We start from the raw sequence: 287600 nt of genomic DNA, 5'->3' as shown, positions 1-287600 counted from the left end.
CATAAAATGTTCCAGCCACAATCAGCTACCAGTAAATTTCTAACAATACTCACCCAGTCGGCACTGGCTCCCTGCGGTGGTGTGTTACAAATTGCTGCCATTTATGAGTATAATATTTATTTTTGTGGTTTCCTTTTTTTGTTTTATTTAATTTAATTCGCATACCAAGTTCATATTGTCACTCTTTAAGGGAATTCTAATTGTTTCTTATTGCTGGCATTATTGGCTCATGGAGGATGCTGATGATTTAGTTGGGGCAAATAAAGTAAGCCATGGCAGCCAGCAAAACAGAGATAAGAGGAGATTCAACATGGTTTTGACTGGTAAGAGGAGTCTAGTAGAGCAATGGATTTGCACAAAACTCGGCGGCTTATCAGCCAGAGTGCATGCAGCTTGAGACGATCTCTCTGTCTAACTGTGCAAATGTATACCTGTCTGTCAGTTAGCCGTTTGGTCTATCCGTTGCACACCCAAATGTATGTATTTTAGTAATGCAACACAACTTATCGATTGTATCATCACATCCTGTATGTCAAGTTATTTTTTAATGTGCCCACCTTATATCACATCTCTTAGTGATATGTATACATACACACACACACACAGTAAATGCATTAACGTCTTGATCGAATGCCAAACCATGCTCCATTTGACGACAGTTTGACTGCAATTAACGACGACGCGTTCCGAAGTGACGAGTGTGCGTAGAACTCTTTAATTGGTGTAAGGTCTCCGCCAAAAGCGGAAAAACATCAAACATTTCAACAAGATCGAATGGATGGATCTCTTTAGGTTTGAGGTTTTAGTTCTGCAGCATTTAGCTGATCAACACAAATTGTAATTCATTTTATTTTCCCTTGTACACCACAATCTACAGTCGCAGCAGAAACGGCATTATTAGCTCAATTAGAAACATAAGCAAACATCTAGAGTTACCAGATACCTTGATGGAAATGCATTCTTGAATTTAGAATTGGAAAAAATAACATTTCGTCGAAAGTTCTTCCATTGGGAAAAGCTTCCGATTGATACTGCTATCCCAGGGTTTACAAGCGTTGATCGGGTGAGACTTTGTCGGTACAAATCAGGTACAATCAAAATGTTATTGGGCACTACCAATAACATCAAGGCGAATTCATACAAGGTGGTGTCAGTTCTACAATAACAACAATTGGTCTTAACAAATGTCAAAATACCTAAATGAAAAATTAAACAAATAAGTATTTAAACTTAATATAGTGTAGATAATTGAATAGTGAGGGCTTTACATATTTATGTAAACAATAAATATTTTGTTAATAAGCTTAGAATATGTAGATCACAAATTATACAGATATGAATCAGCTGGTTTCAGTAGAAAAATAACAAAAGAAAATGTCAAAATGGTTGTGGTTTGAAAAGAGGGACAATATATTTCACACTAGTTGCCTATTGAAATTATATTTTTTCTTTCGCTCTGCAAATCACAACCATTGAAAACTTTTTTGACAACTGTCATTCGTTTCATATCTGTAATAATCTGTGATGTAGATATTTAAATATAAAAACAAGCATTGAAAGTTCTTAAAACCAAAAAGAGAAAAAAAATTATCTGCTGTTTGACTGACTCCACCTTGTATAAATTCGCCTTGAATAACATTTTGTAATTAATAACATTTCAAATTGCCAATTACTTTCTTACAAATAATTTTTAATTTCTGTTTATACTCGTACTAAAGAAACTAAATTTAATTGAAAGTCAGTAAATTTAATCCAATAACTTTATAACTGAAATCTTTAAAGAAAGAAAAATTCCATTTTATTTTTTTAGTTTTTGGGCTCAACATTATTTTTGTATTACGATTTACAGCCATTTGCATTTATTTGGTATTTACCAATTACTAATTACAGTAATTAGCAATGGATAATTGCGAGTTGTCAATGTAAATTGGATTTGGCAACATTCAATTACAATTACTAATAATTGGTATTTTTAAATAACCCATTACATATAATGTAATTGTTAATTGAAAATTAATTGGAAAAGTCCAAATCTGAATCAGAATCGAAGCAGAATTTTCAAATGAAGAATTTTTTAGCATTTTCAAAACTGTAATTCAAATTTAAGGTTCACCTTTTGCAGTTTTATCAAGTTAACCACGAGTAAATAAAAATTAATAACAATTGGATCATAATTTGCGAAATATTAGTATTTTAAATTATATTCCTTATTTTTGGGTTTGTTCCCAATTGAACCGGGAAATGATTAGAATATATTTTTAAATTAAACGCTTCCTCAGCAATGTTTTCAAACTAGATTTAGGAAACATCTTAATTGTATATTTAGCATTTGGCAACCTTGCAACACATACATACACGTTTACTTTTTTTTATTACAACATCAACTTCTAATGGGTCCAATTGGATTAAAATGTTGATGTATTTATTTCTTGTTCTTGTAATTGCGTTAGCAATTCTGTAACATTCATGTGCTAAGTGTTGGTTGAGCATGCAATTAAAGTTAAAGCTGTTTTTCAATGGTAAATATTTTTAGTTTACTTCTGTTTGTAAAAAAAAAACACTGATTACACTCTAATGGGAGGCGCTTCATTTCTCTTGTGAACAAGTCATATGAAGAACGTACAAGAGCGTATTCTACAGCATTTGTAGAAACACAACAATTTTCAAAGTTCCCAATTCTATCATTTCTAAAAATTTTTGTTTGCGGATTTGCCACAGATATATTTAATTTTTCTAATTTTAAAGATGTTTTTATTTTTTACTAGTTGATTGCCCCGGCTTCGCCCGGTAGCATTTACTAATGTTAGTTCTTCAAGTTTCTCCAACCACGCACACCAGCCTGTTGTTATTTATTTGCAAATAAAATATCTAAATTTGTACTGCATACTTTAGGGAACTTTTTTATTACAGTTGACTGGACTCAAAAAAGAATTTCCGAGTTTTACCCGGAATTTTTGAATTTTTTTTCTTTACAAACCATCTCCTGAAAATTTCGAATCGAATGATGACATTACATACATACATACATGGATCATTTCATTTTTATATACATATGTATATAGATATACAGCATCGTTGCCGCTTTAGACCAAAATTGGTAGTTTCAACTTAAGAACTTGACGTTTGATAGTTTGGTTGCTTTGTTCCGATTTTAGGTTCTACGACCAATATATCGATATGTTAAAAACAGAATGACAAAATCAATATGTATATCAGTTTCATTTAAAGTTTTTAACTATTACAAATTTAATTAGTAAAATATTCATAAAAAATGTTTAATTTTCTAAAAGAAATAGAACAAGAATCGCGATGCGCCTTCTACAATTTGACCCAATCTAATATATAAATTTGACTAAGATAAAGTAAAATTTACTGAGATTTCTATTAAAATATAGTAAATTTGAATGGCTAGTCAAAAAAAGCAAAATATTTCGAAGGAGAAAAATGTCACTTTAATTTAAAAAAAAAATTTTAGAAATTTTGTTTTTTGTTTCCATATAAACTATCACTTGACGAAATACGTTCTTGTTTCGAATATAAACATTTTTAAATTTATTTGTGGAAAAAATTGTATGACAAAATAAAAATTTATTTTTTATTTTTTAATTTGAGCTTGTGCTACAGTTTGGCAAACAAAGTAGTTGGACCATAGACAAAATCATGATTTTCCGACTAAATAAAGGCCGAACCTCGTTATTACACTTCTACGCAATATTTTAAGATTTTTTTATTTTTATTAATTTTTGGCAATTAATTTTATTTGTGGTAGAATTTCAATTATAGAACAGATCATGACACAACAATATAAGGTACACTCAGTAGAAAATAAATTCTCAATTATACAATTCTTGTAAAGTCAAACAAAAGAAAATATGGGAAAAAAAACAAAATCAAATTCTGACGAATATTGAAAACTCTCCCTAGTGATTCTACCTTCTACAATTATTGTATCATGGAACAGATTAAATTTTAGTTATTGAAAATCAAACAAATTTAAACTTAACAGAATTTTATAAATCTCTGTAGGTCTGCTAAAAATAAAAAATTCAACCAACACATATACATTTTTGTTACTAACACATATTAGATACTTTTACACTAACACATGTTTAGAGTTAGTTGGACTACTTGTTATACATTGGTAGCAAATTTCTATGTAAATTACAATTTCCCTATCAAAGTATAACAAGTAGTCCGACTGTCTATTTTTTAAAATTAATCTCTCACATACCCGGTTACCGTGTGAATACATCACCCTTGTGAGAGAATTAAACACATCAAAATATTTGAAATTTTAACTACGGCCGATCCACGTTGTAACACTTCTGCACAATATTTTACGAAGTTTTTAAACACTTTGCAGCACACTTTTTATGTTTGTTAATTTTGAACAAATGAACAAATTTATTTTTATTAATTTTTAACACTTAATTTTATTTGTGGTAGAACTTCAATTTTAGAACTTTGGAACAGAGTTTCAATTTTTGGTATTGCAAACATACATATATAGTACATTTTTGTTACTAACACATATTTAGACTTGGGTATTTTTTCACTAAAACATGTTTAGAGTTAGGTACTGCTGTCAAAGAGTTGGACTAATTATTATACTTTGTAAGCAAAGTTCTATGGTAAATTAAAAATTTTCTTATCAAAGTATAACAAGTAGTCCGACTCTCTATTTTTTAAAATTACTCTCTCGCACATACAACACATCAAAATATTTGAAATTTTAACTAAAATTTGAACAAATGAAAAAATTTATTTTTATTAATTTATGACACTTAATTTTGGTATTGAAAATCAAACAATTTGAAACTTAACACAATTTTATAAAACTCTGAAAGACTGGGTAAGCCGACCGTATCCTTAACAGAACAGCTACGTTTTTGTTGTATGTGAAGTAGTTAAAGCAGTTATAATGATAAAATGTAACGTAACTGTAACGTCTGGACCTGTTAAAAACAGAATTTCATTACGTTTCTACTTAACATCTGCTAACAGGGTTGATTTTAAAAACCATTAAATTGAAAAATACATATTTTTTGAAAAATAGCACACAATTGGTTTTATATTTGGTGAATTCACAAGGTCTCTTATTAGTCATATTATCATAATGTCCTAATATATCACGACTAGGCAGCTCGGCTTAACCGACTCTTAGGCATTCGGTGCAGGTCTCTGCTGGTTGGTTACGATAACACAATAAACATAGCGTACAGAGTAGTATTATTTTAGGACATATTTTGCTCGAAAAACAATAAAAACCATTGTGAAATATTAGGACATTATGACATGATAAGAGACCTTGTAAATTGACCAATTATGTATATTATTTTATCTAAAATCAACTGCTAAAAAATATTATTTTAAATGTTTTATGTCAAATTCGTCAAATACATATTTTTAATGTTCTATAATCGCACTAAAGTATTACGTTAAGTCAACATTACCGTTACATTCCATCAACGGTTGGCTAAAGCTGCTCACACACAGGTGAGTTGTTCGTGTTCGACGTCTTGTTACTTGTTAATGGGACTGTGCGCGAACAAAATCACAAGTAATTAAAAATTTATAATCACAAATCAGGCGAACAAATCATTCCGTGTGTGGCCAGCTTAACCCAGCCTTAAGTCTGGTGAAAATTAAAAATCCACAAACACATATACATTTTTGTTATTATCACATATTTAGACTTTTTCACATGTTTAGAGACAGGTACTGCTGTCAAAGAGTTGGACTAATTATTATACTTTGGAAGCAAAGTTCTATGGTAAATTACAATTTTCCTAACAAGGTATAACAAGTAGTCCGACTCTCTATTTTTTAAAATTGTGAATTGAAACTACGTTAACTACGTTGTTACACTTCTACACAATATTTAACGAATTTTTTAAAGCACTCTTTTATTTCCAAAAAGCGTAAATTTTGAACAAATTAAAACATTTATTTGATTAATTTTTGACACTTAATTTTACTTGGGGTAGAATATTAATTATAGAACAGAATTTAAATTTTTGGTATTGAAAATCAAACAAATTGAAACTTAACATGATTTTATAAAACTCTTAAGTCTGGTTCGAATAACCGGTTTTTAGAATTTTTTGTTAATTTAGGAATTGAGGTATAAATTAAGCTTAAATTATTTTTTTATTCAAACAAATTAAAAAATCGTTCATTCTTTTAAAAATTAATTAAATATATAACTTAAATTTACACCTTCAAAATTTTTGAAATTATACAGATATTGAATTAATATACATAATATTAATGCATACTTATACATAATAATAATAGTTAATTGTATTTCAAGAACAGAATACAATGTAAATGATTTGAGGATATACGATCTTTAAATTATTTTTTATTAAAGAAGAAATTAATTATTTGGACAAATTTTCAAAAATATCTAATTAAATCTTTTATACAATGCAATTTTAAAAGTTAATCCTTGAACTTTTAAAATTGCATTGTATAAAAGATTTAATTAGATATTTTTGAAAATTTGTCCAAATAATTAAAATCTTGTTTTAAGTCGCTAGTTGTAGCAATATCAGTTGTTTTATGAGGATTTTGAACGTTTTTTATTTTAAACTGAGCTGAGCTTCTAAATTTTGCGAGTCACTTTCAATATATTCTTAATCCGGAATTGATGAACTTTTATTTAGATCTGACGGTATACCAAGGCGAATCTATTACAGGTGACATTAAAAAGCCATCTGCTTATTTATAGCTTGATATGTTTTCTAACTTCTATCTGTTAAAGTTTGCTTACATTGGTTTGTTAATTTAAACATAACATTTTTGTATTCAAATTGTTTGAAAAAAAAACAGGGGAATAGCTAATTATATTATAAGATAAATTTAAAAAAATATTCGATTTTGTCGAATAATTCGAGACAAAAAAAGCGGTTTGTCGAATAACTCGAAAACCGTCCTTTTGTAAAACCCGGGTTAAAAAAAAACCGGAAAATTGGAAAAAAACGGTTTTTCGAATAATTCGAAAACCGGTTTGACAACTCTACATTTTTGTCAAAGATTTGGACTACTTGTTATACATACTTTGTTTCCTATGGTGGGAAAATTTTATATTTTTGTCGTGCCAAATGAAATATATTTTACAAATTAAAAAAATGTATTATTGCATATGTGGAGTAATATTTTAGTGGGAGTCTTCAAACTTAGTGTGAGCTATGGCAGAACAACATTTGCCGGGACAGCTAGTATACGTATAAATTTCTTTGAAATATCTATCATTAGATAGATATCCATATTGTCTATATTAATGACTTTGTAATCCAGATGTGGATTAAAAATAGGTAAAAAATCTAGGTTTTTTCCTTATATATTTTTTTTCCTTATACCATTTGTGGGCCGATTCTCTCGATTTTGAAATAGCAACCGAACCGGGTACGGAAAATTGATTTCAACACACAGCGGACAGACGGACAGGGCTATATCGACTGCACTATCTCTAGAAATTTTAATAAAAACGTAAAAATTATTTGTTTGCTTTTTCCATATTTCATAATCAGCCCAATTATGAATAAAAAATTCCCCGGAGTTTGTTCCCAGGGAGTTTTTTCCCATTGAATTTGAATAGGAAAAATGAGAAAAGGAAAAAAACTCCCAGGGAATTTTTATTCATAATTGGGCTGTATGTAAATACCGATTTTTGTGCATTTTATGTATTCTCTGATGATATATGTACATGATTCCTACATACATACATATATCTAAAGGCTTCTTGCAAGCATCATACAACCAGACGGACATTGTTCTATGCACATGGTTATATGGTCTCATATAAAAGGTTAAACAAAAATGTGTATTATGCCTTTGATAAAAACGTATGTTTATTTGGTTTTTATTTCAGCTCATCAACGTAAAGGCTTCTTGCAAGCATCATACAACCAGACGGACATTGTTCTATGCACATGGTTATATGGTCTCATATAAAAGGTTAAACAAAAATGTGTATTATGCCTTTGATAAAAACGTATGTTTATTTGGTTTTTATTTCAGCTCATCAACGGCTAACGCTGGAACAAATCGTTTTATTTGGAAATGTGCTGCAACGGACTGCATTAACCTTGTTAAATATAAGATGCATTCCGTAGTGGAAATTTTGCTAATGATGATACTTAGTGTAATCTTAAAAGCTGTTATTATTGTTAAAATATTATTATTGCCAAAAAATAACACTTCTTACCTTTCATTTACTTAAAAAAAATCCAATGCAAACATTTGCCTTGCATCGTTGCCTGCAGCAATCTACACAGCTGATGGATTAAATAAAAATGTATTTTGTTTCCAAATTTCATTTATTTAAGAACTAAAGAGTTTTACATTTGCGTGTTCTTTTTAAGCGAACTTTATTAAATTTCAACATTTTATCATTAATTGTAACACACTATTATTAAATACTTATCTATAAGTAAATATTTCTTTTCCATTTGTTAATCGTGTTGATTCGCACACTTTTTTTACGAACCGCTCTATATATATGATGTAAACAAAAATAAGTACCGTTATAATTTTCATACGTACGCAGAGATGCAAAATTTAGGAGCTAAAAGTACTTGATTGGATTTCTAATCACTGTAATACTACTTTTTTGCAACTGTTATCCGAAATATGACGTGAGCAGCACAGCCGCTTTTCAAACAATCAGGACAAAGTATACAGAGGTGTCAAATTTATCGTTTCAAAAATTCAAAATCAGATGTTCTGTATACTTTGTGCAATCAGTCACCGTTAAAGCTAAGAAAAAACAAAAACATTTCGCCTTCCGCTTTTTTCTAGGCCAAGTACTCTACATTGTGGTCATAAATCAAGATCATCGAAACAGCTTGCATTTTAATAATTTGTTTGGTGTTGATAGGTCTCATAATAAGCACAAAAACGTTAAAATGTTTGCCCGCACTCTATTAGTTTAACCCCCATTTTCTCAATATCTGGTTATCGTTTTTCGTCACGATAAACTGACAGTTCTCATACAAAAAAAATGTTAATTGGAGGTTTATCGTTACGAAAAACGATAACCAGATATTGAGAAAATGGGGGTAAGAGTTATAGAAATTTAAAGTGAAAAATAATCTGATCATTATGGGTATCATTAAATATTGCATCAAAATACCTTTAATATGATATATAATATGGTACTGTTTATTAACATTGTGAACCAAAAATTCCTTTTTGAATTTATGACAGTAATTCAGAAAATTTTGATATACAGAAAAAGTGATTTTAGCAGGTGTTAGCAGGCAATACAGAAAATATAAATATTAACAGAAAAAAAATTTAAAATATAAACTGTTACTCGGATCTTGGTTAAAATCGTTAAAATTGGTTAAAATCGGTCCATTATTTCACCTAGCACCTATACGAATTTCCTCCCGTAATAGGATTTTATAGGTCGTGAATATTTAATTTATATGTATGTAATTCACAAATTTCGCTTCTAACTAGTTTTATTTATGGCGATCGGTCCATTATTACTCATATCGTCATATAAGGCCCACATCTGAAAATCTGGTGGAGACAGTTGTTCCTCTTTTCAGCCAGAAGAAGATTTTAAAAAGACACATTTTTAAAATCGAAAACGTTTCTCGTATTCATATAATAGAAAATGGGTGATTTACTTCAATTTATATAGCTAAAAACAATAATTTCTTATTTTATAGAATAAAACAGTACATTTTGTCGGTAAAATTAAATTCAAATTTCAACTAAAAATGGTGTTAATAAGTTTAATATATTTTTTATTATATGTATGTATATGGAAATAGATAATTATATAAGGTTAAAAAATAAATATGTACTTTACTTTTTCTTATTACTAAACGACTTGCAGTTGCAGCGATTGATCCTCAACCTGTTGATGTGGAGCATTATCGTAGCGAACAAACTTATTAATTTGGAATGATTCATCATTATGGTAGTCACTATCTACAACAAAAACATCGACCACCTTTTCAATTGTATATTGTTCATGTATCAATGTGTTAATCAATACCAGAGGCGTAACTTTGACAAGACCCAATTTGGAAGGACTTATGGTTAAGGGGAACTCCTTATGCTGACCTGGATCAATAACACCAATACTGAATTCAGCACATCCAGTATACGGACAATTGAAATCTAATGGAGTTGGCAATTTGACCGTCAAATCCATAGGTCTATCAGCAGTATTTGTTACTCTACAAATAAAAGTAAAAGGTTCGCCAATTTTTACAATATTCATGGCATCAATTACTTCCAAACGCACATCTTTATATTCAAACGGCTTAAGGTGAAAATAAATGAACAAGTTTCTAATTAAATGTCTAATAATAAAATTATTTAATTGACTCTTACCAGCCTTTGCAGCTGACTGGTCTGCAGGCGTCCCTTCTCTCCTAAATTTGAACGCCATACAATGTCTAATTTTCCCACAGTGTTGGCAATTCTTAGTACTTTAATATCCTTAGAGACCTCCGGCTTTGGCTACAAAAATTTCGCACATGTAATGGTAATTTTTTCTGTTTCAAATATTTATGAATTACCTTTATACAATACAGAAATTGGCAGCTATTATTTGGTTGTAGCATATTTTTCGACGTGAATACTGATTCTCCATTTGGCAGAGTGTTTAGAGATGTCACTGTATATTGATCTGAACTATCGAGTTCAACCTTCTCCAGGCAGAACGGCCCCGTGGTAATATTTTGTATTTGAGCTTCCAAATAGATTTCATCCATTTCGGCATTGTAGAATTTGGTTTTGACATCCAAGGGCTTTAAAACTTGAAATTTAAAGAATTTACGGAAATATTGTGGCAAACCTGCAGGTGTTGTATAATTGACTTCGCATACGAGTCTAAAATTATAATAGTTTAAGTAGATAATTTGTGAAAAACTATTTTTATAATACGAATTGTTTTTTATTTACATATGAGTTCCAATTTCCTTAACCTCGTAACGAATGACATCATCTAAGGTTTCGTCTGGACCTAACGTTGCTGGTTTAGCTTTATTTTCGTGCATTGGTAAATTAATTCGGGTATTGTTTGATTGTAGGTCGGCTTTTACTGTAACACCATCCACCGGATGGGATGTGCAGTTGTGGACGCAAATGTAACTGGAAAATGTTTCTCCCAAATAGATATTGCCAAATGATTGAGGAAGTAGCATAAACTGACCAGCAGCTAAAAATTCGGATCCGGCAATAGCTGTTCCTTCTGCCTCTGAAACCTGCTTAAAGCTAAGTTGTGGCAGGTCGCGAGGCTCACAAGATATAATTTGTGGACACACCAAAGTAGGTCTTGTCAAGCGCATCACTACGGATAGAAAAATATCAATATTAATTTTAAGTTATTATTTAGTTTGTAAAATTACAATGATTTACCTTTTAATGCCAATAAATGTTCACTTTGATCTAATGGATTCATTTTTGTTATTATATGTTTTACAAAAGTACTTTAATACTTTGTTGGGCTACAAAAAATACTGGAATAAATAAATTATTTATCATTTGCTTACATCAACTTCTTATTCAAAATGTCATTCAGTGGAAATTGATATCCCAGGGAAAATATTGGAGACACTGTTGGTTTTTGTTATAGAACAGCTAAACAGCTATAATAAATAATATTTTCATATTTATAAATAATTAAAATATATGTTATGTTACCCAATTGCACTGTGAACAGAGCAATATTTATATGTAAATAGCTCTTTTTGGTTGAATAATTAATATCATTCGTGTTTTTACCGTCATTTGTCATTATTATCTGAAGCTGTTCTGGCAACACTATCTCTATTTCTGACAATCTAATGTCTTCTTCTTTATTTATGTACATACGTGAATATATAAAATCATTAATTTTCGTTGATGAAATTTAACAATATTATTTAACATTATTTTTGATTGAAACAAAATGTGGCCGCTTGTTCTTGCTGTTTTGCGGCGTAATGCCGTATACATTACTCTTCCCATTGCTGGAGTTGTTGGATTCATAGGGTACAACTTGGAAAGCTTAATATCTGACAAATACACACCGTACAGCAGTAAGTAATTGTTCCATGAATTCTTCTGGAGATTGCTAATGTATATTTATTTGTAGAATCCGTCCAAGATAATCGTGCCGAGCGTCTAACTGAAGATGAGAATCTGGCGAATGCTGGTCACGTGGAGAAATTACGATTAAAAGAGAATGTTTTAGAACGAAATTTGTCTCCTTCACTACAAAAGAAAATCTAAAATACATTGATTATTCCCATGAGGTCAGCTTTTGAAAAGAAATGAAAGTGGACAAATACAGGAATGTTTGATCTTGTGAAGCTCTACTACTGTATTAAGATGATGATTAACTATTAAGCTCGATTATAACTGAAAATTTGTTTTCATAGAAATTGTTATTTTTTAATTCAATGGAAATAGACGTATGTTAAATAATTATGAAATATGTATGGGTTTTCGCAAAGTAATCTTAAATCCCCTTACTACGAGTGTTGCAGAAGTTATTATTTTTGAATTCCGGAAATAATAGTCGTAGGTATTTTGGATAATTATGAAATATAGGTTTTCGCAACGAATCTTAAACCAACCCACTTATGAGTGCTGTAATTGTTTTTAGTTATTATTACTTACATTTTTGGACGACGACACTATAGAATACATCTGAGGGCTAATTCTCACATTCGTAATCGAAATTAATTTCGAATGCTTTCGAGTTTACGAGTAAACTATCGAATGCCATCATTATAATCATAATTCCGATTAAGCATAAAAACTCTTAATAAGGATACATACCTATAACATGTTTAAAACATAATTTTAATCGGAAACACAGCAGAATTAAAAATTGCTTGGATAATAAAATCATAGTGTATTTTTTACTTAAAAATGTTTCATTAAAGAAGAGTTTATTAATCCTTTAATTAACACTTAGTAGTTTGAAAGGAAATACTTTCGAAATATTTACAATCCGTACATGAAAACAGCAAATGGTATCAATAGTAAATTTGTTTTGAAACGATGTACATACAACGTTTTTAAACAATTTAAAATGAGATTTTTGTTTATTTCAATAATCTGAAGAAGTCTGTTCATTGTTTGTGAGTAAACGTTGTAACACTGCTTAACGAAAATAAATTTTAAAGTTAAGAAAAGTGGGAAAATCTTATCAAGATATTCTAATCTATTTTATACTGAACCCAATGAGCCAAACTGTTTTGACTTCCAAACCAAATTTTATTTCATAGATACATATATGTATGTGCCAGGAATAATTGTTTTGATTGGTTAATTCGCTTGAAGTTACTCACCATTTTGTGTCTCTTTTTATACCCTTCACTTTCGTGAGAAGGGTATATACCTATAAGTTTGTCATTCTGTTTGTAATTTCTACATTTTTCATTTCCGACTCAATAAAGTATATATATTCTGGATCCTTATAGATAGCGGAGTCGATTAAGCCATGCCCGTCTGTCCGTCAATTTTCCAAATATATGGCAGAGATATGAGGAAAAAACCAGGACAACCTCAATTTTGGACCTATTTTGACCTATATCTGGATTACTAAAAGTAGGGTCACACATGCCAAATATTTGCTCAAAAAAGCGTAACCAATTTTTTTATCACAAATTTGTTTGACATGTTTACTCTTACAAGTGTTTTATAAGATCAAACAGCATCAAATAAAATAAAACTACATTTTTTGTTTTGAATCATCCTAAGTAAAATAAGTTTTTGACATAAAAGAATTCAAATGCATTTTATTTAGTGGTTACGTCTTTTTCGTCAAATATTTGTCATGTGTGACCCTACCTTAAGTCGTTAATATAGACAATATTGATATCTAATGATAGATATTTCAAAGTAAGTTGGACCTACAATAGGTCAAAATCGGAAAAAATATTTTTTAATTTTTTTTTGGAAATTTAAAAAATTAAAATAACAATTCAAAAAAACATTTTTAACAAAAAATTAAAAAAACAACTTTGGAAAAAAAAATCAATTTTGTTTACCTAAAAATATTTAAAAATTGTATTTTGAAGTATAATTTGGTGAAGGGTTTTTATTTAATTTCACGTAATATATGAAGCCTCTGTAGAACAATAATACATACCATACATATATTACAAAGAATAATCCTGAGTGTTTAATTATAATATTTACTTAAATTTATATAAAAAAGCAAAAACATGTGCAAATGGCTTCCCAGCTAATAAAAGATTAATTTAAAAAAATACCAAGCAATATAGTGTCCCAAAGTAGTAGTAGGAATTCTAAAAAGCTATAAAGGATTATGTAAATGTTTAATTACAAAATTTAAAAACAATGTTCATTATTGATTTTTAAAATGTCTAGGATTATGTAATTATTAAATACGAAGAGAAAAATAAGCCAACATTTTAAATTTAAATGCGAAGGTCAATAGGTAAATAATTCCAACACCGAGCTACTCTAAAGACCGTTAAATATATCTAATCTGAGGGTTTCTTGCCGAGTGTGTAAAGGAAAATCTTGAGCAAAGTTGCAAATGTCCACTTGTCATAATTCTGAATAAGAAGAATAAATTACGATATAATTAAAATTTAAAATATTTACTGGTTTAGTTTATACTTTAAAGCCTCCGAATAAAATGTTCGCCGTCAGAAATAAAAATAACAGGGTAACACAAAACGCTTTATTCTTAAGTGGTAAAAGAAATAGTTTTGTGGCAACACCGCGGCTGACGTCAGCGGCTTACATCAGTCAAACCATTTTTTATATGAAGTTTTTACGATTTAGATTTGGGGGGTATATGAGCCAAACAACCCCATAAGATATGCACAGGCATGAGCATGTTAGCGGCTGATGTCAGCCAAACTGGCAGATTGATTATCTCTATTTTATTATCTCTAGTTACAAAGTAACATTGTTTACTCCATTTAAAAAGAGTACAAATTTAATTTAATATTTTAATATACATAAACATTATCAACCCGTTTTTAAAAATTAATAAAAGATTAAAAAAGATATTTAGATATTTATCCCACTACATACAGTGAGTGTTACTCAAAATCGTACAACATATTTTTTTTTTAAAATATTATGATATTATACAGGCAATAATAGGTGATTATATAAAAAATTAAAAGTAATTTTATTAATTGGAACAATAATATGTATGTATTTCAACAAAAAAGTTAACAATTCCTTAAAAAAATATTGATGAAAATTAAAGAACATCACAAAATTCATATTTCACTTAAATTCGTACACTTATATTAAATTATAAATAAAATTTTAATATTAAATAATCCTAATACTTTGTAGGGTATCCTTTTCTATTTTTAGTGCCTGTACGATTTTAAATGAAGCGTTGATATTCTGGGCACTGACAGTGTTACCCAATTTTTTTTATTTGTAGATAAGGGCAATTAAAATTATACCATATTTTCTGATATGTAATAAGCACACACAATATAAAAATAGCATTTTAAAATATTTCCAAAACATCAACTTTCTAAAACTAATGAATAAAATTTTACACGATGGTGTACGATTTTAAGTGACATTCACTGTATAAGAGATAAGTCAGAAATGGAAAGAACAGCATGAGGACATGGTCATCAAAAGATGAACTTTATAAACCTAAATTGTGGTATTTTGACCAACTGACGGTAATGTTATTGGAATAACGTCCATAGAAAACAATATGGTACTTAAGTAGAAATTTGTTGCAATAACAACACTGTTTTGTACAAAATAACACTTTTTGTCAGAACTTGAAAAGCAACCTAATGGGGGTTGTAGGCCTCAGTAGTGTCAGTAGAATACTAACAAATCACATACAGTGAATGCTAGATGATAATTTACAACATTGTATAGTCTACAAAATAAGTTGCACAAGCATCGATTTAATTAATTTATTAATATTTATTAAAATTTAATTAATATCATTCATAATAATAGCATAATTAACAAACTGGTTGAAAGAAAAACAATGTAAATTTGTGTCTATATTGAAATTAGTATTTAGACAACAGGCAGCCACCAGCCCCAGTGGCCTAATGGATAAGGCATCGGCCTCCTAAGCCGGGGATTGTGGGTTCGAGTCCCATCTGGGGTAAAGATTATTTTTTTTTTAATTTGTTTAAAATCTGTTTTATTTTTTTGTAATTTACGTAAAAAAATAAAAAAAAATTTAAGACATCCCTTGCGGGGATCGAACCCGCGACCTTTGGATTAGAAGTCCAACGCGCTATCCTCTGCGCCAAAGGGACAGTTGTCGACACTTGCACAAATGCTGCTTTTGACTACGTTAACTATACACAGGGTAACTCATGTAATACATAATTGTGTTATTCTCACAGGGTTGATATTAAGATTTAAGTTTGTATGCGGATAATAATTAAGAGAATGACACAGTCGAGTTTTAATACCAGTATCGCCAACATTAAAATCTTTAAAAATCGGCTCATAATTTATAGTACTGTCAATACTTATTTGATGAAGTACACTTCAAAAATCATTGGACATTTAATCTGAAATTTATAGATGTTATTTATGTTCGCTTATCGATTCTTGAACTGGTTAGTGATCTATACATATCTAATTACAATGCTGCCAAAAATATTATAGCGCTTTTTGACGATTCTGGTGAAATATAATCAATGCTATTTATTTCATAATTTATGCAAAGAAATAGTATGCGAATAAAAAGGCGTTGGCAACCGTTACCGCTAAGATACTGTTGCCTCTAAAATACCGTTACCGAAATAATCGAAAATACCGTTAAATCTTAAATGTGGTTATTGTTATTCTATAAATAATCTATACTTATGGAAATGAATATTCAATAATTTCACAATCGTGTTTATTGAAAGTTTCAACTTATTGAATCCCACAAAAGTTAAAATGCCACCTTTGTCAACGAAATTATATCGTTATACCGTTGGAAAAATAAAAATAAATATCAAGATAATTCAAATTGGTGTAAATCGATTCGAATTGGTAACAAACAAAGGTTATCAAAACATTTTTTCGAACAGAACCTCTGCTCTTACCCATTATATTTATGTATTTCCTTTATTGTAATTGTAGGCCATTTTGAAGAGAATTTCAATTCTGGACAATGTAATATATACGCATAATTTTATAATTTAGCTTTATGAAAGTATGTATGTAAACACAAATTACTCATCAATGCTTGGAAAAGTAAAGTACATCCCTTGCGGGGATCGAACCCGCGACCTTTGGATTAGAAGTCCAACGCGCTATCCTCTGCGCCAAAGGGACATATATATGTGTATTAAGGACATATCTGTGTACATTTTTTAAAGTACAATATCGGTCCTGTCCATGAAAAAAGGATTTAAAGGATTAATTTTTGCTGACGTTCAAAAAGTTAATTTTATAATACATATAACAAATGCCACGTTCTGTCCAAGTCACATATGCGGATGTTAGATTTCACAAAAAATGTTGATTGATTTTGGCTTGTCTTGTTATATTGTTTTGAATTTTAGGTGACGATATGTGTGAATATATTTTTATTAAGCGCATTCCGCCTTCGATGGTTTTCGGTACTAGCAACAGAAAATCAGTTGACGTAGAAGAATCACGATTTAAGTAACCGAATTTTTGTCACAGGAGACAAACTTAACATTAAAACTTGTATGGATATTCAAATTTGATTTAAAAAACTTCTCTTTCGAAACAAATTACGCAGTTTTGTTAGATTTAACTTAGTCGGACTTCAAAAATATTTTAATAAAAATACATATATACATTATTGAATTTTAAAGGATTAGTACTGTTTTTTAATTCCCGGGAAATTAGGAACCCACTTGTAACTGAAAGTTTTACTTGTGTATTCAAATTCTACTGCTCTTCAATTAGGTACTCAATAAAATAATATTCGATAATTTTAACAGTTTTTATATTTGAAAATAATGAAAACTTTTTAAAAATGTTGCATTATATTCAGATAAAGCATAATAAAATTAGTGTCAAAATATGTATATGTTGTTGCCTGTAATTTTTACGTTTGTTGTAGTATTCGCAACAACAGACACTAGTGAATTTGACAGCTATAACCGCTAAGCAAGTGAAGAAATAAATAATCAGCTGTGCTGTCGACACCACCTTATACTGAATTCGTCTTGATATGTTCGTATGGATTGGTATTGTAGTCAGCTGTTCAGTTCAGTCAAAATAAAATGCCTCTTTTTCTTTTTGTATTGTTGTAGAGTCAAACAGACTTTATTAAGGTTAGGGCCAAATGTTATAGTTATTGCCCTAATTTTCAAATTTTCATAACATTAAATTTTTATGTATTTACACCTATGATACCAAGGTTTAACAACAAAAATTTCATAAATTCATAATTTAAATTTTTTATAATTTCTAAACCGAAACGATTCCGATTTAAAACGGATTCAAGAGATTCGGCATCGGTTACTGTTGTATTTTTTTAAAGGTATTTAATTTAACAGCTATCGGTTGCCAACCTTGTAATATATAGGAATACATAGAAAGAAAATATTAGTTTCATCCCTTGTGGGGATCGAACCCACGACCTTTGGATTAGAAGTCCAACGCGCTATCCTCTGCGCCAAAGGGACACTAGATGCGTCTTTCTTATCGAAAAATAATCGGAAATATTTTTTTTTTTAAGTCATCCAATTCTTGAAATATTACGAAACTATTTTTTAACAAGTAAGAAAGCCATATTCGAGTCTTATTACCCTTCACCAAATAATTATACTTCAAAATAAATATTTTTCGGTTAACAAAATTTATTTTTTTTCATTTTTTGGAAATTTTTTTTATCGAATTGTTATTTTAAATTTTAAAAATTATTTTTTTTAAATTTTTCATTTTTAAATTTTTTTTTGGTGAAAAAAATTCGGGTTAAAAAAACTTTTTTCCGATTTTGACCCATTGTAGGTCCAACTTACTATGGTCTTATATACGTCGTTGTAAAGGTCTTTAAAATATCTATCATTGGATATCTATATTGTCTATATTAATGTCTTAGTAATCCAGATATAGGTCAAAAATCGGGGTTTTCCTGGTTTTTTCCTCATATCTCAGCTATTTGTGAATCGATTTTGCTGATTTTAAATAGGAAACTTCTCGAAAGCATGTCTGACAGAATTATTGAAGAGTTAGATATCTGGGGTCTTCAGAAAATTTATTTCTACAGACCGACATGGCTGTAGAAATACCCTTTATACCCTCTCACGAAAGTGAAGGGTATAAAAATAATTGTTATTTTTTATTATTTGAAATTAATAAAATAATCTGTTTTACACCTATCATACATATATACATTACACATGTACTCGAAACTCGAGCTTAAATGATCAAATAATAAAAGCAAAAGGAAAATCGAACAAATTTCTTAATCCGAAACTGCATCCCTTGTGGGGATCGAACCCACGACCTTTGGATTAGAAGTCCAACGCGCTATCCTCTGCGCCAAAGGGACATGTTGCGAAACGCTGGCCAAATACATTATACAAATTTCTAACTATTTTTTAATTTTAATTTAATCTTAGAACATTAAAAAAAATAAATTTAGAGTTGTGCTAAAATGTAATAACTAAAAATTTATATAAACAAAACAAAAACATGTTTTTGTTAATTAATTTCATCTAATAATGCATAGCATGTATACAAACGATATACCTTCATACATACATTTTTTGTATAAAAATTTATGTTCTTGTGCAAAATTTATTGCAATGTTCTAAATTATATATCAGTTTAACTTACTTTCTCGTATAACGCATTGAATGAAAGGCTATCATAGCCTCGGTGGCGCAGTAGGCAGCGCGTAAGTCTCATAATCTTAAGGTCGTGAGTTCGAGCCTCACCCGGGGCATTCGTTTTTGTTGAAAAATAAAATGCATTATGAAGAAACATTCTACAAATTATTGTTGCAGAAAAAACATGTACGTTGACTCGTTTTGTTTACCAGATAAACATCGTCTGTGGTCAGATACTTATATTTAATTATAATGGATGACAGTGTATTTTGACATGTTTCTTATGTTTGTGTGAAAAGACAGAAGTTTTGTTTATTTTTTCAATGGAATTTCCTTCCGCTCTATGAACTGAGGAGCCGCAGAACAAAAAGTACTTTTTCGAATTTTTTTTACAAATTGATTTTTTAGGATTTTTGTAATATTTGGAAATTTTTAAATTTTCAAAAAAGTACCTTTTGTTCTGTGGCTCCTCATATATTTATTCAACGTGTGATTCGGAGGAAACTTTAACTTTAAAAGCTAAACAAAAAAAAAATATAGAAACAAACTTATCAAAAACAAGTAATATTGATATATTCGGCTCTACCGAATCTTATATACGCAACACCAAAGTATACTAAAAGTATATTAAAAAAAATTGTTGGTAAAAAAAATCTTGTTGAACAAAAATTTGGTGAAAAAAAATTAAAAATCCGCGACTAGTTTTTTGCTTATATCTCAGCCATTTGTGGGTCGATTTTCGTGATTCTAAATAGCAATCTAAGTTGCAACCGACTTGAAACGGTTACAATAATGTTTGTTCTTTCGGTAACGGTATTTGCTGTTATTTAGCTAACGGTATTTTAATCAAAGGTTCGAAGGAATTAATTATTAATTCATTCTATTAAAGAATTCATTTCGAATTAATACCACTTCAAACGTAGTGAATTCATTCTGTTGAGAATTATTATATATTTCTTTAATTCAAATTCTAAAAATATGGTTCGTTAATTCTATTACAAAAAAGCTTAAGTATTTGTTTTCAATTCATTTTGTAAATGATTAAAAGCAAAACAAAGCTGAATGAAAAAAATACTTTCATTCAATTTAATTGGAAATAAAAAAAATTCGATAATTCGAGGTTTGAATTATGAATTAATGAATGAATTATATTCAAAAAATCTTTTAGCTTAAGAATTTGTTATGTTGGGAATGGTAATATGAAATGATTTGCTGAAATATTTAAATCTGAATTAAGATTTTAGTGAATTAAGCACAAATTGCATAAAAGCAACTGTTTCTTAATTCGCTTTGGTTTAATGTAGGTCGTCTGTCGAACTTTGGATATGTTTACATTTGTTATTATAAATAACAATAATTCGCCTTGTCGAGCAAAAAGGGTTAGCCAACCTACCTTTTTTGGTGTTTGTATGTTAAACAAGAGCATCTTTCTTACCTGATACGTAGTTATGTTTTTATTTACAAAGTACTGGGAATACTTATCTGAAATTGGCCTCCAAATCGCAAATCTATATAAATTTGTATTTGCTTTGTGCAAATTCAATAATTTTAAACGAACTATAATATATTTCTTTACATTTTATTGTTACAGTGGAGCAGGCAAGATGATATATCAGTTTAATTTATTTTTAAATATTCAATGCAGCAATATTAAAATATTATGTATTATTTGCCCATACGTTGTATAGACCATTCTTGTTGGCACAGGGGACAACGATTATTTTGTTTTACCCACAACGACATGCAGCAGTGATGGAAGGAGTGATTGCATTCACCCCACACCACCACGCAATCCTGGCGGCCCAAAACGTCACGTTTGTTTTCTGCCTGACAACGAAGACAAGCATCTAGAATTAAAAAAAAAACTTGTGCATCAATATCAAGGAAATTATTACAAAATTGTTTAGAAATATCGTATATATATATGAAAACAATTTTAATTATTATCAATTATTACAACAAATCTAAAATTATTTGGATAAACTACATGCATCAGCACTTAGATAACAATTGAGGGAAATATAATATAAAAGTTTCTACATATGTATATACGTTTAATATGTATGCCTGCATCATACACTTTGTACGCGAATGCAACATTGAACTTTAATTAACAATTACATACTTTAGAAAAGATTTTGTTTGTTTCTGTTGTAACAACGGCAAATAGAAAATTTGTAAGATAAAACTACATACATACATATACATCGTACAAACACACATTTACTGTACAAGCCAAGACCCAGCAGTTTTACAAGTGATCAATGTATCCATTATAGACAGTAATTTTCACTATTGTCTGGTTACTTGGATGACTCTAGTTTATATACATATTTTCAGCCATTTGACACATATGTATGTGCTTATAATAGTGCAGTTTCCCTAAGTAATCTAGAGTAATAGAAAGTAGTTGTTATATACACCAGTAGTATCCATTTGTAATCTAAATTGTAGTAGGGGGATCATTCGCCATAGGGGCACATCTGCCAACACCGAATAACTTAAAAACCGAGTAATCGATTTTGTTGCATTATCAAGTTATGTTTTCGTTTATCGACTATTTATCATCCCTGAAAGTTGGAACGTTTAATTTTACATATGATGTGAGGCAGACCCTATTAATGGTTTTTCAACAAGCTTTGAAAATATTTCAGCGTGTAAATATTTTATGCTAACTTCTTTAGTTTTTGTGATACAAAAAAGATATTGGTTGGTGATAGAATGCCAATAATAGTGAGCAATAAGTGACAATAGTTTTTCGACCATGTAATTTGAAGTACGAAAAAAATGTATATTAAGCCTCATAACTCCCCCTGGGGCACATTCGCCAGATACAAGGAATCCCTTTGATGTAGAGCAAAATGTTGATAAAATATAGAAAAATTCAGTCACAATTTGTGTATTTTTTTGTTAAGTTGTTTGAAATAAACAATAAATATCTAGTTTATTATACGTTGATTTGTGAATTAAGGTATAAAAAAGTAAAATACGTTTATATTTTTTGATTTTTTTTTGTTCTATTTTACAAAAGACAAATCTGCCCCCTTTGACATATTTACGCCATGGGTGGGGTGGAAATGTTAAATTAAAGCCAACATATCTAAGTATCCGAAACCAGAAAAAATTTAAAAATATGTATTGTGGTTTTAATTAGAGATCGCCACAAAAAAAATGCCTTTGGCCCTCCTTCTACCCTACATATGTTTAAATTTTTTGTTTTCATTCGACTTTAGGGATAAGCCATTTTATTCACTACTAGCTGACCGTCCCGTCCCGGCTTCGCTCGGTAGATATTTACTAATATGAGTAGTCAAAAGGAGGCAGTAAAATTTAGTTCTTTGGTTAGTTCCTACAATTTTCTCATACTTAAAAAAATGAGAAGTGAAAAGGAGGCAGTGTTGTTAGTTATTCAAGTTTCTCCAAAAAGCTATTTATGTACATAACTAGTGTTCATCCTAAATGATAGGTAAAATCACTAGTTCGGGATAGTCCCCATAACTGCTGGGGATATTCAAGTGCCAAATATTGTCAAAGTGTTTATTTGTTGATAAAATGACGCAAATACACATACGTATGTATGTGTTTGTACCACATATCATCACATGATGACGATGATACATATTGTATTTATATGTATACATACATATGTATTTACATATACACTTTATATACATACAGATTTACATAGTATATAATCATGCCCCCCAACGATCACTCACAATTTAAAAATGTATCTTTCCGTCTAAGAACACACCTCCCATTGCAAATATTATTATTGTTATTGTAAAGAAGACATGTGTCAATTTAACAAATTTTAAAAATAACTAAATTGATTGAATGTACATATACATACAGATACGTATGTATATACAAATGTACATATTAATACACATACATACATATGCCTATATACTATACATATATATATTTGTAAATAAACAATTATATTCAATTGAGACACAAAAAGCCAAAACATGCATATTTACACGTCTGAAAAAATACACAAGAAGGAGGTGACTTTGAAATGAATCAAAGTATTTTGAATATTTTTCCTATTGAACTTTACTTTGTACTTTATTATATTTTATTTCAATTAAAAAGACAACGTTTACAAAAACGTTTTCTTCATTCATTCATATGAATGTAATAACAAAAACTTTACGTACACATATATGTATAGTAGGGTTCCTAAATTCCCGGACTTTTTCCATTACAGGGAAATATTAAAAAAAAAATCTTTTAATTTTCAGACTATTTTTTAATACTATGGTCTTAATTTTGCAAATTACATCACCAAAGTGATATTTATGTGAATAGCAAAAACAAAATTTCAAACATTAATAGCACTTGGGGTCCAAATGACCCTGAACTTTTAAAATCACGAAAAACACAGTAATTTTGACCCCAAGTTCTCTTAAGGGTTAATTTCCATTTTTGTACTGTTATTTATTTTTTATTGTTTTTTTTACTAATGTTCACCAAACTGGGGGGTGAGAATGGCCAAAATCCAACTTTCGTTTATTAAGGGCCACCCTAGTATACATACATACATGTATGTACATAAGACTCAATATAACTCCTTCATTACTCCCGGTCAGTGACTCATTCAAGAATCGTTTTAACATTCGTCAAGTTTCATGCAAAACATTTCTTAGAAATTTACCCCAAAAACTGCTTATCTGTTTAATTCCCCCCAAGAAAATGCCATGTTGAAGTGTAGTTTTTTTTTTGTTGTTCAATTAGTGCAGGTGGTAGTAGAAAACAATTGTTAAACATTTATTAAATGGTTGTGTTTGTATCGGCACGTCCGTTTTAACAAAATAAAATGCACCTTAAGCTAAAAATTAAATTTAATATTAACCTATACAATCTTATCAAAATAATTAAGTCAAAATTTATGTAAAACGTAAATGTATCGTCAAAACATGAATGAGTAGAATTTAGATCTTTATTATTTGAATCTAATTGGGGCCAACATTTTGAGAAAATCGAACAATAGGAAGCCGAGCATAGCTTTTGTATACAAATGTTTTAGTTTCTGCTTAGTATATGGTCTAGGAAAATGCGTATAACTTGGATATTATTTATTGTTTGTATATAATATTTAAAATCAAATAATAACAACAAAATACACGTAGGTACACATTTCCTTTGACAATTGGTTTTAATTGAAGCTCAATCAGGATTGAATTGAATGTTGCGTCATTGTAAGTAGATGACGCTTTTGTATATGTACAATGTACATCCATATTTATTTATTTATGTAATTCATTTAAATAAGTCACATTTTTAAAATAGGGTGATTAATTTAGAGGTTTATTCTTTCACAGGGCACGCTGTCATCTTGTTTTTATTCAGTATTGTTGGACAAATCATATTGCAAAGACTCACACTACAACAGCGTACTGTCAACTCGCCGCTTAAATCGTGTGATAATAGTCTTTATTCCCGAGATCGAAAGTGATCGAAAACTGGAACTTCCGAAAACATTTGCATGAAATTATCATTAAAAACTAAATGTCGGATATGGTTCTTTCGACTAATAATAGTGATTCTGTTATCCGATTTTATATTAAGTGTTTTATTTAAAATAAAAAAAAAAACTATTAATGAATCACCCTATATTTACGTATGTTCTTCGTTTCTGATGTTGTCAGCTTATTCATACCATATACATACAGTGGGGAGCTCAAATGAGTACATGTTTATATTTTGTGCACTTCTTATGGAATAAAAATAAAACTAATAAAGCAAATCCAAAAATTTTTTCTGTCATTTATTTTATGTCTAATATGTAACAAAATGAATTACAATTCAAAACAAAAAATATCCAGTTCTAACTAAAAAAACAGACAAAACTAAAATAACTCGCATGTACTCAATTTTGCACCCCACAATAACTTAAGGGAAGAATTGCATTTTTTAAAAAAATTTTCAAAATCCTTTATTACGTAAATAAAATTTTACACGCATTGGCATATTTTCTATAAATTTTTCATTAACTTTTTTTGGAATACTCTCTCTCTCGTGCTCAATCCGCTGTTAAAGCTAGTACAAATTTGTAGGAGTTAATCGGTATTGTTTCAACCGCCAATTCACGATTCGCTAAAAATTCTCAATAGTATTGAACTCAGGACATTGAGCTGATAACTGCATTAATAAGAAATTTTTCTAGGAACACCATTCTTTACGATTTTTGACGTGTGCATTGGGTCACCATCCTATTGAAAAATTACTTCTGCTTCTGCTTTATTAGTTTTATTTTTATTCCATAAGAAGTGCACGAAATAGAAACATGTACTCATTTGAGCTCCCCACTGTATATACATTAGGCTGGGTCGATTTTTATTGACGATCAAAATGTAGAAAATCGTATAGCAGAAACGTAATCTACGGAAAATTCTAAGAAAGTTTCTTCAAGAAACCATAGGTCTAAAATCAAATCCTATCCTGCGCATTTCATCTTTTATTCAATAAAAAAACTATTAAAAAAAAAATAAATACTGAAATATCATTGGATAAAAGACGAAATGCGCGAGATAGGATTTGATTTCTGACATAGGAATTTCTTAGAATTTTCCGTAAAATGCGTTTCTGCTATACACTTTTTCGTGAAAAAAAATCCATCGACAAAATCGAATATTTTTTAAAATTTATTTTAAGATTTTATCCGATTACTTTTAATAATTTTAATACAACAAGTAAGAGGGCTATATTCGGCTGTGACGAATCTTATATATGTAGATACCCTTCACCTAATTATACTTAAAAATATTTTTATTTAAACAAGTTTAATTTTTTTTACATTTTTGTTTTTAATTTATTATTTTTAAAAAATCTTTTTTGGGGAAAAATAATTTATGACAAAAAAAAAATTTTTTGATGAAAAAAAAATTCAAAAAAATATTTTTCCCGATTTTGACCCATTGTAGCTCCATCTTAATATGCCTTGTATTAATCGTTGCAATTGATTTTGAAATATCTATCATTAGATATCCATATTGTCTATATTAATGACTTAGTAATCCAGATATATAGATGAAAAATAGGATAAAAATCGAGGTTGTCACGGTTTTTTCCTTATATCTCAGCCATTTGTGGGCCGATTTTGTCGATTTTATATACTATAAACATTTTTATATACAACCGGTTATTCGAACCGGTTTTTGATAGAAAAAACGGAAAACCGGTTTTTTAAAATGACGCTTTTTCGAATTATTTGAAAACCGGTTTTTAGAATATGTCCAATATTTGACAACTCTAATTGTACATTACCGTTTTTTTTTTGGAGAATCTGTTGTAGGAAAAAAGTCAGAGTTTTATTCCTACAATAATTAAAATTTTTTGATAATTTGTATAAAAACTAAAAAATAACTGAAAAAAAAAAATTCCCATACCGGGAATCGAACCCGGGCCTTCTGGGTGAAAGCCAGATATCCTAGCCACTAGACCATATGGGATACATACAACACGCCGGACAATTTAGGTATTAGTATGTAATCACATATGTATGCATGTAAGTGGAATATATTCAAGATAATATTTGGATATTAAATGCACTGGTATTATCTACATGTAGACAAGTTAAATTTGTTCTCTGTATGCATTTATAGATAAAAATAATAATATATGTATGTAGGTATGTATGTATTTATATACTTATTTATATACTATAAACATAATTATTTATATATACATACAATGTACATTTTGAGGTTTATTTAAAGTTACAGAGAAAAAAAGTTTGCTCATGAAGTGCACAAATGCTTATGTAAGTTCATCCATACAATTGTGAAATATTTGACTTTTTGTTTAAGAACTACGTGACGTCATGCACGGGGGCTTGTCATTTTGTACTGTATCTGTGTTGCTAAAACGAGTATAAAGTGAACTGTGTAGATGAGTGCAAAAAAAATGTATTATACCCTACTATTTGTATTTTACTCATGACTGTTAAAGTCAAAAGTATTACCAGATACAGACTTATCTTACATTTTACCAATGCCTCTGTGTATCTTCATGTCTACACCCAGAGAAAAAACAACTTAAAATCGATAAGAAACATTAAGGAAAGTCTAGTAATGTTGAAATTTTTTATTTCAATATGGAAACATATTAATTTAAAGTTAAATATAATTTATTTATCGTATTTTTGTATGGGTTTTCTATTATAATGAACATTATTGAATTAATATGACACGTTCTTATTTTTAAGCGTTCTTATATTGCAGCTTTTCCCTTAGTGTATGTCTAAAATGTAAAGATTACATTTCTCTTGTTCTGTAGGGTTATATAAGTTCGACTATTTCTTAATTTCTTTACCAATAACGACAACAAACACATACTCACGTTTATTGTGTTGATGTGTGAATAAGTGTAAATTTTTTTGTGGAAATCTTTAGGAACTGGTTATTAAAAATACGCAGAGTGTGACTTGGTTTTGTGCAACCCTCTCTAACTTACATTGTGGACCTGTTATAAGTTTTTACATTTCTATAATGAGACCAATAGTGCCAAAATTACGTTACAGGAAATAAACTGTATTTGGATCCCATTTTGACATAATTTGCAAAAAAGTATTAGAAATTATATTAAAATATATTAAATTATCTAATATCAAACTTATCGAATTCATATATTCGATTTTGTACTAAACAAGTAAGAGAGCTATATTCGGCTGTGCTAATCTTATATACCCTTCACCAAATTTAACTTTTAAAATAAAAATTTTGAATATTTTAGGTAAACAAAATTTGAAATTTTTCCAAATTGTTTTTTTAATTTAATTTTTTTTTTCAAAAATTTAAAATTTTTTGGAAATTTTGACATACAAAATATATGAAGAAATAAAAAAAATTTGTAATTTATAAAAAACAGTTGCACAAATCGGGAGCGTCTTATTTTGTTACCTATAAACTTCAGCGTGCGTTAAACATTTTACAGCTATCGGCTTGTTTCAGTGTTAATACTTAAGGAACGCGTGCAAATCTACACATACGCAATGTACATGTATAAATGTTTACACAAGTTATGTTCTTCTTGTTTTATTACTCCACACAAGTAATACATATTTTTAAAAAGTTAAAATATTTTGTTTATCTGGTTCCACCAACTTTAATTTACTGAAGTTAACGTACCCATTGTTAAACATTGTAATTTATACATTTTCCGTCCGTCTGTCAGTTGAAATCAACTTTCCGAAGCCCCCAAATGACTTGCATACATGATTGATATATCCGCTACAGTCAACCTTAAATCGGGCCACAAATAGATGAGATATAAAAACCAAAATTCGTTTAAACAATTTTTCACCTAAATTGTTTTTTTATTTTTTTTATATTCTTAACTGCTCAAATAGATGTGATGCCCTTAATATGGATGTAAAATCCTACAGCGAACGACTCCTAAGTCTACTCAAAGAATATCACAAAAGTGTTGAAGTTTCAGAAATATTTATTTCGATCAGTGAAACTATAGCGAAACAATTCGCCGACTAATATTAGGGTATTCGAATTATTCGATTTTTCTCTTGTTCGAATAAAAAGAATAATTCGAATAAGAGATTTTAACTTGTTCGAATAATTCGATCACACGTTTTAAATTAATCGAATTATTCGAATAATTTAATTTTTTTAAAAAAGTAAGGAATGAAGTTTTGATGTCGGTTTTTTAATATTTTATTGTTAAAGAAAAACAAAAAATAACGTTAAAGTTAACAATTCAAGTATTGATAATGTTAAAAAACATTCGAAAACAAAGCCCATCATTAAATTTTCAACCGAAATATTCTGATCAGATTAACTCCCGAACAATCTACAAAACTATTGACTAGCAAACCCTTTAGTTTCGGTTTTGGAGCTATGCTTTAAAAAATTTGATCTAGTTGGACATGATCCTGAATTCAAATACAATATAAACGTATTAAGAACGTTTTTATGTCGTCCATTAATTCGGATTTTAAATTGAGTAACTAATTCTTTAGTAAATTAATTATTCACTATTTCTAAATTATTAATAACAAATTGTATTATACATCAAGCTCTATCAACGTTGCCGAATATTTGCTTTATAAAGTGGACTTGGGGAATTACACAATAAAGGGAATCTGTCCAAAGTTTGATATCATTGTCAGTGAACGTGGCTAATGTCAATCATGCACTGCCTGACTTCAAAGGCAGTGCATGATTGACAAAGATGTTCAACGATATTCAAAATAATTTTTTGTTGCAAGAAAAGCATGGAGTTCGTCTTATACTCCATGCTTTTCTTGCAATAAAATGTCAGTTTTCAATATTTGTGATTATCATTCGATTTATTAAATATTTTGCAACACTTACGTACGCGGTTAATAACATCACTTATATACATATGTATATTTTAAGATCATGGCCTTCGTCTTTTTCAACGTAATCATTATAAATGTAAAATCATATTCTCCATCAAATTCAACACCACTTTAATATAAGTTCAAATTTTGATTATTAATTGGGGTTCTTCTAACATTTCGCCAGCTAAATAACAAATATTTTATTCCGTACCTTTTATTTTCATTGGTTCAAGTCCTAAATTAAAAATTTTGAAAGATTTGTTTTTAGAATTGTAACTTCTTGCAGTAATATTTATATATTTATAGAAGTAGCTATCGGAACACTCATCTAGTGTCTCTTTGTCCTTAGTTATTTGTCGAATTTCAGAAACAATACAATTTTTGTGAGTCATTATTACTTATATAAATTTGGAACTATGAAAAATTTTAAGCAATTTAATAAATTTAAATATATGTATATGAACATTTATTCGTTTTATTCGATTATTCTATATAAAATTGTTCGAATTATTCGTTATTCGAAAATGGTAATTTTTAAATTGTTCGAATAATTATTCGTAAGAAATTATTCGATTAATCGAACGATCATTAGTCGAATGAATACCCTAGCACATATACCCTTACAAGGCGCGGATCCAGGTCAACCATTTGGGGAGGGTGGGGTTGTTTTAAATCAATATTTGTTCTCCATTTTTCTTTTTGTCTTCTTTTTTATATGAAAACTTTTTGTGGGGGAGGGAGAAATTCCTATTTCACCCCCTCTGGATCCGCGCCTGATCCTTACTCTTTCATGGTGAATTCTATAAAAATGGTCTTGTGAAGAAACTAATGTTCCAAACTGTCCCGAATTTCATCCAATTTAAACAAGTCAAGCCCGATCATATGATACCCTACACCAATCTAATTATGGATCAATCGCAATAAAATATGTAAATTCTATAAAAATTCTATGTGAATTCTATAAAAATGGTCTTGTGAAGAAACTAATGTTCCAAACTGTCCCGAATTTCATCCAATTTAAACAAGTCAAGCCCGACCATATGATACCCTACACCAATCTAATTATGGATCAATCGCAATAAAATATGGTGGCATGACTTCTGTATATATGAAACCTATTTGTGTTGAATCTATTGAATACCAACATTTTTAAGAAATCTATACTCATTAAAATGTTTTTCGGAAGTGGGCATTATATGGGAGCTGTGACTAATTATGAATATTGGAATACCAAAATTTTGAAGAGATTTATACTAGTTAAAAAAGCTATGACTGATTGTGGACCGACCGATCATCACAAAATTTGGTGAGGCGAGTTCGGCTTATATAAAACTTATTCTTGCTGAATTTGGTTTGGATATCTATATAACTAAGATATTTATGAGAGCTTAACTATTTTCAGATATGGCAATCGTATGGGGGTTAGGAGAAATAATGCACCGATTCTAACCAAATTCAATAGGCTTTGACCTTGGGGCAATGGAAGAGCTTGTACCAAATTTTGTCGAATTATCAATGAATTATAATAAATAACAAATTTACTTATTTCTTTTAACAAATTTTTTTATTTCAACAATTGCGAGCACTTGCAGTAGTTGAATTTTTTGGAGATTATTTAGTACATAATAACCCACTAAGGATTATTTGCAGCAATTTAATTTTTATTGTCTTTTGAAATTGTTTTGAAATCTCTATCTCTATAAATCTCTCTATAAATCACAGCGACTTCAATGTACATAGAGCACCAAATACTCTAGAGATTTAACTAAAATAATGTTGCACAGTGTAATTTGAAACAAGACGTAATACTATTTACACTTTGCAATAAGATTATTTAATCCCAGTTATAAAAGAATACACTGATAAATTTGCTATACTTTCTATAGGAATTCGTTAAATGGCACTTGAATTTTTGCTTTTATTATTCGAGAAAAGCTAGATTCACCTTCGACAAACATGATATGCACACAAACACACACTCATGTACATATGTATGTATGTATGCAGTTGGATTTGATAATAGAATTGTCACATAAATGTGAAAATATATGACACACAGAGAATATTGTCAAAACTAAGCATTTATGATTCTTCAATTTACATATATCTTTTGTTTTCTCAGAAAAATGTGAGAATTGTGCCGTGATGAATGTCATTGCCAAAAATTATATTCATGATCCATTACTATTCACATCAACATTTTGTAAATTGAATTTTTTTTTATTTAGAACTAGAAAGAAGTACCATTTCTCATTTGCCTATAGAAATTTCTTAGTTTTAATGGAAAACTGTGTATTCAATTTAATTGAAATATAAACACATTCTCAGTAATTTACTCGTAATGCGTTTTCAATAAACAAAAACATTTTTAGGTGTTTACAGTAAATTAAAAGCATTTAGTGCGGATTTACTAGTTACATTTAACAACAAAACAAATAATAAAAAATAAAAAAAAAGTTAGAAGTCAGCCATAGAACGAATGCTTGCTTGACTGAGCAGTAAAAAGTTATCTTTGTTAAATGAAAAATGTCATAAAAATGTTGTCAACAAAATGACATTGCCATTGCCATTGGGTGCATTATATTTCTTGTTCTTCAACTGCAATTGCAAGGGGTGAATTCTTTACAGAAAATTGTTTTGAAACTTAAAAACTATTAAACTTTGCACATTTCAATTTATTTTTCCCAAAATTCGTTTTCGCACTAAAGGTATTTTCAGGCTAAAGCTTTTACATTTTCTTCGTCTAACATAAATTGTGTTTGAGTTTCAAACAATATTATTCCAAAATTATTTATTTTCAAATTATTTATAAAATGCATTTACCAAAATAACAGCGAATATCATTACCGCTAAGTTACCGCTATCAAAATAATTGTAATTACCGTTACTGCTAAAATACCATTATCGAAGTAATCCAAATTAGAGTTAGCGTTACCCTTTGACTTAGTAGAAGGGTATTCAATCGATTAACCGTTAATCGGTTAGCCGATTAATCAAATAACAAATAAACCGATTAATTTGAGTCGATTAACCGAAATTCCTTTTTTTGCACTTTAACATATTTTTTTGTATTTATTTTTCCATTTCAATTCAAATACAAATTTCAAATTAAAATTATATATTTTTTCGAACTTCCAAGAAAAATGTTTATTGAGAATAACAACTGCCATATTTAATTTATATGTTTTTGAAACTTTGTTTGCATTTACATGTACAAAACTTAACGGAACTAAACGAAACTATCAAAAGTATTCAATATCTAAAACAATCCAAAAAGGACACCAATGGTATTACTAAAGATTTGATATGCTTAGAAAAAACTAAAAAAAACTGAGATATTGTATATTCTTTATCATGCTTTCGATTTCTCCAACATCTACAATCAGCGAGAGAGGTTTTTCCAAGTCGAGTTTTATTAAATCTAAAGAAAAAAAAATTTTAAAAGGAAAAACAAATTAAATTATATTCTTTTTTTAAAAGATTATTTCAGAAAATCTCACTATAATCCTAAAAAACTCACATGTGTATACAAAAAGGATCTCAAATACCATATATGCTATTTTTGGTTGATTTGTTATGTTTTCTTTGTTTTTATGTTTTTGTACACAAAATTCGTTGTTGTATTTTCAATTTAAATTTAAAATAGACATTATTCGGTTAATCGAATAATTTTAAATTAACCCAATAAATCTTAACCCCGATTAATTATTTGCTCGGTTAACCGATTAAACCATAAACCCGATTAATTGAATACCCTACTTGGTAAGACCTCTTCAATATTTTAATAAATGTATTTAGATCGATTATTTTAAGATTTCGACTTGTTTTTGGCTTAAATTAGTATTAAAAAATTAACATATTTTTTTGGTATTTCCCGGGAATGGAAAAAGTCCTGGAAATTGGGAACCAAGTTGTAACCGAATTGCAAATAAATGAGGTACGTGTTTTGAAGTGTCCGGCCCTCCAGATCTAAATCACATAGAAAACCTATGGGATATTGAAGATTCCGAAATACGGCCTCAAAATTATACCACGAAGGAAGCTTTATTAGATGCGGTTATAAGGGAATTGCAAAATATTTAAAGGGAAACGATTCAATCTTTAATTGCTTCAATGCATTGTCGCTGTGAAGCATTAATAAAAAAACAAGAAATATCTTACATAAATACTTTTTAGTTTGCTTTTCTATTTTCAGATTTTAAATTATTATGTTATTATTTTTACTAGGATCGCCTGGTGGTCGAAAAGTCGATACCTTGTATGTCTGAAATGCTGTTTGAAAGCTATAAAAAACTAATTTTTGCACCGAATCATTACTGGCGATGAAAAATGGATCCGTTACGATAAGAGATCGTATGTAAAGCTCGGAAAACCAGCCGAATCGACACCAAAGCCAAATGTCCATGACGCTAGGGTAAAATATTATGACCTGGTGAAATCTAGGCAGACCATTACAGGAAAACTGTTCCGCACGCAACCGATTCGTTTGAAGCGAGCATTGGCCGAACAACACCCAGAATATGCTGCCAGACATGAAACCGTAATATTGAATCATGACAACGCTCGGCCACATGTTGCAATACCCGTTAAAAACAGTTTAGAATGAAGTGGTTGGGAAGTTTTGCCTCCCCCTCTTTATAGTCCAGCTGACTACTATTTGTTTCTATTGATGCAGAACGCTCTCTCTGGGATACGCTTTACTTCAGAACAGAGTATCTGAAATTGGCTTGATTCATTCTTGGCCTCAAAAGATGAGCAGTTCTTTTGGCGCGGAATCCATATGTTGTCAGAAAAGTGGGAAAAGGTCATAGCTAACAATGGCCAATACTTTGAATAAATTTATATTGTACAAAAGTTTCAAAATAAGTCATACACCCGATATAAATTTCATATATATTTTTCTTTTGGGGGATTTTGACCTATAGGATGTTGCTAACCACTATATGTACATAAGACGTATAATCCTTCGTCCATTCTATATAAAAGTATGTACGTTAATACCTACAAACACTCTTTCCTGACACTTGAACGTAGTATACATTGTGAAGATCTTTTGGGGTATAATTTGGATAAGATCATTTTTTAACAAAATACTTTAAATTTATTTTATTTTTAAGAAATGTGAAAGAAGCAGCAATAAATAAATGCTTCAACAAAATGCAAACGAACTTGAAGCTTGTCATGCAACTTATATTTTACTCTTTATTTATTTGTTATGTACCTTTCCATGCATATCCACATACATATGTATGTATTAGTTATTTACGTACTGTATACATTATAATGACAGCAGCATTGTTGTAATTTGTTGTTGTTTTTTTCTTATTGTCTTTGATTTTGAGTATGTACTTGTTTGAATAGAGAATGTTGGAGGCTCGTCTCTTTATTTGTTTGTGTATGTTTGATAATGACAGACCCCCCATTTCAATGTATTAAATGTGTTTCTTGGTGTGAGTGAGTTAAATTTACTAAATGTGAAAAATAACACAAAAAAAAACCGATGGTTGATGAGAGCTTTGAAAATATACTTTATAAGATGGCAAAACGATAAAAAAAAGTTTAAAGCAAAACTTTGGCATCAAAATGCAACATTTTTCTCATGACGACAATTAAGTTAATACCTACTAAATATACATTTATATACATATATGCATATATGTAAGTAGGTATTGCTAAATTAACACAAATAAATAATAAAAAAAAATAAAATAAACTAAGTAAACACAATATGTATAAATAATATGAGTACGACTGACACATGGTGCTAAATTAATAAGATATACACTTGTTTTTTTTTATATTTTTAACGGGCTAATAATGAAATGTAACATCAATTGTTACAATAATGATAATCAACTTAACAATATTTAGCAGTTTATTGTTATTGTCACTGTCACTGTTATTAATTAATGTACATATGTACGTATGTATGTATGCAATGCATCCTTATTTACATTAATTATATACCTACATACATACATATTATGTACTAAATAAAGGTGAAAGGGAAAGGTATTAATTAAATGTTTACATTTGCAAACATTCTTCTTATGTATGAATGTATGAATGAATGTATGTATGTATTTTCGTATTTAAATTCATTTGAAATGTGCGCGGTTGACCATAAATAAATTTTTGGTTAAACTGATGCAATATTTTAGTATAAAAATTAAATAATAAAAACAATACACAAATTTATTTGCGCATTTATATTTTGTATTACATTGGATGTTGTGAGGAAGGAGTGAGTGTATTCGTCTAGAAAGAAAGAATCGAGAAAAAATATTTTGCATATTTTTAGAAATTTACCAAAATATAAATTGGTAATTTGTTTATTTGGACCACAATAAAACGTCATTCCGCATTCTCACACCATTTACATATACAATGCATTAATGTAAGCATGCATATCTAAATTCATACAATATATAATGTATATATACATATATGTATGAAGTTCAATAGAAATATTATTTATTTATGTATGTATGTGTATTTGTTATTAATGTCATACGTATATTATAACTGTATGTTAATAGGCTTTTAAATCAGCAGTGATTCAAATATTTTATTTAAAAAGAAAGTAAATTACAAGTGCATTTTCACACATACTGATATACTACATAAATTTGTATACATATACATACATATGTATGTATTTGTATTTTTGCCCTTGAGATAATAAAGATATAAATGAAATGTTCATATCTACATGAACATACAAACAAACATATAACATTGTTCTCCCAAAAACAAACAAACAAATATAATACAGTCGAACACATCTATAATGAACAGTGGTACCAACAAACCAAATGACTTGAGAAGAATATTATAATAAGCTTTCCAACACAAGCATAAGCTTGAGAATGACTTAAGAATATATTGAAAAATGCTATCGTAACAATTGTAGACAAATCAAAATGGAACCTTCGAGAAAATATTATACATATATGTACGATTACTATAAGCTTATCCTTGCAATTTTAGAATTAGCTTACGAAAATAACATTGTATAAACTTTTGTATAGAAAAGCTTATTCGTCTCAATATTTTTATATAATTGTAGAATAAGCTTCACAAATAATATATTATTTGGTCATTTCATTATTTAAAAGAAGATCAATTACTTCTTTAGTTTCTCTGCTAACATTTATTATCATTTTATTTATTATTTATGTATTTATTATATTATTAACAATTACTTTGCTATGAAATTTACATGCAAAACACTTTCAAAAATTTTACTCCAAACAATTAATTAAAAGATAAGCCTTTTTCAATATTTTGTTTTCAATACTTTAGAAACAGTTGTGTATAATAAGTTTTTAAAGCATTGTTAAAAACGGCTTGTGAATTCGCATTTTATAAATATTAATATATATGAAATTAAGAAATCTTAAAAAAAAACACTATTTATATAAGCTTATTCTCAAGTTGTATTGTAGTTTGATTACTATATGGTATGTATGTTGGGGTACTATATTTTAGTTACATTAACAAAATCATGCTCTATTGACATTGAGGAAAATATTGGATGAAATGAATCTGACCACTAATAATTTGAAATTAGCAAGAAAAGATAAAAACATAATAGAAACTGTAATTATCAAATGGGCGATTCCACGAGAATGACAACCACGACTGAAAAAACAAAAACCTTTAAACTTTTTTCAATATGATTTGAATAGGAGAAAATACTAAAATGTTACTGTGTGAAAGTATTTAGAGCTTCTTATTACAACATTTTAAGGGCAAAAATAATAGTTCAACTCTTTGCGGTTGGGTGGTCAGTTTACTAACCACATTTTCTATAGTCTTTAAAACATAGTTTATTGCCATCTATTGTAATTTAGCTAAACAATTATATTTTTTGAGGTCATCGTTTATGATTTTTTGCAAAACTTTGCCGTCAGGGTGCTCTGGTTAGATAAATATATTAATTTGAAAATATTGTAAAAATCAGTTATTTTAAGAGACTTCAATAAAAAAAGCACAGAATTTATCGAATTCAGTGTTACTCTTATATTTCGGTTGTTTGGTCAGAAAATTTATTCAAAAATATTCGTTTCCAAAAAAATGTATACGAAACAAAAATTTTTATCATAATTATTTTTAATGCCAACCGCCACGGTGGTTAGTAAACTAACCACTTCACTCCACAAAAAACCTTGGAATGGGGTGGTTTTGATTATTTTTATTTTCTTACATTTTATATTAAACTAACCTTGATTAAAGTAAAAATGCAATTGTTTTGATTTTAAACTTATACACTAAAAAGCGTGGCTGAAAAAGTTAAACTGACTTATTTAATTTTTTAATTTAATTGGTATGTTTTAGGCTAAGATTGTGTCAAAAACTAAGCTCCCAATCAGCATGTATGTAGTATGAAATGAATTTGACTCTGATTGTTTTTTTGCTATTATCAAATAGTTTATTGAAACCGAATATACATATATTTAGTTATATATATTTGGTTAGAATATTTAGTTTTTGTATGCATATATTTACAAAATATATATAGTTTTACTATAAGAGAAAAATCTGTCACGTACGGTATGTTACGTACGATATTAAATTATATTTATTCGATTCCAATCGTTGTCGGAATCGGTTTTGAAAACGACATAAAAAGTACATTGGTCTCGTGAAATGGAAAGTTATCGGTTTTATTTTCGATCTAGAATTAAATTCTTTATCGATTAAACAAAAAATTAGATTGGATTTCAAAAGTCAAATGTATATTTGTTATGGTTTTCCAAATCAATTCCGACAATGATTGGATTCTATGACAACCCTGAATCCAAAGATTGTTTTTATTTGAATATGATGAATTATAAAGGAAAAATATTTGGTTTAGCGTAAGAAATTAAAAGAAAACATAACGCCTCTAAAGATTCACAAATTTTCGCATATTTCTACATGTACCTCAAAATTAGTTCCGTTTTTAATTTTCGCTTCAAAATATAAATTTATTTTGAAAAAAAAAAATATTTTTTTTTTAGCAAAATTTTAAAATTTTTGTTTTTTAAAACGGCATGAAAAATTGGAAAATGAATTAAACGGTTTTTGAGTTACGCAAATATGTATATTAGGGCGGTGCCCAAGTGACAATGAAAATCGTACTCTAGGGATCAAAATAAGAAACTTTGCCCAAGGAACCATACCTCTAAAATTAATTCTGATGTTCCTTATTTTGACCCAAAGGTCAAATTTTGAAAAATGCCACTTTGAACCATATAAAGTGCCCCAATCGAGTCTTAATGTATGACTTTGGAAGGCCCACCCACCCATGCTAGTGACACACTCCATGGAACTCCCGGGTTTAGGGGTCCCCATATAAAAATTTCGATAAAATCACCATTTTTGGCACTTTACATGATAAATATAAATGTGATGTAGGTAATAAATAATATTAATCATACGTCTATGAGAATCAGCATAGCTGTATTTTTAAGATTTAGTTTAAACTTTAACCAACATAACTTTAGCTCGCAATGAGCGAAATGATTAACACGAATAGTTTTAGCGTGCTTAAGTAGCGGAGTATTCGTGTCATAATAAACAAATTTGGAAAAATATGCTTAGTCAAATTCTACAAATTTTTTAAATTGGACCTTTGGGTCAAAATAAGGAACCATCAGAATTCATTTTAGAGGTGTGGTTCATTTTGCAAAGTTTCTTATTTTGATCCCTAGAATATGATTTTCTTTGTCACTTGGGCGATTTGTTTGCGTCCCTACAAATCGACCCGCCCTAATATATATGTTATGTAACTTCCTCCATTTTTGAAATAACGGTATATCTCGAAAATCCGAGCTAACCTAAAAAAACGGTTAGCACCACTGAATTCAGCGTACCCGAATTAGTTTAAGCCATGTGCGCTGGGTGCATTCTGTTCGATCGAAGCAGAATTCTTTCTCTGGGATACACCTCTCTTTGGAACAGAGTATCTGATGTTGTCTTGCTTCATTAGGCTCGGAATCCATATGTTGCCAGAAAAATGGTAAAAGGTCATAGCTAACAATGGTCAATAGCTACTTTGAATAAATTTATATTGTACAAATGTTTCAAAATTAAATATTTGCAGCGTGTACATTTTAGCCGTGTTCTGCTATAAATTCATTCATTTTTATTTGACAGTTTACTTTTTTTCTCTTACTCTCCTAGTTTGTTGCATTATATGTAATATTTTTTTCACTTAACAAGTCGATCTTTTGCAGTGGTGTTAACTTTTTGTACCGAAACACGCTGAAATGCATTACAAATATATCTACATATATATTATTTTGTTAAATGTTTAACAATAAGGAAACTGTAGAATACATTAAATATGTAATTGCTTAAAACACTGAAACATGGCCTCTGGAAAAAAACAACAACAAATACATATGTTTGCAACCTTTTAAACCAACTCTTGAAAGTAAAATTACGTTAAAACTTTTTCATATTAAATCTTGCAAAAATCTACCGTAAGTATTTAAGTTGTTTTAACCTTAAAATCGCTTAACTGATAACATTGATCGTTTATAATGTTCTCTGCTGATGTGTGTGCTCCTTACTCAACACGTAAATGCATTCATTCATTAGAGTTGCCAATCGTACCTTTAAGTGAAATTATTTTATATGATTTTCAAATCTGTTTTTCCTATATGTAAATAAATCTATATAATTTTGATTTTTTTATAGCCTAGATATAACATCCCAACAAAAACAATCTAAAATTAGATACATATTAAAAATAGTCTACGAAATATATTTTTTTAAGAAAAAAAATTAACAAATGTGTCGAAAGTCTAATTGTTACTTTTACACGATCCGTATCTAAAACAACAATTGGTCTTACCAAATGTCAAAAAATAGAAATGGAAAATTTAAAAAAGTGTGTACTAAAACTTAATATAGTGTGGATAATTGAATAGTGGGGGCTTTACTTATGTATTTATGTAAAAAATAAATATTTTTTTAATAGACATAGAATATGTAGATATTGAAATAGCCGTTAGTGTTTTATAATTTGTTTACATTAAAATGCAACCTTACATACATATGATCCCATTCGGATCCCCTTCCACACATAATTTTGATAGATTACGGGGCTTATGAGAGTTGAGAAAAAAAAAATTAATTTGTTAAAAATTTCGTTAAAATGTACGTATTAATGTCCATATGTAAATGTTGAGATTTGAGAAATGCTTGAGATTTTATGATTTGTTAAGTATCATGTTAATTTATATAGCTAAAATAAATAAAGAAGCAAACTATTTTTAATTTTAAATCTTTTTTGAGCTAAAACTCGAAACGTTGCATGTAGTATATTCAGCATTCAGTATTTAGTTAATGGATAACACCGATAATCGAAAAGGTCCATTATGAGAAAACGTAAAATTCTTAATTGGCAACCCTGAATTTGAATGCATTTGTTGGTATTTTTGCAAAATTGAAATGAGAGAATTTTTTTTTTTAGTTTTAGACACACAAAACTGCTGAATGTGAAAGAGTGCAACAAGAAATCGTGGTAAAATGTTATGGGGGACGCGGTGCCAGCCAACGGCTTACTATATAAACAACTGACATTTACATCTCATGCTTTAGTTCCACTGTGGATATAATCAATAAACTAAAGGTAAAAAATTCAAATGGGCACCAAATGAGAAAATTAATTCAAAATAAAAAATAAAAAAAATATTCATTATACAAAATGAAAAGTTTTCGAAATACGAAAAATAGAATTTAAAAATGAATTTAGTGAAATATTAGACATAAAAAAATAAATTCCAAAGTGAGAAATTGTGATTTTAATTAATATGCGTTTTTTTACTATGTATTTCTCTTTCAAATGTAGGTACGTTTAAAAGAAAAACGTTGTGTGCACATTCGAATGTGTTTTAATTTGTTTAAAATTAATTTAAAATTAAGACTAAGTTTTGGAGATTTGCAAGAAAATACATACATATATGTATGTAGTATATAGTTTATAGTATATAGTGAAACAAGTCGGCTGACAATAAATTCGAATAAAACGTGAATAACTCAAAATAATTTTTGTTCCGTGTGTGTGAGTGTGTTTGTGTATTAATGCATACAAATATATAGTTATTATTAAAAATAAACTACCCACCCATACATTATTGTATCTATAAGTACAATTATACTCAAATATAAATAAAAATATTGTTTACTTTAGTTTAAATTTGATTTGAATTGAATTGATTTGATTTGATGCATGGCTTATAAATTATAAATTAAATTCCAAGGCTGGTGAAATGGAAAACAATCCAATCGTAATAACTTGGCTAAAACTGATTTGAAATTTAAAATCATTTTGGATTTGATTTAATTGACTTTGAAAGCCTGCTCTACTCTACTCAGCTCAGCTCGTACAATACAATACAATGCAATGCAATACAAAACCAATAAAATATTTACTTTTAATTTATTATAAATGATCAAACGTCAAGTGGATGGATTAATAAAAAATAAATGCATATAATTTTCTTTTTATTTACGTAACAAAAATTAAATACAAAAAAAAGTGTCGTAAAAATAAATTTGCTTTAAAATTTTGCCAAGGGCGTAATGTCACTCTTAAATACAAATAAATTTTCTCAAAAAGAAAATTGCAAATGAAAAACGTAAACGTGATTGTGATGAAAATTTCAGATCGTGTACAAATCGTGAGATTAGACCGTGAATATTTTTGTTTGTAATAAAAATAGATATGTTGTGTTTAAAAGAGAATGTATACAATTTTCATGTGATTTTTCGTACGTTTATCAAAAGTGCCAAAAAAATAAATAAATAAAAACAAGCTAAGAAAACAAAAAAAAAAAAATACTAAATATTAAAACTGTTGAAGCAAACAAATACATTTTAGATTAGTAAATGCAATAATAACAGAAATTCATTATTCAGCTACAATTTTAACTAATTGAACGACAACAAATTACAAGACATTTTAAATACAATAAATATAACTAAAACTTTATGTTAAAACTATTTGTAGACATAATAAAAATAATAACAATAATAATATGCACATGTAAGCAAAAAACGTTAAACAATAAACTTTTATAAAGTACAAACATTAATTAAATCAATAAAGTGTAACAGCAGTCTGAAGACAATCCAAATTATATTCATGTGTGCGGCAGTGTCAAATAAATAATAAAAAAAAGAAGAGATTAATCTTTTAAATATGGATTATTGGAAATTCTCTTGAATAAATAAGTTCTCTTTTCATTTTTGTTTTCTTTCCGTAGCACAGACAACAACCTTTCATTTTTTTTCAAATGAGATTTTCCTATCCCACCAATTCAGTGGTTGTTACTTGTGTGTAAACTACTGTACTAAATAAATTTACGACCAAGTGAAGTAAAGCTCAAATCGAATAGCATCTCATTAAAAGCTAGCAAATCTAACCCAGAGATATGAGTGGACGTGACAATCGTGGTAGCGGGCATCACCAGCCTCTAAGCAATGCCATGGGAAAAATTAAGGACAGATTATCAAGGGTAAGTAAGATTAATCAATTCTAAGCTTAATGTTAATATTGTAACAAATGTATTAAGCTCATCAAGTACAAACATACATATCGAGAGTTTGTACTCAAAAAATGTCAAATCAAAAAGTTGATGTTCCAATAGAACAAAAAAAAAAAAAGAATTGTTTAATTCGTGAAATCTTGTACAAGTAAAGAATGTGCCTTCACTTCAATAATAAGTCGAAAAAATTAGTTTTGAAATATTCCTAATTTTGTGTAATTTTTATCGTTTCTTACAAAAAATCTATAACTCTTTACATATTGGTAATAAATTTATTAGACATCAAAGGTATAAGTTTTTTAAACAGTATTGGTAAATAGAGTAGATTTCACACATTTTCTACTTTAGAGCTTTTTGGTTATCAATTCGGCCTTATGTCGACTTAAGCTACTCTTCCATATAACCACAGATATGTTTTAACCCATTTCGCTCCGCTGTTCGATTTTTCGAACAGTAAAAATCTAATTTTTCAAAAAAATGTTTATCAGGCCTGTCACACATTTCGTTTGGAATGGTTTCAATTCCGTAGTTTTTATTCCGATCGATTTCGTGTTTGGTTCTTTAGATTCCGTGTAATTTGTAAATTCAAAAAACATTTAATAATTCTGTATTTCAGATTTTAATTTGACAGCGTTTTTTTAAATTAAAACAAAAGTCAAGTTTTTGGTACAGAAATTGATTACAATTTTAAGAAAAACTAATAAATATCAATTCCAATTTGAAAACTTAAAGTGGTTTCATTCCGAAAGAAATGTTCGTTTTACGGAATTAATTCCACTTTCGATTGGAATGGAATTCTGTGACAGGCCTGTATATGTGAAAAGGGTGGATTTTCTGAAAAATTTTGGTATGAGTGTTAAGTCTCATCTTTCAGCTAATAAGAAACTATATCCCGAAGTGATCATCCCCCTCGTTGCTAGTGGTAAATTTCTGCAATTAAATTAAAAATTAATTTAAAAAGTGTCTAAAAATATCACTTTTTAAATAAATTTTTTAAAAATAGTAAATAAATAAAATTAAAATAATAGTCATGAGGAATTATTGCCAACTGTTTCATAAAACATAAAAACCATGATTTGCATGCAAATGCGGGATTTCACATATGTGTAAACTTAACTGTTCGAAATTTGGAACAGTCTTTTCTTGGCAAACGAAAAATCGGAAATAAAAATTTTATCTCGGAGCGAAATGGGTTAAATAACAAATTTATGCCTTTATTTATTGGGTTATTTAATAATCCCTATTTTAAAAACTGACTACATATTAAATATCAAATAATTAGTTTTTTTTATCACATTCGTGATCTGCATGTCCGATTTAATAAGATGTGAGTTTAATTTATTTCAAAAATTAAAAATTACTTGCACAGACACATTATATATAACATTTTAGCGAAAAAAAATCAAGATTGAGTAATTATTCCATTGTAACGGGTGTAACATGATGACTATGTATTTATATTACTAAACAAAAATATTTAGTTAAGTATTTTTGAATATAGTACATAATTATTTTGAGCAGATAAGCTTAACTACTGTTCATCTATGTAGTTTAATACTTAATTATAATTCCGATAAATTATGGATTTATAAAACAGTCAGCTTTCCCAGAGTATTATGAAAAATTTTACGTTATTAATATCGAAAAACTTCGATACGTTATTTATTTGACAAGATGTTTATTTTTACATTTATTATTTTGTACAATAAAAAAAATATATTTTGGGTAGTGATCGCATATCGTATAAATCGTCTGGACAAATATTATCTTTCGTCAGAGAACGAAAAGAAAGACTTCTGAAAATTACATATAAATTAATTAATATTCACAACAAATAACTACAACAAATAACTACCGAACCGGTAGTTAAAGGCCGGTTTACATTGCCACACAAGTAATATGATCTGTCAAAATTTTGTGTAAAAGAATAGCTGTGAGGTAGTCTAACAGTAATTTGTAATGAAACCATTTAACATTGAGATAAAATATGGACAAAATTGGATAGTCACATTTATCTTTTAATTTTTTTAAATTAAAAAAAAAACATTTGAATCAACATAAACATAAATTGGTTTACCAAATATAAAAAAACAGATATTAAAAATTATGACTTAATTTGTTTAATTTATTTATGTAATTAATAAATATAGTCAGACGCGAAAAAGTAATTAGCTATTTGATGGAATCCACCTTATATGAATTCGCCGTGAAGTACATATTATTAGATCAGATATGCTTAACCCAGATATGCCGACTGTATTACATGTAGTCTATGTAGTTATCGTTTACAGGATACGTCACGTTTATCAAAATACCATTTTTTTGTTCACATACTTAGTACTCACCAATACCTCATGGGAGATTGTGTGATCGCATTATTTTTTGCTACTATTTTTGAGTTATTGGATTCATTCATTATGGACATATCGCGTTTGTACGGAAAGTAAAATTTTGTACATTTACAAGTGAATAAATACAATATTTTTTTTGAATTTATATTTATGAAGAGTAGCTTGATTGTTATATGCATGAATGTTTCATTATTGCGTTTTAGTTTTGTTATTGTGACCCCAATGTCCTCTATATTGGACGACTTAAAAAACCACTTTTTTCAATAAATTTAAAAAAAAAAAACTCTAATTGCACTGTTTTTATACCCTTCACCATGAGTGGCAAGGGTATATATAAGTTTGTCATTCCGTTTGTAATTTCTACATTTTTCATTTGCGACACCACAAAGTATATACATATATTCTGAATCGTTATAGATAGCGGAGTCGATATAGCCATGTCCGTCTGTGTGTTGAAATCAACTTTCTGAAGCCCTCAAATAACTTACATACACGAATGACACATCAATATCTCCGAAATTCTTCCGCTCGGTTGCTATTTAAAATCGAGAAAATCGGTCCACAAATGGCTGAGATATAAGGAAAAAACCAGGACAACCTCGATTTTGACCGATTTTTGACCCATATCTGGATTACTAAATCATTAATATAGACAATATGGATATCTAATGATCGATATTTCAAAGACCTGTGCAACGACGTATATAAGACCATAGTAAGTTGGACCTACAATGGGTCAAAATCGGAAAAAATATTTTTTAACCCGAATTTTTTTTCACAAAATATTAAAAAAATAACTTTTAAAACTAAAAAAAAAACTTTTATAAAATTAAAAAAAAAAATTATTAAATTTAAAAAAAAAAAATTAAAATTTAAAAAAAAAATTAAAAAACAATTTCGAAAAAACAACTGTAAAAAAAATTAAATTTTGTTTACCTAAAAATATTTAAAATTTGTATTTTAAAGTATATTTTGGTGAAGGGTATATAAAATATAGCTCTCTTACTTGTTTATTTCTCATTTGCTTCCAAAATAATATAAAAGTAATTTTAAAATGATCAAGCTCAAGCAATCGGCATATCTGGGTTAAAATGGCATACATAAAAGCATTTTTATAATAATTAAGTTCATAGTTTAAAATTAAAATATCTAAAAAACGATGTACTCTTTGAGGTTGAAGAACCAGACAATTTCTGGTTAACAATGAAAAATTATATGAAAAATTAATAAAATATATATCGCACACCCGTTCAAAAGTGACACAACTCAAAATCAATTTGTCGGGTTATATAAACCCGAAAAATGAATTTTACGCTTAAATTATGCACAATACACTTGTTTATCTATACAAAAGATATCAGTGTATTATGTTGTTGTTAACTGTGGCTAAAAAAAAACACTAATGTCTTTCATTATGTTTCAATTGGTACATACATATTTATTTTCGATTTCTGAAAATTTTAAATTTTGAGTTGTGTCACTTTTGAACTGTGTGTGCAATATCATGCCATGAAATCCATTGTTTTACCGACCTTCAAATTGTAGAATAGCTTTTATTATTTTTTTTTAACAATTCACATTTTATTGTGGTAAAAAGGGAATTTGGTAAAAAATGTAACAGAAAATTTCATTTGCATTAAGAATGCAATTTTATATTAAAATATTCTATTGCGAATGTACAATTTAAGAAGAACATATCTTTCATATAGTTCCCAAATCAACAAAATCGGTCCATGGATTTACAAGATATGAATACATTAAATACTTCGTCGAAGATTGTATGATACAAACCAAACAAGAAATTAACCAACATATTTTTTGTTTGTATGAGAACACTGGTGGATATAAAGCATTTTTAAAATATTAGTCCTTCTTGTCCCAGAATGATTTTTAATTAGTAGCTAAAACTAATAATTGCTAAATTTAAGTGCAATCGCATAACTAGAACCTGTTCCGGTGCCGGTCTTTCTAACAAGGTAAAACTAATATTTCGTTATGTTGCAAACGAATTGACAAAATCCGCCATATTTTTGGTGGTGGGTATAAAAAAGTGTAGCGTTCTTTGTACTTATAGTATAAGTAATATTAATTATATCTCATATTACTCATACGGTTATGAGTAATTTCATCAGGATGATTTAAAAGTATCCAAAAAGCTATTACAAATTAAAGCTTGTTAGCGAAATAATACAAAATATGTTTCTGTAGACATTTTATTGGATCACCCTAATGTACGTATATTACAGATCTGATTCACTTTGAAACCAAACGCAATCAAGGAAAAGACAAGACGAGATTAAACATTTTTTTTTTTTTTTTATAAGAAATAAATTATTTAATAATTCGAGAAGCGATTGATCTGTTATCGGTTAATTACAATAATCCATTGTTTTCAGTTATAAAATATGTGTACGACGAGAGAATTGAAATATTTATAGACTGTCAGTAAAGCTTGAAACATTTGTAACAAATCCTTATTAAGCGGATAATAAAAATTATGCAGTGGTAAGCTAATCACATTGGATTTCTTTCTTTTTTTCAGGAGGATCAACCTTATCAGAGGGTTGATTTGGACGAGGGAACGACATTATCAACCTCAAATACAGCTACCAGTCTGGATACAATATTACCGGAGGATCCATTTTTATTTTCTCCACGTAACAGACCAACAGCTGGACATCAGCAACCACATCAGCAGCAGCAGCAAAAGCAACAGAGGCGCTTTGAAACAGAAATACCTTTGCAGTTTGGTCCCATTATTGATGCAGATGATATTAATGAGCCTCCATTACCAGTGAGCTCTAAGACAACAAAATCGCAAGAACCAGCCCCCCTACCATTACCGCCTCCACCAACATCGCAACACTCGCATCGGGATCATCACACACGCAGTGTTGTTTCAATACCCAACGAAGAATTGCAACGCAGTAAGCAATCACTCAAAGGCTCGCGCGTATCATTTGAGAAACGGCGTGGTGGTAACGAAAGCAGCGATGATGATAGTTTTGAAGAAAAACGGTCGGGTTTTCAACAGCAAAAAGCTGTGAGTGTAGACCACAAGGGTATACTTAAGGATCTTAGGACTATTTTGGCCAATGACAATCGCCGCCAATTTCAAGCCAAAAAGCACGTATCATTAGATCTAAAGGGAACACGTTATTTGAAAGATCTGCTAAAAGAATCTTCGTCTGAAGAAGAGTTTCGTAAAAATCGTCGCGAATTTCAGGGTCGTAAACACCAAAGCTTAGATCCTCGTGTTAGTTTCAAATTGGAAAAAGTGCTGCAAGGTTCAAGTGAGGATAGTGACGAAGAGAATGATGACGTTGAACAAAAACGTTTAATACACCGTCCCAAAGACATAACAAAGCCATTGGTTATTGATTTAAAAGATTTTGAAAGTGAAAGCGAAGACGATTACGTTTCTTCAAGGCAGCACTTTCAACAGCAACGCTCCATCAGTACCGATTCCAGAAAAAGGTTTGTAACAAACAATATTTCACAACTAATAGCAGCGCATCTAATCTAATATAATTATAATTTTACTTTAGCATACGTTTTTACGAAATGGACGAAATGGGTCATAAAAAGGGTGAAAATTTGCGCAGTGCCGTACCTTTTGTGAGACAAATCACAGAAGATGGTAAACCAAAATTGGAAGTTTACAGACCTACCACGAATCCCATCTATATATGGACTCAGGTATGTTTAAAATACATAGATACATAATTATACGAATTTAATTCTATTTTTAAGTCACAAAATAATAGCATTCGTTTGTAGTTTTGTTATTATTATTTATACATCTAAATATGTAGGTAGTAGTAATTCGAACAAACCTACACTCACTCACTCACTCTTCTTAATAATAATACACACCTAATTCTAGATAGATATAATAAAATCCTCAAACTAATTCAATTACAAAATGAATTCTTCAACAATTTATAGCTTCTGTCATACAAAGTCATAAAATGTAATAAACATCATCATCATCGCAAGTGATGAATTATTATTCATTTCGATTCAATTCAATTCAAAGGTTTAAAGAGGTACAAAATTATGTTACGACTATGCCGTTTCCACGAGAGAATTCAGTGGCAACTTGAACTTTTAACTTACACTATCTATCGATTTGCAGGCAACACAATAAAAATAAAGCAGCTACTTTAGAATAAAGGCGAGACAAATACAACAACGGTTGTTCTTCTTTCAATATACTCTACGTACACAGTTGTAACACAGAATGTGCATTTTCCGCTTTTAACCGAACCAAAATCAAAAAAAAAAAATCACTTTGCGAGACAGGGCTATAACAAGATCAGCAAATAATTAAATGTTTACTAAGTTTTACATATTTTACACATCATCCGCTGCTCATGCAGCGACATCAATCACTGCAATCTCAACAGTGCTTTACAAAAACAACAACAATAGCAACAAAAATCTTATCAATTTTTTACATTTTTTAAACGCCATATGAAAACAGCGTGATTTTAGATGAAAAACAAAGAAAACTTAACAAATTACCATGATAATTATGAATATTTAACAATTAAAACTAGACTAAATACTAAGCACTCCTCGTACTGATTTCTGATTAATTATAATCCTCATCAATACTATAAATTGATTAATACAGATCATCACAAACACACACACATATACAGATTCATTTGAAAACACTCGTAAGTTTGTAAAATATTCTCTCTCTCCTAGAACTAAGCTCAAGTAGTTCACCTTTGATACGACTTTCGTTGCTAAAACGAATTTGTTTTGAAATTTGTAAAGGCATCTAAAATCCGATTTGATTTTGAAATATAGTGTTACATTTTAGTTCCTACCTAACTTTCGAACGTTCTTATTTGCAACGGAACAGATAGAGTTTTCAACACACACTATTTGTTGGTTTTTGTTTGTTTTAAGTGACATAAATGAGATTTTAAGCATTTTTAATGAATGACCGAACTCACATTCATTTTAACGGCGTTTCATAACGTAATAAGATACATAAACTAGATCTCAGTAGATAACAATACAGCGTAAAGTTAGTTGGTTTCCTTCGTTTAGTTAGCAGGTTTTATTCGAAGATCAGCATGAAGATTTTAATGAGAGCAGACACTCATGTGTCTTTTCATTTGCCTGATGATGTTCCAGCCGCCAAATGTACCTATACACAGGTTATATTTTTATTATGTTCAGCCAACATGAACACAATTGATCACAAAAACGCGCCCCGTATCATTAATATTTGAATCTATTTTATATTATTTCAGGTACTAGCTGCATTCAGTGTCTCTTTGGGTTCTTTGGTGGTGGGGTTTGCCTCAGCATATACGTCGCCCGCCCTAGTTTCCATGACGGATCGTAACATAACGTCTTTTGAAGTAACAACACAAGATGTAAGATTTTAATTATTTTCGAGCAAATGCATTCGTATTTGCACAGAATCTAATGTGTATGTATGTTTCATGTATGTAGGCTTCTTGGGTTGGTGGTCTTATGCCTTTGGCTGGTTTAGCTGGTGGCATATCGGGTGGTCCTTTCATTGAATACCTGGGTCGTAGGAACACCATACTTGCTACCGCAGTACCGTTTATAATATCATGGCTACTCATTGCTTGTGCTGTAAATGTTGGCATGGTTTTGGCTGGACGTGCTTTGGCTGGATTTTGTGTTGGTATTGCATCTTTGTCATTGCCAGTTTACCTTGGTGAGACTATACAACCGGAAGTTCGTGGCACATTGGGTCTGTTACCGACAGCCTTCGGCAACATTGGTATTTTGGTGTGTTTCGTAGCGGGCACTTTCATGGATTGGTCGAAGTTGGCGTTCTTAGGTGGTGCGTTGCCAGTACCATTTTTGGTATTAATGTTCCTCATTCCGGAAACGCCACGCTGGTATGTCTCCCGAAATAGAGAAGAAAGAGCTCGCAAGGCATTGTCTTGGTTACGCGGCAAAGAAGCGGACGTGGAGCCAGAACTAAAGGGTTTGATGCGTTCTCAGGCAGACGCAGATCGCCAAGCGACGAAAAATCAGTTTATGGAGCTGCTTAAACGCAACAATCTGAAACCACTTTCCATATCTCTTGGTTTAATGTTTTTTCAACAATTTAGTGGCATTAACGCAGTAATCTTCTATACAGTACAAATATTTAAAGACGCCGGCTCAACAATTGATGGAAATATTTGCACCATTATTGTGGGTGTGGTGAACTTTATAGCAACCTTTATTGGTATCGTTTTAATAGATCGTTTAGGCAGAAAGGTAAGTTTTTTTTAAAAAAAAAAATATTATAAAATTCACTCTCTGATGAAACGTTTGGCAATTACATTTCAGATCCTTTTATACATTTCGGATGCAGCTATGATTGTTACACTTTTTGTATTGGGCGGCTTTTTCTATTGCAAAGCAAGTGGCATGGATGTTTCAAACGTTGGCTGGCTACCTTTAGCAAGCTTTGTCGTTTATATATTGGGTTTTTCTTTGGGATTCGGTCCCATACCTTGGCTAATGATGGGTGAAATTTTGCCCGCCAAAATTAGAGGTTCAGCCGCCTCCGTAGCTACTGCATTTAATTGGTCATGTACATTTATTGTTACCAAAACCTTCCAAGATATGGTAGGTGCGTATTACACACAAATATATACAAGAAGCTAGCTCATTTAATACAAGACCGTCGTAACAACTCATTTTAGTATTCTTTAAAACTATTCCATATAATTGTTTTACATTAAAGTATTTAGTTAGAGAATAGTTAGAGAATACAACTCAATTGTTTTAAACATTGAGTTAGGTAGTTAGTTAATTGTCTTGTATCAAGTAAGCGATGTGTAATCTATGGATGTAATTTATTTTTTTATTATTCTCTTTTAAGAATCTATTGGCGGTCACGGAGCTTTCTGGTTGTTTGGCGTTATATGCTTCATAGGCATGTTCTTTGTTATTCTATATGTACCTGAGACCCAGGGCAAATCTTTAGAAGATATTGAACGTAAAATGATGGGACGTGTAAGACGTATGTCATCCGTAGCTAATATTAAACCACTATCATTTAATATGTAAAAGAGAAAAACGAAAAAACTAGAAATATCTTGATATTGTATACTAGATTGCTCCTCTCATTCATTACCCATTAAAACAATACATACAAACATATATTATTTAGAACATAGATACATACATACATAATTAAAAACCAAAAATTAATGTAAGTATTTAGTTAAGCGATTTTGTCAAATTATAAAAGCTATAGTTACATGCATACATACATACATAGTATGTATTTTTATATACATTTAATGTATACGAAAATACGTTTTGAAAGCTAAGATTTTCCTCATTTAACTGACGAGTAAATTATACAATGTAATTGGTAAATTACGTTGCTTTAATCATTTTTAAATAATTATTATTTATATACATATGTATTGACAAGAGAATTTTTTATTATTGTAGTTTCTAATAAATCATTATATTGTGTTTTAATTAAATAAAGACTTTTAAGTTCTAAACGTGAGATATTCCATGTCAAACTAATTTTTCTTAATGATCTTGATTTATTTTTTTCTATACTAACTGTGGTCCTATATAAATTTATCGGTGCGTGAGTCTTAGTTTATATTTTTGTGATTTATAATCAATAATTCATATTTAAAGAAAAATTGGTATCAAATTTTTACTATTTTTTTCTATTTTTAATATGAAATTTCTAAAAGAGTGAGGTCTGTAGAACACTCCTCGCGTCCCATAAAACAAGTTTATCGATTAATAACAAACAGATCCATTTGTTTAATAAAGATAAATAGATTTTATAATATGATTTCCACCTTTATTGAAATTGATTTCAAGCGCCTTGAACACTTGAATTGAATTAAGTAATTTGATTTGGAAAATATTGTTCATTGTTAATAAACAGTGACTCACAGCGTATTTAATGCAGTCACAAAAATTTCATAAAAATTTCAAATATATTGAATGGTATGGTATTCATTATGGAGAAAAATCGTACGTTATTTATATTGTTAAATTATATGCTTTGTTTAAAAACAAAAATTAACACAAAAAAGTAGGAAAAAGCTAATTATTTATTTAATATAGTTACAGTTTTGAGCTCACAGCTTAAATGATGCACTAAATTAACAGTATTGAAAAAACATTAATATTTCAAACTTATTATGATGGTTAATTTTTGTGGGGTATCCCTTTGGATGGAGAACATATTATAATCGGGAATTCATAGATTCTACTAGTTTTGCTGTATAATCGAAACTAATTTTACATCATTCTTCCTGCAGTGCCCGTTTTAAATCAGAATCATTAAAAATATTGTGGTTTCGTATTTTATTTTCCAGCACTGACCACAAATTCTCAATAACGTTGAGATCTGGACTCTGCGCAGGTGTCTGTGGACTGTTCCAGATAAGCAAAGTTTCTTCGCACTTTGACTTTATTATCTTTTAGGAGATCCAGCTACATCTTCTTATCCATGTTTCCTTCAATAAATGTCAGATTTCCAACCCCTGAATAGGACATACAACCCCATACCGTTACACTGCCTCCGCCTTGCTTAACTGTATAGCGCAAATTACATGGTTAAAGCTCGTTATTTGATTTCTCAAACAAAACAATTCTCATCAGTCCTGAAAAAGTTAAATTTGCTTTCATCTGTCTTTGTTGAAATGTTGTCGGCAAATCTCTATTATTTATCGACGACTTATTTCGTTCAGTTCTTCCATGAAAATTGCGTCGCTCAGTACTCTTCAAACAGTTCAGGGTTACTGGCCTTGCCAAAATATTTTTCAACTTCATTCGTCAAATTTGGAGCTTCTTTAATTTTTCGAACAATCCATCTCTTAACTGCATCATAAAATATTTTATTTGGCGCCGATCTGCCCTTATCTTTATTATATTTGAGGAACTAATTGCAACAATTTCTGCAATTTTTCGTTGGCTTTCACCATCTTTAAAATGACGAATCACGTCTTCCCTTTTTATAACCTACACCACCATAGTGGATGATCGGTCCATAAATGGTCATAGCCCCCATATAAGGCCCACTTCCGAAAATCACTCAAAAATATAAATTATTAAAATTTTAAAAGAAAAATGTTTTTGCTCTTTTACTTAGTGTAAGGTTTTGACCCACCGGGCTTGACCCACCATACTTTCATACTTGTTTCAATAGAGGTTTGTTTTCCCATTTACATAATAACTTTAATATTTTTTCAACTTTTTTTATAAAAATAGTTTAACAATGTGATTTCGTTATTTCATTCTCAGAAAAAGTATAAAATACACAGGACCATATAATCTGTGAGCATATTTTAACGAGAACATTTTTTGTTTCATTAATATTTGGTATTTGTTATTGTTTCTTCCTCAGCATTAAAACAGGACATATATCATGACATTTTATATACAAACAATTTCGTTTTATTTAAATATTACCTGCATTAAATAATCTGTGAGTCACTATAAGTAATGGAGCATTACACATAAATTATATGATTAAACAAGTAATTAATTTAATTTAAAAAGTTTTTTTAAATCGTAATTTTTATACTCTAAAAAGCCATTTTTTAAAAATTTACTCCTTCTATTAATTTTGTAATGCATAAGTGATAAGGCGTATTATCGGTAGCAATTAAAAGCTTGTTATTCAAATATAAATATTATATTGTTATCAATAGATATTGTTGTTATTATACAATTAAATTTGTGTTAATATGCATTATATTCGCATACTACTGCGGTAAAAGTGATAATAGTTTAATCAGCAGATGTATAAAATTACAAAACGTAAATGCATAAATATGTACATGTCGTCACCTACAATTTTACAGGAGAGACAAAAAACTTAATAAAATTTAAAGTGATGTGGTTACAAATATGATTTTAATTCTTTAATAAAGTCGTTATTTTTAAAAATAGAAAGCCAAAAGTTTGTGAGGACGTGTGTGCCTTGATGCGCTGTACCAATATCCATTAAAACTCAATTTTTAATTTTTTGGTTGTTACGCCCTTTTGCATATCAAGTGACAATATGTTAAATAATTTTCTAAATAATTTTTCTATTTTCGTTGAGATCGTCTCTTATAAATTTAAGTTTAATGTGTCGATTATGGATGGCAACCGAACTACAGTTGCGTTGTCAGTTGCCAACTGGTAGCTATCATTTCTGTTGCCGAATTGGCAACCCTCTGGCAACGCAACTCAAGTTCGGTTGCCATCTATAACCGACCCATAAGGCCGGGTAACTTATCAAAATTTTAACATAGTTTATAATCAATGTTTATAAATTGTTTGTATGAAAAAATTATATTTAAACATTGATTATGCCTTAACTATGTTTAAAATTTTGATAAGTTACCCGGCCTAAATAACGAAACATGAACAGATTTTTTTGAATTTTTGGAGAAATAAATTATAATTAGCTAGGGTTCGTAGTTATATGAAAATGTTTGTTTGTATTTTTTCTCGAACTTCCTAATTGTCTATCCAAAACAAAGATTTTGCTGTATTATGTGCATATTTTTTATATTATCCTCGAAATTAAAAAATATAATTTTTTTGACGACGATGAAAAATACAATGGTTCTCTAAATTTTATTTTTCAAGAAATGACATCCAAATGATGTGTTTTAATGTTATAAATACAAGTAAGAGAGCTATATTCTTATATACTAGGGTATTCAATCGATGAACCGTTAATCGGTTAACCGATTAATTTTGGACGGTTAACTGTTCGAATAATTTAAAATTGCCGATTTTCAAATAACAAATAAACCGATTAATTTGTGTCGATTAACCGAAATTTCGAAACGAAACTATTAAATTAATCAAAATCTAAAACAATCCAAAAAGGAATATTCTTTATCATGCTTTTGATTTTTCCAACATATACAATCAGCGAGAGAGTTTTTTCCAAGAAAAGTTTTATGAAATCTAAAGAAAAAAATAGTTTTAAAGGAAAACATTTAAATTATATTCTTTATATGAAAGATTATTTCAGAAGATCTCACTAAAACCCTAAAAAAAACTCACACATCGCTCATTTGCTGCAACAACTGCAACAAAAGTCGTTTCGGGAAAAATGTCTTTGAATGTTTTATGACATTTTACTATTTCTTAAATAAATTTTCAACAAATCATGCGATTTCAGAAATATAAATAGTGGATATTAACATCTTTCAAATCTGTATTTAACCCAAATTTTTACTTATCAAATATACGAGAAAACATGAATATTAATTTTGATGTTTACAACAAAAAAACTTTCTCAAACAAAAAATATTTGACTTTTTTGAAAACTGATAAAACTAGATGAAAGATTATATAACGGCTCATATTTTGTTTTAATCAGTTCAAAAAACACGGATTTTGAGTTATGACGTGTTTGCAGCAAATAGGCGATATGTTTACAAAAATGATCTCAAATACCTTATTTGCTGTTTTTTTATGTTTTTGTACACAAAATTCGTTGTTGTATTTTCAATTTAAAATGAAAATAGAAATTATTCGGTTAATCGAATAATTTTAAATTAACAGATTATTAACCGAATAAATCTAAACCACGATTAATTATTTGCTCGATTAACCGAATAAACTAGAAACCCGATTAATTGAATACGCTATTATATACCCTTCAACAAATTATACTTCAAAATACAAATTTTAAATATTTTTAGGTGAACAAATTTTTTTTTTTTTAATTTTTTGTTAAAAATGTTTTTTTGAATTGTTATTTAAAAATATTTTTTTTTTAAATTTTTAAAAAAAAAATTTTTGTTTTTAAAATTTTTTTTTTGGTGAAAAAAAAATCGGGTTAATAAATATGTCCCATTGTAGGTCCAACTTACTATAGTCTTATATACGTCGTTGCAAAGGTCTTTGAAATATCTATCATTAGATATCCATATTGTCTACATTAATGGCTTAGTAATCCAGATATAGGTCAAAAATCTAGGTTGTCCTGGTTTTTTCCTCATATCTCAGCCATTTGTGGACCGATTTTGCTGAATTTAAATAGCAAACTTCTCGAAAGCATGTCTGACAGAATTATTGAAGATTTGGATCCCGAAGATATCTGGGGTCTTCAGAAAATTGATTTCAACAGACAGACGGACGGACACGGCTTAATGGACTCCGCTATCTATAAGGATCCAGAATATATATACTTTATAGGGACGGAAATGAAAAATGTAGAAATTACAAACGGAACGACAAACTTATACATATATACCCTTCTCACGATGGTGAAGGGTTTAAAAACTATAACATTGTTGCATTGCCATCATTTACTATTTATATACAAAAATTTAAGGACATTCAAATTTCAAAGGATAAACATTTTACCAAAAAACGTCTTGCTCCTATTCCGTTATAAATATTGAGATATAATTTAGAATTACTAAAATGTTACGACATTGAAATAATCGAGGCTATGTTAGATCCATGCAAGGTGATAGTATATATTTGATGTTACTCAAAGGAACACATGATGACATTTATGGTCATTGCAACCTTCAAGCTCTAATTCAAGTATGCAAATATAATAAGGAGAAACCCATTTAACAAACCAAAAAAAAAATTAGGTGCCTGTACTTTTGGACAGTTCTTTTTTTTAAATAATGCTGCAGTACGATACGAAAAGTCAATGAATGTATTTTTAATTTATTCGATTCTGGTAGTATAGATCAGGTACTCAGCCCGTCTGAAAAGAGGTAATCCCTTAAATATTAAATTAAAATAATAAAAATGGCGACAGCTCAATAAACACGTACGCTTCAGGATTCTATGAAATATGAACAATGTAAAATTTTATATTATTTAGAGTTGTCTTCCTATGTGTTGAAATTGGTTTACATACCAAAATAAATCAGCCCAATTATGAATAAAAAATTCCGCGGGAGTTTTTTCTCATTGAAATTGAATAGGAAAAATGAGAAAAGGGAAAAGGGAAAAAACTCCCGCGGAATTTTTATTCATAATTGGGCTGAATGAATATTTGAATATGATTTCATTATTTGTAATTTCTATAGAACACATGATGTCATATGATTGTGATAAAATTATTTTAGCATTTAATTTCAACACCATTCTAACATAAACTAATCATAACCTTTTGATCTTGAGCTCTTAGGCACTCAGTTTTAGGTACACCACTACAATTATTTGATTTCTTTTTCACAAAGAATCTCCGCAAGATTTAAATTGGTAAAAAATACATAATTACAAATTCTTAAAATTTTCTTCATTCGTTAATACCTTTGTTAACTTTTGTGGATTTCATATCATTAAATCTATAAACTTTTTATTTTGAAAAAAACTACATTACATAGAACATTAATAAAATTTTGTATATAACCTCGATCCTACAAAATTAAAAAAAAATCATTAAAAATTTAGTTTGAAGAGTTTTTTGAAAAAAATCTTAAAAAATACACTTTATTTTATATACATATGTATTCCGAATTTGGATACGTGTAACTTTTTATAAGGACCATTTTGACCGTAGTTTTATTCGGTCAAAATTCAATAAGGTCCGACTATGGAAAACATTTAAAATTTAAATTTGTATAAAGTCGAAGTACAAGTAAATTTTTCTGTTGACATTTTGTTTTTATCACACAAAGAAAACAATTTTGGTTGTGATATCCGAATTTGATATTATTTGAACGATTCAGAATGTGGTTTTCTGTTTTGACCGAACAATTTTAGTTGAGGTGACAAAATTCGGTTATTTCAATAGTAAAATTTCTTTATTAACTGACTTTATGTTGCTAAAAACTAAAAAATATCTGGATATAATCGAATCGTTCAATTGGCAACAAATTTGGCCTTTTCGTAATGAAAATCTTTCACAGAATTAAAAAAAAAATTTATAAATTTTAGAGGTTATGTAACTATCATAACCTCTAAAATTTATAAAGTTTATAGTCAGTTTAATATTACATCCATTTTTTACTAAAACATTCTCAAAGCATATGTTTTTGACAACTAAATTAAGTTTGTTTGCCAGGAGAGTTTGTTTGCCAATGTGAAAGATGTTTTTGATTTTAGACCTATGGTTTCTTGGGGATAATTTCTTAGAGTTTTGCGTAGATTGCGTTTCTGCTATACGATTTTTTACATTTTGATCGTCCATACAAATCGACCCATTTATTGTTATAACTTCTTATATAATGTACTCATGCAAGTATTTTATGATTTTTAGTGTCTAATAAAAATTAATTGTTAAATAAAAAAATTACTTTCAATTGTAAAGACAGAAGTATGTACGTTTCTTTCTTATAATTTTCGGGATTTTAGATTTCCCGAAAATCCCGAAAATCCCTAAAACCCGGGATTTTTAAAAATCAGTCCCGATTAGCATCTCTAATTGCAACATGATAAATTATGGATTTCAATAAACATATTTTTCGAAGAATGTTTTCATTTTTGTACTTAGTTTTAAATTATTATAGAATACGGTAAGGTACGGTATATTAAGATATTTGTGTAACAGTATTTTAGCGGTAGGTAAATATACCGGTAACGGTATTTTAAGATATTTCTGTAACGGTATTTTAGCGGTAGGTAAATGTAGCTTTGTGATAATGGTAGCCAACTTAGGTTAACATGTATTTATATATGCAATATTAATAATAAAATCATAAAAAATTATATTTTCATAACCATAATCATTTGTTAGTGTAAATAATCATATCCATTTATGAGGTGGTGACCAAAACTAAGTGAGTCAGTAATAAATATAATTTGACGAAATGGTTTTTCAATAAAGGCATATATAATTATAATTTTGATTTGACAAGTAACATAGATTGGTACCTTCCGTTAGTGTATTGGTAATTTGCAGTTATTTTATTTTTCATGGAGCTTAACTTAGGTCCATAGTAATGTGACACTAGTTGTGCCAGGCCAAAAGAGAACTAAACCCGTATGAATTTAATTGTAACTAGATATACATATATACCGCGTTGCAAGGCTTTGTTAAGATAATACTTAGCATCCTGCCAACATTAAACTAAGAACACTTACCCATAACTTGTACACGACAAATAGCACAAATATCGCATTCGACATCCCAGCTCCACATAGCAACCGCATTCCATTTTTTTAGAGTAAACATTTTTTCAGGCTTGCTACCGTCATTATCGTCGATTTGCCTGTCCAAGGAATTTTCACTTTGGTCATCCATTGTTCGTACAATTAACAATATTTAATCAAATACAATTTTTTCCAATAATAAAACAATAACAAGACATCCAATTGTTTGTGGCGGAAAACAGCAATGTAAAATTTTGGTACTCAAAATACCGAGTTGTATTTCAATAGTACTATTTAAATAATTGCCATGCCACAATAATAGTTGTTCAATTCCGTTAAAAAATTTAAATTTATTTTTTGTTTTTAAATAAAATTTATATTAAATATGCAGGGTTTAATAATTACTACGATATTAGCCAAAAAACGCCAAAAAATATTTTAATTGCATCTTAAAGACAAAATGAAAATTATTCATTTGTAAACAATTTTGTGCCGGAATATATTCATATTTTGAGTCAACAATTTTTTATATTGGTTTCTTATATTGTCTTTCTTTTGATTTCAAATTCTGTGTAATTTTTAGGTAAACAATTTTTAAATTAATTTTTAAAAAATTTAACGATTTTTTTTGTTTGTTTTAATAAAAAAAAGTAAGAGTGTTATATTCGGCTGTGGCGAATCTTGTATACCCACCATCAATGTGGCAATAAAATATTTATGTATATGGTTCATATAAATCTTATTTATGTCCAATTTCATCACGATATTTATTATTACATATAAGAAATTATTAACGTTCAAGTCCTCTTCTGAGGGGACCTTGTATGGGGACTAGATTTTGTGTTGCTCGATTTTCGCCATAGTTTACTTTAATTTGTGCAACATTTTATCAGGATTGCCACATAATCTACATATGTATTTACGACTGCTCAAATAGTATTCCTGGGGAATATTTGTATAGGGGCTAGGTGAAATCATGGACCGATATTGTTTATTTTCTATACTAAGCAAACTGAGAGTATTTCAGCCTCTATCTCCTTCCGTTTGGGCCAACAGACAGGCAGACGAACGGACATTGCTAGACAGTCATAGAATTTCATATGGGCCCAAATATATATACTTTTGTTGGTCTGCGATGAATATTTTTTGCTCATTTAAATTTTTTTTTTATTTTAATGAAGCTATTTAATATAACCCTTTGTTCATTGATATTTTTGAAAAAAAAAGAATTAGTTACGCCTTTTTTATATTAAGCCATCGATATGCTTTTCAAATTGGTTAGGCGCGCAGGGCGGCGTTTTACATTTGGCTAACTAATGTTGTTATTTGGGTTTCTCGTTTAAATTCTGGTAGAATATGACATATTCATACATGAAAATTAATTTGTTTTGCTTAAAGAATATTGGAAATAAAAGATTTTTTGTAAAATTCATAATTAGTTATGGGAACTGTTGCCGGAAATCAAATTTATTTTAGTTGTATTGTTTTTTTCCTAAACAAGACATTAAACACTAATAAAACTTTTTGTTAATAAAAAAACATTCTTCAGGTGCGATGGAATTCGTTATAATATTTATAGTGTAGTATATTCATAAAATATTTTACTCAACCACGTTTTTTTTGCAACTACATCTGGCTATATTAGTTCCACTAAGTGAGGGCGCACTGTATCTAACATAAAGCATTTTCACAAAAAGGATTGGGGTTTTTTTATACTTTTCTGGAGATCAAGAACATAAATTTATTTTTTATATTAAAGCCATGTAAAAATACACATTCATTTCATTGATAACTTTGTAACCAATGTGATGAGATTTTATGTACTCGCAACGAAGATATGTACTTATATGAAATGAAATTTGTTTTGTTTTTTAATTATTATTTATTTGATAAAATTCAAAAATACAATTTTTTAGTATAAACTATTAAGGAGGTACAGTAATATAACAAATTTAAGAATATAATAATAATTTATTAATGGTTTTGGTCCAAAAAAGAAACAAATATTAGGATTTGTTGTAATTGTATTCGTATTTTTTAAATACTTAATGATTTCAAGACCAAATTCATTTGTTTGCAAATCCCAATATTCTTTTGTGTTTTGGTTATTTTTATTTCATGTGTGTTTCTGAAAATAATAAAACAAAAATTGAACAATGGAACAAAATTAATTCTTTAAATGGACGAATATACCAGTTTGTAATTGAAATATTTCATTTCGTTCAAAGAAAGTTTAAATAAGTGTTTAAAGAAAGTTTAAATAAGTGTTTAAAGAATGTTTTTAACATTCTATTAAAATATAGTATTTAACACAAATGTCAGCTTTGTATGTACTTCTTTACAAACATTACATATTTGTTATTATGAATATATAATACGTACATATTTTTATATTTAGTTTTGTATTCAATCGATGTAATTCATAATAACGTATTTATTTATAAAATAAAAAAAAAAATAATGGAAAAAGAAAAAAAGATTTAAAAAAGTTTTAACAAAACAAGAGAAAATCTATTTTACAGCTAAAAACATTGGATGATATTTGGGTTAAAAAATAGTTGTAGTAGTAAGTAATGAATAATATAATAACATTTTTATGTTGCAGCAACATTTGGGCATGGCATTAAAGTAATATTGTAAATTTTTAATTTTTCAATTATTTTTATTGTTTGAGGAGTCATTAGTTAGACACCGATACAGTTACCGCAGCTGAAGTTGCGTTGTTAGTTTGATTTGCGACAGCAGTTGTATCATCTGCTACCGGTGTTTGTGTTTTCAACAAGTTTTTATTGTTGTATGAACGTGAATGACGCTTTCCACGTTGATTTCTTGGCGACTTGGTAGTTGAGTCAGGCATATTGACGGCATTATTGCCTCCTTGCTGTTTATCTCCACCAGCGCCTTGCTCATTGCCTACAGAGCGAGCTACACTTCCATCATTGTTTCTCACATTGTTACGCACTGAAAAGAAAATTTTTAATTAATAGTCTACATGTAAATTGTAAAAGACTGAGATTTAAGCAATAAACGACTCAGAATTGTATTGTATTTTTTACTTCTATATATTAAAATTTTTTTGTGAAATTAACATTCATTACAAAATTAGAGCTCTTTTTTGAGAATCCGTATTACACATTTTAAATATTCAAACATGTACTTACCACGTCTATTACGACGACGATTGTTGTTAGTCTTTACAATCGGTCGAATAGTTCTTTTGGCTGGATCAAAATAACTATCGAACAAATCGGCCAATTCGGTTTTTTCTTCAGATTTTAGTTCGTCAATGACTTGTAAAATCTCAACAAGACCATCCCGTTTCTTCTCTGACCATATAGAATTGAGGGTTTGCAAATCATAAGCGTGTTCGGCTAAAATAATACGAAATTTAACAGCTCGCACGCGATGATACAGAGTTGTCTTGAAGTAATTCAAAAAAACTGGACGGAAAGAATTCTGACGTTCCAAATTTTCATTTTGTGTTTGTAATTCATTTAGATCGCACTCAATGGGTTGGGCATAGGGTTGCAATGCGGTGAGCATTTTATCGAAAGCATATGATGTGTCGAGCGACTCCTTCGAGCCTTGATTACTCAAATGCAAAGCGACTTCATATGCAAGTTTGGCACGAACACTTGCATTGCCATCGAATAGTTCACGCTCGTTGTTGGGGTTGGGACTAGCTTTGGGTGATTTTTTCTTTTCTGACAATTGTTCCTCTGCCAAAGGCGATGCTGATTCGGCAACTTCCGATGTCGTGGTGGTAGACGAAGCTGAGACATTATTATTATTCTGTTCAATATTAACGTTATTGCAATTATCTTTCAAATGTTTCGAAAGTTTGCGAAGTGTATACTCTTGCAATGCTTCATCTGCGTTAGACTTAGCCAAGTTGAGACCATTGGCAAACGATTTTACAGTATTTAGAAACCTGTCCAGCAGGTTGTATTTTTTAAGTGATTCCAAAACCATGTACGGAATGAATTTGCGCTCTTCATGATACACTAAAATAATACCTTGTGAACTGGCATCTTTGGCCTTAAGAGCCTCAATCCAATCTAAGAAATCTTTAAGGGCAGCAATTTCTGATTTTGATTTTATAATCTGAAAAACACATCACACACACACACATCAAATTGGCCATTTTATTCATTATAATGTGAAGAATTAAAATGTATTTCTTTTAATATACCTTATAAGTTTGCGTCGATTTAAGCATACGATAGAAACCAATTGAGATCACACGCACTTGGTGCCGTTGGCGAGCAGCCGGATTTAAATTCATATATGGCATTATATACTGTTCAAAATGATCGTTTGGAGTAAAAGCAGCTAACTGAACAATCTATCAAATAACGAAAGCAAAAACAACTTAGACGTAACAACTAATAAAGTTTTTATTCTTCAACAAGAATTTTACTAACCTCATCAATTAATCTGCGTCCGGTTGTATCAATATCAATACCCACTAAGGTATATTTTCCTTTTGGAAGTGTTTTTAAAGTCATCTGTTCGATATTGCATTTGGGTACAGCTCCATTGGTTGAATCAACACCGTTCGCTGTAATTGCAGTTTTTGTAGCAGATGTTGAAGGCGTCGACGACGACGATGTTGTTGATGCGACCATTTTGCTTTTTAACAAAATTTATTTTCCCTTTTAAAAATATTTTTTGTTATTTAAAAATTGTCAGCTGTTTAATGAAGGTAAAAAACAATAAAAATTTAAATATCAAATATTTATGTTTGTATGTATGTATTTGAATTTTTAATCACTGTTCTAAGTAGTTGCTAAATTCACAGCCTGAATTCAATCGTTGTAAGGCACATATACATTTTTTTTAATTCTACAACACATTGATAGAACACACTGATCGTAAATTCGACTGACATTTATAGTTAAACTTTTACGATAAGAATAGCAAAAACAATAATATCGTATCTATATTAGAATTAATCAAATCTTTAAAAAAAAAAATTGTTGCTGTATTATTACTTTTGTTTTTGTAGTGTTTTACTTCAGCGAAATGAGTATTATGATATTTTTCTACATATGCACATGCAAAATAATGAATAATTGTCAAGCTTTTTATTTTAACCGAGTTGTTTTTTTCGCTTCTTTTGATTAAGGGAGTTCCCCATTTTATTAATAATAATAATTCACATTATTATACTCCGTAAAAAAAATGTTTATCATTTGTCAGATTAAATCGCAATTAAAATAGAAATTAAAAACCACCGCTTAACTGAAAATAGTCGTCGGCGTGCAATGTTAAAAGTGTACGTTAATATTCAAACTATATAACAAACCATGGCAGAACTAGCAAGATACAATTATTAGAAAGTATGTTCTCAATTATACATTCCCTATAACGTCAAGCAAAAGAAAATGAGAAAATATAAAAACGAAATGCCAAACAAAAAAAAATTAATTTAAATATTTTTTACACAAATTTACTAACTATTGAAGAAGAACTAGGACTTTGCATTTTGTTTATGAATTTGCTGCTGTTCCTGTTGTTTTTTTCGCACTGGATAGGGATTTTTTGCATTTGATACCATATACCGTTATTGCTTGTGAATATGTTCCAATGTGTTTTAACTTTTTTAAAAATGTTAATATGTATGTATTCCTATCAGTAGTTTTTAAACAAAGCCAGGATGTTCTACAAAAATATGTAAACATAGATGTTTTGAACTAGGGTTGTGTCACTAAGCCAATGTACATACCAATGGTAGATATGCATAAGTACTTATTTAAACAAATTTTAAAAATAAAATAATAATATCATTATTATTAATATAATATTGTTTGTTCGTAATCGATAAACTCAAGAACTAATGCAACAAACTAGACAGAACAGCCGTGGATCGGATTCTGCTAGTATTTATTTAATGGACATAAAGACATACTAAAATACATTTAATGAAGAATAATTCAACGTAATCAAATACAATGATTATAAAGTTTTTAATTATATGAGTCATTCATTATAACATTATTATTGACAAAAATACACCTCTTTTAAAACCACATTTGCCACTGAATTAGAATATAGTACTAATATTGTTTATTGTTGATTATTTAAGTATTAAATAAAACTGCTCATGCAAATAATAGTTTCTGATCTTCTATATTTTATAAATTATAGGCCGTATTCTAAACTTTGTTGCAATAACTAAATTATAACAAAAATGTTTTTAATAACAATTTTCATATAAAAATTGTCTAATGTTCAGGTTTGTTATAATTTTGTCACTGTTATAAAGTTCAGAATTCGGGGCTAACTTATTTATGTCGTCTGACCTTTATTAAAGAAATCGAAAATTGAAATCTATAGATTTTTCATCACATGTCGAAACCTAAACTATCAAATATTTTTTAACATGTTTCCACTTTTTTCCATAATTTCTTTACGGTTAATATTCAAATTTTCTGCATTGACGGCCTAGGGCTGGACGCCAGCTTCGCTAAAAAATACTTTTTCAAAATACACCAACATGTTCCGAAGTATCGTCATAAAGTCTAAAAGTTAGTTGTGGTTCAAAATCTTAATAAATTGTAGCATATTTAATATCTGATGAAAGGTATTTTGAAGCACAATTCAATGATATCCACATTGTAGGGATAATTTATTAACTATAGGAGGTATTTACTATTATATATAATGATATTAAAGTCCTATATATCCTAAACTGAGAGATACAGGTAAAAAATTTAACGTTTTCACGTTTATAAGAGTTCTAAAACACAAAAAAATTTAAAAAAAAAATTGTTATGATCTTCATTTATGCCAAATTTTTTAAATGATATCCATTTATTAGTGATCGTATAAATATTTATGATGATTTTTAAGAATATAAGTGCTTTCGTAATCTGTATTAGTTAATATTTTCTTATGTATATCCGTCATCCGAAGTAAAAAACATATGCATACAAAAATGTTGTATTTTAGTTTCGTAAGCATGATCACTCTAAATCCCTTCATAGAAAATTCAAAAACCGTTTACAAGCTACCTTCAAATTAAGGTGGACATTTTTTAAAACACTTCACTAAAAAATATTCCCATTCAAATTATTTAAAATAAAAAAAAATTAAATAATTAAGGAAAATCTAAATCCATGAAGTGTATGTTTCTTATAGGGTACTTTTTAAAACATAATTAAAAAAAAAGACTTACCCCTTTTTAAATTCGGAAAGCAAAATTTAAATATTTCCTTGTATTTGTTTAAATGATAAATTTTTGGTTTAGAAATTGTTCCTAAAAATAAAAATAATTAGTTTTAGAAATGAGCAGCAAATTTTGCACTACTAGATTTAACAAAATACTCGATTAAAATGGATCGTTAAATGCTTTTTAATGTCATACAAGCAAAAATTGTTGAAAACTTTCAAGTAAAAAAAAAAAGAAAACGGTAAAATTCCAATTTTAATTACATACTTTTGCGGGAATAAATATTAAATAGATAGGATTCTCTTAGCCAATTCTTCTCTTATGGGATCATCTATGTAAAATCTTGAGAGATTTTGTGAGTTTAATTCAAAATACTACACCTTTTGGTTTTCTCTTTTAAATTATGCACAAATTTAAAGCGTTATTAAGGTCAAACGGACTATGTTGTGCAACGTTTTTTTCAGCTATTCGATTTTCTTTCTTTTTTAAAATAGTTAATATTTTCTTAACATAATTTTGTATTTTCAATTTAAAATAATATTTTATGAAAACTAAAACAAGCAAAGGAAAGAATTGACATTTAAAGCAATTTAGAAAAATCCAAAGCCATCTTATAAAGAGCAAAAACCTTAAAATACAGTTCACAAATTATAAACACACAAAGTAGCTGACAGGGAACAGCATAAGCAGTAAAGAGGAAATTCAAAATAAAAGTGCACGTACCTTTCAGATTTTTATAATTGAGATCAATTCTGAATAATATGGATACTATTTAAGTGTGCATAAAAATATCTTTCGTGTGATATAGGTATAATATTAGTTTAACATATTTATAAACAAAGCGGAATTTTCTAGTGACATTGAAGAAATGTAAAGTTGTGTTTAAAATACCTCAACACAAAAATTCCCTGCGTCCTGCCGATGGCCGTCTGTCAAACAAAATGCAAAATTCATACAACGCAAAACACCGAAAAATAATATTTTTCTTTATAATAGTTACCATATCAATTTTTTTTTTTTGGTTTATAGACAAACAGTTTTTATATAATTTATCAAAGGTTTATAAAACAAATTTTGTTTTATAAAACTTTTATAAATTTAAAAAAGTTAGTTAGTATTCAAAAAAGTATTCGCATACATATTTTGGTGAAGGGAAAATAATCTAATTATTAAATTAAACAAATATATCCGTAGTTTATACATAAATATTAATTAAAATGCATTTCAATAAAAATGTTGGGCAGATTTAGATTTTAAGTATCGTAACGTTTTTTAAGTTAGTGCTATAATTTAATGTACATATATGTTTTGTAAAAATGTGTTGATAGCTCTCTTAATTGTAAATAGAAAAAATTTAGTGTTTACTGGCTCTCTCATAGCTATGTTATAGAAAATTTTGATATAGGTAGGTACCATGAAAATATTTTAGCGAAGTCCCAATTCCTCAGAGTAGAAAGTCAATGCAGTCGTCCGAAAAACGGCAATACAGAAAATATTAACAGTAAAAAATTATATTTTTTTAGTAGATATTGATATAAACAAATGATACCTTAACTATTAGAGATCTTTTCTAATTTCTAATTATAATAAATATCATAATAACCTTATTATAATTCCATATTATGGAATTTTAATTTTTATGAACTTTAATAATCTAATAAGTAAAACCGAAATTGCCTTAACCGATAAGCTATCTATCTAACTTTACCTTTTTATACCCTTCGCCATGAGTGGCAAGGGTATATATAAGTTTGTCATTCCGTTTGTAATTTCTACATTTTTCATTTGCGACCCCATAAAGTATATATATTCTGGATCGTTATGGATAGCGGAGTCGATATAGCCATGTCCGTCTGTATGTTGAAATCAACTTTCCAAATCCCCTAAATAACTTACAAACATGATTGATACGTCAAAATCTCCGGAATTTTTCCGGCTCGGTTGCTATTTAAAATCGAGAAAATTGGTCCACAAATGGCCGAGATATAAGCTAAAAACCCAAAAACCAATGCCAGTACAAGCAAGTGTGTATCTCTCTTCTTTCTTCTTGCCTCTCTCTCCTATAAACTATAGACTTGCGCAAGAAAACTTGCCCTGTGTAAAAGCAGACAAATGAGAATTACAAATCAAACACACGCGTGCATAATTTGTATGTATTTGAGTGCGTTTGGTTTATTTTTATTTTTGTTGTAATTTTTTTTCAACATACAATTAAGGTATACTTTGGTGAAGGGTATATAAGATTCGGCACAGCCGAATATAGCTCTGTTACTTGTTTTTTTTTTCAACATACAATTGTGCAAGTTTTGTTTTGTTTATTTGGTTAGTTTTCACTGACCAGTCGTAGCACAAAGTATATACTTTGTGGTCGTAGTGTAAATACATATGTATGATTGTCCGGTTTCATGATTTTCTTCATGTTGTTGGTATATGAAGTATTTTGCATGAGTAAAGACGTATATATTTATAAATACATTTGTTTGTTGTTGTTTTTTTTTTCAATACACAAACCTTCATCACTGTAGGTCTTGTATATAGTATTTATATTAAGGTATACTTTGGTGAAGGGTATATAAGATTCGGCACAGCCGAATATAGCTCTGTTACTTGTTAGCATTTCGAATCGGTAGCCAAACTTAATAAAAAAAATTAATAAATATTCAGTACACAAAAAATATGAAAATACTAATACCCACTACTCAATAACTTGCCAGCACTAATAGTAAAGTTTAAAATTTTCTGGAAAATAGATTTTAATAGAAGTATCAAAAGTTTGATTACTGTTTTGGCAGCAAAGATCTTTGATCGCATAGATGGAGAATACGTAAAATATACTATATGCACACACTAATTACTAAACAACTTTGCAGTTATTGTAAAATTGTATTAGACCTTGGAAAATTTACCTACAACTTTTATTATATCAAGTTCCGCTGCATATAAATATTGAGGAAATTTGAAATAAAATCAACCACAAAACACCCACTATTTGCTCCTATGATTTGTGCTTGACTTTATTCAGGTTAATTAAATTTAGACATTCAATGTAGTATGCAGAAATGCACACTCCTCTTCATACATATGGGTCTGCTACTCTTTTAAAATTTCCTTACGTTGCTATTATTCATATTCTTCGATTAACTTTAAATAAAGCAACAGGAGGTTGGGAGGGTGTTGAAATAGAATTTACAAAAAAAAAATGTAATTTTCACCGCAACAAGTGGTATTATTTCCCTTTCTTACTTTGAAGTTTTGCAGTTCTTGTATTTATATTGTGTTGTTGGATTGAACTTAAAATTATTACTTCTTGTCTATTAAAATTTGGAACACTTGAAATGCAAATATACTAATTACGATGATTTACTAAGAAAATATATTTTTCAGATTAGCACTAAAACAAAAAATAAAACAAAAACGTTCTAGAAGTACGCACAACCACCACACTTAACGAACTGATAAGAGCTGAACCGATTTCAGAGTTGTATTTCCGTATAAAATCAACCAATGATGTCAAGTTGTTTTGAATTATGTACAAGGGAGCACAGCTGATTATAGATATAGCGCGAATAATGTCAAACTGCACATATAAAAAAATTCGCACGAACGCATTTATTTCAAACTCCATATCAAGGCGAATTCTTAGAAGGTAGTGTCGGTTCTACAAGAACAACAATTGGTCTTACCAAATATCAAAAACAGAAATGAAAAATTAAAAAAATATATTAAAATTTAATGTAAAAAATAAATATTTTGTTAATAAGCATAATAGGCCGGGTCGATTTGTATGGACGATCGATATGTAAAAAATCGTATAGCAGAAACGTAGTCTACGGAAAATTCTAAGAAAGTTTCCTCAAGAAACCATAGGTGTAAAATCAAATCCTATCTTGCGCATTTCGTCTTTTTTTGTTTTTTAAATATTTTTTGGTAAAAAAAAATTCGGTTTAAAAATATTTTTTTCGATTTTGACCCATAGGATTTCCAGGCAGCCACGAAATGAGGAAGAGAGAAGAGCAGCTCACATGGGTCCAGCAATGGTCCTTTTGTGTTTTTGACCCATTGTAGGTCCAACTTACTATAGTTATATATACGTCGTTGAAATATCTATCATTAGATATCCATATTGTCTATATTAATGACTTAGTAATCCAGATATAGGTCAAAAATCGAGGTTGTCCTTGTTTTTTCCCCATATCTCAGCCATTTGTGGACCGATTTTGCTGATTTTAAATAGCAAACTTCTCGAAAGCTTGTCTTGCAGAATTATTGAAGATTTGGATCCCGAAGATATCTGGGGTCTTCAGAAAGTTGATTTCAACAGACAGACGGACATGGCTTAATCGACTCCGCTTTATAGGGTCGGAAATGAAAAATGTAGAAATGACAAACTTATATATACCCTTCTCATGAAGGTGAAGGGTATAAAAAGGACAATATTAATTTTCAATATCCATATTCATTCCAATATGTCTTATAATTTCACACTGGAATAAACGTATTGGATTCTAATTACCTAAAAAAATTTTGTGTATCAGTTCAATTATGAAAAAAAAATCCCTTTTCTTATTTTTAACACTCCCGGGGAATTTTTTTCATAATTGGGCTGTATATGTTTTCTTTGCTATTTATCAGTGTTATATTTACGGACCAAGGCAAATTTATAGAAGGTGACCTCAGAAGTAGGGTTCTATAGCTGAAACAAAAAGTCGACTTTTCGACCTTTCGACATTTTCCGTTTTTTAAAAAGTCGACTTTTCGAACTTTCGACTTTTGGTAATTTATAAAAGTCGACTTTTCGAACTTTCGACAATAAGTCGATTGTTCGAATATCGAACAATCGACTTATAGAACCCTACTCAGAAGAATAGCTGTTTACTTTTTATGTACTTGTTTATAGGGTTCTATAAGTCGATTGTTCGAACAATCGACTATTTCCTGAAAAAAGTCGAAAAGTCGAAATCGACTCTTTGGTCGGAAAAAAGTCGAACAATCGATTATGTTATCTCAAAAGTCGATAAAAGTAGAAAATAGTCGATAAAAGTAGAAAATAGTCGATAAAAGTCGAAAATAGTCGATAAAAGTCGATAGTTGTAGTGTATGCTAATATATGTAAATAATAAATAAATGTTTATAAAATAAAGCTTTTTTCTACACAAAATTCTTACATTATTCTAACTATTATCGCCTTGATAAATTTAATTTTTATTGCTAAACATTACAAATGGCGCATCAATAAATGTAGAAACCATGTATTTTTTAAAAGATATGGTAAAAAGTTGAAAAAAGTCGCAAATAGTATGAAAGTCGAAAAAAGTCGATTAACTAAAAAGTCGACTTTTTAAAAAACGGAAAAAGTCGAAAGGTCGACTTTTTGATTCAGCTATAGAACCCTACTTGTTTAGATATTTGAACTGTCAATTCAACTCTGTTGTGGCAAACAATACAACAAAACAAAAAGCAAACTAAAAACAAGAGGCAACTTTGAGAGCTCAATTATGTTTTAACAAAAACAAAATACCTGTTCTTTTTGTATGTTGTAGTTCCGTTGTCACCTTCTATAAATTCGTCTTGTTTACGGAAGTTCATTTAAAAAATATTTAAACACCAGCTGTTATTTTGTGTGCTTAAATGAGCCAGGATTCTTTGTTGTCCCATAATTTACGAAACGATAACTTTATTTGGTACTGGCCGAATAATAATGTTATCATGCGTTTAAGGCGCAAATGGAGTTTTCGTATGATAAGAAAACACAAATGGAAACTAATAACGGCATTTTTTGTAGTTTTAACTATAAATTCACTATATCGAAAGGTAATCTCAATAGGAAGTACGCCGGTAAATACGATGTACAAATCACAAGTTCAGTTTTATTGATTTTTTTAGATGGCATTTACACAAGTATACAATGGAGCTGTTTGCGAGCCCATCGATGTTGTGTACACATGGGTAAATGGTTCGGATCCGGCGTTTATAAACTCTGTTCAGAAATACGACCCAAGATTTGATCCGGCGCGATTTGACGATAAAAATGAATTAAAATATTCTCTTCGATCTGTGGAAAAATTTGCTCCATGGATTAGACATGTGTATATAGTAACAAATGGCCAAATACCAAAATGGCTGGACTTAACTAACGAACGTGTAACAGTAGTACCACATGAACTTTTAGCACCAAATTCGCAGTGGCTGCCAACATTTTCTAGTGCAGCTATAGAGACATTTATACATCGCATACCGAATCTTTCCAAAAGATTTATATACCTAAATGATGATATATTCTTGGGCTCTGAATTGTTCCCTGAGGATTTATATAACGATTCTGAGGGAGTCAGGATTTACCAAGCATGGATAGTTCCGGATTGTGCTGAAGATTGTCCGTGGACTTATATTGGCGATGGTGCTTGCGATCGTCACTGCAATATAGAAGCATGTCAGTACGATGGCGGAGATTGTTCTGAAGAATTGAGCGAAAATTCGGATGATAATAAGAGTAAAGAACCCATTCAAATCAATAATGCAAACAGGAAATTTTCAACAAAGCCAGAGATTAAAGTGTTTCCAAAGAATAAGCTCTTACACCAACATAGAAATGGAAATCAAAATATTAGCTTTAAAAATATATTATTACAACATAAAAACTTGACTGGAGCCGATGATTTAAAAGTCGTTGTAGATGACTATAATAAAAAACGGCAAGCTAAATTGTATCCAAAAATGCAGGCTGAATCGATTGTACAAGTGGAACTGAATAGAAGCAAATCGGTAATCTCATCCAAAGATATTTATTCACAATCACTTATTCACACCAATATGCTTTTAAATCAAAGGTATGGCTTTAGAGCTCGCAATGTATTAGGTCATGTAGGATTTCTACTGGACAAATCGATTGTGAATTCCATGCAAGAACAATTCTATAAGGAAATAGCTATCACTGCCAAGAATCGCTTTCGAGCGCCGAATGATTTACAATTCGCTTTTGCCTACTACTCCTATGTAATGGAAGAAACAAAGAGAGTTACTGTTAAAGAAATATTTAATGAGTTCGATACGGATCATTCCATGACATGGTCTGACCGTGAGATACGCACCTTTCTGGCAAAAATTTTTCAATTACCTTTAGACTGGTCGGCAGTACGATTTTTCGAAGATGTGATACACAACTGCAGCCTTCTCCACAAATCCAATATTGTTAAAAATATTCGATATACAACAGTTATGTATGAACGCTATGAGGACTCCAATCTAGTGAGTTTGATTGCACATTTGTCTATTGAAAATAATAAATATACATATGTATTACTTTTTCAGCCAATTGTTACCCGTGATCTGGTGGAAAATTGTACTCCTTTAGCTGAAGCTCTAGAAGATAACTTTGGCTTAAGACGAAAGTACAAATATCATGTAAATCCTAAACATTATATACATAACAATTTCATGATGCTCACTTCAAATGTAACAGATGTTGTAAATGCGTTAGATAAACTACGTCGAAATCCCAGGTATTGACACTGAAAACATTTTTAAATTTTTATGCATATAAGATACTATATTTGGTCAATTTACATGGTCTCCTATCATGTCATATTGCCATAATGTCCTAATATTTCACAATGGTTTGAAAATGTTATTCCCTTTCAAGCAAAAAAAAAAATCCTAAAATAATATGCTATGTTTATTGTGTTATCGTAACCAACCAGCAGAAACATGCGACGAATGCCTAAGAGTCGGTTAAGCCGAGCCGCAGAGACGTGAAATATTAGGACATTATGACATGATAAGTGACCTTGTGAATTGACCAATTGTAACTTATTAAAAACTCAGTGAGCTGTTCGCAAACAAATCAACTACCTTCTATTCTCAAATTCCCAATAGCTCCAGAGTTGTTGGTAACATTTTATTCTAGATATGCTTGCAGTTTTTATAAACTTCAGCAAGTGCATATGTATATCCATCCGTTAATAAGTTTCACAATATTAATTTGCGATCGTTTTGATAGCAATGTTGGTTTAACTTATCAACTGATATATGGACTTTTATGTAGCACTATTTTGTCTGAAATACATTCTATATTATCTCTTTTGCAAATAAGCCAAATGACTAAATACATATAAACGATTTTTAAAAATGGCCGATTTGATATTAATAAAATCTTATTTTTTGTTATTATTTCAGGAAGTTTAATTGTATCAATGACAATCTAGATCCGAAATCGTTAGAAGAAAACGAGTTAATACGTCACCTTCTAGAAGATTTTTATTTATCCTTATTTCCAGAACGTAGTCAATTCGAACTATTACCACAATATCGTAATCGTTTTGAAAATTGGAAAGATTATTTAAAGTGGCGAAGACAACAAAGAGCTATTTTGATTGTAATTTATGGTTTAAGTATTTTAATTTTAGTATATCTTTTACGATCAATTTGTATTCATAAAGCTAAATTTGTTAGTCGATGTATACAAAAACTATAAATAAATTTGTAGACACTAGATTCATTAATGTAAGTAACTAATGTGCCAGAAAACAAGCATTCTTTAGTTCTTTCGTGATTTGAAAGGCAAAAATTATCTGAAATATGTCTTTTAATGTTATTTTAATTTTTTTACTTCAGAAATAAATCTCATAAAATCGAAAGTGTATAGTGTTGAATTATTTTTACCTGGACCATAAAAAATGGTTATTTAATATTTTTTCTTTCAATTTCTATTTCTTTTGCTTCTTTTTTGGAATAGTGTAGTAGATTTATATATCACTTTTACGCCTTTAATTAATGCTGTAATTTTTGTACAGTACAGTAATTTTTTCCTTTGATAAATCCGTCACATCGTCATCTTCACTAAAGTCATCATTTGCACTTGTAGTTATTAGGACATGATGTGATTCTTCATTTTGCCCAGAACCTATTACCAACAGAGCTTGTGTTTCCTTTTTGGCGTTGCTTAGCACAGATATGGTAGGTATTGGTTGGTCAATTAGGTGAGCATTTTGTTTACGTAACTTTCGAGTCTCCTCAAATTCTCGCGGATGTACTTTTTTGCGATGCGAATGCATATTTGCATTAGAGTTAAATGTTTTGGGGCAGTGTGGGCACCTGTATAAAACCTCTCCGGTGTGTGTGGTCATATGTTCCCTTAATGATATTGGCTTCTTAAACGTTTTTCGGCAAACGCCACATTCGTATGAACGTTCTGTTCCATGGACGTAGCGCTTATGACTTAGCATAGCGCTGCGACTGGGCGATACTTTATGGCATATGTCACAAACATGAGGTTGTTTGGATTCCATATGACGTTTTTTATGCTTATTTAATGCGTATTTATCCTTATGCCACGAACCACATAAATCGCACTGTACTTTAGGCATTGTAACACCCTGATGTTCTAACTGGTGGCGTTTAAATGCGGCCGGTCCCCGGATGACTTTGGCACATATATCACACATTGTGCCATAGCTGCAATGTTGTTTATTGTGCTCATACAACTCTTCTAATGTATTAAATCTAAAATATGTAGTATAAAGTAAATCAATCAAATCTATAGAAAGCTCTCCCTAAAATATATAATATCCTACCTTCTATTACAAGATTTGCATGTTGTGGACCGATCCCGATGGGCAAACATTTTGTGTTGTTCTAGCAAATATTTTCTTACAAACTTCTTAGAACATACAGAACATTCGTAAATTTTATCTTCATCTTTCTGATGTTTAACTAGGAAATGATTCCGCATTGACTGTCGATCAGCAAATGTACGATCACATTCTTCACATCTAGAATACAAAATTAATAGTATTATTACTCTATGTATGGACGTGTAATTTGATCTGAATCTTATACACCTGAATCTTAATACCTGTAACAGTCCGGATCTAAATGCTGACGTATGTGATCCAAAAGAAGTGCTCTTTTTAAGAACTTCTTGTTGCAACATTTTGCATAACCCTTTTTGATGTTGTGCACATCGCGCATATGAGCTCTTAATCCTGCAAAATTGTCCGATTCCGAATTGCAAACCTCGCAGTGTAAGGTCATGTATTGAGCAATTTGATCATCGATTTCCTTCATTTTAGCTTTGTATGCATCTTGTTCTTCTTCCGTTTTATTAAGTTTTTCTTTAGGTTGTTTTTGGCAACGTTCAGATTTCACAACAATTTCGCCTTTCTTTGGTCGCCCTCGTCTTCTTTTTAAATCAATCGTCGTGTTGTACTCAATATTTGTTCCAGTATTGTCCAATTGCGCTTTGTTAGAATTTCTAGTTGATCTACGTTTGTCTGTTTTAAATGAAGATGTGGTCGTTTCCTGATTTTTTACGGGCTCTTTATTTTTGTTTGTTAATATATTATTCATGAAAGCTTCTCCATCGAACGTATCATCGTTGTCACTGTTATGACTGTGACTGTTGTTATTAAATTTTGCATCTTCATTGTAAGTCTCATCACACGCATTATTGTCATCGATGTCATTATCATACTCGTCTTGACTGAAATTATGATGGGACAAAATATCACGAGAATCTTCTGCTCCTAATGCAATAGCTGCTGCTTTAGCTACGGTTTTACCAGGCTCGTCCATGGTATCTTCTATTAACATATTGAATGGTACTTCACCAAGTTCATCAAATTCATCGTCAGGTTCACGTTTACTTGGCAATGAACTGTAATTTATGAGATCATTAACGTTCAATGGCGATCGACGCTTTCCTTTAGCACTTTCTGTTTTCACAATAAACCTTTCTGTCATATGACGATGTACGTGTTCCACCATCTCATAAAATTCATGAAATTCACACACCTTAATCCAGCACATTTTGCAGATTGATGTTGAAATTGGATCATCTTTTCGAGGCTGTAAATAAAATATTCAACTTAATAACATTGTCCACCACTTAAATGCAGCATATTTTACCTCAAACCAAAAATGTTTACCAACAACTTCGGCGACATTAAGCTCCTGGCCATTGCTATCAAAAATGTTTATAATATCGTCAAAATCTTTTAAACACAATCGACAAATCATTATTCCTTAAATTAATTAAAAACTTGCACTACAATACAAAAATACATTCATTCAACGGGAATTACAATAATAATATAATTAAGGGCAATATAAAGCTTCTTATTTTGCTTGAACATTCTCTAAGAACTAATAGCACAGCAATGACGAGGAAATACCTGTGAAAGTAACATTCTCTTTTAATAAACAATAAAAGCTCTTTGTTGGAGAATTGTGGACAAGGCGAATTTGTACAAGGTGGAGTCAGTCAAACAGCTGATAATTTTTTTTTCGCTTTTTGGTTCTAACAACTGTCAAAGCTTGTTTTTATATTTAAATATCTACATATTCTAAGCTTATTAACAAAATATTTATTGTTTACATAAATAAGTAAAGCCCTCACTATTGAATTATCTACACTATAATAAGTTTAAATACTTATTTGTTTAATTTTTCATTTTGTTTTTTTGACATTTGTTAAGACCAATCGTTGTTTTTGTAGAACCACCTTGTATGAATTCGCCTTGATTGTGGATTTTGAGTGAAAATGAGACTACCCAAGGTGCATTTAATAAGGTGCCATCGGCAGCACAGCTGATTATAGAAATAGCACGCACAAATGTCAAACTACATATATAAAAAATATCCGCCCGTACGCCCGTATGTCAAACTCTATATATAAAAAATAAGTGAATTCGCCTGTATTTATTTCAATTCGCCACTGCTGTCACCTTGTTAAATACGCCTTGGAGACTACCCTACAAGAACAGTGATGGTCATTTTGCTGGTCAGCTGGCTGGTTTTTTGTTGAGAGAAAGAAATATATATCCATTATCGCGTAGAACAAAGTTTCTATCATTTTCTTACGGCCTATGAAAAAAATCTTGGAAACTCTCTTGAAGGTCGACAATTTTATATGTTTTTCAAAAATCAAAAATTTTAAAAAAAATACTTAAAAAAATGTGCAATTTTACAAAAAATTATAAATTAAAAAAATGATGGAAACTTTCTTGAAAATCGACAATTTTATGTTTTTCAAAAATCAAACTTTTACAAAAATTATAATTTTTTAAAAAAATCACAAATTTGTCTAAAAATTGTCAATTTAAAAAAAAATAAAAATTTATTAATTTTACCAAAAATTTAAAAATCATACATTTATCAAAAATTCACCAATTTTACGAAAAATTATCAAAAACTTTATACCACAATTTAAAAAAAATTCTCAATGCAATTTTACAAAAAATAATCAAACTTACAAAAAATTATAATTTTTAAAAAAAATCACAAATTTGTCTAAAAATTGTTAATTAATTAAAAAAAAAAAATCATAAATTTTTCAAAAAATTTAAAAATCATACATTTTTCAAAAATTCAGCACTAGTTTTACGAAAAACTATCAAAACCTTTACACCACAATTTAAAAAAAAAATTCTCAATTCTGTTCTCACCAAATATAAATATGGAATAGCTATTTCCGGACTAAGGCACTGCTACACGTTCAATATATATTGACCGCGATCCAGTATCGCGATATTTATTGAACGTGTAGCATGCAGAAAATGTCAAAGTGCTATTGGTTTGGAGAGAGCGACAAATATATATCACAATCGTTATCTATTGAAAATTATATTTTTCTCTTTCTCTACGGTTTGATATTACTTTTTTGACATGTGTCTTTTTTTCATATCTATAATAATCTGTGATATTAACAATTTTTACAGTATGTATTGGTTTTTCACCAAGATCAACCATGATTAATAGAAATATATATATATAAAAATAAAGGTAAGGGTAATTTCGTATAGTCTATGTTTTCTGCAGCTATTAAAATTAGCCATATATGTATAATAATTCTTCAAAAACTCTTTTTACAAAGAGAAATGTTTTTAAATAGGTATAAGACATTTTTATGAAATGTACTGGAACATTTTTTAAATAACATTTTTCTAAAACGTTTGCCATTACCTTTTATAAAATGAGGAGTCGTCAACTTCTTCAAAAATATGACTTCAATCTGTAATTATAAAGGGTCACGCATGGCAAATATTTAACGAAAAAAACGTAACCACTAAATAAAATAAGTATATTTGAATTATTTTATTTATTTCAAAAACTTAGTTTACTTTAGATGATTTAAAACAAATATTTAGTTTCATTTCATGTGATACTGTTTGGTCTTACAAAACACTTGTAAGAGTATACAAAGTCAGATTTATTTGTGCTGAAAATAGTGGCTACGCTTTTTGGAGTAAATATTTGCCATGTTCGACCCTACCTTGACTTACATACATATGTATATGGAAACAGTTGGTAGTGGATCATAAAAAATGCAAATCGAAATGAAAATGGTTAATCGAAAAGTCGAAAATCGATTATTTGATTGTGATGATTTTTCATGTTCTTGTAGTTAAGTTACTTGTATGTGTAGCCCTGATACAAAGTGTAATTACTTAGTTTTTCCTTCAACTCTGTCAACAAACTAAAAAATGGAAAGTTGCAGCAAAAGATTCCTTCATGTATATTTAGTTATGCCACAAAAATGTGAGTATGCTGCACCACACAACAATTTTCAAACGCAATAATCCAAACACATTTCAATGCAAAGTTTGTGAAGTCAACCATGCGTAAAATTAATTCATAAAAACGATTTGAAAACTGTAGAGCTACACACACACAGCCTCAAAAGTGAGTAAACACCATCGATTAAAATTTAAAAGTTTCGATTGGTTGGAAATTGGGCTGAATAATAGATTCGGTTCTGAAAAAAAAGATTTAAGTCGGACTATAATGATTTTCATGATGTTAAAAACATCACTGGCGTTTACTCACTCACATGAGGCTGTGTGTACATATGTATGTACATTATTGCTGTCATGAGAAATCTTCAAGATATACATACAAACATAAATAAATTCTTCGCTATTGCCCAGTTCGATTCGATCTTTGGTTATTACTAGTTTTGTTGAACAAAATTATTTTCAAATATTTCTTTTTGGAAATTGTTGAAGAATAAACGTGTTAAATCCAAAAAATACCGCGACAACAAAATAAAAAAGCGAATAATTAAACTCATAGTTTGACGTTACAGGGGAACATATTGAAACTCTCCCTAATATTTCTACTTAGACCTAAAATTAATTTTAAAAAATTTAGACAAATCGGTTAGTGCCTGTAATCAATTGATAGTTTTAAAATTATGTATGAAATGCTAGTTATACCCTATATACCATAGTGGGAAGAGTTACGTTTGTGCTGATGTTTGTCTAACAGCCTAACAGGGGATAAAATATTTAGCACTGATAAATGTCTTATACATGTTGGTGTTCGTATGAAATTCAGCGAAAATAAGTCTTAAATAAGTAAAATGACGCTACTAATTTATGTGAAAATGTGTCCATATCCGAAAATTGACTACAATAAATTTTATAAATACCTAAATAAAACTCAATTAAATACTAAATTTTATTCTAAATTTTTATTCATAAAAAAATTTTTAAATTTAAACAATGTTTTAAAGCAAAATTTCCATACAAAATTTGAATTTAAAACGTTGTTTAAATTTAAAATACATATGTTTATGAATACGGCCTTATATAAGCGAAAAAATCTCTTAAAATATTCGTAATGACTTAAATTTTGGCACAACTGTGTTTCATATAATTAAAAATTACATATGACGATCGGTCACGACTATTGTGTAACGTAAGATCTAAGTCTCTTTCTGTACTAGAGCTTTAATTAATTTGTTCCTAATTCTTATATATTTTTATAGAAATACATCTACTACTTGACCGACTATGCTTCCTTAGTAGTTTTTTATTCGATTTTAGTGTTTTATATATTGTTAGAAAGATAATTTTATAAAGTAGTATACATATATCAAACGTTTAAAAAATATTATTTAAATTTCATATTTGAAGTAAAAATTGGATTTTTAATCGATTTGAAATATTCTACTCGATATATGATTGTTGTTCCACTGTCCGATTTCCTAAGCACAACATTCTTTGTTAATAAAATTGTGTACATAGGTATTGATTGATTTTATAAAATTTAACATTTATTTTTTGTTTTTTAATTATTTAAATAAATGAAATATAATACTTAAGCGCTATAATGTCAACATTTATTTACAAATTCATACATGCAAATACATGTGTGTAAAAATTATTGTACATAATTTTTCTTTTTATACAATTAACACATTTGGCTTATTTTATATGGTTTTTAGAGTGCAAAAATATATGCAGTACATACATATGTATGTATATATGTGCATACAAATGTATAGATAATGTTAGTACATACATACATACATATGTACGTATGTATGTATATATTATTGCACTAACAGATCTCGTATGGATTTATTAGGTAAATCCTTCTTCTCTTCTTTTACTCCTCCTCTTCCTCCATTCTGTTGTTATGTTTAATTAATCCACTTTTCCTCAAGAGTGGATTGATTAAGCGTAGTTTTTTCCTCTTGCTCGTCCAGCTCAACATTGCGTGCGTAAAACGTATAATTTAGTTACGTTTTCGATGGAATGTTCGCAATTCTTGGTTGTTGTTTGTTTTATCGCTTGTGATCGCGTTCTGTGATGGTTTTAGTTAGTGTTTCTGATAATTGATCATAGTTGTATTGACTGATCTAGTTTTCTAGGTACATATGTATGTTTATTTATATGAACGTATGTACGTGTACCCTTTTCGTATTAGAGTTGTAGATCAGTTTTTGTCTATTTATTTGTGGTGGTGATAATGTGAGTAATGTTCCTCCTTTTCGAATATTGGCACTTCAACGTGGTATTTTTCTGGAATTGGAATTTCTTTGTGTACAGGAACTTTGACTTCTGAGTAGACGGGATAGGGTTTTTCAATTGGAACCTTGACTTCATATGGGACTGGCTTTTCGACGGTGTAATGAACTTTCTTTTCGACTGTGTAGGGTTGAGGAACTGGTACTTTGACATGCACAGGATACGGCTTTTCTACTTCGACCTTGTATGGCTTGTCGACGGGAACTTTGACTTCATAAGGTACCTTTTTCTCAACGATAACAGGATAAGGTTTTTCAACTTCGACTGGGTATGGTTTTGGTACTTCAACTGGGTATGGTTTCTCTACGGCCACCTTTACTTCATAGGGCACCTTCTTGATTACTTCATAAGGCTTGGGCACAGGCACTTCAACCTTTACCTCATAGGGAATTTTCTTAATGACTTCGTAGGGCTGTGGCACTGGTACCTTTACTTCATAGGGAATTTTTTTAATGACTTCGTAGGGTTGAGGTACATGTACTTTCACTTCATAAGGCTTGTCTACAGGTACCTTAACTTCATATGGTACTTTCTTTTCGACAATATATGGTTTTGGTACATGAACTGGTACTTTCACGTATTCCTTAACATGGACGGGTACCTTCTTTTCCACAATATACGGTTCGGGTACATGTACCTTCACTTCATATGGAACCTTCTTCTCAACCGTATACGGAATGTGTTTCGTCACTGTATATGGTACGGGAACCTTTTTCTCTATGGTAACGGTCTTAATATGTTCATGATGATGATGATGACTATGACCGTAATCTCCCAAATATAGACCACGTTTCTCTACGGTTTTACTTTTGTCTTCTGAGGCAACATCCTCGGCACAACTGACCATTGCCACGCACAAAGCGAGACAAGGAAAAACAAACTGTACATTGAAAAGAAAAACAATCAAATCACATTATTAACAAAAAATTCACTTTAAGTTCTTTTTTTTTTGCACTTTAAAAAATGCTAAAATATCTGCATAAGTACATATACTTTACCATGCGCATTGTTGAGCTGTTGGCTGGATAAAATTTAAGAGGAAACTATTACACTATGTTATTGTATCGCTTTAAACGAGATCTGAGTTGATACTAATTCATGGAACCACCAGTCTTAGCCTTATATACCAGTTGTATTTTCAACATTCACCAGAAACATTTCAATTGTTATTATTTTTCTTTTTTTGTTTTATACTTACATATGTATGTATGTATATTTTTTAATATTTTTCTTTTGACTACACTCTGTTTGTTGTGTGTCTTCACTGTTATTAGTTAGTTAGTTTGTTAGTTAGTAAGTCAGACGTACGGACGGAGGGACGGACCAGTCAGTCATCTAACTTGCAAACAACTTACATTCATACATAAACAACAAGTAAACAATTCATACAACTAAAAACAACAAAAATAAAGTTAAAAATATAATAAAAGTGTAGCAAGCATATCCATCTTATTACACAGCCAAATATACCATTCACATCTATCTACATACAAACATACATCCATATACATATATATATACATATATATATATGGATATATGTATGTAAGCTGTAACATGCATTTGCTATAGTCGTATTTTACCTATGGATGTATGAATATACCGATTATGCACTGTTAATTTTACAAAATAACTATCTATGAATGTACGTTGTATTCATACTTACATATGGATGGATTTATGCACTCTTTTTTTTATTATTTACAATTTCATATGAATGTATACACTATCCATCAGGTATCTTATTAGGACAGGAAGCAAAATTCAACTTGTTGAATTGAATATTGCAAGCATTATTGCAATATCCCTTATGTATCCATTTACATTTGTTTACATATGTACATAAATACATACGTATGTATGTAAGTATGTAGGTTACTTAATAATTTATTAATAATTCAACTTACAAACATAAATATGGATGTACGTGTATGTTTTTTGGCAAAAAAAGAAACACAATGAACTTTGCATTAATGCTGTATGTATGTATGTATGTATGTATGTATGTATGTATGTATGTATGTATGTATGTAGTTAATACCAGTTTGAATGGATCAGATTTCATTGTATGACGCAAGGTTATTGCTACATCACAAACCATTCATGTATCAATAATATATAATACAATGCAACAGATATTAAAATACATATTTATGTAGGTATGTAAAATATATGTTTAACAAGAGCACAATTGATCTAATACTACTAATATTACATAAAGATGTGGTTAAATTTTAAATATGTACATAAATATGACTAGACTGGTCCAAGTTTTTTTTAAGTTGAAATTCTCGACTCCACAAGGCTATAGACATGCATACATATGTATGTACATATGTAATATTGGATATATACATACATATATGCTGTGTTGTTTAAACCATTGTAGATTGTACCATGGTTTAACAAATTTATACATACATTTTAAATATATTACTTTAAAAAGTTAAAAAAAACTTTTATTTTTTTGGTTAGTTTATTAATTTAAATGTTTTGGAATTTGTTAAAAATTAATAATTTCCACAAAACAGAAAATAAAATATCTTATTTTATTCATTTAAGCCGCAACAACAAATTCTGAATATATACATACATACATATGACCCGAGAAAGTGCAAATAACTTGGGTATTTTTTATTCCATATTAAATTTTACTATTTTGTGCTGTAATTTAGTGCAGTAAATTGCAGGAATTTTGTTTAGACTTTCCAAAATAACGGTTCCACTTTCAGTTCAATGGCAAATTCATAGACATATTCATTTAAAAATAAGTTTGTAAAATTATATGGAAAAAATTAATTTCATAAATCACTGAATGTCAAATTTTCAATTTAACAAATAATTGATAATTTTATTTAAAAAAACATAAGTTTTGCAAAAAATAAGAAATCACCAATTTTACAATCAATCATCGATTTTACAAAAAATGGATTTTTTTTAAAAAATTTTGCAATTTTTTCATAAATTTAAAAAAAAGTCATATCAAACATTTAAAAAAAAATTATGAATTTTTCGAATAATCTGCAATTTTACAACAAATCATATTTTTTTTTAAAAACCATATATTTTTTAAAAACAAAAATCATTTTTAAAAATTCTCCAATTTAAAAACAAATCCAATTTAAATTGATAAAAATTGTGTTACTTTGTCTACCCTTCTCAGCACTGCATTACTTCATATTATATCTATAACCCCCATTTTCTCAATATCTGGTTATCGTTTTTCGTAACGATAAACCTCCGATTAACATTTTTTTTTGTATGAGAACTGTCACTTTATCGTCACGATAAAAAATCAAACTCCAAAAAAGTCAAAAGTCAAACTCCATACCAAGGTGTATTTAAAATTTTATTGAATTCACCACCGACAACATCCTGTATATAAATTCGCCTTGAATTGAAGCAAGGCGAATTTATATACCAGGTGGTGTTGATAGCACAACTGATTATTGTTGTTTAGATGCTTGAGCTGTCAAATTGTCTTGTGTTCGTTGCGGCGAATGCTACAAACGTAAAAGTAACAAAAACAACAGGCAAACTTTGACATCTTAAACCACATAAACAAATTGCAAGTGGTTTTTGTAAATGTTGTTGTAGAATCGACACCATCTGGTTTATGAAGGCGTATTTAACAAGGTTACAGCCAAAGTAAATTAATAAAGTAGCGACAGTACTACAACAAATACAACATTTACAAAAACCACAAGCAATTTTGTTTTTGGTTTAAGGTCTGAGCTGTCAAAGTTGCCTGTTGTTGTTTTTGCTTTTGGGCTTGTTGTATTTTTCGCCACAACAACCACAAGTGAATTGACAGTTCAGACCAAAGTAAAAAAAATAGTCAGCTGTTCTACTGAGTCTACTTTATTAATTTACTTTGGTTACAGCCAGGGCGTTACAGCCAAGGTGCATTTAATAAGGTGCCATCGGCAGCACAGCTGATTATAGAAATAGCTCGCACAAATGTCAAACTACATATATAAAAAATATTCGCTCGTACGTCCGTATGTCAAACTCTATATATAAAAAATAAGTGAATTCGCCTGTATTTATTTCAATTCGCCACTACTGTCACCTTGTTAAATACGCCTTGGTTACAGCAGTAGATAATTAAAATAATTACAGGCGAATTCACAATTTTTTTTATATGAGGTTTGACATAAATGCGTACCGGTTAATATTTTTTATATTTGCTATTTCTATAATCAGTTGAGATATTGATATTTGCTATCCGTGTGAACATACATATTTGTTAAATAAGATTGTGCTGTGTTTAATGAGCATTGGTAGCCTGTTTCTTTAGGTGATGAATTTATGAACTACCCAGTAGTTAAGCATTCAAAGTAATATTTGTGTCAAACAGCAACTTTTGACAAATACTGTCAAAGAACCGCAAAAGTGTTTAATCATTTCGCTTGTGGTAAATTTTGTGCAAATTGTTTGTTTCACTTTTTGAAAATTAATTAATAATGTAAGTAATTTTCTGAAGAAATTATAGAAATCTAGAAAACTTCTTATGTACGATATTTATTTATTTAAATGCAGATGTTTCTTACACGTTCCGAATATGATCGCGGTGTAAATACATTCTCACCGGAGGGACGCCTTTTCCAAGTTGAATATGCCATCGAAGCCATTAAATTGGGTTCAACTGCCATCGGTATTTGTACTTCAGAAGGTATAATATTTTATTATTGTTAGCATGACTTAACATAAATTATATTTATGATGGGTTACTTTTTTAGGAGTCGTGCTGGCTGTGGAAAAACGCATAACGTCACCTTTGATGGTGCCAAATACTGTGGAAAAGATTGTGGAAGTCGACAAACACATTGGTTGCGCTACATCTGGACTTATGGCTGATGCACGTACTTTAATAGAAAGAGCTAGAGTAGAGTGTCAAAATCATTGGTTCGTTTATAATGAACTCATGTCGATTGAATCGTGTGCGCAAGCTGTTTCAGCTTTGGCAATTCAATTTGGTGATAGTGGGGATGGTGGCTCAGCTATGAGTCGTCCATTTGGCGTGGCTATACTATTTGCAGGCATTGAAGATGGTAAACCTCAACTATGGCATATGGATCCTTCTGGCACGTACATTCGTTATGGAGCAAAAGCAATTGGATCGGGAAGTGAAGGAGCTCAACAAAATTTACAAGATAACTTCACAGCCGAAATGACTCTAAATGATGCAATTAATTTGTCTTTGAATACTCTAAAACAAGTTATGGAAGAAAAACTTAATTCCACAAATGTTGAGGTGATGACCATGACTCCGGAGAAACTCTTCCGTATGCATACCAAAGAAGAGGTGGAGGAAATTATAACCAACTTGGCTTAACCGGTGTTTATCTATAAGTTTAGTAATTGCTAATTTTTTCATTTTGCTATAGAATTTGTAAAACAGAATCTAACATAATAAACGGAAGTTTGAAACTAAAAGTTGTAATCATTTTTGGAAATTTCGTCAAAACTGGATATTGTATTTTTGTCAAATATTCACCATTATCGCGGTTGCCGTACATGTTCCATTTTATATTTAATCTAGTACGAAACTGTCGATGGCGACAATTTTGCGTCATTTATATATTCACCATTATGGCTGTTGGCCTATGCGTTTTACTCATTTTATCTTTAATCTCGTGCTAACTGTCGATGGCGTAAAACGCCAACCGCGATAAAGTTGAATCATTAATGCTTTTAAGTGGTTACGTATGTATATCTACAATGTGCATACTTATGTACATGCTTACCTTTCAATTTCGAGGATAAAATTGGTTTTTAAATTAATCAATACAATTATAACGTAATTTTGAACAAAATTGTTATATTTACCTATTGCTTTGTTTGCATTTGCTTTTTTGTCAATAAGTTTACATATATTTTTACAATCGTAAAATGTAATAACAAAAAATATTGCGACTGCAACTGTGGTATACGAATTGATTTCTACTATATGTCGTCCTCTCAATAAAACTGTAGTGTATAAGCATATACACCATTATTTTTTTTATTGCATAATAAATCTACATAACTGATTCTATATGTGGTCAAAATTTGGTGAAATTCTACTTCCACAAAGTGGGTCAAAAGATCAATTGTAATATATATTACTTTTGTTATAGATGTCTACTAACACAAAAATTTTAAACTCAATTATTTCGAATTGCAAAAAAAATAATACACTATTGTTTCATTAAGGGGACGATATGTATTTATAATTAGCTTATACAATAATAGTATAGTTTTAACAAAATGTCGAAAGCTTTGTATAATTCTTTAAGAGCTTTCAAAATTATTTAACGACAAATAATCTAAATAATTATCGATCCATTCAAATGTTTACGATCTACTGAAAAATTTTAAAATTCCACTTGTTTTGTTCACAAATTTAAATATTAATAAAAATGATTATATTAATTATAAAATAGAGAATATTGCAATGTCATCAGGTGTGTGAATGAATGCCAAATATCAGCTAATTCGTACCAAGACTACTGGTTCAAAACTCTGACCTAAACTAACATACAAGCAAACATTAGCGGTATTCACAATGTAGAGTACTTGGCCTGGTAATGTAGTAAAATATCAAAATAATAAAAACAAAATACATTAGAAATTGAAATGTATGTCAATAAATAGCTTTTCTGCTTTTTACTAGGGCATTGTGAATCACGCTATTTCAAGTAAAAAAAATAAAATATCTTTTAGCCAATTGTTAAAATTTTGTGACACATTTTGTTCGAATCTATGTGAGCAAACATAAACATAAAATGTCAAAATTTTATATAAAATGCTCAAAAGTTGTCATAATCCTCCCCTGATCAGATTGAAAATATATAAAAAAATAAGATTTTGTATTTCTAAAAAATATGATAATCTATTTAGCGAATGACACTGACATATCATTCGTTAAACCGGAAAACCACTGTATTATTTAATAATTTCATATATGTATATCACAGATATAAAAGATCACGGTGGGGAGACATACAAATTACCATGTTCTTCGTTATCCGACTAAGCAACGTTTAATGCTAGAATAAATAAATTCAAATTCAATCTGTGTGAAATTTGAAGTTGTAATTTCCAACTGCAATTACATAAATACACAAACACACATTTGTATGAATGTCTGCCTGTGCTTTTGGGGGCAACATAACCGTTGTGTTAAAGAAAAACGCAAAAATGTATTTTTTAATTGTTAAACGAATATGACGCACAAATGTGAATTCACATCCATGCTAATTAATGTGTATGTAAGAATATAATAATGTATGTATGCATGTATATTTACAAATAAATTTTCATTAAAAAAAACCATCAAACATTTTGAAAATCTTTGACTTGTTCAATTTCAATTCATTTCCGTTTCACTACCCTGCGACTTGGTGTTGCTGGTGATGCTATTACTAGTGCTTGCGTTGTTATTGTTGTTGCGTCTGAGTAGTAAACTGGCATTTGGATCGGTAAGAGAATAAATGTCAGGTTCAAAGACTGGCGGACATTCCATATTTGGATATTCGGTGGTAGCCGTTAATGAAGTATTTGATGGCGACGAGACTGCAAAATCTATCACATTTGCGTTTGAAGATTTGATGGGGGGAGGAGGAGCTGTTGTATCAGGGGCGGATAGGATAGCATTATTCGATAATGACGATGTAATCGAGTGCTTGCGATAGTTTGGTGTCTGATTTGGAAATATGACTTGAGCAAAGATCTCTTGATCGTAATCACGACCCATACAAGTGGTGCTTGTAGGTGTTGAAGGTATGGATACGATTTGCTGTATGTGTGCCTGATTGTGATGACCAAAAACTGTGCGGTGAAACAACGGAGAACTGGAATGTTTCTTTTCTTTTTTGTTTTCGTTTTTAGCGTTAAAATTGCTACCGGATGTAGACGAGGAGCCAGAAGAAAAGCTGAGTTTTGAAAAAATTGGCATGGGTGCCGAATTCTTGCGCTGAGCATCATATTTGTCTGCCTTTTCTTTTAGATCGTTATTGTATGTTTGGCTCTTTTTGATACCGCTACTGCCGCTGCCCGTAACACCTGCATCGATGACATTGTGATGGTTTGACTTTTTGTTTAAGGGCAATGTCATTGTAATACCAGCTGTGTTGCTAGTTGAGTGTTTGCCAAATTGGAAAATTCTTTCACTCGACGTTTTGAAGGACTCCAACTTTCCCTTTTTCTTAAAGCTTCCCAGACGTCTTTCGGAACCGTTTGTGGCATAATCAGCAGCAGAGCAACTACTGCTGGTTGAATGTTTTTTGTTTTTACTGGAAGTTAATAAAAATGGGCGTGATTTCATAGCGGAAGCCCAGTTACTGCCGTGACCGCTGCTAGTGGGCTCCAAATGTTCTGCACTACTTGTTGAATGATTGGAAAATTGTCGAGACGTCGATAATCGATTTCTAGAGTGTGACGAAGAAAAGGTGCCGCCACAGCCGCCACCTAAAGGTTCATCGCCAGATATTAGCTCATAACCAAAATCCCTTAATTTAAGACCTTCCTTGGAACGTGTTAGTTGAATGTCTTCGTCATCAGGCTTAAAGCTTATTTCATAATCTGGAGGTTTTGGTAGACTACGACTTTGTGTCTTTGAGACCTTTGCATCACCAGCTGTGTTGGTTGAGCGTTGACTGCAGTCTACTAATTGCCTTGATAGGGTTGCCTGTTTGTATGCCGCTTGACGTCTGTGTTCCTCTTTCTTCTCTACACCCAACAACACGCGATTGTTGTACATTTCCTGAGCCTCCTCTTCTTGCTTTTGTAACATCAAGTCCTTGAGGGTCACAAATCCTTGAATATTTGGAAGTGCCTCCCATGCATTACTGGAATTTATTTTTGGTAAGTTGTAGTCTAGGGTTCTAGAAGTTTGAAAATCGAATTCCACTAAGTTCGGATTAGAAGCGTGTATGTAATTGTAGGGTATTTTTTTGATGCTCTTGCAGGGACTTATTAGATTTGATTGTGGTTCCGCCGAATTGTCATCTCTTCCCGGAGACTGAGGTTCATAATTAAATACGGAAGTTGAAGTTGATGGTGGCGGTGTAGAAACCCTCAAAGGTACATCTGGAACAGGGGCTGGCGTCGATGGCGGCCCCAATCCCATTGTTGCAGAATCTGAATTGCTAACTATTGAGCAGCGGCTAGTAGAGTGCATTAATCGTCGATTGTTGTATTGCTGTGGTGTTGACGGTAGTGGTTGCGGAGGAGATATAACTATTTCCGATGGGGCTAGAATGGAGGAACAGCTCTGAAGTTTTGTTTGCTGAGAGCTACGCTGGGGTTGGATATCTTCAGAAATATTTTTTTGTGTAGAATTGAATGGATGCAAAGAAGTGTCATGATAGCCAGGTGTATTTGCTCCAATTTGAATGCCAAAACTTCCTCCGGGCACTTTACGGTATGAGCGAAATTGATCTGTTGGCACCGGAATATCATTCGACTGCTTCTTATCGCTAGCGTTGGAACTTTTAAAGGCCAGAGATCCCTTCGTAAGTTTTCTTAAGGAACCCAAATATCGCCGGTCACTTTTTGTCGAAGTGGGCGTCGTAGACGAAGTTTTGGAGACACTTAATACTTGTTGAACCTCTCTAGAGCCTTGAGGTGAAGGCGTACACAGGTTTTTTGTTACTGTCGATTCGTTTTCCTCACCAGAACTTTCGTTCTCTGAAAATAACTCTTTCGTACTAATTTCGTTTAATGAAACCGAGTTTCCGGCGGCTGGCGAACTCATGCTCAGCGTAGATTGTCGAATAAATTCAACCCATTGATTAAGAGCGTCCAGGGATTCTGCAGCAAAATAAAACGTTTTTGCAGAATGATACACCTTAAAAGCATATGGCTTTGAGTGGACTTCCTATTGATCAAATGACAAAATTATTACTCTTACAATGTTGTAACGCTATTGCACTTACCTTTGCCAGTGACACTGTAAATCCCGGTAAGAATATAACACAGCTAGCTTTCGTTGCTTCTTTTGAACGAAAACCATAGAGAATCGTATCAAGCATCACAAAATACAAGCGCGCCCAAAATGTAACGCCCCGTTTGTCCTTTGTGCGCCGGTACAGAAAGCCTTGAATGTCGCCAGTACCAAGCAACTTCAGATTAACATTTCTCCTTTTGCTAATAAGACTATGTTTCTTTTTCAATGTCAGTGATCGTGCTTTAGTGGGTGTATGCAGTTCACCACTCACTTCATGTGGGTTATCGTGAGGTGTGGATAGTGATAAAGTGCTGGTACTGGAGAGAAATGACTTGTCATCTTCGTCAGGGTTGCTAATGGGGGGAGTTTGTACCGACATACCAAAATTACTTGATATATGTGGAGATTGGGCATTTGTATTAACATTTAAGGCTGCTGCAGCTGTAATGGCTGCGAGTAGACCTGGTGGTTTTGGTGGCGGCACTGGAACAACATTTAAAGCTGGATCACCATGTTTTCTGGGGCGGGGTGGGGGTACTGGTGGTGTTATTAAAAGAAAATCCTTACGTGGTTCAATTGCAGGAGGTGTATCTGAATCTTCGCCAGAATTGTCGTAGGCAGGTGTACTGTGGCTCTTATCCAGTCTGCCACGTCTTACAACAATAGGCACATTTACTGTTTCGACTAGTTGGACATTGTTGGACGATGCTAACATGTGATCTCTGTCTTCTGTATTTTGGTCTTTCTGGCCCGTTGTATTTCGGAGAGCTTGAAGAATGTCCTCCTCGTCCTCTTCATCGGCGAAAGGTATGGGCTCAAAAGTTTCGAGAATCGTATTTTGGACATTACATGTGTATTTTTCATCAATTTGATAATCTTCCACTTTCATATTTGCATCGAAGCGAACTACCTTACATACACCTGGTTTAGAAGTGGCTTCTTGTTCTTCGTTAGGTTGTTCTACGACTTGACGTAGCTTAAGGGAGTCGCCAAATTGCGCAACTCCAGTTTTGACATCGTTGGAGAATTTCCCATTACCACCGCTGCTGCTACCAATGCCAATACAAGTGGTAGGACGAGGAGTGATTTCCAAACCAAATCCAAAGGAAACTGACTTATCGCGTAAACTGGGTGACGAGGGATCTCCACCAGTACCCGCCTTAGGGTCATGCCAAAGCGGAACTCCCACAACATTTTTATGCCCCAACAATTCGTCGCCACAAATTGTATTACGTCTTTGAAGCATTGCTCTTGGTTTCGGATAGTATAGTCGGCTTTCCTTTTCCACCACCTTCGCGTCAGTCGGCGTCAATATGTCACTGCATATGGAGTCTGTGTCTCCGTCGTCTGTTTTCTCATTGTCTGTATTCAACAATAGTGGAAGTTTGAACGAATTCTCTGGCACAGATAAGAATCCTGGCCTCGGGCTTGGTACGTTTTCCCCCCAACGTGAACCAACGTTTCGCTTTTTGCTTGGCAAACGGTATGGTTGCATGTAAATCTGTCCGTAGATCTTAGTGTGTTTTGGGCGCTTTTTCAATGTCAGCAGAACGTCTGGTAAAGACTCTCTCAACTGTAAAAGGACCGTCTTGTATTGCCAGCCAACGATTGTTTGGTAATTAATTTGTACAATCTCGTCTCCATCTTCAATTTTTCCAGAGTTATGAGCTGGCGAGTTGTGTTTGATGTCAGTTACGCGATGAATACCGTGATAGCTCGTTTCAATGTTAAATCCTAGTTCTGATTCTCGCTTTTTAAGTGTCACTAAATTCAATGAAGCGGGTTGCAACAGCATTGGATCGGTTATATCTTGTATGATATAGTTAGCTAAACGTTCTAATGTCTCTGCAGTTGTGCGAATTTGTTCGACTGGATTTTCCACAAAACGTTCTCTTTGGGCGATGGTCGCCATTTCAAGACCTAGTCTTAACATTTTGCGACAGATTTCTGTGAACTGGAACTGACCCTGAAAAGGAGAACGATCTAGCCATCCAATCAATGGCTTTATTCTGGCTATTGTTCTTGTAATATCATTCAGTATCTGTGTTTCGATCATAGAAGAACCACTTTTCAGTGCTAGCAGCCTGTGCAAACTTCGGGCAGCTGTCGCAACATGCAAAGCCATAAACTGCAGGTTCTCTTTGTCCAAATTGTAGTGCTGTAAAAATAAAAAAAAACGATTTTTTAATAAATATCCCCATATTCAGATTTTAAATACTTACAAAATTCCTTAGATTTTCAACAGCTTCCAATACAATCTCCTGGTGACCAATGGAATTCATCCCTAACTGCTCCAACTCATAAGGTCTAATATTAAGCAATTGATGACCTCCCACTCCATTATTAATGAACGAGTAAACGTAGTTGTACATGCAATCATCCAGACCTAAAAATATTTCAATGATTACCCACCCGATATGGGTTTGGTTTGTTCAATGTATGAATCACAACAACTCCCTGCTACAATAGCACTAATTGCAAACAAAACAACAGACCTTTAATCCAATCGGTTACTTGGTCTGGTGACCATTCAGCTACGTTAATATAAGCCATAACTTTAAAATGGATTTATCCCATTAGAAAATTTCGAGCTTGCAAGAAAAACTGTAATTACTTGAAAAATAAAAGAAAAAGTTATTCTTTATCTGCTGCTGTCATTTTGTATTTGAGAAATACAAAAAGAGAATAAAAAAACTCAAAGTGGTGTCAATAGAAAATAAAAAAAAAGAAAATTGTTCTATTTTAATCAATCTGGCTACTTTATACTCCGGCTGACATATGCCAATTGGCTGACATCAGCCGCTCACATGCTGATGCCTGTGTATTTCTTATGGGATTTTTTGGCTGATAGACCCCCAAATCTAAATCGTAAAAACTTCATATAAAAAAAATGGTTTTGTTTGATGTCAGCAGCTCATGTCAGCCGCGGTGTTGCCACCAATAAAATTTATCGATGTGTCAAAAGCAATCTCTATAAAATATATGGCAACCTATTTTGGTGAGTGTGGTGAATTTTTGTTATGTACAACAGACATTCTATTATGTATTTGTCCACAGATGTCGCCATCTATTAAGATTCTACTCAATTGCATCTATAGCCTAGTACTCTGTTCATATTTGCGAAAAACTATGGTTTTTTCATGCGAAAAATTTTACATGCTGTTTTACAGCTAGTTGTTCGTGCGAAAGAAGTGCTGCGTATGTTATTTCGTGTGGAAAAATAAGATGTATTTCACATGTTTTCCACAATAAAAACAGAGTACTGCTTTTGCGAAATTATTTCGCATATATTTCATTCCAAATATTTTATATGTAGTTTGACAGCATTTCGCACGAAATTTTGAACAGAGTACCTAGCTTATACCGTTAAATCGATTGTTTTCAATTTGAAATACATATGTACATTTATATCAGAGTATCTAAATTTTTTTAATTGTTGTAAAATCGACCGGTTTCGGATTTCTTTAACTTTTCGGTTTTAACGAAATATGTTCAAATGTGTGAAACATTTTTAAAAATATTGACTTATTTTATAGAAAATTTTAGCATTTTACAATATTCCTTAAAATATACATATAAAATAATTGCCAAAGTTAGACTCCGTAAATATTCAAAAAATTTAAATTTACGAAATAGGATGCCAAAAAGATTAGATTTTAATACATAAACACATTATGCAAATTAAAAACCAAATTAATGGTTTTTATGATAGGAAATTACAAATGTCAATAACGCCATAATTTTTTTGTGCTATTATTTATTTCATTATCCTAAAAAATAATATGCACAACAAAAAAGCGGATATTAAAAGTACATATATATGTACATATGTTAAACGGGGTTGTCATAGAATCCAATCATTGTCGGAATCGGTTTTGAAAACGACAGAAAAGGAGCATTGGTCTAGTGAAATCGAAAGTTATCAGTATTATATTCTATCTAGAATTAAATTCTTTATCGATTAAACAAAAAATTATATAGTATTTTATAAGTCAAATGGACCTTTTTTGTCATTTTCAAAACCGATTCCTACAATGATTGGATTCTATGACAACACCGAAAATCTATTTATTTATCTTATAAAACCTGTATTACAAAAATTATTACAGATACATATGTATATGTAAATTTAAGTAGTCCTTTTTCATATTGAATAAGAAAATAATAGAAAACCGGATAAAAATAAACTTTTTCGGTTATATTTTGAATAATATTTCAGGCTATAAATTTTGTATATTAAAAGAAAACTTGGTACCTTCTATTATGTAGTAATATCATAGGTTTAAATGACGAAAGTATGTATTCACGCACCGTCTCATATTTTTGAACTTGTACTAAATATTGATTTGAAATTTTGTTTCTTGCGATTGAAATGAGAATTTTAATAACGGGGCCGGTAAAAGAGTATGATTAGTTGATTTAGAATACATATATAACTTTGAGAACTCACAACGCCGCTACTGAGGGGTCTGTAGGTTCCATCGTCAAAACTTAAACTCGAATATTTTATGCCAATCGGATAATACAGTTAGAAATGCTCCACTGCGTGGTGTTGGAAACTTGACTTTTATTAAAATTTATTAGTGGTATAAAAATAGGCTTAATATCCAATTAATTTCATTTCTTAAAAATTAATTTCATTCACACTTTTTTTACAAAAAGTTAAAATTTTTTTACTTTTCAAACGTGTATAAAATCGTGTCTGTTTACATACTATACCTGAATTCACAAATATATATTTGTGGATTTCGGTGATCCCAAAATTTTTATTAAATTGCAAATAAAAGCGCCAATTAGTTTAAAAATTGCAACAAATCTTTATTTATTAGAATTTACGCAACAGTTAAAATAAACTAATGCACAATGCGCATTGATTTTAATGCAATGCTCAACTGCTTACGTTAAACTATTAAGGTCGCCTACCGATACGAAACACTAAATTGGTTTATTTCGGTAACGGTAATTACAGTTATTTCGGCAACTGTAGCACGATATTTTATTGATAACGATAATTTCATCCTGAATGAAATTAAATATTAATAAAATTTACAAAAATTAAAAATAAGTTTTATAATATTTAAATTTTGTAGATTTCAATTAACTGTATTATTATTGATATAAAAAATAATATTTATAAAATATCTGTAACGGTATTTACGATTATATTATATACGTTAATTGGTTATTTCTGTAACGGATGATCAGCGGTAGATGAGCTACAAGTCAATATTAGGGGTAATAGTAGCATAGCGGTAACGGAAGGCAACCTTGTTATTTATATACACCAGCGGCATTTTCTCAAGATTTCCAAAAATATTGATAACAATGTGTTATCAACATTATTTATAAGTATTAGTTTCCAAATATCGATTATATATTACCAATGTAGTTGCTAAACAAGTTGGATATTGAATCCAGCCGTTGAAAATCATTACATTAGAATTTATGAAGCATTTTACTGACTTCAAACTCAATGTTTCCTAATTTAGAAAAATAAAATTCTTAAATAAATTTACTTTAATAAATCAAATTTGGTAAACATTTTTGGATCCATCGTTACATTTAATGAATTAAAACTAATTAAAAACTGAATAATAATTGTTTCATAACACTTAAACTAGTAAATTAATTTAAATAAATATTTATGATACATTCAACAACAATTAGAGTAGTAAGTAATTAGTAATTAGTAAAAAAAAATGAAAATGATAAATCGTTCAATGGCACCTAAAATTTAAAACGCGAAAAATACAAGTTAACTGAGTTTATTATTTTTTAGAACCAAAAATAATACTCAGTTTATTAATACTTATACATACATACATAATATGTATGTATATAATATGTTCAAATGAACAAATAATTATTTATTCTTTAAATTCTCAAAGAATGCAATATTGTTTTTGAGGACTCCCTGTCGTACTGGAACTGGACTTATATTACTACCCGTGTCTGTGGGAAGAGATGGATCATTCGTTGAAGATATACCTATAGTTGATACGTCTGATGTAGTTGCTATTTCAATACCAATGGAGGAGGAATCTCTAAAAAAGCATCGTTACGAAAAGTTAATTGTTAATATTTAGTATATTTAGTAATGTTTAGATTTACGTTTCAAGTGACGATAAGTCGGAGGTTATAGTTATATCATCTTCTGGCTTTGATCGCTCTGATTTCATAAGATGATCTAATGATCTTTTAGGTGAATATGAACGTTTATTTCCACCTTGTGATAACGTTCTTGCCTGAAATTATTTAAAAAAAATATACAAATTATAATCATATTTATGCGTAACTAATATGTAATACCTTTCGCAGCCAAATTTTTTCAGGTTGTGAGGCCTTTGTCGTCATCAGAAAGGCTCTTGCTAATGCTTTAACAGAAGGCAGTGCTTTTGCTACCTCTGCTTCAATTACTGGTTTCTCCGAAGGACTAGACACAATTTGCTAAATTTGTAAATATTTAAATGGTTAATAATACAGTTAAATTTTGATACATTTAAATATTCTTACTGGCTCATTTTCTTCCACTGATAAAACCTGATTAGGTTCTAGCAATTTGCGTTTTGGTTGTAAAAATTTGAATGCCATTGGCGTGGAACCACGTGTAGGTGTTACAATATTTACACCACTTTCTGATCTACTAAAAGCCAAACTAGAGGGTCTTTCTTTGGAATTAATTTCATCAACTCTTGCTTGCTCTCTATGTGTAATTGTGGTGTCCTTGATTGTTTCCTGTTGTGTTTTAAAATCATACATTTTGATTGTATCGGAATCATCACTTGTTGTCGTTGTATTTCCTTCCATTTCTCCTGACAGCGGTGACATAACGTCCGTGGAAGATGAATTGTTTTCTACCACTTGAGCTGGTATGGCTTTGTATAAATCAAGATCAGTTTCATTTTCTGTTGATGATAATGTTTTCTTCGTAGGCTATGAACACCAAACATTTTAATCAATTTTTAATTCAATACGAACATTTTTTTCCCCAAAAAAATATAAAATGAAACCAAAATTATTTAATCATAGTTACTAAATGACAAAACATAATAAAACAAATACGGTAAATAGTATGTCAGAATGTGAATTAAATATGTCGGTTCTGTAAGCTTCCCATTCCCTTGATTTCGTTTCAATAAAATAAAAGCACATCTACGTTTAAAACCAAGGTTTTCACTAGTTATGAAAATAATAGTCTCAACAAATATTTGAATATTATTTAATAATTCATTTTACCAAATATGTAGTGGTCATTTCTTAATGATACTGACGACGAATAGACTAAGAATACAAATTTCGAATTACCGATTTGGTAATATTAAACTAAGTTAACACTATGTACATATGTACATTTGAGCAATGGTTCCGATATGAACCGGACCCTAGAGGTCCGTATCACAATTTTGGGGGGCATGGAAAATAAGTTTCCCTTTACTGCCAGCAAACACTGGCAGTAATATTTTTTACTTTAAAAGTTTTTGCAACTCGAGAAATACGTACGACACATCTTTTTAAACATATGCCCAATTCACAATTGGTGTCGTAGTGTTGTAGCGCTGTATGTCGTAATTTTTTTATTAGTATTTTGTTTTTTCTTCAAAAAATTTAATTTGAAAAATATTTTTCACAAACAACTTACAACGCTACGACTTCGATTGTGAATTGGTATTTCTACAACAGAGTTTTTTTCAAAATTTTTTTTTTTTTAATTAAATTTTTTTTTTTTTAATTAAAATTTTTTTTTCCAAAATAGTTTTTCTAATTTAGAAAAAAAAAATTTTTGTTTAATTTTTTTTTTAATTTATTATGTCAAAAAATTTTTTGGTGAAAAAAATAGGGTTAAAAATTACCTTTCCCGATTTTGACCCATTGTAGGTCTAACTTATTATGGCCTTATATACGTCATTGCAAAGGACTTTGAAATATCTATCATTAGATATCGATATTGTCTATATTAATAACTCTGTAATCCACATATAGATAAAAATAGGCCAAAAATCGAGGCCTACTTGTCTGGCCTATTGTCTTGGTTTTTTTCCTTATATCTCTGCCATTTGTGGGCAGATTTTATCGATTTTAAATAGCAACAAAAGACAAAAATTGGTTATAAAATGTCAGGCCACTAGAACAAGAAATGTAGGAACAAAATTAACACAGTTTGAGAAATATTAAAATAAAAGCTCACTTTTACTTAAAATATATCCATATTTATGTCAATACCTCCTATAGTTTTTCCGTACCTGCGATATAAATATTGCGTTGTTTGAGAAAAACTAATTTTTTGGGCATATTTTGGCGAATGAGCCCAATTTGCTTACTGTTGTTAATTTTAAGTAAAATCTGTTCAGAATATTATATTCCAGGTAACTTTAAATATAGTCTGAAAGTTTTCCTAAAATAGGAAAACGTTAACCCTTACATCGTGAAGGAATTTTCTTATTCCAAAATTGTTGTGATTTCGAAGCGACAAACATTTTTCAACTACACATTTTGTAAAATTACATTGATACATATGTATGTATTTGATATTCTAAAGTCTTTTTGAAATATTAGAAAATAAACTAAACGACACTTTCTCTAAGGATTGTTTAATGGCTTTTGATGTGATTCACAGTCCTTTCATTACTTGATATTGCATTTCTTCAATTCTGACATAAAAATTAAATTTTCTTAATATTATAATGGTTGAGTTGTTGGTTATTGTGGTGTTAGTTACAAAGTGTAATAATTATTAGTAAAATACTCGTAAAATAATATTAATAGTTAATAATTATATTGTTCTTTAGCTACGAAACAAATGCTGTTAGTAAAATTTTGGCATATTTATTGTTAGAATTGAAAATGTTTAGTATTTAGTAGAAAATTCAATACAAACCATATACATATTAATTAATCAATCAATCAAATTGCTTTCGTTATACTCGTTTGTATTTCCGTACTTACCATTTTGATTTTTTGCTTTATTTTAAATTGGTAATTTGTGTGGGTGTTGTTCTTGTTACTGATTCGGTTTCTATTATTTTTTTCAACTATGAAAAAATTTTACTAAAAACATTTGTTTCTTTGTGAAATTCAAATCTTTATTTTCAATTAACGGTCAAAATAATTTTAATCAAATTAAAAGCAAACAAAAAAAAAATAATGAAATAATAATAAAATGTTGACTAAAAGTGCATGAATATTAAAAACATGTTGTATGTTTATTTTTAATACAATAATTATAACAAAGATTGAAATCTTTTTTCTATTAAAAGGAAATTTGTACATTAGAGCGACTCGCTGCGTATGGAGAGAAAAACCGTGTTTTTGTTATCCCCTTTTCTTTATTTTTATTTCAACTACAACATGTTTCAAATATTTGTTCGTAAATAAAATGAAATGTATTCAATTAAAGAACTTTGTTCTTAATAAACATTTCGTTTTTTTTTTTAATCATTATTAAGTTCAAGAGCATGGCACTAATTTTAAGCTACATTGGCAAACATTTAAAATATTGGATCGTAGTTACTGTAGCTATTTAAATAAGTAGGTGCATTTGACTAGTAGCTAGTAGGTATATTTAGTATGTATGTATGTATAATTAATTCATTAATTATATTTAGTAAGGTAATCAATTATAATTACATATATGTATGTACAAATATTTAATTAAATAAAATATATTCTTTTTATTCAAGCAATATGTATTCGTAATAACGCACATCGATTAATGTTAATTTTTGGAGTCCTTCAATGGGGACAGAATTCTTGGTAAATAATAAAATAAATATGTTTGTAAGTATATGAATAAGTACATTAGGGTAATAACTTTTTGCAAAAATCTGAAGGAAAATATGATATTATTTTTTAAAAAAAGTTCACGCACCAATAGCGATATTTGGCTTCAAACTATATACAATGTACTTGGTCATTTTATTTTAATCTATCTATATATATAAAACATAAAAAATGTTTCTACCTATGTCCGTTATAGACTCTGAAACCATTCAATCGATTAGCTACAAACCGGTTTCATTTGAAAGAAAATTTTGTGGAGATGGTTTGAGACATCTAAAACACTACATTGTACCTAATGTAGTGTGCAGTCCATTCGTTAAACCGGTTTTCGAATTTTCCCATACAGCAATTTTCCCCAATTTTGTATGTAGGAATTTTCCCCGATGTGTAGATCCACTAAGATGGGATTTTTGGCAGTTCGAATTTTAAGGGGATACAAATGAATAAAAACAGGTAAATTCTGTATCTCTACATCTCCGCAACTAATAAACCTAGTACCAAAAATCCAACATAATCTGAATTTTTCCAAAAAAAAGTAGTAAAAATACTACTTTTTTTTTTAAAAAAGGAGTAGAAATACTACTTTTTCTAAAAAAGTTGTAGAAATACTACTTTTTCTAAAAAAGGAGTAGAAATACTATTTATTTTTTAAAAAGGAGTAGAAATACTACTTTTTTTAAAAAAGTAGTAGAAATACTACTTTTTTAAAAAAAGGAGTAGAAATATTACTATTTTAAAAAAAGGAGTAGAAATACTACTTTATCTAAAAAGTAGTAAAAATACTACTTTTTCTAAAAAAAAGTAGTAGAAATACTACTTTTTCTAAAAAAAAGTAGTAGAAATACTACTTTTTCTAAAAAAAAGTAGTAGAAATACTACTTTTTCTAAAAAAAGTAGTAGAAATACTACTTTTTTTAAAAAAAAGGAGTATAAATACTACTTTTTTTTAAAAAAAAGCAGTAGAAATACAACTTTTTCTAAAAAAGGGGTTGAAATACTACTTTTTTTTTAAAAAGGAGTAGAAATAGTAATTTTTTTAAAAAAAGGAGTTGAAATATTACTTTTTTTTAAAAAAAAAGGAGTAGAAATACTACTTTTTCTAAAAAAAGTAGTAGAAATACTACTATTATAAAGTGTACTATAAATACTACTTTTTTAAACAGTACTAGAAAAACATTTTTTTAAAAAGTAGTAAAAATACTACTATTTTAAAAAATAGTTTTTATGTACAATAATAAGGCACATACTTCTTAGCGTAATAGCATACGCCGGGTATCCGCTTGTATCTTTAATAGAAATGATAACTAACCTCTTTTTCGTAAAATTTTGTTTGAATTACTATATTATTGCATATTTTATTATAAAATTTATTTACTTATTTTTCTCCAAGATAAAATTGTTAAATTTTATTGTGTCCATAAGATTTGCAATATGTAGACCGCAATTGCCATATGTAGCAATCCATTGCGCAATAATTGCTCTCCTGATTGCTTGAGCAATTATTGCTAAGCAATAAGCTGTCAGTTCAGTTGTCATTAATGTAAAATGTCTTCTTTCTATGATTCGGTGTGATTAATGCATACATATTTAATTTATTTAAGTACCAAAATTAAAAAAACAAAGAAATTAGTGGAAAAAATCCTTTTGTATTTTTGAAGAACGTTTTCTCCGCCTTAAAGCAATCAGAAATCGCTGTGCTGTTGTTCTGCCTACGTTTTTGCTTGAGCTTAGCTATAAAAATTGCTACGTGGAGACCTATGGTTAAGCATATTGTAATTTTTTATATTATGTATCTTAAATTTAATACAATTTTCCGCGAATTTCTCCAAACCAATAATTTGACTGAAATGTGATTTTATTGTATAATTTAAGTTTTAAACAGCCTCTTATATTTGTGGTAATTGTCTCACCAATATTTTACGATATCCCGAAATTGTTCTTGTTTGAAATCTACAATCTATTGATAATGTTTTATTAAAAATATAAATTCGTTTTTTATTATTTAAAAGTGTATCTAGGTACTTTATACAATTTTAATTAAAAAAGGAATTAAATAATTTTAGAAATCGCTTTCGGTGCGTGAATGTTTTTCACCAAATTGACTTGAAAACTAGGTTTTTATTATTGATAAGGTTATGCCCCTAATGTAAATCCCAAATAATAAAAATTTTTGACTGAATATATGTATGTACTTGGGTATACTATATTAGATACTTAAAAATATTATTGATTACCAATCTCTTGGGAATAAATTTTGTCTGTGATGTTTAACTTTAAAGTATTATAGTTTATTCTTTGTATGGATATTAATTATAGCTAAACAAAGTTGTTAAAAGAATCAATTGTTCTATTTTATTATGGCAAATTGGAAATTGAATTGAATATGAACATAGAGCATGGAAGTGGGAGGACAATTTTTGACATTCCTGATGCAAATTCTGCGTTCTATCGCAGAATTTGCATCGCTGACGAACGTATTCAACTAAAATAGTAAACTGTTGTCAAATTGTTTTGATTCATTGGGGAAATTTAAACAACTATCAACACCAGAGTCCCCAGCCGACTCTTTTGTTTGTTGATAATTTGGTGGAGGTTTAACTATGGATAGCTTGAGAGCTCTGTCGCCATTGAAAAATTGATCTTTCTCATATAAAGGATTTAGTACGAAATCTTTGGTTGTTGCTGATACAGCCCTAAAACTGTTGCGCTTCAAATCTTTGTGTAGCAATTGCTTTTCGAATTGTGTCAAAACATTAGCATCTGTGTGATTATTGCGTGACATATTACTAGACCTACTGCTATCTACACTAAATAAACTTAACATACTAACGGTTCTACGTTTGGAATTAAGTGCAGAACTACTTTTCCATGAGCGCTGGGAATGTAAATCTAAATTATCTTCTCCGTCCTCATTGTCATCGTTATTCAGATTGTTAAAGTGGTTATAATAGGAGGTGGATGTTGAGGGTCTGGTCTGTAAAATGGATGATGTTTTATTATGCTGGTGATAATATGTGGGAGCATGTTGTTGATATGGAGAAGGTGGTGAATTAATATTTTTATTCAAATATTTAAGGGAACTGCTACGACGCACTGGTGTTGACAAAGTCCAATGACAATCGTTAGGAGAATGTTTTGTGTTGGCATTTAGTGATTTATTCTGATATGAATTTTTTGGATTTTTATTAATATTGTTGTAGTTGTTGTTTACCTCTCGGATATCCTTATTAGTTGCATGTGCAGAAACATCTCTTGCTGGTGACAGTTGTGGCGTTGTTAAACTACTGTTAATGTAGTAATCTCGACTATACCTTTAAAAATGAGAAACGAAAAATTCAAACAGTAAATTAAAATAATTCAAAAAGAGACTGAGGCCGATTTTTTACATTGATAACGTAAAAAAATCAGTTTTTTAGAAAAGAGAATGGGTGTAAAATCGAAAAAATTAATTTGAAAACCAAAGAAATTAATTTCAGGGGAGATCACAATAATTCTCCAAAAAAACATGTGAGAAAGCTATATTCGGCTGTGCCGATAATGGACCGATCCTCACAAAAGTTTGCAGAAAGATTTAGGTTCATATACAACTTATGTATGTCCAATTTCATCACGTTATTAATTATTATGAGACAATTATGAATGTTCAAGTAATTTTCTGAGACTAGGGACAAATGTTTCAGAGTACTTATAGCAATCCTATGTAAAATTTTATCATGATTTCCGCATAATAAACATATTTAAGAGTGCTTAAATAGTATTCCGGGGGGACATTTGTATGTGGGCTAGGTGAAATCATGGACCAATACCAATCAAACCTTATGCTAGCGATTGATAAGGTTTGTTTGGGCCCTATCGTGTATTCAACAGACAAACAGTCAAACAGACGGACGGACATAGACAGATCCTCTTAGAATCTTATGAGGACCCAGAATATACATTAGGGTGAGTCGATTTTTTTCCACGAAGATCGTATAGCAGAAACGAATTCTACGGAAAATTCTAAGAAATTTTCACCAAGGGTGAAATCATAGGTCTAAAATCAAATCCTGTCTTGCGCATTTCGTCTTTTATCCTATGATATTTCAATATAATAGTTTTTTTTATATTGGATAAAAGACGAAATGCGCAAGATACGATTTGAATTTAGACCTATGGTATCTTGAGGAAACTTTCTTAGAATTTTCCGTAGATTACGTTTCTGCTATACGATTTTTTACTTTTTGATCGTCCATACAAATCAACCCGGCCTAATATACATATACCAATGTGGATCTGTGACAAATATTTTGATGTGTTACAAATGAAATGACAAAATCAAATACCCCCCATCTTATTTGATGGAGGGTATAACAAATGGATTTAATTCTAACTATCTACAAGTTATAATAATGGGGCTAAAGCTGGGTTTCCGCATACACCGTAATCGGCGCCGATAGCGAAAACTGAAAATTAAAAACGTTGGTGTTCATCACCGTCTCGTTTCTGAATTGTTTTCGTTTCAGTTGGGTGCGTTGCGGGCATAAAACAGAAACGTAATTATTTTTTAATTTTGAATGTCGCACATTAAATAGAATTTCATCATTTTTGATGAAATTTGAAATAAAAAAATAATTTCGTTCCTACAGCACCGAAAACAACCTACTTGAAGTTGTTTTCGCTCCCAAATGACAGGTTTTTCGTTACTGAACGGTACCGTTTCGTTCCCAATTTTCGTTGCAAATGTATGGAATTTCGTTTTCGGTGCCGATTATGGTGTATGCGGAAACGTAGCTTAAGTGTGATGTAGGAACTAAATAGTTATTTTATAAAATCGTGTGATAAAAATATGTGTATGTACCTTTTGTAATCACTTTCACGCGTCATGTTTTCATCTGCGTCCAGTTTTTGATTATCTAATAAGTCCAATGGATTTAGATCTTTTGTTGGACTTATGTTTGGTAAATCGATGAAACGTTCTTGGCTACCACTGATACGTCTTTTCAGAGCTTCAGGAGCATATGGATTATTTGGCATTTCGACAGCATTATACCATTTTTTGTATTCACGTTCTGCTATAGAACCTAAAAGCACAGAAACCGAAAGAAAAAGTTTGAAACTAAATGTCGGTTTAAGGGAATTTTTTTTCTCAAAAGCACTTTATAACGATGAAAAGCACTTACAAAATCTAAATATATTTCGGAATTTGTAAAGATTTTATTTTGACTCTAGTAGTGCATACATATGTACAAACATACAAAAGTATATTCAAAACTAGCTTTTTCCAAAAAAAAATATTGTATAAAATAAAACGAATAAAACACAACAAACTAAATCGAATCGTATAAAAATAAAATTAATTTTTTAAATACTGCCGATATGTTGATTTAGTACATATGTATGTATGTTAGGACGTAGATAAATACAAATTCCAAAATTAAACATAAATTACACAATACACCACACCGAGTTTATGAAAATGGCCATATAGTTTTGAAAATGAGTACCTGGTAGAAAATGTCGCATTATAGCCACATCATCATCTTCTTCATTATCATTAATGACACCATCATCACGATCGCCGTCGCCATCACTATAAACACCAACACCATCAATATTATTTAGATCTCTTGCATCTGTTAGTATTTGTACGTTTACATGATCATTTCTAATGAGTTGCTGAACACATTGTGAGTGAGAAGAGGAAGTTTCATTATTTTGAACTGCGCTTGTTAGTGGATAGCAGGGACGCATCTGGTTAAATGTAGTTGTAGTTGCACTGTCACCACTCATGTTAGTTATAGGTTGCTTATGATTATTAGTATTATTATGGTTAGTATTTGCCTTAGCGTTAGTTTCTGTGGATGAATTAGTAGTAGTAGTAGTAATAGTAGGAGTAGTAATAGTGTTAGTAGTAGAATTATTTTTATAATTAATAGCTAAAATATCCTTTTCATCATTTTCATTATCAATGTATTCCTCAATAGTGTTAGATCGACTATCAGCATAAGGTTTGGAATCATAACTTAATTGATCTGAGAAGAGAATATTATTAATGAAATTATATGAAATCTTATCGAGATTGTTTATTTGTAAAGTAAACGAATCACTACAGTCGTCATGATCACTGTCGTGATCATGGTGAGAACTTGTAGAGCTCTCACAAACTACAGGATTTTCTGTAATTAGTACCTCAGTATGGACCCTGTTTGTTTCCTCCATACTATCATCAGTAGAATGTGATAAATCTAGGGTACTTAAAAATCTATGCATGAGTAGGGTTCGACGTCGTCGGTTTTCAAGCGCAGTCAAAAGATGTTTGTCATGGATGAATTTTTGGCATAAACCAGCCAAAGTGTTTGCAGTGCTTGGTGGTGTAGTCTGTGGCATTGGTTGTGGACTTACATCTTCAAAACTCGGTGTTGTGTCTACCACTCTATATTGTCGTTGAAGTTTCTTTGATATATTGTGTTTACCTTGTGGTTGTTGGTTGACTGCAGCATTATTATTGTCTTCTTCAATTTCTACGACAGTGGATTGTCTAGACATTGTAGGACTATCATCTAATGAAATTTGATCCTCCAAAATATTTAAAGTATCTTGTATCTGTATGTCATTTCCAGATGCAGATGATAGTTTTGGATCAGATTCAGATTCCGATACTATTATTGGTACAGGCGGAGTATGCAAGTTGGTTTCAATAATTGTTGATGGCATAAGGGGAGATGTATTAGTTGTAGGCATATCAATTTCATTGAGTTCTCCTGAAATATCAGCCGTAGTGATATCTGCAGGTTTGGATTGGATGCTGGATGCCTCATGTTTTGAAGAGTCAGCAATTTCATGTTTATCTAATATAGATAAGTGTTCTTTGGAAATTTGTTCATTAAGTTCTTCCGAATATTCTGTTGAATTGTTTTGTTCCGTTTTAATTTGCACATTAGATGCTAAACATTCTGGCAAATCATCATTGTTTTTATGTTCTGAGATAAATTTCAATTGTGCTTCAGCTGATTGTTCCAGCTTTATTTCAGAATGCTGAATTTCCAAAATAATTTCATTGCTCTCTTTTGAACATTCATCTAATGAGTTCCCTTCAACTTTTGATTGTACATTGGTCTCCGAAATAATTTGCAATTGTATATCAGATGACTGTTCTTTCACAACTATGTCTTTTTGCTCGGTCTGTGATTCAGAAGACTTCTCTCCGGAAATTAATTCCTTTAGTAATTCATTGCGTGTAGAGTCACTATTTTCTAGTGCTATTTCCGATGATTTTTCACTTAAAACTATTTTATTTTGCTTCGGTTGTATTTCAGAGATCTGTTCTTTCGGAACTATTTCATCCAGTGCTTTTGAATTTTTCGACAAAGTTTCATTATTTGTGGTGTTAGAATTGCATTCTAGTAATATTTCAGATGATTGCTCTTTCGAAATGATTTCATTTTGTACCGGGAGTGTTTCAGATGATTGTGTATTAGAAACTAATTCATTTTGTCCATTGATAGTAGGATTTGAAATATCTTTTTGTCCATTAATTGTATTTTCCAAAATTGTAGATTGCGCATTTGACTCTAAGTTCTCGGACAAAGTTTCATTATGTATGAAGTTAGAATTACATTCTACAGATATTTCAGATAATTTCTCTTTCGAAATGATTTCATTTTGTTCCAGTACTGTTTCTGGAGACTGCTCTTTCGAAACAGTTTTATTGAGTAGATTTAAATGCTCGTTATTGGATTCTGAACTATCGGTCAATGGTTCATTATTCATAGGGTCTAATGTAATTTGTGGTTGTATATCGGATGCTTGTTCTTTTGATACTATTTCATTTTGCTCATTGCTTGTAGAGTTTGAAATATCTTTCAATGGCATTTGTTCCTGCTGAGCTTCAGAACACTGCTCTTTTGAAATTATTTCATCGAGTACTTTTGAACATTCATGAGATGAGTTCTCGTCAGTATTGTTTTGTACGTAGGACTCTGGAATACCGGACAATGCTTCATTCATCGTAGGGTCTACAGTGTCTTGTAGTTGTATTACAGATGATTGAATTTCACTTTGCTGTTTGATTGTAGGGTTTGAAATATCTTTAAGAGACATTTCAGAAGTTTGTTCCTTCGGAATTATTTTGTTTTGCTCCTGCAGTATTTCAGAAGGCTGCTCTTTACAAATTATTTCATCGTATATTTCAGAATGTTCATTCGATAAATTCTCCTCAATTTCGTGTTGTTCACAAGATTTTGAACCATCAGAATAATCTGTAGAATCTAAAATAACTTCTTTCTGTTGTGGTTCTCCCGAATCTTCATGTAATGTATTATCTTTAGGTTTAAGTTTCACATTGGATTCTGAATTCATAGACGAGGATTCATTATCTGTTGAGTCTGAAATAACATGCATAGGCATTTCAGGTGATTGATCCTGTTGTTTTTCAGAAGACTGCTCATTCGAATTTGTTTCTTTGAGTCCTTTTGAACATTCATTTGACGTTTTTTCCGCAGTTCTGGATTGCACTTCCGATGATGGTTGCTCTTCCGAAACTATTTTGTTTTGTTCCACCGGTGTTTCATTCGACTGCTCGTTAGGAATTGTTTCGTCGATAACATTAGATTTTTCATCTGTATTATCACCAGGTTTAGATTCTATATTTGATTCCGAAACTATTTTATTTTGGTTTTTAGAAGTTTCGTCGAATGCCATAGTATTTTCTATTGATAAAATATTTTCAGTATTCGACTCCACATTTGCTTCTGAAGAGGCGGGTAATGATAACGTTTCTTGTTCTGAAACTATTTCATTTTGTTGCACCTCTATTTTATTGCACTGCTCTTTAGAAATTGCTTCAATATTTGAGGTGGGTAAAGCTGATGGTTGCTCTTCCGAAGAAGCAGACAAAGCAGAAACAATTTCATTATTTTCCACCTGTGTTTCAATAGACTGATCTTGAGAAATTGTATCGTCGAGAACAATCGATTTTTTATCTGATGTAGTATCTCCAGTTTTAGATTCCTTATTTGAATCTGATGGTTGTTCATTCGAAACAATTTCATTTTGTATTTTAGATGTTATATCGTCGATTACTATTGTATTTTCAATTGATGAAATTTCTTCAGTTATGGATTCCACATTTGTTTTTGAAGAAGCGGACAAAGCTGATGTTACTTCTTCTGAAACAGTATCATTTAGTACCAACTGCTCTTTAGGAATTGTTTCGCCGAGAACACTTGACTTTTCGTCTGATGTATTTTCCTCAGTTTTAGATTCCATAGTTGATTCTGAAGACATGAACAAAGCGGATGGTTGCTCTTCCGAAATAATTTCATTTTGTATCTTAGAAGTTATATCGTCGATTACAATTGTATTTTCTATTGATGAAATTTCATTACTTTTGGATTCCTCATTTGTTTCTGAAGAAGGTGATGTTGGTTCTTCTGAAACTATTATATTTTGTTCCTCCTGCGAAATTGTGTCGGTGAGAACACCTAATTTTTCATCTGATGTATTTACTCCGGTTTTAGATTCCATATTTGATTCTGAAGAGTTGGACAAAGCTGAAGGTTGATCTTCCAAAGATGTGGACAAAGCTAATGTTAGTTTTTCTGAAACTATTTCAATTTGGTCCACATGTGTTTCAATAGACTGCTCTGGAGGAATTGTTTTATCGCCAACTGCTGATTTCTCACTAATTTCAGATTCTATTTTTGAAGAAGCTATTTCATTTTGTTCCACCTGCGGTTCAAAAGACTTAGAAATTACTTCGTCGAAAACACCTGATTTTTCATCTGATATTTTAGATTCGATATTTGATTCTGAATAGTTGGACAAAGTTGATGGTTGCTCATCCGAAGAAGCGGCCAAACCTGATGTTAGTTCTTTTGAAACTATTTCATTTTGTTCCACTAGTGTTTCAATAGACGGCTGTTGAGGTATTGTTTCGGCGAGGACACTTGATTTTTCATCAGATGTTTGAGATTCCATATTTGATTCCGAACAGTTAGGATGTGCTACAACATCCGAAGATGAGGACAAAGATATTGCTGGATCTTCTATAACTATATCACTTCGTTCCTCATGCTTTGCAAGAATTGTTTCGTCGAGAACACTTGATTTTTCATATGTTGTATTTTCACCAGCTTTAGATTCCATATTTGATTCTGAAGAGGCTGCTGGTTGCTCTTCTGAAGAAGTGGACAAAAATGATGTTAGTTCTTCTAAAACAAGTTTATTTTGTTCCACCTGTGTTTCAATAGACTGCTCTTGAGGAATTGCATCATCGGGAACATTAGATTTTTCATCTGATGTAGTATCACCACATTTAGATTCCGTATTTGATTCTGAAGACGAGGGCAAAGCGGATGGTTGCTCTTCCGAAACTATTTCGTTTCGTATTTTAGAAGTCATATCTTCGATTACGATTATATGTTCAATTGATGAAATTTCTTTAGTTTTGGATTCCATATTTGTTTCTGAAGAAGCTGATATTGGTTCTTCTAAAACTGTTTTATTTTGATCCACCAGTGTTTCAATAGACTGCTCTTGAGGAATTGTTTCGGGGAGAACACTTGATTTTTCATTTGATGTTTTAGATATCATATTTGATTCTGAAGAGTTAGACAAAGCTGAAGGTTGCTCTTCCGCTGAAGCGGAGAAATCTGAAGTTACTTCTTCTGAAACTGCTTCATTTTGTTCCATCTGTATTTCAACAGACTGCTCTTGAGGAACTGCTTCGTTGAGAACATTCGATTTTTCATCTGATGTAGTATCTCCAGTTTTAGATTCAATATTTGATTCTGAACACGAGGACAAAGCGGATGGTTGCTCTTCCAGAATTATTTCATTTTGTATCTTGGAAGTTATACTGTCGATTACTATTGTATTTTCAATTGATGAAATTTCTTTAGTTTTGGATTCCACATTTGTTTCTAAAGAATCGGATAAAGCTGATGTTAATTCTTCTAAAACTATTTCATTTTCTTCTACCGGTGTTTCAATAGACTGCTCTTTAGGAATTGTTTCGGTCAGAACACTTGATTTTTCATCTGTTTTAGATTCTATATTTGATTCAGAAGAGTTAGGGAAAACTGAAGGTTTCTCTTCCGTTGAAGCGGACAAAGTTGATGTTACTTCATCTAAAACTATTTTATTTTGATCCACCTGTGTTTCAATAGACTGCTCTTGAGGAATTGTTTCGGGGAGAACACTTGATTTTTCATCTAATGTATTTTCAACAGATTTAGGTTCTATATTTGATTCCGAAGACGAGGACAAAGCGGATGATTTCTCTTCCGAGATAATTTCATTTTGTATTTTAGAAGTCATATCGTCGATTACGATTGTTTTTTCAATTGATGAAATTTCTATTGTTTTGGATTCCACATTTGTTTCTGAAGAAGCTGATATTGGTTCTTCTAAAACTGTTTTATTTTGATCCACCTGTGTTTCAATAGACTGCTCTTGAGGAATTGTTTCGGGGAGAACACTTGATTTTTCATCTAATGTATTTCCAACAGATTTAGGTTCTATATTTGATTCCGAAGACGAGGACAAAGCGGATGATTTCTCTTCCGAGATAATTTCATTTTGTATTTTAGAAGTCATATCATCGATAACGATTTTATTTTCAATTGATGAAATTTCTATAGTTTTGGATTCCACATTTGTTTCTGAAGAAGCTGATATTGGTTCTTCTGAAACTATTTTATTTTGTTCCATCTGTGTTTCAATAGACAGCTCTTGAGAAATTGTTTCGGGGATAACACTTGATTTTTCATCTGATGTTTGAGATTCCATATTTGATTCAGAACAGTGGAATAAAGTTGATGGTTGCTCTTCCGAAGAAGCGGACAAAGCTGATGTTACTTCTTCTGAAACTATTTCATTTTGTTCCGCCAATGTTTCAATAGACTGCTCTTGAGTTTCTGTGAGAACACTTGATTTTTCATCTGATGTATTTTCACCAGATTTAGAATCCATATTTGATTCTGAAGACTTGGACAAAGCATGTTGATGCTCTTCCGAAACAATTTCATTTTGTATTTTAGAAGTCATATCGTCGATTACGATTGTATTTTCAATTGATGAAATTTCTATAGTTTTGGATTCCACATTTGTTTCTGAAGCAGCTGATATTGGTTCTTCAAAAACTAATTTATTTTGATCCACCTGTGTTTCAATAGACAGCTCTTGAGAAATTGTTTTAGGGAGAACACTTGATTTTTCACTTGAAGTTTTATATTCCATATTAGATTCTGAAGAGTTGGACAAAGCTGATGTTATTTCTTTTGAAGCTATTTCATTTTCTTTCGCCGGTGTTTCAAGAGACTGCTCTTTAGGAATTGTTTCGGGGAGAACACTTGGTTTTTCATCTGATGTTTTAGATTCCATATTTGATTCTGAAGAGTTAGACAAAGCTGAAGGTTTCTCTTCCGCTGAAGCGGGCAAAGCTGTTGTTACTTCTTCTAAAACTATTTTAATTTGATCCTGCTGTGTTTCATTGGACTGCTCTTGAGGAATTGTTTCGGCGAGAACATTTGATTTTTCATCTGATCTTTGAGATTCTATATTTGATTCTGAACAGTGGGCCAAAGTTGATGGGTGCACTTCTGAAGAAGCGGACAAGGCTGATTTTAGTTCAGCTGAAACTGTTTCATTTTGTTCCACTAGTGTTTCAATAGACTGCACTTGAGTAATTGTTTCGGCGAGAACACTTGATATTTCATCTGGTTTTTGAGATTCCATATTTGATTCTGAACAGTGGGATAAAGTTGATGATTGCTCTTCCGAAGAAGCGTACAAAGCTGATTTTACTTCTTCTGAAACTGTTTCATTTTGTTCCGCTAATGTTTCAATAGACTGCTCTTGAGTAATTGTTTCGGCGAGAACACTTGATTTTTCACCTAATGTATTTTCACCAGATTTAGATTCCATATTTGATTCCGAAGTCGATGACAAATCTGATGGTTGTTCATCCAAAACAATTTCATTTTGTAATTTAGATGTCATATCGTCGATTACTATTGTATTTTCAATTGATGAAATTTCTTTAGTTTTAGATTCCACTTTTGTTTCCGAAGAAGCTGATATTGGTTCTTCAGAAACTATTTTATTTTGATCCACCTGTGTTTCAATAGACTGCTCTTGAGGAATTGTTTCGGGGAGAACACTTGATTTTTCATTTGATGTTTTAGATTCCATATTAGATCCTGAAGAGTTGGACAAAGCTGATAGTTTCTCTTCCACAGATGCGGACAAAGCTGATGTCATTTCATTTGAAGCTATTGCATTTTCTTCCACCGGTGTTTCAATAGACTGCTCTTTAGGAATTGTTTCGGGGAGAACACTTGATTTTTCATCTGATGGTTTAGATTCGATATTTGTTTCTGAAGAGTTAGACAATGCTGAAGGTTTCTCTTCTGCTGAAACGGACAAAGCTGATGTTACTTCTTCTAAAACTATTTTATTTTGATCCACCAGTGTTTCAATAGACTGCTCTTGAGAAATTGTTTCGTCGAGAATACTTGATTTTTCAGCTGATAGTTCCTCTTCCTCTTCCGCAGATGCAGACAAAGCTGATGCTATTTCTTTTGAAGCTATTTCATTTTGTTCCACCTGTGTTTCAATAGACTGCTCTTCAGAAATTGTATCGTTGAGAATACTTGATTTTTCAGCTGATGTATTTTCAACAGTTCTAGGTTCCATATTTGAATCTGAATAGTTGGACAAAGTTGATGGTTGCTCTTCCGAAGAAGTGACCAAACCTGATGTTAGTTCTTTTGAAACTATTTCATTTTGTCCCACTAGTGTTTCAATAGACTGCTGTTGTGGTATTGTTTCGGCGAGGACACTAGATTTTTCATCAGATGCTTGAGATTCCATATTTGATTCCGAACAGTTACGCAAATTTGATGGTAGCACATCCGAAGATGACGACAAAGATATTGTTGGATCTTCTGTAACCATTTCACTTCGTTCATCTTGCTCTGCAGGTATTGTTTCGTCGAGAACTCTTGATTTTTCATCTGATGTATATTCACCAGCTTTAGATTCCATATTTGATTCTGAAGAGGCTGCTGGTTGCTCTTCTGAAGAAGCAGACAAAAATGATGTTAGTTCTTCTGAAACAACTTTATTTTGTTCCACCTGTGTTTCAATAGACTGCTCTTGAGGAATTGCTTCATCGCGAACATTAGATTTTTCATCTGATGTAGTATCACTACATTTAGATTCCATATTTGATTCTGAAGACGAGGGCAAAGCGGGTGGTTGCTTTTCCGAAACAATTTCGTTTCGTATTTTAGAAGTCATATCGTCGATTACGATTGTATGTTCAATTGATGAAACTTCTTTACTTTTGGATTCCACATTTGTTTCTGAAGAAGCTGATATTGGTTCTTCTGAAACTATTTTATTTTGTTCCACCTGTGTTTCAATAGACTGCTCTTTTGGAATTGTTTCGGGGAGAACACTTGATTTTTCATTTGATGTTTTAGATTCCATATTTGATTCTGAAGAGTTAGACAAAGCAGAAGGTTGCTCTTCTGCTGAAGCGGACAAATCTGATGTTACTTCTTCTGAAATTATTTCACTTTCTTTCACCAGTGTTTCAATAGATTGCACTTTAGGAATAGTTTCGGGGAGAACACTTGATTTTTCATCTGATGTTTTAGATTCCATATTTGATTCTGAAGAGTTAGACAAAGCTGAAGGTTTCTCTTCCGTTGAAGTGGACAAAGCTGATGTTACTTCTTCTGAAACTATTTCATTTGGTTCCACCTGTGTTTCAAAAGACTGTTCTTCAGAAATTGTTTCAGGGAGAACACTTGATTTTTCATCTGAAGTTTGAGATTCTATATTTGATTCTGAACAGTTGGACAAAGTTGATTGTGGCTCTTCCGAAGATAAGGATAAAGCTGATGTTAGTTCTTCTGAAACTATTTCATTTTGTTCCATCTGTGTTTCAATAGACTGCTGTTTAGGAATTGTTTCGACGAGAACATTTGATTTTTCATCTAATGTTTGTGATTCCATATTTGATTCCGAACAGTTAGGCAAATTTGATTGTAGCACATCCGAAGATGCGGACAAAGATATTGTTGGATCTTCTGTAACTATTTCACTTCGTTCTTCTTGCTCTGCAGGAATTGTTTCGTCGAGAACACTTGATTTTTCATCTGATGTATTTTCACCAGCTTTAGATTCCATATTTGATTCTGAAGAGGCTGCCGGTTGTTCTTCCGTTGAAATGGACAAAGCTGGTGTTACTTCTTCTGAAACTATTTCATTTTGTTCCATCTGTGTTTCAAAAGACTGCTCTTTAGGAATTGTTTCGGGGAGAACACTTGATTTTTCATCTGATTTTTGAGATTCTATATTTGAATCCGAACAGTTGGACAAAGTTGATTGTGGATCTTTCACAGATGCGGACATAGCTGATGGTGGCACATCCGAAGAAGCGGACAAAGATTTTGTTGGATCTTGTGTAACTATTTCACTTCGTTCTTCTTGCTCTGCAGGAATTGTTTCGTCGAGAACACTTGATTTTTCATCAGATGTATTTTCACCAGCTTTAGATTCCATATTTGATTCTGAAGAGGCTGCTGGTTGCTCTTCCATTGAAGTGGACAAAGCTGGTGTTACTTCTTCTGAAACTATTTCATTTTGTTCCATCTGTGTTTCAAAAGACTGTTCTTTAGGAATTGTTTCGGGGAGAACACTTGATTTTTCATCTGATGTTTGAGATTCTATATTTGATTCCGAACAGTTGGACAAAGTTGATTGTGGCTCTTTGACAGATGCGGACAAAGCTGATGTTAGGTTTTCTGAAACAATTCCATTTTTTTCCGTCTGTGTTTCAATAGACTGCTCTTTAGGAATTGTTTCGTCGGGGAATCTTGGTTTTTCATCTGATGTATTTGCATCAGTTTTAGATTCCATATTTGATTCTGAAGAGGATGCTGGTTGCTCTTCCGAAGATGAGGATAAAGCTGATGTTAGTTCTTCTGAAACTATTTCATTTTGTTCCATCTGTGTTTCAATAGACTGCTGTTTAGGAATTGTTTCGACGATAACATTTGATTTTTCATCTGATATTTGAGATTCCATATTTGATTCCGAACAGTTAGACAAATTTGATGGTGGCACATCCGAAGATGCGGACAAAGATATTTTTGGATCTTCTGTAATTGTATCTTCAGGAATTGTTTCGTCGAGTACACTTGATTTTTCATCAGATGTATTTTCACCAGCTTTAGATTCCATATTTGATTCTGAAGAGGCTGATGGTTGCTCTTCCGAAATGGCGGACAAAGTGAATGTCAGTTCTTCCGAAACTATTTCATTTTGTTCCACCTGTGTTTCAAAAGACTGCTCTTTAGGAATTGCTTCGTTGAGAACATTTAATTTTTCATCTGATGTTTTAGATTCTATATTTGATTCGAAACTGTTGGACAAAGTTGATGTATTTGCACCAGTTTTATATTCCATATTTGATTCGGAAGAGGCTGCTGATTGCTCTTCTGAAGAAGCGTATAAAGCTGACGTTAGTTCTTTTGAAACTATTTCATTTTGTTCCACGTCTGTTTCTGAAGAAGCGGGCAAAGCAGGTGTTGATTCTTCAGAAGCTATATCATTTTGTTCCACCTGTGTTTCATTAGACTGTTCTTGAGGAATTGTTTCGGGGAGAACACTTGATTTTTCATCTGATGTTTTAGATTGCATATTTGATTCTGAACAGTTGGACAAAGTTGATGGTTGTTCTTTCGAAGAAGGGGACAAAACTGATTTCGGTTCTTCTGAAACTTTTTCATTTTGTTCAACCGGTGTTTCAATGGACTGCTCTATAGGAATTGTTTCATCGAGAACACTTGATTTTTCATCTGATGTATTTGCACCAGCATCCGATTCCATATTTGATTCTGAAGAGGCTGTTTGTTGCTCTTCCGAAATAGCGGACAAAGCGGATGTCAGTTCTTCTGAAACTGTTTCATTTTGTTCCGTGTGTGTTTCAATAGACTGCTCTTTAGGAATTGTTTGGTCGAGGACACTTGATTTTTCATCTGATGTATTTCCACCAGTTTTAGATTCCATAATTGTTTCTGAAGAGTCTGCTGGTTGCTCTTCCGAAGAAGCGGATAAAGCTGACGTTAGTTCTTCTGAAACTATTTCATTTGGTTCGTACTGTGCTTCTACGTTTGTTTCTGAAGAAGCAGACACCGCAGGTGTTGGTTCTTCAGAATCTATATCATTTTGTTTCACCTGTATTTCATTAGACTGCTCTTTAGGAATTGTTTCTTCTGATGTTTTAGATTCCATGTTTGATTCTGAACAGTTGGACAAAGTTGATGATTGCTCTGCCGAAGAAGCGGACAAAGATGATTTTAGTTCTTCTGAAACTATTTCCTTTTGTTCCACCGGTGTTTCAATGAACTGTTCTTTAGAAATTATTCCATCGAGGACACTTGATTTTTCATCTGATGTGTTATCATAATTTTTAGTTTCCACATTTGTTTCTGAAGAATCGCGCAAAGTTGGTGTTGGTTCTTCTGAAACTATATCATTTTGTTCCACCTGCTCGTTAGGAATTGTTTCGTCGAGAACACTTGACTTTTCATCTGTTGTATTTTCCTCAGTTTTAGATTCCACAGTTGATTTTGAAGACGAGGGCAATGCTGTTGGTTGCTCATCCGGAACTATTTCATTTTGAAAATTATAAGTTATATCGTCGATTACTATCGTATTTTCAATTGATGAAATTTTTTCAGTTGTGGATTCCACATTTGCATCTGAAGAGGCGGACAAAGTTGGTTCTTCTGAAACTATTTCATTTTGTTTCACCTGTGTTTCATTAGACTGCTCTAGATAAATTGTTTCGTCAACGGACTTGAATTCTGTATTAGATTCTGAAGACGCTGATAAAGTCGATGTTTGCTCTTCCGAAATTATTTCATTTGACTTTGTCGGTATTTTAGAAGATTGCTCTTTATTAAGTCCTTGTTGGTCTTTGTCAGAATGAATTTTGGACTCTGAACCCGCATCCATACAGTCTGATGTGCCCTCTAGTGGTAGTTCAGCTGACTGTTCTTTGGAAATTATTTCAATTGTTTCCTCGAGTACTCTAAAATTCTCATCTGATGTATTGTTCGTAGTTTTAGATTCTGAAGACGAGGAGGCAGTCGGTGATTGTTCTTCCGAAGATATTTCATTTTGTTCCGCTTGTATTGCAGAAGACTGCTCTTTCGAGATTATTTTAGTCCGTTCTGGTGAATCTATACTGATATTGTCATCATTTTTAGATTCCACATCGGCTTCTGAAACTATTTCATTTTGTTGCATCCGTGTTTCCAGTTTTATTTCTGACACTTCTTGTTTCATAACTATTTCATTTTGTTCTGTCCGTGGTTCAGATGATTGCTCTTTAGATTCTATTTCACCGAGTACTCTAGAGTTTTTATTTGATATATAATCTTCAGGGTCTAAAGACGCGGATAAAGGTTCGCTCTTCGTAGAGTCTGAGATACCTTTTAGTGGTATATCAAATGATTGTTCCAGCAATACTGCTTTATTTTGAACCATGTGTATTTCAGAAGACTGGTCGTTAGAAATTGTTTCATCGAGTAATCTTGAATTTTCATTTAATGCAGGTTTAGATATCATATTTGATTCTGAAGACGCGGTTAAAACTTCAATGTTTGTACAATCTGACAAATCAAACTGTTGAATATTAGATGATTGTTCTTCAACATTATCATTTTGTGTCGTCTGTTGTTCAGAATTTAAATCTGAATTGGATTCCACATTTGGTCCTGAAGGCGCGGATAAAACTGATGTTTGTTCTTCCGAAACAATCTCATTTTGATCCATCTGTGTTTCATTTTTAGTACAGTGTTGGACCATTTGGGTAACCATTTCATTTTGTTCTTTCATGGTTTCCAAGGTCTGCATTTCAGATGATGTGTCATCAAGTGCTCTTGAATTTTTAATTGACATATTATCCTCAATATTGCGTGGCATATTTAAATTGGAAGACGCTGATAATGCATCACTGTTCGTAGCGTCAGAATTAGCTATTTCTATTTCATTTTCTTGTGTCTGTGTTTTAAGAGTCTGCTCTTTAGAATTTGTGTCCTCGAGTACTCTTGAATTTCCATCTGATATATTATCTTCAGTCTTGGATTCCACATTACTATCTGAACATGTGGTTTCAGATGTTTGTTCTTTCGAAACTGTTTCATTTTGTTCCGTCTTGGTTTCAGAATACTGCTCTTTAGGAATTGTGTTATGTCCTTTCATTTCTATGTCATTCAGTTCCAGCGGATTTTCTGAATCATCATCATTAGAAGTATTTTTTTCAGGTTCTTTTGAACATGCAGCTGATAGGGGTTCCTTGGTGTTGGATTGTATGCTGCAAGCTGTTTTATTGTACGTAGTATCTGATGTATCTTGCAGTGTTATTTCAGATGAATTCTGTCCTACAATTATCTCACTGTGTTGCGTTGAATACTTTACTAAATTATTTTCACCAACATGACATTGGTTACTGGATTCATTATTACTGTGCATTTCAAAATTGGCTTGGTCATTGGATTTTAAATGTGATGATAAAGTTTCGTTATTTATAGAATCAGGAATGTCTTGCAGCTTTATTTCAGAGTGCAGCTCATGGAGTGCATTTGTTTTATCAGCTAAAAGACTTTCCTCTAATACTAATGAGCCTTTATTGTTGATTAATTCAGAGGTAGATTGTAGTTCTGTTGCTGCTGAAAGTGTCTCTACATAATGATCATCACTTATGGAACCCTTTTTCATTGGTTCATCCATGTTTGCTGCTGCTGTATTTGAATCAATGTCTAAATGCGATTTCTCTGAAATGGATTTTGTGCTTTTAAATGTTGAAGAATATGATATATTTTCATTCGCTGACGTTTCCTTCAGTTCTTGGTCTTTTGTAAGTGTGATATCATCACTTGTTTTGTTTCTTGCGGAGACATCGGTTGCTTCGATTATAGGTTCATCAGTAGAGCAAATTACAGATTCTGTGCTAGATGAGGATATTTCAGACGAATTTATATCTAAAATTTCTTTGTTACTTCCAACAGTATTGAATTCCAATGCTGGGGCTATTGTTAAATTGATCGTTAATGGCTCGTTTGTTTCGTTTGCAGAAGTTGAAATAGTCTCTATTGGAATTGTAGTATCTCCCGTTTCCTCAGGTATTACATCTAAATTACGAGGAGTTAATTCTAAGGATCGTGCCTTAATTTCTGCCAATGCCAATTCTTTTAGATCAGTAAAAACATTAAAGTCTGAAACAGTTAACGTTGCTGGCTGATCAACTGACGGAACAGCCAGCATGGGCCCTAAAGCCATGGCAGCTAAAATTTCAACAACAGAAGGTGTAGGTTCAATGATTTCTACGGCACTAAAACCAGTACAACCATCAGAGTCAGAATTGTCGTCGCTGGCTAAAAAAATATAAACGATACAAGTCGGACATATTGTCATTCATTACACAATCCCATTTCTCATGCATAGATTTATTTAGGAGGGAATCTTTTTAAACATTTTTACCTTTACAATGGTTAAAGTTATGGAGTTTTTCGCTAGCATAATCTTAAATGAGCTAAATTACAGCTAATGGATAATACTAAATTTAAAGGAATTCCTAGTTAAATAAAATGCTTAATTTAATTTATATAAAAATAGATCACTTACCCGTTATGGAGTTGCTGTTTGGATCTTCGAGTACAACTGAACATAAGGCGGCTCTTAAAATGTCACCTTTCTGTTCCAGTGCACTTACTTGCTGAGTTACATTATCATTTATGGCTTCATTTCTGACTGGCCCATCAATAACATGCTCGTTACACGCATCCGTGTAACTCGGATCTTGACTGCTTTGCAGCGTATTCGATATCATACTGCTGCGTTCAATAAGCTCATCTAAAACCATTTTATTATTTTGTCCGCCTATCAAATGTTTGTTAATGAGACGATCGTTGATCGGTTCCAATTTTGACCGTAAACTATCCAGTGAATCATCAGTATCTGATCCAAGTTCAGACAAGTCACTAACTTCATCAGCTGTCTTATCGCCAATTTGGGCACGTACATCTTCTTTTGGGTCCGGCACTAACATGCCAACACTGTTGGCCGTAACTGAGTTACTTAACGCTGATTTCTTCTTTTTAAACAACCAATTTTTCTCCCAAGTACCATCGCCAACAGCACTAGATGTTACCGACATGTAATCTAAGAAACATAAACAGAATTTCATAGATTAATTGACATCCATTCATTAGAGGAGAATTCCTAATTTAAAAACATTTAATATCGAATAGCTAACTAAGTATTTATAAATTCCAGTGAATTCTCTAGTACCTACAGTGAGAGCAATACCATTCGTACTAATATTTATTGCTATCTCATTCATTCATACACTGGTACTATCCCCATTAGTCACATTTTGGTAACTTGAATTCGTGTTGCAGGGGGGAATATTAGTAAATTTTATACATACATATGTATTTATGCATGTAAGTCCAATTGGTTAAAAGTTTTGTAAAATAAAAATATCTACATATTTATGTATGTATATTTACCATCTTCGTCCGACTCAGTAGCCATAGCATTCAGATCTGGTAAGGGAATCATGTGAGAAGCCAAATAATCACTCATAACGGAATCCCGATCAGAATTTCGAATTAATTCAGATGATTTGTCGTCGTTTGTCTAAGAAAGAGAGAGAGATTCATGATATAGATATGTAATGCTCAAAAATAATAATTGCTAAATATTCTTACGTTGAGTACCTGGTCGATTTCTGGATAGCTACAATCACTTCGAGGCTCAACTGAACTTCCGGATGATGTCGATAATTTTTCAATATTCAAGTTATGATCTGATACCGCATGTCTAATGTTATCATTAATTCCATCACCACCACCAGAATCGCTTTCGGAAACCTCATGATTATTATTCAGTTTTGTATCCACAATCTGAAAATTTATATTAAAAATAAGTTTAAGAGCTTCAATTAACCTCAACACAGAATGCAGACAACTCTGTTGGCCGTTTATAACAATGACCGTGCATTAAAAATACTTTGAAATGTATTTTTAGTCGTTATTTACATTTTCATTCACTTCCATGATTTTTAAAGAGTTTTAGCTAAATCGTCTGCCGTTTTCATTAATATCAAATCGTAATCCTTTGCTTAGATTGGAAAAAGTTTTTTTTGTTCAATTCATAAAGTATTTTTATCCAATTAGTTAAGCTTTATTTCAGTATCAATTATTATTCAATATTCAAATTGCACGTCTTCACACTTTGAAAGTTGAAAAGCAACTAAGAAATAAGTTCTTAGAAAATTCATTACAATTTAGGAACACTTGTCCGGAAGGAAACACCTCAAGTGCTCAATGGATATATTAACGAACGTTTTTCTTTTTGAATGATGATAACAAATTAAGTAAAAAAAAAACAACATCGAACGAACAACATTTAAATACCTCAACTGTAGGCGCCAAATAAATATGCATATTCATTATGTAAGTCGCATTTTTCCATGTTCCTTTTTTTTCCATTCATGCCCATTGTCTGTCATTGGTTTTTATTTCAATTAAATTCACGTTGAAGACTACATCAAAGGTAACAGCAGAGCAACAACAAATAAAAATTGATTTATCTATGTAAATCAACAAGTAGTTCTTCTTAGGGTCATACCCTAAATGGCCGCATAGGGTATGTGTGTGCCGCATTAATTCAACGATGACCTGAAGACTAAAATCATAAAATCTCCAATGAAGTGAATAAATCCGGAACAAGTCCATTTCAAATTAAGGATTTTACGTAAAAGCGGTATATTAAGGATGAAAGAAGTGCCTCAACTACTTTCATCATTTATGTGATAGAACCAACTGGAGATGTTTCCAAAAAAGTGCTTCAAAACGAATTATGCACTACGCCAACACTATTTTTTGATGCGTTTATTAGTAGAGTTCGTCCAACTACTCGGTTTCGGAGTAGTGCCCGTAATTTCAAAAAATATATAGAGTAACTTCTGGTAATATGGTATAGCTACTTTTCTCTAAAAATAAGAGCATAGGAGTAACGGTACCAAGCTTAAGAGTTTTATGATCTCAGAAAATTAACACTGGGTGAGTATACTTCATTTTTGCAGGTCATGAAAATAGTCAGTTGTAAAAAATCAACGTTATGTTAGACTTTTTTTTGTGATATGTTAAAAATTAATTGTTGGAAATAAAGTAAAATTTATTTTACATTTTTCTTTTATTCCTTTTTATACCCTTCACCATCGCGAGAAGGGTATATCGTCCCCTTAATAAATCAATAGTGTATAATTTTTTAGCCATTTCGAAATAATTGAGTTTAAAATTTTTGTGTTAGTAGACATCTAGAACAAAAGTTTCAATTGATTTCAATTCAACAAATATTTCAATTGATCTTTTGACCCACTTTGTGGAAGCAGAATTTCACCAAATTTTTACCATATATTGTTTTATTGAGGGGACTATATATAAGTTTGTCATTCCGTTTGTAATTTTCAAAATATAATTTTCCGACTCTATAAAGAATATATATTCTGGATCCTTATACATCTTCAACAATTCTGTCAGACATGCTTTCGAGAAGTTTCCTATTTAAAATAAACAAAATCGGTCAACAAATGGCTGAGAAATGAGAAAAAAACCAGGACAACCTCGATTTTTGACCTATCTGGATTACTAAGTCATTAATATAGACAATATGGATATCAAATGATAGATATTTCAAAGACCTCTGCAACGAGCTGGACCTACAATGGGTCAAAATCGGAAAAAATATTTTTTAGCCCGAATTTTTTTTCACCAAAAAAATTTAAAAAACCAACATTTTTTTTAAATTTTTTAAAAAAAAATTTTAAAATTAAAAAAAAAAAATTTAAATTTTAAATAACAATTCAAAAAATTTTTTTTTTCCAAAAAATGAAAAAAACAACTTTGGTAAAAAAATAAATTTTGTTTTTTGTATTTTGAAGTATAATTTCGTGAATGGTATAAAGATTCGGCACAGCCGAATATAGCTCTGTTACTTGTTTATATTAAAACTTTTCGGTTTTGAGGGATGGAATTTTCTTTTTCACAATCCCCCCCCCTAGATCCGCGCCTTATGTAACGTGACATATCATGACATGGGACATGACATAACACGTGGTATTACTCGAACTAAAAGTGACATTTTTTGTTAAACAATTTTAGAAGGAAAAAGTGTTCTGAAAATTTGTCCCGAAATTGCCATATTGTGGATCCGAATTACTAAGCCGTGTTATGTATCGCTGGAATAGTCTATCATTTGATATAAATATTGAGTATGTCTTTGAAATGTCTTGATATACATTCTGTTTATATATCGAGATATAGGCAAATATAAGTACAGCAATTTTTGTAAAAATTTTAATAACAACTGATATATGATTGATGTTGTTATAATGTTTATTAGTTAATTGAGGGCTTCGGGAAGTGGGTTCGTGAAGCAAAAAACGCCGGCATCTCCTGGTATCTACTGACTAGCTTTCCGAAAAATAGATTTCTTTCTATTAGGCTGAAGAGTATATAATTATTTTCCCGATGGAGCTTAAAATAACATAGAATTGATTGTTCCATTAATTTCGTAGTATTACCTTATTCAAGACCGCCGTAGCTAAAAGATCTTGATAAATTATTGGTTCAAAATAATGCTCGGTACGATGTCTTGGGTTGTAACCATTGGTTAATGGCCTACTATCACCGCTCTTGCTGCGTCTATCAAGTGCAATTTCCGATACGGCATGGCTTTTTGATAATGGCGGTAGACTTATTGTTTCCGCAATAATTTTTTGTATCATCTGACGCAATCGGGTTTCAGATATATCCGTAAAATCATTATTGCTTGCCCTGGCGCGCACCGATTCTTTGGATATTCCATTGTGACTGAGGTCAATTTTAGGATCAGGTAAATCTAAAAACAAACAAAAAAAATATAGTATAAATGCGTATCAAAAATACAATTTGAATAATGGCAAAAACAAAAAAAAAAACATGCTAAAAATAATTTCAAATTCTCATGCTTATTTACATTATAGAAAATAATAATAAATCTGAGTGTTTAGAAAACGTACTTATAAGTAGATGAATGAATGGATACATATATACATATATATGGACGGATGGAATTGTGTAGGTAAATAGTGTACATGTGTAAGTAATAGATACTTTACCTAAATTTATTAATTTTAATACATGCATTACAAATATTGCTAAGGTTGCTACAAATGCGAAAATGCCTGTTAGCAGTCCAAACCAAAAGTCCATTTTTTATATTTTAAACACTTTACTTAAAGGAACGTTGACGCTTGCGTTTTATAGATAATTTAAAAATATGCAGTTATTTATGCTGGCAGGTAAAATTATTTGGGAAACACACGTGTATTGCACTGTTTCTTTAATTTTCTTGTCTATTTTTTTTTCTTTTTTTTATTTTTGCACTTTATAATTGATTTTTTCGTTTTATTTTTATCAGTTTTCTTCATTTGGTTTTGCTTTAGTATTTGTTTAACATTGTTTTCATTTATTAAATTATTTTCTTCTGACGCATCTAAATATGTACATTCATATGTATGTATGTATGTAGGTATATGTAGTTAAATATCACGTATCGATTTAAATTTGTTAATTGCATATTCGTAGAAATAAGAAAATGCAAAATGCAATAATAATCGAATAAGACTCTAACAAATTATTTAAATGTTTCGAAAACAATTCATCTGAAATAATTGCCAACTAAGATTTTGCATTATTTCTTTAATCTTGAAATAAATTTTTTGGGTAGATGATCAATATTCCATTTTTAATTGGTTTTATTTATTAAAACTGAGCAACTTTATCAAAATGTTATAACTAGGGGGCAATGTATATAAAGGAAATTTAGATCTTAACAAAACATTGTTTCAATTGTTTAAATCGGATGAAAATTGTAAAAGTTATTCAACTTTTCATTAACAAATATTTGTACAAAAAAAATATTTGTACAATTTTTAATTTACAAGATAAATTTTTTAGAACTTTTCCAAATATAAACCGATTTTAACTAGTAATGTCTCATTTTTGTCTATATAAAATTGTCTTTAAAACACTATGCAAAAAAAATAGGTTTTCATAGAAAAAAATTGTTGAATTTGAAAAATTACGAAAAAAAAATAAACGAAATTTTTTATAAAAACTTAGACAATTTGTTGGAATATGCATTTTATGCATACAGTTTTTGGAAGCCCAATTCTTTGCCTATCCATAGTTGTTTAAAATTTTGAAATCGATATAAAAATGTGTGAGTTAGAGGTACTAAAGTACTACGACCTAGTAGTACTCAAAATTTTGAGTTCTCGAGCAAGTTGCAAGGTGCGCATGGTAACACTGAAGTTCAATGTTACCATGCGCACCTTGCAATGATTGAACACATCTCTTGTAATTAATTGTTAGTATAATCCATTCTGCTATGATATTTTGATTTTTTGGAGCATATTATAGGCGCGTGAGAAATTATTGCCAAACACAATTGTGAGAGGTATTGACGTAATTCTTTTTTGCTTTTATTCTCTCATGTATCCTAAACTACACACAGCCTCAAAAATGAGTAAACACCACAAACTATTTGATTTTTTTTAAAGATAACGAAAATCCTAAAATCTATCCATCGATTAAAATTTAAAAGTTTCGGTTTGTTGGAGATTGGCCTGAATAATAGATATGATAAAAGATTTATGTCGGACTATAATGATTTTCATGATCTTAAACAAATCAATAAATTCACTGGACTCTTTGAAATTAAAAAGAAACACCCAAATTTTAAATTTAAACAACGTTTTAAAATCAAATTTTGTATGGAAATTTTGCTTAAAAACACTGGTTTATATTTAAATACACTGACTCAAATAATTGTGGAACGGTGATGATGTGGGGTGCAACGGCAGCTGGATGTGTGGGAAATCTCATGTTTGTGAAAACGAAGATGGACATATTTAGTTATTTAAATATTTTAAAGGAACATTTTATAGATAGCGCCACTAATTTAGGCATACAAGACGACTATCGTTTCATGCACGACAACGATCCAAAGCACACTTACTTGGTTGTGCGAGAATGACTCCTCTACAACGTTAAGGAAGTGGTGCCTCACCCTCCCCAGAGCCCAGATTTAAACCCCATAGAACATCTATGAGTTAATTTGAAAAAAACAAAAAAAAACAAAAAATAAATTTATTTAAAGAGTACGGACAATTTTTTGAGTTAGTATTTTGAACTATTTTTAATTTTTTTATTAAAAATAAATGTGAACCTTTTCTTATTTTACTATTAACTGGCAATTTTATAATCGCTTGTTGGACTTTTAAAAACATTTACTTTATTCGAATCCGGTAAGTATTTTTCGAATTATAATCAATTATATTTTTAGCTGTATGGGGTACGGAGAATTGTTTAAATCAGTCAATCTAAAGCAGTCTAATAAACATCTTATTATGACTTTGTTAGCCACTGTACAATTTCACTAAAGATGTGACCTTGACATTAGATGTTTGCTAAAATCTTCATAACACGATTAATCGTGTATACACATGAATATGTGTGCGTATGAAATTATAAACAAATACATGCAGGGGTAATAAACTAGCCGGGTCTGTCAAAATTGAATCGGTTAGTTGTTAACATTTATCGATTAACTAAATATCAGTAGTTTGTTAATTAATGTAAATACATACATGGTGTAGATATTTAACTAATTTTAAATAATTACATACTAATTTAAATGATGAGTAAAAAATTACATAGTGTTGGACTAACTAATGAATAACAAATATTATTATTTATTATTGTTTTGTTGCTCTGACCTACCAAATGTTTTATTCTGGCATTTTAGGTATTTTTGGATTCTTTAAACGTTTAATTTGTAAGTAAAAACCACTTTTGATAGTAAAGTAATCGATTAACCGATTAATTGGTTATACAATTTATACGAAGTTGCCACAAATAAGGATACATACGTATGTATATATGACTTACAGGTCAAATGGTTAATGGAATTTTGTGAAATGAATGAATTATTTTGTTAAAAATTAAAATTAACAATCAAAACAACATGATTTAAGTGTAGGATACGGGGATAAACCTTTTGCTTTTTTAAATTGTTGACATATTACATTAGTAATCTATATATAAAATACTTTATTCAGTTAACTTTTATTCATTTGTGTAAATATTTATTTAGTATGTAACTAAATATGTATTAGAAAACTGGTTTATTTAATAATTGTTAATCTTTTAATTAAATAATAAGTTAAACTTTGTATTTACTGTTGTAATTTATATGCACTTGAACTTGAAAATTAAAAATTTTAAGTGTTATGAACATACAATTAAGTTACTCGTCTGCTGTTGCCTTTACTTTACAAAATATATTAATAATTACAAAGGAATTAAATAAAATTATATGTATTTATTAACATTCTAACAAATTCCATATATTTATAACAAAAAATACTGCAATTCCGAATTTTTAGCTAACTTTTTCGGAAAATTTCATATAAACCTCATTTTTATGATGGCCATATAATTAAGTCATTCAAAATAAATTAATTTAATTTAAATTGAAATTTCCAATAATTAAATTGGGAAATTTAGTACATTAAACTAAATCTTACTAAAAAAGTAAGCTTTGAATTTCCAAAAATAAATTTTGATAATATTTTTAATTGGTACTATTATAGTATGGAAATTTAGTACTTAGTGGGATTTGATTTGTTATTTGTTTTATAAAAATTGTTATTTTTCTGTAATATGAATGCAACAGCAGATGAGTAACACAATTGAATAGTTTATTTCTAAAACCAGTCAAGCAACAAATTATTGATTTTAAGTACATCAAAGAGAACTTCCTAGCAACCTAAAAATTACTTTTACAACATTGATATTTTTTCCTATGAAAGTTATCCATTTGTGTAACTTTTCATAAACATAAAACTTTTTTTCTATATTAATAAGTATTTGAAAAATAAAATAAAAAATTTGCATTTGACTGGTTTTTGAAACAAAAACCATCACTATTGTAAATTTCATACGAAATATTCTAATTTTATTATTTGTTGTGAAATAACTATTCATCATCATGCACTCGTTCTACAGTGCATTCTGTTTCCACTGGAGGCAATTGAAAAATATTCCCATAAAACTCTTTATATCCAACCAAGATAGTTTTAGAGCTTGTAAATCTTTTCTTTTTCACATTTATTGAGACCTACAAACATTAATGAATGAAAAGATTAGTACCTAGTATTACATAGTATAAAATAAATCACTTGACTTATTTCTGCACTAAACACGGATTTCTCGGCTTTGCTTCACACTAATAGGGGGCAGTATTTATTTTTGTTTGCATTAAACGATGGATTTACCTTTACAAAACAGTAATCGTTCAATAACTCAATTTTGGATTTTTTGTTGCTTGACTGGCACAAATATTTTTTTATGAAAAAATATGTGATTAATGAGGGCTGAGATTTTGCTTTCAAAATTAATATTTGTAGCCAAAGTTAATACTGAAAAAATACTTTTCAAAATCAAAGGTTTTACAACACAAATACATCACAATAAATTTCTAACAGCAGATTTTATTATAACTTAATACATTTGTATCAATCACACTGATGTTGAAAATTTAATTTTTAGTTATGAGATGTCAACAAGTTACCATCAATCAATAATTTCTCGATTAAACCAATGTTTTACCACTAATCAAATATTTATCATCTATTTTGTATACCCTACACAACCATATTAAGAATTATTATTTGGTCAGATATTTGTAACGTTCAAGAAATATTATTCCAAACCCCACATTAATGTATACAAATCTGTGATGTTTAAAATGCTCTCATAGAAACGAGTATGGGTCAATAAATCCGCAACTTTTTTAATTTCGTGGCTCTTATTTGAAAGGGCAACAATGCTCCTGTTAACAGGCATCTGTCAGTTGAATCCTATCAAAATTTGAACAAGCTGCGTCATTTAGTTTGTATTTGATAGCCATTGATAGCAGACTACCTCGTGACTTGAGGAGGAATTGGAAAAAAGTGAATTTCGTCTGCTCATTAAGCAATATTTTTTGCAGAAAAAAACATTTCTCAAACCTATACTAAGCCTGATTATTACTATGGGGACTATGCACCATCAATTTCAATGGTAAATAAGTGGTTTACTGAATATCATTGTGGACGTACAAGGACGGAAGATGCCGAACGTTCTGGTTGAGGTCTCTACAACCGAAACAATTAAAAAAAATCACTATATGGTGTTGGCTGCTCGGAGACTGAAAGTGCGAGAGATTGTGAAAGCCATAGGCATCTTAAATGGCTCAATGGTTTCAATTTTGAATGATCAGGTTATGAGAATGCTTTCAGCAAGATGTCTGCCGCATTTGCTCACAATAGGGTGCACAAAAAGGTACACACATGTGCAGTTTCCAATACAAAAATCCATGAATTAGGCTACGAATTGCTAACTCATCCTCCCTATTCTCCGGATTTAGCCTCGACAAATCTTATTTTTTGGAAGGGATAAACAAATTGGAAAAAGTGTATAGAACTCAAAGGAGACTATGTTGAAAGATAAAAAATAATAAAATAAATATTGTATTTCATCGAAAAAGGACGGACGTTTTTAAATTCCTGCAGGAAATTCAATTGACAATTGTTTTAAGCGAACTAGTCCTATGGCATGAAAAGAAAACTGAAACTGAATAAAAAACTGAATCAAAAATTTTTTTTTTTAAATTTTGTTAGAAAAATGATTGAACGAATTCTGAAAAACAAACTTTCGTCGTATTAGACTCATGACATTCTTAGCTTTTGTTTGATATCTACTTTGGGATCAAATTCTTTTATTCTTTTATGATCATAAAACACCGAGTATACGGTGTTACTATGTATGGTCTTTATTTTTACGAATATATACAGCCCAATTATGAATAAAAAATTCTTCGGGAGTTTGTTCCCCGGGAGTTTTTTCCCATTGAATTTGAAGAGGAAAAATGGGAAAAGGGAAAAAACTCCCGGGGAATTTTTATTCATAATTGGGCTAATAGATTTTTCCATTTGTACAAATGACTTTTGCACGGTGTCATCAATGAATTTAACACGAAAGTAACTTTGATGTGCATGAATTTTTCATGCTAGTGTAGGATATCATATTGTTGGGAAAGCCGGCCTATATTTTCATTTATGTTTTATATTTTATACGTCATCAGTACGTTTAGCGACAATCACAGAGTAAACAACAGACAGACAGACCATTCTTTCCTATGAGGTTTGCTATTACTATTTTGTGTTTGTTGTTATTTAAATTGTTTTATAAAGTATACGTACAGTGACACACGAAAGGTTTTATTAGTTCCCAATAAGCATTTTTACGGCGATTCAAGTTGAAAATAAGTGTAATTTAAGCTTTGAATTATAGTCAAGCAATTGAATTATAGTTGGATTACAATTCACATTAATAGCATTTTCCAGTAAAAAGAAAACATAACTTCAAGTCATATGATTTCGGTTTGAAAAATATTTACTTATTATATTTGCATTCAAGTCAAATTCCAAAAAATGTTCAAGTGCTTGAATTTTAGGGACTTTCGTAGATTCGTTATTGGGTTGTTTTGAAGTACAAAATATAAATTTAATTTATTGTAAATAAAAAGAAGACATTTCCCTTTATTATTATATCAGACAATTCCGATTGTCATGCACACAAATATGTGTGTAAGTGCAAGAGTAAAGAAAAGTTTTGGCACTGACCTATGGTCAGAAGAAAATAGCGACTCTAAATGAACATTGACACCAAATAGCCAGCCATTCACAAAAGTTGTGTAGCTGTTACCAACCAACGGTTATATTTTTTATACATCTTATCTTTAACACTATTTTAGTTTTCAAATTAGATTTGCATTTTGTTCATCTTTTAATGGTGATTTTTGTTGTTTTGATCAACACTGCACATTTGTTTTATTTATTTTGATTTTTTTTTGAATTTATATTGGTTTTTAACACAAGCATTCATACATACGCACATACAAAACATATTACGGAAGTCTACATAAAAAAATTGTTATATTTTGAATATGATTCTTTGGTTTAGTGATTTGTTTGTTATTGTTGTAGGAATTTTGGCCATTATTATCAGGTGTTTTGTTGTTGTTTTCTTTTAAAATTATGACAATGAAACGACAGTGATAACAGCAGCATTCACGCAAAGACAATGCCAAACGCGAACGGATTTAAATATGTTTTTTATTGTATTATTTCACGTTTCTTTCTTTCTTGTTTTTATTTATTTTTTTTTCATAATTTATCGTATTAACATTTAATTCTTATTAAACTAAATTTCTCTTTCTTTCTTTTCGTAATCTTGAAATGTTTTTCATTTATTTCTTATAGAAGAACTAATATTAATAAATATCTGTATAAAACAACTATTTTTGTTATTATTTTTAAGGTCTAAAATAAAATTATTTAGTTAGTTGATAATTTTGTTATTTTCACGTTGGCGCGCGTTTAACAACTGAACTTGTTGCTGCTCATTTCGTATGAATTTTTTTTTAATATTTTTTATATTTTTTTTAATATTGATACCGTCTCTGTGACCCTCCGACCACCTCACACTCCACTTGTTGAGTTGTGTGAGAGAGTGTTTGTGTTAAACTTTGTTAGAAACTAAATACAAAAAAAAAAACAATTATTAATATTGTTTTATTTTATTTTATATTTATTTATAATAAGTTATTAGACAGACATTGGTATATGAGTACATGCTGAATTGTTTCTTTATTACGTACAAAAATACATATGTTTTTATGTATTAAATAATTTAGTGCAAATGTTTATTTTTATTTATTTATTTTTGTTTATTCAGTTTAGTCACTCATTAAATGGGAAGACATTGAGTGTGTTCTTTATCAATTTGCAAAAGATACGGTGTTGAAAAGGTTCATCTAATGTCATATTTAGTCGTATCGTATCATTCGAATAAGTGTTACCATTGTGCAATTAAACATAACACCATAGTGGGGAGGTTTTAATGTATTTGTAACGCAAAATGTCGACTTTTGTGCCAACAAAGCGTCATATGCTGGAAGTTATGCTTTACTGCTTTAATTTGAAAAAAAAGTGACGATTGCATTTCTCCATTAAGAGCTTGCAAAACCATTGGGAGCTACTCAAGCAGCAATTTCATCCAAAAGCAGGGAATTTGGGTACCATACGAATTGAAGCCGAGAGATCTTGAAAGACTATTTTGCATATCCGAAATTATGCTTGAACTAGAGTGTCCAAAAAACCGCCAAATTTAAAAAACCGGTTTCCGGTTTATCCGAAAAGGTGTGTTTTAAAAAAAAACGGGTTTGTTTTTTATCTTTAAAAAAACCGATTATTCGGTTTCGGTTTTTGCCTTCAAAAAAACCGGTTAACCGGTTTATATTAAATTTTTATTCAATATGAAAACTACTCTAATTTAAAATGTTTGAATTCTATATATTTTACGAAATATTGTCAAATGCTATAATTTTCCATAAAATATATCAATATTTTTGAAAATGGTATTAAAGTCTTCCAAAAATATGTTTAAATGAGCTTTTGAAAATATATTTCATTAAAACCGGTTAACCGTCTTACAAAAATCGGTTTTGCAAAAAACCGAAATGTTAAAGAAAACCGAAACCGGTCGAGTTTACAAAAATGAAAAAACCGGTTGACCGGTATTCGGTTTTGGATACTCTAGCTTGAACGCTATAAAAGAAAATCCGTTTTGCACCGAATAATTACTTGCGATGAAAAATGGATCCATTATGATAACCCGAAAAGTAAGAGATCGTATGTGATGCCCGGCCAACCAGCCGAATCGACACCAAAGCAAAATATCCATGGTGCTAAGGTAATTCTCTGTATTTGGTGGGAGCAAAAGGGTACAATCTGTACCGAACGCAACTGATTGAAACGAGCAATGGCCGAAAACCGCACAGAATATACGGCCAAACATGGAACCGTGATATTCCATCATGACATTTTTGAAATTATACGGAGATGCTTTTTTTACAACGATTACACTGTGCTAGTTGAAAAAACTGTCAAGCGGGTGGGTAAACTAATTCGGGTATTCGGGAATTCAGTGGTCCAAACGGCTTTTTAGGTTAGCTCGTAACCTAAAACAGAAATTCCACAATTTAAGTAAGTCTAAAACTTTTTTTTAATCTGCGCAGTTGTTTTAGAAATATAATTTTTTTGGCAAACAAAAATAATTTTTTAGGATAACTACCACTTGATAAAGTTGCCACAACTCCTTTATATTGTTTTGTGTCTATTACTACGTTTATACGTAGCCTATTCGCAAATAAAAATTATTTGCAATTAACTAACTCACAGTTTATAAGTCGGAAAATTTATGTTTTTATGTGATGCCGGATGGTAAACTTTAATAAATTGGTAGTAATGTTTTTGAACAAAATATGATAAATTTTTTATTTTTTAAATGCAAAAATGATAGAATCTAAAATTCATATTTGTCTCGCAATCCAATTAATACAAAAACACAATGAAATATTTAAAAAAAGTCTTAATAAACTAAAAATGTTAAAACATATGGCAATGCTTAAAATCTTATTTGCAAATAGTGTCGTTAATCAGGAATTGTTTTCGTGAGTTAGCTATTCGCAAATAAAAAATTAATTCACTGTTTATGCGGCAAATTTTTCTAAATGCAATATTTTTATTTGCGAATAAGCCGTGCGTATAAACGTAGTATATATTAAGGTATGTTCACATTGATCAAATATTTGACGAAAACAACGTAACCAACAGATATTTTTATACCCTTCACCATGAGTGGCAAAGGTATATAAGTTTGCCATTCCGTTGTAATTTCTACATTTTTCATTTGCTACCCCACAAAGTATATATTCCGTATAGTTATAGATATCAGAATCGATATAGCCATGGCCGTTTGTATGTTGAAATCAACATTCCGTATCTCACGAATAACTTATATACATGATTCATACATCAATATATCCGCTATAGACCCGGCCCAAAAATGGCTGAGATATTAGGTAAAAACCAGGATAACATCGATTTTTGGCCTATTTTTAATCTATATCTGGATTTCTAAGTCATTCATATAGACAATATGAATATCTAATGATAGATATTTCAAAGTACTTTGCAACGACGTATAGTACTCGGGAAACCTACATATTTTTTAACCCGAATTTTTTTACCAAACTAATTTTTTTTTTCATTAATAGATTTAAAAATTTTAAAAATTAAATTTTTTTTTTTAAATTTTAAAAAATTATTTTTTTTTTTTTAAATTAATTTTTTTTAATTTTGTTTACCAAAAAATATGTAACATTTTTATTTTAAAGTATAATTTGGTGACGGGTATATAAGATTCGACATAGTCGTGTATAAATCTCTTATTTGTTTGATATTTTTATGACTTTTATAAAAGCAAATAACGTCAAACTATATAAAAGGAAGCTTGTTTATTGATAAAAATATTAGTTCAATGCATGATAAAAATATAGAATGTAGTTCCAATCAAAAAAAAATTTTTTGAATAAGGTTTTTTTAAGTTTACTTTTTTTGTGAGCAAACGACATTCAAGTTATTAGAATGATTACTTGCCAGTAATGGTTGGTTATCTATATTTAAAAACAAGATACGGTATAAGACTTTTTAAAGAATCAGGAGAAAAGTAATGATTTAGTGGAGTCCTTCCTGATGTTATTTCCAATGCGGACGATAATCCATACATTTTAAAAATATCTTTAGGTTTGAGTACATTTAATCAAATATTTATATAACGCCTACTTTCGAATGGGCGTGGCTGTTAATTTGCAAATGTGTTTTCCTAAACCTCGGATACTAAGTTCTGAACATAAACAGTATATATATGTATATTAAATGTACTCGTATTGCAATGCTCTTTCCAAAGAATTAGAAGCAACTAAGAAATTTGGATTGACAACTTATGGAAATAATTTGTAACCTGAAAAATCTTGAAAGCTATTTAAAAACTAATCTAGATAAAAGTAGTGTATAGCTAGACATTAAGGTTTTATTTACTGCATAATACGACTCTGCAAGTATTCAAATTACGATTATATTAGCCGATTTTTCAAAAAAACGGTTTTAAAATTTTTTTTAATACTAATTTTTTCTATTCAGGTTAACTTAGTTTTTAATTTTTTCATAATCATTTTGCTGAACTAAAATATTATTTTATCAATAGTTTTAATTACATTATACTAAACTAAAGGTTATATTTTTAGCTATACAATTCAACATATTCAAAGTAATCTTACTTTTATTTGTTTTTAATTAAATTGTTTACGGAAAATACTTCAAAGACTAAATATAAATGTTTGCACTTTAACGCGCAAAAATGTATAAAACATGCAATTCTTTAAAATTTGTTAAATAAAATAGACATAAGCGTTATTTGAATTAATGAACATTTTGATTATACTAACAAATTTTAAATATATTTTTTGTTTAGCGGTTATATTAAAGACGTTTTACATAGATACTACAATACATACATACAATAACACTTAGATAGAAATACAAACATTTTGCTTGAGCAAAATTAACTCACCGCCTTTATTGTGTGTGTAAAATGTTAAAACATTTTCCAGATTTATTAAAATATTGCTCAATTTTGAGTGATACTTGTGAAACAAGTTAAGATCTATTAACAAAATAAACAATTTAGTGCCAGAAATAGAAACTGATTCATACTCAAATAAGTTTTTTTGTTTTTTGTTTTAATTTAAACAACCCAAAAGTATGTTAAACAAATCAAAATGAAGGCGAAGCTAAATAAAATATGGTAAAACTTAAAAGTAAATTTAAATAAAATACAAAAAAAGCTTAAATATGTTTAATTCGCTTTGTGGTAGAAAAAGCTTTGTAATAAAAAAAAATTAATAATAATAATGAAATAAAAATGAATATATAGGTAATAGTGTTAATAATAGGATTGTCAATAATTATATTTTATATTTACATATTTGTTTATTCTGATTACATATTTAATCGCTTAATCGAACTGAAATAATACTTTAAGTAATGTAGTTATGTTCGGTTACAGCAAAAGTTCGCTGTAACCTCTAATCGTATTTACTGTAATAATTTTAATAAAACATTCCAGCATATTCGTTGCGATCGGAAAAATATTTCCTTGTAAACAATTGGGGGATTCACACGGTCTGCTATTAGGTCATATTGTCCTAATGTCCTAATATATTATGATAGTTTAAACAAATTGTTGTTGTGATTCAAACAAAAAAGTGCTATTTTATGACAAAACAATAAACATGGTTCAAAAAGTCTTATTAGTTTAGAACTTTTTTGTTTAAAACACAACAACATTTTATTTAAAAACTAACATAATATATTAGGATATTATGACAATATGCGAAACCCTCAAATAATTCATTATTGGTTATAAACGAACTACTCTATTGTATTAACTTGTATCTTATGACGTAATATTGGATCTCTACCACACGTTGACATAAAAATGTATTATAAATGATTAAGTTTCCAAATCATTTTTCCACAATATACATAAATATTTTGTGAAATTCTAAAATCCATGACAACCCTAGTATCTTTATAATTTAAATTTTACTTTATAATTACTTAATAAATATTGTTTCTTAACTTCAACTATTACAAAACGTGTGCTACTTACAATTTTCACTCTTTGACAATTGATTCACTGCAATGGTATCCAAATTACCTCCCAATAATTTGGCCACAACCTCCTCGACGTATTCTCTTATTTTAAGTTTTTGCTCAGCTGTTACCATAGTAGAATTGGCACCAATTTGACTAACACTTTCAAAATCTGTTGCAATTAAATAAAAATATAGAACAAATTAGAAATTACACAAATGTGTAAGCAAAAAATTGCTAAAATTATAATAATTCCCAGCATAACATTTTTGAATTTCGGTATGAGGATAATGAAGTTAATGTAACGTTAATGTAAATTTCAATTGAAAAACTTTTTATTTTATTGAAATATGTCTAAATCGGTAGAAATGCCCAAAAGAAAAGCATTGACCAATCAAGTAATTAAAACTTAAAATTAATGAAAGCGTTTGCCCGCTTCAATAATTGAATATATCATTAGTTTTTCAATCGGATACGTAATTATTAGAAATTATGTTGTTTAATAGTTATTAATTATTAGTTATTAAAGTTTAATAGTCACAAGCCGATATCCTTAGCTGCTAGTGCTTTAGAATTTAAGATTTATTGTAATTTAAATTATAATAAATTTATAAATAAATAAAAATAAAAAAAAAATAGTTATTAATAGTTATCATTCTTGTGATTATGAATACCCAGAATATTCAATATTGCAAATGCATTTTGGTCATCATTTTGGGCAATTAAATCCCCTTGCACCTCGTAAGTCTGGTATTTGATGTACGTACATATATTTCATGAACCATTAAGCAAATGCCGGAAAATATTTCAAAAAATTAATTCGATCTAGACGATTTGAAGTTGTAATTGAAAAAAAATACAAATTGATATTGATAAAATCAATTTGATACTGAGAAAATAAAAATTGGCCCCGACATCGTGGCCCAGCCTGTTAATATTGAGTAAAAACCAATTGAAATCAAAAAAATCCAAATAAATATTGCAAAATAAGAAATTGAAATCAAGAAAAGCAAATTAATATTCAGAAAATACAAATTAAAATCAAGAAATCAAAATGAATATTGATAAATTGCGAATTGTAATTCAATTATCAAAATCAAAACGAATTTACTTCGCCTTGGGGGTCGACTTGTCAAAAGTTGTATACAGCCGAACTTATTTTATGTCAACAGTTGTTTTGTTTACCTTTTCAATTTCCAAAAAAGTTACTTTCAAATTTAAATTATTTGAAATTTGTTTTTGTGAAAATAAAATGTAAAATTTATGCATAGTCTGCTTTTACACACAGAAAGTTTACTTGAAGTCTCTTCGATTCCCTTTTAAACTTGCTCGACCGTTTACACACAGCAAGTCTGTGTTCAATTTTGTATGTCAAAACCTAATAGACGCCATAATGAAAATGAGAAAACAAAAGAGAATTGAAGAGACTTGCCAGTACAAGCAAGTGTGTACCCCTCTTCTTTCTTCTTGCCTCTCTCTCCTATAAACTCTAGACTTGCGCAAGAAAACTTGCCCTGTGTAAAAGCAGACTTGCTTCAATTATGAAATAATTGAAAGTACAAGCAAGTGTGTACCCCTCTTCTTTCTTCTTGCCTCTCTCTTCAATAAACTCTAGACTTGCGCAAGAAAACTTGCCCTGTGATATATAAAATATGATATTTATAAAATATTTTTTTTTAAACCTAATACATGATACAACCATTAGAAGGTAGAATCACTAGGGAGAGAGTTTAAAATGCTATGCCTTGTTACGTCAAATAATAGAAAAATAAAAAACAGAAATCCAAAAATACGAATAATAACAAATGAAAATTGAGAAATATTTTGTTTATATTTGAAATACAGTTCAATATAATCGGAGTCATTGAAATGATGCATGCAAATCCGTGAGTGTTTCTTCAGCTCAACACCGCAGACTGCACTCCATTCTTTAATTTTATTTTCAGGACATTTTATAAATCTTACGACATTTTACTCATATAAACATGTAAATTGAATTTAAAATATTTTTCAATTTAGTTAATTTTTGATGTTTTTTTCAATTGTACTTTTATTTTTTATTTTATATTAGTCTGACAATTCAAGGCATGTAGAATTGAGAACATATTTTGTAGTGATTCTACCTTTTATTGTTATATTATGACCTAATAGATATCTATTATTTTTTCAATATTAATTTAGGTTTTCATATCAAGTTTTAATTTTTCAATTTCAATTATCAGAATAGTTATTTTTATTTCTAAATTTCAATTTATTCATTCTCAATATTAATTCATTATTCTGATTTCAAATTTGCATTTTCTCAATATTAATTTCAATTAGCTTATCCTTGATTGAATTTCTATGTTTTCAATATTTATTTGGATTTTTAAATTTCAATTTGTTTTTTCTCAACTTGAAGTGGTGTAGTGAAATTTGATTTATTTTCTTTCGAGGCTGGATATTTGTTGAACAAATTATATGTATTTTTACTTACGTATAGAACTGTCATTACATTCACTAATTGGAATATAAATTTCACTTCTGGCTCTTGGCGGATGAATTAATTTCTCTTGATGAAATGATATCTGATCGGCCACCCATGATGACGTTTGGGCCAGAGATTCTTTGGATGTTTGGCAAAGCTCACATTCCCATTCAGCAGTTTTTGGTAACCAGTCAGCGCATTTAATACTGCGACAAATATATTTCTGACAGATGTAACATTTTACAAATCTAAATAAAAATAAAATAATATACATATGTATGTAAAAAACATGGATCAGGTCAGATTTTAAAAATCAGTTAAATGGTTCTTACGTTTTATCATCTTCTGGATCAATGTCTGCACAACAGACATTGCAAAAGAATTCATTTTCGTTGGATGGTTTCTTTTTCCTATTGGTGATTTTGCTAAAAATATGAAAAGAGAAAAAAATGGTTTAATTTGTTTAGCAGATGTATTTTAAAATCAATATATTTTAATAATATTTTAACTATTTATCAAATCTAGTTCATAGCGTCAAATTATCGTAAGTGATATTTTACAAATTTTTAAAATTGTTAATAAATATAAAATTTTTTTTTCATTATGTTTGAAAAAAATCTTCTCCTCGTACTCTTTATATATGACTACGTTTGTCATTCACAGTTGCTAAAAGAAAAGTTATGTATTTTACATAAAAAAAACTAGATATTATATAAACTACTCTACTTATTTATAATGTATTCCTAGGATTTTTAATAAATGTATGTAGGTGATATTCAGATACTAGTTGAGAACATCAACTAATAATTTCAATTACCAAAACGAGTCGTGTTTGAAAACAATTAATTGCTTATAATTAAATACAAAATGAATCCACGAACCGGTGTCAAACTAATAAATCGCCTGCTGTTATTATCAAAATTGCGATTTGAAATTATTGTCGAGGAATTTTTATGCAAAATTTAGAAGCTTCGTATATTTGTATGTACTTTAGGGTGGCCCCGTTTGAGTGGAGAAAATATATTTTGTCGATGTTTACAACTAAAATGAAAGCTTAGTTCGTTTGAGGACAACATTTCTCAAAATGTTTGTCCTGGGATGAGTATTTCGTTAACTTGACCAAAGAGTAAAAACGTTTTTATGTTTTTTTCATATTTCTCGGAAAGGTCTTTAAAAGTCGCTTTTTCAATCTATAATTCTCATGCAATTCCAAAAATATCCATTGTTTTTTAATTTTTGGCAAACATCTTTAGTTTTTTAAAAAAAAAAAAAAAAAAATTGACAGAATTAAAATTTTTTTCCAAATTCAATTTAGTTCGAATTTTTCGAAACATATTTTCTCTCCGATCTGAAGTTAGCTATATATTAAAGTCATATTACTTGCAACATTTCACGAAACAAAATGTTTTTTTATGTTTTAGTTTATTTTATGAGATAAATGAAAACATTTTGGTAATTATATAATGGATAATGGATAAAATTCATACTAAATTGAATTTGGAAAAAGCGGGAAAACCCGTTTCGGTGAATTTATATGAGGTTTATAATGTAGTCATTTAAAGCAATTACTTGAAATAATTATATGTCATAAATCGAAAAGCTTAAATTTTTTGAGGAAACTTAAATATTGTTGGACTTACACGATAATTTTAGATAAGGCATTACATAATTTTTAGAGAAACGGTATATTATAATGAATTAAACTTTTATTTTTGTTGCGAACAAACACAATTGTTTAGGGCCACCCTAATGCACATAGTTGCATTTGACTTTTATTTTTAATATCAATTTATTACACCGTTTCATGTTGAAATTAATAAACGCAAATATAATATTGAGAAAATACAAATCCTCTACCTCTAAAATGAATTCTGAATTTTGTTCCTTATTTTGACCCAAAGGTAAAATTTTTGCACCATGTCTGTATGTTGAAATCAACTTTCCGTAGACCCCAAATAACATACATACATGATTCATACATCAATATATCCGCTATATACCGGCTCGTTTGCTTTTCAAAATCGAGAAAATCGGCCCACAAATGGCTAGATATAAGGAATTGATATAGACAATATGGATATCTAATGATAAATATTTCAAAGACCTTTGCAACGACGTATATAGCAAGTCCAACCTAAAATGGGTCAAAGTCGAGAAAAATATTTTTTAACCCGAATTTTTTTCACCAAACTAAATTTTTTACATACAATTTTTTCATCAAAAAAGAATTTTGAAAAAAATTAAAAAAAAATTTTAATTTTATTCGGCTCTTTCAATTTCAATTTGCATTTTGTGATTATTAATTTAGATTTCTCAATTTCAGTAACCTTTTTCAAAGTATATATACATATATTCCGGATCGTTATAGATAGCGAATTTGATATAGCCATGTCCGTCGGTATATTGAAATCAACTTTCCGTAGCCCCGAAATAACTTACATAAATGATTCATCTATATCTGGATCACTAAGTCATTAATATAGACAAATTTTATCACTAATAAATTAAAAAAAAAAATTTATAAAAAAGTTATTTTTTTTTTTAATTTGGTGAAGGGTATCTACTTGTTTACAATTTATATTTCCTCAAAATTGTTTTGAATATTCTAATTTTTTTTTAATTTGCTTTTTTTAATTTGTTATTCCTTTATATTAATTTAGAATACCAGATTTTGCTAAATTTTAAATTATATTTCCTGCCTTTTTTTTAATTCCAGATTTAAATTTGCATTTGTTCAGTATTCATTTCTCAATTTTAATTTATATTTTCTCACTTTCATTTGTGTGCTTTTCAATATTAAGTTGCTTTTTTCAATTTTCTATTTCTTAATGTAAATTTGCATTTTCTCAATTTCAACTTGAAATGGTGTAGTAATTGTTTGTTTGTTTGCTAGCCAAACCACTAATCACGAAATTCCAATGTTTAAACTGAATAACATTTTATAAATAAAGAAATAAGTATGTATGTATGTAGTTAAACATCTTGTTATTAATTAAATTTAAGAATTCATAATTACCACAACACTTAACTATTTGATAATTTGTATTGAAAAGTAAAAGCATTTCGTGGTGTCATTTCAAACATCAGGATCCGGTTTTAGCGAATTCTATTTGCCCTTTTCATTATTTCTCTCGCTCAACTCGCCTACAATGAAATCAACTTTCAGAATTTCAAATCATTTTTATCATGAAATAAGTAATAAGATTTGGCACAACCAAACAATCCTTACAAGTGTAATAATTACTAATTTTAATCAAGTAATTCTGAAAACAAATTTTTATATTTAAATTGATAATTCACAATAATACATAACATACTAGAAATCTGTACAACTACAATATTATGCAAATTATGAAAAAATAAAAACTAGAAGTGAAAGACGCAGACACGAGAACTTAATTTATTAGTTTTCTTTTGATATTCAAATTGACATGTGTGTATTTGTGTGAATATACATATTTTGAATTGTATGTATTTGAATATTTAAATTATGCATGTCTGCAAATTCTGTTTGACCTATTTTCAATATAAAGTATTCATCTTAAGATTTCAGAACTGTGTTATTCTGAATGTATACATTCCTATTCGTTTTGTAGAATCTTAGGAATAGAAAAGTTTTTTCACTAATGTCAAAAGCGTGTATCTAATGTTTATTTCTATAATATATTTCGTTGTTAATTAAATTTTAGTAGAAGTACTATTAATTAGTTAAGCAATTAAGTAGTTAACATAACATGTATCTATTCAGCATCATAATTTCTATATTAAGCCAAACAAAAAAAGAAAGAAATTCATTAGACCTAACCTTTAGTCTAGGAAGAGTATAATCTTGTGCCTAGATTCCAGAAACATTTCAGTTGTTTAATATTGTTAGTTATTTTTAGAGAAGTTACATATTAAAATAAAAAACAAATTATGTATATCTTATCTCCCATTCGCTATAGTGTAGGGTATAGCAAACAAACCAGTAACATCTATCTACGTAGTTAAAGTTAACGAGCAACATTTGCCAAAAAAATAATAAAATCAAAAAAAAAAAAAAACTTAAAGAGAAAAGAGGTGCTTGAACTTTATGAAGGCCATTCAAAATAACTTAGAATAAAACAAAATCTACAAAACTAATTGCAGCTGAGTTAAAGCTAAATTTTCGTTATCTTAAATCATAAAGAAGTGATGACATGACAGCAAAACTTTAAATTCACAACAACTTTAAAACTAGGAAAAAGTTGCGCCCAACAAACAAATTTTAATAAACACCCCTTTCTATATATTTAATAAAGCTTTCTCAACAAGTTAATTTAAGACTGTCAGACCCTGCTATCAAATATAACTAGTAAGAGTTTAATATTCATGTAAGGAGGGTCTTTCGTTAAAATTTAAATAAATCAAAGTGCACGTGAGATATTTTAGAAATTTATATATGGAATAAACACACGCGGTTTTGCTGTGTGGCGCTCATCCAAAATGTCCAATTTTCAATGACTTTGGTGCATAAAAAGTGGCTGAATTTGACCGATGACATGGGTTATGTCGGCTTTGAAGGACGTGGTGGTTATTCTCACAGATCTGCGACTTAAGAAAACCCCACAAGTAAAAGTCTAGCGAGGTCAAGTCCACGATCTCGGTTCATATCACCAACACGTGAGATGACCATGCCCTCAAATTACTCGTTCAGATTGTCCAATGTATCCAGTCCAATATCCACACCAAACTGTGACTTTTTCGTGATACATTGGACTTTCTTGGTTCTCATGTGGATTAGTATCGTCCCAAATACGAAAATTTTGTCGAATTTGCTCACAAACATATATTTGTTTACTGTAACCATATATATGGTTGCTACAATCATGTGAATCGTAAATTAACCATATTATGGTTACCACAATCATGTAAATGGTTAGTGTGACTATAATATAGTAAAAAATCTTGTAACACTATATAAATGGTTACAGTAACCATGCCCAATTATATTTTTTCTCTGCGTGTAGATCCAATATTTCAATGTGTTACATACGTAATGACAAAATCAATATTATTACCCCCCTCTATTTTAAACGATTGATTTGTGTTTGTTGGGTGAAAATGATGAATTTAGACGAATTTCTGAGAAATACATACTTCGTATGAATCTATTTGCCAAGCTACTTATACAAACTTAATCTAATATGTACTAGGATTCGTATATCTTATGTATATACGATTATTTTATAATCTTATGTTTAAAAATTGATTGTTTAATCGTTAAACCATATAATAATGATCTTATATTCTGATATTTTACAAACTAAAGAGAAAAAATAAAATAATATAAAAAAATAAATAAGAATAAAGTTGATTTCAAGCGACAAAAGATTTTATATCATGCGTTCCACCGTATATCACAGAAAAACAAATTCACATTATGTCTCATATTCAGTAAACAGATACTTTTTAGAGTCATTTGGACATTTCCATTTTTATTTCATTTAATTTCGAATTTTCTTCAGGATTTAAATTTTTGGAAAAATTAAAAAAAAAATTAGGTATTGTATCTTATTCGTATCCTATGAAACTAAAAACTGTTAAATTGACTAAACAAATAAATACTTTTTTTAAGTAACGGAAAGTACATACTACTATTTTTAATAGTTTGTCATTTCGTTTGTAAATAATTTCTACATTTTTCATTTGCGACCTCACAATCTATATATCGAGGGACTATATTCAAAACCCTCAAAAAAAATATTTTAAAATATTTTTTGAAATAATTTCTTCAATCAAACTTCAAAAAAATTTTGCAAAAGCAAAATAAAAACATTTTTTCTACCATTTTTTGTTTAATATTGTATTATTAGACGCTATCTTTTTATTAAAGTGCAAAACCCTCTATCTGATCATGTCATACATACACATTGAATATTTTCGAAAAGCAAAACCCTCTATCTATCATAAAGTCCACAAAAACCTATTATATGTGAGACTCAGTAGGTGTCTAATACGCGACAGTTTTTGGCTCTCCTGAAAAGTTGTGTTTTTCAAGATATATGGTTTTGAATATAGGCCCTCGATATATTCTGGGTCGTCGGCCGCACGGTCCATCTGTGAAATCAACTTTCAGTGGCCCCCAAATAACATACATACATAATTAATACATCAATACGCTATAGACAAATGGCTTAGATATACACGCAGAGAAAAAATATAGTTGGGCATGGTTACTGTAACCATTTCAATATTGTTACTAATTTTTTAACTATATTATAGTCACAGTAACCATTTACATGATTGTGGTAACCATAATATGGTTAGTTTATGATTCTCATGATTGTATCAATCATATATATGGTTACAGTAAACAAATATATGTTTGTGACAACCATTCATATGATGAAGGACTTATCATATTATGTTGCTCTCGGCTTAAAGCTTATCATAATCTGAGAACAACATATTATGATAAAATTATTCATCATAAATATGGTTGATACAATCATGTGAATCATAAATTAACCATATTATGGTTACCACAATCATGTAAATGGTTACTGTGACTATAATATTGTTAAAAAACTTGTAACACTGTTTAAATGGTTACAGTAACCATGCCCAATTATATTTTTTCTCTGCGTGTATGGAAAAAACCAGGACCACCTCAACTTCTGACCTATTTTTGATCTATATCTGGATTACTAAGTCATTGATATAGACAATATGAATATATAATTATAGATATTTCAAAGACCTTTGCAACGTACATAACGCCACTTACAATGGGCCAAAATCGGGAAAAATATTTTTTAATCTGAATTTTTTTCCACCAAAAAACATTTTTTTGTCATAAAATTTATTTTACTAATAAATTTAAAAAAAAAAATTAAATTGAAAAATAAAAATTTGCATACAATTTTTACACTAATAAATTAAAATAACAATTTTAAATTAAACTTTTTTTAAACTTTTTTTTTAATATTTAAAATTTTTTTAATGTATAATTTGGTGAAGGTTATATAAGATTCGGCACAACCGAATATATCTTACTTGTACATTTTCTTGATATTTACCAACAATTTAATCGTGAATATAATCGCGAATTTAATTTAAAATAATAAAAATGGAAATGTCCAAAGGATGTGCGGTAGAAATTACAAATGGAATTAAAAACTAATAATATATCATTACTCTTTCCCTACCACTGATCTATGCTTTTCCCACATTTGTACAATAGTTGTACTTATGACATCAGCATATTAAATTGACAGCAGCCAGGGAAATGGGACCGGTTTTAACTGATATATTTTTTTTTGTTTGGTTTCTTTAGTCGATGTTTATTTTTCGCATTTTGAATAATGTACGTATGAAGTAATAATTCATTGCATGAAGAAAAACCAGCATTTACTAAATATGTAAGTATCTACGATATACAAACATACATCCATACATCCATACTATTGTGCATAAGTATTTGTGCAAGTTTTTATTTTGAGTTTTCTTTCATTACAACATGCAGTTGGAAAATGCGGAAGTTTTCGAAGAAAACAAGCAATCACTAATAAAAATGAAAGTCTATCTAGTTGTTGTTTTTTATGTATGTAAGTTTATTTTGATTTAGATTTTAATTTTTTTATTATTTCTCTTAAATACTTGTATCTTTTAAATATGTAAACATTTTGATTTAATGAGTACAAAAAAATATCACATTTTCAATTATTTAGATTTTTGTTTTGTGTGTAGGTTTCATCTTAATTATGAATTTAGATCTAAAATTGTTTTGTATTTACTAGTGCTTATATACTTAAGATTTCTATAACAATTTACAGACATTAAAATTAATATTAATATTAAAATACATAATAATAAATTTTACAAAATATATTCTAAACAAATATGTGTATAGCTAATTAAAATATATGTATAATAAGGTATGAATATCAGTCAGAAAGTGCCTTGACATATAAGATGAAGTATCTATGTACGTGTAGTTAAATTTGAATGATAAGTATGTATTCACTCATGATTTCAAATATTTCGTACGGAAATTGTTTTAAATAATAAATGTAGGTAGACATTTAGAGTAGGAGTATTTATGGAGATTTGTTTTGCTAAAATTATCTCATTATCTATGTAAGCATACTTTTATTATTGTTATTAGTATTATGCAAATAGTTGAACAAATAAGCGTGACCACTATTAAGGGTGTTTTTTTTTAAGCCCGATGGAACTTACGAAAGTGTTAACTGTCATACTGCGCTCACTTTTTGACATTTATTATCAAATCATTATGGCAAATCATCATGAACAGATTGACGCTTGAACAACGCTATCAAATTATCCAAATTTACTTTGAAAATCAGTCATCGATTTGCGCAACTTATAGACGACAGTTTTATCGCAAAATTGTCGCATATGGTGTGAGACCAGTCCACAACAGACCCTACAGACTTCATTACATCCAGAAAAATGCAGTTTACACGCAGGTGGCATAATCGGACTTTATTTCTTCAACAATTGGAAGTCGGCCGGCCATATGCCGAAATTATTTTTTAAATGTTGGAATAAAAACATTTTTTTATTAAAATTTACTTTTTTTGTGTTATTTTTTAAATTTCAAGTTCCATCGGGCTTAAAAAAACACCCTTTAAAACTGTGTAGTTTACAAAACAATGTTTGCTCAAAAGGATTTAAATTATAATTTATTTAATGGTGACGCTTCTGGTCAAATATTTGCCAAAAGTAGCCTAAGCTTATGACAAACATTTATAAATATTTACTGGAGGTGCTAAATTATTTTATATACATAGTTTGTATTTTAGTTACGGCTTTTCATAGTTTAGGTGACAACATGAATGTTGTGAAAGGTTTTCATTTCAGCTAAACGCATTTTGCATTTTAATGATTGTCAATTGTTTACACCGATTAGATAATATTACAAAATTATAAAGTTTTTTTTTATTCTGCTATAGTCAGTTAAAATTGTAGTACGTATCCAAGCAATAAATAACCGTTAGCAAATGTAATTAATTAATGCACATAATATGAGTCCAGAATATTGAAATGTAATTTTACAGAATTTTTTGTTTACAGTGCTGCTTTTACACTAAATCTGCGTTGTGCACGTGTGTAAATATCACTCAATTCACGAATATGTTTCGATTAATACGTGCGTAAGTATTTGGTTGTTTAATCTTAAGTTTACACGACTGTAGTTTATAGTTAAACTTATGAAGTGTGAGAATCAATCAACATATGAGTCAGTTAGTAGACAAAGCGAAATACTTCCGTGGAGTTTGAGTGATAATTGTTTAATAAATGATGATTATTTTGTTCAGTGGCATCATCGTAATTATAGTATAGACTTTGTTGTTGCTGTATGATTTGACGTTCCTGTTCCTGTTGTTGATGACGATAACGCATTTGTCGCCTGGCCCATTGATCATAGTTGGTTGGTAAATCTTCGTAGTAGATGTCTTCTTCATATTCACCCGAATCATCATAATCAGGATCATAATGATGAGGACTGGTAAATAAGCCAGCCGATGTGGTCATTTTTAACAGAATCACCTCCAAGATGCAAACCATAACAAGCAGCCCCAGTAAAGCCAAGTGAGTATGACCCCAAAGTTCGAGTTTCTCCCAACCGCCAATAAGCGATGCTTGTAGTATCATTTTCAATAATATTTATTTATTTATTTCACTTGTTTTCTTTACATTTCTTTCTTTCTATTTTGTGTTACTATTTTTTTATTGTGCCGTGAGAGAATTTGTGTGTTTTTATTTTTTCTGAATTTAAATTTAATTTACACTATTTTTGGTTTTGAGCGCTTTTGAAAATATTTTTGAAAAGCGCGACTTTCTCGCAAGACTGTTACTTCTGTATTGTTTATTTGTAAATTTGCGAGTCATTGTACAAGCTGTTGTTTGTCAGTTTCAGTTTGTTGAATTGTGATGATGTCTCAGCCAGCTAACCTGAATGTATAATACTAATAAATAAATAAATAAATAGTTAGTTGATGTGTGTTTGCCAGTGATTCACAATCTTTCAACTTAAATTTTTATCAAAAACTACATTCACATTATGTTTTCAAAATATGTAGACTGTTCTTGAAACGAATGTCTTAAAACAAGTTGGGAAATCACTTTAATAAATTACGTTTTCTTTTTTTTTTACTTCTGTTTTCGTTTCTTTCACAAATCTTGTTTCGATTTTAAAAAACTTTGTGAGTACGTAATTGTACTTTTCATACATACATATGTATGTGCAATATAAAAAGCAAAAAGAGTAAGTTTTTTATGATTTTGTATTTTGCATTTTTATTTACATTTATTTATTTATTTTGCATACACATATTGTGGCGCCAAATTAAAAAAAAAAAATAAAATGCAAAAACTTTCCTTAGAATATTTAGTAGAAAAGAATGAATGGAATTTTAAAATACATAAATACATAATTTAACTAGTTTTAGTTTTATTTAGTTCTTCAAATAACGGTTTAATAACTAATGATTCATCTAACAAATACATAAAAGTTATTGGCGAAAAGCATAGATTAAAAACAGATGTTTCTTCTAAGAATATTTAATACACGAATTAACAAGTAAGAAAGTATAGACGGCCAAGCCCGACCTTAAAATACCTTACAAACTTTTTTCCTTTTACTCATGAGTAATTTTCGGAAGTGGGTATTAGATGGGAGCAATGAACCAATCGCCATGATTTCTATACAGTGAAAGAATTCAATGAATTTTTACCTTAATGAACTAATGAATTTTGACCTATAGCAATAAAATGTTTCATGAAATCGATGAATGTTTTTCATTGACTAAAATAATTCATTGAATTAATGAATAAATATAAAATTTTAAATGAAATTATTTAATTAGTTTAATGAAACAACTCGTAATTTCAATGAATTAATTAATGAACGATTAAATCGGAACAATGATGAAAAATCATTAATTTTATGAAATAAGTTCATAAATTCTACGAAATAATTCCATAATTTTAATGAAATAATTAATGAAATAATTTCATTAATTTAATGATTGAACTTCAATTTTATATATGAAATTTATTTTTGAAATAATTGCATTAATTTAACGATTAAATTTTAATTTCATATATTTACTGAAATATGAATTTCAATTTTAAATATGAAATATGTTCATTAAATTAATGAAATATGTTCATTAAATTAATGAAATTAATTCATTAAATTAATGAAATTGTTGTAATTAAATCATTAAATGTAAAAAAAAAATAATTTCATTAAATGAATGAAATTATTCCATTAAATTAATGAAATTATTTCATAATTTCATTCATTTGAAATTGTAATTAAATCAATAAATGAACGAAATTATTTCATGAAATTATGAAATATTATTGATTTAATTACAATTTCCGATATTAAACATATTTTTGTTAAATCTTATTTTTATAAATTTTTAAGAGATTTATACGATTAATCCCCAGTAACACGAAGTCTGGTTATGAGTTAACTAATAGTTATACTGACAGTTTTCATACAAAAATAATTTTAACCGACAGTATAACTATTAGTTAAGGCATAACCAGGCTTCGTGTTAATGGGGGTAAGTGATTTTCGGAAGTGGGCCTTATATGGGAGCTACAGCTAGTTATGGACCGATCATCTTCAATTTCGGCCCTGTTAATTATTCCTATATGAAACTTGTTTTTGTCAAATTTTATGTAGATACCAAAATTTTTGGTCGTTTAAGTGATTCTCGGAAGTAGGCCTTATATGGGAGCTATGCTTAGCTGCCAGATTTGACGATTTTATGTTTCAAAAATAGCAAAGTAACGATTTGTCGTACTTGAAAGTGACGACTTTCTGTAATATGAAAATGTTGCACCATTTTACGAAATACTTATAAAATTTCATCATTTGATGGTGAACATGAAAAGCAATATTTTTAATTCCATGAATTAAAATGTTTGCTTTATATTTTTGTATTCAATTACATATTTATAAACTCTTTAAGAAATATTTATAGTAGAAAAGACTTATACATTTCAATTGTCATGTTTTCGTTTGCTTTTTAAATAAAAATTTAAAACTACTACTAAAAATTTTGACCTTTTCAATTTTCCAAACGTTTTTGAGAATTTTAAAAATTTGAAATAACGAATTTTTATCGGGTTATGGACTGATCCACAAACAAATTTTAAATGTGATTTCCTTTAATATAAATTGTATTTGTGGAGAAATTTGTGTGGATATCTATCTAAATCAGACATTTATGACAAAAACGTTTCATTTCGGGGGATAGTTGTGCTTGGGCTAGGTGAAATAATGGACCGATTTCAATAGGCCTCGTCCTTAGGCCGAAAAAGAAGTATGTGACAAATTTTATAAATATATCATTAAAATTTATAACTGTACTTTGCGCACAAGGTTTTACATGGTCAATCAGACGGACAGACATCGTTAGATCGACTCAGAAAGTGATTGTGATTGAGATCGCTATACTTTAAGGTGTATTAAGCCTAGTAATTTGGGCGTTACAAACATCAGCACTAACGCAATATACCCTTTCCACAATGGGTAGGGTATATAAATATCCAGAGTTTGTTGTTGTCATTGTTGTTTTTTATATATATTCTTTTTTTAATTTTGCTATTAACATTTGAAATTGTGAAATAGGTATTTGAATGCTTTTGGGCTAAAAATATACATTATTATTGTTATTATTATATTAATGAAAGTACAAAATTAGTAAATTTAATGTGTATTTTTTTTTATTTTAGTATTTATTAGCTATTTGTAGCTATAATATCTATCCGATTTGTTTAACGTCATAAAATAATTAACGAACAAGTTCTAGCTAGCATCTATGATTTGTTATTGAAATTAAATATTTTATCTTGTTTAATAGTGAATAAACAAATAAAACAAGTCAGATTGCTAGTATATTTTGCCCAAAACCGAAAATAACCAAAACCTATTGGTTTTCAATTCTTTTAAACCGAAACCGAGGTTTTGAATTATATCGGTTGTTTGGAAACACTAGGTTTAATACTTCGTCGCTGTGAATTAGTAATAAAAAACAAAATAAGTAGTTACTGTGTCAATAAAAAGATCAGTTTATTTTTTTTGTAACAATTAAACCTAAGTTTCAAAAAAAAAATAAAAATTTCTTAAGATTTTTTTGGAATTAATAACCACTGTATATTTTTTTATTTTAAGATTTTTCAGATATTTTTCAAAATATGTAGTGTTTCTTTTAAATGGACCATTGTCGATCCAAAATTTCTAATTTGCCTTATACTTTGTTGGAAAAGTATTTGCAATTAGTATCCGATATATATGTATGCTAAAATCTTTTCAACACCCACTCAAATGTATGAGTCGTCGATAAGTTACACTGTGCGACAAAAAATAAATAGGAAGTGATTTTTCTGGTTACTTAAATATCATATAAACCATTCGAAAGGCCTCAGTTTCTTCTTCCTAAATCCTATGAGAAACTTAAAATCAGTTGATATTCATCTAAGATACAAAAAAATCAGTTTTTACTGTAACTCAAAATTTTGAAAACAGATTATTGTTGTACTCGACAACACCAACATGAAAATTAGTATCACGTATTTCTAATTCATTATTTTTTGTATCATTGTGTTATTTTAATTTTTTGAACTCACAACAATGGCAACACATTCTGCCCAATTATGAATAAAAATTCCCCGGGAGTTTTTTCCTTTTTTTTAACCTTGAACTTGAATAGGAAAAATGGGAAAAGGGAAAAAACTCCTGGAGAACTGATTGTTTTTCATTAGAGCCAGTAGTTTATTTTTTGCCCATATTTCCAATCAGCTCCACTGTGTAACAATTCATACCGACAAACAAAATATACATTCGCTTAATGATGAAAGGTGTTTGTTGTAAACTAAGTCAATAGTGGGTTTCTGTAATACATACGGCATCATTTATTTTTTACAGCCTAAAAGTAGGCTTTACTTTGTTGAAAATATAACGAGCTAGTTAGTTAAGGTACGGTCACACACAGCTAATATTTGACGTTTATCGTCAAATATTTCATTGCCTGAATCTGACCACAAATAAAATTTAGAGCAAACAACAAAACAGATGATTTTAGTCAAACAAAATTATTTGTCGGCAAACAAAATATTTTCTTAATGTGAACAAAGTGTGACCACTAGCTACATAAATACCTAAAAAATATATAATTTGATCTTGCAAATATTTTGAAGGTTAAAACACTTATTTCGAATTGTAAAGTAATCATTTTATTAGAGATTTATTGAATTTTGTTATCATATATTGAATTTAATTTTTCACTTTTTGTTTGACCAAACTGCTGCGAAAAAGAATCAGTAAATATATTTGCCGTGTGGTCACACTATATCAAACACTTTCATAAAATAATTGTTTGATCAAATAAAAAAAAACAGAAAATTATTTGCTCAGCATGGCGGAAAAATAAGAGGAGATTATTTAAATATTTTTCGTACTAAATTAAAGACACAAATTCACTATTTTTTTTTTAAACATAAATACATATTCAATATTTCTTGAATATTTGTTATTTAAATTATTTTCACTAAATAATTGCATCAATAAATGAAGTCTTCTTCTTCACATAAAAGTCATTCAGCCTAGGATGACATACTGGGAGAAAAACTAATTGAAGACATGAAGTCTATGTTGCGATTTTTGTAATTTTATGCGATTTATATTTTTATACGTTTAACATAGTCTGATGTTTGATTATTTTTTATTTATACATGGAGTTTGTCTATTTTCAAAATTTAAAATTGCTCATATGTACATATGGAATATTAACTGAAATTTTATACAGATTGAATTTAAAATCAAAGAACATTTTTCATACATACATAAATAGTATGAATTGATTGTAATTAAAAAATAATTCTTAAACAGTATGATCTGTTTAATTTTTTTTACTACAGAAGAAGAGTATGTCTAATAGCATTTTTCACTTTTCTGATTTTAGTATCATAAAAAAATTTTTATTATAAATTTTTAGATAATGCGATTGAATTGGAATTAATTAAAAAATTATGTAAAAAAGGTAAACATTTCCATAAAATTTAACAATATTTGTGAACATGTTCTTATTCTGAATGAAAAAAGTTTGGAAAAAGTCGTGTTCGATTAATAATATGTATTAAAAAACCAATAAGCATTTTTACTGGAATTCAAGTTGATAGCAAGTGTAATTCAAGCCTTGAGTTATAGTCAAGCAATTGAATTACAGTTGTATTACACTTTATTTCAATAGCATTCTCCAGTAAAAAGGAAACATAAATTCAAGCCATATGTTTTTTGTTTGAAAAATATTTAATATTTCAAATATTTTGCAAGTATAAAACATGATTACATTTCCATTCAATTTCAATTATGAATTTTGATAGTAATATAATTTAATAAATAAACATTTAATAATTATATTATTAAATTGTTCAAGCTTGTGTTCTTTTCGCGATTTGTTTTCATTATTTAGCGATTTTTAATTTAAGATATAGCAACACTACTTTTGCGATAACACATGATGCAACAGCTGTTATTTGACGCTGTTTGATCTTGCAAATGAATTGCAAGATCAAATAAAAAAATACCCAAAATGCAGGAAAATATTTGCTGTTTAGTGGTCACACATTGGTCACATTACAAGAATGTTTTCATATTGGCAAATAAATTTGTTTGACCAAATTCAGCTGTTTTCTTGTTTGCAGTGCAAAAATATTTTCTGTTCAAACTAGAAACATAAAATATTTGACGCTTAAATAAAAGTACTGAAATTTCATAATTCTTTCAAATGTAAAGCAAAATCTGGTAATATTTTACTTTCTAGAAATGTCTTTTTTATTGATGAAAGAAATTAAAGTTGTTTTGCAGCTTTATTTAATAATTATTTAGAACAAATATTACCATAAATGTGACCACAAGTCAAATATATTTTCCCCTTTGTGTGTTTGATAGTATTTCGGTGTAGTTTGATTAAACAAATATGGCAAATAAATGTGTACAGTGTGAACACAAAATCAACCCATGAATTATTTGATGTAGTTTTGATCTAACACATGAAACATCTTGTGTCAAATAATTTGCGTAGTCTGACCCTACCTTTAGTTAACTTTATTGAGACTTCTTTTTTTCATATTTCAAGATTTACAAACATTAAATATTATAAGAAAACTTAAAACTATAACGTATTATTTTAATTACATGAGTATTCAATTGGTAATGCGACTAGCTTATCAATATTTGAGAAGAATAATTTATATGTAAAATTAAATGTTAATTTTGAAGAAAACAATGCTTGCTCCCGGCATTTAGCTATATAACCAGCTAAAAAATTGCACTAACAAAACATAAAAATCGTATGTATGAACAGAACTGCGTTTATACTAAAACAAATTTGGCTTAAACTATTTACTGTTCAGCAAACATATAATTTAGAAAAAAATTTATATTATTTGCTACATTTAGGAAATTATAACAAACATAATCCTAAACATAAGATCAACATAAGATTCAAGCAGAAAGGCGGCATAATTCTTAATATCTGATAGTTGCTTAAAAAAACGAGCCCCTTGCAAATTTAGATTCTAGACATTATTAATTCTTACAAAATTAGTATCTTTTTGTATCTTTTTTAGACCGTTTTTTTTTTAATAAAAGTTAGAATTTCTTTTTGTCTTATTTTTGTATATTATTTTGTTAATTGCCACTTCTTAACAACAAAAATAGATTTACTTGCCAACAATATTGAACACACATCACTATATGACACACTTTTATTAGAAATTGTACTTAATTATTTTCACAAATAAAGTAAAGGTGAATTAATTAACTTAACTGTTGTTACAATTAAACAATAAAAACAGACAAAACTCATAGACATACCAACGCCTTCGGGGAGTTGCAAAAAATTCGATTATTGTAACACTCATTGCATTTTCACATCACATTACTCTTCTAGTGCGATTCTATTAACTTTCTTTCTTTATTTATTTAAATGTCTTTAGGAAAGTTATTCAGCTTGCAATACATTCAATCGTTTTAGTTCTACTACTAAGTATAATTTATTAATTTTAATTGAAAACATTTCATAAACAGCGAGACTTTAAAGCACTTAAATCCGTCAACTGACACATAGGGAGAGAGATAGAGTTTACGGAGTACGGATTGGTGTAAATATTCATAATGTTGCCCAGCAGTTGGCATTGTCAAATACAAAATCGCTTGGCTCATTGGTTTTTTCTCTTTCAGTGTTTTAGGGTGTGCTTGTGCAGCCGAAATTAAATGAGTTGCTTTGTTTGGACTCAAACGTGAATGACTTTTTGTCTTTTGGACAGGAAATCAGAATTTTGAAAATGAGAGGTTCTCTTGTTCGTAAATCAAAAGTACGTAGAGTTCTAATTAGACGTTTGTTGGCTATTGACCAACAATATTCAAAGGGAAAGTTTATTAGCTGTCTTGATTGTTTAATAAAGCGACTTTTGTGAATTTACTTACTTGTGTTTGTGTTAAAGTCTGAGAACTTTGAGCAAAATAAATTAAATATAAGAATTCTATAATACAATGGGGATCAGGCTAATTCAGAAAGTGGTAAATTTATTATGCATTTTAAAATGAGCCAATTCAAGCAACACTGTACAATGATAATAATGATATTTTAATTTTAAATTGAAAATATTTCTTAAACTATTGTATAATATGTGTAACGAATAATCATTGTCATCGTTTTCAATTTTTCCCATACCTGATTTAATTTGGTTTCATGATGTTGCAACGTTGTCAGAAAGTGCATTGTCAGTACATTGTAAAACAATAATATTGTCAAACATCTGACAATTGTCAGACACTTTTTATTGACAGGTGTGAGAAGTTTATGCTTCTGACAATAGCATCATTGTCAGACCATTTAAAAGCAAAAAAAATTCATATTAATAATATTAAAAAACAAAATTGAAAAACAAATTACTATGTAAATATAAAATGGATAGCAACATTTCAACATTTCAATTAAACCTGCATCATAGATTGCAGCTATGAGCCAATTGACTTGACTTTTATTATCCAGTTATCCAACTTATCGAGGTTTATGGGATGCTGGTAGCGCTGAGTATAAACTTCCCAAATACATTTTATGGCAAGAGGTCGCAGATGCCATGCATCTAATTTTAATCGATTGCAAAGGAATACAGGCAAATCTCCGCTTCTCTTTCAATTGGAAAAATTCAGAAGAAAAATGTCAGCCCAAGGCACTGATAAACAATATCAAATCGGTTGTTTCCGGTAACCATAATGTGTTTAAGTTACGATTCACATGATTGTAACAATCACATATATAATTGCAGTATATAGGTATATGTTTGTGACAACAATTTTATAATGAAGGATTTACCACATTATGTTGTTCTGGACTTATGGCTATTATAATCTGAGAACAACATATGATACAATATAATGATTTATCATGAACATGATTGCCATAAATACATATTAATTTTCTACAATTGGTTACCGCAATCATATAATTAGATAATTATTGAAACTATAATATACTTAAAAAAACTTGTAAAAATTTTGAAATGGTTACCGTAAACATGTACAACTATATTTTTTCTCTGGGTGTAGTATTGGAATTAATACATTTTTATAAAATTTGTAATTATTAAATCAACCATTTAGGCAACTCGAGCCTGGCAAGTCTAGCTAGCAGGGTGATCAAATCTTCGACATTTTTTAGAAACTGGTTTTCGGTTTCTTCGAAAAATTGCAATTTAATATAAACCGGTTTCGGTTTTTTATAATAAACGGTTAATTGGTTTTTTGGAAAAATATTTAAACGCCTAAAAATAAGAAGAAGAAAAGTTTTATTTATTAAAATAATAGTGATTAAAACCATTTTGATTACTTCTTTTATCCTTCACAAGGACTTTGGTTCAAATTTGACCAATTTTGAAATTAATATTTAATTTTTTCTAAATTTTCTAATTTTTTTCATTTCAAATGACAACAACTATGTTAGGTTTTTAGAAAAACAAATCCCAGTAAGCACCAAATCCCCAAAAATTCAAGCACTTGAGGATTTTGTTGGAATTTGACTTGAATGCAAATGTAATTATGTTTTAAACTTGAAAAATATTTAAAAAATTAAATATTATTCAAACAAAAAACAGATGGCTTGAATTTATGTTTCCTTTTTACTGGAGAATGCTATTGAAATAAAGTTTAATACAACTGTAATTCAATTGTTTGACTATAACTCAAGGCTTGATTTACACTTGCTTTCAATTTGAATTCCAGTAAAAATGCTTATTGGGAATTTGCAAAAAAATATCTATAAACTTGTTTGGACTTAAGGTCTTTTGTTACGTACAATTAAGTTACATTTTTTCAGAGCTTTGGTAGCACTACTATATATGTATCTCTGGTAGCTCTAATATATATCTGTCTCTTTTCATCATACTTGCTGAACTACTGTTTTTCTTATCCTTCATAAGGTCTTCGAGTAAAATGTTACCCATTTTGAAATTAAAATTGCATTTTTTCTAAAAATTGATATTTTTGATATTTTATGACTTTAATTTAATTTTAAATGTCAACAACTACGTTAGTTTTTTTTAAAAAAAATCTATTTTCTATTTGGGTCAAATTTGACCGAAGCTCGTTAACGTCAGTAAATTTGAAGACCTTATGAAGGTAAAATAATCTCTTAGGAATAAGTAAAACACAGTTTAAATGCTTTCGAGTATATCGACATTTTTTGTTGTTTTTATAAAACTAGACATTGAAAATTATCTTTTACTTGGTGCTAGAGAGTCCAAAAAACCGTCAAATTTAAAAAACCGATTTCCGGTTTAACCGAAAAAGTGTGTTTTTGAAAAAACCGGTTTCGATTATTGTTTTTTAAATAATCCCGGTTAATCGGTTTATATGTAATGTAAATTTAGCATTTTTGAATTCTTTTATATCTTTTAAGAAATGTTGTCAAATGCTACAATTTTTTTTATAAAATAAATCAATACTTTTAAAAATGGTATCAAAGTTTTTCATAAATATGTTTGAATGAGCTTTAGAAAATATATTTCATTAAAACCGTAACCGTCTTACAAAAACCGGGTTGTCAAAAAACCGAAAAGTTAAAAAAACCGAAACCGGTTGAGTTTAAAAAAATTAAAAAACCGGTTGACCGGATTTCGGTTTTGGATACTCTACTTGGTGTATTTGTAGGGCATATAGAAAACATAGCATTCAGTAAGTTTTCAGGCTTTCCAGATCACTTGTGAGATTTTCTAAAGTCTTCTAAAATAGTTGAAGTTTTAATTTTTTTTTTACACTAAAACTCATAAAAACACACTTTTAGATAAAACCGGCTATTCGAGGAGAAAATCCCGGTTTCTTCGATATTCGAAATGTGAGCTTTTCAAAAAAAACCGAGACCGACCTTAGCAAAAAAAACCGGTTATAACCGGTTATTAAAAACCGGTCCGATCACCCTACTAGCTAGAAGCAATAGAAATTAATTTACCAAGTTTTTGGGGTGAAAAAATTGTATGGTTTGTCATAATTTTCCTTTCCAGCTTAAAAAAAGTATATATAGTTGTACTTACTACATGTTTGTATTTATGGTCAACTAAATTTGCAAACATTTTCCAATCAAAACATAAATCCATAAACATGTGTTTTTAAATTTATTCATTTGAATTTCTTGACCTTTTTTTGGCCAAAAAAAACTTTAAATTTCCGGTTGTCGGACAATTAACACCTTTCGAAAAACAAAACATCATAATGAACATGAACATTTCGTAATCATAATGTTTTTTTTTGTTGTATGATGACGACGATAGTATCTGCATATAAAATATACAAATTGTTTGCAATTTGGATAAAAAAAAAAGTGAATAATAATAAAACTTCATAGCTGCATTTTATGCTTATGCATAGGAATAATTAAACAATTTTGTTTTCTTTGTTTTTTTTAAGTTTTCATAATATTTATGCAGTTTGAAAATGATTACATAGTTTTTTTTATTAAGTTGTCATTACAGGTTGCAATATATTTTTACTATAAACGAACGAACGAAAGAAAAACCAAGTCTGTATTGACCAACAGAATTAATGAGTTTGTCAATTATGTACATATTTGTATTTGTATGAATGTGTGTAAGTATTTATGTAACTGTGTGATTGACGGAAGCCTACAATTTTATTTTAATAATTTTAAATAGTTTTTTTTCTTTTTTTTTTTTTGATGCATCTACCAGTACCTACTACGAGCACAAGTCAATATTAGTTTCTTGTTAAAGTTGCCGTTTTTACGAGCACTAAATAGATACAACAAACAAGACAAAAACGGTTTTAGATGAGGTGCTGTGCTGTGCTGCGGCTGGCGTGTTGAATTTTTATTTTGGATTTGAAATTCAATTCAAATAAATACAAAGACATAAAAGTTTAAACAAAACTTAAAGAGGTATAAAATCGTAATTATGTCATACACATACAATACAACGGGCGATTACAAGTGATTCGTAAGAGGAGAAAATATTCGTAGTTAAAAACTTGTTTAGTTTAATCGCCGTTTTGATGTTGTGTCTTAAATATTTGTATGAAAAGATATGTTCATGTACATTGTACACATAAATAATATTACAATGGTTAGCATAGAAATAGTAATCTACATAGCACAAAATCAAAATCCTATTACTCCTAAAACGGGTACTAAAACTAGGAAATGTTATGTAAACAATAGGGTCGTTCTATAAATGTTTCAAATATCCTCTACTCTCTCATATATAAATGTTTAAGAAGTGGAGAGGATAATGTGAACACCCCAAAATATGAACACTTTTTACTTTCAAAGGGGTACTCTAAAATATGAACTTAGTGAACTAAGCAGTTTATATTTTTATCTTTTTTTTGTTTTTTTTAACATATTTTATCTATCTACAAAGAGTTGAAATCTAAATCAACTGGGTAGTGGCTAAATTCTAATTCAACTGCTTAATAATTTTTGGACTTCCCCACCTGTAGATGGGAATTATATGCCATTCGCAAATATGAACAATCTTGCAAAAGTCAACTGGCCTGGTTTTAATTAGTTCATATTATCGCGAGTGCATTGTATTGCGTTAGTGCTGATGTTTGTAACGCCCAAAAATATTAGTCTAACACCCACCTGAAAATATACCGATCGTCTCAGGCTGTCCAAGTAAACCTTGTGCGCAAAGTACAGGTAGCACACGCAGAAAAAAAATTGTTGGGCATGGTTACTGTAACCATTTCAATATTGTTACAAGTTTTTTAACTATATTATAGTCACAGTAACCATTTACATGATTGTGGTAACCATAATATGGTTAGTTTATGATTCTCATGATTGTATCAATCATATATATGGTTACAGTAAACAAATATATGTTTGTGACAACCATTCATATGATGAAGGATTATGTTGCTCTCGGCTTAAGGCTTATCATAATCTGAGAACAACATATTATGATAAAATTATTCATCATAAATATGGTTGCCACAAACATATATTTGTTTACTGTAACCATATATATGGTTGATACAATCATGTCAATCGTAAATTAACCATATTATGGTTACCACAATCATGTAAATGGTTACTGTGACTATAATATAGTTAAAAATCTTGTAACACTATTTAAATGGTTGCTGTAACCATGCCCAATTATATTTTTTCTCTGCGTGCAGTTCGATCAAATTTGGTACATACATTTGTTTTAGCCCTAGGATGAAGCCTATTGAAACTGGCTTAAATTAGTCCATTATTTCACCTACCCCCATACAAATGTCCTCCAGAAATTGGACTTTGTCGGTCGTAAATGGTTAATTTATATATTTATCTACACACATTTCGCTCCAAATAAATTTTATATATTCGAAAGTCATGTCACGTAATTTTATGATGATCGGTACATAATTAGTCAAGACCCTCTTCCGAAAATCACTTTAACGAGCATAATTCTTTTAGAAATGTTGGTATCCACATAAAATTCAACAGAAATAAGTTTCATATAGACATAAATCGCATGACCTAATTTCATGGCGATTGGTCCAAAATAAATTATTGAAATTTAAAAAAAAAATTTCGCTCCTTCAGATTCTCTATTAAAAATATTCTTAAAGCCCTTAATAGAATAAACCCATTAAATCAATTTGAGTTTGTGAAATTATGCTTCAAAACGAATATTTGAGTTCCCCGAAAAATATCCTTTTAATGAAATTCTTTGAAATTTTATTAATTTTTACTGTATTTTTTTAATATTTCACAGAATTTTAAGTTTCCTTTGTTTTTTATATTTTTCTCGAAGTTTTTTTTAAGTTTCTGAAAATTTTCAGTTGGGAAAATTCTTTATAAATTTTTGGATATTGCAAAATTATTATTATTTAGACTTGCATACGAGTGATACAATGAAAAATTCCCAAATAAAACTTTAAAAATCCCCAAAGTGGGGATTTCGTTTAAACATTTTGGGAATTAATCAAATTGGTTATTTTTGACAAAATTTCACTACTAATTGTAAGAAATCCAAGTTTCCCATTTAATTTTTTCAAAATCCCAAATTGGGGATTTCGCAGTTACAGTTTGGGAATTGAGAAAAATGGTTCTTTAAGGTATTATTTCACTTTAAAGTAAACAAATGTTAAACAACTAAGTGATTTCGTTATAGAAGTTTGAGAATTTGCAAAACTTTTATTTTCAATACAATTAAGATTACAATTACTAATACCCATTTGAAAAAATCGCTAAACGTTTCTACTAAAACAATTTTTTGACTTCCCCTCTAATGTTTCACTTTTTTTGACTTTTAATAAAATTTCTTGTAAATATTTCTTTATATTTTATTTATTATTTAACTTTAATTTAGTTTTTTTAACAAAATTCTCTTAAAATCTTTCACTCAAATAAAACTTTAAAAATCCCCAAAGTGGGGATTTCAAATAAACAGTTTGGGAATTAAGCAAAATTTTTATTTTTGTCTAAATTTCACTAATAAGTAAACAAATGTAAAAAATCTAGTTATTCCTTTAAATCCCATTTAATTTTCTCAAAATCCCAAATTGGGGATTTTGCAGTTACAGTTTGGGAATTGAGAATAATGAGGATTAAAAGCGTAAATTTTAACAGTAGTGCCTATAATGGGTTAGCGTGGGTATCGATTTGAAAGCATATTTAGATTTTGGGCAGATTTTTGGGTTTGAAGTTGCTACACCATTTCCAATTTTATTTCAGAAATTTATATTTATATACCCTTCACTATGAGTAGCAAGGGTATATAAAAGTTTGTCATTCCGTTTGTAAATTTCACAATATAATTTTCCGACCCTATATATTCTGGATTCTTATAGATAGCGGAGTCGATTAAGCCATGCCTGTCTGTCTGTTGAAATCAACTTTCCGAAGCCCCCAAATACACGATTCATACATCAATATCTCCGGAATTCCGACTCAGTTGCTATTTAAAATCGAGAAAATCGGTCCACAAATGGCTGAGATATAAGGAAAAAACCAGGACAACCTCGATTTTTTACCTATATCTGGATTACTAAGTCATTAATATAGACACCATGCAACGATGTATACGTATAAGACCATGGGTAAAAATCGGAAAAAATATTTTTTAACCCGAATATTTTTTCAACACAAGTTTTTGTTTTGCTAAATATTAAAAAAAATTTAAAAAACAAAAAAAAAAATTTTTATTTAAAAAATCGAAAATTTGCAAAAAATTAAAAAAACAAAAATAAATTTTGAATAAATTTTGTTTAAATAAAAATATTTAAAATTTTTATTTTGAAGTATAATTTGGTGAAGGGTATATAAGATTCGGCACAGCCGAATATAGCTCTCTTGTTTATAAACAAACACAATCTGCGAAGCGTTATGCTTGTGTGCAGATACACCTAGAATCTTTGGCGGGTATCGACTCCGCAAACCCTCAGATTGAATTTTAGAATATTCCAATTATATTTCACAATTATCCATTTGTATTTCAGAAATTTCTAATTTCATTTCAGAAACTTCCATTTTCGAATTATCCTCATTTGTATTTCAGAAATTTCCAATTGTATTTCAGAAAATTCTGAAATACAAATGTAAATTTGTGAAAAACAATTCAAAAATTCTGAAATAAAATTAGAAAAATTTGAAGTATAAATTAAAAATTCTGCAATATAAATAGAAAATTCTGAAATACAAATGGAAATCGCTCGGTACTCGGCAAAATTATGTTCATTGCATGATTTGTCATGAGAACATACTACAATACACTAAACATTATGAAATATAGAAGAAGCATTAGTGACCCTATTATTTTGTCCGTAACTGTATATGGATACATGTATTTAATTTAACTTTTGTTGAGCAGTATTAAATGTATTTTTTTTATCTATTTAGTTAAAGATTTAAGGCTTACCTAAAAAAGTCATTCGTTGTTTTTGTTATTAAGTAAACACCTCCAATTATGCCGATGACAGCCGATATGCCGGCTATTAAATTATTACAGCGAACGGGCGGAAACTCTAACAAATTCATTTGATTATGCATATCCTGAATAATTTAAATCTTTAATTTCAATAGCTGCACTTTAGTATTAAACGGAAAATATTGGATTTTTTTTATTTTTTTTTTATTATGTTTTTGTATTAATGCTGTTTCGCAATTTTTATAACTTTAATACTCTGTAATGAAATAAATGAAAGAACAATAATTGTAATTGAAAATCACGTGTGTTTCGTATTTGTTGTCACTTCTCTGGTTCTCATCAACACATTTTCACTGCTGTTGTTTGTTTTTCGTTATCGCAATACTACGATTATTTCTACTTTAATCTACTTTATTTTCGTTTTTCTTTTTTTTGCATTTTTACCATATTTATTTATGTGAAAAATAAAAATATTAAAACACATCTTGGTTTTGTTTGGTTTTATAATAATCACAATTTTTTTTTACGTTTACGTACTTGATCAACTAAGATGCAAAAAGAACTAACTGCCATTTTAAGTATTTAGCAGGAGGGGAAAAATAAATTCATATTCATGTAAACACATGGTAAATACTATGAGTCTCAAAAGTAAGTAAACACCTGAGAATTATTTGATTTATTTTTTGAAGATAATGAAAATCATTAAAATTTAAAAGTTATTAGGATCGGTTCAGAAAAACGATTTTGGTCTGACTCTAAGGTTTTAAACAAATAATATAAATCACTGATATTTATTCAATTTTGGCGCCCATAGTATCTATGTGCTTTATTCATTATTATTCATACAAATGATTTAGATTTTTTCTTATAAACATTTAAAAATTTGCTATTTTTTCTTTAATTTGCCAAGTTACTTCCTCAGAATTATTATTATAAAGTTAGTTAGGTCTTTTTGCATTGTAGGTAGCATTATTTAGTTTTGTATTATGAGTATAACTCGTATTAGTTTGTTCTTTAAATAGTAGAAAATCCAAAGTTTAAGTACTTTAATAAATAGTAATGTATTAATTAAATTTATAGCTTATTGTCAAAATATATCTTGAATTTTGGCAGAACAATCACAATTAATAGCTTCGATTGGAAGAATTCAATATTTCAAAAAAATGACACTGTGTAACAAGACTGTGACAGTATTTAAACGGAAAATTAAAATATACTCTGAAGACAATATATGAGTAGAGTTGTTAATAAAAATATTTAAATATAATTATTTTAATAATTCAAATTTTTTCATTAAATTCATTGACTTAAATTTTGTGTACAAGCTTTAGCAGAAAATAAAAGAAATCTCCCAATTCCTCACTTAGTTATTGAATATTATAGTGTAAACAAAAAAATTTGTTTGCTTCGAAAATGTTGAAACTTGTGCCAACAAAGCGTCATATGCGGGAAGTTTTGCTTTAAATCTTTAATTTAAAAAAATATGCCGCTGAAGCACACCGATTGCTCACCAAAGCCTATCGTGAATGTGTTTTATTCAAGACAAAGATCATCCAAAAAAGTTTTAAGACCAAGAAGAGCTTGCAAAATCATTGGGAGCTACTCAAAAAGCAATTTGAAACGTTTGCGAGCAGCAGGATTCATCCAAAAGGAGAGAAATTTGATACGAATTGAAGAGACACCTTGAAAGATTTTTTGCATGTCCGAATTGAGAAAAAGACAAGTAGGGAGCTATATTCGGCTGTACCGAATCTTATTATACTTAAAAATATTTTTATTTAAACAAAATTATAATATTTTTTAATTGTTTTTAAAAATAAAAATTTAATTTTTTTTTTTTAATTTTTTTTCAATTTTTGTTTTTGGAAAGAGAATTTAAGACAAAAAAAATTTTGGATGTAAAAAAATTGAGCTTAAAAATATTTTTCCCGATTTTGACCCATTGTAGGTCCAACTTACTATGGTCTTATATACATCGTTGCAAAGGTCTTTGAAATATCTATCATTAGATATCCATATTGTCTATATTAATGAAAAATAGGCCAAAAATCGAGGTTGTTGCAGTTTTTGTCGATTTTAAATACCAACTGAGCCGGAAGAAATCCCGATATATTGATGTATGAATCATGAATGTAAGTTATTTGGGGGCTACGGAAAGTTGATTTCAGCATACAGAAGGACAGACGGACATGGCTATATCACTTCGCTATCTATAACGATCCAGAATATATATACTTTGTGGGGTTGCAAATGAAAAATGTAGAAATTACAAACGGAATGGCAAACTTATCTTGCCACTCATGGCGAAGGGTATAAAAATCATTTTTGCACCGAATCATTACATGCAATGAAAAATGGCTTCACATACGATAACCCGAAGCGTAAGAGATCGTATGTGAAGCCCGGACAACCAACCAAAGGCAAATATCCATGCCGCTAAGGTAATGCTCTGTATTTGGCGGGAGCAAAAGGGTCCTATCTATTATGAGCTGCTGAAATCTGGCCAGACGCTTAACTTTGGAAAAGAGTATCCGATATTGGCTTAATTCGTTATTGGCCTCAAAAGACGAGCATTTCTTTTGGCTCGGAATCCATATGTTGCCAGAAAGATGGGGAAACGTCTTAGCTACTAACAATGGCCAATGCTTTGAATATATTTATATTGTACAAATGTTTCAAAATAAATGCTAAACATTTTAAAAAATGACGCATTTTTAGGTCATGCTCCATATATATTATATGTAGAATTTAGCAGCGGCCTTAAAAATATATTGTAGAATAAATAAGGCCTGTCATAGAATTCAATTCCGATCGAAAGTGGAATTAATTCCGTATTTCGCTTCTTCAGAAAAAGTAAAACGTAAATTTCTTTCGGAATGAAAACACTTTCAGTTTTCAAGGTGGAATTGATATTTCTTTGTATTTTATATGTTTTTCTAAAAATGTTAATCAATTTCTGTACCAAAAACTTTACTCTTGTTTTAATATCAAAAATACTGTCAAATTAAAATCAGAAATACATACATAATTGTTAAATATTTTTGGAATTAATAAATTACACGGAATCCGAAGAACCTAAAACGTAATCGATCGGAATAAAAATCCCCACCAAGGTTTTTTTATAGTTTAAGGAATGAATTGTTTAATTTCTTTAAAACTTATTCTGGGAAGTATATCTGACAGTATCGTCTTGCTGCACAGTGTAAGGCCAAGTTGGTTAGGGGTAAAAAACTGAATGTCTGTGCAATGTACATATGCATGTATTTATGTATGTATTTATGCAAGTGCAAGTAGATATCGTAATATTTGATTAAAAATGTTTGCTTGAGTAAAAATTCCATTGAAAATAAGAGTAGATTTGCCTTTAATACATGTATTTTATGAATGAAACGTAACCGAGCTAAACACAAACAAACATTATGAATATGAAACAAATACAAATTGTTTGTCGGTACTAATATTTTAGTATTTTAGTATTTGTTTGCAAGAAAAAAAAAAATAGATTTTAAAACAATAATAACTAGGTAGATAATTGTTAATAATGTTGTAGTTTATTTCGTGTTATTTCTATTTAAATACGAATTTAGGTCAAGTTTACGAATTACAGCGCGTTAAATTGGAAATGTGTTTTTATTTTGTGTTTTATTGTTTTTTTTTTATTTAAATTCTATTTTGTAATTTACAAATTCTTTAATGCAGGTTTCAATGGAATAATGCAAATTTTATTTCAATTAATTTAGTGGGGATTTCTTTTTGTTTTAACTGTAATTTATTTATTTTTCACTTGATTCGACTGTTTACAATAAAAATGTTAAATGTTAAATTTAAATTAATTTCAAACGTTTCGGGTTCGTTTCGTTTTCGCATGATTGATATTAGGAAATGTTCACATTTAGTTTTTTTTTAATTTTTTTTTTATATTTCTTTATATTATTTGTTTGTTATACATCATGTGTTTGTTTTGTAAATAAATAGAAATATGTAGTTTTTAATATTATAATTGTACGTAACATAAGTTATAATTCGCAGTTTGATACTGACTCGTTAATAGTTTTAGCCTTAATGTTACACCTTTGAATTTTTGGCTTATTATTATTTTATTAATATTTTGCTGTTCTCTGATAAGCGTCAGTCAGTCAGTAATCGTACTAATAAAACTGATAAAAAATTAAATAAGAAATGTAATTAAACACCTATACATCTATATTAAATACAAAGACAAAAACAAAAACAAAAAATAAGTATTTCAACTACAAATAAATACATACATACATATGTATGTATCTGTATGTATTTATTTGTATTTTAATATTTGCAGTTATAATGAATGGAAAGACCTGTGTCTGTACAGTGTATTAAGGAATTCACATACAAGTGCGATTTTGTTTTTATTGCTAATTTTTCAATTATTATTTAACCGAATTTCAAACTTTTGTTTTTTTTTATTTTATTTTATTATTATTTTTTATTTGTTACGTATTTTATTTTATTATTATTTTTATGTGTTAAAATAGACACGAAAAATCTGTGCGTTGTGTTCTTGTTACAATTACGGAACTAAACATTTTGTAGTCTTCTTTTGGTATCGTGTCCCCATTATCAGTCCCTCATTCACTTGTATTTTTAATAACTGCTGCAACCCTTAAAATATGGCAAATACTTAAATGAGGAAACAAGACAAGAGTAATTAGCCGCTAGACAGACAGAATGAATCAACCTTAAATATTGGACACATTAATATGACAATTTACAGTATGGAAAAATAAACGTTAACAGTTATACATACATATGTCTATGTACAAAGTACTTATGTATGTATATAAATACCTATAATACATATGGGCATTTCCATGTCATCTTACGTGATATTAGAGTGGAATAGATTTTTCATAAAATTAGTGTAACTGAAAACAAATTTGTTCTTTATGTTCCATTCCAAGGGTTCATATTCAAATCATCTTTAAAAAATTTCAAAGGTTTTTATTTTATCAGTCATGGTTGACATACAGTGAAAACAATGGAAACTTTTCCAAATATTCCATAGGTAGCCCAAAATTTAAAATATTTTTTTAAAATAAATTTTTTTTTTTTTACTATTTTACTTGTATAGCTTTATTTATATAAATTAACTGAAAAACAAACAACATAATTAATTATATTCTGAAAAAAGGGAACAAAATTAAAAATATTCATTATTTCGCTACTGACGAAACACTGGAAACTTTTAAACTTCTGCAAGAAAGAAGTGTAAAACGAAAATAATATTTAAAAGAACGATGTAAAAAGCATCCTGTTTACATATATTTTATTTCTAAATTCTGGTAATTTTTCACAATTTATTTTTCTAAGTTTTTCGCATAATTGCTTTTTTTCAAAGTTAACGAAAATGGCTAAAGTTAAGATTTATGAAGACTTAAAAAATAAAATAATTAACGATTTTAAAGCTGGTTTAAAACAAAAAAGTATCTGTGACAAATATTCAATAAATAAATCAGCAGTTTCAAAAATTATAAAAAAATTTCGTGAGACCGGTTCTGTAAAAACTCAACATTTAGGTGGAAGACCTCGTAAGACTACTCCTAGACAAGATAATTTAATAGCGAGAGAGTTCAAGAAATTCCCAAAAATAACTCCTCGAGAGGTTGTTAATAGCCTAAAATTAGAAATAAGTACCCGAACAGTTAGTCGCAGTGCAAAGGAGGCTGGTGTTGGTTGCTGTGAAAAAACCACTCATTTCTAAAAAGAACCGTTCTGCTCGTCTACAATTTGCCAGGCATCATTTAAAAGGTACTTTATTTAAAAAAGGTACTTTTGTAAAAAGGTACTTTTTTTAAAGGTACTTTTTTAAAAATGGTACTTTTTTATTTTTTTGTTACATACAAATTTATAAACGATTATGGCCAGGTTGGTTAAAATAATATAGATAAAAATGTATTTAAATTTTTGTAAAAAAGTCCTTATTTTAAAAAAGGTAAATTTTTAAATATGTATTGCTTTATTTCTCCGCCATTTTAAAAAAATGTACCCGTATTATAGATTGTGAATTTGTGCCCTCAAAAACATTATATTCATATGACTTCCACTATTAAGGTACGGTCACACACAGCTAATATTTGACGTTTATCGTCAAATATTTCATTGTCTGAATCTGACCACAAATAAAATTTAGAGCAAACAACAAAACAGATGATTTTAGTCAAACAAAATTATTTGTCGGCAAACAAAATATTTTCTTAATGTGAACAAAGTGTGACCACTAGCTACATAAATACCTAAAACATATATAATTTGATCTTGCAAATATTTTTAAGGATAAAGCACTTATTTCGAATTGTAAAGTAATCATTTTATTAGAGATTTATTGAATTTTGTTATCATATATTGAATTTAATTTTTCACTTTTTGTTTGACCAAACTGCTGCGAAAAAGAATCAGTAAATATATTTGCCGTGTGGTCACACTATATCAAACACTTTCATAAAATAATTGTTTGATCAAATAGAAAAAACAGAAAATTATTTGCTCAACATGGCGGAAAAATAGGAGGAGATTATTTAAATATTTTTCGTACTAAATTAAAGACACAAATTCACTATTTTTTTTTTTTAACATAAATACATATTCAATATTTCTTGAATATTTGTTATTTAAATTATTTTCACTAAATAATTGCATCAATAAATGAAGTCTTCTTCTTCACATAAAAGTCATTCACCATAGGATGACATACTGGGAGAAAAACTAATTGAAGACATGAAGTCTATGTTGCGATTTTTGCAATTTTATGCGATTTATATTTTTATACGTTTAACATAGTCTGATGTTTGATTATTTTTTATTTATATATGGAGTTTGTCTATTTTCAAAATTTAAAATTACTCATATGTACATATGGAATATTAACTGAAATTTTATACAGATTGAATTTAAAATCAAAGAAAATTTTTTATACATACATAAATAGTATGAATTGATTGTAATTAAAAAATAATTCTTAAACAGTATGATCTGTTTAATTTTTTTTACTACAGAAGAAGAGTATGTCTAATAGCATTTTTCACTTTTCTGATTTTAGTATCATAAAAAAATTTTTAATATAAATTTTTAGATAATGCGATTGAATTGGAATTAATTAAAAATTTATGTAAAAAAGGTAAACATTTCCATAAAATTTAACAATATTTGTGAACATGTTCTTATTCTGAATGAAAAAAGTTTGGAAAAAGTCGTGTTCGATTAATAATATGTATTAAAAAACCAATAAGCATTTTTACTGGAATTCAAGTTGATAGCAAGTGTAATTCAAGCCTTGAGTTATAGTCAAGCAATTGAATTACAGTTGTATTACACTTTATTTCAATAGCATTCTCCAGTAAAAAGGAAACATAAATTCAAGCCATATGTTTTTTGTTTGAAAAATATTTAATATTTCAAATATTTTTCAAGTATAAAATATGATTACATTTCCATTCAATTTCAATTATGAATTGTGATAGTAATATAATTTAATAAATAAACATTTAATAATTATATTATTAAATTTTCGCGATTTGTTTTCATTATTTAGCGATTTTTAATTTAAGATATAGCAACACTACTTTTGCGATAACACATGATACAACAGCTGTTATTTGACGCTGTTTGATCTTGCAAATGAATTGCAAGATCAAATAAAAAAATACCCAAAATGCAGGAAAATATTTGCTGTTTAGTGGTCACACATTGGTCACATTACAAGAATGTTTTCATATTGGCAAATAAATTTGTTTGACCAAATTCAGCTGTTTTCTTGTTTGCAGTGCAAAAATATTTTGTGTTCAAACTAGAAACATAAAATATTTGACGCTTAAATAAAAGTACTGAAATTTCATAATTCTTTCAAATGTAAAGCAAAATCTGGTAATATTTTACTTTCTAGAAATATCTTTTTTATTGATGAAAGAAATTAAAGTTTATTTAATTATATTTAATAATTATTTAGAACAAATATTACCATAAATGTGACCACAAGTCAAATATATTTTCCCCTTTGTGTGTTTGATAGTATTTCGGTGTAGTTTGATTAAACAAATATGGCAAATAAATGTGTACAGTGTGAACACAAAATCAACCCATGAATTATTTGATGTAGTTTTGATCAAACACATGAAACATCTTGTGTCAAATAATTTGCGTAGTCTGACCCTACCTTTATTCTTATACATGCATATGCCATTATTGGACTTTTGGTTCTTTTTGAAAAATATCCTGTATTTAGCATTTCTGAATATTTTAAATTGTTTGCAAGAAAGAAATACTTCAATTTTTCTTCATACAATTTTGGATCAGTCTATTCTTTTTACCGTAATGTATAGCATGAGTTTAATAGTGTAAAAATATGTGTAACAATAATTTATTTATTTTCATTGCGATTTTGTTTAAAACTTGAAAATTGTTTTATTTTTTATGCACAATTTGACACCAATCTTATTTATGCTTGTATTTTTTTCTTTTTTTTTTTAACAACAGTTACAACAATGGAATTTCAAAATAAAATACGAAATACTCGCTCGCAACAGATAGAAAGACTAGCAAATCTAAGAAGAAGAAGAAAAAATTAGACATCATGTGACAATCAACGGATGTCTATGTCTGCACTTGTACAACATGGATGTTACCAGGTTAGCAGCTACTAGCCGGCATTCTGCTCGTAAGTTGTTACTACATAATACATTTTTAGCAGCAACAGTGGAGGCACCAGGGACTTGGCTGCTAAAATGCTTATGTGATTCTTAATACCTTTTCGTAGAGATAATTGGTAATTGATTAGATGAAGAATAAGACTCTCAAATAGTCAAGTAAAAAACAACTAAAAAAAATGATCCGTAGTCCAGACAAGATGACGATATAGAAGTATAATATTTGCTTTAGAGCGAGAGACGCCAATGCAAACTGGGTTTCTTTCATTGGTTTGCAGGTGCGATCACTGAGTTGCCACTGTATTAGTTTGTTTAGTAGTTTTTGTTGTAGTAGTGAATTATTTAAAATAGTTTTTTAGTTATTTTACAGATTACAATTCCAAAGTTGCGCTAAAAAATAACAATCAAAATGTAGACAGAACTAAGCCCTTTTTTATTTCTTTTTTATGCACGCCATCAAATCTGGGTTCTTTTTTTACGTATCTAAACATTTGTATTCGTATGAAAAAACAAACCATTCTACTGAATTTATTTGCCTCATTGCACAATGTTAGATGTTCACATTATAACCGAATTAAATCCAAAAAGTAGGGTGGTTCATTGAAAACAAACTTTTTATTGAAATGAAGTCAACAAAATCAAATACACGAAACAAGATCGAAACTGTGCTACAAAATAAAAAAAATATTAAAACACTTGCTAAGAGTCCTGGTGGAAAAATGGGATTCAAGTGGACAAATTTTATATTGACTTAATTTAATCTCGGTTTTATGATTTTCTAGATATTTAAGAACGTTAAGTTAATTTTTTGCAGTGGGTTAATAATTGTAGATTATCGATCCTTATAATATTTAATGATGTTAATCGTGAAAGCACGAATAGCGCTTAAATATGTCGTTAAAGATATATTTTAATATTAACATGGCATGTAAATTTATTTGTGATAAAGCTGTAATTTGAGTTAGGTTTGTGTTTGACAGCCATTGATAACAGATTACCTCGTGACTTGAGGAGAAATTGGAAAAAACTGAATTTCGTCTGCTCATTAAGTATTACATTACTCAAATAAATGCTAAGCTTGATAAATACTATGGGAACTCAGCACCATCAATTTCAATGGTAAAAAAGTGGTTTACTGAAGCACGAATGATGCCAAACATTCTGTACGCCCAGTGGAGGTCTCTACACCCGAACAATTGAAAACAAATCACGGTATGTTGGCTGATCGGAAATTGAAAGAACGAGAGATTGTGGAAGCCATAGGCAGCTCACATGGTTTTCATGGCAAAAATCAATGAATTAGTCTACGAAATGTTCAATCTTCCGCCCTATTCTCCGGATTTAAACCCGAGTGACTATTTCTTGTTTCCAAACTTGAAAAAATTGTTCGGCATTAAGAGAAATCATCTCACAAAAAACACATACACGCTATAGCGATTCAATATTTCTCATGAAATATGTTCCCTTTTCCCATTTTTCGTTCATCAACATTATTCATATGAAAAAATTCCCCATGTTATGAAATTTTTAGATGGAATTTTGTAAACGATAAATAGCTGTTACGAACAAAATCAACTATTGTGAATGAAAAGTTTAGGGGAATATCACTAGCAATTGTCCCTTTGAGGGAAATGTATATTTCATGGGACCATAAATTTCACATGTTATCGCCGATGGGATGCTATTTTGATGAACTCGACAAATCTTATTTTTTGAAAGGGATAAATAAATTAATTGGTGAAACGTTGGACAAAAAGTTAACACATAACTAGACTTTGTGTAAATGGGGGTCAAAATTATATATTTTTTTTTATTGTTGGGAAACTAGAAGAATCGCATCACCCATGATTTCCTATACACGTTGAATTGACATAAATTTATTTTAATTTAAAATTGTAACAAATGACACACAGAATGAACGTGAAAGTATTCTACAAACACTTGGCAGCAGTAAATGAGGCGTTTTAGTGTAAACTTACCTTAATCGGTTTCTTATTGTACAATAGTACTCTCGGTCACGTTCCAACGCTAAAAGAATACATTGACATTGTTGAATGCGCTTGTGTATTTGCATATCGTTACTATCCAGTAGTACACCAGCTATGCCACTGTCGAAGCTGCAGTCCAATAAAATGGGACTGCAACTGCTGCTTTTTCCACTATCCGAAGAACGTGAATTGTTGAAGCTTTTCACAGGAGATGATTTTGATGAATTGATTTGTTCGACTGTTTGTTGGTGTTTAAAATTTTTTGAACTGTCATCGGTTACTTTGATCTCTTTGGGAGATTGAACAAGTTCAATATTTACGGTTTCACCTAAACTTGAAGACATTGTTTAAAATATTCAAATGTTGCTTGTCTTACTTTTTGATGTTTTAATTTGTTTTAAATAAATTAAATCACTTTTTTTTTGTTGGATATCTACGTATGTTCTACGTACATTTATTAATCACATTTTGTAAATTTTTGTTGTTGTTATTGTTTTTTTGGGGTTTTCGATTTTGTTTAATTTGTTTATCGTGAGCTTTTATCTTTCAATTAGTTGTTTTTGTTGTTGTTATTATTACCTGTTGGTACTTGTTTAATTGAATTTTGTGCTAATTATTTAAACCACTTTGTTTGTTTATTTTATTTTCCTTCATTCGTTTTATCACAATTTCTTATATTGTACATATTCTTTATTCTTTATTTATTTAATTATTTATTTATTTTAACATTCTTTATTGTTATTTTTCTTAATTTTCAGAGCGCATTATCAGTTCTCTCGTGTAGCTTCATAATAAAACTGAAAATAGAAAAAAATAAAATAAAATAATATATTTAAATAAATGATTAAAATATACTATGAAAATATGTAACTAAATGGCTCACGTTCGGAACGACTGTATGACACATTATATAAAATAAGAATTATTTCCTGGTCTCTAATATTAAGTCTAAAAGTTTTCATTTAGGATAAAATCGAAAAATTGTTAAAGAAACTTGTACTTATAAGGAAAAATCTAGTTCAAAATCAGATTTATTTTACAAATACAGATTTTTATTATATTAAACTGTAGGGTGTATAAGATTCTGACTAGTTTTACATAGAATTGCTACTTTTAAGGGTAATTTAATGTACATTAGGGTGTCCAAAATTTTTTTTTTGTTGCGGCTCAAGCATAATTTGAAAGCGTATAGGGTAGAGTATTATTGAGATTTTTTTCAGATTTTTCGGAATTATTAAGAATTAATTGATCTTTCAAACTGCATTGTTAGTTTTTTTTTCATTTTCATAAACATTTCAAAAGTTATAAAGCCTTGTTTACAAAATTTATGGAAAAATTTCTAAAAATTGTAATGTAGGACACCTTAATGAGCCAATTCATTACAAAGATTAAAAATGTTTGCACACAAAAATAAAGCATTGACATTTTTAAACTGTGTCCTCAAAAGTAATGAAAATCGTGAGTCTTGACAAAGTTATGAAGAAAACTCAAAAAAAGGACGACAAACCCGATTTTTGGCAAAAACTCCACTTGTGCGACCTCTAAACCACTTCCGAAAAATCTGAAAGAAATCTCAAAAATACTTTACCATATTAGCTTTCAAATTATGCTTGAGCACCCATAAAAATAAGAAAAAAAACTTTTTTTGGGACACACTAATGTACATGTATGTATTAGAGTTGTCAATTATTCGAGTTTAATTTTGATTGAATAAAATTTAACCATTTTTTAAATAATTCGAGTGATCGATTAATTTTTAAACTTTATGCGGTTATTCGAACGAGTAATGAGTAAAAATATTATTCGAAGATTTTAATGAAATTTATTTAAAACCAGAACATTTCTAATAATTTGTTTGTTAGCAATCATAAAAATATAGAATTAATACACGTAAATACGAGGACGGGTCAATTAGTCCGTGACTTTTTGAATAAAACATAGGTTCATTTCTATTTTTCAACATAGTCTCCTTTGAGCTCAATACACTTTGTCCAACGTTTCTTCAATTTGTTTATCCCTTCCAAAAAATAAGATTTGTCGAGGTCATTAAAATGGGTATTTTTTTGTGAGAAATCGGCGGAAATCTCTTTCCGCCGAACAAGAAATAGTCACTCAGGGCTAAAACCGGAGAAAAGGGAGAGAAGTGGGAGCAATTCGTAGCCTAAATCAAGGATTTTTGCCTGCACGTGTGACCACCCGATTGTGAGCAAATGCGGTAAGCTTTCTTATACCCAAGTGATCATTCAAAATTTAAACCACAGAGCACAGAGTGAAATGCATATGGCTTCCACAAGCTCTCGCTCTTTCAATATCCGATCAGCCAACAATAAAACCATCTATTTACCATAAAAATTGGTTTGAGTGATGGTTTTGTTCCGCAAAAAATAATGCTTAAATATTCACTTTTTCCATTTTCTCCTCAAGTCACGAGGTAGTCTGCTACCAATGGCTCTCAAACACAAACTATATGACGCAGCTTGATCAAATTTTGACAGGAATCAATCGACAGAAGCCTGTTGACGGTAGCAGTGTTGCCCATCCAGTTAAGAGGCGGGAAATTGAGAAAACCACGGACATTTATATTAATAAGTATTATTGTTGATTGAAAGTTTTTAGAATTTTGAAGTCAAAGTATTTTTAATTTGTCTATCATTAGTTGCAAAATCATTTCAATTCTATTACAAATATTACATACTTAAAACAAAGTTTCGAAAGAATTCATTCTTAATTCAATTTTCAAAATCAAATTAAATATATCCTATTAACAATTCCATTAAACCACTCTAATTAATTCGTTATCTTAATTCCTTAGTACTTCAAATGTTCTGATTTTTTTTCATTTAAGAATTAATTCCTATATGAATTAATCAAGTTTTCTTTAATCATTGAAGCATGCAAAGCTTTTTTAATAAAATAATAAATTTTATTGTTTTATGACTTGTTAGAAAGGTAATTTTCTCTAGAAGATAAGTGTTACTTAAAACTCTTCAAAATATTGATAATTTTCCAAAAAATGTTGATTATTTTCCCAATTTTTCAACTTTAAATTCTAGTTACACGAAAGCGCCTAAATTTTGCAATATGTAGTTAGTTTTAAAACTATGACCCTAGTTTTTAAAGGCATGTCTAATATCTAATGAATATCTTATTAAATAACATTTACAAAATTGTTTATTTTACACAAAAATGTTATAACTAAAATGCTTTAAGTCTTGAATTTTCTATGAGAACTCTAACCAACCATTAAATAATGTTGTTAACACAATTTATTTTCCAACAAATTAACAACAAATATTTTTCAAAGTATTGAATTGTGTTCATTCATAGTTTAAATATAATCATTTTTCATAACTCAACTAAACATCAGCACATAAAAATGCTCGAACTTGTTTAGTTGATGATCGATCAGCCTTGGGGCAAATTTCAAATAGAATTTCTCTTTTAAATTTGAATTAAGCGTTTAAAAGATGAGAAAAAAAATAACACAGAATAAAACCTCTAAATTGATTATAAATAAAGATAATACCTTCTAAGTAATTTAACCTAAAAAGTATTTAAAACTTTAATGTAGAAAGTTTTTAATGTCTGATTGTTATTTGATTTTGGTGGCGTGAAATGTTGGCACACACATTCATAAAAGGTTGACTTTTGAACTTCTTTTTTATTAGATTTTAAATCGAAAGTGCAAATTAATATGTTGACACTGTTTATAAAGTATATTTGAGATGCCCAAAGAAAATGACCGATTTAAATATTTCATTATTTAGTATCTAAAACTTGAAAAAGATGCCAATCAGATAGTTGGTACTCATTTCCGTGGTTAATCGGAAATCCAAAACCAGATCTCAATCCCATAGAAAATCTATTGGAAATTATAGATTGCAAAATACGGACTCAAAATTGTACGACGAAGGAAGCTTTCTCAATATATTTCAAGAGCGATGATTGAATCTTTATTGATTCAATGCATCGTCACTGTGAATCAGTAATAAAAACAAGGGATGATATCCAAAAAAAAAAATACTTGTTGAGTCATTTAAAACGCACATTATTTTTGGAAAAATTAAACCTAGATTCTATTGTTTTGTCAATACCATAATAATGAATACTTTTCAGTTTGTATTTCATTTTCAGAATTTAATTATGTTCGTGTATATTTTGTTAATATAAATAAATAAAGGTATGTATAAATTAATTAAATACTAAAAAAATTAAAATTTCTAAAGAATTTCTTTGGATTTTTACCTATTAATTTATTATTTGGAAAAGTTTCCATGGTATTGTCAATGTCACAATATTATTTTCTTAACTATGGATTTTAATCTCCGATCAACAAAAGCTGTTAACAATTTATTTGTTAAAAAAGTGTCATCATTAGAATCATATTTTCTTCATAAAACGCATTTTAAATTTTGACGAATCTCAATATGAAATTTTTTCAATTTTATTTTGATAATCAATTGTTCGATAAAATAGTTGTGTCAAAGAATTTAGTGAATTTAGAAATTGAACTGTTCACTGAGGCACTCTAACGAATGTTGATAAGACAACAAACAGTTAACCCACAAAAACTGAACTTAATTAAAGTTTAAGCGCTGTTGTCTACGTCTCACACACTAAATATAAAATACTTTCGTAGGCCATGAAATAATTAAGGGAAATTAATATGTAAGTAAGTAGATAGTTTAAAAACAATTTAATTTTATTTAGTTCCTAAATTCTGCACGTTGCTTAAATAAACTCAAAAACAAACAAAAAAACTGCCAGCAGTCAGTCAATTCAATTTACAGCAAAAGACGACATATCGCACGCTCCACTGACCCAGTAGGAAATTTTAATACAACAGGTTTTTCATTAAGTTGTCGTAAGCGCAAATATATAGTAAATATGTATACGACCATATGTACACAAATATTGTATATAATTATATACTGCATATATAAATACATATGTATGAATTGTACATAAATATTTTAGTCTTTCTCACGCTTTACATAAATGAAAAAACGCATAAATACATAAGTTAGAGTTATAGATACATATTTATAATGTACATACAAGTACCTACATGCATCAATACATAAAAACATAAAGCACGTTTTTTGTTTGTACCCTACACTACCATTGGGCAGACAATTGAGTCTGTTCCGAAATGCATCGCTGATCTTCATGTGATCAATTTGCACTATTTTTTTGTGCAGAAAATTATTACAATTTTCATCAATTTCAGTTATGAGAATATACAAATATCTACGTTGTATATTTGAATTTTTATATTTTTGATATTTAAACTGACATGAATTTTCCAAAAAGTACCAAAAATATTACTGTTTCAGCTTTTTCCAACTTCAAAGTGATTGTATGGCTTATTTTAATACCCTTCGCCTTCGTGAGAAGGGTATATATAAGTTTGTCATTCCGTTTGTAATTTCCCAATATAAATTTCCGACCCTATAAAGTATATGTATTCTGGATCCTTATAGATAGCGTAGTCGGTTAAGCCATGTCCGTCTGTCTGTTGAAATCAACTTTTCGAAGCCCCCAAATAACTTACATACACGATTCATACAAACATTATTCCTAATTTTGAACTTTTGAAAATGTTTGTGTTTTAAAATTTTGTATGTAGCCACTTCTCCAATGTATAGATCCATTATAAGGAATTTTTGGAAATTCGAATTTTAAGGGGGTAAAAACTGGTAAAATCGGTATCTCTACATCTCCATAACCAATAAAGTTAGCACCAAAAATCCAACATAACCGAAAGTATGCAAAACATAAGTGGACAGTTGTGTGGTACTTTTAGCTTTTTGAACTTTTAAGAGGATAAAATTGGCGAACACCGAGTTTTGGTACTTTTTATACCAGAAATTAAATATAAATGGAATTGTAGTCCTTCAAATGAATTTTGCAACTTTTTAGAAATTTGAACGAGGGTTGATTGATCCCTCTTTTTAGTACTTTTTTTACAACCACTCCATTAAAAAATAATTAATAAAGAAATGTGTTTTTGTTCTTCCGATGGAGAAAAAATGTACCAAAACGGTACTTTTTTTAAACATAATGGTTTCTGCACTACTTATTCTTGCTAATTCGTAATTTTTTTTAAACTGTCAAATTCGAAATCCGAAATCATATCAGTCAAGTATATTTCTACTTTAGTAAAAACTTAGTGCTTAATAGGGATGCCAAACGGGACTGGGTTTTACAAATCCCGGGATTCGGGATTTTAGAAATGTAAATCCCGGGATTTCGGGACTTCGAGATTTTAGTTAAACGTCAAAAACATCAAATTCAACAATAAAAACTATTAATTTCATTAATATATTTAAGTAAAAATATAACAAATAAAAAACTAATGCATTAAATTAAAATAAAATGGTCCATGATTTCCCCTAGCTCCATACAATTGTCCCACAGAGTACTGTTTGAGCAGTCATAAATATCTTGATTATGCGGCAATCCTTATAAAATGTTGCACAAATAAGTTGTAAGTACTCTGAAATTATATTGTAAAGTACTGCGGAAATCGGTCAATGCAAGGGAGACTTGCTGCTCCCTGATTCAAATGAAAAAATCTGGCTGCGTTTGGATTTGAAGCGATATTAGTATTATAAATATGCTGAAATTTAGCTTTCTAAGTATTTTGGGTGCTTCAAAAATCTTCCTAAAATCTCATAATATTTCAGGATTAACAAATCCCGGGATTCTTTTTCACAAATCCCGGGATTCGGGATTGGCATCCCTAGTGCTTAATAATGGCTTTCGCCATAACTATAAAAAGGGCTCAAGACCAGACGCTAAGTGTTGCTGGTTTGAACTTAGGAAATTGTTCATCCGCTTGAATTAAGAAAAAAAAATTTACTTTTTTTAAAAAAAACAAGTAAGAGTGCTATATTCGGCTATGCCGAATCTTATATACCCTTCACCTTTGTTGTGGATGCATTATTATTTTTTATAATTAGTATATATGTATGTACATTGCCCACTTTCAGCGTACAGCATCCTAAATTTATCAAGAACACAAAAAACAACAACAACGCCAAACGAAACAAAACACCAAAAGAAAAAACAAAAACAAAATACGCAAGGCAATGAAACCAACACACATCCAAACATACGTTTAATTGTATAAAAAACAACAACAACGCCAAAAGAAACAAAATACGCAAAGCATGCACATTCAAACATACGATTTGTTGTTTTTTTGTCAAAAAAACCAACACACAACCAAACTAAACTTTAGTTGTATAAAAAACAACAACAACGCCAAAAGAAACAAAACACAAAAAAAACAAAATACACAAAGCTTGCACATCCAAGCATACGTTTTGTTGTTTTTTTGTCAAAGCATGCAATACATTGTGTTTTTTGATGAAATTTTCAGAGGTTGTCTCGGATTTTTGCTCATATCTCCGTTATTTATGGACGGATTTTGCTGATTTTAAATAGCAAAATTCTCGAAAGTATGTCTGACAGAATTGTTGAAGATTTGGATCCCCGAGATATCTGGGGCCTTCAGAAAATTGATTTCAACAGACAGACAGACGGACAGACAGACAGACAGACGGACATGGCTTAATCGACTCCGCTATCTATAAGGATCCAGAATATATATACTTTATAGGGTCGGAAATGAAAAATGTAGAAATTACAAACGGAATGACAAACTTATATATACCCTTCTCACGAAGCTGAAGGGTATAAAAAAACTATTTTTATTTTTTTATCGTAGTAGCACACGACGGTTATCCGCAAGTATTTTTTATATTTGGAGATTTTAGGGGATATTTTTAATTCTGTGAAGAAAAGTATTGGACGAAGATTGTACGATTTTTAAAAAATACGGATTTTTCTCGTATGTATTTGATCCTGGAAGATTAGATATTAACTCGTAATGCATTGGATCTTGGAAAGGCAATGATGCAATTTCTACTTAAGCGAATAGATAAAGTTTTATTTGAAAATTAAATACACTACACAATTTTAATAAAATGAAACAAAAGATTAAAAAGTTTCTCACAATTAAGTTTTTCGAAAATCCTAAACCCCGTAAGGGCATCATAAAGCAGACTTGACCGAAGATTACACTCGTACATATGGATGGATGGATGTATTTTCTTACTTGTTTTGTTTGGTTTTGTTGCTGTTGTCTACAACAAACAGTGGTGAATCAAACAAGCTCCCAGCTGAAATGAAAAACGTAACTAAATGCTGCTGCTGTTAGTTATTTTTGTTTTGTTTGTTTTGTTTAATTTCCGCTTCAATGATTTTGTTGTTGTTTTATTCGAAAAACATACATAAGTAAATAAGTGAGTTTTTTTTAGTTATTTGGATTCGTTTTGTACTCCTCATCAAAAAACAGCTGCTGCTGCTGGACGTTTGTTTTAAAATTTTTGCGTAGTTTTGTTTTTGTTATTGTTTTTTTTTTTTTTTGGTTTTCTGTTTGCATAAATGTTCACACTGTGCCCGTTCGTATTTACTGTAACTGTTTTATCTTATTTTGTAATTTTGTTGTTATTGGTTCAAGAGTGCTTTTGTTACACTGTTTGTTGTTTTAACAATTTTTTCATTTGATTTTTATTTTGTTTCATTAACTGTGTGAATATTATGTATTTTATTAGTCAATTACTCCGCGTACTTTGATTGTCGACGAAGGTAAAAACGCGAATGAGTTTTTGTTTGGCTGGTGTCCATAGAAATGTTGTTTGGTTCGAGGCTGTGTGTTAAATTCGTTTGGTGGTTGTTAGTTGGTTGTTGGTAGGTTGGTTGGTTGGTCGGTTGGGTATTGTTTTGATTTGATTTTGAGTCAAGCTTTGTTTACGTTGTTAATATTTTGAGATGACAGAGTTATTGCTATTGTCATCATCATCATTATCATTATCATCATCATCGTCGTCATTGCAAACAAAAAGAGTAAACACAATTGTGAGTAACAAGACAACTAAAAATAATATTCGTACATGTGTAATACATACAGTCAGTCACTGTTTCCAGATTCGCCGATTAATCGGCATTTTGGCGAATTTTTATTGTAAAAATGGCAAATTTTTTGCAGATATTTGTTCTCAAAATTACGATTTTATGAAAAATTTATGTTCACATCAAGGTTTTCATACCTAAAAATCATTTTATTAACAAATAGAAAGACTACAATTTTATCGTTATTATTTTTGTAAGATAGAAGATGATATACATAGGTACATAGGTATGCAAAATAAAATCCAAATTTTAAGAGCTTAAATTATTTGATTTTAAGAATTTAATAAATCAAAATTAAAAATATTTATTAAGATTTCGTACCATAAGTCGAGTGAGCAAAACTTCCTAACCACTTCATTCTAAATAGTTTTTAACAGATTTGCAACATGTGGCCGAGCGTTCTCATGATGGAATACTACGGTTTCATGTGTGGCCGCATATTCTGGGCGTGTTTCGGCCAATGCTCGCTTCAAACGAATCAATTGTTTTCAATACAGGTTCCCTGTGTTGATCTGGTCAGATTTCAGCAGCTCATAATAGATAGGACCGTTTTGGTCCCACCAAATACAGAGCATTATCATAACGCTTTGGTGTCGATTCGGCTGGTTGGCCGGGCCTTACATACGATTTCTTACGCCTCTAGTTATTATATTGGATCAATTTTTCATCGCAAGTAATGATTCGGTGCAAAGGATTTTCTTTTATTGAGTTCAAGCATCATTTCGGACATGCAAAATCGTCTTTCAAGGTCTCTCGGCTTCTATTCGTATGGTACCCAATTGCTTTTGAATGAATCCTACTGCTTGCTAACGTTTTTCAATTGCTGCTTGAGTAGCTCCCAATGATTTTCCAAGCTCTTGTTGAGTTTTACAACAAAATCACCACTTCTGAATCGCACAAACCATCTCACTCACGTTGAAACCGATGAAACACATTCACCATACGATTAGGTGAGCAATCGGTGTGCTTCAGCGGCACTTTTTTCTAATTAAAGAAGTAAAGATAAACTTTTTTTATTAAAAACAAAAATCGCGTTCAATACATCATATACCCAATATACATATGTACATATATCTCGAACACTATGCTTTGTAAATAGAAAATACATATAACAAGTTAAAGGTGTTTCAAAGGTCTTTCCAATTCACCCAAATATTTTTATACCCTTCACCTTCGAAAGGTATATATAAGTTTGTCATTCCGTTTGTTTGTCTGTCTGTCCCTCCGTCTGTAGACCCCAGATATCTTCCGGATCCAAATCTTCAATAATTCTGTCAGGCATGATTTCGAGAAGTTTCCTATTTAAAATCAGCAAATTCGGACCACAAATGGCTGAGAATGAGAAAAAAACCAGGACAACCTCGATTTTTACCTATATCTGGATTACTAAGTCATTAATATAGACAATATGGATATCTAATTATATATATTTCAAAGTCCTTTGCAACGTATATAAGACCATAGTTGGACGTACAATGGGTCACAATCGGAAAAAATATTTTTTAAACCGAAGTTTTTTTTAGCAAAAAAAAAAATTTAAACAAGAAAGAAAGTATGGTCGGTCAAGCCCGACCATATAATACCCTACAATAAGTAAAACAGCAAAAACATTTTCTTTTAAAATTTCAATAATTTATATTTTTGAGTGATTTTCGGAAGTGGGCCTTATATGGGAGCTATGGTGGTGTAGGTTATAAAAATAAAAACAAAGTTTTTAAAATTTAAAAAAAAAATTAATTTAAAAAAACAATATTTTAAATAACAATTCGAAAAAAAAATTTCCAAAAAATTAAAAAAACGATTTTGGAAAATAAAAAATTTTGTTTACCTAAAAATATTTAAAATTTGTATTTTGAAATATAATTTCACACAGCCGTACTTCTTTAAACTAAATTTATTTAAAAAAAAGTTTTTCAAATGTTTCTTTATGTTAAGGTGAAGGGTATTTTTTGTATTTCTTTTGTTCGGACCTTATTTGAACCCGTTTAATGATAGATATTATAAAACTTCAACTTCATTTTCACTGAAAATATTACTAATTCCTCTATGAGAATATTATTGTAAAAAGTCATGGCTATATAAACCATACAAATCGGTGAGATTAAAAAATAACTTAAAGAATAATATCGATGTGATCGCAGTGTTGAATATGGCTAAATTTTTATTTATTCTCACCTTATCTCATGCGTCTGTCTTGTTTTAGGCCATTTGGCAAGAGGCTATAATGAAGCTTCTTATTAAATGTGTGTTTTTTTAAATTATTTTTTTTTTGTGAAACTAAATTTTTTTTAAGCTGATTTTATATAATTTTTATTGATTTCTTGTAATCCATCACAATGACTGGGGTAGAAATTTCAAACTGAACTGAAAATAAAACGATTATGAGTTTGTACTTTTGAAATTTTTACACACAAAACAAACTAGAAGTGAAATTTATTTTTAGGCATCTTCTTCGTCTTCTTTTCTTTTTAGAAATAATTGTCATTAAATACTTGTTTTTTTAAACAACAATACACAAACAAACTTTAATTATCAACATTTTATTTACAAAAAAAAAAAGTTAAGAAAAAAGCTAATAAGATTAATGTAAAACTTGTTTCGGTTTTTTGAAGAATTTAAAAAAAACTCATTTTGCATTCAAAGTTCTGAAAGTTTTATTGTTGCTTATAATTACATTTAGAACTCAAATTTACTTAATTACCTGACTATAGTATCTGCTGGCTAAACGAACAAAATTTAGAGAAATTTTTTGTAACACAATTCAAAAATACAAATAAAAAATAATAAACATCATAAAACAGAGACAAATAATATAACATTATTACTATGATTTATGAGTTAAAAGTTTAAAAGTAAGAAAACAACAAAAAAAAAAGTAAAAATCAAATAAGAATGTTTAACGAGAGATCTTGATTGGTCAATGTGTTTTCTTGCTTCATTTTATTTTATTTTGTTGTCATGTTGAAAATACATTTGTATAAGCATTTATGTTTATTTAATTATTAAAATTATAATTAGTGGATTCACAAGGTATCCTATCATGTCATATTGTCATAATGTTCTAATATTTCACAATGGTTTAATACTGTTGTTATTGCCTTTCAAACTAAACATGTCCTCATATAATACTACTCCTCTATGTTTATTGTGCTGTCGTAACCAACCAGTACAGACCTACGCCTAATAGCCGAATAAGCCGACCAGCCAAGTTGCGAAATATTGGAACATTATGAAAATATGACCTGATGTGGTACCTTGTAAATCAACTAATTGTCTTTAATTCAGAATTATCTGTTGAAATTATGAGCCCGTAAAGTTTTTACTCAAAGACCTTTGAAAATTGAATTTCAAATGTTTTTTTAAGATTGTCCCAGCATTTGGTCCATAACTCTAGTTCTACTTGATCAATTTTTGCCCAACATTTCCTCCCCCAAAGTTCTTCCCTGTAGACCCTACTGTGCCTTCAGCAGACCGACAGACGGGCGTAAATATATTTACTATAGTTAGATCGTCTTATAATTCCATACGAACTCATAGGAATGTTTCGACGTGTTACAAACAGAATGACAAAATCAATATATAAATGGGACATCGTAACATTACGTTTGGTTCATCCCAAAGCTCCAGTTCTGCTTAATAAAAGTGGCCCAATGGGCACATTATATCACAACCTTCATACTAAAAAGGTGATGTTCCTACCCATCTTTTTGGTGGTGGGTATAAAAAATTTCTGACTTCTATAAACCATTATAAAATGATTAAAATGCATGCTGATAGCATCTCCAATTTAACATTTTCCAAACTGAAACGAAATTTCAAGAAATTAAAAATAAAATTTTTCGAGGTTTAAAATTGCAAATTTTAACATTTGGGTTAACGTCTCCCCAGATTTAAAATTGGGGGATTCCGACTAAATTCCAAGTTATAATGGATTGAAGATTTCAAAAATTATTTATATTTTATATTTAAACATCTATGAGTAGAGCAGGGAAAGGCAACCTATACTATTGCATTTTACGACTGTATTAGTTATAAACTCTCTCCGCTCTCACCACGAATCGGTGTTGCCAGCAGCGTTACCATATGTCAAGTTTTCCCTTTTTTTGCAAGGTTTTTGAGGTGCGAAAAGTTTTATTTTAAAAAAAAAAGTTTTTTTGGAAAATTGAAAATTTATGATATCAATAAGTTGAACCGTTTATTTCAAAATGATGTTCCCAAATTCATTTAGTAAATGGTTTAATTGATTTATTTAGGAGCTGAAGTGTCTCCACCATTAAATTTACATAAATTATCTCAGACTGATTATATGTACGAATTGGGTTTTGTAATTTTAGTATGTATGTAGTTAAAAAAAGTTTTTTTGTTGGAAAAAAAGTTTATTTTTTAGAAAAAAATTATGGCAACACTGGTTGCCAGTAAACTTTCGTCTCTTTTCCCCAATTAAAAATGTTAAATCTCATATTGTTCATCATACATCTTCAAAAGTTGGGACATTTTTTTTTTCACTGGCAACGCTGATTCTTAAATTGTGCGATAAAAAAACGATACACAACCTACTTGTTTGAGTTCTCAAGCTAGACCAGCGATGTTCACGCCATACAACAATTGTTTGAAAAATTTAAACACATTTGTTACGCTCTTTTAAAGAGCGTAATAAATGTCTCATTTTTTCAGAAATTCAATAAGCATTGTTGTTGGTTGGTTTTTGGATGAAGCATAGCAAACACACGCGTTTCAATTACAATTGAACACAAAAAAACCAAAGTTAAAAATAAATAAAAAATTTGCGAGTATTTCGGCCGTATAATGTATATTCTTTTATTTCCTTAAAATTTAAATTATATTCATTTAATAAATTGGTTTTATTTGACAAAAATTCTAAATTTAAACTTTCTTCATTTTGTTATTATTTAAAGTGTTTGACATTATGTTTGCTGGGTAGCTCTCTCACCAAATATCTTCATTTTTATTTTTGAACATCACTGAGCTAGACTGATTAAAAGTTGTTTATTTCTCTACAATGAGTGTGCACACGTACGTAAGAGAAGAGTAAATGAAAAACGCGGCGCCCATGTTTTGCCTTTCCCTGGAGTAGAGTGTCCAAAAAACGGTTTCCGGTTTAACCGAAAGTGTGTTTTTGAAAAAACCGGTTTCCATTATTGTCTTTTAAAAAAACCGGTTAACCGGTTTATATTAAATTTTTATTTAATGGAAATTTAGCATTTTTGAATTCCTTATGCAACTATTTTATATCTTTTATGAAATGTTGTCAAATGCTACAATTTTCTATTAAATAAATCAATATTTTTAAAAATATTATCAAAGTTTTTCATAAATATGTTTGAATGAGCTTTAGAAAATATATTTCATTAAAACCGGTTATCCGTCTTACAAAAACCGGTTTGTCAAAAAACCGAAACCGTAGGAGTTTACAAAGATGATAAAACCGGTTGATCGGTTTTCGGTTTTGGTACTCTATCTATGAGTAAATGAAATGTAATTTTCTTTCAACATTTTATTTGTTTTTGTAATTTTGAAGGAACGACATTATAGTCCATTAGTCGCAACTGTTGTGGTTGATACAAGCAACAATTGTTTATTGTAAATTTTTCCCTATGATTTTATTTTTATGTTTATGAACTAAAAAATGAAGAGATTATTTTCAAAATAATTCGATTAACGAGGTTTAAATGTACTGTTACTTGCTATATTCAGCAACAGTTCCCAGCAGTTAAGCAAGTAGTCAATGCATCCCTTATTAACAATAATTGTCTGATCACTTAGCTAACTCCAATTGATATATTGACACGTATGTGCTCTTTGTAGTGCAGAGATAAGTCAATTGGTTACTTTATACATCCCAGGTAATCTAGTGTGAAGACAATTATCACTTAAGTGTCTCTAAGTAATCTAGAGTGTAGTCATTTTGAACGTTTTTTGAGAAATTCATACACAATGGTTTTATAAGAATTGTGTTGATATAATTTTCAAACAGTTTATTTACTTTTCGCTTAAGTATACCGACATTCCATGTAACCTAGCTTGAAGTTAATTGCAACTATAGTGAATCTTAGTAACCTAGAGTGTAGTCACTTTAAACGTTTATTTTTTACTGCACCTAAGAAAGCAGTTATTTTACCCACCAAAAATAATCTATTGGAGAGTTGTCGGTGGAAGGTTAGTTTACAAGCAATCCTTTATTGGAATGATATGTCTTTTTAATATACTGTTTGAGATATTAAAATAACTAGTTATGTGACTGATCAAGTAACGAGTTTGGTAGATAGGAATGTAACTGACGCTATGTAACTAGTATGTGATTCCAAGGCGTTGACTTCATTGGACCAGCTATCAGACAGTCTCATTGTAATCAAAAATGTTCAAGCCACGTGCTAAAATAACTACTTATGTAACTAGTTGTCAGCCTAAGTGATATGTAAATTCACTCTTTCCACTCTTTCGAAGAGCACCGAACACTTCTATCAAGAAAGCAGCTTGTGCTCTGATTTTATGCGCAGAGCCAAAGCTGATGCTGGTTTGAAGTCGAATAAAGTTCCAGATCGCAATGCGGTAAAGAACATAGAAGAGAAAAAAAATAGATGTCAAATTTTATAAAAAATACCCCTGTTGTGTGATGGATGATGAAACAACTTATGTACTGGTAGGCCAAGTTCATGAACAGTACCAATCAAATTTACACAAAAAGTGTAGTGTATGTGAAACCATTTGTAGTTGTGGCAAAAGAAGCCAATCATTTGTGGCATCAGGCACGACATATGACGGAGTGCTTACAAAACCGGTTTTACCTTTTTTAAAACAGCACAGAGTGCCTTCATATTTCTAGCCCGATTTGGCAACATGCCACTATGGAAAGAGGCCAATGAGTGGGATTCAAACAATAATGTCAATGGGATTCAAATGTACAGAACTTCGGTAAGTGGTAAGGTTCTTTTTAAAAAAGATTTAAAGAACACAGGAAAGAACACGTCCGATTTTAAGCGTCCAAAAAGGTGACGGAAGCAACTATAAAAAAAGTGGAACAAATTTATAAATACCGAGTAATATGCCAATGTTTTAATGTTTAATGAATTTGTACAATATTTGAATAAATTTACGTATTTTTTAAAATTTTTAAATTAAATGGTTTCAGTTTTATTAAACTTAATACATTTAAAATTTGTTTCTGGCTCACTCTTTAGAACTGCTGGGTTATCAATTATTTTTCAATCACGGTGATTAAATCACAGGTATGGAAATATCGCTCATCTCTAGCAGTACGTATGTGCATATGAAAGTATGTATGTAGTTGTATACGTAACATTCATGTCTATGAAAAGAAATAAGTTGCATACTTTTAGGCTGCTAATAAATAAGTAACAATTTAAATGAAAATAAAGAAATTCTATCTGGTGTAAATAAGAAAAAACTATGACAACAAATTAATTTGTAATTTATAAAGTGATTGATTGATGGATGGATGGATGATGTACAGATGAATGCCGGCCGGTTAAAATCTTTACAGAAAACTTATTTGTTTATAGAATTGGATATATGTACATATGAACTAAGAATAAGAAGAGTATGGATAATAATTAATAAAAATGTGATTATATTTCTATTTTGCCAGTTACTTATTTGACAGTAAGAGGTTGATAACATTTGTTCATTTGTTTGTACCTGCGCAATGCAGTATTGGGAGCATTAAACTAAAAAAATAATTAATAATTTTTGCTTTAGTTAAAACCAGTGTTGCCATTTAGAAAATTTCTATCGGTAATGCAAATAAAACAAATCATTAAATCAAATGCAAACAAGCTTATACAAAAATTGAAGGTATTATTATTGATGACAACTCAATCTCTATTAAAAAAACCATTGTGAGAAAGTATAGTTCTTATTTTATTATGGAGTATCTATTGTTAAAGACAAGTTTATAAATCACAAATTGTGGCAACTTTGCCTCCCTTATTGTGAATGTAAACAAATTTAAACAGATTTAAGGATACTAAAGCACAAGGGTAGTCAGTCAACCCTCCTCCTCTACATAAACAAATTCCTGTTTTCCTACTCAAATATGCTTACGACGACGACGACGACGACATGTGTTTGTTTGTGTACTTAACATAAACTATTTAGACACATTCGCAATGAATGGACCACTCATCCATCCATCCATCCAACCATCCGCCAGGTCGTGCAAAACTAAAGATGGCGCCAAAAATGTTGTTAAACAAGAACTATGCAAGAAAAGGATAAAATAGTTGTTACACTGTTGGCAAAAGCTCAGTTGCCTGCGTAACCTTTCGACGAGAAGAACACAACGCAAATTATCCGAGAAAAGTAAAAAATCTTCAAAAAGTAATTGAAATCTTTAAATTGTGCAAAAGCAAGTGTGTGCATGTTTCTGTGTAGTTTTTTGTGTTGTAATATTTGTTGTTTCCATCCACTTTACAGACGGTATAAATTTAATGTGCTGCAATTTAAATTCACCTTAAGTGTAGCAATTATTCAATTTACTGTGATTTAGAGGCTGTTTATTTAATAAAAGCCACTGAAACTAAACCCCGATTTGTTTCCATGTAAATAATTCCACACAAATAAAATCAAATGAAATTAAATGAATCAACACTCACAAAATATTATAAACACTAGTCAATGAGCCTTAAATTATTATTATTATTCATATTTATGTTCATACAGTCAGGCGGACAAATAAAAATGCATACATCCATCCATCCATCCCATGTACTTGTTAAAGATTAAGCCGATAGACAGACAGGCAGACAGTATGTCGGACGGACAGACGAACAGACAAACAGGAAATCAGTAAAACAGTCAGTCAGACAGACAGATAGACATGACGTAATTAGGCTTCTTCTTTTTTTTTTGTCAATTTAACATACAATTAGTTAAACTTGTAAATTGTTTATTGTGTCGGTGTAGGTGAATAACTAATGTCTGCAAGTGTATTTGTGTGTTGGGGGATGTTTTATGTAATTTTAAGTGACAAAAATCTCTTGAGTTTAAAGTACTTACGTGTAGCAATCATAGGATTGAATGCTGGTTGATGGTGCTGCTGCCTCTTTTGTCTCTGCTTCTGCTGCTACAGCCACAGCAGATTGCTATTTTTAAACAGAGCTATGGTGCAAATATTCATTAAAACAGCTGTTGAGCGTAGTATTTCGCAAACAACCAACGGCAGAGGTTCTAAAATATTAAAAACAAAATAATAATAAGTTTACGATAACAAAATATGTACATATTAAACAAGTTTAAAATCGTTTAATCGTTAAAAGTGTTTTACGTAATTACTTTATAAAAAAATAAAATCTATAAATCGATTTTTTTGTTTGCCTGCAAGTTGCACGTGCTACAACTTCCATAGATACAATAGCCATACATATTTACAATGTACATCTACATTTGTATTTATGTATGTGTAAATACGTGATACGTGATACTCTTCTTGTATTTTTTCCCTCACTAACATAAACAACAACAATAAGAATAAGAATAACAACTCGTAACTCGGTTTTTACGATAAACTTGAATCCATTCATATTTTTGCAATTTAAACTGCATACATAGTAGGATGGTCCCGATTTTGCACTTTTTCGATTTTCGACAACTCCCTGATCCAAAAATCAAATGCTATAACTTTTTGCTAAAATTACCGATTGATTTTTCGAGTTTTGGGTTAAATAAAATATGCAACGTTAACCGATTTTGCACAAATTTTCAGCATTTGATTTTTAGATGACGGAGAACAATTTTTGATCTTGGGACCAAATGTGCAAAATAGGGGCCATCCTATTGCATAGACTACAAGTATGATTGTGTGTGGTTTTTTAATATTTTCATTTATTCTATTCAAAACAAAGGAATTTCAAATTTGTACTCGTACAAGGTTTTTTTTAAACTGCATAAAAGAGCGGGTAAGTTCGCAAAAATACAAGTTTATTTAAAATTATTCATACGTCTACAATTAATCATACGTACTACGTATGCATGTATATTAGGGTGGCCCCAAATTTAAAGTTGCGGATGTTCCCGACTAAAATGAAAATATGATTCATTCTAATACCACGTTTTGAAATTTTTTCCTCCTGCGGTCAATATTTGGCGAGCTGGATCATAGGATAAATAGGTCCTTTTTTGAGGTTTTTTAAATTTTTTGCATATTTCTTCCAAAGGAAGTATATGTAAATTTGGTATCATATGAAAGGTCTTTGAGAGACGCATTCAATTAATTATTAGAAATTTAAAAAAAAAAAAAATTTAATTTAAAAATTTTAAAAATTTTCGACAAAATTTTAGTTTTTTAAATTTTTTATTAGAATTTATTCAAATAAATATATGAAATTTCTTGATCATAAACATCATGTAAATTCACCGAAATGGTTTTTCTCGTTTTTTAAAATTCAGTCCAGTTCAATGTTTATTCACATTTGTTTAAACCTAATTTCATCCCTATCTGACAATAACTGTATACTCAATTCATAGTATATGTAATGGGCATCAAAATAACTCAAATTATAAGCTTTCCATCGATGTATAATTTCGATGTATAATTACATTTTTTTTAAATTACATGATGTTTATGATCAAGAAATTTCATATATTTATTTGAATAAATTCTATGAAAAAATTAAAAAAAAACTAAAATTTTGCCGAAAATTTTTAAAATTTTTAAATTAAAATTTTTTTTTAAATTTTTAATAACCAATTGAATGCGTCTCTCAAAGACCTTTCATATGATACCAAATTTAAATATACTTCCTTTGGAAGAAATATGGAAAAAATGTAAAAAACCTCAAAAAAGGACCTTTATATCCTTTGATCCAGTTCGCCAAATATTGACCCCAGGACGAAAAAATTTCAAAACGAAATCTTAGAATTAATCAAATATTCGTTTTAGACGGGAACATTGATACCTTATTTTTTCTCCATACAAACGGGGCCACCCTAATGTATATAGGTATTTGGATGGTCAATTTAATCAAAAACTTTATAAAAAAAATGTTTAATGGAAAACCGAGGCTTTTATGTAAAATTTCTCAAACTTGGTTCTGTAATTTTTATTTAAAAAAAATATATTTGTAGTAAATTGATCTTTGTCTTTGAGATTGGGACTTGTATACATTGTATTACATTGAAATAAAAAAATATTGTGAACTTTAAATGGATATCGGGAATAGGCCTTAGAGCTATGGGGAATTATGTACCGATCCGATTATGAATTGATTTATGTTAGCTTGAAACTATTTTAACAATTTTGAGCCCATCCTCATAATATTGTGGACCATAATTTCTGTATATACAAAAGGGCGGGTCGGTCGATTTGTAGGGACGCAAAAAAACATCGCCCAAGTGACAAGGAAAATCGTATCAAAATATGAAACTTTGCCCAAGGAACCATACCTCTAAAATGAATTCTGATGTTCCTTATTATTCCAAAGTTCAAATTTGACTAAACATATTTTTCCAAAATGGTTTATTATGACACGAACGCCATTTTGTGCTTGTTAATCATTTCGCTCATTGCGATCAAAAGTTGTGTTGGATTAAAGTTTAAACTAAATCTTAAACATAAAGCTATGTTGATTCTCATAGACGCATGATTAATATTATTTATTACCTACATCACATTTATATTTATCATACGCTCTATAAACAAAATTTATACACAATAGCGGAGTTCAGTATTAAGTGCGAATGGTATTGCATCATTGCAAATGCAAAATTGTAAATGTTTTTGTGTGTATTTTGTTATTAGATTACGGTAAAATTTTGCATTTGCAATGATTCGCACTTAAAAGTGAATACCGCAAATACATTTATACATCATGTAAAGTGCCAAAAATTTTTATTTTTTGAAATTTTTGTATGGGGAACCCCTAGTCATGTGGGCTCATCATACATTTAGACTCGATTGGAGCACTTGGGATTTTTCAAAAATTGACCTTTGGGTCAAAATAAGAAACATCAGAATTCATTTTAGAGGTATGGTTCCTTGGGATATTTAGATACTAAAGAACAAAATCAGTTCCATTCAAAAAAAAAAAATATAAATTTTTAAGGTCTACTTTAATGCTTAAATATTTATTAATTCAAATAAGTATCAATATGTAGATCTTTTTGATAATACGTACGAATTGAATTTGAAATACATAATTAAAAATGACGATGTAAAATTTCCAAAAATTTTAAATTATTATAATTCTACTTAAAATGAATCATTTAAATAAATATTTGTTAACATGTGACGTATTTTTTTTGGTATATTCACCTTTAATATTTAATGCCACTGGCGATATGGGTAGTCAATGTATGAAAAGAATTGCAAAACCCAACATACTATATGTAAATGTTTATCATTCAATATTGTTCCTGGAAGTTTCCCCAGTCTTGGTAATTTCATTGAATTATATAATGGTCTACATAAATGTATGGTCGAATACGAATAATCTATAGTCTATTTCCTATCCTATTAAAAGAAAGAAGAGCTAATCGGCTTGCCAGTTAATTCAATATAAGCATTGTTAGTATACCCTTCACCATGAGTGGCAAGGGTATATACTATAAGTGTGTAATTCCGTTTGTAATTTCAAAATTTTGCATATGCGACCCCATAAAGCCATGTCCGTCTGTCTGTATGTTGAAATCAACCTTCCGTAGTTCCCAAATAACTTACATACATGATTTACACATCCATATATCCGCTATATACCCGGTTTGGTTGCTATTTAAAATCGAGAAAATCGGACGAAAAATGGCTGAGATATAAGACAACCTAGATTTTTGACCTATTTTTTATCTATTTCTGGATAACTAAGTGATTAATATAGACAATATGGATATCTAATGATAGATATTTCAAAGTCCTTTGCAACGACGTCTATAACGACATAGTAAGTCGGACCTACAATGGGTAAACATATTTTTTAACCCGAATTTTTTTTAACCAATCAAATTTTTTTGTCATAAAATTTTTTTCAATAGTTAATAGAAATGTAAATTTTAAAATATAAAAATTAATTTTTTTTTTTGTTTACCTGAAAATGTAGCTTTCTTACTTGTTGAACGTACCATAGAGAAACATAGAGCGGAAACTAGAAAAAAACTCAAACAAAAAACTTACTCAAAATAATCACACATACGAGTGTTGTTTTTGTTTTCACATATTTTTTTCTACTAATACATTCTCACCAATTAGGTTTCTGACAACTGAGTTAGGTCTTTGACAGGAGAGTTTCCGCTCTATGTCTATTCTCTATGGAACGTACATTGTTCACAAATATTTGAAGAAATGAGCTTAGGAAATATATTAATTTAAAGCATTAACTTAGAAAACATCACAGTATAATATAATTATTATATTATATTATTCCCAATCTATCGCAAACAGCATAAAATTCTAATACTTTTCTATATTTCACAGATTTTATGTTTTCATCTACATATTTCTAGAAAGTCTGCAAATATGTATATCCTCCTCACCAATTTTGGTTTAGGGTAGAATTAGCTTTTAAATTAATTCTAAAAGTATCTATTTTTTATTTATTTTTAGAATTCAATTAAAATCTTTTTATATCGTACTTTGCAATCAAAGTAATTGTAAATTTCCTTTAAATAAAAGCCACAATCTTGACATTTCCGTTCCGCATGTTAACTATAAATAAGCAACTTGAAAGCTGTAATTAAATAATTAAAATGATTAAAAAGTAATTGTTGGCACTAAACTCCCGCTCAGTGGCGTCCCATTTAATACAAATGTCAATATAGCTTTTATTTTTTTAAGCTTTTAACTTAATCTATCAAAGTGCAACTCTTAAAAATGTTGTCTCGATTATTGAAACTTTTCCTAAAAAAAATTAAGATGATTTCAAATTTCTTTACATTACTAAAGATTCCGAACTTAATATGAGATTCCCAAGTCCCGTTCACGGAGATATGGATTTCATTTAAAAGAGCAAATTAGATGTGATTTAATTCTACTATATAAATAAAAATGGACTTTACATCAACAATGTTATAAAAAAAATTGGTTTCGTTAAACAATTATTTTTATTTGCCGTTCCTGGGCCAGGCGTAAGGGTTATTAACTATAAAGTATCTCGAAAACAACTTCGCATAGTTTTTTTTTTTGGAAATTGTGATTTTCTATTGAAGTAAAAAATTTGGTTTTGTTTTTATTAGTTTAACAATCCGAGTTATTTTAATTTCTATTTAACATTCTATATTAGTTGGTTCTTTTATGTTAGATTATTTACGTTAAAATTTTTAGATATATTTTGAACTAGTTCTCGTAGTCCGAATAGGCTGAAATTTGACATTTGACTAATGTTCGAAAATACTTTTAGTATTACTTGAGTCCAATTTCATACATTTTTCAATTTCGATATTAAATAAAAAACTAAATGTTCATGAATTTTAAAGTATTTTCAATGTAGAATCAGTATAGAAGAAGCTTTTTAAAATATGTTCGAAAACTCAAATTTAAATTCGAAATATTCAAGGTACAGAAGAAACTTTAAATGCTCTAAATGATAAATCAAAATATTTATTACATTATACAATTTATGTAATAAAGGAAAATAAATATCGCGACAACCTTTTGTATCATATAAATTGTATAATGTAATAAATATTTTGATTAAAATGAAAGTTTATTTTCTTCGTTTAGAAGCTTTTTATACCCTTCGCCATGTGTGGCAAGAGTATATACATACATATAAGTTAGTCATTTTTCATTTGCGACCCCACAAAGTATATATATTCTGGATCGTTATAGATAGCGAAGTCGATATAGCCATGTCCGTCTGTATGTTGAAATCAAATTTCCGTAGGCCCCAAATAACTTACTTACATGATTCATACATCGATATATCGGGAAATCTTCCGGTTCGGTTGCTAATTAAAATTGACAAGATCGGCCCACAAATGGCTGAGATATATGTAAGTAAAAAACCGGGACAACCTCGATTTTTGACCTATTTTTGGTTTATATCTGGATTACTAAGTCATTTAGACAATACGGATATCTAATGATAGATATTTCTAAGTCCATTGCAACGATGTATATAAGGCTGTAGTAAGTTGGACCTACAATGGGTCAAAATCGGGAAATATATTTTTTAACCCGAATTTTTTTAATCAAAAAAAATAGTTTGTCATAAATACTTTTTCCAAAAAAAAAAAAATTTAAAATTAAAAAAACAATTTGCAAAATAAAAATTTAAAACAAATTTTGAAAAAAATTAAATTTTGTTTATTAAGTTTTATTTTAAAGTTTAATTTGGTAAAGGGTATATAAGATTCGGTACAGCCGAATATAGCTCTCTTACTTGTTTAAAAATGTTTTTATTATTTTATTTAGGAACACTTTGGGACATTTTTAATTTATAAACTAATGAAAGTTGCAATAATCAATAATATTTTAGCCAAAATATTTTTTTAGCGGCTGACATCTTACTGAAAATACATAACATGACCAAAAGACGACAATTAAATTGGTTTTCTCCTGTAAGTGTTGCAATGAATCAGCATACTCGTCGTAGTTTGTAACGTGAACATATTTGATTAATTCATATGTTTTTTGATCCATGCTAAAAATTTGCTCGTATTTATTTCGTTATCGCCATTTGCTCTTATCTTGGGCGATTCGAAACTCAAGAGATGATAATAAATAAATACATTGTAGGAACATGCTCGCGTTATATACATACATATTTATATACATATGTATGTATCTACATCATGGAAAATATCTATGTACTTTTAATTGTATATACATATCTAGTGAGTGGTTACAAGTAATTAAAAATAAAAATATATTAAATATCTAAGTATTAAACAAAGTTTTGGTTCACACCATTTAAAAAGTTTTAATAACGGTTCACTTAAAATTGAAATTAAGTGGCATTAACGAATCAAGTGGACAATATTTCACAGACATGTAGGTATGTATGTTATTGACGGAAGGTAGACTAAAGACTTAAATTTCAAGTAATTCTTCTGAAATGTGGGGAATTATATTCTATTATCATGATCAAATTTTAACCTTTATGATCTAGTTTATAAGATGTATATTAAATACATTATTCAGTTAAACGTTGTTTAAACAATAGATATTAGATATTTTCATCTGCTTTATAATCTGTGTTTAACTAAGCAGCATTGGCCACTTAGTACTGTCAAAATGTATCCCATTGTTAACTTTGACAATCGTTTATGAATAATTTGAAGTAATTTTGCGAGGTAATTTCCGTTCCGTTATTTTACAAATAATTTCAAATTACAAAAATAAAAATTAATGTTTTCAATACTTTAGTTAATTGAGTTCAATAAACACTAATTAGAGTATTAAAAAAATCAACTTTCTTAGAAAACCGATTTTCGGACCAATCGAAAAATAGCATTTAAAAATATGGTTTTATGTTTTTCATTATAGTTTACAGTTTTTCATTATTTTTCTTAAATATTCCAATTTTATTAGGAACTTCAAAAGTAAAATGACAAAATGAACTTTTTAAAGAGTTTAACATCATATTTGTTCTGAAATAACTATTTATCATCATCAACTAGTTATACAGTGCATTCTGCTTCCATGTAGGCAATTGAAAATTATTCCCATAAAACTCATCATATCTAAACAATTAGGGTTTTAGAGCTTGTATATTTTGTTCACATTTAAGACTTGACTTCTTTCTGCACTAAACACGGATTATCGGATATTATCGGCTTGATTCACTATAATAGGGGGCAGTATTTAATGTTTTTGCATTAAAAGATGCATTTACCTTTAAAAAACAGTAATCGCCCCAAAAACTCAATTTTGGATTTTTTGACTGGTTTTTGAAATAAACGATTCAATTAACAATTAAAATGTTCAAATATACAATTTTATAGAAATGATGATTTTGAGCTTAATTGATTGGAATCGGTCTTGGAACCGAAAACATTTTATTTTTATACCCTTCGCCATTATACCCATTATACTTTGTCATTCCGTTTGTAATTTCTACGTTTTTCATTTGCGACCCCACAAATGTATATATTCTGGATCGTTATAGATAGCGAAGTTGATATAGCCGTGTCCGTTTGTATGCTCAAATCAACTTGCAAACATGATTCATACATCAATATATAGGGAAATCTTCCGGCTGGGTTGCTATTTAAAATCGACAAAATCGACCCACAAATGGCTGAGATATATGTAAGTAAAAAACCGGGACAGCCTCGATTTTTGGCCTATTTTTGATTTATATATGGATTACTAAGTCATTTAGACAATACGGATATCTTATAATAGATTTTTCAAAGTACATTGCAACGATGTATATAAGGCTATAGTAAATTGGACCTACAATGGGTCAAAATCGGAAAAAATATTTTTTAATCCGAATTTTTTTTCATCAAAAAATTTTTTGTCATAAATTCTTTTTTCAAAAAAATTTTTTTTTTAAATAAATAAACAATTTGAAAAAAAAATTTTTACAAAAAAATTTATTTTTAAATAAACATATTTTTAAGTATAATTTGTTGAAGGGTTTATAAGATTCGGCACAGCCTTTTTTTTAAGCAAGATATTTTAATCAGCATAAGATTTTCGATACGAAAATTATAAAATATGTATTGTCAAAAAGTATAACAAACTGCAAATCAAGTACAAAAAGTTAAAAAAAAATTTATTTTTTGAACAAAAATTAAAAAAAAGTTCTTAATTATAAAAACCGGTTAACCGATACAAAAAACCCGGTCTGTCGAATAATTCGAAAATGTAAAATCTTCGAAAAGGGTAAATTTTTCAAACCGTTAAACTGTTTTGATTTTTTAAATTTTATAAATAATTTCAATTCTCCCAGAAATACCCAAAATAATCATAACGCTTAAAACAATTTTAGCCCTTTCGAATTTGTAACCAGCCTTGATGAAAATCTTAAATTTTTAAAACAGATTTATGAAAGTAGATTATTCTAATATTTAGTTGAATGATTTGTTTGTCTTCATTTCAAAGTAATAAAATACTACACTATTCAAATATTGTAAAAATACGTTTTTAATGTACAATATTTTGCTTAAACAAAGTATCGACACGTTTTGTATTAAGTTTTAGTGTCGTTTTAAACAATAAAATTGATAATACTGGCACTTAGCCCTCCTCCCAATCCATCTGTGCCTCTCTCATTCTCTTTTTGTTTCATTTCGTTTCTGAATTATTAAATATTGAGTGTTTTGCGACAATCTTATTTTGTTTTTGTCTCTTCTTTTGCTAAATGTGATGATGATAGTGTGATTTATTGTTGGTTATACTTAGTATTGTTATTGCTGTTGGTGTAATAGACATTGTTATTATTATTATTATTTGTATTTAGTATGTAGCCAGTTGTATTAAAAAATAATATAAAATTATTACTACTTTTGCCCTCTGCTGCCGACAGAGCAGTGTTGTTTATTTGCTGGTTCTGATTCAGTAACTCTTTGAATGCCAAGGAAAACGTAAGCATAAATTATTAAAGGTATTTTACACCTGTATTTACTAAGTGCAGCTTTCAGTCTTATTTATAATCTGAAATCTTAAAGTGTCAGAAAATATAAATAACGGATTATTTAAATTGTATATATACGAGTAGTATTACTTACTTACAAATGTTAAACATAAAACGTGATTAAGAGCTTAAAATTCATTTAAGAGGTATACAAAATAAAAAAAAAAAACTGAATTTAATTTGAATGTTGTGCGGTTTGACATACTGTTTTTTTTTTTTGATAATGAGACATTTAATAATAATACAACAGTGAATTTCCGGTTTTATGAACACTATCCACTCCATTTATAAAATTCACGATTTCACGTACGTTTGATGGACAGAATGTGGAATTTTATATTTGACTTAAAAAATTGTTGGTGAATACAAATTTGTGAAATGAATTCGTATTAAAAATATTCGAATTCTTGTATTTAACGTCGTTGGAAAGGTCTTTGAAATAACATAAATAGTATTCGAGATATAGGCAATTATAAACTTATATCTCGGTCATTTGTGGGTCGATGTTCAAAAGCAATCGAGCCGGGAACATAACTTTATTATATTAATGTACCAATCATGTGTGTAAGCTAACGAGGTTTTGGAAAGTTGATTTCGATATAGGGATCAATAATATACATACATTAAGGGAAGAAGTGTTTTAGGTATGAAACTTTTTAATTTGGCTGATTTTAGAGTAGTTTCTTCAAACTCTGTACACAACGGATGAAAATTTCCCAAAAAGTGATGAAAAACAGTGTAATTTCTATTTGAAAAATCCTGTCTTTTATATGGAAATAACTTTTTAAGGTGTTTTTCAGTAATTTGTTAAAAATTAATGATTATGCCTGCCATGCCTGAAGGTTCGTTTAAACGTGAAACCACTGTAACTATTTATTTTTTGTATTGTATTGTATACATGTGTTAATGTTATAAATGATTTTATCAAAACAAAGAAAACAGCACATATTGGCAATTTTGTGAGAGAGAGAAGATCGTCATAACTCAATAAATACCATTTCGAGTAAAATTACTTTGTATGGATAAGTCATTGCTTCAGTCTTGAAATAAGTTTAATACAGGACGCATCTTTAACGTTTCTTTTTTTAAATTATTCCCAATAAAATATAAACAAATTCATGCTAAGTTAAGGCGATCCCAATGACGCAAATCTCCTGTATAGAAAGTAACCGAAATTTGGGGAATAACCCAAATTGAGTTACCTCCTGTCCTGTCCTGCACTGCATTTTATTTTATTTTAAGTTTACTTGGATATTACTTGGCATTATTATATAAAATAACTTCAATGTATTGAAATATTGCAGTAATTCTGTTTTGTAGCTGACTGGCACAGTTGTTTAAAAATCGAATGATTGGTAGTTTAACAACTAGCAGAAGCATAGTTGGCAGATAAATTGGGTACAAATTTCAATCTTAAGTGTTAGTAACAAATGTATATAAAATATATTTTTCAAAATCGTAAAAGCCAAAAAAAAACATTTTTAAATTTAACTTTGAATTCTGCATCAGACATCGACAATTTTGACAATACTGAACTAAAACGTTTTTAATGCTAGTAGAGTACAAATTATTTTGAATACATTCTTAAAAAAAATTAAATGCGATTTGGAATTTGGATTACAATTTTATCTACCTAATCAAATGAATCATGCGACAATTTCCAAGATCCAAGAGTATTTGGCAGTCTTTTGTAACAGACTTGAGTTATCTGTAAAGAGAAATCAAAAAAAAATTGGAAAAATTTCGTGAAAAAAATCTTCGTAGACTAAGATGACCAGAATTTGATTAAACTAAAAAAATATTTTACGACATTATGACAATATTACCTAATAGCAGACCGTTTGAATCCCCCAAATAATTAATTTTAATTATACTTCAGTTAAAACTAGTCTTTTTAACTTAACCTAATTTACAAATACGTAGCATGGCGGTCCTTTACACATCCTAAAGAGGAAATGGCGGTGAATTTTATCCATCAGTGTATGTATGTCGTTGCAAAGTATTTTCATTAGATAACCATATCGTCTATATTAATGACTTAAGGTAGGGTCACACATGGCAAACATTTGACGAAAGAGACGTAACCGCTAAATAAAATATATTTTAATTTATTTTCAAAAACTCCTTTTACTTAAGACAATTCAAAACAAATATTTAGTTTTATTTTATTTGATGCTGCAGCATCAAAGATCAAACAGCATGCTGTTTGATCTTACAAAACACTTGTAAGTGTAAACACGCCAAACAAATTTGTGCTAAAAAAATTGGTTACGCTTTTTTGAGTAAATATTTGCCATGTGTGACCGTACCTTTAGTAATCCAGCTATAGATAAAAAATTAAGGTTGTCCTGGTTTATTCCTTGTTGGCCGATTTTCTCGATTTTTAAATAAAAACCGAACCTGGTCTATAGCGAATATATTGATATATGAATCATGTATGCAAGTATGTTGATTTTAGGGATGCCAATGCCGATCCCGAAAATCCCGGGATTTTTCGGGATCGGGATTTCCCGAATCCCGGGATTTGTGAAAAAGAATCCCGGGATTTTTCGGGATTAACAAATCCCGAAATATTATGAGATTTTTGATATTTTAGGAAGACTTTTGAAGCACCCAAAATACTTAGAAAGCTAAATTTCAGCATATTTATAATACTAATCTCGCTTCAAATCCAAACGCAGCCAGATTTTTTCATTTGAATCAGGGAGTAGCACGTCTCCCTTGCATTGACAGGCTTTTACACAATTTATACTTTTACGAAATTTATGTTCAAGTTATTTTCTGAAGGGGACTAGGGGCAAATGTAACCCGATTTCCGCAGTACTTTACAGTATAATTTCAGAGTACTTACAACGTATGAAATTAATAGTTTTTATTGTTGAATTTTATGTTTTTGACGTTTAACTAAAATCCCGAAGTCCCGAAAAATTTACATTTCTAAAATCCCGAATCCCGGGATTTGTAAAACCCAGTCCCGTTTGGCATCCCTAGTTGATTTCAACGATCCAGAAATTACAAACTTATATATACCCTTGCCACTCATGGTGAAGAGTATAAAAAGACACTCGATTTATGTATAAGATAACTTATTTCATTCAGAATAAGTTAAGATTTAAAAAAAATGTATTTAAATACATTTTATTTCAACAACCATAATCATATGATTAAGCTCACTTTGCATGTAGTTATTTCATAAATAGAACTTTAAATGTGTTATAAAAAACAATTTGCGTGTCATAGCTCTTTACAATTGTTAAATCGTTTTTTGTAGCACAGTGTTAGTAAAGTTTATTAGGATAAATTACCATAAAATGTTTTTTTTTTAATTACTAGTACATATTTATTATTTGTCTACTGATTGATCTCTTATTTTGTTAACGTCTTTTAAATATGTACATTTTTATTATAATTTAAAATCGTTTTTATTCATTATATGTGAAGTGAATCCCACATGAAAAACCCCCATATTTAAAATAAATACCAGTATAAGCATCAACTGAGACACTGTAAATTGAATGGAAAATGTTTTCTTTTTATACCCTTCACCTTCGTGAGGAGGATATATAAAATATGTATTCTGGATCCTTATAGATAGCGGAGTCGATTAAGCCATGTCCTTCCGTCCGTCCGTCTGTCTGTTGAAATCAACTTTCCGATTCATACATCAATATATCCGGAATTCTTCCGGCTCGGTTGCTATCGAAAAAATCGGTCCACAAATGGCTGAGATATGGCAGATATATATATCTGGATTACTAAGTCATTAATCTAGATAATAAAAAAAAAAAAAATTAAAAAACAATTCGAAATTTTTTTTTTCCAAAAAATTAAAAAAACTACTTTGGAAAAAAAATGTTGTTTACCTAAAAATATCTAAAATTTTTATTTTGAAGTACAATTTGCTGAAGTGTATATAAGATTGGGTCTAAGATTTCCATTATTCTAAAACGTCTGTGACCCTCAAATGATAGGAACTCCCCAGCAGGGATCTCCTCTCATATTGTTGGGATATTGAGATTCCTATTTTTATACTTAACAGTCTAGATATGTTTCTATGTAGCTGTTTTATATTGGAAGAAGATCGTGCATGTCATATTGGTTTTATAACTGTCGTGTACATAAGAACGTTAGACTTTATTCGTTCGAATATTCGTGGAAATTTAAAACATTAATCGATCACTCGAATAATAATAGTAATAACAGTAAACTTTCATTCAATTAAAATTAAACTCGAGTAATTGTCGACAGTATAGTAACGCCATCTGATATCAAATAAATGATCAGGTATTTGGATTATACCTAGTGGCACCACATCATTTATCATAATCATTGGATTAATACAAGAAATAAGAGAAAACCATAAAACTATCGATATTAAAATAGCCTTTGATATCCACGATCAAACTACAAAGAAAAATCTTAATTAATTCAAACTACCTTTGTTACTTCATAATTAAGAATAGTATATAAAAAAAGCCATACAAATAAAAGCAATTAAATATAATTGATTTGGGAAAATTAAATAAAAAACAAATTTATGATAAACAGTACGATTATAATTTGCAATTTGTATCATGCAATAAGCTAACATGTTAATATTATCTCTAGCTCTCTTAACATTTGAAGCTATTTTTTTATTTATACAATAATAGCTCTTTCTTTGCTTACAGCACACATCTATCCATCCACCAGAGAACAAATACGAACTATCCACCTTCAACTAATTCCGTAACCTAGACATTCATTGAGTCAACAAACAGTTACAATCTCATCAGTATCATCAGAATTGCGGTTGGTTCACTCAAGGTCCTTGTTTTGAGAATGGAAGGAATCTTCAAATAATTCATATTTGAACAGTTAAATTGAAGTGGCATATTTGAACAGATTGCACAAAAGGGTCTAGCCACACAGAAATGGATTTGAAAACATCAAGTATAAGTGAAACATCTGATCCATATTTGGCTCCCAGCAAATCAACAGATTTAATTAAACCAAAAGATGGTCTGGAAAAGGATGCATCATCCATTGCTAAGGGTAATGAAGGTAATAGGAAATTTATTCATAATTTTCCAAAACATTGCTTCTCTCGCTTTAGACACAATTAAGAAAACAAGTGACGTTGTTGTGCTTGCACATAACTTGACCTAAAATGAAAGACAAGAAGAGAAAAACACAAAGAAAATAAAAGAAAAATGTTGGTTGTTGGTAGTAGTGTCATGATGATGTTTTTGTTATTTTAGCATTCAGCATCATGTTTTTACTAGGAAATCAAAAAGCTCTTGACCTTAGATATAATCAACACATGTTTGTACGTATTCATATCCATACATACATACATATATTTATTTTTACATTGAGATACAAAAAGTACTATCATACATGCATACAGGTACGCATCCATGAAAGGGAAAAAGTGAGAATGTCCCTTTTTTTATTTCCCTAAAATGTATTGGTATTGTGTCTACGCCTGTGTGTATGCAATGTGTATATATACACAAGTATAAATATTAGTACGAGTAGCATACACTTAGACATTGCATATAAAAAAAACTTTAGCATGAATTTAGGCTTCTAAAAATACAACGAACATTTTTTACTTGTACAAAAAGAAACAAGCAAATAAATGTGTTTGTTCTGCAGAAAATCACCATCAGTTAGTCCAGACGTATCGTTGACGTGTATTTAAATTAATGTTTCGGTCAGCTAGTGTATTACGATCGCTATGATTCATATATATTTTTAATATGTTAGTTTGATTTATAATTATAATTTATTTACAGAGTATAAAGTTTACAAACGCAGATGGGCTGTTTTAATATTATTCGCCTTTTACTCGGCCTCCAATTCAATGCAATGGATCCAATATAGTATTATTAATAACATTGTGAGCAGGTATGTCAAATAAATATTTCTTATTTATTACTATTATGCGCCTAAAAATGGTTTATGAAAAAAAAATTATTAAATGATGAAAACCATTTATTTTTATTTTAGTAACAGTTTGTTTAACAAATCTCTTGCATATTTTTAGGTGCATAATTTTATTTATAAATGCTCGAAAATCCGCCCCATATTTATTACTAATGCCCGTGATTTTAACAAATAAAAAGAGTTTGGTAATTTTAACCCATAGATATTGATTTGAAACTGTTAGGTTTCACACCTTAGATACCTAATGAGTCGATTATGGGTGGTAACTGAACTTCAGTCAGTAGCTATCTGTAATACCATTTTGGAAACTGATAACGCAACTTTAGTGAGGTTGCCATCTATAATACACCCATAATTGTTGAAAGATATCTACTAGGTATTTTACACAGCAGATATCTATTTGTAGAAATTACTGGCTTAGTGGGAAAATTAAATTTCTTTTTGATCGAAATTTATTTAATTTATTTTTAAAGATATTATGGTGTCAGTGACAAATGGATTGACTGGACATCAATGATATATATGATATTGTATATACCATTGATATTTCCCGGAAGTTGGTTCTTAGACAAAATGGTAATTATGTTTATTCAAATTATTAGATTTTAAAGTACTATCTATAACCTGCTGATTTGTTCTAGCTAAAACCAAATATTTATCAATTTATTTTAATTTATTTATTAGAATTATTATTATATTAATCTCGTTTTTAGGGTCTCCGTATTACTGCTTTGGTCGGTGTGATTGGTACTTGTATTGGAGCATGGATTAAAGTTTTTTCAGTTGGTCCTGATTTATTTTTTGTAGGCTTTGCGGGTCAAAGTATAGTTGCTCTTTCTCAGGTAAGAAATATTTTTTTTATAGAAATCTTAAATTTAAATTAAAAAAAATATTAATTGTTCATTGTATGAAACATGTAATTTTAACAAAGGCTAGGTAGTATTTTTTTGTTTTCCAATAGGGTTCCTAATTTCCCGGACTTTTTCACTTCCCGGGAGGAAATTATAATTTTTTTAATACTAAATTAAACTTTGATTTAAAAAATTATTATTAGTAAAAAAAACAGGCTTCATTTTTGTCAAAATATGTATATAAATTTTTCAAATTCATTTTAAAATTTTGACTAGATGGATTGATATTTTGGAAAAGGTTTATACGTATGGAGCTTACAAAATAAAATCAGGGTAAAAATCCAAAATATCACACTTAAATATCTTTTAAATTATACATATTTTTCCCGAATAACAAACCCTTATATACATACATACATATGTTTCATGTTTCACATCATGAACAAAAACCTTGTAAACTAGTGTCTATTTATTATGTGGTATACCCTACACCTTAGTGAGAAGGGTATATATAAGTTTGTCATTCCGTTTGTAATTTCCACAATATAATTTTCCGACCCTATAAAATATATATTCTGGATCCTTATAGATAGCGGAGTCGATTAAGCCATGTCCGTCTGTCTGTTGAAATCAATTTTCTGAACACCCCAGATATCTTCGGGATCCAAATCTTCAATAATTCTGTCAGACATGCTTTCGAGAAGTTTCCTTTTCAAAATCAGCAAAATCGTTCCACAAATAGCTGAGATATGAGGAAAAAACCAGGACAACCTCGATTTTTTACCTATTTTTGACCTATAGTCATTAATATAGACAATAAGGATATCTAATGATAGATATTTCAAAGACTTTTGCAACGACGTATTAAGACCATAGTAAGTTGGACCTACAATGAGTCAAAATCGTAAAAAATATTTTTTAACCCTAATTTTTTTTTCACCAAAAAAAATTAATTAAAAAACCAAAAACTTTTAAAATTAAAAAAAAAAATTAAATAATTTTTCCAAAAAAAATAACTTTGAAAAAGAAAATAAATTTTGTTTACCTAAAAATATTAAAATTTTTTTTTGAAGTATAATTTAGTGAAGTGTATAAAGGATTCGGCACAGCCGAATATAGCTCTCTTACTTGTTTTAATTGAATTTGTTTTTCTTTATACAATTTATAGGTTTGTATTTTATCATTGCCGGCTCGTTTAGCAGCAGTATGGTTTGGTCCCGACCAAGTTTCTTCAGCGTGCAGTGTTGGTGTTTTCGGTAATCAGGTGAGTGCAACAAATCATAATAGAAATAGACTCTTAATAGAAATAAATCACTTTGTTTTGAACAAATGTTTAATAATATTTTTGAAAACTTTGAAACCAATACATGATGAATAAATAAGACTTGCAGAAAGTAAAAATAACAAATTTATATTTATTTTAGACTAAAAATGGTTTATGTTTTTTCATTACTGCTTTTCGTATTTTAACTAAGCGATTTATTTTTATTCTAAAATCTATAATTCAATTAGTCACCGTCTCCACGCGTAATTTTTATTTCTTAACTTTATGTTTATGTTCAAGGGGTGGAGAACTTGAATTTTTTAACATTATTACTTTTGTTCTATTTGTTTTTGCAAATTAAAAACATTAAAAGTTGAACATTATTTCTTCAAAAAAAGATTAAACAATGTTTCCGGGGTCCACACGTATATGGTGTTGGCAATAGAATTTGACAGTTGAAAACATAATTGGCGCGTGGAGACCCCCTTTTATATTGTAGTTGTAAGAATGGTAAGAAAGTCTAATTTATACTAAACCCTGCAGTTACTTTTGCACTAGCAATAACGAACATACCAAGATCTTTTTGTAACTATTTAGTCACATTTGTCAATGCAGAAGTAGCAAACAATCCAAGGAATGCAGGGTATATAAAAGTGGCAAAAGTCAAATAACACTTGCTAAATGTACACAAACTTTCGAACGTTCTTGCATAAGAATGACACCCTTATACAACGTGCAAGTAATCTTGAATATTTTTCAATATTTCCCTTGTTCAGTTTTCATTTATTTATGTATTTATAGAGAGAGTACTTTCTTTATATTGTGTGAATATGAATGAATGCATTTACAATACCATGAGTTCAAATTAAACAACAATGTATTTTAATATTTGTTGTTAGTTGCTATTTTATGCAAATGTCAACAGAATTAATTTCTTTAATTTTAACAATCTGCTTAAATGATTAGAAACGGTGAACAACATCTGCATACGAGTAGTATTGGTACTCGTATTTAAGCCATTTATTTAGCCTTGATATTCTCACTTTTAACCGGCAACCGCCAATTGTCATTATAACTGGAGTGTATTTAAAATATTTGCATACATTTTTCATGATTGAACCTTGATTTTGATTTAAGTGGAATTTAATACAAGAGTGAAATATTTTCATGTACATACTAAAGGCATATTTCTATAAGAAATAATATTGAAAATAACATTTGTAAACAAAAATAAATGTAAGTATTTTTCAAAAAAAACTGTTTTTGAAAACATCTTATTTGTGAATAATGCCTTGGCCATACATTATTTATAAGATGTGTGCTTTTCTATGTGCTTTTCTATGTTTTATTTTGAAACATTTGTACAATATAAATTTATTTAATCTATTGGCCATTGTTAGCTATGACCTTTTCATATCTTTCTTGCAACATATGGATTCCGTGTCAAAACAACTGCTCATCTTATGAGGCCAAGAACGAATCAAATTAATTTCGGATACTCAGTTCTAAAGTGAAGCGTATCCCAGAGAGAGGGTTCTGCATCCATCGAAATAAATAATAGTCGGACGGGGCACGGTCTGGACTATAAAGCGGGTAGGCAAAGCTTCCCAACCACTTCATTCTAAATAATTTTTAATATGTATTGCAACATGTGTCCAAGCTTTTTCATGTCTTACCGAATATTCTGGGGGTTTTTCGGGCAATGCTCTGTTCAAAAGAATCAGTTGCGTTTGGTAGAGGTTCTATGTAATGGTCTAGCCAGATTTCAGCAGCTCACAATAGATAGGAAACTTTTACTCCCGCCAAATACAGAGCATTATCTTAGCACCATGGATATTTGGTGTCGATTCGGCGGGTTGGCCGGTTTATCTTACGCTTCAGGTTATCGTAATGGATTCGGTGCAAAAATGATTTTCTTTTATAGCTTTCAAGCATAATTTCGGACATGCAAATCGTATGTCATGGTCTCTCGGCTTCAATTTGTATGGTATCCAAATTTCTTGTTTTTAGCTGAATCCAACGATTTTGCAAGCTCTTGATGAGGTTGACATCAATATTCATGGAGTAATGCCACCAATTCTTGGTCTTCAAACTTTTTTGTCTGGCCTGGGAGAGAATAAATGACAGATATGTACCCTTCAAAATGACATATGATATTAAAAAAACTGCGTTTAAAAGATACGCCATCTATTGTAAATCCCGCATTTTTAAGTCATACACCCAATATAATAATATTTTTGTAAAGTTATTAATAATATAATTCAGGATAAAATTACAGTTATCGCCAAGTTGCCATAAATACCATAACCGTAACCTTTTTACTATTTGAATCGGTTGCCAACCAAAATACCGTTACCGCTAAATCACCGTTACCGATATAATCTAGATTACTGTTACTTTTTACGGTTTTGATCCGGTAGCCAATCTTAATTTTTATCGAAAATGTATACATCTATTATCGCTCCATAAATTACCGTGTTCAAAATTAATCAATATCTCATTTACTTTTAGCTGGGAGTGGCTATTGGCTTTGTTTTACCGCCTATGTTGGTGACGAATGCAGATGACTTGGAACTCGTGGGTAATGATTTGCAATGGATGTTTAACTATGTGGCAGGAATAACAACAGTGCTGGTAATTCTAATGGTTCTATGTAAGTTTTATATACCATTTCACGTTATTATACTAAATACTACTTGTAAATTAAATTCATTTAAAAATCCTACAGTTTTCCAAGACAAACCGCCCACACCACCATCTGCCGCCCAAAAGGTGGTATTGCCCGGTTCAATAGAAGCTCAAAATCAAGTTACTTTTACACAGTCATTGAAGAATTTAATGTCGAATCGCAACTACATCTTACTTTTGATTTCATACGGCATGAATGTTGGGGTCTTTTATGCGATATCAACATTACTCAATCCGGTTGGTTGAACAATTCATTATTTCTGTATAAATATGAACTCGTAATTAATTTGTTGTTTTTATTGTAGGTGGTTCTTAAGTATTACCCAGGACATGAAGTGGACACTGGTCGCATAGGTTTAGCAATTGTTCTATCTGGTATGCTGGGATCCGTTGTGTCCGGTATCGTTTTGGATAAATCACACAAGTTCAAGTAAGTTAATAAATAAGTCATGTGCCAACTCATAGTCACTCAAATAAAATAATAATCACTGAGTTTTATCTATGAGGAGAATCCTTCATAAACCGTGAATAAATTAGGTATTTTCGCCTTTGTAATTTTTTTGATGGATTTCAAGGTGAAAACAAATTAAATTTCAGCCTAGAGTCCAGTATAGAGTGTCCAAAAAACTGGCAAATTTGAAAAACCAATTTCCGGTTTAACCGAAAAAATGTGTTTTTGAAAAAACCGGTTTTGGTTATTGTCTTTTAAAAAACCGGTTAAACGGTTTCGGTTTTTGTCTTCAAAAAACCGGTTAACCGGTTTATATTAAATTTTTATTTAGCATTTTTGATGTATTTATGTAATCATTTAATATCTTTTACGAAATATTGTCAAATGCTATAACTTTCTTTAAAATAAATCAATATTTTTAAAAATCGTATCAAAGTTTTTTAAAAATATGTTTGATTGAGCTTTAGAAAATGAATATATATTTTTAGAAAATATATTTCTCACCTTCGTGAGAAGGGTATATATAAGTTTGTCATTCCGTTTGTAATTTCTACATTTTTCATTTCCGGCCCTATAAAGTATATATATTCTGGATCCTTATAGATAGCGGAGTCGATTAAGCCATGTCCGTCTGTCTGTCCGTCTGTCTGTCTGTTGAAATCAGTTTTCTGAAGACCCCAGATATCTTCGGGATCCAAATCTTCAATAATTCTGTCAGACATGCTTTCGAGAATTTTGCTATTTAAAATCAGCAAAATCGGTCCACAAATGGCTGAGATATGAGGAAAAAACCAAGACAACCTCGATTTTTGACCTATTTTTTACCTATATCTGGATTACTAAGACATTAATATAGACAATATGGATATCTAATGATAGATATTTCAAAGACATTTGCAACGACGTATATAAGACCATAGTAAGTTGGACCTACAATGGGTCAAAATCGTGAAAAAAATTTTAACCCGAATTTTTTTTAAAAAATTTAAAAAAAATTAAAAAAATTTAAAATTTAAAAAAAAAAATTTTAAAATTTAAAAAGAAAAATTTTAAATTTAAAAAAAAAACAATTTAAAATAACATTCGAAAAATTTTTTTTTCCAAAAAATTAAAAAAACAACTGGAAAAAAAATTAAATTTTGTTTACCTAAAAATATTTAAAATTTTGAAGTATAATTTGGTGAAGGGTATATAAGATTCGGCACAGCCGAATATAGCACTCTTACTTGTTTTTTTTTTTGAAAAGCATTTCAAATATTTTTAGAGTTTAAAATGCAACACTATTTAAATTCAAGTGCTTGAATTTTCATCAAATCTTTTTGACTGGATACTAAGCTGATAGATTGTTCTATTTAAAAAAAAAAACACGGTTCCAATTTTGACAAATCAAAAAAAAAAAAAATGATAAATCGGTAAATAATAATAAATTTATGTCATACAAATCGATGTTGACAGGTTTGTTAGTTTTTTTTTTAATTTTTTACGAGATACAATCCATTGAGACAGCTTATTAAATGGACTTCGAATGAATTGAGCAATATATAAATGGAATTTGGTGAGATCGTGAGAAATCGTGTGGTTTCATTGTTTCATGTGGAAAAATACATATGTATGTCGGTTACGACGTCTCCAACTTCTCAGTGTTGATATTTCTAAATATAAATAATTTTATTAATAATTACTAATTGTTCATTTCTGTTAATTTTTGCAGAGAAACAACTTTGGCGGTATACGCATTTTCCATGGTGGGCATGTGGGTGTTTGCTTTCACTTTAGACACTGGAAGCATTGCAGTTGTTTATGTTACAGCATCTTTGTTGGGGTAAGTGAGGATCAGAATTATGATTAAAAACTATAATATAATAATAAGATATTAAGACGAATACAAAACAAAAATGTATAAAAAAGACGTTTGTTTGCTTCTTGAAATATTTTACGAAATATGTCACACTAATTAATTGAAACTTTCCCTTGAACAAGTAATTATTAACCCCTGTCTATACTTGACAAATATTCATCATAACAATAAATGACATTTGTTGTCAAGACAAAGTTATCTAACCTGATACATTTTTATCATGATAAACTTCAAAATGGTTATCAAGATAAAAAAATTATCAGGTCTATACCTGATCTATACCCCATTTATTAGCAATAATACTAATAAATGGGGAATATACCTGATAATTTTTTATCTAGACAACCATTTTGAAGTTTATCATGATAAAAATTTATCAGGTATAACCGGGGGGTTACGAATTTTCATATATTGGGTTTTTTGAAATAGCTGTACAAAATAAATTTATTCAAAGTATTGGCTATTGTTAGCCTTTTGCCCATATTTCTGGCAACATATGGATTGCGAGCCAAATGAACTGCTCATCTTTTGAGGCCAAGAACGGATCAAGCCAATATCGGATACTCTGTTACTCAGAGAGAGCGTTCTGCATCAATCGAAACAAATAGTAGTCGGGCAAGGCACGGTCTGGAGTATAAAGCGGGTGAGGCAAAACTTCCCAACCACTTCATTCTAAGTAGTTTTTAATAGGTATCGCAACATGTGGCCGTTGTCATGAAGGAATTTTGTCCCTCCTTCCAATGCTCGTTTCAAACGAATCAGTTGCGTTCTGTAAAGGTTCCCACCAAATACAAATACGATTCGGCTGGTTGGCCGGGCTACCCATACGATCTCTTACGCTTCGGGTTATTGTAATGGATCCATATTTCATCGCATGTAATGATTCGGTGCAAAAATGATTTCCATTTATAGCGCAAAAACGTATCTCAAGGTCTCTCGGCTTCAATTCGTATGGTACACAAATTCCCTGCTTTTTGACGAATTATGCTGCTAGCTCTTGTTGAGTTTGAAACAATATTCATTGAGTAATGCCTCCAATTCTGGGTCTTCAAAGTTTTTGGGCTGACCTGGGCGATGTTTGTCAAAATCACCACTTCTGAACCGAACAAACCATCCCTCGCACGTTGAAACCGGTGAGCAATCGGTGTACTTCAGCCGCACTTTTTTAGTCAAATTAATGAAGTAAAGCAAAACTTCCAGCATATGACGTTTTGTTGGAACAAAATTCGACATTTTCGATGCAAAAAAAATGTTTAATCAACAAAGTATATTTTCGTGAAAATTATACGCCATAAGTTTGTCCCTCTGGGCCCTATCGTGGCTTTAATGGCATACCAGTCAAGTTGGCACTAAAGCCAAATATCCATGACGCTATGGAAATGATATGTATTTGGTGGGACCAAAAGGTGGAACCTATCTATTATGAGCTGCTGGTAAGAACAGGGAACCTGTACAGTTCACTTCAGAACAGAGTATCCGAAATTGGCTTGATTCGTTCTTCGCCTCAAAAGATGAGCAGTTCTTTTGGCTCGGAATCCATAGTATGCCAGAAAAATCGGAAAACGTCATATTTATATTGTACAAATGTTTCAAAATTAAACCAGAAAATTTTAAAAAATCCCTCATTTTTAAGTCATACACCCAATATTAATAGGATTATATACTAATAAAGTGATAATAAAATTTAACGATAAAATTTGTTTTTACTTTGCAGCTTTTTCATGACTGGCTACTTGCCGGTTGGTTTTGAATTTGGTGCTGAGCTAACATACCCGGAACCGGAAGGTACCTCATCCGGTCTCTTAAATGCCTCATCACAGGTCTTTGGCATCATCTTTACGTCCCTCTATTCCTGGCTGTTCAGTGATTATGACGATATAACGGCAAATATAACAATGGCTGTAATGCTGATTGTAGGCACGATCATTACGGCTCTAATTAGTTCCGATTTGAGACGGCAAAATGCTCAGATATCAAATAATGCAAACAATCCCTAGGATCGTATAGATTTTGTTTAAATAACACACAATTAAAAATTAAACACAAAGTGGAACTGTAACCTGTGAGTGAGTAAGAAGTGACCATCTATCTAAACGGTGGTACGTTGTTTGTAAAAAGAAGAATGCCAAATTTTAATATTGTGTTATTTAAACAAAATCGTTAAACGTACATCAGTAATCATTTAATATACATACATATTAGTATTAGTATTAACAAAAACATGTATTTTATAAATTGTTGTTATTTAATTTTAGTGTGTACATACATACCTATATACATTTATTTATATACATACTTACATACATATTTTATATTAATTTTCTTTTAATTTTACTTTTATTAGAGGTTTATATATCTAGTACATACTTTGTGATCAAGAAAGATAAAAAAAAAAACAATAAAGTTACATTTTAGGAAATGGACATTTTCAAATGATTCAACTGTATTTAGGTCCTACGACGCGACGTATATAAAATGTACACTAAAGTGGTCCAGGATTTATGAACAAAATTGCAATTTTATATCCGAAAATTGCAATTTTTGCCATTTGGATCAGTCTATTTCATGTTTATGCATTTGAATCCTAATTTAAAGTCCATAATATGGAACTTGCTATATTTATAAGTTTTACTTCATTATTATTCTGTGTATTCAATATACATACGCTACACTGTATTGTATGGTGTTGGGTTTAGTCTACCACAGAGACGTTTTTAATTCTTAAATTCAACGTTTTATTATTTGTCTTTACTCTTCTTAATTCTTAATTATTATTTTTAAATCGTTCAACATGGTTGTAAATAAAAAAAAAACTAATAAATTAAATTTTTCTTATGTTTTGCATTCTTGATTTGAACAAAAACAAAAATACCTGCAATAATATTCCTTCTCACTAGCTGCACAGGTTTCGAAAATGACACATTTATTTTTGAAATTTTTAATTTGAATAAAACTTTGTAATCGAACACGCTTAATAAAAATACAAATAATAACAATAATAATAAGTAGTACATTCCTAATATGTACCCGAAGATATTACAGAAACATAAACAATTAATTAATTATCAATAAATAATATCTGCACAAAAGCTATACGAGTATATAAATGAATAGAATACAATATTTTTCGAAATTTTTAGTTTTACACACTGCCAAAGAAACACAAAGATATTAATTAATTAAAGTACATGTTAAAATACATAATAATATACTTAGGAAGGTGCATGTTCATGCAAATCGTTACTGAGCCTAGAAAAAGAACTATGTTTTTCAAAAATTTTACTTCTTACTAAAAGTTTCATACATTTTTTTCCAAAAAAACTTTTTTCAAACAGGCGATCATCGCTTAAACCACACAGCTATATGTATATTAGGCCGGGTCGAATTGTATGGACGATAAAAAAGTAAAAAATCGTATAGCAGAAACGCAATCTACGGAAAATTCTAAGAAAGTTTCCTCAAGAAACCATATGTCGAAAATGAAATCCTATCTTTCGCATTTCGACTTTTATCCAATGTATTCATTTCATTCATTCAGTATATATTTTTATTGGATAAAAGTCGAAATGCTAAAGATAGGATTTGATTTTAGACCTATGGTTTCGTGGGGAAAATTTATTAGAATTTTCCGTAGAATGCGTTTCTGATATACGATTTTTTATGAAAAATTCGACCCAGCCTATAGAAGAAAAAAAAAGTCGACTTTTTTCCAAGCATTTATGAACGTATCCCCTTTTTCTAGGCGCTCCAACGATACATACATATACATATACATATAATACAATTAAAAAATATTGCAATAATAAATAAAAATAAATAGTACTATTTATAAAATGTTTATGTGTTGGTAGTATGAGATATATTGAACCAAATATATAAAAATGTTAACATTTCAAAATATATAGGACCTGATTTAGAAATACGATCGATGACTTAAAAATTATTTGAAAAAACAAAAATTTTAAAATTGTTTTGCGATCAGGTCCATACACTTACATACACACAAACATATGTGTAACATATAAATACATATGTATATCTAAAATGAGTTAATTTTATAAAATTTTAACCAAAATTTATTTTATAAATGCAATTCCAATTCAATTGGAAATTAGGAAAATCCAAATTTATATTTAAGAAATTCAACTTAATGCAAACTAAATTAAAAAAAATGCATTCAGAAAACACAAATTGAAGTTGAGAAATCCCAATTAATATCGAGAAACTATAAATTGCAATTATGAAATTTAAATTGTTATTGATACCTTGAGAACCTAAATATATTTAGGTTTTCCTAGGTTGTTTCAAATATATTTTCTCAATACTAATTAGGTTTGTTCAATATCAATATGTATTTTCTCAATTTCAACGTGAAATGGTGTTGAATACTACAAGATTGTATAGCCAAACCAAAAATCTAGCTGCTGGCTGGCCATCACTCCCCATAGATTTGTACCTTGGAGAGTTAGATTACGTTCTGCAAAATAAAAGGATTATACGACAACCATAGGGAAATATACATAGAGCGGAAACTCTGCTGTCAAAGACCTAACTCAGTTGTCAAAAACCTAAGTGGAGAATGTATTCGAGTAATTTGTTTGATTGAGTTTTTTTTTCTAGTTTCCGGTCTATGCGTATTTCTCCATGACGTTAGCGTTAACGTTTAAAAACCATAATAAATATTTAATTTTAATCAAATTTAAATACATTATTTATATTTTACTCAAGTTTCCTAAAAATCAACTGAAAAATAGAATAACGGAATATATTTTCCGTTATCTGGATTATAATATTGGGCAAAGGTTTTATTTAAAATATATAATCCTTGATCTTATTCGCCAAAATAAAGAAAAAAGAATTTTCCGAAATCTGCTGCATTCAAATCGCATTTACGATGAAGGGTATTATTGACCTAATAATTTAATATTTGTATTCCCTCAGATATCCTCAATAAATCCTAAAGAACTTTACTTAAAATGTTAAAAAAATTTAATGAAATTGAGTTTTGAAACTGCAGGAAGAATTCAACAGTTTCTAGTTATTGAAATATACTTTTGTTTGGGGTTGATTAAATATTTACAGCCCTATTATGAACAAAAATTGCCCGGGAGTTTTTTCCCTTTTCTCATTTTTCCTATTCAAATTCCATGTTAAAACTCCCGGGGAATTTTTTTTTAGAATTGGGCTGTTAATAAATTTCATGGGATTTTCTGGTAATTAAATGATTTTGTCATCAATACACGGGAATGAAACTTTTGGGATTAAGGAAAACATGATTATTTACTTGCATGCATGGAGGATGAGCCGGTCTAATGATACGATGTGATCACATAAAGCCTTAAAAGGACAACTAACATTTCAATAATTTAATAGGATTTTTTGGTTGAAAAATATCATCAGTATTACTACAATGGATAAATTCACATAGATCGGAAACTATCCTGTCAAAGACCTAACTAAGTTGTCATTTTAATATGAAAACAAAAACAACACTCGTACATGTAATTATTTTGAGTAATTTTTTTGTTTAAGTCTTTTTTTCCGTTTCTATGTATGTATATTTCTCTATTACCAGAAACAATAAAATCTCAAACTATAAAATTACTCAAAATAATCAAACATACGAGTGTTGTTTTAGTTTTCATATTGCTTTTTCACTAAACATTCTCATCACTTAGGTTTTTGACAATTGAGTTAGGTTTTTGACATAAGAAATTCCGATCTATGGATATTTATCTATGATCAGAAACACGACCTGAAAACTATTCAAATCATCATATGAAAATCACTCAGTTTTCAAATAATTTTTGAGTGTTTTTCATAAAAAAATTTAAAATTGTTTTCCGGTCATGATTCTAAATCAGTCCCTCACTAAGATTTATCAATGGAAATTTTGTATTGAAAATTGTTTATTCATCATTTTTTTTAATTAAAATTATTAAAATATTGGTACATTTGGTATGCAGTTTTAGATAACGATTTATGGCTATTTAAGTAAGATTTTGTATTAAATTTATTTTTTTTTTAGAAAAAAACATAAGCTTGGCTTAATTAAATGTTTAGGGAGTTTTTTTAAACATGTTATTGACAAACGAAACCATATCAATAAGAATATGACGTAATATACAAACAAACATACAATATACATATATATGTAATTATATATAATATACTATACTTAATATATACATACTTATTAAAAGATTAAAATATTCACAAAATTAATTATATAAATTAAAATAAAATAGTTGATGTAAATCTTTAAAATATACCATAATGAATTAAAGATTATATGATATACAATAAATACACTAATTACATTACTACATACTACTGTCTATTATTTTCAAATTCATCCGTATACCAAAGAAAATATGTATGATGAAAGTTGTTTGACTGTTGCTTTTACACGATCCGTATAAAGTGAGGGCACTGCTACACGTTCAATATATGTATGTATATTCACCGCGTTCCAGTATCGCGGTATTTATTGAACGTGTAGCTTGCAGTATTGATGAATTGCGATCCATATCGCAGAATAGCCTAATATTCTGAAATCCAAATCGCGGATCACGCGATAAATATTGAACTTTTAGCATACTTCATGATATCAACTCGCTATACGTTGCAACGTAAAATTTAAAAAAAAAATTGTCTCAAAATTAGTTTTTAAATTTTTAATACAATTTTTTTTCTTTAATTTAAAATTTTTTTTTAATTTATTATTAAAAAAATCAGAAAAAAATGTTTGCCGGTTAAAAAAAAATTTTTCCCCATTTTGACCTATTGTAGGTCCAACTTACTATGGCCTTATATACGTCATTGTAAAGTACTTTGAAATATCTATCATTAGATATCCATATTGGCTATATTAATGACTTAGTAATTGTCTTGGTTTTTGGTTGTCTTGATTTCAACATACAGATGGACATGACTATATCGACTCCGCTATCTATAACGATCCAGAATATATATACTTTATGGGGTCGCAAATGAAAAGTGTAGAAATTACAAACGGAATGACAAACTCACCATGACTGGTAAGTATAAATCCTCGCCACTCAAGGTTGACGTGGATCCGTGACTGCATGTTTTTGGAGAAAATCCAAATATAGTTTTTATTTTGTTAATTCCTAAATCTGACCTCAAGCTCAATAATTTAGAATTAAAATTAATAAGAAACAAGAGAAAATAAGAGAGCCATTCACCAAATTATACTTCAAAATACAAATTTTAAAAATTTTTAGGTAAACAAAATTTATTTTTTTTTCCAAAGTTGTTTTTTAATTTTTTGGAAAAAAAATATTCGAATTATTTTAAAAATTTTTCTTTTTAAATTTAAAATTTTTTTTTTTTTTTAAATTTTAAAAGAATTTGTTGGTTTTTTTTTGTGGTAAAAAAAATTCGTGTTAAAAAATTTTTCAAAAATCATCAGTTATTTTGCTGATTTTAAATAGGAAACTTCCTGAAAGCATGTCTGATAGAATTATTGAAGATTTGAATCCCGAAGATATCTGGGGTCTTTAGAAAATTGATTTCAACAGACAGACAAACGGACATGGCTTAAACGGAAGGTGAAGGGTATAAAATAGTTCGAAAAATTAGGCTGAAAAATAATTGTCTAATGTAATTAATTAAATGAAGTTATTTCTGAATCAACTGTTATTTAAGTAAAGTACCTATTAGATATGAAAAATCTAAAAAAAAATAGGGAATTGTCATATCTGATTCTATAATTAAAAGCGTAACAGTTCCCCGAAAATCCGGAGATTTGTCAACACAAATTGAAACAAACATAAAAATTATTCTTCAAAACTTACCTTGACGAAGATAAACAAAATATGATGTATCACATTACAAATATATTTATTTGCACGCCTTCCCTTATGTATTGAAAACAACAGAATTGTTCGTTATATTAAAATGACCATCCATAACTATAATAACAAAATTCTTTTGATATCAAATAACGGAATTTCTTAAATACAAAGTTTTTCTTTTTCCTTTTACAACCCAAAGCTTTTATTCACTTAACCGAGGCGAATTCATTAAATTCGCCTAGCACTTACCGAATATTTGCAAACAAAAAAACTAGCGGGAAACGGATACCATAACAAAAGAAATGGCAAAAGAACTTTCGTTTAGATGAAATTTACATACAGATTCAGTTTTAATGAATAAAACACTTTAACACTTTACTTTTTGTTTTACAAATTTAGGAAATTCAGTAATTAGAAACTATCAGGCCTGTCACAGAATTCCATTCCGATCGAAAGTGGAATAAATTTCTTTCGGAATGAAACCACTTTCAGTTTTCAAAGTGGAATTGATATTTGATTGTAATTATTTGGTTTTGTAAAATTTTTAATCAATTTCTGTACCGAAACCTTCACATTTGTTTTAATATGAAAAACGCTGTCAAATTAAAATCAGAAAAACAGAATTAAATATTTTTGGAATTAATAAATTACACGGAATCTGAAGAACCTAAACCGAAATCGATCGGAATAAAAACTACGGAATTGAAATCATTCCGAACAATGGGCATATATTGCACAAAAATGGATGCAACACATTTTTGAAACCATGTCTTTTTTCAAAATTTTACCTCTAGCAAAAAATGAGGTAAGGACTGGAAATTTTTCCATTAGGTAAAGGAATTTTTATATATTTTCATGTAAATATGAAAAGATAAAGCCGAAAAAATCTAATTTATCGTCATGTCACCCAATCCAAAATTTATAAATCGCCACATCTGACAGCCCCCCGTCGATTAGTTTTTCATCGAAATCATTTTTCGATATGATAGCACATTCGATCACGTAAGTGGTAATTCGAACTAAACAGTACAAACTAATTATTTTTTGATTTATAAATTTTTAATAAATTAAACAAAAACACTTGCAATTTATATTAACAAACTCTGGATGTATTTCTACGAATATTTGAATATTTACTTTAAAATAAATATAATAAAATATAAAATGAATCTCGAATCCAAACTACTTAATTTGTTTTTTTTTTAATAATTTTATTTTGTTGCTTTTATTATGAATGTTGACGAACGCAGCATTAAAAATGTAAACTTGTAAAGTTAACTTAATGTAAAACAAGTTAGAAGAATTATATATCGATTATGATATTTAAAATATCATTGAATGAATTAATTGTTCAATACAGAAAAATACAAAGAAACATACATACATACATAAATATTAAACGATACCGAAAATGTCAAAAATGATTCAACATCAATAATCGGAATGATAAATAAATAACTGTGAATATATTTTATTGCGGAGGACCCCATGCACGTAACAATGTTAAGGTTTTATTGAAATATGCACACCACTCTTCACGTTCTTCTTTTGTATCGGCTGACAGCAAGTAACGCACAGTTGTCGTACGACCATTCGGTACAATGATTAAGGATTCCTGATCTGTATCTTTAGCCGGCCTTTGGCATTCGAGCAGCATTGTGTTTAGTCGTGCACAAATATCTCTGGGGGCAATAGTGACTTTTTGTGAGGTACACGTATACAAATCAATTGAGCCCATGGGGGCCTTTTTCTTTTCATCATCAGGATATTTCCAGTAGTTGAGCATGGTGCCGTTTAAATGGCACCATCGTCTATGCCAAGCTCCGAAACCGGATATGTCTTCAAACATTGTTAGAAATCCTTTGTACTCCACTGACACCGAAAGTTCACAGTTCACTTTCATATGGACTACACCTTCCAGAGGACTAACGCCTAAAACTTGTGTCAAAGTCCACGAAGTTCGCTGAATCTCCCGTAGAGAGAATATAGCAAAACCATATTGCACCAATGCTGGTGTACGAACAGCATGAGGACCAGCAGGACTTTGCACGGGGGGCATAACCAGGCGATTATCGGACGCTTTCTTTTTGGGCGTCTTTATGCCAGACTTTTTATTGAAATTTATGTGATACTTGACTTCATGCGGCAACACTTCTCTTTGCGCAGTCATACCATAAATTTCCAATGTAACTTTGAAGTCTGCATACACATTATTCAATTGCAAAACATCAGGAAACTTGACAGCCAGTAGACCGGGTAAAGTTGGAACGGTTTTTGTGGCTAAAACATGCTCATTGTACTTGATGAGACATACCAAATGGTGACCGGATATTGTGTCCAACGATAGTTTGCGTATATAATCTTGTCTCAAAGGTATAGTAATTTCTTTAATTGTCAAACGGCCTTTTTCACGGGGCGCCCCCACAGGACGAAGAGTTTTTTCAACGCGTAGACGCTGAACTTCATCCAGGCAGGCTTGTCTGCGATGAGCTATAGATTGGAAAATTTTTATTAATAATTAAGATATTTGCATTGTCGTTCAAATTGTTGATATTTACTCGCTACTAGGAGATGTCTCTCTCCCTCCACCGACTCCGTAGATCCAGAAAATTCGATGGTAGCCGCACATAAATTCAAGGCTTGACTGGTTTGAGCAATAACCTGTTGCTGTTTACACACTTCCTCCAATAACTTTTTGATTTTATCTTGAACCAAATTTGCATCATCTAATTCCGAATCGGATTGAGTATCCTCATCGGTCTCTTCAACGTCTGGCTCAAAATGCAGTGAAGTTCCTGCAGCTGCTTTGGCGTCCAGTTTTTCCATTGCTGAACGTAAAACTTGTTGTTCGCGACATATTTTCCGTACGGGAGTAGAATTTGCGCTCTGCAAAACAATGAAACAAAACAAAAAACCATTTTTGACACGATATAAATTAAGCTTAAGGATTAAGAATCACACGTTCTACTTACATTTGCACTTTGTTGTCTGCGATAAAAACTTACAGTATGTACGAGTGTTACTACATTGTCATTTTCTTTATTCACACTCAACTCTGATTTGACGGGTTGCATGTAGATTGCATTGTTTGTTGTAGATGTAGCTGCTGTGTCCTGTATTTTATTGTAATCTGTTTCGGTAGACACCTTTCGAAAACTAAAACTGTTCGAGGCGGTAGTTCCTTTACTCTAAAAATTTCAAATAAAATGTATTAAAAAAAACAACATCAATATAAATATTTATAGATGTAACTTACATCTCTAGACAAATGGCTGCTGTCTTCTTCATCCCCCTCCTCTACATTATCATCCAATGCCTCATCCAAATAATCATCTACACCCATTGAAGCATCAGATGAATTGATAGATGTGTCTTGTGTATTATCTCCAAAATAATGGTCCTTTTCGGCGTAACGAACTTCCTGTAAAAAGATGTTTATGATCAAAAATACAATTGAAAAAACTTACAAGAAAACATACCTTTACATTGTTGGTCACTTGTTGATCATTCTTTTCAACAACTTGCATTATTTCACGTCCCAAACTACCATTGCATAAACCAACACTGCTGTCCTCGGCTTCTGATTCCATATAACTGCCACAAAAGAGTTGTACAAATTAATACGAATAAATTCAAGTGTGTTATATAAACAAAGAAACACACAAATTTATTTAAATGGAATACAAATATCAAAGTAAAGAAATAAATAACTTATGTTCTAAATATGTATGTATGTATGTGGGGGATGTGTCATTTGGTTTGAATCTGTTTGTAAATGTATGATAATTTCAGATGCTATTCTATGCATAATAGAAAGAGTAGACAAGAATATAAACTATCTTCACACCTGTCTTCGTTTTCATCGTCCGATCCTTGATCATGTTGATTGTGATCGCGTAAAGGTTGAGCTGCGGACTTCATTTCATCTGATGTACTTAAAGCTGAAACTGATGCTGTGGTACAGCAATTATTTTCATTGTCAGACTCACTGGACTCATTCGATTCAAAGCTCGGCAAGACTGGATACAAGCGCTGTTGAGTTCCTTGATGGGACTTTCGTGGACGTTTATTGTCTTCGTCGATTACATCGCCAGCTAAAAGATTACATACAATTCATACAATGTAACATTTTTTAATTGGACCAACTTACGAGATCTTCTTTTTGATGTATTTACAGACATTGGTGGAGGAGGGGGTGGAGGAGTTGGCATATTTTTGCTTGAAATCGTAGGCAACTGCTTCTGCTGTTGGTTGATCAAGTCTTTTTGTCTGTTAAAGCGATTGGCCAGCAACTGTAGATCTTCTTCGCGTTGTTTTCTAATGTCATCTTTGATTGTACTTCCTGTACTAGCATTGACTAATGCAGTCACTTTGTCACGTACTTTGCTATCGGCAAAAGGTTTTACAACGGTCGCTGAACATGAAGTAGCATTGGAATTATAAACCGCTTGCGATTTTGACGGTACATTTGGCTTTGCTAAATTCATTTTAAATAATTAAATATATGAACAGGAAAATAAATTGAGAGATTATGGCAAATTGTTACCTTTTCTTTGTTCATCCTTTTTGTGATTGGTGTCTTGGATAATTTTACTTATTGCTGGTGCCATACCAAAAGCTGCCTTTGGTACTAGAGCCTCACCTTTATTTTTTTCAAATAATTTCATGCGTTCTTTCAATGAAAGCTCTGTCGGGTCTTTTTGAGGCTTTTGTTGCTGCTGCTGGTGGCTTTGTACTTGAGATTCAAATAGAGCTGCACGTCCTGAAACCAAACCGGTCTTGACGTTTGGAATTTTCTTCTCAGTTTGAGTAATATTGTCTGCAGCAGCATTTGTTGAAATCGAGGCGAATTTATTTGCATTTAATTTACCCACTGCACGATTTTCTTCGACTACATCACATTTGGGTTTATCATTAGTACAAGGAGTTTCTCGAATAGAATCTTTTGACTCCTCAGCAAATTCGTACGAAACTTTAACGTTTGATGATTCCCTTCTTTGAAATCCTTGAGCTTCTAAGGAATTAATTACTTTAGGATCCCATTTTAACTGTTTAGTTTTATCTTTTTCAGTTGTGTTTTTCTTTTCCACTTTGCATTGCACTGATGGCTTTGAAACTACAGCACTCACTTGTCCCTCAAGTCCTGATCTGCTTCTACTTGGAAGCTCTGGTTTAGGTGGTGGAGGTTGCACTACAGACGAGTTAGTGGTTACGCCATGATGTGACGTGTCATCTTCCCATTGATTGATGGTATTGGCAAGAGCAGCTAATTTACCTAAACGCTGCTGTGGCTTACGCAGTTGTGAATCTACAGTGTCCTCATTACCGTCGGCATGAAATTTTCCCTCTGTCCGATGAATTGGAGAGGACAAGTCATCTGTGTTTGAATATAGAGCTCCTAATCGTTGTAAGCGATTTCTAGAAGTATCGCGTAAATTAGCTGTTGGTTGATCGAATTTTTGCTCTGAAGCTTCCTGTTGCTCTACTTTATGTTCGTCGTCTGTAAAATCTTGTTCTTCTACTTGAACCTGTATCTTAGAATATTAAATTAAAAAATACATAAAATGATAAAGTACTACTAAAACAAAAGCTACAATTTTAAGGCTTTCAAAAAATACCCATAGAATTGCAATGAACAACAAATGGTTTCTATTCAAATATATTTAATTCTCACCTCGACATTTTTATCAGTAACTATATTAATTTCTATACCCAAATCCATATTTTCCTTATCCACAGCAGAAAATTGTCTTAGAACTTTTTGTGGAGAGTTTGCACCGTGTGAAGTCGAAACCACAGTTTTTTCCTTGTTATTCTTTTCTATTACATGCAATTTAGTTATGTTTGCACCACTGCCGTCACCCGATACAATTGTTTGCATTGGCTTTTGTTGTTTTTGTTGCTGTGACGCCATCGCCATTGTTGTTGCACAAGCGCCACTTATTGCATTAAAATTTGATGAAGCCTCTTTATCGCATACTGGAAATTTACTTACAGCTGCATTACTAATTCCCAGCGTCCGACTTCGCTGTTCTGCCTTTTCAAGCATACGCTACAATTAATAATTACAAATATTCATGTTTTTTAGTTTAAAAGTCTTTTTAAAATGTCATGCATTTGGAATTTACCTGCGTAAAAGGATCCATTCGAGAATATTTTCACCGACAATATTTTAAATTCTTAATGCAATTGTTATCGAATTTTACAGCAAAACTTTCTGGTTTTAAATTGTCTCTTATTATTATTATTTTTTAATATTAATTTACTCCCTAAACTCTTTTTTCAATTTATCAATTCCCAAGTTATGCCGCGACTGCGTTTGTGATTGCTGTTGAAGAAAATTTCAAAAATAATTCCGTGAAAAACAACACTAGATGTCGCCCATGTTGGTATAAATACAGAGTCGCATTTTAAACACAGTTGCATTTCATGATAAAATCCACAGTGGAAACCTTTTTATTCTGATTTAATTCAAAATAAAACAGTATTCCAAATAACTTGATACATAATAATAAGTTTGTAGTCAGATCGATCGTAAATAGGTATATGGCATTGACAATGACCCAAAACGAGTTTTTTGCTCTTAACGAGTCATTTTCATAAAATCACGCAGCTTTCTTACACAAATCACTGTATAGCTAAAACTTACATATATAAAAAATAGTTATGTTGTGTTTAGGTATATATGTACAATCAAGTCGAATTCATATAAGCCGTTGTCAATCAAACAGCCGATTACTAATTTTTCAAATGCATTGTAATTCGCACTATAAAATATAGTTCATATAATCAGATATTAATCCTGGGGATCCAAGTTTAATTTCTATAATAAAATTTAAGTAGAAAAATCAGCGGTTTCCGATTTTACGAAAGAAATCGTCAAACTGCCTATTTAAGTTACCTCGAATAATCGCTTGCATAAACTCTAGAAACTGGATACTCAATATTCATATATATATATTTATGATTCAAATACTCCCATTTTGTACAACGCTAGTGTGAAGTCGATTTTATATAAGGTCACCTCAGAAGAACAGCTGATTAGTTTTCTTCATTGTTTAGATGTTTGAACTATCAAATTGATTTGTGTTTGTAGTGGCGAAAAATAAAACAAACCCAAAAGCAATAAAAACAACAGGCAATTTTGACAGTTCAAATATATCAAAGTTGTAGAGCTTCTACCACCTTATATAAATTCGCATTGACTTGTGTGTTTTGTTGCCTAAATTTTGTTAAGAAATTTTCTGCATTTTTTCAATTAATTATTTTTTTATCAACTTAGTTTGGAATAATGTCGATTGAAAATAAAATCGAACTACTATGGAACAGTGCAAATACGTTACAGGTTGATTTTCAAACACACAAAATGCTAAAATCTTATTACATGTAAGTACTTTGGGGATTTGTGCTTTCACAGCTAAACAATTATTTTATTACAGAAATACTTGCCGGAAGCTAGCAAGGAACAATTTACAAATCCCTAAGGAAAAGTTCGCCACATCACATATGTGTCCATATTGCGGATGTTTTTGGAACGACAGTACATATGGACTTAAGTTGATATCTAAACAATTTAATAATAATTCCAAGACAAAGAAATTAATAGAAAAGTTGGAGCAAGTCAAAGGTTCTACTGGCAAAGTTTTGAATAAAAAGCAAAAAAATCGTGCGAAATGGTTAATGAAAAAAAATTCACACAACCTGGCGATTAGTTGTTATCAATGTAAACGAAAATCTTTATTAAAATTAGAAAATCCAAAGCTAAAGACTCGCCAGCAGTTGGTACAAGAAAAAAGTCAAACTGAAAAAGAAACTCCTGCCTTTGAATCTGGAAAAAAATTATTAAGCCATCATCAGCAGAAAAATAAGAATGGCAGTAATTTAGAAAACAACATATCTACTCCCTTGCCTTCGAAATCAAAAAAGGAAATATCGAAAACCAAAAATAAAAAAGTTGCCAATAATAATGCTCCTAATAAAGTCGTTTCTAAAACACAAAAACAGAATTCTCTTCTACAACTGGCTGCTTTACTTCAAAAACAAACAAAAGATGATAAGAAGAATTCCGCACAAAAGAGACTAGAGTCATTTTTAAAGTAATAATAATAATAATTAGGAAAAGATTAAAATTTTGTAAATAAAATTAATTGTAAAAACAAATTTGTAGTTTTATTTAATGAATATGTATATTGAATTATTTTTAAATTAGTATATCTGTGCTAATGCTACAGCTTTCCAATACTACTGAAATTATAAAAAAAAACTTTTCGTTCAGTTCTATACTATAATAAGGGCATAGCAGTTAGCGAAATAATCTAAATTAGTGTTACTGTTTCCATTTAACCGTTTGTTACATGAATATAGGGAATATATAAAATTCTACAATAAATTCGAAAAAATGTAATTCGTGCCATTTTCGAAATGACGGGTTCAATTGAAGTAAACTTTTTAAAAATAAACAACTAATTTTAGTTCAAAAAAATGGTTCATGAAAAAAATGGGTTAAAAAATATTTTTCCCATTTGGTTCGAAATTATGTAAATAAAATCAGGGTATTCGTGTATTTTTGAAGAGTTCTCAGACATTTGTTGGTCGATCTTAAATAGCAATTGATCCAGGACTAAACTCGATATATAGCGCTTATGATCGTATTATTGTATAAGACTACAGTTTATATATGTACTAACTGTTGCTAAGTTTTTTTCATCTTAATTTCACCAAAATTTTAAATACTTCAGGTCACCTATTCGTGGTGTTCTTTTTCCTCGCTTTTTTTGCTAGGAAGTAGAAAATCCAATGAATTTTAACAAGTTGGTACTTTATATAATTCACGATTTATGTCGATTTTTTAGATCAAAAAATCAAATTATAATCTATAATTGATTTCAGTGAGGACGTATTTTTTATAATCGCGTTTATTTAGATTTTTACCGTTTTATCGGAAGTTGAAAAGCGTATCTTAAACATTTCCAATTTGCAATGCACTTATTCTATTTAAAATAGAAAACAAATTTTATATAACTCACTTGGAATTACAGACATTTTGTAAGTTTATTATTTATAATTGAATGCGTAATGTATTTTAAAAATTTAAACAAAAGTATATATTATTTTAACTACAATTTCTATAAAACTGTTACAAAGTTCAAAATTGGTTTTATTGTATAATAATGTATGTACTTGCCAAACTCGATTATTAAATCAAATATAGATTAAAAATTGCTAAATTGATCTAAGAAACTGTTCGAATACAAAAAAAAAAACAGATTTTTATACCCCTCACCTTCGTAAGTTTGTCATTCCGTTTGTAATTTCCACAACATAATTTCCCGACCCTATAAAGTATATATATTCTGGATCCTTATAGATAGCGGAGTCGATTAAGCCATGTTTGTCTGTCTGCCTGTTGAAATCAATTTTCTGAAGACCCCAGATATCTTCGGGATCCAAATCTTCAATAATTCTGTCAGACATGCTTTCGAGAAGTTTCCTATTGAAAATCAGCAAAATCGGTCCACAAATGGCTGAGATATGAGGAAATAACAGGACAACCTCATTAATATAGACAATATGGATATCTAATGATAGATATTTCAAAGACCTTTGCAACGACGTATATAAGACCATAGTAAGTTGGACCTACAATGGGTCAAAATCGGAAAAAAATATTTTTTAACCAGAATTTTTTTTCAAAAAAAAAAAAAAAAAATTATTTTAAAAAAAATTTAAAATAACAATTCGAAAAAAAAATGTTCCCAAAAAATTAAAAAATAGAACTTAGGATAAAAAAATAAAGTTTTGTTTACCTAAAAATATTTAAAATTTGTATTTTGAAGTATAATTTGGAGAAGGGTATATAAGACGGCACAGCCGAATATATGTATGTAGCTCTCTTACTTGTTTTTTATAATATTGTAGAATTTCTCGTGAACTCTGACATGTGAGTTCATGATTTATATGGTTTTAGATGCGTCTTCAAAATAGTGGAGTTCACTATTAAGTGCTAATGGTCTTGCATCATTGCAAAATTGTATATGTAGGTTTTTGTGTGTATTTTGTTATTTGATTACGGTAAAATTTTGCATTTGCAATGATGCAAGACCATTCGCACTTAATAGTGAACTCCGCTAATATCTTTTATATGATATGTAGAGTTTTTCTTTTCCCGCACTTTTCCCGCCTTGAACAAATTATTCAATTTTAAGAATGTAGACTTCGTTAAAAATCTAAAAAATTTCATTGGTTTTACAATATAATTGGATACAAATAACAAAATCCAGTAAAAATTTAATATAAAGAGATAAACTGACACAATTTCTAATTTTGGTTATATATAAATCTGTCACCATGTGCCATTTGTATCAAAAATTATGTAAAGAAGTTAATTAAAACTTGAAGAAAACCCAATAATATTAAACAAAATTCAATTCCACGGAATGTGGTTTTATTCCAAAACCACTTTTGATCGGATAGAATTCTATGACAGCCGTAAACATTCACGGATTTTTGGAATATTAACTTGTTATTGGTCTATTTGGGTTTAATCTTTTTTCTTGGTTAATCTTCTGCATTTGTTTTGAAACTTTAAGACCCTTTTCACACTAGGCAATTTAGTTGCGCAAGTCTCTTGACCAACAACAAAACAACATGCAAAATTTTCTTCTCCTTAACCCGACATTACCTCTGGCATCTACAAACACAAGAGACTTGCGCAACTAAATTGCCTAGTGTGAAAGGGGTTTAAGGTTCTTTTAGAGAAAATCAACTTCAAATAGATTACATAAAACTAAGGAAAATAATTCCCGGGAGTTTTCGCACAATTTTCCGGGATTTCGGAATTGAAAATTTTGCGGAATTTTCGGGAATTCCCGTGAAAAACTCTAATGATATGACATACAATGTATGTATGTATATAATTTCTTAGAATAAAAGTCAAGACCCAACCTTAAAAATATGTCCTGCTCACTAACTTTGCAAAAAATAAAATATTTTGACAATCCTCATAAAAAATTTCAAAGTCCACTATAAAATTATTATGTTTCGATCCACTTTATTCTAAATATGTTTATTATTTGGTTTTTGACAATATGATATTTGGGAGAACATTGAATATTTTTACAAGAAAACATGAGATATGGTGCAAGAAAATGTTTGGGAAGCACTGAATTGTTTCTTCTCCACTGCATGGGGCGAGAACTTCTATAAGTATCTATGTAAGTTTGTATGCATGTGTTTGTGTATAGCATTCATTCGGATTGTTGCTTATTTGTGTATTGTACTTTCAGTCTCTTCGCAATCGTTGTTATAAATGGGCTAAAAGTTTTAAAATAAGAAAATGAAATAAAAAAACTTAAAACATTAACTGATTTTCGTAAAAATATATAAACTATTAAAAAATGATTCATACGCTTGCGCGAAAACCTTAAAAGTTAAATATTTTATAGTGTTAATTCTAGATTTATAATTAAATAAAGTGATTGTACATACAAACGAACCGACATAATACATAAAGGTATTAAAAAAGAAAATAATTTTAAAAGTTTGTGTGAAAATAATAAAAAACTTGAAATGCTAAAAGAACAAGAACTGCCAAAAGGTATATTTATACATCCATATCTATGTATGTATGTATGTATGTTTGCAATTAAATGTATATGAATGTAAATATGTATAATAATGGTTAAGAAACGACTTGGAAAATGAGGCTTCATTCTTTTGTTTGGATATTAAATACATCACACACCCATCATACATTTGTGTGTTAGTGAAAAAAGTTTTTTTTTTAATATTTTCTAACTTTTACTCTTTATTTGTGCGTTTAAAGTTTAATTGTATGCACTTCTTTCGTTATTAATTTTATGGACAAAGTTTTCAAAGTTTAATTGTGTTTATTAAAGCGGAAATTGTCCAATAAGTTTTATATCACGATGGTGGAAAGATCTCGGGTCAGACCAAATGCAAGCTTTCGATTAAACCATTATATACAGGAAACGCAGTGGATTGCAATGTATTGGTATCTAGCTACATATAAATTTATTAATATCTACCTATCTATCCATTTTATATTCTTATTCCCTATAAGGAAATGTATGTACGTACGCATAATACTTAGTAGGTATTAATAAAATTACATACTCGTACATACATATGTACTATGTATAATTTTAAGGTTCATTTGACATTAATTCTTGGAGCATGAAATACATAAATAAAAAAACCTTTCTTTCTACTTCTGAAGTGTGCCAAACTAATTATATTTTAAAACATAAGAATACTAGTATTCTACTCATCTTTAAACATACATATCTATATCTATGTTTACATACATGTAAACTGGCTACATTTACCCGGTTTACATATTTATATACTACATACATACATACATATGAACAACATACCCACTAAACAGTTTTTGCCAAATTCAGTGAGAATCCGCAACGACTGTCTGTCTGTCTGCACATGTGTGCAGATATGTGTCCGATATCAGTATGAATATGTACTGAATTTTGATATTCGTACGAATAAAACAATAACATACAAAATGCGGGTTATAGAAATTTTCGGGAATTTCTTTATAAGATTTCATCTTAAAGTTACAATATTATTTCTGCTCAAATAAACCGGATTCGTGGTGACTTATTGCCAACCGAATTATTCTATTGTTATATTTGGTCATTAAGACTGAATCATTTCTATAGAACAAATTCGATTATCACAACCTAAAATGTTTACTCTGTGTGACAAAAAAAAATTACAAATAGAGTTGTCAAACCGGTTTTCGAATTTTCGGTTTTTTTAAATTTTCGTTTATTTTTAAACCGGTTTTTACAAAAAGACGGTTTTCGAGTTATTCGACAAACCGTTTTGTTTTTTGTCCCGAATTATTCGACAAAAACGAATATTTTTTAAAATTTATTTTAATATTTTATGCGATTACTTTTAATAATTTTAATACAACAAGTAAGAGAGCTATATTCGGCTTTGCCGAATCTTATATACCCTTCACCAAATTATACTTAAAAATATTATATTTTTAAATATTTTTATTTAAACAAAATTATTTTTTTTTAAATATGTAGTTTTTAATTTTTTTCTTTCCAAATTGTTTTTTAATTTTTTTTAAACAATTTTTTTCCATTTTTTTTTTTAATTTTTAAAAAAAAAATTTCAGGAAAAAGAAAAATTTATGAAAATAAATTAAAAAAAAATATTTTTCCCGATTTCGACCCATTGTAGCTCCATCTTACTATATCCTTATATACATCGTTGCAATGGACTTTGAAATATCTACCATTATATTGTCTATATCAATGACTAATCCAGATATAGATAAAAAATAGGCCAAAAATCGAGGTTTCCCGGTTTTTTCCTTATATCTCAGCCATTTGTGGGCCGATTTTAAATAGCAACCAAGCAGGAAGAATTCCCGACATATTGATGTATGAATCATGTATGTAAGTTATTTAGGGGCTACGGAAAGTTGATTTCAACATACAGACGGACATGGCTATATCGACGTGACTATATCTATAACGATCCAGAATATATATATGTAATTTGTGGGGTCGCAAATGGAAAATTTAGAAATTACAAACGGAATGATCTATATCTATATAAATATATAAATGTCTTTGTAAGTTTGTTTGTTGCTTTGTTTATTTGTTTGAGTATCACGCCTAAACGGCTGAACCGATTTTATTGAAATTTGGAACGTAGATAGATCCTTACTGGGAAGCGTCAATAGGCTATATATTTTACTACGACAGGGGTAGCGAAGCGCACCGGGTCAAGCTAGTAAACTTATATATACCCTTGCCACTCATGGCGGAGGGTATAATTAAGAATATGTATTGTATCCCCCTTCTACCCTACTTTATAGCGAATAAAATGGTTTATCACTAAAGTCGAATGAAAATAAATAAATGGAACAGATTACACTTCAGATTACAAAGAGACTTTTGGTGGTTAAAATAACTTCTTTCCAAAGTACAGTACAAAAATTACTTAGAGACACGAAAATGAGAATTGAAAATATGTAAATTGGTGTCAGCCATATAAGGGATACGTATTGAGCACATGTAAAACTGCTGGGTTCTCTTGCATTACAACTACAATGATACATAATTTTACATCTACTTTAAATACTCATACATATGGGCAATTCCATATCATCGTACGTGACATTTGTACGCCTATAGAGTGGAATAGATTTTGCAAAAATAAGAGTATCTGAAAAATAATTTGGTCTTTATGTTCCATTCAGAGGGTAATATATTTTAAAATAATAAAAAGTTCTTTCGAAATATTGTTGTCCAAAATATTGAACAAAATAAGGGTATATCGTACGTGACATAAAACGGAACTCATTTTGAGGTACATGTAGAAATATGCGAAAATATTCGAATCGTGAGAGGCGTTATGTTTTCTTTTAATTTCTTACACTAAACGAAATAGATTTTCTTTACAATCCGTCATATTTAAATAAAATGTCGTTTAATATCGTACGTGACAGATTTGTCTCTTATAATAAAACAATATATATTCTGTAAATATATAGTATATATACAAAAACTAAAAAAAATGAATAGAAAATATACATTCGGTTTCAATAAACAATTCGACAATAGCAAAAAAACAATCAGAGTCCAATTCATTTCATACTACAAGCTAATAGGGAGCCCAGTTTTCGCCGCAATTTTAGCCTAAAACATACCTAAAACATTAAAAAATTAAATATAATCAGTTTAAACCATTATTTCTGTCTTTAAAATGTTGTAATATGATCTAAATACTTTCATATAGAAACATTTTATTATTTTCTTCTATTCAATTCATCTTGAAAAAATGTTTCAAGGGTTTTTGTGTTTTCAGTCGTGGTAGCGATTCTCGTGGAATTGCCCATATGTACTTGTAATTGACTTTTGACTTGGTATTAATTCAAAGCAATTACAGTCAATTTTCTTTTCCACACAATCCAAATAAACTTTAAACAGTTGTTTAATAAAATCCAAACATAAAGACAAGAGAAATAATTCTAGCTTGAATCACTATAAAACTTAATAATTAAAAAAAAATAATAAAATAGTGAGTCACCAAAAGTGTTACTATCTCTCATTTTCAAAAAGGAACTCAAAAAATATTTTTGTAATTTTTTAATACCGGGGATACACATTACATGCATAGACATTTTAAGAGTAAATAATACACACAGTACATAAATACATACTAAAAAAAAAACAATTAAACAAAACAAAAATAAAATGTTAAACATATTTATTTATTTATTTATTTCTATATTTCTTTTTTCAGATCCCAAAACAAGTGGCGCTGCAGGAGACCAATAAAATAAAACAAACATGAAATGAAATCTGAAAACTTACATATGTATTTACATTGATGGCTGTTGGTCTGTTAGTCAATATCTATCTTCCTGTCATGCGACAAATAAAATAAATCGTAAAGAAAATTAATGAAATTTATAACAAATAACTAAGTTACGAGTTAAATACATATAATGAATGCCGTTAATAGCAAAATAATATTTGTTTTCAAATTTAAATAAACGTGTGAAAATACATTAACATTAAGGTACATTTTGTGCAAGTGTATAAAAATATAAAATACCTACCATTTTTTTTGTTGAATTTATTTTCAAATCTGATTAAATATTTCAACTAAATGTAGTTTATTTAACATCTTAACGTTAATTATAGGTGATATACCATAAACAAGTAGAAAAAAAGTAATAATAATAATACCTAATACATAATATAAAACAATAATAATAAATAATAAACCTAGTACATATTTGAAATTAACCACAATGGATTTGGATATAATACAATCGACCAAAGAAGGTGAAATCACGCAATTTTTATGCGGTAAGTCTGATATTTAATCGTCTTTATAAAAATGTATACGTACCAAAAAAACATTTACATACGAAGTTAAATGTGTGTACATTTGGGGGTGGGGGGTTTATAATTGAATTTTTGGGGCACATAGTGCCAAGCAATAGACAATGATGTTTTAATCTGAATTCCATAAAATCTCATATATTATTTTTGGATTTTATTTTACTCCCAAAAATGAATTTTAGTTTTTATTTGGATGTATGTAGCTAGATTTTTTATTACTCACTACATATGTTCATATCTATGTACATACATACATTATTTAATTAATTATGATGAGAAAACGTTAAAAAAATAAAACAATAAAATGACGTTATTCTTAATTAAAATGAGATCATTTACTAGTAGAGAGACATAAAGTGTATGAAATTTCATAAATTTTTACAAGATATATTTGTGTATGTTACATTAGACTGGCCCAAGAAAAAAAGTCTCTGTGAAATGAATATTGGATAATTTCGAAAATTATTTCCTCTTATCTACCGTTACTCCAAAAATGCCCTTTCAGCTCAACTACAGTGGCCTCTAAAATACCGTTACTGAAATAATTGAAAAATTTTATTCTATAATTAAGTAAGTATATTGAATGCTATAGACATAGATAATTATACATATGAATTTAATATCATGTATTTTGTAGTTGCAAAAGTTAGGTTTTTGAGAAGTACGTATCGTCTCTATGTAACCCTATGGCTACAGAAGTTAAATTCAATATAAAGGTCTGCGATTTTCATGAAAGTCAGTAACCCAAAATCAATTTTGACTAATTACTTTTTCGAACCTGATGATTTGCAACAAAAGGGCACAGATTTGATGAGGCATATTTTGATTTAAGTGTATATCGTCACCTAAAATGCACAATAACCTAAAAACAAAAATACCAAAAGCGAATATTTGATAGATAAACATGAATAATGGTGTTTTCTTTTCTGACACAAAATGTTGCCTATATATTTAGTACCATTTATTAAATGTTACCCATACCCTCATAATGTGTTGCATTTTTAACGATCACAATAGAACAAAAATCATTTCCATTTATGCAATTTTCTTTTAAGTAGCTTCGAAATATTATAAAACTTTACTTTTTGCTTACATACAAAGTGGTGCATTTCTAACCCTTTGATAAAATTGAGGGTGAGACATGTAGCATATATTCAGGGTTTTAGGGTAACATTATTAGAAAAGAACACGATAAAACTACATTTTTTTCAGAAAAGAACGCAAAGAAGGTAAATGGCAGAATAAATGCATCATTTATGCCAGAAAAGAAAACACAATAAGTTAAGAAATAATAAAAAAAAGAAATATATTAATTTGGAAATGTGTTTGTCGTTCTGGGAGAAATTATGTTTATATTATATACATATTTTTCAATGGTTTTTGGAACATCACTTTAAACATTTTTGAAATGATGTTACGTTATTTTGCATTTTAGGTGACGATATATATAATATAGAAAGGTCGTATCTCGTTTTTTTTCAAAATCGGTTTTTTTTACATATTCTGGTAGACAAAACTCAAATAGACCTCCCTTAAAAAATTCAGTTTCCTATGTTGACAAATAACAGATTTACAGTAATTATAAAAAAGCCCTAACTTATTTAAAAAATCGTTTGATAGATAAACCCCTAACTCATTTAAAGTCGAATGCATATTTTTTGGTTTATATTAAAACAAAGAACTCTTTTAAATATATTTTTTGATATACATATTAGAAATTTTTAGTTGTTTTTTTTCAATTTCACTTTCTGCTATTATTGAGTTTTTTCCTTCTCCTGTAAAGTAACTAAAAGTTGAGATACGACCTTTCTATATTAAGCCATCGATATGTACATAATTTGCTTATTTAAATTTAATAAAAACTATTTTCATAAAAAATTATTTCAAAATTCATTTTGAAGTTTTCAAAAGTGATATATGTAAATCGAACGATTTGAAAAGATGATCAGAATTTCGGTCGATTTCAAGAAAAGTTGAATGATAAAATCTGACTAACGGTTCTATAGTTATTAAATTATTAAAATATATGAACTTTGAACCTATAAAATTTCTTATGTTACGCAGCCACGACATTTGTTGTCGGCCCATTCCTCGTCTGACCTCTAATATCAGTTGCAATAACTCGTATAATATGACCAAAGTAGGTAGTTTTCCTTCGTTCGTAGTTCACGTTCACATCCCATTCTTCTTAAAACTTCATAGTTAGACAATCTATCTTCCCACGATATTTTCAGTAGTCTTCGGAAGCACCACATTTCAAACGCTTTCATATTCTGTTCATAGTGTTGATTTTTAAAGTCCATGTTACTACACTATGAAGCGTAGCCGGAGGGCAATGTTGATCTCTCGGCTTGAAAGAATGTTACTATATTTAACGTAAGTTTTTCTTGCCATTTCTATGCGTCAGAATCCCAATCCTCATAGAGCACACATCCGATATAGACAAATCGCGTGAAAATCTCAGACCTGGTAATATTTTGCATTTGGTTTTTGTTATCACTGAGATATCCGTTATGATCGTTACCTATATGTAACTGTTAGGTAACCTAGGTTTTAGTTCTAACCGATGATTGGCTAGACGGTTTTTGGAAGATTTATTCGAATTGTGTGATCAAATACAGGATATATTCAAGATTAACTTTTTATATTCAAAATCATTCCCTCCCATAAGGAGTATAGATTTAAAAAGTATACGTACGAAAGTAGAAACTAAGATAACGGTAATAGAATTTTAGAGATATCGATATTTTAAAGCTAACGGCACGAGTAAAACTTTAGAAGTAACGGTAGGCCACCTTTAAAAAATTTATCCGAAAGTTTTCGCTGGATGTAACTTTAGTATTTGTCTATAGATGAAACCATTTAGGTTAAAAAGTAATCTGTGGTAAAATTTTAAATAAAATATACATATTTTCGGACATAGACAACAACTAGATAGATAACTGACAGCCAAAAACCTAAGTCTGTTGTCAAAAACCTAATTCATGAGAATGTATTGCATGTACATTAGGGTGGGTCGATTTTTTTTCACGAAAAATCGTATAGCAGAAATGCATTCTATGGAAAATTCTAAAAAATTTCCCCAAGAAACCATAGGTCTAAAATCAAATTCCTAATTAAGATATGTCTGAATATTGTAACAATTGTTTTCCTGTAACAAAAAACCGCTATATCCGGTATAACAATTTTATTACACCTATGTTTTAAAACCCAAAAAATATCTTCAAATGGCATTTAGGAATTTTTAATTGTTTCTTTCAGATGTTCGAGATTATTTCAAAGCTTCATTAGCAACATCGGAATATGAAAATACATCAAATATGTTCTATTTGACTGCTTCAGAGTCCACGGAACAGCTTTTGAATCGTTGCGAATGCCTATTGAATCGGCTAAGTAACAAAAATCATAAATTACCCATTAATACGAATGCAAGCGGTCATAACAGTACATTTTCGCCATTGCAAAGCACACGAATGGAAAGTCAGCAATGGCAATGCAATCGAGATAAGGACAATGACGCAAAGCAAAATCAGAGTTCAACAGAAGAGGAGGTTTCATATCTGGATATGTCTGCCTCTCATAATAAGAACAATGGCAAAAGTAGTAAGTTTTTTTTTTAATTAAATTAAATACTTATGTATGTACAATGATTTTACATAGATAATTAAAACCAGTCATCATATTAATAATGTATGTTTAATTTGCTACTTGTAGAATCTCCAGTGGGAAAAATGTTAGACTTTAACAGTTCAGGAGATAGTGATAAAACGTTTCGATGTTCTACATTTGAAGTAAGACAGAATAAAAGCTTTTTACATCGTATACACGATACCATGACAACAACTACCGACGATGATACTGACGCGGATGATGATAATGAGGAGAACGAGAATCGTGGTGATAAAGTGAATCATTTTGAAGATGATCCACAAATCTATGATATCTGTCAGGTAACAACTCAGGGATCGGATGGTGAGGAAGATGAAATTGGACTGGTGGAGACGCAAACAGCAATAACACCAGATTCTCATTTTTCACTACCCAATATCGATTGTCCTTACATGGATTTGCCGGCTGGTCATTTGTCAATAAAAAAATCAACGAAATACGGTCAATTGCTGAGAATTGAGAAAAGACTGTTTTTTGATCAAACCAAAAAGTGTTATTGCGGCATTTTGAACGATTGGCTGCTTTGCTATGCCGATGGGCCCACTTCGAATAGACCGACAATCAGTTTGTATTTAAAAATACCAAGTATCGAAATAGAACATTTTGGCGAAGGAAAACGGCGAGATGTTTGCTTTCAAATTACGACTTGTGATCCGAACAAAAGATTTGTATTTCAAGCTATAAATGAAATAGACGCCAAAGAATGGATACATGCCGTAGAAGCAGCTATTAGAAGTGATATTGTTGGTATAGAAGTAAGAAATTCATCTACGCGTAAACTCCCCACACCACCTGTAATGAAAAAATTAACATTTATGAATTCTTTTCAAAGGGGCAATGAAATGTCATCTATTACAACATCTAATGATTGCATATATGAGGAACCATCACCCAATCATCACTATGCAACAAGTGCTAGTTCGGAGAAACTACCAGAGTTGCCTCAAAAGCAAAATAATTCTTTAGCATTGGCTAATCAGTTCGAATACGATGTCCCCAAGTGTCCACCGCAGCCTTTAAAATATAATTCGGGCAACGACGTACTGTTAATAAATCCGTATGAAAATAAAGGAACGAACTCGCCCGAAAAAACACTGCCTGCAACTAATTGTCTGCCGTCATCACCTCCACCCTCCACACAAAAGATTTCTTTAAAAATGGAGGAGAATCTAGATTTTCAAGCCAAAGTCAAGGATGTCCACAGCAAATTAACTAGTCAATTATCGGGGGGTCCAAATGTTAAGAAACCCCTTAAGAAATCAGTATTGTCGTCACCCCAAAGTGATGCAGAATCTCTGGCTACTCCAAGCATAATAGTATCATGTCCCACATCTCCGATGCCAGCAGCAACAGAATTGAAGAAACAGAAGAAAACAACAACAATAACAACACCTCCAAACAGTCCACAAAAAATGCCGAACGAAAAGTCGTCATTTGCCAAAAACTGGTTCCTAAATAGGCTAAATAAAACCACCTCCTCAACAAGATCCAATTCATCATCTCCCTCAAATTCTCCCTCGAAATGTAAACAGAGTGAAAAGGAAAATCTTCTCAACTCATCATCCGACGTCTGCGATGGCTACGACCTGCAAGTTTCCAGCATGAACAGTAATCCTGTATCGCCTATATTAAAGTCTTCCTCTCCAACATGTGGCAAAAGTAAAGTAAATATGATCATCAATCAGTTAGAGGCAAGTGGTCATTTGGCTTCAATGTTTACCGTAGATGCTGTTGCCTCATTTAGTTCCTTTTGTGACAACGATTGCAATAATTATGAACCTATTATGACCGTTTCGACGCCGCCCTCCAATCAACTGAAAAAAGTTTAGTTTCCACATAAATTTAAGAACCCAGTAGTTGTAAGTAATAGTTGTTCAATGTACAAATACTATTTTTTAGTAATTGTTTTCAAAATAAAATTGCATACAGTAATTCTTTAAAATATATGAATATTGCAGTCTTTTTGTTTTTACTGATGTTGTAGGTACGATATATATTTTCAACTTAGTTAGAAGTGACATGGTAATAACTTACAAAAAAAAATATCTGCTATTAAATTCGAGAAAATCGGCTGTGATAAGTCATTAACATAGACAATATGGATATCTAATGATAGACAATTTAAAGACCTGTCTTTCCAAAGACGTGAAAAAATACATTTTTAACAAAAAAAATTATTTTTAACAAATCCGCTATAGTCATGGTTCGGTCGGTATTAAAATTCGGGAAAATTGGCTACATCGATTTTGTATCTATGTATATGTGCATTACTAAGTCAATAACATAGACAATATAATGATAGATATTTCAAAGACCTTTGCAACGGCGTATATAAGGCAATAGTAAGTCGGGCATACAATGGGTTAAAAGTCGGGAATTTTTTTCCATCAAAAAATGTGTTTGTCATAAAATTTTTTCACTAATAAACTTGAAAATTAAATTTTTTTCTTAAAATTAAAAACAAAAACATTTCCATAAAATTAGAAGAAAAAAATTAGAAAATTTGTATTTTAAAGTATAATTTTAAAGGGTATATACGATTCGGCACATCCCAATAGCTCTCTTACTTGTTGTTAAGTGTTTATGTTACAATACAATTATAAATACTGGCTTCTAGGCTTTGAGTATGTAACTGATTTTAATATTTCTAAACAAGTATTCAGGAACAGCCGTAAATTGGAAGAGGATCTATTTTAGTTTTTGGAAAAAAAATTAAGAACAAATCGTTCAGTGGCTTATCCCACGAATGTTCTCAAGTTGTAGAAATAGTACAGTTATTAAAGAAAAAATACATGAATGAATTTATGATATGGGGCAACAAAGGAAGCGTTGCTCTTTAAGTGTCGTGTTGTTTTCCTATCTATAGATTCTCCGTTGACTGTTGATGGCAACCAATTGATAAAACGATTATTGATTATTGTTTACAATATTTAAGTATAACATTTATTTTTCGTTATGCGTTTCTTTTGTTAATATCGCGTGTAAAATATTTCTGTATGTACTTCAAGTTAAAAATAAAATATTTATTTGTATTTATAAACATTGAACATCAATAAAAAAATGAAATTATTCTGTTATTCAATTAATAGTTACATAGAAATACATATTTAAATGTTATTGTTTCTGCTTAGCTATTATTGTTGCTTTTAAGCATGATTATTGATGTTTTATCACAAAAATATATCAGTAAAAAAGTTGTTGTTCGCATTAAAGCAAATATTTCAAAATTAAATAAATTGAATAATATAAATATGAATCCGAATCTGAAATCGATACGTTTATAACAATAAAATAATACATTCGTTTTTCGGAAGCAGATCAAAATTAAAATAGTTAATATGATTGTGAAAATTAACAAAAAAGAGAATTCAATTCAAATCAAAGTGGTATAAATAATAAAAAAAAGAAATATCGTATATATAGGCATATGTTGTAGTTTCGTATTTTAAATACACTTTCTCCTTGTGCGCATTTACCGTTTAACGTTTTATTTTACGAAATATTACGATGAGATTCTATCGCTTCAAGCAGTATTTCACGGCGTTTTCTTAAGGGCATCATAATAAGTTTATGCTGTTGTTCGCTGGAATTAAATAGACCCAACACTTTTTTTCCTTCCTTCTTTAAAAGAATTTCAATTCCACGTTCTGTACTGCTAACTCGTTCCATTTCGGACCACAAATATGTCCATTGAATCTGAAATATATAAAAGAGAATAAATATGTACATTTTTATATGTATTTATGGTTTTCTTACACTCCATGAACCAAACATATCATTACGGGTTACATAAATAATACGATGATTCGAAACAACTACATATTCCTGTTTGGTTATAATTTCCTCACAATGAACAAAGTTATCTGTGCCGGCATATTTCCCTTTGTCGATTTCTCTGCAATTAGTAATGAACGTAATGCATTCTAGTCGTTCTAATTTCAATTTAAATTATTCCAAATATACATACTTAAGTAGTTGATTGCCTTTAGCTTCGTCCAAACAGTAGGCTCTCAAGATCTTGTCTTCGTGTATAAAGCGTGGCGGTCTTAGGCGTCTTGTTTCGCTTTGTAGTTCAGTGGCACGTTTGACCGAATCAAAGGTACCATGGGCAAAGTCAACAATGCCAGCAGTAGGCCTTGTTACCAAGCCTATAGTTCCTTTGCCGAGGCCTTTAAAGAAGCCTTCAACACCTTCTTCTTTTGCTCCAGAAATAGGTTTTGTTACACAGCCAGTAACACCATCCACAAAACCCTATAAAAATAACAAAATCACAAAACATCACACTTGTGCCATTTTATCAACACTCTTACTTTCCGCTTACCATTACTAAGCCTTTGCCACTACGTGCCATTCCTTCTTGGAAAGTCTTCGGTTTAGCATTCATATTTTGTCGACGTTTCTTCTGATAATCTTCGTCAAAAGTTAGAACAGCTAATCCTTTGCCCATAGCTCCGGTTATCCTTAATAATAAAATCAAAATACATTGTTTTAATTTAAATCTCAAAATGTGTTTAATAACAGAATCCGAAAACAACGGTAAAATTGTATTAAAATATCCGGAATCGATTGAAATGAAAAAAATGTCTGTGCAATTGAGTTAAAATAGATTTTGCTATAAAAACGTAACGGTAGATACTTGGTACTCCTGCGAACTTTTACAATTAAGTGTATAATTTGATACCGATTTATTTCAAATGTCTAAATAAGATTGATTTGTTGCAAATAGCTTGAAAAATTCTTAAATAAGATTTCAATACTAAACAAAAACAATATTAAACCGCCAAATTCATATATACTTACTTGGATACTGCACCAGCTGCACCACCAACTGTGTGACCAACCAATGACTTTACTCCTAAAACTAAACCTTCTGCAAACTCTCCAGGTCCCTGTATAGCTCCCTATAGAAAATATAATTTTATATTAATAATATATAGTAAAGCGGCTCACTTCGTATGTAGATGTTACGCAATCAAAATAAACCTTGGTTAGTTTTATAATATTTCCAAAAAATATTTTGAGAAAAAAACTTTTTTTTTGCAAATTTACATTTCTCCAAAGACAAAAATGGGATTTTCATTTTAATTGTTTTTAAAGTAATTTCAAATATTTAAAAATTTACTTGATTTAAGATAGATTGTTACTTGTATTTCCAATAATCGTACTAGATTGCGAGTTATTGAATGGTCAATATGAACGGTCACAAAGGTTATCCCTAGACGCGACATATTTTGGGAAACATCATAAAACAAACCAATTTATTTTAAAATGGATAATTTCTTCAGTTTTTAAAATTTTTTCACGTTTTACTTACTTGAAATGGTTCATAGAACAAATCTTCAACGCCTTTTTTAATTCCAATAACCAAGCCGTAAGGATTACCCAAAACATCCAAGCCCAATACTAGGACATAGATCTGTTTTAACGCTTGCCCTGTGTAATGCGAAGTAATTTCAGAGATCAGCTGTTCTTGGGTAAAGAAACGATATTCTCTTTCGAAGAAAGCCAAACGAATTACGACATCGTTTACATCGGTTAGTGTTACACCGACGCCTTGGACTAACTTCGAAAGGATGCCAGGAAGAACTGAAGTATCAACACCGGCCATAGAGAAACTGACATGAACTTTCATTGGACCCAGATGCAAGTTGTCGTAGAAATTCTTTTGTTGTTGCTGAGATTGTATCTGCACTAAATCGGATAGAGGCCGTTCAATAGTATCAACATCACCTTTGAAGAGTTTAGCCTCTCGTTCATCGTCTACTGTGTTTGTGAAAAGTTCAGCGATAGCCATCAGGAACACAAGATCCACTTTGAAATGGAATTCCTGCATTAGCATCTTGGCATATTTGTATTGCTTCACATTCGAATGCGGCACAACTCTCTCAACAATACTGACTTCAATGATGGGCTTAAAATGTATAGTTTTGGCCAGTGTTTTCGGAGGAGGTATAGGTGCCAAGACGACGGGGAATATGCAGTCGGTAAGCTGATTGTCCAATTGGATGCGATTGATTTTAGCATGGACTTGTGATTGGAAAGGCGATGAATTTAGAGCAATCCACACGCCGGGTTGGAAATAACGTTTAATATCACGTGGTACATTGTTCTTAATCATTTTTAAACTATCAAAATTAATCTAAAATACAAAAAAATAACCGTGGAAATAAACTGCATTGAGAAACTGGACATTAAACATACCTGATGTTTTCCCTCCAGCATATAGCATTTGTCTGTATCGCCATGAACACCTTTTTCTACTAAATACTGTTGATAAAGAGCTTCCATCAATGCTGTGTCGTGTAAACTTAATTGCTTAAAACGCTTTTTCGACTCCTTTTTGTATTCCCAAATAACACCTACATCAATGAATAGGTACATTACAATAATAATAAAATATAAATAAAAGAAGAAGAAACCTACCTGAGCTTGTTACGCCCAAATACAAGATATCCACACCGGTCTCATTGTTAATCAATGATAAACCAATGCCATGTATTTTCACTTCAATCGATTGTGTTATACTCTGCAGTGCATTTGAGGTTTCAGACTTGGTAACAATCTCTTCACATTCTGTGAATAATATCACCCTCTGTAGACCATCCAAAAATGATACCCAATACACTTTTGAATTATCCTCCAAACTATGATTGTGATATCAAATTAAAGAATTATTTAAGCGAGCCTTTTTTGTAAATGTGCGTGCTACTTACTTCATACTACCTATACCATCACGTCTCAAGTCGCTTTCCAGAGCATTATCGCCAAATACCAACACTCTTTCTCCGGCTGGATTGCACCAAGTGTAAAGAACTTGTTGACGCTGCTGCAAAACGATTTTGTTTCCCACACCCTTTTCGTGGTAATAAATCGGTTTTTTACTGTGGTTAATAAGTAGGCCAGGAGCATCGCCTGAGTTATACTCAGTAAATGTTATATAGATACCGCCCTCCGTAGTTTGTACATCAACATTTATACCACCATTCTAGAAACCAGCAAACAATAATTAATTTCCATCAATTTAACAAATAAATCATTACAAGTTTTTACCTTGTTCGTATTGAGTTGTAGTAAATTACAAATGGGCTCAGAATATTTGAAAGGTACGGTACGTTGACCATCGACTTTTGCCACCATCATGTGATCAGAATCATTCTTAGGCCACAACGGGAAACAACCGTTAGGCAATAACTAGAAAATCATAATAAAATATTAATTAATAAAATTTGTTTAAAAAGAGCACAAACAAGAATATACCTTAGTCCAGGGATCACCAGGCCGGGAACTCTCTTGAACTTCAATAACGTAACTACATTTGTTGGTTATTGTGTAATAGGGAATAAACGTAATTTGTTTCGTTAACGAATTTTGCGTTAAATGATTGTGGACACCAATCTTTACACATAAAACAAAAATAAAAACATAAATATACATATCAAAATAAATGAAACAAATTAAAATCAAGCAGAAGAGTCTATGTAGTTCGTACCTGATAGATTTTTTCACTGGCCTTACAGCAAACCGAACCGGTTGAACCAGCTACATCCAAAGGTATTTTGTTACTCCATTCGCCGTTTTCAACTCTAATTGAACAGCTCTTTTTATCAAACAGATACTTGTCGCGCAACGAAAACAGTATTGGTCCATTATATTCAGGTGGATGGTACAACACTTCTACAGTTTCACTATCCGTTTTATAGCTTAACATTTCACCGGTTTTATTTATCAGCCAGAATGGCGAAAATAGAGTTATTAGCAGACTTCCATTACGATCTTCAAACCTATTAACACATAAAATCAATTGTTTACACATCTATCTACACATATGCATGTGATGAATGGTTTGATTTGAAAAAAACATACTTTACACACAAATCCATGCTCATTTTAGCATCTGAATCATAAGAGTTAAATTTCCAATTAGTAACATCTGGATGGTTCTCTGAAATTTCTGTAGTACATGACCAATCACGTTCTAAATATTGTATCATCTAAAATGTTTAAATACGTAAAAAGCTTTAAAATTAGAAAATGCAATCACAAACGAATATCTGCAAAGAGAAACTTACCCTTACGACTAAATAGCTTTTTGAGTCTTTGCTACGTCCAGCTAATTTAACTGTGGGCAAATGTAAAACACTGCCGGCTTCAATATCCTTCTCACCATAATCCAGTAAGTCTTCTTTTACGAAAGAATGATCACTTTGGTGTAGAGGTTTCTTGCTATCTGTATCAGTTTCCGGAGACGATGTAAATGATTCTTCTGTCTGCACAGCCAAATTTGACACTGTCTCACGCACTGAACACCCAGCCACTGATACTGTTATATTGATAGGTAAAGCATTGCGCAGATAAACTGGTGGTCGTAAATGCAAAGTGTAATAGGCACTCAATAATTTAAATTTATTTGAGTGTTCATGGTAAATTTCGGTCTTTTCGCGACTAACATTTATAAAGAAGGGTTCAAATGTCTCAATGGGATCACATTGAATGTGGCGCATATAATTCATATCCGTAGGACAGTCATCCCATTTGATACCCTGAACTGAAGTATGATAATCCTATTTAAGACACAACAAAACTTAAATTATTTAATTTTCCAGCATGGACTTGGTCTCAAAGTACTTTACCTCAATTGCAAAATGTAAATACTTGCCCTCCGAGTAGATGGCATGTAGGGGTACATGGTAAACTTTACCAGGTTCAACGATACCTACAAGTACCATTTCCTTAGTCTTGGGCTTCATACGCAAAACTTTAATGGATGTGGTAAAATGATTTTGTATCTACGAAAAGAAACGAAAGGAAAAATAATAATGAAGATATTATAGACAAATGATATCATCATCATACATACATTAACCACACTGTGTATGTTGATGGAGGTAGTGCCGTATTCGGAGTTAACTTCAGAGACAATTCCCCAGGGATCTTGATTAGTGTCACGGAACAAAGAAAAGTAACGTTTGTCTGACTTGGAAACAGGTAAGACTAGTTGCTTTTGTATGTGTCCCACCTATAAATTGAATTTAAGTTATTACCCTGGAACAATGTTTGCATGTAGTAACTTCTTACCGAAACATAAATATTGTATTCCTCTTCATCTGGATTCTGAATGGTGGCCAAGTTTTTAGTTTGTAAATAAGCTTTACAGCCAGGAGATAAAGTGCAACACTTAATCGAATCGGGAGTGACATTGCAAGATACATCATTCTTAAAGACTATGGAGCCGTTAAGTGAACTGGCTCCACTTGTGTTCGGTATATGACATTCATGTAATGTAAAGATTCCAGAGGTAAAACTCAAGTTGATATCGAAACCTGTGTCATTTTCAATCACATATGGGGCAATGACATCGGGTTTCATTAGACCATTAGGATCCATAGCCTGGCCGAAAGCCTCGCCCAGTGTACCGATTAAATCTAGGAAAGTTTTGCTGACAGTCATTTCCAAATTTTCCTCCGAATGTATTTTAATTGTTGTAGTTTGATCAACTTTATTCTCTTCGAATTCTGAAGGGTTTTTCTCAATTCCAAGATTAAAATTCAACTCCCATGGCGAAAATATACGTTCACCATCTCTGGCAATGTGCTCGTTTTGCTCTATAACGGGTTCCCACACAGCCAATGACTGGTTATAATAGTTCATGGTGAGAGTTAACGAACCATTTACACTTAAATTGCTGCTCCAGTCGTTGGCAATGGCGTTCAAACAGGTGTCCATGGATATTAAAGGTGTTGTGTAATATCCAATGCCCGCTTCTAGAACCAGCATAATGCTTGGTATTTCTATGACACAACGTTCCGTCTTGGCACTGCCACAAGTACTTACCGTTTGTTGTGCATCCAATGCCATTAAGGCGTCTTCAGCTGGCTCTGTATAATATCGATACAATTAATAAAATAGATTAATTAGGTAAGTAAGAAAAATTCGAATATTTTGTAAATTACCTGCTTTGAGGAACCAGTAATCTTGTTCATTAAATTTCTTTGGTGTCCAAATATCGTTGTAATTTTTAGTTTCCAACATCTTGGTTTCATCAGTTTCAGCGGTATTTATTGTCTGCATGGCTTTGTTGAATAATTCCAGGGTTGCTGGAGAAATATTGATAATAATTTCGCTTGTTTTCAAACTTATGTGCATTCCATCTTCCTCAGGCGTTGAACCGTGCAGATTTATAACGCATGGATGCAGAATGTAATGTCTTGTAGCTTCTCGCCTTTCAGGCATAAATGAACACATATACATTTTCAAACCATCAATGTTGCCATTAATAAGTTGTTTTGCGCCTATAGCTCGATATATAAGTTTTGCTTGCATCTACACAGATTAAATTTTCATTATTAAAAAAAAACTCTATTGGATTTGGATAAATGTGGTTGGAGTATGCTTACATTAAATATGATGGAACTGGTATTCATATCTTTTAGTGTCTCTACTAGAATAATATCGGGTTCATCGATAACCAGTGTTAAATTCATTTTACTAACCACCTCGTTAGCTTCTTTAGCTTCACGGGCCATTGCTGCAAAAGCAAGAAACAAAATATTTTAGAAACATTCGATAATTTGAAATAAAATTGCAAAACTTACTTGCCACGGTGGCAATACTTTTCAATTGTGTAGACTGTTGCTGGGTAGATTGTATGAATTCTGCGGGCTTTTCCTTTTCAATTTCTATGGACTCATCTACATCGGGTGTTTTAAAGAACTCGGCCAATTTTAAAAGGAAATCGACACATAATATCAAATCAAAACTAGAAATTCGTACATTGGCCACCGTGTCATTTTCTTTAAGCACAGCTGTAATGTCCAACATATACTGCGAGTCTTTAGCATTTCTTTCGCTCGACTCTAAAGCAGATTCTGAGGTTTGAGCCTGTTTTTCCGATTCTGATACAAACCAATCTTTTCGACAGAGATATTTGGTGATTTCACTTGTGTTACTCGGTCGTGTATCATCCAATTGCATATTGCAAAGAACAATGTTTGTGGTCAATGTCTCATCCATAAGTTTGGTTCCTTTCAATGATATTACATATAAACCAAAGCGAGCTAGTCCTTCATTGACATCCGTCATTAGATTGAGTACAACACCGTCCAATTGTATATTGAATTTAAATTGTTCGCTGATCTTCTCCTGTTGCGTTACCTTTGTACGTAATTTTTCTAAGAATTGGTCGCCAGCCTTTTTAGCAGGGCTATCTATAGGTGTTTTTGGTGGAGATATGCGAGGCTTTTGTGGTGGCTCTGCCATAACAGTGGGAAATTCGTTTATTCCTTCTTTCATGTTGCGACTCAATATCGACATTATCAAAGCGTAGTCATCCATGAAGAGATTTAGATCTATACACCGAAGTCTGCCCGATATATCCATTTCAGGGACATTTTTGTACCACGAGAACGATAAGTTGCGCTTCACTACAAGTGTAAAACTGGTTGGATCTAAAATGTTGACTTTCGATTTGAAACCAAAATTCGAATCTACAACATCTAGAGACTCTAAATCCAGCGATTGGTTTTGATGTGTGTGAGATTCTTCTAAAATATTTACTCGAGCCAATCTCATGTCCTTAAGTATCAGTTTGATTTCATCCATAACGGCAGGACCCTTGTCACTTCCTGTAGCTGATATGTCCGTAATGACGTTACTCAATGTAAGTTGACCTAAATCTAAAGCCACAGCTTCGAGACTTTTAGAATCTATGGGGACTATAATAACAGGTGCTTTTATCTAAAATTAAAAAATCAAGTATTTTAAATCTATCGAACAATAAGATATAGGAAACAAAACAACCTTAACATTCAATTTCATACGAGTGGCTTTCTCATAAACGGCAACTGCGTTTTGTTTGGCAGCATCTGCTGCCATGGCGCCGGCATTGGCTATAGCCTGTTGGGCGGCTTGGAAATTATTCATAAAACTTAATACCGAATTGACAAACCAATTTACAAAAACAATCTTCATACAACCAATTTCGACATTGATTTTCATGTCGTCAGAATTGTAATTGCGCGTCTCATCAAGATTGTACAAGACAACATCGCACTTGAGCGCATCCTTGCCGACAATGGATAAGATGTTCGAGTGAATGTTGAGCGGATTCATGTCGTTAATTAGAATATCTTTCAGACCTATTTGAACTTCGGTATATGAAGTTTTCAAAACTACGCCAGCATACAGGTGGTTTACTTTCATCGAAGCTATGGAACGTTTTTTACATGTCAATTCCAAACCGACTTGGTCCAAATTGGCTTCGATTTTCATTTTAATGCTTTCAACAACATTCTGAGCATTTTTCCGGCTTCTCCGTCCCACTGCCAGATTGGGTGAGGCAGTAGAGGTAGCGATCGAAGTCTTCCTCTCAAGTGTTATTTCTGCTTCTTCTGCAATACGTGCGAGACGGTCTACAAATCCATCTGAAGCGGCTGCCGAGGCCATGCGATCTCTATTCTGGACAATTTCTAGCGGTTTTGAAGAAGCTGTTATCTTTTCTACCTTACGCTGTAGTTGATTGGCTATTTCCATTATGTGCAGCAGGTTCTCCTGGTGCAATATAACGTTTAAGGTGGCAAAGTTGATGCGTGCCAATTGTTCAATGGATTTGTATTTGGTAATGAAATCTGGCGTCGATTTATCCACTGCAGTAAAGGTAACATTAAGTAGAGATTTTCCAGCTGTAGTAAAACCTGGAGTTTCGATGACAACAAGTTCTTCCTCCTTTTTGGCTCGAGTTTCATAAGATGTGAGACTGATTGCTCCAAGTCTAACAGAAGATGATAAATCATAAAATAAGTTCATTTGAAATGTTTACGCTCTAAATTTTAGGAATGTACATCAATGTTAAGTTTAACATACAATGTAATTATGTATTACGATCACTCTGTAAAAATCTCCCATTACATGCGCAAATTGTAAGAGAGCTATATTCGGCTGTGCCGAATCCTACCACCAAATCACTTTCAGATAAAGTTTGAAATCATGTTCGGTGGAAATTATGTTTGGTAAAAAATTAGTTTGGTGAAAAATAAAAAATTTGTTGAAAAAATGTTCTTATTAAAAAAAAGGTTTTTTGTGAACAAAAAAATGTATTATTGTAAAATAAAATTTGGGTTAAAATACATTTTTCCCGATTGTCGGTCCGAATTTCTATGACTTTGACTCCAGATAAAAAATCGAGTAGTAGTTGCTTATATGTATCTCTATCTTGTATAGCAACCTAAGCGGGACTATAGCGGATATATTGATGTATGAATCATATATTTAAGTTATTTCTATAAAGATCCAGACTATACATATATACTTTATTTGCGCAAATGAAAAATATATACCCTTGCCACTAATGGTGAAGGGCATTCAAAATAAATGAACATGTCGACATACTTAGCTTGTGCCACCATTTCAAATGTTCGCTGGGCCATGTACACTTCCAATTGCAGAACCTGAAAGGCTAACAGTTTTTGAGAATCCTGATTTGATAGGCTGACAGAGCTTTGCGTGTCCATAAATTCGGACTCTTCCGAGTGCTGTGATGGAGTATTGAACTCCACTGAGTCATCGCTTAAAGGAGAATCCACATCGAAGGATGTCCTGACCAAGGCAATACTGAACTCTTTTAAAGCAAAGTGTACTTCAAGACTAGTATACTGCACAACTTCGGGTGTTAATGAGGTAGCTGCTGTTGCAGACAATGTTTTTCGACGTTCATCTTGGTTTAAAAACTGTGGTATTGAACGCATAAGTGTCGATTGGCTAGCACTCTTCAAAAGATTCGTTTTTGGTTGCTCGGTTGGTTTTTCTTGTTCGGGCAGTGGAATGCTCATTGCCACTTTTAAGGCTTCAAATACTCGATCTTCAGTCAAATTTAAATTGATTGATGGAAGAAGAATATTGATTTTTGTCTTTGGCAAACGGGGATCATCATCAACCACACATAATTCAGCATCAACAAGAACCGACGTTGGGCGCAACAAATGCATGTCCGATACAATCAATTTTCTCATGCACAACTCCCAATCGTCCTCTGGTTTAGAAACCATAATCTGAAAGAAAAAAAACTTGTTTATATTTCATATTTTTTTGTTTGTAGATGTAAAAAAGAACCTGAATATTTTCTATTGAGACATTATAACGGTCGTATGCCTTTTCCATTATCATCTGCAGTATTTCATCGTGATCCTTGCCTCCTTGGTGCATGGCCACAACGTCCTTCGATTTGTTTCTGTGTGGAGCTGATGATATTCTAAATTCACCCAAGCCTATAACTACCAATGATTGTTCGCCAGGTCTATATTTACCACCCTGTGGCAATATTAAAATGTTTGGCATTAACGTTACATCGAGCTCAACAATAGCATGACTCTCTATCATATATTGCATTCCGGTGGCAGAACGTTCTTTAAAATCAGATATTTTAAGAGTAGCAGCTCCTTCCAATTCGGAAAGATTTACTTGTTGCTGTGGCACAAAAACGCCCATGAGTTTCAAAATCGTCTCCGCATCGTAGACAATCTCTAAAGGACGAGCTGTTACTTTAATGCGCTGGTCACATTGTTTATCCAAAGGATTCGTTTCGAAGAATATATCCAACAGATTGTTTTCATCAGATATTTTAGATTTAATAATCGTTGGTGCAATGCCTTCCTGCTCCAGTCCAGTCAATGCTAATTCCTTCATACCCACACAGACACTACAAACAAAACAAAATAAAATAAACGTTTACATAAATTAATGAATTTCTTTGTAAACCAAACAGTTTGTTTCATTACTTAATAGCGCTTGCTGCAGGGCGCTGCTTAACAGTACATGTTGTCATATTAAGTTTAATCAGCATTAATGTCTGCAAAGAATGCCAGTCGACTGTGCCTTGACCATATGTTTTGCATAATTCCGAATCATCATAGAGTCCAATTTCTAAAGCTTTTAAAGTGAATTTCATATGCATGGCCTCATAGTGATCCGGCAACTCCAAAGGTGCCATGTTATCCTCATAACCAATGGCCTTATGAAGTTTACGTTTCTCTTCAGGTGTCATGGCAGCTTGTATGCTAAGTTCTAAATCAGTCCGTTCATCTTCATTCTTCTTGCCCCGGCCGAACCAGCCACCAAACCAAGAAGATTTAGCAATTGCTTCTTTTTTCAATTCTTCTCCTTGTCGCAAGCGATCAACTTCAAGTTGGACTCGCTTGCGTATAAGAATCAAATTAAAGAGATCTAATTTTTGTTCTGCTATTGTACAGGTTGCTTCAACTGTAGCCGATGGTTTCTTGCTGACACAACGTTCTTTGTGAGCTTCGGCATATGTTTTACACAATTCTCGATGCTCTTTCATATGCTCCCATGTCCATGATTTATTCTTTTTACGAACTTGTTCTTCCAAGACGGAGAATATCGCAAATTTCCACCAGATCTTGGCATTACCTTTGTAGCCTAAAATTATTATCAATTGTTAATTGTATTTATACATCTGCTTGAATATACCTATAAAGCACTTACTCTTGTTATAAGGTCTATATTTACGATATGGCACTGCCAATTGGAACTGATTCATATCATCCAATAAGCCAACAATAAGTTGAAACTGTGTGCTGGTCACGCCAATATTTAGTTTTTCCATTTCTAGAGTTAGATCCGTCTTTGGTATGGTAAATGGAGGACTATCTCTGTTAGGATCGGAATTTAATAGCAATTTCGCCACAGAAGATATGGGTCCCAATACTGAAAATTTTTAACGCAGTTTAATTAAAGTCTTTAAATCATAACTATTCTCCGCTGCTACTTACAAAAGGAATATTGTGATGGACTTTTTGTTTTGCTAGCTATATTACTTCGGAATAGTTCCTTTATTTCGTTTTCGGACCTGGTGCCGTATGTATCAGCATTACAGTTCATATATACGGACAAACAATCCAGACTTGCCAGCTTAAAAACATGACGTATAACGCCATCAACGAAACACTTTTGCCAATTGGCGTCCGTTGTGAAGATTTCAAAATTATTCAGTGTTATACCGAAAGCATAGGGTCGTCCTGCTTTCGAATTGTCCTCGTATCTGATATGAACATTGGCGATTTTCACTTGAATATTGTTAATTGTACGAGCGACTAATTTTTCAACATACGATGGATCTGCCTTATTTTCGTCTATATTTTAAAAACAAAAAGTATGTATTCATGCTACAAACGAGATAATAGATGTTAATGATAATATACCTTTTTCTAATTCTTTCTGGAACGCTTCATCAATGGCCTTTAAAGCAATTTGCTTTTGTTCCAATTCAAGTTTTTGCTCTTTCTCTGCATCATAAGCCACACTTTGCTTAGGTGATACCAGCAAAAATAAATCTTCGATTTGTGCCACAACGGGTTGACTGTATATCGATTTCCATGGTATTTGCAATACAAATTTACCCAAGTGACCGTATACTAATTGAACTGGTAAATCTAAATCGTCCAAAGCATTTTCACGTATTCTCAAGTTATTTAAAACAATATCACCTAAATGTAACGATAAAGAAATTTATGCTTTTATTGCTATTGTATTGCATCATGTATAATATGCAAAAGATGGAACAGAATTATTTAAATAACAAATTTGTTTTACCAAATTAGCAATCAAAACACTAGACACATCCAAGACAAAGTTAATTTGTCACCCTTTATTTATCTATGTACCATTTACTGATACTTGTTATTATTTTGATAGGAGATACAACGCAAAATGTGTCTCTTTAAAAATATATTTTCGATTCACATCATAAATCCATTTGCTTATGTTTAGATTTGTTTAACTTAAATACTTTTTTTCAAAACCGAATCTATTATTCAGCCCAATCTCTAACAAACCGAAACTTTTAAATTGTAATCGATGGATAGATTTTAGGATCTTCATTATCTTAAAAAAATCAAATAATTTGTGTAAAACAATCTAACTTTTTTGATATCAATTGCCTTTAGAAATCGCATAGGGTCACTTTTTAGTCTGCGTAATTTTAATAATCAATATTAATACTCAACAATACCGGCTTGTATCAATTTAAGGCGTTATCAATTTAATGCCTTTCAATTGCTTCCATATCAACAAAACACTCAAATGTATACAAGGAAAAACTACAAGTTTTTTTTTAAAGTTGTGAAATCACATTTCAATTGCATTAAGAATGAACTGTTGGTGCTAAAAATGTTAGTCATCAGATTTATTTTTGAAACACATGAAGTATTCAAAACTCAATACATACGTATTTTAAAAATGGGTTAAAATTATTTTCTTTTATAATATTCCTATGTTAAAAACATATTATATTGATACGAAATAATATTAATCAGATTAAATTAGTGTTTTTAATTGCTCGACCTTTTTTGATTCCCGGGAATGGGGAAATTTTTTTCTACATTCCCGGGTACCCGGCTATTCCTGAAATATATAATGATACTTTAAATTAGGAATACTTAGTGTTATAATTATTAAATATCAGAGCTTCGTATTAATTAATAAAATTTGAGCTTAATTCACTAAAATCTTAATCCGTAATTAAAGAATGTCAGCCTTTCATTCCATAAATCCATTCCTAATATTTAATTTTTTAGATTCATTCCAAAGCCTTTCTCTAAACTGAATTAATTTCAAAGTTAATTAATAACAGATTTTATTCAAACATTGAAAGATTAAATTTTTGTTAAATCAAATAACTTACAAAATTGTCTTAAGCCATTTTGTACTAGATTTGAATTGATGAAAAATTTAATCAATTAATAAATTTATGAAGCTATTTTGTTATGGATTTGAAGAAGAAATTTAAAGAAATTAGAATGATTCCATAGGAAATAAATTCTATAAATAATGAATTCAATTTTTAAATTTTCATACGAAAAATCCCAAATAAATAATAATAAGCTGTCTATTATTGCCGAGATATAAGAAAAAAACTATAAAAAACTTTTCACTGTTTTTTGGTGAAAAAAAAGAGTTCTAACTTGTTTTCTATGTATTTTCGTCAGTTTTAATTCCCGGGAATCGGGTAGTGAAAAATTGGCAAAATTCCCGGGAAATTTGTACCGGGAATTCCCGGGATAAATACCGTAGTTTAAATTTAAACGGAGTTTAACAGCATTAATGACATAATGTTGCCAATAGAATTTTCCTGAAAGTTATAGATCTTCTAAAATGTTTCACAGAACCGCAGTGGGAGAAAAACTAAAAATTATTTTAACAAGCCTTTTTTCCACCCAGAAACAAGAGGCTTTTGAAAACAGAATTGGGTGTTTTCTATTTTAGTTTTTTCAAATAACATTCTGAAGTTATACCACAAATATATTTTACCTAGAAGGTCACAAAAATTCCCTTTAAAAACCAACAAATTATAAAGGGGGTTTATAAATTTACATTCTGTGGTTAAAACTTTTTATTTGTTTTATTAAAGTTAAACTAATAATTATGTGACGTAGCGAACACTCAATTTGCTTTTTATTACCATATTTATGCGGATTCCAAGTTATGTGGTTTTAAAATCAAATTTTTACATTTTAATTTAATTGAAAGCTATGAAGTTTAAAATCCTTATTTTATTGTAAAATGTAAAAGTAAGTGTGATAATAAATAGGTCGTCCAGTCGAGTTGGGTTTGGTATCAGTGTAATATATCATAAAATTCTCATATCGTGCAGTGTTGAGGATCAGGCTATGAACAAGTAATAGAGCTTTATTCGGTGCCGAATCTTATTATTGAGAAATTATTATTTCTAAGAATCTTTTATGTTTTATTATTTATAATTTTACCATAAGAAAATGAAATATTTTTTGTTGTTGATATATTTTCAAATTGAGTTTTGTGATGAAGTAAAATAAACAAAAACCCTTCACAAAAGTACACTTTAGATAAAGATTGAAATCAATTTTAGTTAAAAAACATTGTTTTGTTAAACAAAAATATTTACTTGGTAAAAAAATTTGAGGTAAAATAAAATTTTGTAAAAAAAATTAAGTTAAAACGTTGTTTGTTCGAATTTCTATGACGGCCTATCTCAAAAGGTCTTTGAAATGTCTATCATTATATATCCGTATTGTATATGTTAATGACTGAATTAGTAATATAGATATAGACGTCGAGGTAGACGTCGTTTTTTTGCTTATACAGTACTCATAAGCGGACACCTAAGGGACTGACAAATTTATCCGCTTATGTAAATAATTGTGTTTATTATATTCATCTTTAAACCATTTTATTTAAAAAAAAAACAAGTAAGAGAGCTATATTCGGCTGTGCCGAATCTTATATACCCTTCAGCAAATTATACTTTAAAATACAAATTTTAAATATTTTTAGGTAAACAAAATTGAAATTTTTTTTCCAGTTGTTTTTTCGAAATTGTTTTTTAAATTTTTTTTTTTTTTAATTTTAAAAAATTTTTTTTTTAGTTTTTAAATTTTTTTTTTAATATTTATCGAAACATTCGGGTTAAAAAATATTTTTTCCGATTTTGGCCCATTGTAGGTTCAACTTACTATTGTCTTATATACGTCGTTGCACAGGTCTTTGAAATATCTATCATTAGATATCCATATTGTTTATAATAATGATTTAGTAATCCAGATATGGGTCAAAAATAGGTCAAAAATCGAGGTTGTCCTGGTTTTGTCATTATATCTCAGCCATTTGTGGACCCATTTTCTCGATTTTAAATAGCAACCGAGCCGGAAGAATTTCGGAGATATTGATGTATCATTCGTGTATGTAAGTTATTTGGGGGCTTCAGAAAGTTGATTTCAACACACAGACGGACAGACGGACATCGCTATATCGACTCCGCTATCTATAACGATTCAGAATATATATACTTTGTGGGGTCGCAAATGAAAAATGTAGAAATTACAAACGGAATGACAAACTTATATACATATACCCTTTCCACTCATGGTGAAGGGTATAACAAGAATATAACAATTTATAAGATAAAGTACAGTAATTTGAGTTATCATTAATATTTTTACAAAAACTAAAAAAAAAAATATGTAAAATAGGGCTATAAACTATTTTTGGCCCTAGCACCACCCGATGGCAAATGTTGTGTTATTTACGATAACATTTTTTTTGGGTCATTTTGGAATAAAAACCTCACCCACAAAATCGAGTTTTTAAAGTCATAATTTTCACAAATTTGTATTACTTTTTTATACCCTTCACCATGAGTGGCAAGGGTATATATAAAGGCCCAACTATAATATGCATACACTAGCTTAAGTCAGCTTAAGCAAATGTGCGAATACATATAAAACGTATGTGACAAACTATAATGTACTTAAGAGAGTTTCGTCAAGTTTCGTCGAATTTTATTTGCTTAAGCAAAGTGCGAAGCTGGTCGCACATTCCGTACGGAATCAGCTGTTTATTTATTTTATACAAAGAAAATAAAGAAATAAATGAAAAGGATGATGAAAATTTATATATTTTGATAAAATAATAAGAAATACGAATTTTTTTAATTGCAAGTTGCACATAAATGTTCAAATGGGGCTAAATAGTTTTGGATGCACGTAAGTACATTATAGCCACCTAAAAGTTTCTTTGAATTTCCTTAAGCATTTGGCAGACTTTTCGTTCGGTTTTGACATTACCTTAAGCTAGCTTATGCATATTAGTTTGTCATTCCGTTTGTAATTTCCATATTTTTCATTTGCGACCCCATAAAGTATATATATTCTGGATCGTTATAGATAGCGGAATCGATATAGCCATGTCCGTCTGTGTGTTGAAATCAACTTTCCGAAGCCCCCAAATAACTTACATACACGATTCATACATCAGTATCACCGAAATTCGTTCGGCTCGGTCGCTATTTAAAATCGAGAAAATCGGTCCACAAATGGCTGAGATATAAGGAAAAAACTATTACAACCTCGATTTTTGACCTATATCTGGATTACTAAGTCATTAATATAGACAATATGGATATCTAATGATAGATATTTCAAAGACCTTTGCAACGACGTATATAAGACCAAAGTAAGTTGGACATACAATGGGTCAAAATCGAAAAACAATATTTTTTAACCCGAATTTTTTTTTCATCAAAAAATTTTTTTTTTTCATAAATTCTTTTTCCAAAAAAAATAATTAAAGAAATATAAAAAAAAATTTTGAGAAAACTTTTTTAAAAAAAAAATAAAAAACAATTTGGAAACAAAATTTTAAAACATTAAAAAAAAAATTTTATTTTGTTTAAATAAAAATATTTAAAAAAAAATATATTTTTAAGTATAATTTGGTGAAGGGTAGGTATATAAGATTCGGCACAGCCGAATATAGCTCTCTTGCTTGTTTTATAGTAAAAAAGCGAATTATTTCCCGATACAGCATATTTTTTAAATATGGATTCGAGCCAGTTTGATATATTGTTAATAAAAACTACATATTTTCGTTTTTGTCATAAAAAAAATGATCTTCAAACTTTACCACCGCGTTTTGTGGGTGAACTTTTTTGACAACCACGAATAAGTAATAGCATTTTTTAAATAACTTTCAAATGGTCTGTCTATTCGACTATGCTAGGGCCATTTTGATATTTGCGAAAAATGTAAAAAAGTTATATACAGTGGTGGCCAGGAATTTAAGACAAAAATTGTTTGCTAAATTCCAAGTGATTTTCAATTATTTTTTCAAATATTTCCACAAAGATGTATGCATGAGGACTGTTTTAACACACAAGTGTGTTTTATTCGACTGTGTCAATTCATACATATTCACCACGAACACATTAAATTTTTCTACAACTTGACCAAAACATTTTTTTTTTTAAATAAACATATTTTCTCACATTTATATCATTATATTTTTATTATAATAAAATATTAGGACCAAATTTCGTATTTTTAGTTCCATTAGTTTCGGTCATATCATGTTATTAACAGCGGATGTTCGCTGAGGTGGGTCAACGTATTTCCACATATATTTGTCCATATATGTTTTACCGATTTTTCCAAACATTTTTCAGAAACTAGAAACATTAATAATAAATTTCATACCCTTAGAGGTCCTTTTATTTTGGCTCTATCGTACTTAAAATTCAGTTGATGAAAAAAATTCAAGTATTTGTCTTAAATTGGTGGCCACCACTGTATATTTCTTCTGTACGTGTGTTAGTAACTAAACTCCTCCTTAACGGCTGGGCCGATTTCGATGAAATTTTTTGTGTGTATTTGAGTGTGTCCCTGGATGGATTAGATTCACAACCCATCCAAGGAATTGAAATAGTAAAACTCGAAAAATTTTTAATAGATTGCCTCCTTTTCACTTCTCGTTTTTCTTAATAAGAGAAATTTTTTGGACAAACTTGATTAGTTAATAGCTATCGAACATATTTCATTTCAATATTTTTTCACCCTACATTTTAAGTAGACTATAAAACTCACCTTAGTATTTGTGCTCTTGTATGTTATACATAATTGCAAAACAGTAGTAAGAACAAAACATTAACAGTGAAATCATAAAATAACTTTTATATATCATGTTACTATTTACTATATGTATGTAAAATAGAGCATGATGAAACCCATCAAAATAAAAAAAAATATACATATGTATGTACATATGAATGTTCATATAATATATTTTAAATAGAGTGTGTATGACCTCATACAACTTTAAATCGGTATTGTGCTTAAAGAGTAGTAGGTAGGTGCATGATTAACGAATATAAATATTTAAGCACGAACATAATTGTTTATAAAAAAAAATTCTAAATTTATAATAAAGTAACATTGCAAACATTTATTAACATAATCAGAATATCCTTATAAAAGCTAGGAACATGTATTTCCTTAAATATTTGTGAAAAAACTCTTGAAAATTAATTAAAAATGTATAAACAAAACGTATGTAAAATAAATGTTTTATTTTGAAAGTTTTTAACTGTGGTACTAAACTTTTAACCCCCATTAACACGAAGCATGGTTATGGCCTAACTAATAGTTATACTGTCGGTTAAAAATATTTTTGTATGAAAACTGTCAGTTTAACTATTAGTTAATACATAACCAGACTTCGTGTTACTGGGGATAAATCACTTTAGATATTATAAAGGTTTAAAAAAGGTAACACGAAATTGTCTAAAGCCATTCAATAAAATTAAGAATGAACTAATTACTGTAATTACTAATCCATCAGTTACGTAATAACTACAGAAAAGATAAGTGGAAGTAGCTAAGTTTAGTAGGCTTTATTTAGCTTCATTTAAGCGCATTCCGGCACTGGTTGCTATAATCCGATTGTCTTACGCTTTCTATAATTAATTTTAAATACTGAAAAGCAAAATTGCATCAGACAAGATACATTTATTTATAACGGCGGGTCTAATGTACTTCGGTATTTTGTATATACATACATATGTATAAAACTCAAATTGTGTAAATCATGATCAGCGAAATAGCGTGCATTTTAATAAATTTTGTTTTGAACATGTTGTTAAAAGTCATATAAACTTAACTATCAGTATCAATTTTTAGCTCACTCTATTTCATTACGATATTTAGGAATTATTTTATTAAATACTCTGTATTTTCTCACTCGAACAATGCTTAAACTGTCTCTAGTTCGTTCTAATTTGTATTCAGTTCTTTAGTTCTTTATGAAAAGAAAAATATATTTTTAAGGGCGGGTCATATGTACATATTTTGTTAAAAATTTTGTAAATCAAGATCATCGAAACAATTTATATTTTAATAATTTATTTGCTGTTTATAGCAGAGTTTCGTGTACGATTTTAACCGAAACCAAGATAGATCCCAGTAACAGTTTATATCATAGACAACAACTAGATAGGTAACTGAGAGCCAAAAACCTAAGTCTGTTGTCAAAAACCTAATTCATGAGAATGTATTGCATGTATTTTTGTATCATGAAAAAAAGTAATTTTTTACTCTCTCCTTCCGTTCCATGCGTTTATTCTATGGTTTATATTTTTATAATATTTTTTCACTAATAAATAAGAAAATTTATAAAAAATATTTGAAAAAAAAATTAAAAATTATTTTTTTTTGCCATAAAATATCTTTCACCTAAAAGTTAAAAAAAAAATAAATTTATTAAAAATTATAAAAAAAAAATTTTAAATTTTATTTACTTAAAAAAAATAATTTTAAAGTATGTAGTATATTTTGTGAAGGCTATATAAGATTTATCACATGCCAGTTTAAGTAATTTTTACAAATTGTTGTTCGCGTATTTTTTTTTTTTGTTATTTTTCAGATTGAGAGTAATTTATTTTTACTCTCTAAAATAAAGTTACTGGATATTTTTGACTGGAAAGTACGCGAACACACCTAATATCTTCTGATGAAGTATGCGAGGAGAGTAACCCTCTAATCAATATTTGGAAATCTTCCAATAAAGAATGGTAACATTCATTTAAAAACTGTATCATATGTCGCTGTCCATACTCAGGTTAATTAATATTATGATTTTTAAATACATCAATAGTAGAGTATCCAAAACTGAAACCGATTTTTTCATCTTTTTAAACTCGGCCGATTTCGGTTTTCTTTAACTTTTCGATATTTTGACAAAAAAGGTTTCTGTAAGACGATTAACTTGATTTAATGAAATATAATTTTTCTAAAGCTCATTGTAACATATTTTTGAAAAACGTTAAAATCATTTTTAAAAACTTTGATTTATTTTATAGAAAATTTTACAATATTTTGTAAAAGATATAAAATATGAATTCCATAAGGATAGAGCTTTAAGAATTTAATAGCGTAAAATTTCCGAGGATTTTGTAAACAATTCATAACATATTTCTTATAAACTTTCACAAAATCGAAGAGGATGGCAAAACTTTAATATTAGTTTTAATATTAGTATTTAAAGTAATGGTTTTAATGATTGTAATGAAATTACACATGGAATTAAAGCCAAAGTGTTTATTTATTTCACTATTTTGAAAAAATAATAAAAAATTGTAAAATTGTTTGTTAAAATTTATTTATAAGTCTTATGAAACATGACTTTACACATTTAATTTCATAGAATCCTATCTTCAGCTTACGTGATTACTAAGCTATAGCAATTTTATAATATTTTAATTTAATATTTAAGGGAATATGTCTGACCAGACGGCTTGAGTAACTATATCTGTCTATCAGACTCGAATAAATTCAATTTACGTTAATTGACCTTCCATATCATACAACTGCACTATTTTAAGGTTAAAGGACCTCCTTCCTTCCTCCTTCCTATTTTTGTAAATAATATATTGTTTATTGGATTGGTTACTCCTTATTATATTTGCATCATTAAATCATCTTTTGGAGGTTGCAATACTCATAACCAGGGAAACCGGAAATATGCTCTAAAAAAAGCGTTTTAGGCGCTTTAAATATGCAGTAAAAACTTTAAAATATGCTCTTAAAATTTAAAAAATATGCTCTTAAAAAAACAAACTTTTACATAATTAACCAAAAAAAATTTACTTAAATTTTCAAATAAAAATCGTTGTCTATTGGATCTGAAAACATTTTTATACATAGAAAACCTTCTTTCGACATCAACTGATGTTACAGGAGCAAATTTAAAAGACAATATTTCTTTAACACTTAGAACGGTTAAGTTTGAATTAGAACTAAAATTTAATATTTAGATGGAGCTATTATTAAAATAGTGCTTATTTTATATTAAAACAAGTTAGAGAGCTATATTCGGCTGTGCCGAATCATATATACCCTTCACCTAATTATACTTCAAAATAAACATTTTTTTTCAGTTTTTTAATTTTTTGGAAAAAAAAATTTTTTTTTTTTAGGTGAACACAATTTTTTTTCAGTTTTTTCATTTTTTGGATAAAAAAAATTTTCGAATTGCTATTTTAAATTTAAAAAAAAAAAATTCTGTTTTTAAAATTTTTTTTTTTTTGGTGAAAAGCCATCTATTTTTCAATTTTGAATTTTAAACAAAGGAAGTAAAAACCTGTAAAACAACAGCGAAAAATAAGTAAGACAAAATTTGTTTTTGATAAACTCAAAATATGCTATTAAACAGTAAAATATGCTCTAAAAACGCAAAATATGACATAAATATGCTCTTAAAACAAATATATGCAAAAATATGTATTTAAGGGTAAAATATGCAAAAATATTCACTAACAAATCGATGCCAAAATTCTTAAATAGTTCTGAAACGTGTAAATATCTTATCCATGTCTTCATTAGACTCACCAGAAAAAACATGCATTTGCATATTTTGGTTTCCCTGCTCATAACTGTCCACATGTGTTCTTTTGGGTAGCATCAAATATATGATGTCACCTTCCATGGATCAAGTAACACAGCCTTGATTACTTCAATGTCTAACATTTTAGTTTTATTTCAATAAAATCCAATTCGAAACTAGCCATCAAAATTATTTCGGCTCTCTAATTATAATACAATTTCTTAATTATATCTAAATTTTTATAACGGAATAGGAGCATGGCGTTTTTTGGATAAAATGTTTATCCTTTTGAATTTTAATGTCCTTGAATTTGTTTGTATTAATTAATAGAAAATGATGGTAATGCAACATTGTTATAGTTTTTAGCAATTTTTTATAACTATTTTTTCAAAATTTTAAAAATCAAGTCAATTTTCTTAGAGTTGCATTTTTTTGCTCGCACAATGTTACCACTTTTTTTACTAAAAATTTTATAATTATCCTTTCGTAAACAAATATTGGACAAAACGTCATAAAATAATTGCCTATAATCAATAGGAATATAAAAACAGCAGATGTGGACAATTGGATACATTTTTGAGCAAAATCAATACAGTTGAAAATCACATTGCATAGCGTTGCATTTTTTATGCTCGCTACTGTAGGTACATATTTCATTCCGCACGTTCATAATTGCACGTTCCTTTTAATATTTTTGTTTGGATTTTCCTAGATTTTTCAGCAAACATACTGGCCTTAGTATTCGTTCTTTGGTATTTTTTAATAGCTAAACGGTAAAATAATAAAAAGTAAAATTATACCTACAAGAAAAATTTATTTTTAAGGGCAGGTCTAATGTATAGGTGAATATATGAATTTTGTTAAAAATCTTGTAAAACAGCTTGTATTTTAATAATTTATTAGATGTTTATAGTTTTTTTTTTGTTTTTATACCCTTCAGCTTCGTGAGAAGGGTATATATAAGTTTGTCATTCCGTTTGTAATTTCTACATTTTTCATTTCCGACCCTATAAAGTATATATATTCTGGATCCTTATAGATAGCGGAGTCGATTAAGCCATGTCCGTCTGTCTGTCTGTCTGTCTGTCTGTCCGTCTGTCTGTCTGTTGAAATCAATTTTCTGAAGGCCCCAGATATCTCCGGGATCCAAATCTTCAACAATTCTGTCAGACATACTTTCGAGAATTTTGCTATTTAAAATCCGTCCATAAATAACGGAGATATGAGCAAAAATCCGAGACAACCTCTGAAAATTTCATCAAAAAACACAATGTATTGCATGCTTTGACAAAAAAACAACAAAACGTATGCTTGGGTGTGCAAGCTTTGTGTATTTGGTTTTTTTTAGTTTTTTGTTTCTTTTGGCGTTGTTGTTGTTTTTTATACAACTAAACGTTTGTTTGGTTGTGTGTTGGTTTTTTTGACAAAAAATCAACAAATCGTATGTTTGAATGTGCATGCTTTGCGTATTTTGTTTCTTTTGGCGTTGTTGTTGTTTTTTATACAATTAAACGTATGTTTGGATGTGTGTTGGTTTCATTGCCTTGCGTATTTTGTTTTTCTTTTGGTGTTTTGTTTCGTTTGGCGTTGTTGTTGTTTTTTGTGTTCTTGATAAATTTAGGATGCTGTACGCTGAAAGTGGGCAATGTACATACATATATACTAATTATAAAAAATAATAATGCATCCACAACAAAGGTGAAGGGTATATAAGATTCGGCATAGCCGAGTATAGCACTCTTACTTGTTTTAAGTAGAAATGTAACTTTTTAAAATTTAAAGCTATAGCTCATCAATTTGTGTCTCATTATAAATATATTTTTATTGGGAACCGGTGTACGATATATCTACCATATGTCAAATACATACATATGTTATCAATCTGAACCAGCCTTTATTAGTTCAAAACATTAATTCGTTGAATTTTAATACAGTTGTACATTTTTTGCTACGACTCAGATACATAAACAATAATAAACCTATTATTACAGGAGTTCTTTAAAATCGTATTTGCCTTAAGAATGAATATTATTGCGAAATTTGCTGTGGCAAGTAAAAAAGTAATCTCTGTTATGTACTTGTAAGTATACATTTCTGCATACATATGTACATCATTCATTATACGATGTATGTATTTAAGTGCAAATGTTCTTATCTGTATTATTTCGATAAATAAATAGCTATGCGTAGATGTGCATTTGTATAAAGAATATTTACTCACCTCCCCAAACGCTTATTTTGAGTTGATTACTGTCAAGATTTTCCACATAATTGAAGAGATATTTATTGAGATAATGGGCAACAACCGATTCCAAAACCATTTTGAATTTGATTAACTAGATTGCCTTGTTAAAGGGCTATCAACCATGTATGTAGTTATAATAAAACCAAGGTTTTTTTATTGGTAAAGGCCACGAGGCCACACAACTATTCAACTTTTTTAATTAAATTCACTATTAAGTTTCATTAATTTTATTCCAGCATTTGAAGATTCAATTTTTGGTTAAACACAATTAAAATATTTTTGTTCTTTGTTGTTATTGTTTTATATTTTATTCCATATTGGCATAACCACAATGAAAGCTAAAATTCAAATACAAAATGTGAATAATATGCTAAGAAAACAAAATACAATAAAAATATCTATAAGTTGTTTTTACTATTGATGACATCATCAAAGTAAAAATTTTTTTTTATTTTTATTTTGTTTATTATTTGGTTTGTTATTTATTTTTTTGTTAACTAAATCATCTAACTGTAAACATTTAAGTTGACACAGTTATGCCGTATATTATTATTCATTAAATTAATATGTACCACTATTACTTTAGCTTTTTTAATTTTGCACTATAATGTAAACACGAAAGAACACACATCCAGCGAGGAAGAAATTTATAAAATGACTGATTGGAAAAATGTCATTATCAAAACAATATTTAGAAAATCAGCTGCTACAGGGTGTCGTAAAAAGTAGAATGCTTTTTAATAAAGGCAAATTCATAAAAGGTGGAGCCAGTCAAACAGCTGATTACTTTTTTATACCCTTCACCTTAGTGTGCCCTGCCCTTCACCATAGGGAGTTATACATAGAGACGAGACACGATTTGTGAAACAAAAATACAACAAATCATATGTCTAATACAACAACAAAATACATTGACTAGCATATATTTTGTTGTTACAAGAGTTAGGTTTTTGACAATTACGTCTCGTCTCTATGTCCTTCACCATGAGTGGCAAGGGTATATGAGTTATAGATAGCGGAGTCGATATAGCCATGTCCGTCTATATGTTGAAATCAACTTTCCGTAGCCTTGAAATAACTTACATACATGGCTCATACATTTGTATACGCTATAGACCCGGTTGGGTATCTATTTAAAATCGAGAAAATCTGTCCACAAATGGCAGTGCTATAAGGAAAAAACAAAACAACCGCTACTTTTTAATTTTTGATTATAAAGTCATTAATATAGCCAATATGGATATCTAATGACAGATATTTCAAAGACATTTGCAACGGCGAATATAAAACCATAATATGTCGGACCTACAATGGGTCAAAATCCGGAAAAATATTTTTTAGCCCGATTTTTTTTACCAAAATTTTTTTTTGTAATTTAGTAAGTCCATTTGTTGTTTTTGTAGAACTGCCACCACTTTGAAAATAAAAACAAATATCATTGCCATTGCAATTTAAATAAAACAAAGTAATAAAAGCAAAAAAAAATTATTCGAAAATTAATTTTATCTAAAACTAAGATTATTTTGTAAATCACTTTCACATTTTTGAAAAATGTCCAAGAAAATTGTACATATGTACTTGTAAAACAAAATTAATGACAAATATTTTTAAAGTGAGGTGAAGTGTTTTGCTAAATAAGGGCGTTAATGTTCGAATTTGATTATAACTATTACATATATAATTATAAAGATAGCGGACTAAAAAAAATAACTTTGGAAAGCATTAAAAATTATAATATTTTTTTTTTATGAAAAGTGCAATGAAATTCGATTAATAGCTTTTCATACTATTTATTTTTTATTTATTTTATTTATTTTATTCATTCAAGTAATACAAAGCCTTCAAGGCCAAAATTACATATTACTTAGCAATAATACCTAAGCATAGGAAAAAAATTAACAAGGTGTTAAATATAAATAATACAAATAACTTATTAATCTGAATTTTCTTATATATAACGGTTCCCCAACCGTAATGTAAAAATTAAAAAGAATTTGAAAAAAGTAACAATAATTAAAGAAAAATAACAAACAAAAGGCCCAAATCAATAGCAGCACTGAAAATTGTACTCAATGTAAGAAAAATAACTTAAATTAAAAATTAAGCTTGTACATAAATATACATTTAAACAGCTCCATAGTTTGCAAAAAAATTCAAAAGTTTAATTCGGAAAACATTATTGGAATGTGAGAAAATACGCAGCTCAATTGGTAAGTAGTTCCAACAACGAGCAATTCGAATTATAAATGATTTCTCATAGAAAGAATTATTAATTCTAGGCACCAAAATTTGGGGACTTCTAGTCGATCTACTAAAAGTAAATTTATTAAACAACGGTAATGGACTTCCAGTTCTAATTATCTTATGAAAAGCAATCATGCACCGAAGTATAACAAAATCAGAGAAAGTGCATTTTAAAAATTGTTTAACATAAATGGATATATGATCCCTTCGACCTACATTGTATACAAAACGAACAATGGTATTAACAATACGATTTATTTTATATAGATCAGTAGAATTAGTACCTGATACAACCTCAAGTCCATATGTGACTTGAGACATTAAAAGGGAATATGCCAACTTATATCTAATATGTTGAGGGTAATATACATTAGTAGAAAATATTTTACGTAAAGTCTGCAATACCCTGGAAACAGTAATACCGATATGAGCAGCAAAATTCAGTTTTCTATCCAACATAATTCCCAAAAATTTTATTTGTTCAACAAATTCAATCCGCACACCACCAATAAAAATATCCAGATTAACATTAAATCTATCGAAAGGACTAAAAATAATCGCTTTTGTTTTTAAAGCGTTAATAGTTAAGAAATTGTATGTAGTCCAGTCAAAGATAAGCCGAAGGGAATAGTCAATATTACTACGTAGAACATCAGCAAAATCTCTATTGCAACTAAATAGTAAGGCCACATCGTCTGCATATATAAATGTTTTACATACAGAACTATTAATTATACTCGGTAAATCATTGACATAGATATTAAACAACACAGGTCCCAAAACAGAGCCTTGAGGAACACCAGAGTGAAGATGTAATGTACCAGACTCGACACCATTAAGGTTAACAAACTGCGATCGTTCATTAAGATAGGATAGAATAAGTTTACAGGCCGACGCAGAAAAACCAAATTCAACCCGAAGTTTATCAATCATTCTTCGATAATTAATGGAGTTAAATGCCTTCGATAGGTCCAATGAAACAAGAATACTAAATTTATTATCATTAATGTCTTTCCTAATAGAATCTGTAAGATCAAGAAGAAGTGAAGTGGTATTATAACCTCGACGAAAAGCATATTGTGAGTGGTAAATTTTTTTAGATGTAAATTCCAAAATTTGGTCCTTTAAAAGATGTTCCATTACCTTAGAAAGAGCAGGAAGGACAGAAATTGGCCTAAGATCGTCAGGTCCATTAATAACTTTAGACTTAGGTATCGGAACAACACGAGCAGTCTTCCAACCAACAGGAAACTTAGATGTGGTCAAAATAGAATTAAACAAATGAAGGAATAGAGCAGACACATATGGAAATATCATTTTAATAAATTGAATAGAAACGCCATCAGTACCAATAGAATTGGAATGTACCTTATTTAAAGCCACTAACACTTCATATTCATCAACACATCTAAAGGAAGCACCAAATTCAGAGAATTGAAGATGACCAAAATCAACATTTAGACTCCCATCCCCTCCTAAAGAGTTTACAAAATAATTGTTAATCATATCAGCATCAAAAGTACAATTAGGAACATCACTGCCAACACAGCCATAATTCTTAAGAACTCTCCACAAGCCAGCAGAATCAAGTCTGTTAAATAACTTAGAAAAGTGTCGCCTCTTCTCAACACGAATAGCTTTTTTCGCTCTGTTGCGATGTTTGCAAAATATTCTCCAGTTTATAGAAGACTTATTACGTTTATATGCTAAAAAAGCCAAATCCCTTAGAGATTTAGCTAATACAACTCTGTTAGACTTCATCCAACAATCATCATTATATTTTATTCTTTTCCTAACTTTAGGAACAAAACATAATAGAGATTGTAATAAGGCGCCAATATTTGAGCATATTATGTCGACATCACTAGAACCATAAATATCGCACGAGTCAAAGTCAGACAAGAAGCTCATTATCCCATCCCAGTCTGTACATTTATAATCCAGGTATTCAATATACTCATTTACATGGATAATATTAAACTTGAAACATGCAAAAATTGCAGCGTGACGGGACAAAGCAGGATATAGATATTGATCTGAAAAAAGCAAAGCAGAGGAATCACTAATTAACATAAAGTCAATTAAAGACGTACTATGGTGTGCAACATCGAAGTGTGTGGGTTTACAATTATGAATAATACTCAAGCCCATACTAGTACATAAGGAACGAAAAGTAGTTGACTTAAAGCTGTCAAATAGGTTGTAGTTAAAATCACCGACAATAATTATATTGGAATACATAGAGAGAAGTTGAAAATGCTCAGACTCAAAAGTATCTATATCTCCATAAGGCAGATAAACAACACCAAATAGAATCTTCAAGCTACCGAAGTAAATTTCCAAAAATAATGACTCACAAGACCCAACTACAGACGATTTAAATACAATTCTAAATTTTATGTGGTTCGAAATAAAAATACCAACACCGCCGCCCCTCGAACCATGACGATCATTACGACAAAATGTATAGCCCTGGACATGGACAGAGCGGTAGGAAATGTGGGGTTTAAGCCATGTTTCAGAAATAGCAAAAACATCCAATAGAGATCCATTTAAAAGAAATTTGAATTCATCAAACTTAGAAGAGTTAGCTGAAGGTCTAATGCTTTGACAATTTAAATGCGCTACTTTGAAATCATTCATATAAGGTAGCAAAATATTCTTAATTTGAGTACTGCTATTAATCAACGGACCAATGTTATTATCAGAAAACATCAAAGTAATTGAAAAACATTACGTGGGGAAAACGAATAGAATAAGAAAAATAAAGATAATAACTATCTAATATATTAAACATTTTACAAATGTATTAACATTAACTAACTAACAGCCAGTCTTAAGTAAATATGAGATCAAATTAAAAAAAAATATATAATACTGAATAATAAAAAGTAAGTAAATATATAATACATATGTATGTATAAATCATATATCAAAAGGAGAGAGAAAAAAAAATCATTAAGTGGTTGCTACATTGCCAATAGAAAATACATAAAATATGCTTTGATATATACATACATATGTAAAATAAAAATATAAAAAGAAGACAATTTTCATTCAGCCCCCTCAGGATTCAGCAATCCAGCACATTCTTCAGTATTATAGGTTACCACATCTCCATCAGAAAGAGTTAATTTAGCCTTAACTTTATCTGTGTTAAGAATTTTGAATTTAGTTATAATTTTACGCTGAAGCAAACTACGGCAAATTTGGTTAAGTTTTGAAGCAGCAGGAGAAAAATGATCGTTGAGATATACACGATTATTAATATCGCCGCCCACAACATCACACACCTTCAGCAAACGAGTTTTAAAGTATTGCTTCATTAAATTATCCCGTAAATGTACGCTATTAAATTTTACTAATATAGCTTTACGGTTGTGCATATAGCAAACGTGATTAATATCACTACGGGAAATAGTAATTTCGTAATTTGAACAAATTTTTATAGTTACGCTAATTAAATCATCCAGACCACTAGGCAAACCAATTACAACAATATCAGCACGATTCAAACGTTTATGTAGTACATTGTTCTCATCTTCAAGAACCATAATTTTGGAACATGTGGAAGCATCAACTTGTTTTATAAGCTTACTGCAATTAATAATATCAGCTTGCAATTCCTTGCGATATGATGACATCTCCGATTTCAACTCATGAAAAGTTTCAGTAAAAGCACGTTTAATGTTATCAACATCATCTTGTTTGCGTTGCATATAGTCATCAATTTTCTTATCAATGCTAACAATTTCATCATGAAGTCTTTTTTCCATATCTTGCAAGCCAGATGTCGAATAGGAACAGCATTTGTCACAAAGGAAAACAATAGATTTTATTTCCTTCAACGTTCTTAGTGTATCATCATTAATCTTAGCGCACTGGGCATGGAACCATAAATTGCAGGACTTGCATAACACACTAGTATGAGTTTTTCCAATGACTAGATTACAAGTACCACACTTACAAGTTTTGGTGGAAGGCATCTTGTTGCAACAAAAATAAAAGATATTCAAGTTTATAAAATGGCAGCAAAACTATGTTCTGTATGCAATATATGGGTATGTATCTTTGTTGTACACAAATGATCAGCAAAAAAAACAAATGCAAATCAACAACAACAGCAGCAGCAACTTATAAGATGTTTTAACGGCGGGATAAATTATTAATTGTTTAAATTTTTATTTATTACAGTAGTTAAACATTAATATAGTTAAACCAAGAGTAATTTAAAAATTATTAATGCAAAAAGCTCAATAAAAATTTATTTAGAAAAAATTAAAAAGACCAGCTGTCAAATAAATACGTCTACTCAGGCAGGGTTGCCATCGCGTTTTTTAAACACATAATATAAACATAACATAACATAAACACATAACAATTTAGTACTTTCGAAAATGTTAAAAAGGTACTTTTTATTTAAATGAATTAAGTGGTAAATTTCCCATCTCTGTAATTGCCTACACTGGCAATTTATTTTTTGACATTTTCTTTGTTGCATCTTTTCGTGACGTGTGTTTTTGTTTACAGTTGAAATAAATTAATTAATATTGCTGCGGATTTTCGAGAAATATTTTCGATTCTTTTTATAGTAAAATGAATTACATTTACTTTTTTCTCATAGCGATTTTGTCAGTAACAACAGCAAAGAAATATAAGGATGATACCAAACCCGAGTGGGCCAAAAAAGATATAAGAGACTTTAATGATGCCGATTTGGAAAGGTTGTTAGATCAATGGGAGGTAAAAGCAGTAACAAATTAACATATGTATTATCAAATAAATCTCAAAATTGCTTTCAATAGGAGGATGAAGATCCATTAGAACCTGATGAGTTACCAGAGCATTTGCGCCCTCAACCTCAGATAGATCTCTCAAAATTGAATTCAGCTAATCCTGAAGAGTTGCTTAAAGTCTCCAAAAAGGGGCGAACACTTATGACTTTCGTGTCCGTTGATGGAAAACCTACTCGAGAAGAAGCTGAAACTATTACCAAGCTATGGCAGACTAGTCTATGGAATAACCACATACAAGCCGAGCGTTATATGGTTGATGACGATCGTGCGATTTTCATGTTCAAAGATGGTTCTCAAGCATGGGATGCTAAAGATTTCTTAATACAACAAGAGCGATGCAAAGGTGTGACAATAGAAAATAAGGAATATCCCGGAACCTATAATAAAAAAGAAGAATTATAGATACGGACTACGAAAATTGGAAAATTTATTTAAAACCATAATATTACATTGAAATGTGTTTTGCATTTATGTATATACGAACAAATAAAAATATTAATTAAGTTAATTTAGGTGTAAAATCATCATTATCATAAAAACCTTTTTCCGATTACGTTAGACATAATTACCCCTATTCTGTTAGTCGTTGTCGACAGCAAGAAGTATAAGTTTCACCGATATCGATAACAATGGGTAACTATACAATTATGTCAATAGTTACCAATTGTTATCGATATCGGCACATATACCATTTTTTTACGTGACTTTGTGTCGACAGCGACTGACAGAAAGGTGTGAATTTTTTTTATGAAAATTCTATTCATGTGAACATTTTTTTCAATAAGGATTATCAATATAGTCCGGTCGAAGTTAGTTTTACCTCTGAGGTATATCAACAAGAGGCTTCGCATAATAATTTTTTCGAATACATATCGATGGCTTAATATAAAAAGGCCCTAACTCGTGTTAAGCCATCGATATAGAAAAAATTAAATGAAAAAAAATATATATAAACTGTTACTGGGATCTTGATTTGTTCCAATATTTTGATATTATTTAAAAGGGCCAGAATTGAAAATTTCAATAGAAATATATTTTTCCGGAAAACTTTCTTCATGTTAAATTTATTTTCAATACTACACATCTAATTGTTATTAACAAAATCATACATTTCCCGTTCGTTTTACCAATAACATTTCAACAAACTTGGCAACCTTTTTTTTGTATTACCGCCCAGCGTTGCCACTTAGTTCCAATGGGACCAGTAGTTTCTGCAAACATTATTACTGATTTGAAACAAATGATAGTTCTCAAAACCACTGTTCAATGGTTGTGGTTTGCCGAGCGAGATAAGAAAAATATCTGAAACTTTTGATTCAACATTTTAGATTATTGCAATTTGCCAGAGTTTTGAAATATATAAATTAATGTTTAATAATATTTAAAATAAGATTACTATTTTGATATCGAATATAGGCATTCTCCAAATATTTAATAATAAAAAAAATTGGGAGTAAAAATATGTTATGTGTGGCAAGGCTGTTACCACACGTGTTTTATTTACTAGATTTTTTCAATTCATTGATAAACACTTTTTGTTGCTGCACACTAGTGGAAAAAAATTTCAGACCTCATTGGGAGATTGTTTATTAAAATGCCTGTACAAGCTAAAATTGGTCCATCAATATTGAACGCTGATCTTGCTGATTTAGCTGCGGAATCTCAAAAGTTGTTGGAAAATGGAGCAGATTACTTACATTTAGATGTGATGGATGGTCATTTTGTGCCGAATCTAACCTTTGGACACTCTGTTGTAAAGTGCTTGCGTAGTAAAGTTAAAGAAGCCTTTTTCGAGACACATATGATGGTTTCAAAACCACAACAGTGGATTGAACCAATGGCGGATGCTGGTGTTAACTTATATACTTTCCATGTTGAACCTGTTGTTGATAATATTACGGAAATTTGCCGAAAAATTAAAGAGTCAGGCATGAAAGTTGGCTTAGCAATTAAACCTGGTACTGGGGTGGAAGTACTGCAAAATTATCTCGATTTGGCTGACGTTGCTCTAGTGATGACAGTTGAACCAGGATTTGGTGGTCAATCATTTATGGCCGATATGATGCCAAAAGTTGAATGGCTACGTCAAAACTATCCCAATTTGGATATTGAAGTTGATGGCGGTGTAGGTCCAAAAACTATTGATTGCTGTGCTAAGGTAAAATATACTATTTTCTACATTTTTATATTTTGTATGCTTTAATATTTTGTCTATTCACATTTCATTTATAGGCTGGCGCTAATATGATTGTTTCCGGTACTGCAATTATACAGGCTCCCGATCAAAAAGCTGTAATTGGTCTCTTGAAATCAACAGTCCAAAACTATAATAAGTGATTCCTGCCATTATTTCATATCATGTTTTTAGTTTATTTTATATAAAGAAATTAAATATGTGGGGTTTTATATTTAAAGTATGGTAAATTGTTATTAAGAATTTAAACGTAGTTGTAATAGTTGTAAAAATAAATACATTTTTCTAAACAAAAAAAAAATTGAAAATAATTTTGAATTAATTGTGAGAGTGGAGAAAATTTATAAATAAACCGTAGCATGTAAATAAACAAGCAATCATGTTCTCCGAAACGAATTCGTTTCTTAATTTTTCTTTAGCAAAGGTTGCAAATTTGGATATTTTCCGACTAGAACTATGACAAGCCGGTAGTTCCAGCCATTGTTCAAACATTTTTTGAATTTCACAACTAATAAACTAACAACTAAGTAGAAATTTATAACCGATTATGGCCAATAGGCTAGGTTGTTGAAAATAAATAATAATAAAAAAAAAAAAATAATAATAATAAAAAAACAAGTAAGAGAGCTATATTCGGCTGTGCCGAATCTTATATACCCTTCACCAAATTATACTTCAAAATACAAATTTTAAATATTTTTTGGAAAACCCAATTTTTTTCCAGTTTTTTTTAATTTTTTGGATTTTTTTTTTCGATTGCTATCTGAAATTCTTTTGTTTTAATTTTTTTAAATTTAAAAAAAAATTTTGTTTTTGGTTAAAAAAAATTCGGGTTAAAAATATTTTTTCCCATTTGACCCATTCTAGGTCCAACTTACTATGGTATTATATACGTCGTTGCAAAGGTCTTTGAAATATCTATCATTAGATATCCATATTTATTTATTTTATTTATTGTCTATATTAATGTTTAGTAATCCTGATATAGGTCAAAAATCTAGGTTGTCCTGGTTTTTTCCTCATATCTCAGCCATTTGTGGACCGATTTTGCTGATTTTAAATAGGAAACTTCTCGGAAGCATGTCTGACAGAATTATTGAAGATTTGGATCCCGAAGATATTGATATCAACAGACAGACAGATGGACATGGCTTAATCGACTCCGCTATCTATAAGGATCCAGAATATACTTTATAGGGTCGGAAAATTATATCGTCGAAATAACAAACGGAATGACAAACTTATCACGGAGGTGAAGGGTATAATAATATTATTTATCAAATGAGAAAATAATAAATTAGAAACCCGACATTTTTCATTCCCGCGAAATATTAAAAAACTATTTCAATCCCGGGAATTTTTTTAAAACTAAATTATGACAAAAACCAGTAACACTTTTCAAATATTCCGTAAAAATACAATTTTTATTAAAAGATTTAAGAGGTTCCTACTACGTTAAATCTGTAAAAAATACATTATTCGTTTAGGAAAAGAACTGTTTCAAATCAGAATGTATATAAACAAATTTAAACCATTATTAATTTATTATTATCTCAAAAATGATAATTTTCCTGTTTTAAAAAAAAAAATTTGTATGTATTTGTTACTCAGAGAAAATAGTGATAAACTAATTTATTGCTGATCAAATGTATTTTTCTGTTGTGGTTGAAAAATTTCAGTTGGTGTGACAACAATTAGTTAAATTATCTTGGGTCAACTGAAATTGCCTTTCTGCTGCTAACAAAGTTGGCTACTGATTCAAAACGGTAAAGGGGTAACGGTTATTTGGATTATTTCGGTTGTTGTTGTTGTTGTAGCAGCATAAACAATTTTACAATAATACATTACTTACCTTTAAGGGAAAAACAA

The 287600-nt window shown here is 29.9% G+C and overlaps 20 protein-coding genes and 7 non-coding genes across 37 annotated transcripts; 11 read left to right on the top strand and 16 right to left on the bottom strand.

Annotated features, from left to right (window-relative positions):
- Nucleotides 1-9747: 9747 nt before the first annotated feature.
- On the bottom strand, nt 9748-11484 carry LOC135960033 (probable trafficking protein particle complex subunit 13 homolog). Its single transcript, XM_065511217.1, has 5 exons — nt 11389-11484; nt 10933-11320; nt 10548-10860; nt 10360-10488; nt 9748-10288 (listed from the first exon to the last, which is right to left on the bottom strand). The coding sequence occupies exons 1-5, from the start codon at nt 11429-11431 to the stop codon at nt 9842-9844; spliced, it is 1320 nt and encodes a 439-aa protein (XP_065367289.1). The 5' UTR covers nt 11432-11484; the 3' UTR covers nt 9748-9841.
- Nucleotides 11485-11835: 351 nt separating this feature from the next.
- Nucleotides 11836-12446, top strand: LOC135960790 (small integral membrane protein 12). The gene is made up of 2 exons (XM_065512177.1): nt 11836-12050; nt 12107-12446. Exons 1-2 carry the CDS (start codon nt 11921-11923, stop codon nt 12241-12243), a joined length of 267 nt encoding a protein of 88 aa, XP_065368249.1. The 5' UTR covers nt 11836-11920; the 3' UTR covers nt 12244-12446.
- Nucleotides 12447-16029: 3583 nt separating this feature from the next.
- TRNAR-CCU (transfer RNA arginine (anticodon CCU)) lies at nt 16030-16102 on the top strand. The gene has a single exon. It is a non-coding gene; the product is annotated as a tRNA-Arg (tRNA).
- An 81-nt stretch (nt 16103-16183) lies between these two features.
- TRNAR-UCU (transfer RNA arginine (anticodon UCU)) lies at nt 16184-16256 on the bottom strand. The gene has a single exon. It is a non-coding gene; the product is annotated as a tRNA-Arg (tRNA).
- Nucleotides 16257-17198: 942 nt separating this feature from the next.
- TRNAR-UCU (transfer RNA arginine (anticodon UCU)) lies at nt 17199-17271 on the bottom strand. Its single transcript has one exon. It is a non-coding gene; the product is annotated as a tRNA-Arg (tRNA).
- Nucleotides 17272-18526: 1255 nt separating this feature from the next.
- TRNAR-UCU (transfer RNA arginine (anticodon UCU)) lies at nt 18527-18599 on the bottom strand. The gene has a single exon. It is a non-coding gene; the product is annotated as a tRNA-Arg (tRNA).
- Nucleotides 18600-19395: 796 nt separating this feature from the next.
- On the bottom strand, nt 19396-19468 carry TRNAR-UCU (transfer RNA arginine (anticodon UCU)). Its single transcript has one exon. It is a non-coding gene; the product is annotated as a tRNA-Arg (tRNA).
- Nucleotides 19469-19791: 323 nt separating this feature from the next.
- Nucleotides 19792-19864, top strand: TRNAM-CAU (transfer RNA methionine (anticodon CAU)). Its single transcript has one exon. It is a non-coding gene; the product is annotated as a tRNA-Met (tRNA).
- Nucleotides 19865-21311: 1447 nt separating this feature from the next.
- Nucleotides 21312-61270, bottom strand: Roc2 (Regulator of cullins 2). Its single transcript, XM_065511674.1, has 2 exons — nt 61010-61270; nt 21312-21595 (listed from the first exon to the last, which is right to left on the bottom strand). The coding sequence occupies exons 1-2, from the start codon at nt 61167-61169 to the stop codon at nt 21414-21416; spliced, it is 342 nt and encodes a 113-aa protein (XP_065367746.1). The 5' UTR covers nt 61170-61270; the 3' UTR covers nt 21312-21413.
- On the bottom strand, nt 27137-27208 carry TRNAE-UUC (transfer RNA glutamic acid (anticodon UUC)). The gene has a single exon. It is a non-coding gene; the product is annotated as a tRNA-Glu (tRNA).
- On the top strand, nt 41568-53506 carry Tret1-1 (Trehalose transporter 1-1). 3 transcript variants are annotated; one of them, XM_065514273.1, is made up of 8 exons: nt 41568-41701; nt 43338-43589; nt 48513-49447; nt 49519-49669; nt 51244-51369; nt 51449-52234; nt 52307-52588; nt 52845-53506. In XM_065514273.1, the coding sequence occupies exons 2-8, from the start codon at nt 43506-43508 to the stop codon at nt 52896-52898; spliced, it is 2418 nt and encodes an 805-aa protein (XP_065370345.1). In that variant the 5' UTR covers nt 41568-41701; nt 43338-43505; the 3' UTR covers nt 52899-53506. The 3 variants fall into 3 exon arrangements, with proteins under 3 accessions (XP_065370345.1, XP_065370344.1, XP_065370346.1); XM_065514272.1 differs by having other exon boundaries at nt 41572-41701; nt 52307-52592; XM_065514274.1 differs by lacking the exons at nt 41568-41701; nt 43338-43589; nt 48513-49447; nt 49519-49669 and adding an exon at nt 50829-51147 and having other exon boundaries at nt 52307-52592.
- Nucleotides 61271-62876: 1606 nt separating the features above from the next.
- exu (exuperantia) lies at nt 62877-71620 on the bottom strand. 2 transcript variants are annotated; one of them, XM_065511796.1, is made up of 6 exons: nt 71436-71620; nt 68199-68279; nt 65443-65710; nt 65211-65363; nt 64180-65122; nt 62877-63979 (listed from the first exon to the last, which is right to left on the bottom strand). In XM_065511796.1, exons 3-6 carry the CDS (start codon nt 65644-65646, stop codon nt 63699-63701), a joined length of 1581 nt encoding a protein of 526 aa, XP_065367868.1. In that variant the 5' UTR covers nt 65647-65710; nt 68199-68279; nt 71436-71620; the 3' UTR covers nt 62877-63698. The 2 variants fall into 2 exon arrangements, with proteins under 2 accessions (XP_065367868.1, XP_065367869.1); XM_065511797.1 differs by lacking the exon at nt 68199-68279.
- Nucleotides 71621-73798: 2178 nt separating this feature from the next.
- Gnptab (N-acetylglucosamine-1-phosphate transferase subunits alpha and beta) lies at nt 73799-76825 on the top strand. Of its 2 annotated transcripts, none has more exons than XM_065513763.1 (4): nt 73799-74003; nt 74076-75437; nt 75501-75691; nt 76365-76825. In XM_065513763.1, the coding sequence occupies exons 1-4, from the start codon at nt 73821-73823 to the stop codon at nt 76660-76662; spliced, it is 2034 nt and encodes a 677-aa protein (XP_065369835.1). In that variant the 5' UTR covers nt 73799-73820; the 3' UTR covers nt 76663-76825. The 2 variants fall into 2 exon arrangements, with proteins under 2 accessions (XP_065369835.1, XP_065369836.1); XM_065513764.1 differs by having other exon boundaries at nt 73803-74003; nt 74058-75437.
- Nucleotides 76826-76912: 87 nt separating this feature from the next.
- Nucleotides 76913-79285, bottom strand: LOC135961775 (transcription factor grauzone-like). Its single transcript, XM_065513361.1, has 4 exons — nt 79095-79285; nt 78043-79034; nt 77762-77959; nt 76913-77690 (listed from the first exon to the last, which is right to left on the bottom strand). The coding sequence occupies exons 1-4, from the start codon at nt 79203-79205 to the stop codon at nt 76955-76957; spliced, it is 2037 nt and encodes a 678-aa protein (XP_065369433.1). The 5' UTR covers nt 79206-79285; the 3' UTR covers nt 76913-76954.
- A 3958-nt stretch (nt 79286-83243) lies between these two features.
- Nucleotides 83244-85185, bottom strand: Vajk4. The gene is made up of 2 exons (XM_065513593.1): nt 85000-85185; nt 83244-84881 (listed from the first exon to the last, which is right to left on the bottom strand). Exons 1-2 carry the CDS (start codon nt 85006-85008, stop codon nt 83925-83927), a joined length of 966 nt encoding a protein of 321 aa, XP_065369665.1. The 5' UTR covers nt 85009-85185; the 3' UTR covers nt 83244-83924.
- A 3144-nt stretch (nt 85186-88329) lies between these two features.
- On the top strand, nt 88330-89440 carry Prosalpha5 (proteasome alpha5 subunit). Its single transcript, XM_065512287.1, has 3 exons — nt 88330-88469; nt 88544-88676; nt 88744-89440. Exons 2-3 carry the CDS (start codon nt 88544-88546, stop codon nt 89337-89339), a joined length of 729 nt encoding a protein of 242 aa, XP_065368359.1. The 5' UTR covers nt 88330-88469; the 3' UTR covers nt 89340-89440.
- Nucleotides 89441-91189: 1749 nt separating this feature from the next.
- On the bottom strand, nt 91190-96597 carry cnk (connector enhancer of ksr). Its single transcript, XM_065514117.1, has 4 exons — nt 96431-96597; nt 96158-96321; nt 93925-96093; nt 91190-93866 (listed from the first exon to the last, which is right to left on the bottom strand). The coding sequence occupies exons 1-4, from the start codon at nt 96486-96488 to the stop codon at nt 91356-91358; spliced, it is 4902 nt and encodes a 1633-aa protein (XP_065370189.1). The 5' UTR covers nt 96489-96597; the 3' UTR covers nt 91190-91355.
- A 2837-nt stretch (nt 96598-99434) lies between these two features.
- Nucleotides 99435-188833, bottom strand: M7BP (Myosin-7a binding protein). 5 transcript variants are annotated; one of them, XM_065514500.1, is made up of 17 exons: nt 188200-188833; nt 180066-180871; nt 144295-144387; nt 143972-144210; nt 141512-141667; nt 140411-140503; nt 128368-128684; nt 125498-125683; nt 125288-125417; nt 124401-124937; nt 109196-109546; nt 108550-108772; nt 106924-107023; nt 100449-100868; nt 100245-100382; nt 100047-100180; nt 99435-99979 (listed from the first exon to the last, which is right to left on the bottom strand). In XM_065514500.1, the coding sequence occupies exons 2-17, from the start codon at nt 180416-180418 to the stop codon at nt 99799-99801; spliced, it is 3651 nt and encodes a 1216-aa protein (XP_065370572.1). In that variant the 5' UTR covers nt 180419-180871; nt 188200-188833; the 3' UTR covers nt 99435-99798. The 5 variants fall into 5 exon arrangements, with proteins under 5 accessions (XP_065370572.1, XP_065370571.1, XP_065370574.1 ...); XM_065514499.1 differs by having other exon boundaries at nt 125489-125683; nt 188200-188831; XM_065514502.1 differs by lacking the exons at nt 180066-180871; nt 188200-188833 and adding exons at nt 169400-169664; nt 173450-173545 and having other exon boundaries at nt 125489-125683.
- Nucleotides 109551-124394, bottom strand: LOC135959771 (uncharacterized; the record flags this gene model as incomplete). Its single annotated transcript, XM_065510831.1, has 1 exon — nt 109551-124394. A coding segment is annotated over exon 1 (14640 nt), but the record flags the coding sequence as incomplete, so codon positions are not given.
- On the bottom strand, nt 151513-153890 carry LOC135961134 (uncharacterized). The gene has a single exon (XM_065512631.1). The coding sequence runs from the start codon at nt 153602-153604 to the stop codon at nt 153194-153196; it is 411 nt and encodes a 136-aa protein (XP_065368703.1). The 5' UTR covers nt 153605-153890; the 3' UTR covers nt 151513-153193.
- Nucleotides 188834-212277: 23444 nt separating the features above from the next.
- On the top strand, nt 212278-223476 carry HisT (Histamine transporter). Its single transcript, XM_065513180.1, has 10 exons — nt 212278-212650; nt 213388-213499; nt 214012-214114; nt 214252-214380; nt 215558-215653; nt 218165-218306; nt 218382-218578; nt 218647-218771; nt 220504-220614; nt 222365-223476. The coding sequence occupies exons 1-10, from the start codon at nt 212521-212523 to the stop codon at nt 222645-222647; spliced, it is 1428 nt and encodes a 475-aa protein (XP_065369252.1). The 5' UTR covers nt 212278-212520; the 3' UTR covers nt 222648-223476.
- A 6184-nt stretch (nt 223477-229660) lies between these two features.
- Nucleotides 229661-234733, bottom strand: scra (scraps). Of its 2 annotated transcripts, none has more exons than XM_065511618.1 (10): nt 234599-234733; nt 234145-234522; nt 233017-234004; nt 232621-232947; nt 232318-232564; nt 231950-232064; nt 231727-231891; nt 231443-231658; nt 231029-231356; nt 229661-230960 (listed from the first exon to the last, which is right to left on the bottom strand). In XM_065511618.1, exons 1-10 carry the CDS (start codon nt 234614-234616, stop codon nt 229942-229944), a joined length of 3801 nt encoding a protein of 1266 aa, XP_065367690.1. In that variant the 5' UTR covers nt 234617-234733; the 3' UTR covers nt 229661-229941. The 2 variants fall into 2 exon arrangements, with proteins under 2 accessions (XP_065367690.1, XP_065367691.1); XM_065511619.1 differs by having other exon boundaries at nt 233017-233998.
- Nucleotides 234734-235690: 957 nt separating this feature from the next.
- Nucleotides 235691-236630, top strand: LOC135961890 (uncharacterized). Its single transcript, XM_065513529.1, has 2 exons — nt 235691-235856; nt 235910-236630. The coding sequence occupies exons 1-2, from the start codon at nt 235762-235764 to the stop codon at nt 236568-236570; spliced, it is 756 nt and encodes a 251-aa protein (XP_065369601.1). The 5' UTR covers nt 235691-235761; the 3' UTR covers nt 236571-236630.
- Nucleotides 236631-244147: 7517 nt separating this feature from the next.
- blow (blown fuse) lies at nt 244148-250002 on the top strand. The gene is made up of 3 exons (XM_065512608.1): nt 244148-244351; nt 247649-247990; nt 248102-250002. The coding sequence occupies exons 1-3, from the start codon at nt 244294-244296 to the stop codon at nt 249883-249885; spliced, it is 2184 nt and encodes a 727-aa protein (XP_065368680.1). The 5' UTR covers nt 244148-244293; the 3' UTR covers nt 249886-250002.
- Nucleotides 250003-250963: 961 nt separating this feature from the next.
- On the bottom strand, nt 250964-277118 carry Vps13 (vacuolar protein sorting 13C). Of its 2 annotated transcripts, XM_065511289.1 has the most exons (29): nt 277079-277118; nt 276474-276835; nt 264268-264552; nt 263839-264198; nt 263552-263773; nt 262825-263485; nt 262160-262745; nt 261440-262098; nt 259853-260822; nt 258649-259789; nt 258451-258581; nt 258007-258376; nt 257132-257931; nt 256914-257072; nt 256687-256842; nt 256126-256617; nt 255920-256047; nt 255546-255837; nt 255314-255451; nt 255107-255247; nt 254770-255041; nt 254480-254700; nt 254258-254415; nt 253371-254195; nt 252857-252957; nt 252378-252516; nt 252024-252307; nt 251813-251951; nt 250964-251752 (listed from the first exon to the last, which is right to left on the bottom strand). In XM_065511289.1, the coding sequence occupies exons 2-29, from the start codon at nt 276571-276573 to the stop codon at nt 251549-251551; spliced, it is 10134 nt and encodes a 3377-aa protein (XP_065367361.1). In that variant the 5' UTR covers nt 276574-276835; nt 277079-277118; the 3' UTR covers nt 250964-251548. The 2 variants fall into 2 exon arrangements, with proteins under 2 accessions (XP_065367361.1, XP_065367360.1); XM_065511288.1 differs by lacking the exon at nt 277079-277118 and having other exon boundaries at nt 276474-276837.
- A 6162-nt stretch (nt 277119-283280) lies between these two features.
- On the top strand, nt 283281-284045 carry boca (LDLR chaperone boca). Its single transcript, XM_065511477.1, has 2 exons — nt 283281-283484; nt 283547-284045. Exons 1-2 carry the CDS (start codon nt 283338-283340, stop codon nt 283937-283939), a joined length of 540 nt encoding a protein of 179 aa, XP_065367549.1. The 5' UTR covers nt 283281-283337; the 3' UTR covers nt 283940-284045.
- Nucleotides 284046-285041: 996 nt separating this feature from the next.
- Rpe (Ribulose-5-phosphate-3-epimerase) lies at nt 285042-286042 on the top strand. Its single transcript, XM_065511220.1, has 2 exons — nt 285042-285695; nt 285770-286042. Exons 1-2 carry the CDS (start codon nt 285132-285134, stop codon nt 285872-285874), a joined length of 669 nt encoding a protein of 222 aa, XP_065367292.1. The 5' UTR covers nt 285042-285131; the 3' UTR covers nt 285875-286042.
- Nucleotides 286043-287600: the final 1558 nt, after the last annotated feature.

This window comes from Calliphora vicina, chromosome 5 (genome assembly GCF_958450345.1).
Source record: "Calliphora vicina chromosome 5, idCalVici1.1, whole genome shotgun sequence".
In the NCBI taxonomy this organism is placed as follows: Eukaryota; Metazoa; Arthropoda; class Insecta; order Diptera; family Calliphoridae; genus Calliphora; species Calliphora vicina.
Note: the sequence above shows the minus strand (reverse complement) of the source record. Positions and strands in the feature narration are given on the sequence as shown.

Excerpts from the sequence above, each read along its gene's own strand:
- LOC135960033 (XM_065511217.1), bottom strand. The coding sequence starts at position 11,431 with ATGAATCCATTAGATCAAAGTGAACATTTATTGGCATTAAAAG. Across the intron at positions 11,321-11,388 it reads ACATTTATTGGCATTAAAAG|TGATGCGCTTGACAAGACCT; the intron begins GTAAATCATTGT and ends TTCTATCCGTAG. Across the intron at positions 10,861-10,932 it reads AAGGAAATTGGAACTCATAT|ACTCGTATGCGAAGTCAATT; the intron begins GTAAATAAAAAA and ends TTATAATTTTAG.
- LOC135960790 (XM_065512177.1), top strand. The coding sequence starts at position 11,921 with ATGTGGCCGCTTGTTCTTGCTGTTTTGCGGCGTAATGCCGTATACATT. Across the intron at positions 12,051-12,106 it reads CAAATACACACCGTACAGCA|AATCCGTCCAAGATAATCGT; the intron begins GTAAGTAATTGT and ends ATTTATTTGTAG.
- Tret1-1 (XM_065514272.1), top strand. The coding sequence starts at position 43,506 with ATGAGTGGACGTGACAATCGTGGTAGCGGGCATCACCAGCCTCTAAGC. Across the intron at positions 49,448-49,518 it reads AGTACCGATTCCAGAAAAAG|CATACGTTTTTACGAAATGG; the intron begins GTTTGTAACAAA and ends ATTTTACTTTAG. Across the intron at positions 51,370-51,448 it reads TTGAAGTAACAACACAAGAT|GCTTCTTGGGTTGGTGGTCT; the intron begins GTAAGATTTTAA and ends TCATGTATGTAG.
- Roc2 (XM_065511674.1), bottom strand. The coding sequence starts at position 61,169 with ATGGATGACCAAAGTGAAAATTCCTTGGACAGGCAAATCGACGATAAT. Across the intron at positions 21,596-61,009 it reads TTGTCGTGTACAAGTTATGG|ATGCTTGTCTTCGTTGTCAG; the intron begins GTAAGTGTTCTT and ends TTTTAATTCTAG.
- exu (XM_065511796.1), bottom strand. The coding sequence starts at position 65,646 with ATGGTCGCATCAACAACATCGTCGTCGTCGACGCCTTCAACATCTGCT. Across the intron at positions 65,364-65,442 it reads GACGCAGATTAATTGATGAG|ATTGTTCAGTTAGCTGCTTT; the intron begins GTTAGTAAAATT and ends GTTATTTGATAG. Across the intron at positions 65,123-65,210 it reads AATCGACGCAAACTTATAAG|ATTATAAAATCAAAATCAGA; the intron begins GTATATTAAAAG and ends TGTGTTTTTCAG.
- Gnptab (XM_065513763.1), top strand. The coding sequence starts at position 73,821 with ATGAGCCAGGATTCTTTGTTGTCCCATAATTTACGAAACGATAACTTT. Across the intron at positions 74,004-74,075 it reads TAAATTCACTATATCGAAAG|ATGGCATTTACACAAGTATA; the intron begins GTAATCTCAATA and ends TGATTTTTTTAG. Across the intron at positions 75,692-76,364 it reads AAACTACGTCGAAATCCCAG|GAAGTTTAATTGTATCAATG; the intron begins GTATTGACACTG and ends TTATTATTTCAG.
- LOC135961775 (XM_065513361.1), bottom strand. The coding sequence starts at position 79,205 with ATGATTTGTCGATTGTGTTTAAAAGATTTTGACGATATTATAAACATT. Across the intron at positions 79,035-79,094 it reads GTAAACATTTTTGGTTTGAG|CCTCGAAAAGATGATCCAAT; the intron begins GTAAAATATGCT and ends TTTTATTTACAG. Across the intron at positions 77,960-78,042 it reads TTAGATCCGGACTGTTACAG|ATGTGAAGAATGTGATCGTA; the intron begins GTATTAAGATTC and ends TTTGTATTCTAG.
- Prosalpha5 (XM_065512287.1), top strand. The coding sequence starts at position 88,544 with ATGTTTCTTACACGTTCCGAATATGATCGCGGTGTAAATACATTCTCA. Across the intron at positions 88,677-88,743 it reads CGGTATTTGTACTTCAGAAG|GAGTCGTGCTGGCTGTGGAA; the intron begins GTATAATATTTT and ends TTACTTTTTTAG.
- cnk (XM_065514117.1), bottom strand. The coding sequence starts at position 96,488 with ATGGCTTATATTAACGTAGCTGAATGGTCACCAGACCAAGTAACCGAT. Across the intron at positions 96,322-96,430 it reads AGTAACCGATTGGATTAAAG|GTCTGGATGATTGCATGTAC; the intron begins GTCTGTTGTTTT and ends AAATATTTTTAG. Across the intron at positions 93,867-93,924 it reads TTACAGTGTCACTGGCAAAG|GAAGTCCACTCAAAGCCATA; the intron begins GTAAGTGCAATA and ends TTTGATCAATAG.
- LOC135961134 (XM_065512631.1), bottom strand. The coding sequence starts at position 153,604 with ATGATACTACAAGCATCGCTTATTGGCGGTTGGGAGAAACTCGAACTT.
- M7BP (XM_065514499.1), bottom strand. The coding sequence starts at position 180,418 with ATGTCTTCAAGTTTAGGTGAAACCGTAAATATTGAACTTGTTCAATCT. Across the intron at positions 141,668-143,971 it reads ATGTAATGACAGTTCTATAC|ATTTTGAAAGTGTTAGTCAA; the intron begins GTAAGTAAAAAT and ends TAATTGCAACAG. Across the intron at positions 128,685-140,410 it reads TTACACACACAATAAAGGCG|ATTTACCTGATCCTAAAATT; the intron begins GTGAGTTAATTT and ends GTTTGTTTTTAG.
- HisT (XM_065513180.1), top strand. The coding sequence starts at position 212,521 with ATGGATTTGAAAACATCAAGTATAAGTGAAACATCTGATCCATATTTG. Across the intron at positions 212,651-213,387 it reads CATTGCTAAGGGTAATGAAG|AGTATAAAGTTTACAAACGC; the intron begins GTAATAGGAAAT and ends ATTTATTTACAG. Across the intron at positions 214,115-214,251 it reads GTTGGTTCTTAGACAAAATG|GGTCTCCGTATTACTGCTTT; the intron begins GTAATTATGTTT and ends TCTCGTTTTTAG.
- scra (XM_065511618.1), bottom strand. Across the intron at positions 232,948-233,016 it reads AAAGGATGAACAAAGAAAAG|CAAAGCCAAATGTACCGTCA; the intron begins GTAACAATTTGC and ends AAATGAATTTAG. Across the intron at positions 231,357-231,442 it reads GCAGACAACAAAGTGCAAAT|AGCGCAAATTCTACTCCCGT; the intron begins GTAAGTAGAACG and ends ATTGTTTTGCAG.
- LOC135961890 (XM_065513529.1), top strand. The coding sequence starts at position 235,762 with ATGTCGATTGAAAATAAAATCGAACTACTATGGAACAGTGCAAATACG. Across the intron at positions 235,857-235,909 it reads ATGCTAAAATCTTATTACAT|AAATACTTGCCGGAAGCTAG; the intron begins GTAAGTACTTTG and ends ATTTTATTACAG.
- blow (XM_065512608.1), top strand. The coding sequence starts at position 244,294 with ATGGATTTGGATATAATACAATCGACCAAAGAAGGTGAAATCACGCAA. Across the intron at positions 244,352-247,648 it reads AATCACGCAATTTTTATGCG|ATGTTCGAGATTATTTCAAA; the intron begins GTAAGTCTGATA and ends TGTTTCTTTCAG. Across the intron at positions 247,991-248,101 it reads TAAGAACAATGGCAAAAGTA|AATCTCCAGTGGGAAAAATG; the intron begins GTAAGTTTTTTT and ends TGCTACTTGTAG.
- Vps13 (XM_065511289.1), bottom strand. The coding sequence starts at position 276,573 with ATGGTTTTGGAATCGGTTGTTGCCCATTATCTCAATAAATATCTCTTC. Across the intron at positions 262,099-262,159 it reads TCTCAATAGAAAATATTCAG|ATTATGGTTTCTAAACCAGA; the intron begins GTTCTTTTTTAC and ends TTTTTCTTTCAG. Across the intron at positions 254,196-254,257 it reads TGCTGGAGGGAAAACATCAG|ATTAATTTTGATAGTTTAAA; the intron begins GTATGTTTAATG and ends TTTGTATTTTAG.
- boca (XM_065511477.1), top strand. The coding sequence starts at position 283,338 with ATGAATTACATTTACTTTTTTCTCATAGCGATTTTGTCAGTAACAACA. Across the intron at positions 283,485-283,546 it reads GGTTGTTAGATCAATGGGAG|GAGGATGAAGATCCATTAGA; the intron begins GTAAAAGCAGTA and ends TGCTTTCAATAG.
- Rpe (XM_065511220.1), top strand. The coding sequence starts at position 285,132 with ATGCCTGTACAAGCTAAAATTGGTCCATCAATATTGAACGCTGATCTT. Across the intron at positions 285,696-285,769 it reads CTATTGATTGCTGTGCTAAG|GCTGGCGCTAATATGATTGT; the intron begins GTAAAATATACT and ends TTTCATTTATAG.